Genomic DNA, 288,358 nt, shown 5'->3' with positions numbered 1-288,358 from the left:
TCATCCCATCTGGTCACTGGTGGCACTAAAGCCACCGACCTATTTTTCCTTTTCTCGTGCTCTCTCTTATCTTTGTATGTCATGCCTTTTATGTTTTAAGCCTGAAAGACAGTGACTGCCTCGGGAATGAACTTCGAAAGCTGCTGTGGGAGCCATTTTGGCTAAAATGTGGTGATGGAAACCAACAAGCATTTGTTTAAACACAAATGAAATGGCTGGGTCAGCTATCTTATATTCCTGTCCCGAGTACAATCTTGATTGTACTCGGGACAGGAATATAAGTGTGACAGGAATATAAGTGTGACAGGAATATAAGTGCTTTGTATGATGGTCAGTGGTGTGTAGGTTTGTGGCAACAAGAGAAGCAAGACAAAAGAGGCCTAAAAATGTTCTTCTTGATCTGTTACAGAATGGACCAGATGATTCACTGCTTGGAATGATAAGATTTTCTACCACCCAGAATAATTTGGGTAAGGGAATTAAACTCCTTGAGAAAGAAAGAAGCATGACTCAGGAATCAGATAATTTGTTTAATCTCATAGAGCAGGACACTCAAATAAGGACAGAATTTGCCAAAGGAAGTTCTCCAAAATATAAAACTTCCACAATCAGAGCTGTAAAGGTTGGAGAATGTAGCCTCTTTATATTACCTAGGAAAAGAGTAGAAGTGTTGTCTGGCTGACTAAGATAAGATGATAGACGGAGATATAGATATAGCAGAGGTGGTATTCAGCAGGTTCTAACCAGTTCTGGAGAACCGGTCATGGAAATTTTGAGTAGTTCGTAGTTACCGGTGGTAACCTTCCCCCAGGAGTGGGGTGGGAATGAAGATTTTAGAGTATCCTTCCTCTGCCACGCCTACCAAGCCACGCCCACAGAACCGGTAGTTAAAAAAAATTGAATCCCACCACTGGTAATGATTGTGTGAGAGAGAAAGAGAGAAGACACGCAATGTGTGTCCTGCTTTGGTTTAAACTTGATTTGTTGGATTTTTATAGCAATTCAGTCAACAGAGTATTTATGTCTGGTAAATGTCCAGTAAATACAGTATATTTTTCTTGCTTACTAGGTAACACTAATTAGATAGTACCCCTACTTTCTTTTCTTCCACTGTTCTGGAGGTTTCAAAAATGGAAATTAGCTCCACATTCCTATCAAAAGACATAACAGAAAACCGGTGGGGGAGAAAGAGAGAGAACGGATGGTATATGGAGCATTGAATTAAATAATTATTAAGCCATCAGATGGAATGAATCTTGTTCTTCTTTACTTTTTCAGAGCTGGGAGTGCTACAAGCAGAGAGGTTTGTGGAACCCCTGAGAGTTTCCATCTGTCATGGTTGGTGTGCTGTTTGGTTTTATAAGACACAACTTTTACCTGCAACTGAATCCACTTAAGATAACTGAAAGCTTCTGCAGGGCCACAAGGTGGCACTACACTTCTGCCATGTTTAACTGGAGCTGGCAAGCAGATGATGATCTCTGATACCAAAAAGCAGCCCTTTTAGGAAAGACAGTGGCATATACTACGCTGCAGTTTTGCACACAGGCAGCAAAGCGGAGTTCATAAAGACAGTCATCAGGAAGAGTTGAAGAGAAGAATTAGGCCACTGAGTTTGACTGCTGATTCTGGGCAGGAATCCAAATTGAACATTCCCTGATAGACAGCTTCCAGCCCCCACTTGAACACATCTATGAAGGAAGCATATTTACTTCTCTGAGTAATTCTCACTCACTCACTCACTCTCAAATTGCTTTTATAATTGGAAAGTCCCCACCCCCACCCCTCAGATTCAGCCAGAATTAGCCTTCCTATATAACTCAAATGCGTTACTACAGGGGTCCCCAAACTTGGCAACTTTAAGACTTTGTAGACTTCAACTCTCAGAATTCTCCAGCCAGCAATTGTGGGAGTTGAAGTCCACAAGTCTTAAAGCTGTCGAGTTTGAAGACTTCTGCACGACTGTATTCCAGGTCAAGAAAGATCTTGATCATCTTGTAGGTGATGTCATCAGTTTCTGAAAAATGCTTATCCTCACTGAGTCATCATTTCCAAGTCTACTGCCCAGCTCCAGCCATCTCTCTTCCTACACTTTCATTTCTGGTCATTTGATCCTCTAGCTGCCCTTCTTTAAACCTGCTCTGGTTTGTCACAATCTGTCTTAAAGTCTCCCAACATGATATTTAAGATGCTGCCTGACCAACACAAATCGAAATAGAACATCCTACTATTTGCAAACTCTAACTTGGTTGATGCAACCTAATATTGTATAAACTCTTTTGCAGAACTTAAGATCAGAAAATTCTGCTTTATTCATTCTGGTTAAATAAACTGCATGGCCAAATATTCCTCTGTATACACAGAGCCATTCAATATAAAAATGCCATGCCTCCCCTTAATGTTAATTGGCTAGATTCCTTTAGTTTACTACATCCATAAAAAATGTGTGTTGTCAGCACACCTCCAATGGAGACCAGCACAGTGCCCTGAATTGTGTGTGTGTGTTTTGCAATCAGGTACATTCTGTAATATTTGGCCCATTCGTCTGGCATAAAATTCAATGACTGTCCCTGGAAAACTTTAGTTCAATTTTGTTTGTTCCCAGCTCTCTTCCAGGCAGGCACAATTCCAAATACAACTTCTTTTTTTTTTTACCTCTAAGAAAGATTGTTTATATTTTACAATCCTGCAGAAATGCATAATGATGCAAGAACACCAATAGAATTCAAATATAGATACTTGTAAACATTATCTGTCTTTTTTCCTCCTTCCCTCTCTCCCTCCCTCCCTCATCCCTTAAGGCTTTGCAAATTTCCTGGAAAGTGTCTTGGTGATGTTCATTATGTTATAAGGAATCATCCCATTGGTTATTTTAACCCAATATTGTCAGCATCAGCTAAAAGCAGTTTGAAACAGGAGGTCTTTGGGTAAACTCTTTGCTCCACAGTTCTCTTCTTCACATATTCAAAATAAAAGGCACCGCAGAATAAAAGTCAATCGGAAGAAATTATAGGGGTAGAGAGGAAAAACATGCATAGCAGCATAATATTTATAATAGTGCTTTCCTTGCACAGAATTTTGATTGCATTACAATAGAATGCTGGGGTGGATTTACTGCTTGTGCTGAGTATTCACAGAATCCTATTTATATAAAATTACAAAAATGGGTTTCCCTAAAATTTAGTAGCCTACTGTCAGTCAGAAGAGTCAGCAGATGTCACATTTGAGGGGCATTTTCCATTTGCACATTCCCAGAGATGACCTCAGTACAGAGACCATAGCTTCTTTCTGTTGCGGCCCCTTCACCTTGTCCCCAACTGATGAATGAGGCTTGGTTCAGTTGCCCTTGAGTGCCCTGATATGAATGTCCCTTATGCCACCCCATCCAAGGGCAGACTCAAGGCCAGAGCCTCCCACAGGATCTGACGTTTTCACCAAAATGAAGAAAGGAACAGCACAGTGGCACAAATCTTCCAGCACAATGGGGTGATGTGCTTTCCTCATTCGCCCACTCCACCTTCTATTCCAGGCACTTCTATTCCAGGTGTGTTTATAACCTGTTACAATCTGTCACTTGGGAAGGAAGTCAGCTGGCTGCCATAATTCGAAGCAGAGCGAACAGAGGCATAAGAGGGGTTGACCGAGGGGGCAGCAAATGTCACCGCAGTTTAGTTTTCTGCCAATTCAAGGATGGATATCGCTTCAACTCATCGCCGGAAAAAGGGAGTGGAAGGAGAGAGTGGAAAACAAGAAGGCAAAAGTCCCGTTCTCTTTTATCAGAGCTGGCAGCTGTTGAACCAAGTGATTTTCTTGAAAGAGGGTTTCCCTGAGCTTGTCCTAGTTGACCCTAGTTGACCCTTAGGTCATCAGAGCTATCAGAGGATACCGCAAGGGTTATTGTTTACCAAAAGGCCTGAGGTAAAGGGAGATTAGGGTCCCCATGTTTGCAGAATGGAAGAGAGCAGCATAGAGAGGTGAACCAAGGCCAAGGATGCAGCACTCTCTGCCCTTTGCACTGGCTTATATTTAACATTGCAATTCCTGCTGGGTTGTTTTTTTTGTTTTTGTTTTTTGTAAATTTTATTTGAGTTTTCACAAAGAGAAAAAAAATACAAATAAAACATCTTTTTTGAAAGTAGCGTAATCCCGGGTTACATTTCTTCGTACAGACACAAATTCAGGTTCATGCTCATTTTTATATTCTATTCCATATCTTATTACTATTTTACATTTTCTGCATAGCTTCTCCCCTCTTTTAATTTTCTCAATTTTATTTTAATTATCTCATCTCAATTCAGATCATTGCATTTATATTTTTTGTCTGTCCTGTTTCAATTATCTATTATCTTTTCTCATTAAACAAAATTTCTCCTGTAGTTACTAATTGGAGTATGACGCCTTTATATCTTTTCCCTAAAGTTGTAACATTCAATATAATACATAACTTCCATTCGGATTCTGCTTGGTACATTCTTAAAATACACACTGTATTCTTAAAAAAAGAAAAATTATAAATGTATATAATTAAAACAACATTCCATTCCAATTCAATTCTATCATTAATATCAATATTCATTAAAGTCTTAACATCTTTAACATTACTTTTCAATTAAATATCATACTTCTATGGGAACAATTATAAGCTTTCCATAGTTAATTCCCCCCCCCCTTCACTTATATTTTATAAAACATTAACTAATTAAAATGTTCCCATTCCTTCCTAATTCAATTTTCTCATTTATTTTATTTCACTTATTTTATTCACAAACATTTCACTAAATTACACTAACTATTTTATCCCTCATTTTAATCATACGTTGTTTCCAATTTTCTAAAGTTATTTCTATTACTAATATAACAATACAATCTTATGTACCTTTACAGAATCCCTTTTTTCAGTTAGATTTTCACCCATTATCTCTAAATAGGTCCTGTTTCTCTATATCTTGCTCCGGTCCTTTGTAACTTCTTTTCCTTTCCTTCTTCCCTCTCTTCTTCTCTCTCCCCTTTTTACCCTCTTGTCTCTCTACCTCTATTTCTCTCTTCTGTATTCCCCTTTTCTGTTGCTTTCCAGTATTATACTTATTTTTCGAATTATTTTTCTTTTCTTTGGTTGTTTTTTTAAGTCTTAAATTCTCCACTCTCTTTCCCCCCTTTCCTTTTTCTTCCCCACATAGAATTACTTGTTCGTTAAAGATGGCTTCTTCTTTGTCCCAGTCTTCTTGTTTTGCAGTCATTTCTTGTTGTTTCTCATAGTTTCAAATCTCCATTTCTAAGAATTGAAAGACGAAGCCAAAAGAACCCTTCCCTTCTTGTGCATCTTCTTTGTACTTTTTAAGTTCCATTTTCAATTCATCCAGAAGTGGTGCCATTGTATAAATTTTTAAACAACCACCCGATTGATTTTAGTCATTCAAATATAATAACCAAGAATCCAAAGATCACCAAATAATCCAAATACATGCAAGCTGTTTCTTTTTTGCTCTTTTTTTTCACTTTCTCTTCCTGGGGTTACTATTTAGTTGCAGAGTTTCAGTTAAAATGTATCTTTTAGAAGTCTTGTTGAAGTTTTACTGTAGATTCTTTTTAATTCCAGGCAGTCTCCTCCCTCTTCCAGATCCTGCCCTTATTCTTTTTCTCTCCCTTCCTGCTTATGAAAAAGAAAGTTTTTAATGTCCAGAAATCTTTATTATCCCTTTGGCATTTTGTTTTATTTTCAGCTTAATTGCCTATTGATGTCAAAGCGGATTTTTCCAATTTCTTATTTAAGTCTCTTAGTTGTCAGTATAGGGAAGGAGAGAGAAGAACAAAAAAAGCCAAACCTTTCCCTTTTCACTTTCCTTTGCTGCTTCCGACTCTTCTTTGGGAGCGATGTCGTTTTTTGTAAGTTTAAATTCCAGGGTACCTTAGTTGTTGCTTTTACAATTTAACCTGGTCAGCCAAAACTTTCACTTCTTATCTTCCTCCTGCACATTCTTTTCCGGTCGAGTTCTCCTTTGTGGTGGCCATTTCTGACTACCGCTGCAACCACCTTCCGGAAAGGGAGTAATGGCCAGCTGGGGAGGAGAGATGCGACTCTCCTCAACCCTGCTGGCGGTCTCCCCCCTCTTCACCACCTCTACAGGGTGGTTTAGCCCTGAAACCAGCCGGCTCGGGATGCTCCAGCAGCAAGCCGACAGAAACCATGCACGATCATGGATTTCTGTCTGTCGCCGAAGCCCTTCAAACCGGAAGTCGCAATTCCTGCTGTTTTGTTCAGCCAATATTTGGCAAAGGCCTGACTCTGCCTGCTTTTTCTTCCCCAGTCTGTGCCTGAATACTACCATATTCAAGGCCAATCTACCTTGCATTGTTGGGGTGGGTGGGAGAGGGGGGAGAGGCTCAAGGACTTCCTGCTGAGCCAAACAGCTGACATTCAGCACAGGTCCTGACTCATTGTGACATGCCGTTTGGTGCTTGGCTGTCTTGGTGAGCTTCACCTGCAATGAAAAGGATACCACTGTGGCTGGGAACCAAGCCAAGCTTTCCTAAAGATGTGGACAAATGTCAGCCCAATTACGCAGGATGGGACAAAGAGAGGCGATTTTCCCTGATGAAGAGACAACGGTAGGGATCCCAAATATGTGTGAAATGTCTTTTAAAACAGCTTTTAGAGGCCAACTTTCAAATATGATTTATATGTTGATTAGGTCTTGGCTCTGGGACCTGATGGGGGTGTATGTATACAACACTTTCTTCCCGTTTTCAATGCACCATCACTATGAAGTTGATTGACCTTGGAGACAGTAAACATAGAGAATAAGGAAAATGACCTTGATGGAGATATGGAGGAACATTACCTAACCTAGACAATGGGGAGGCATCTTTTAAGTCCGGAATTATGAGATTACATCTGGAAGTGGCTCAGACAGATGCTTCCCTGATTCACTGGAGTATAAGGAGGGAGAGGTACAACACAAAGAGTTGCAAGCTTCCGTTATTACAGCCAATCTCAACAAAAGGAATTTTAGCCTTCTTGTAGAATTGATTTCCTGCTCCAATCTCCTAGTGGGGATGACTGCAACTGGTCTAAAGTCATCCAGTGAGAGTTGATTTAAACTTTGTGGATATCGTTTGTTCATCCTCATCACATTGCATCAAATCTATCCTTTTGAACTTGGAAGAGTTAGCCATTGAACTTTGGATCTTGTCAGCTAGGCCATGTTCGCCGGCAGCCTACCATAAATGAAGGGAGGGGATAGAGGAATTTGGGGAAGATGCACAGGAGGAAAAGGAGGAGGATGTAAATGTGAAGGGAAATGCATTGTCAGGAACCAGAGGCACCAAAAGATCCAGCCAGCTCAAGGATGCCTGGCCAGGGAAAGAATGTGAAATCTCTTCAAGACACACCTGACATCAAAGCGCTTATCAAAACATTGCATTGAGATGCTATTGGACACTAGTGATCTGGTCACAGGGGGAGGGAAAACTTTATACTTGTAACTTCCACATGGGAATACTTAGATCTAGCTGTGCTTTTGCTGCAACCACTAATTCTTAGTAAAATAACCCATCACTTCAACCAAATAGAGTCGAGGGCAGGGGTGGGATTCAAAATTCCCAGCAACCAGTTCGTTGCCCAATTGCTGGATGGGTGTGGCTTACAGGAACTTCTGGGAGGGCCGTTTTCCACCTTCCCAAGGGTCCGGATGTTTCTCTTGGGCCTCTGGGAGGGCAAAAATGATCTCTCCTGAGCTCTGGAGGTCCTCCAGAAGCTAGAAACAGGCCCGTTTCTGAACTGCTGATACTTCCAGAAGGCCCGTTTTCCCCCCTCCCAGAACCTCTGCATGGACCCTGCATCGAAAATGGGCCTCGTGGAGACTCCTGGGAGGAGAGGAGAGGGGTGGGTAGGACCAGCCGGTCAGTTCAAACACTGGTTCGGTGAACCAGATGCAAATTTAACATCCAGTTCATACGAACCGGTACAATCCCACCCCGAGGGACTTTCATTCCTAAGGGCTTAGCTGGAGCAGGTCTGACAGGTCTTGTGAATGAAAGGTGAAGACCTAGAGCTCAAGTTCAACTGGAGCATCCTGACTACCAGCCCAACTAGAATTCCTGAATAAACAAAATTGTCAATACTGGAAAAAAACCAAGGGTGGAATTCTATCAGTTCGCACCTATTCGCTAGAACAGGTTGTTAACATTCTAAGCAGTTGGGAGAACTGGTTGTTAGAAGAAATTACTGGCCTAATCCTGTAAGGAAGGCAGGAAGGAAACATTCTGGTGTTGCTTACAGAAACTGCCTCTCTGTTAACCCTTATTACATTATTGGCATGACTAGACTTCCTGTCTCAGGAACTTCTCTGGAGTTTTTTCCCCCTCCTTTGCTGCTACTTTGCTTCTGTGGAATGACCATTCAAAGTTACAATGGCACTGAAAAAAGTGACTCATAACCATTTTTCACACTTACAACTATTGCAGCATCCCCACAGTCATGAGAGGCAGGCAAGGAGATGCGAGCCTCGATGTGAGTGATGTTGAGTTGGCCATGCCCAGCCAATAACATGACCACCAAGCCACACCCACCCGGTCACATGACCACCAAGCCATGCCCACCAACTGAGCCATGCCCACAGAACCAGTTGTTAAAAAATTTGAATCCCACCCCTGGAAAAAAACCATCTCTTTTCTTCCACCCAATGTACTTTGTGTGTGTTATAGTTTCATGGGAGAAAAGAAAAAAGTAAAGGATATGGCATTCAAGTCAATTACAGAGGAACCTTGGCACTACCTTCCTCGGGATTCCTCTGAATTGCTTGGGCTGAGATGAAATGAGTCCTCCAAAATCACCAACCGGAGATTTGAAACAAGATCTCTCCATTGCACCACAGTGGCTCTTTTTAATAGGAGCCCATCAGATATTCACAACTTTGTTTTCTTTCTTTGCTCATATGTTCATCAGATTATGTAGCATTTCCTTGGAACGTTTTGTTTCCACTCATCCTGAGCTTGTCTGTGAAATCTCTAATTCTTGGGTGGCTTGGTTCCAGCCTCAGTTCTTCTGAATGCTTTGGGCTTCCTATCATCCCTGAAAACCGGCCATGCAAGCTAGTTCCAAAACATTTGTAGTTTGTATTGGGCTAGGAAAAATTGCTTTGGCTGACCTAAGCAAAGTCCCAAAAGGTTCTGCCATTATTTTGTAAACGACCTGTTGAAATAGAAAAAGTACAAAGTGACTTGCTGACATTTCTTGTTTAACGCAGGCAGAAAACGTGCAGAAATTCTCTTGTCCTCTATCGTGTCTCATCTGACCAGATGGATCTGTGCAAAGATTTTTAGACATCCCTAATGTCGTTTCATGAGAATAGGCTTGTCCCAGAAAGTATTTGCAGGAGAAAATGTCAAGGGTGCAGATTATGCTTTACTTTTACTTTACTTTTCAACATTATCCTACAAACTCCGCCCACCCTCCACCTCATTTGAATACTCAACATCTCCTATTCAAGTTCTGAAAATAAATATAAAACACACCTGGAGAAAAGGAGATTTTTCAAGAGAAGGCCGGAGAAGAGCTACAAGTCTTTCACACCCTTCCCCTTTATTCTTTCCTTTAAAAGCTTCTCCCATATTCTTGGCATCTCGGTCCATTCAACCCCCCCTCCCCCCTTTAAAAGAGAAAATGCAAAGCTTTGCATCCAAAGTTGCTTGAATTTAAAAGAATGAATCAGGAAAAATACTGAGGCACCTTGCTCAAGGAGCCCATCCTTCGAGGGGCACCATCATTAACCTAATCCTACGTAGCTTTTTCTCTGGTAATATCACACTACTAACTAGAGCATACAAAACATTTGCTAGACCAATACTCGAATACAGCTCATCAGTCTGGAACCCACATTACGTATCTGATATTAGCACAATTGAGAAAGTCCAGAAATATTTCACAAGAAGAGTTCTCCACTCCTCTACTCGTTGTAGAATACCTTATGCCACCAGACTTGAAATTCTAGAACTAGAAAACCTTGAATTACGCCGTCTTCGGTCTGATTTAAGCATGGTATATAAAATCATACATTGCAATGTCCTACCTGTCAATGAATACTTCAGCTTCAACCATAACAACACAAGAGCACACAATAGATACAAACTCAAGGTTAACCGCACCAAACTTGATTGCAGGAAATACGACTTCAGCAATAGAGTGGTCAATGTCTGGAATACTCTACCCGACTCTGTAGTTTCTTCTCCAAACCCCAAAAACTTTAACCTTAGACTGTCTACTATTGACCTCACCCTCTTCCTAAGAGGTCTGTAGGGGGCGTGCATAAGCGCACCAACGTGCCTACCGTCCCTGTCCTATTGTTTCTCTTATTCTTCTTTTATTTTTCTTATATGTACCCATTTCATGTATTCACAACTATGTATACACTTATACTTATTATCTTGTAAACAATTGGCAAATCAAATAAATAAATAAAATAAAAAATTTGCTTTCTCGTGCAGTATTGTCCTCCTTCACTCCTTGTGGGAATTCTCAGAGCAAAATGGCGATTGAGCAAGTGTGGCAAACAATTCTAGAAGCCTAAGCCAGAGGAAGCAGAGGTGACTCCGTTCTCAGCAAAAGAGCCTCCTGTCTCTTCTTGTCCTTGATTCTGCCTTCTCTTTCCAGGATGTCAGGTCTATTTAAAATAGGTTTCTTCTGGTTTATTATTAGCCAGCCAGCCAGAAATTGCAATTTCAGCTGTCATGAGGCAATACTTGGCACCTTCATAAAAGGCAAAATGGAGCAACATTCCTGGCAAGAAATAAAGGGGTCGCCTTCTGCATTGCAAGACAGCTGGTATAAAAACAGAAACAATGCATAAGTGGCAGCTCAGGGGTGCTGCTGTTTGGTGAGCGCTTATCCCCACAGGTGCGTGTGAGTCTCCCCAATGAATCAGGATTCAGAGACCTCACTGGAAGGAGGAGCAGGAGGAGGAGGAGGAGGAAGAGGAAGATGGCAAAGATCTTGTGGGACTTTTGAATGCAGACAGGTCATCATTTGGAACACAATGCATCATATATCACAGTTGTCGAAAACTGAAGTGTACAATTTATTAACATCACTCTACCAGGAGACGCCAGAGTCAAAGAAAAGGAACTGGGGGGAAAAAAAATCACAAAATATTGCGACCTGGCCATTGAAACTACACAATTATGGATGAAACATGTAACAGTGATACCCATTGTCATTGGGGCACAGTACCATGTCAAAGAATTTTATAAAATACATCAAGAAATTACAGCTTCTTGTAATAACACCAGTGGAACTGCAAAAATGCGCGACTCGGAACATCGTACATTTGAAGAAGGTACTTGGTTGATACCTAGGATGCTGGCAGCATCCCATATCAACCATCAGTGCCAGTCAGTGACATTTGTGATACATTTTTAAATGTTCAGTTGACTGTGTTTCATGTTTAATGAATAAAAGACAATAACAATAACAATAACAATCAGCAGCAGCGCCTTAGGTACAGTTCCAAAACAACTGGAGCACCATTTGAACACCATTGTTATTGACAAATTTGCCATCAATCAATTGCAGAGGGCAGCTCTACTTGGAACAGCTTCCATCCTGCGGTGATATCTGTAACACCATGAAACATCCAGATTTGCCTATCCCAGGTCCTTGGTAAGCACTCGATAGGAGGACAAAAATGCCAAACCGGGTCTGGAGATCTGGCTGACTGTGCAATTAATAACAACAATAACAACAATAATAAAAACAACAATAAAAAACAACAATAACAACAACAATAATAATAATAATTAGCAACAACCTCAGTGAGGCACTACTTTGGCATGGTTGTAGGGCCTATGTGCTCTGGGGAAGATGGGAACTATATAGGTAGCTCCCATCTTCCTCAAGCACACACTTACTACCACAACTCAGCCCAAAATTTCCGTGGCTGAGCAAAACATTCGTTAAGTGAGTTCTGCCCCATTTTACAACCTTTCTGGCCACAGTTGTTAAGTGAATCACTGTAGTTAAATTAGTAACATGGTTGTTAAGAGAATCTGGCTTCCCCATTGACTTTGCTTGTCAGAAGGTCACAAAAGGGGATCACATGACCCCTGGACACTGCAACCGTCATAAATATGAGACAGATGCCAAGCGGCTGAATTTTGATCACGAGGCCATGAGGATGCGGCAACGGTCGCAAGGGTGAAAAATGGTCATCACTCCCTCTTTTCAGTACCGTTGTAACTTCGAACACTTGCTAAACAAACTTTTGTAAGTTGAGGACTACCTGTAACATGTTTTAACCGTACTGGACAGGTCTCATCAGAGAAGCCGAGAAGAAGAGTGTCTCTCTAATAAGCAATATGGTGAGATTTAATTCATAAAAGTCCATATTGAATCCAGTCCTTGCCTGAGTCAACAAAATCTACACTGGATGTTGGAGTTCTTCGATATGTAGTGACAAATGGCCTACATAACTCAGGACTGTTGGCTGAGTAACCAGGGCCAGCAGCTGCAGGACCACTGGGGAAAAAAGGTGTTTACTTGTCACAAATATACAAAGATTAAAAACAAAGCAATATTTGTTATTACAAATCCAAACCCAGAAAAAAGTGAATATCTGAAAAGAATGCGCTGACTCTAGAAAGAACAACATCCAGCATCAGAAATAACAGAACAAAAAGTTTGCAGATCAACACTGATTTATAATATGACATAAAGTATTCAAAGAAGCAGAATTAGAAGCACTTCAAAGGTCTACTCAGGGCATAGAAATCAAAGCCTTGCCAGAAATAGCTCAGAGGGCAGACAGAGGCAAACCAGACAGCAATAGACGAAGCCAGCATTATTGAATCATTTCTGTGAGTGTTCCATCACTGGAGGTTTGTTAAGAAGAGATTGGACAGCAATTTGTCCACCGCAGGATGGAAGCTGTTCCAAGTATAGCTGCCCTCTGCAATTGATTGATGGCAAATTTGTCAATAACAATGGTGTTCAAATGGTGCTTCAGTTGTTTTGGAATTGTACCTAAGGCGCTTCTGCTGATTATTATTGTTATTGTTATTGTCTTTTATTCATTAAACATGAATAAAACTGTTTGCGCAGGGGATTTATTTATTTTATTTTATTTATTTGTCAAGCATGTATTAGATAACAGATATAAGTATAAACATGCTTATTAATACATGAAATGGATAAGAATAAAAGAGAACACTAGGACAGGGATGGTAGGCATGTTGATGCACTTATGCATGCCCGTTAAAGACCACTTAGGAATGGGGCAGGGGTGGGATTCAATTTTTTTAACAACCGGTTATGTGGGCGTGGCTTAGTTGGTGGGCATGGCTTGGTGGTCATGTGACTGGCTGGGCATGGCCAACTCAACATCACTCACATCGAGGCACGCATCTCCTCGCCAGGCCTCTCATGACTGTGGAGATGCTGCAACAGTCATAAGTGTGAAAAATGGTCATAAGTCACTTTTTTCAGTGCCACTGTAACTTTGAATGGTCACTCCACACAAGCATTGTACCAGCAAAGGAAGAGAAAAAAATTCCAGAGAAGTTCCAGAGACAGGAAGTCTAGTCCCGCCAAGAATGTAATAAGGGTTAACGGAGAGGCAGTTTCTGTAAGCAACACCAGAATGTTTCCTTCCTGCCTTCCTTACAGGATTAGGCCAGTAATTTCTTCTAACAACTGGTTCTCCAAACTGCTTAGAATGTTAACAACCAGCTCTAGTGAATAGATGCGAACTGGTAGAATCCCACCCCTGGAATGGGGTGAGGTCAACAGTAGACAGTCTAAGGTTAAAGTTTTTAGGGTTTTGGGAAGAAACCACAGAGTCAGGTAGAGTATTCCAGGCATTGACCACTCTGTTGCTGAAGTTGTATTTCCTGCAATCGAGTTTGGTGTGATTTACCCTGAGTTTGAATCTATTGTGTGCTTGTGTATTGTTGTGCTTGAAGTTGAAGTAGACATTGATTGGTAAGACATTGTAATGGATAATTTTATGTACTACACTTAGGTTGGACCAAAGTCGGTGTAGTTTTATTGAATAGATAGATTGAACTAACAGACCTCCAAGCTTTCTTCCAAATCTGTTATTCTGTCATTCATTCCCAAATCAGGCACCCTCTTCTCTACTTACTACAATACTCAGACAGAACAAAGCCCTCTAACTGAACTGCTCAATGCTGTCCATATACAGTACACAGCCAAGATATTGCAATGGAGTTTGGACTGGACAAATATGCCATCTTCACTATCAACAGGAGAAAAATAGTAAAAAATGAAGGAATCAAGATGCCCTGTGGAAACAAGATTAAGAGTCTGGATGAAGATGATCACTGCAAATACCTGTGCATTCTTCAAGCTGACAACATCAAGCACATCAAGAAGAAAGTTAGAAGTGAACACATCATAACATTGTAAACTACCTTCAAATTGAAACTCAGTGGAGGAAATACCATCAATGCAGTGAACACCTGGGCAATTCCAGTCATTAGATACACAGCTGGAATAGTGGATTTGATTCAAGCAGAACTAAAAGCCCAGGATAGGAAGACCAGCAAAACCATGACAATGAATCATGCCTTTCATCCTTGCAGTAACAGAGACAGACTCTACCTACCAAGGAAAATAAGTGGGTGTGGAATATTGCAAGTATACCTGACAGTTGAAAAGAGGCATTAGGAGAATATCTGGCAGCTGGTGATGAAAATGTACTGCAGCTGATATACCATCAAGATTTAGTGAATACCAAAGAGACCAAACTGGCCTACAAGAAAGACCAAATGATGAATAAGAAAGAGACATGGCAAGACAAAGAAAGAAAGAAAGAAAGAAAGAAAGAAAGAAAGAAAGAAAGAAAGAAAGAAAGAAAGAAAGGAAGGAAGGAAGGAAGGAAGGAAGGAAGGAAGGAAGGAAGGAAGGAAGGAAGGAAGGAAGGAAGGTTGGAAGGTTGGAAGGAAGGGAAGGAAGGGAAGGGAAGGGAAGGGAAGGAAGGGAAGGAGGAAGGAAGGAAGGAAGGAAGGAAGAAAGAAAGAAAGAAAGAAAGAAAGAAAGAAAGAAAGAAAGAAAGAAAGAAAGAAAGAAAGAAAGAAAGAAAGAAAGAAAGAAAGAAAGAAGGCAAAGTAGATAACAAAACCTGGCAATGGCTAAGAGCAGGAAAGTTGAAGAAAGAGATAGAGAACTATTCTGGCTGCATAGGACCAAGCCTTAAGAACAAAAGCATACAAGAAGACAGCAACAGAAAGCAAATGCCGTTTCTGCAAAGAAGCTGGAGAAACAGTGGACCAGCTGGTAAGCTGCTGCAAGAACATGGCAGAGACTGACCTCAAGCAATGACATAACAAAATATTTAAAATGGTGCATTGCATTGGAATATCTGCAAAAAAAATAATCACTTGCTTGAACTGCTGAGACCACAAAATAGACAAAGTAATAGAAAACAAAGAAGCTAAAGTTCTCTGGATCTTTAGAATTTCAAACAGACAAGCATCTTCCATACAACAACCCAGGCTTAACAATTGTTGGTAAGAAAGATATAAAAGTCTGGAGGGTGAACAATGCAACATCTGGAGACAGCAGAAAAGAAGAGAAAGAACCGGAGAAAATCACAAAATACAAAGACCTGCAAATAGAACTGTTATGACTGCCGCAAAAGAAAGCTAAAATAGGAGCAATATACTACAGATGGTCCTTGACGACCACAATTAAATCCAAATTTTCTATTGCTCAGTGAGACGGTTGTTAAGTGAACTTCGTTTTACGACTTTTCTTGCCACCGTTATGAAGTGAACCGCTGCAGTTGTTTTGTTGTTAAGCAGATCTGGCTTCCCCGTTGACTTTGCTTGTCAGAAGGTCACCAATGGCCCTGGGACATTGCAACTGTCAGAAATGGGAATCAGTTGCCTAGCGTCTGAATTTTGATCATGTGGTGATAGGGATGCTGCAACAGTTATAAGGGTGAAAAAATGGTCATAAGTCTATGCCAAATCATAAATTGGTTAAGTATGGTTATATAAAACTACAGTTTGACGACTTCAGACAACAAATTAAACTACAAACCACACTATGAAGATCACAGTGGCCGAGTCCATGCACTATTGTCAAAAACAGTTCAATCACATGAAGTTGTAGTGTAACATGTAGGGATACTAAAACTGGGCTGCAAAAATCCAAATGATTACAGGCAAAAAGAAAATATTATTGTTGATTTATTGTATTATTGTAAAACACAAGTAGTACATTCTATATTTGGGCTCAGTGGCATTTATACAGTATTAACCAGACAGTATTAACACTCTAAAGTTTAGTTAAACCTTTAAAAAAAAAAGGAAGACATTTATATCAATATTAACTATGATTTCTAAAGTAGTGCTGAAAAGCATAATGTTCTTTCAGTTGCCATTCGAAACTAAATGCGACATCTATAAACAACTGCACAAAATCTCAAACTCTTTGTTAAGGCAATAAAGGTTTCTGTCTTAGCAAAAGCAATAGCACTTAGACTTATATATCACTCCCTAGTGCTTTACAGCCCTCTCTAAGCAGTTTACAGAGTCAGCATATTGCTTCTAACAAGCTAGGTCAGGGGTGTCAAACTCAAGGCCCAGGACCTGGAGCCGGAACTCAGGGTGCTTTATCTGGCCCATAGGGCCACCCTGGAAACAGCGAAGGACTGGCCCGCGGTGCCTCTGCCAGCTGAAAACGGAGCTCGCGAGGGCCACACGTGCCCCCCCTCCCCCGCTGAGCTCAGTTTTCGCTGGCAGAGGGTTGTAGGAGGCCATTGCAGCCAAAAATGGATCACAGGAGCCCATTTTCACTGGCAGAGCGCTCAGGTTGCTACATGTGCCGCCCCCCCAACATGAGTGATGTCATGCTGACCACACCCCTCTCCCACCTACCCCGAAGTCTTATCACAACCCGATGTGACCCTCGGTGAAATTGAGTTTGGTCAACTGCGCTAGGTAACTGCACTAGGTCCTCATTTACCGATCTTGGAAAGATGGAAGGCTGTGTTAACCTTGAGCTGGTGACAATCAAACTGCTGGCAGTAGGCAGAATTAGCCTACAATGCTGCATTCTAACCACTGCACCACCACAGCTCCACTCTCTTGTGATTTAATGGTCATGCAATTTCTGCAGATCCTGATCCGGTAGCATTACTTAAAAGCACAGAGCACAGAAAACCTTTTCCCCACCTGCCTACTGGCACCGGTCCATTGTCTTGCTGACCACATGCTGCTTACTCTTCTACTGGAAGAAGCTCAAGGCTGCAAAAGCAAAGCAATTGTCAGGGCCTTGGGAAGACTCAAACAATAACATCGCAAGCTTCCTTTAATCCCTGTGGAAAGATTTCTATAGACCTTTGTGCCTTCTTGCAGATTAACAGCATATTTTTTCCACTGTAAATCAATATATCAGAAACTGTAAACAGGCAGTTCTCAAGGGAGCAGGAAAATAAGATAAAGTGAATGAGAGCTTTCTTTAAAGATCCTTTCATGAATCACTTATATATAGCATGAGGAAACAGTTCGTTCAGGATATTCCAGGAGCCAAGTTGTAAGTTCCTGACGTCAGCAGTATTTAAGGTGCAAAAGTTTATTGGTTCTTGCTGCATAGAAGGGAGTAATTCAATTGTCTTAATCTTTTATTGGCTTTTATCTGTACATTCTTTTTTTTTTACAGTATTTTCCATATTTAATACATTGGACAATATTATAAAATTTAACCTCTATATACAGTTTTTCTCTTTAATTATTCACTATTTCAATGTGTTATTTTTGTATCAATCTCCATATTCTAAATCTCTCTCTTTTTATTAGCATATATTTAATCATATTTGTAGTGTTTAACAGATTTATAAGATCCTAGTAAGATCTCTGTTTCGTTTCCTTAGCTGTCTCTTTTTCATTGGATCCTACTTGTTGCTTCCTGCCTCATCTAGTCTCTTATCTCAGCTACTCTTTCCCTTCAAACTTTTATTACAGCCTAGCAGTTTCTCCAATCCATTCCACGGGGAGGATGCAAACCCTAGAAGAAGTTACAACTTGGCAGAGTCTTTTGAAGGAGAACTACACTAAGCACCCCTCTACAATTAACATGAAACAAGCTGAAACAAGTCGAATCAGCCACCTTATGACCATATGCCAATTGTGACCCAAGCCAGTGTAACAGTGGTAAGCTAGTTACTTGAAAAGTCTGGCTTAGTACATGCTTTTCATTACTAGGAGAAAGCACAAAGAAGGTAGCTGAACATAAGAAAGGAACATTCAAGACCAGCCTTCTGTTACATGAGTGGATTGTGTTATAACTTGAAAGGATCTGTGAAGTAGAGGGAAATTCTAGGCAGGTGAGTTACCTAACAGGCTATTGTTTTGATGCATAATTTTTTCCCCTTCCTTTTGAGAACTAGCCACAAATTTATAGTGAGAATGGGAAACTAATATTTAATATATATAATATTTAATTAATATTTTGGTTCAAAACCTGAGAGCCAAGCTTTGTCTTTGCATGTCATATAAGCCACATCAATTATATACTATGAAGCTACAATATGATTTAGTGGAGCTTAGCATGTCATAGGTGCATACAGTTCTGTTTTGTTAAACTCCTTTAGGGTTTAGCATGTTGTGTGAACCAAGCTATGAAGTTTGACTGTTAATGCAGCCAATTTTTTTTATCCCTGGAGCTTTGCCACTTGATTAGAGGTTCTGAGATTTTTTTTTCTAAAGTAACAAATTTTGAAAGCTGAAAAACACCTTTCTGATCTAATCCGATATCTTCCTTTGTACGGAGACCAGCAAGAGATGCTGGACACTGTACAAAACTAATTTAAAGCTGTCAAAAGAAAACAGAGACAGAGCCATTTCACCCGCAGTCCAGAAAAGAATGAAAAGAGTTTTGAGAACTTTTTAAAAATGTTATATAAATAAAAACTATAACAAATGTCTTGCACTGAATCCCAATATCTATATCTATCAAAGCGAGAAAGTGTATTCATACAAAGAAGCCAAATAACGTAGTATTGCAGAACTTAAATCTAAGTAGGTTCATTTGGCGTTATGCAAATTAAACCTATTTGCATTTTTTTAATCTTAAAAAAAACTTAGGGCAACAATAAAATCACAACAAAAGCATAAGTCAACGCCTGAAACAATTACAATCTCTCATAACTCAGAATACAGCTTTGTTTTGTAAACTGAGATAACACTCAAGTTTTGAGATGGAACATACTTTTGCATAACAGAGAATTGGGGGAAGGCGGGCGGGGGGGGGGGAGAAAAGAGAAGCCGCTTTTCCCTTATAGCGTAAGGGAATTTCCCAGAAGATGCTGTCACACGAAAATCAGCTAATGATCTTGGTCGAGACATTTAGAATTAAACATTCACCTTGAAATCAACTTAAATGCCATCACTCTGATTGGGAGTAAATTATTAATAACTCCAGCATAAAAATAAATGGCCATCACAAACTCTGCATGTGAATGTGCCTTGTAAGTTAGTGATTGCAAGCAAGAGGCATGGTGGGGGTTACACACAGTTATCATGATCGACCTGTAAAAACCCACTGAAATGCATATGGCACCTTAGGATTCGTCCAGGGGCTTCCCTGAGGGGCTGAGCAGTCTCTGAGGCAAGGTATCGCATGTCTCCCTGCAGAGCGAAGGGAAAGATGTTACCAGTGAATGCTCTCTCTGTGCTTCTGATTTAAGGGGGAGTGTGTGACCTTGCAATTTCTCAAATGGGATGAGAATCCTCTTCTGCAAATGAGAATACTCTGTGAACTTCCAGTATGGAGAAGAGAGCCATTTGAGACCCATTCTGTGCGAGTAACACTTTTTGACCACTGAGGACAGTGCTGTCTAGGAATAACAGAGTTGGAAGGGACCTTGGAGGTCTTTTAGTCCAACTCCCTGCTCTGGCAGGAAACCCTAGACAAATGGTTGTCCAATCCCTTCTTTAAAACTTCCAGTGTTGAAACATTCACAACTTCTGGAGGAGCCAAGTTGTTCCACTGATTAATTGTTCTAACTATCAGGAAACTTCTTAAGTTCTAGATAGCTTCTCTCCTAGAAGGCTCCCTGGTTTGACATATCCCTCTCTCTTTCGTTCATTATTGTCTTCCTGCTGTCTCAATCTAGTAGTATGGTTACTATTCTTCCTTATTTGCGTGTTTTCTGGGGGTTGGCGGTTGTAATATTGGCATAATACTGGGGAAATGTGGCCACTAGCCACCTGCTTTTCTCCTAAGCCTGCCTACCCTTTTCTGCTTTTCCTACTCATGTCCTCCTCAGCCTCCTCTCTCTCTCTCTCTCTGTCCCTCTGTCCCTCTCCCTCTGCCTCCCTCTCTCTCCCTATATAATTTCCCTGCCTACATCTAGATATTTTATTTACTACTTTGCAGCAACTGCTGCCTCTCCAGAAAATATACATTCCTGGAGCTCATTTGCTTATCATTTGAGGACAGCTGTCACCACTACTGCTTCTATCTCTTCTGGCTCCACACACACACACACCCATACTTTTTCAGGCCTGGCCACTGATTCCCACTCCAGTTTTCTCCTCCCTTTTCTTCTCCTTGAACCATTGGGAAAGGCCCAGTCACTTGCTCGTAATGTTTTTCTTCTATAATGCATGGCACTGAAGTAGACTTTTTTTTTTTTTAAAAAAAAAAAACCTTAGTAGAAATGGGCTCTGATAAAAATAAAAATGAAACATCACAAAAATAAAAATGAAACATCAGCTCCACCTAGGTGTCTGGATCGTAGGGCAATCCTACATCATTGTCCTTTTTATAAAAAAATCAAAAGAAATTAACACCAAAGACTCACTTTTTAAAGTGTTTTTCATTGCAAAATTATTAACAGCCTTTTTCTTGGGGCTTTTACGTAGTTTCAAATTGGCTGACCCTAAGCAGGTTACAAGAGGCACACACACACAAAAAAAACAACAACCCCAGTCAACAGCATAAAAGGAACACCATCCTTGTGAATACAACATTTTGTTTCTCATCAGCACCTTTGGGACAGCCATGACCTGGATGATTGAGAACCTCCATAGACTTCCCCCCAAAGTGTGGAGGTTGGAGACTGGGCAATAGTTGATTAATATGGCCAGAAATCCAGGGACAGTCGGTTAAGGAAGTATCATTCCAGTGTTTCTCTTAAGGATGCTGATATCCTTAAGATCCTTCTCTCAGATCAGCACCTTTCCCACTGTCTGCATTCACAGCCTCCTCCTCCTCTTCATGACAACTCATATCAGATCACCTGAAGTAGGAATCAGCTGGCAGAGCTTGCTTCACAAAAGTCCTAGTAGCAAAAGGCAGCAGCAGTTGTAACAGTAGTAATAGCAGTGGTGTTGTTTTTCATTTGCCTGTGATACAGAACTGGAGAACAAAATGACAGCATGCATATATACCATCCACAGCTTGATATAATCACACACTACATTCCAATTTAAAAGCACAGCTTAAAATAGCCTTAAAAGCTACAGAACAAGAGAGAGTGCCCTGACTTATTTGGCACACAATTGACTGTGTTTCATATTGAAGAGCTGAAGTCTAAAGCCGGATGCAGGTATCCAACCTAGCTGGGAAATAGCTTGAAAACAAATCATAGCTAATTTGTTGTTGTTTAGGAACATTTTTCACCAAATAAGAAAAGTGGTTTAGGGTTAGGGTTTAGAAACTTGCTTGAAAGTGTGCTCAGAATCCGGTTTCTATTTGAGCACCAGACCCAACTTCTCTGCTTAATTTCATATTTATTTGTTTGTTTCCTTAGCTGTCTCTTTTTCATTGGATCCTACTTGTTGCTTCCTGCCTCATCTAGTCTCTTATCTCATCTACTCTTTCCCTTCAAACTTTTATTACAGCCTAGCAGTTTCTCCAATCCATTCCACGGGGAGGATGCAAACCCTTAGAAGAAATTACAACTTGGCAGAGTCTTTTGAAGGAGAACTACACTAAGCACCCCTCTACAATTAACATGAAGCAAGATGAAACAAGTCGAATCAGCCACCTTATGATCACACTACTAACCAGAGCATACAAAACATTTGCTAGACCAATACTCGAATACAGTTCATCAGTCTGGAACCCTCATTACGTATCTGATATTAGCACAATTGAGAAAGTCCAGAAATGTTTCACAAGAAGAGTTCTCCACTCTTCTACTCGTTGTAGAATACCTTATGCCACCAGACTTGAAAGTCTAGAACTAGAAAACCTTGAATTACGCCGCTTCGGTCTGACTTAAGCATGGTATATAAAATCATACATTGCAATGTCCTACCTGTCAATGAATACTTCAACTTCAACCATAACAACACAAGAGCACACAATAGATACAAACTCAAAGTAAACCGCACCAAACTTGATTGCAGGAAATACGACTTCAGTAATAGAGTGGTCAATGTCTGGAATACTCTACCCGACTCTGTAGTCTCTTCCCCAAACCCCAAAAACTTTAACCTTAGACTGTCTACTATTGACCTCACCCCCTTCCTAAGAGGTCTGTAGGGGCGTGCATAAGCGCACCAACGTGCCTACCGTCCCTGTCCTATTGTTTCTCTTATTCTTCTTTTATTTTTCTTATATGTAACCATTTCATGTATTCACAACTATGTATACACTTATACTTATTATCTTGTAAACAATTGGCAAATCAAATAAATAAATAAATAAATAAATAAATAAATATGCCAATTGTGACTCAAGCCAGTGGTAAACTAGTTACTTGAAAAGTCTGGCTTAGTACATGCTAGGAGAAAGCACATGGAAGGTAGCTGAACATAAGGAAGGAACATTCAAGACCAGCCTTCTGTTATATGAGTGGATTGTGTTATAACTTAAAAGGATCTGTGAAGTAGAGGGAAATTCTAGGCAGGTGAGTTACCTAACAGGCTATTGTTTTGATACATAATTTTTTCCCCTTCCTTTTGAGAACTAGCCACAAATTTATAGTGAGAATGGGAAACTAGCATATATTTTTTTAATAAAACAGAATTTGGTAGAGAATTGTCCTAAAGGGAAGTTGTTTATTTAAGTCACAATTGGGGGGAAGCCATCTTAACACAAACATGAGATCAGGCCAAGGTGGAATTTCATTCCTATGTCCAACATGTTTTACACTGGATTACAGGAATGTGTTCTACCTGGGGTTACTTCTGGAGGTGACCATAGATCAGTCCTGCTATCGTATTAAGATGCATCAGGCCCTGCCTTGCTGGGATTAAATCTGCCTGTCACATATAAACATTTCATACAGGTGTTCTCAGAGTCTTCCTTCTGTGCCAGGTGCAGATCCTATGGACTAAATGGCCAGTCTTTTCTGTCATTCCCCTCCCCCCTCTGGAATTCACTTCCCCTAGGGTGGTACAGCACCTTTCCTCTTGTCATTACCCCAAGTGGTTAATACAAACCTGTGCCATTATACTCTTGATCCTAACAAAATACTTAGAGCCATTTGTGTCAGGATGGGTCAAATAATGTTTTTATGTAACTGCCTGGTTACCCCTTACCCAATCTTTAGGCTGAAGAGAGCTATAAAACTTGCCAATAAATAGTGTGTTAAGTGTTAAGTCATAATGTGATTTGTTAGCATGTTGTGGGTAGACCCAGCCAACCACTGTGTAGCAAAACAAGGCTTCATGAATATCTTGAACACAGACAAAACAGTGTTAACAAGTTTGTAATCACAGCTACAACAATGAAATGATTAATTATTCGCTGTATTTTTTTCTTATAATTATAGTTTTAAAATGGTGGTTTAAAATGCTTTATGGATGCTTTATTTACCTTATTTGTTTGATTTAGGGCTTTAATGATTAAACAGGATAATGTCTAAAAAGTAGTATGATGTAACTTTAGAGAAGGATTAAAATATAATTTACTTATAATTCCTGTGAAGAAGCCACTTCTTTGCATCTTCTTTTTGGGTTTTCTATTTTTTATTTTACTTTTCTTTTGTTGCATTTTTTTCCTTCTCTTTGCTTTCTTCTTTTTTGCTTTTCCTTACTATATATTATTTTGGATTAGTTTTTTAAAAAGTTTCAGCAAAAATCATTTATCCATCTTATTTATTTTTGGCTTGGGTTAGGGGAGAAATTTGTACTCCTGTAGAGAAAGGTGACTTCTGTGTTTTTCAGACATCTTTGGATCTATGGCTTGCTGCCTAATTGCTGAGCTCCTCATTTCCTTGCAAGCATCTTAGTCACAATGTGGGTTATAGAAAAGGCAGAATTCCAGAGAGTCATTTGGGAAATGAAGATCTAACCAACAATGCTAAGCACAGAGTTTTGGTCTGTTTATTTTTACAGCCACCTGGTTCCTTGTAAGAAAAATCCTCTAGAAAAAAGCATGAGAAACAGCCACTCCTTTCTAGAAAGAAATTTAAGGTTGGATGCTCAAAACCTAACAAGCCATAGTTAACTCATAACTGACTGACTTTTCATAACATTAAGCCATAAATAAAGATACACATATTAATGGCTACATTTATGCCAACTTAAACCAAAACAAAATGAATTACCTTTTGGCTTGGTGTGATGCCTGAAAGCAATCCAAGATTGCTTTTTAAGAAACACTTAACCCAGATCAAGAGTAGGCTGCTGGTAATCTCCAGATCACTCAAATGGCAATGAATAATGAACTGCTCTCCACTTCCCAAGGATTTCAATGTTGTATCTCCACTTATACCTAAAGACTTCTTGAGTGGTGTCTTCCCTAAAACTTATTGAGAAGCTTGGTTGATTTTTTTAAATCTTGTTTGGTTGGCTATTGTCAGTTCAGAAGGATCAGCAGCTACTCTAAGCCTATTGTCAATTACACCACAGTATCAACACGTCTTTGCAATCTTGCTTTCTTCTGTGTTATTGCCATCATCATCTTCTTGGCCCATGAGTGAGAGAGGTGAAAGTTCTTAGCTGTTCCAGTGTTATAACAGCATTTCCTGCTCTTATTCTGGCACCTACAATATCACACCAAGAAAAGGATTCACCCAGCACACATTAACAGACAAATAGCAGAAACAAAATGGGCGGAGGAGGTAGATTTTATAGGAGAGCTCAGATAATGAAAGGGGAGGGAGATAAGAGATTGAATGGAGGTTATTGGGACTTTATGGGTGTGCCTTTGAGTCAGTCTTGATTGACTCCTGGCAATTTCATGGACAAAACTCTGAAGTTTTCTGGGCAAGATTTTTCAGAACTGGTTTGCCCATGCCTCCTTTCTAGTGTGACAGAGAAATGACTGGCCCAAGCTCACTCAGCTGGTTTTACACTTAAAGTAGGACTAGAACTCACAGCCTCTTAGTTTATAACCTGGTCCCTTATCCATTATACAAAAGCAGAGGAGATAAAACTCACTAGGCAGCTGGTTATTCAATATCCGATACCTTATTGACCCAAATACTTGATGCTCTATCCCTGCCTCAATTTTATTAGAGCTGCACAGATCTTTGAAGGGGTGCTTTCCTTCAGTGAAAGCCAAAGAAATGCCTTTTCAAAACTGCTTTTTGAAACAATGTGATCCTCTCATGTCTGAAAGCAAAATTTCCACATTGCTTTGCATTACCTCATCCAACTACCTCTTTCAGCAATTTTAATATACTGCAAAGGTTTGTGCATATAAATTTTTGCCTTTATTGGAAGTTCTGGGAAGATATTTATACAACACATGTATAAACATTCCTCCTAGTGATTGCAAGTGTTAGAGCAAGGCTGCAAAATGAGCAGAGCACAAGATGAATTCTTTGCTCAGATACAGTCCATTATAAGTTTGAAATTCTGCAGCTCCAGAAAGCTCCAATGACAACTAGACCTCCAAAACATCATTGAACCTCTTTGAACTAATATGGGGAGACCTAACTTGATTCAAAGAAATGTGAACCTTATGTTTAAAGGAATAGGGCAAGCCAAACAAAACCTCTTCAGAGCAGCCATGATGGTGAAATAAATGATTGTGTCCAGCATATACAGTTGACTAGGACTAGGACATCTTGTGGTCAAGCCCAAAGTGAAGAGCTTGGTGAATTCAGCAACCTGGCCTGTGCTTCCAGTCTTCTGCACATAGAGTGTAATGCTTATTCCTCGTGTGCTTATCTGGGTCAACAATATAAGAGCAGAACCAGGTCTGAGTTCCAGGACCACCAGAACGGTTCATTACCCTATGGATTTGCAAGCAAAGAGACCATGATACAGCCAGAAAGTAAACCTTTACCTACAATTGAACAGAGGAAAGAGAAAAATGCTCCCTAGAGAATCTGTCAGAATTCTGCCTGCTTATTGCTTAAGAAAGACACTCCATAACCATAGGACAAAGGAAGAAATGTTCAGGAGAGGGAGAGTTAATAGCAGTTGAGGGTTGAGCCCCCAGGGACACTTGTTAATTCAAACACAACCTGTTTGACCTATGTGATCCTTTCTGAGCAACCTTGGGCCCATTGTGATCAAATTGCATTTGTCTTAGCTTTTCACAGCACTTTATGGAGCATTTCAAACCAATTAGGGGGGACATTTATGCTAATATCCTTTCAAGTAGGACAAGGGGAATTTAAGGAAGGCATTGAATTACAGTGGTCAAATTAGGAGTATGGGTAGTTTGTATTTCACTGTCTCATATTACATGAAGTTTTCGACTTATAACCAGCCATTTGATGATCGAAGTTACAATGGACTTAAGAAAAATCTACTTATGACCCATCCTCAAAGTTACGACTGCCCCCCCCTGCTCTCCTGCAGTCATGTGATTGCATTTCAGGAATTTGGAAACTAGTTTGTACTTACAACTGGTTGCCAAGTGACATGCAAACATGTGATTGCCATTTGCAATTGTCTCAGCAGGCTTCTCCAGAAAGTCAATAGAAAAGCCGGCAGGGAAAGTTGCAAGCTGCTGCCACCTGCCAAAATATCTCCCCACCCATCCCTGCACAGTAACACCTGAAAAGGGGTGGAGAAAGGAAACTCATTTCCCTTCTGTACATGGAGAGGAGGGAAACCTCTACAGCGGGCTACAGAAAAGATGCTCGGATCATGAAGATCTAAGCTTCCCTTCTGAAGCCCACTGTTGGAGTTCCTTCGGCAGGCAGCTCTTTGGCTCCATCTGTTTCACTAAGCCATGTAGTCGCATAATGACTACAACTAAGAGAACCAGAATTGCCGTTGTTGGGTGAAGGAACCATGTAGGTGTCTTGCTTAACACCCACCATGAATTACAACTGAAATTCAGGACTCAGCTGTGGTTGTAAGTTGAGGACAACCTGTATCTTTGTGTTGGAGAGAGTGTGTCCCAATCAGGAAGAGGGGGCAAGTAGAAGATCAGCCTAGAATCATTATGTAGACACAAGAGGGCCCCCTTGAATATCTAGTCATTCCACAGGCAAACTATCCAGTCTGAGAAGATTGCTGTGAAATAGGCATTCAGCAATAAAATAGCTGGTTTATGCGTTATACCTGTGGATCTGGCTGTTTGTGGCTGAAACTGCCTTTTTATTTAAGAGGAAATGGTATTGTGCTCAATTGGTTGCTCATTCACCTTAAAACTTGTGTGTGTGTGTGCGTGCATGCGCATGCATGCGTGCACATATATGCACAACACACACACATGCTAGCTGTGCATAACATGGTCTAGTGATTAAGGCACCAGACTAGAAAGCTGGAGCCTGTGAGTTCTAATCCTACCTTAGCCCATGAAAACCGACTGAATGACCTACAGTGGAACCAGTCACTCTCAGCCCAACTCACCTCACAGGGTTGTTGTTGTGGTAGGGAAATTAGGAGGTGGAAGCAGTATTGTGTGTTTTAGTCAACTTGGGTTATTGGCAAGTAATAAAGATGGGGTTAAAATAAAATAAGTAAACAGTATATAACATTATGGCTTGATTCCCACAGCATGTTAAGCTAGGATCAAACAAGTCACGGTATGGTTTCATATGATGTAGAAATCTAAGGCTATGCTATCAGATAATCCTAAACAAATGCATTTCAATCATGGTTTGTCAAGAAAACTATAATGACTTGAATCACTTATCATGCTAAAACATAATAGATGGTTCACCTCAAACAAATATGTCATATGATAACTGGGATCTCACAAGCTAAACCCTAGACTGAAAGCTTGCAGCTTTGCTAGGTTTTATTTTAACTAAAGAAAATGCGTAAATTCTCAGCTGGGACTTTCATAAATGGGTTTAGGCAGGCCAACTATATCTGGATTGCAAAAATCCACCTGATCAATAGATGGCAGCAAAATTATGCAGAAAACTCTAATCCTCTGCTGCTATCTCATGGTCATGCATATTTTTGCATCCCCACATATTGTAGGCTATGACCACATATTGTTATTAGCTGTTGTTTCTATATTTTAAAAACTGACAATGTTATACAAAACTTTTGTGTACTGATTTGCAATTAGCACAGCCTAACAACTGCAGCATCCCCATAGTCACATGATCAAAATTCAGATGCTTGGCAATTGACTCATATTTATGACAGTTGCGGTGTTCCAGAGACAGGTAATCACCTTTTGCAATCTTCTGACAAGCAAAAACCAATAGTGAAGATTAACTTAACAACCACGTTACTAACTTAACAACTGTGGCAAGAAAAATCGTAAAATGGGGCAAACTCACTGAACAAATGTTTCAGCAATATAAACTTTGGGGCCAATTGTGGTCATAACTTGAGGACTGCCTATACATCTGGAAGATATTACATTGGGAAACAGTGATGTAAAGAAAATGTAATGATTCTAGTAAATAATACAAGTCTACAATCCATAAAAATATTTGACAAAGGGCAAAATAAGAAAAAAAAATACCACTCAATTGGAAAAAATGTAACAAAAGTAAAGCTGTTTTTAATCACAGTTATGTGTGCCTTTTGCAAACTATAGATAAGAATCTCAACCTTTGTATAAAACATGGAAAGGCCAGCTATTGCCTAAATGTTCAGGACAAATCAGTCAGAATGATGGCTGATATAAAGCTTGACAACAAAGAATGTGACACAGAAAGATTTTTATTATGCAACACGCTGACAGGAACTGTCTAAATTTAATCAACAGCAGACACCGCAATCAGAGGATTTCATTTCAAGACGTATTTGCCAATCAATTTCTACTCTCCCATATTGTTGATTTGCAGGCTCTCAATAACCACACTCAGCAAGTGATGCTGGATTTCCATTTTAACAACATCTAGTTCCCCATCTCTGCTCCCCACCCAAAAGATAATTCAGTAGTACTATGTCCAAAACCATTAAGTGTTCTACTAGTCTTAATGACAGCTCAAGTTTTAATTTTCATAACCATGTTTCACTGCCCCTTGAATATGTTTTAAGAAGGTTATTGCAAATAATTATCTGGGGCCTCTAAACTAACTGATTTTTTTTCTTTATGCACTTATAAATTCAATGGAACTAGACAATTTTCAGGATTAAGGGATGAAATCCAGTTCCAAATTTTCCAGAAATTCACACAAGCCCTAACTGGACAAAAATTGTGAAAAGCCTGAAGTTGTCACATTTATAGAATAAAGGAAATAAAAAAGTTGTTTTAAGGGACTATTCAGTTATATGTATCCTACCCAGGAAAATGAATACTATTTAAAATGCAGAGGTTACATGTTTCTCAACAGAGAAGAAAGTGTTTTTTAAAAATTCATTTTCTAATCCCCTTTTTCTATTTCATTTTTCATAGGCAAAACTGACTCTAGCGAGTATATTTTAATCTGCCCACAATTTCCCTATCCAAACCATTAACAATTTCTTGTCCCAGCCAGGGTCTCCCAATTTAAAACCTTTTGAGAGAACAAATCTTCTTACCTAATTCAATACAAGTGGCTACCGATGAAAAGTCCACAAACAAAAAAAGACAATTACACAATCCTATTTATCTTTCCTATAAATGCCCACCATTTAGCTTATTTGGGGATGTGTTGTTTCAGCATTCTTTTAAACCAACGTGATTGGTCATTGCTACAGCTTGTGATCTCAAATTCCATAGTTAAATTAATGTGCATTGTATAAAGAGATGATTCTCTTTTGTCCTGATTCTTGTTAAGGAACTTGCTTTCCTTTCTAAAGCAAGTGCTCAGTCATGGCAGATATAAATGAGTAATGCTTAAAATCTCAGAAATGTGAATAAATGATAAGGAGTTAGTTTTCAGCTCCCACGATTATGTTTTCTTATGACTGGCCCCACCAGGCATAAGAAAAATATAAATCAAAAGAAAAATACACAGATCATTTAAATGTATAATTTAACATTTATGAGCAGGCAACTCTTTCGTTTTAAAAAAAATGGCATAATCTTGATTATGGATAATATATTCATTTTACATGTATCTTCCAGTGCTAAGAAAACATATAATTAAAATATGTTTTGCTGCTTTTCTGCAGAATTTATCATTCTACCAAGCCACTTCTGCACACTGTTTTTTCACTTGTTCCATCTAAACCACCATATACACAATTTCCTTTGTTTTTCCATTCCACGTGTAGAAAATTAATTTATTCCCCTATAACATCAAAGCCACATCACTTTTGTAATAGCTTGAGGACCTTGTTCCAGACCACCCATTGCCAATATCATTATTGTATGCAATGAAATTGTGCATGTGTTTACAAAGTCTTTGCAAAATGTGTAATAAACCTGTGTACACACACACACACACACACACACACACAGTAATTATTTCCCCATTGTTGCAATTTTAGGTGCTTGTTTTAAAAAAACTCTTCAAACATAATGCATATTTAGTATCAGTGACTGTGTTGTACTGTACAGTCATAATGACGAATATGTTCAGATGGTAAGAGTTTAAAAAAATAAAAAAGCAAACAATTTTCATCTTGTTCAAATGTTCTTTCATTTGAAAGCCTGCCTGACCTCATCCCATAAGGTTGATGAGAAAGTAAATCTACATACAGTAGAGCTATTAAACAGTAAGCCCAAAGAAACCGCAGTGTTGGATTTCTGTTTTGTTCAATTGATTTTTGTATCTGAAACTGCTCCTATCCTTCCGTGCTGGAATGCCCATCTAAACTACCTTTTAAGGAATGGTGGTAATTAATATAATTTGGGATATAGTTTTCTGTCACCAAGAAAGTGAATATGGGCAAATTTGTACCTGTTTAGTAATAAAAGATACAGTAATCATATGGAAGCTCTCCAGATGTATCTGAATTACAATTGCTAGCATCTCTTGCCATTAGTCATGGTGAGGGCAAAAGTTTCCAATTTTTACCTTACTGTATAGCCCTAAGTACATCCAGTTATGAGTAAAATCCAGTAAATGCAATTTTCTTTCAAGTGGAAATAAGTAGGATTATTTTGTAATAAGGCAATTATTGATCTTCATTCTGCCTTTTTTTTTCTTTTTTTTCCTTTTCCTCCTCATTCTGCACTTGCTTATGTTTTTTATTTGAGAAATTTGTTTTTGGAAGCTGTTCCATGGAGAAAATATTTTTACAACTAGAACTGCATGTGTGTATGTGTTTCCCTGCCCCCTCCCCCAGGCAAAATCCCCCAAATCAGTCAAATTTAAGTTACTGTTGATCAACAGCTTTTCCTGGAAAATGAACATGTATACACAGTTCATGCATCCATAAATTAAAAAAAAACACAGGTTAGCCCCAAACCTTATTTTGGTTTCACTCTGCAGTGTTTATTTTTGTGTTTGTAGGGGTGGATGGGGATTGAATCTAGAGAGATTAGAAGGTGGAATACACACATCTTTAAATAACTGTCAATAACAGCTATCAGCACATGAATTGACTCATTTGAATGTGTGAAAACAAACTGTAAGAAATGAGTCACCACCAATCTGTGCCTTTCATCCCAGCAAATATGATTCCCCTTTTTAATCCAAATGAGAGCCTTTAAAAAGAGACACAGATCTTTGATAACTGTGTATCTCTGAGCCCACCTTGCATTCGCTATGTAAAAAATAGTGGAAGGGGGTCATTTAACCACCCAAACCATCCAATGAATCCATAGATTTCATTTTGTTATTCCTTTCAATAATCTGAAAAGCCAGCCAGAATTATTTTACCAGATAAGAAAGTCAGGTGTTTCATTCTGAAGATGAAACTCAAATGCTTTGGCCACTGGAGAACAGCCTAATGCTGGGAAAGATTAAGGGCAACAGAAAAAGGGGACAACAAAGAATGAGGTGGCTGGATGGAGTCACTGAAGCAGTTGGCGCGAGCTTAAATGGACCCCAGAGGATGGTAGAGGACAGGAAGGCCTGGAGGAATGCTGTCCATGGGGTCGCGATGGCTCGGACACATCTTCGCAACTAACAACAGCAACAAAATATTGCCCCAAAGTAGCACTAGAAACCTATTAATTTGATCAAGGCCAACTCACCAGAGTCTGCCCAAACTCTAAAGGAGCAAAAAGGACAACATGAGACCTTGCACAGAAAGGAAGAAAAGCAATATCAATGCAAAAATGGGTGACAGAATCAAAGCCACATGACTTCACAACTAACAACAACAAAGTTTATTGACATTATTACCACTGTATTGCCTTTCATATTTATGATAGGGCTTAAAGCCTCAAGGTTGAGTGCCTGACACCATGACCTAATGAAATTACTTTCTGAAGCCTACTCGGTACACCTGCTGATCTATTGCTTTGGCAACCTTGGTAGCTGGCAGGCAAGAGATCAGAAACGGATTCCAAACCACATTCTCTGCACCATCGCACTGTTCTTGATATATGTGTGCCTGTCACCTGATGGCTGTAACGTCATGTCTTTTGGTAATGCTAGTCACAATTGCAATCACAGTAAAGTTGTACAAACTGTAACTTCCCTGTGTTTCCCTGGAAAATTAAAGCCCAACACGCTAGTTCCTGCAAGTGTGTTGTTCCAATATGTTCTCTTCACTGCAGTATTCAATATAAACAGAGTTTGTCTATCCCAAATACAGAGCCTTTCAATAGACCTGATGCACATATAAAGTGGAATAAAAATGAGGATTCTATGCTCATCTAAAAACATTGTTTCATCCTGGTTCTTATCTCAGTTTCAGAAGCTGCTTTTTCTGTGTTCAATGGTAATAATTATGAGTAACCTTCCTCAAACTGTTGTCCTCCTCTAATATGTCACTTCTGGCATTTCGGGAGTTCTAATACAATCTGAACCCCACGTTAAGCTACAGCTTCCATTATTCCCAGACTGCACTACCATTATAGGATGGGGGAATATAGTTCTGCTAAGTGTCAGATTGTGAAAGGTATTCCCAATGCCTTTCTTCTTCCTTCTCTAATATCTATTTGGGACATAGGTACCTTTGTATGTCACCTACTCCACAGTTTGTACTTTAATTTACATTCTAAACCGGTAGTCATCAAACAGTGGGCTGGGGACCATTGGTGGTCTGCAGAAAATTTTGGTGGTCCGCAGAGAAATGTCACCCCCAAAGCACCCCCACCCCCCGAAGCAATTAATCCAGGCTGCGTGGGAACACAAGGCTTGCATTGCGAACATGAGGTAGTGAGGGGAGGGGGGAAAGAGCGGAGGGGGGAACTCATCCCATGCACCTGGCCTGGCCACTGGGCTGCTTCTTTCCACTTCTTTCTTCTTCTGCTTTTGGCTGCACTCAAGGAAAGCAGCAAAAGTCTTTCCTTCTCTCCCCCAAACTCCGCCAGAAATCAGTCTTTGGGATCCTGCAAGGCATCCTGCTCCAAGAAGCCAAGACTCATTTCTGGTGGAGTTTGGAGGAGAGAAAGAAAGACTTCTGCTACTTCTGCTGCTTCTGCTGCTTTCCTTGCATGAAGCCAAAAGTCTCTCTCTCTTTCTTCTCCCCCCATCCCCACCCCCCAGAATGGAACTGGAGACAGTATCCTGCAATCCCAAATAAAGAATGATCGATCGGTAGGGAAATGGGGTGGGGAATTTTCCTGCAAACTTTTTTGGGGATTTTCCCAGGGTCTCTGGTTTGCTGGATTTAAAATTATGCGTTTGGTAGTCCCTGAAGTCCAAAAGGTTGGCGATCCCTGTTCTAAACCATAAAGATACAACCGTATTCAACTCATTTCCAGCCCAAACACCTTGCACCAGCAGTTGCCTCAGTTAAACAGCACTTTTGCCTGAAAATCTCACTGGAAAAGATTGTAGTTTTCGCTGCGATCCTAAACATTAGCAAGGGAAGAGGTGGGGGTATCCAGATCGTTCGGTCTGTTCTCCGCCACTATTGCCCAATTCGGAGTATCGCTGATCCAAAAACGTCTTACGTTGCCTTTTGCCAGCCTTCTCTCTGCTTCACTGAGCTAGTCACATGTGCCAACTTGCTATATTGCAAAAAAGAAGACGAAAAATTAAAAAAGCTACAAAGCACACCTGTCAAGTCCGTGTTTTGCTTAGTCAGGGGTGGAACAAGGGAAGGTTTGGACCGATGGCGCGGAGGAATCTCGCGTTTCCTTAGGGAGCTTGGCTCAGGGAGGAATCGGCAGAGGAAGGTTTGAGGGATCTGGTGTTATCGGGAGGCAGATCCCGCTAAGTAACTGAGATTGCGTTTTTTTTTATTAAAACAACAACAACAATAACAAGACACATGACGGCTCAGAACGTTTCGTTTACAGCTGCAACGCCACCCGGTATGCGGAGATTTGGAGTAAGCCTCTGTGATTTTCAGTGAGGCTTACTCTTAGGTAAATATAGGTCGCAGAAGCAAAGCAGGTGTAAAGACTCCCGGAGGCCGGAGGTCGGGCGCGTCTGCGGCTTTTCTCTCGGCGCTCGTCTTTGTGAGGGCATCGCTCAACCCCGCGCTCCACATCTCGCTTCCCTCAGGGCGCCCTGCGCGCGAGCGTTGTGCCTTGCGCGCGCGCGTGTGTGTGTTTGCGCGCTTGTCTCGCAGGGAGGGGCGGGCGGGCATCTTGAGCGACCAATCGCAGCGCCGTTCGCGGGGAAGGCGGAGAGGGGAGGGTGCGAGCGCCCTGGGTGGGAAAGCGAGTGGCGGGGTGCCCGCAGACCGGACGGGCGAAGGGAAGAGCGAGCAAAGGTATAGATATTATCGAGCGCGGCTGGGTGAGCGCCATCGATTTTTCCCGGGACGACGGAGCCGGCATGGAACCCAACAGTCCCCGTAAGATCCAATTTACGGTCCCGTTGCTGGAGCCTCATCTCGACCCGGAGGCAGCAGAGCAGGTTGGTTAACGTCGGGAGCGCCTACTTTTTTAGGGTGGTGGTGGTGGTCTATATCCTCCCCCCCCCCCACACGCCCTGCTTTCTCCCAATGACAAGTTGAACGGAAAGTAAACCTCAACCCGAGGTTAACCTTGACTCGGATCTGTTTTCTAGGTGGGCTTTCTAATCTCGGGACGTTCGTCCTGAAGTCGTCGTGTAACGCCCGGTCTCCCTAAACACGCGTTTCCCCCTGTATTTCCAGTGCGATTCATTGCTAGGGAAGCGGGCTAAAGACAGACGCTGTGCACATGCGGAACATCATCATCAGCTCATCCCTGAGAACTGTTGTATCACCAGATTTTAAAGTATCCGCACTCCTAGCGTGTGTGATCTCTGGCGGATTTCAAGAACGTCCGTTTGGGTTTTAACACGTGGATTGGCTCCAAATCTGCTAGTTTCCCCCAGAAATCCCCTCTAAACAGAATCTGGTAGAGTAGCCTCTTTCTCGTTGTGTTCCCCAACTAGTAGCTTAGAGAACATTGCTGACTTTCATACTGGAGGTGACATTGCCATCTTGGTTTGGATCAATGATTTGAAAGTCAGGCTTAAACTCTGCCAGTGATGAGCCCTTCTTTTGGTTTAGGTCTTTCTCCAGCTGCAGTCTTCCCTGGCGTTTTATCCAGGTTAACCCTTTTCTCCCTGTTCTGATGCTCCCTTTCGTTACACTCACCCAAATGCCCAAGCGTGGCAACATGAGACTCCACCCGGTTCAATTAACTCAAGTTTTCTGGGTTCACACAATCATCGCCAATTAACTAAACTCACTCCTTCAAATTAACCAAGGTTCAACCGCAGGCTTGTGACCTAGTTAAAGACAAAGCTGGCCAAAATGGACTAGATCATGGATTGCTTGGGACCCCCTCTGTATGTTGGTACAAGTATGCCAGTTGGGAAATTGGAGCTCACCATGGACAGCCCTGATATATTAGGATCAGGCTTTGCCAACACCGTAAGCAGGGAATAGCTAGCCAGAGGAGTTTCTTCTGGATTGCTGGAGGAAGGGAGATGGTTTGATCACCTTGGCAGGCTGTGGGGTTGTGGCTGTCAAATCAGCAGGCTGCTTCCATTTAATCAGAAGAGCTCGATCGGGGCTTATTTGGGCAGATACGTAGCCAAACTCCCCTCTTCTGCACAGTTATTGCAAGTGTTCAGGATTCTGAGCTCCCACTGTTTGTGGCCCTGAACTGTCACTGTTTTTACATTTAATTGACCTCTTGCTTTCCCTGGCTCCTCCTCTGCTACTTTCCATAGCACCATCCTCTGGAAAGGGAGAAAGTGATTGTGCCTGTGTCCCTGCTGTGAGGAGCTTCCCCTACAGATGAAGCTGCCCCCTATAAATCCAGGCTACCTCCCCCCCCCCCTCCCCCCCTCCTCCCCCCCCCCTCCCCCCCCTCCTCCCCCCCTCCTCCCCCTCCCGATTTACTGATAGTCCTGTTGGAAGCTCTTTAAGGGGACAGAGTAGTCATCCCTAATCCCTTTTCCACTCACTCCCTTTTCATTATGCTACATATTGATTCTTTTAGATTAGTTGCAATTTCATTATTAGGTTCTAATGATCTTGATATTGTTACTTAGCTTCAAAATGGATACCCAGGAAGCCATATGGGAATAGTTGGGTGGGGTTGGGTGGTGGTGGAAATAACCCAGGCTCTCTCCAATGGTGTTGAATTAACACCTGTTTAACCTGCAGCCTTCCCGGGTTTCTCTTGCCCTGCCCTACAGCTTTTGGGACAAAAGAGTAAAGTTATTTTTTTTTTCAACTGCAGTGCTATTTCTTTTAGCTCTTTGATCCACTTCAGTGGATAGGACTTGCTGTCCTACCTGGGCATGTGCCTTCTCTGAGTAATAGTCACCTTTATCATGGATTAAGTCGTCTTTAGGAACCCCAATCTACTCGGGTCCTGCACATCACGTTTAGCAATAGCAGTTATTGGAGGGAGGCAGTGAAATCTAATTGCTCAGGATAGCTTGGAAGGACAAGCTGTTACTGATATATTAATTCTGTTTTCTGAGCTTTTTTAAAAAAAAAGAGTTAAAATCTCCTTTGAGTTGAGCTTGACCTTTTATAACCTCATAAATACGTCCATGCAGTTTTCTTCATGACAGTATGGAAAATATTTGCTGCTACCTTCTTCTGGCATGCTAAAGAAAAAAGAAAAGAAAAAAAATCCCAGTCTAGCCTGCAGCTGTGGATTTCCTGCTTAGGAACTGACTGTATGCTCAGTTCAGACAAGATGGAGAGTCAGGTGTGTCAGGTTTCTCCATCTTTTCACTTCACCTGCTTTCTTGCACAGGCGGTCACTGTCAACAAGGGACAGCTCAGGGACTTGCTTCTTTCTGGGAAGTATCCCTGAGGAGAGTTTTTGAGAGAAGCTAATAAAAGCTGACCTTTAGAACAAAAGAGACCAAAATCTCCTCAGCAGTTTCATCTACAGGTACAAGAAATCAAAGTCTTAAAATAAGCCTGCTATAGATGCCATTCTTCTTACTTGAAGAAATCAAAACTGCCCTAGGAAAGGCCCATGGCTTCTTTTATCAGAGAACAGAAAATTCTAAATTCTATCCTTAAGTTTGAATACAGTTAAAAGAGTTGGAGGTTGGGAGTTGTATTTCAAGAAAATCTGGATGGCCTTCTCTCCAGTGGGCTTAGATTTTTTTGTTTTATTTAGCCAAACCCAGGTTCAAATGATTCTGCTGCTTTACCAAAAGCTTACTTCCTCCCCAGGTTATCTTTTTATTTTCTTTCCTTGAGTGAACATCTTGGTCTTCTGGGTCACCATGATTCTTTAATGATCCCACAGCGTGCAGTGGCCTGATTAAAGGTCCCCTAATGGGAAGTAAAAGACATACCTCTCCAGAGGTGTGGTGATTTGGTTAAGATGGACTCCTCTAGCTTTGGATGACATCGAGAGTAGTGAGGTGCATTTGTTGGAAATGAAGGATTAGTTTAGGCATCCTTGCCCCCACATTCTGATTTTCTACCATTTGGAGTGATTGGAGCTTGGCGACTCATAGCTGTGAATATTTGAATTGACTATATTGAGAAATGAGGGGTCTCTGAGTTTATTTGTTTTCTTGCAGACGTTTCATTACCCTAGGTAACATCATCAGTACTGAGCTACACATATTCTCCTTTATTGGTATATTGAGAAACTTTGGGCCTTCAGTGAGAGATGCTTTATATTAGGTGTAGGCAAGTGGCACAATCTTCAAAGGTAACTGTTCAGTGGGGAGAGATAAGTATCAACCTGCACAGGGTTGAATGTAACTAAAGTCTGAGGAGAGAGGGAGGAAGGGAGGAAGGGTGGAGAGTGGAGAGAGAAAAAATGTCTACTTTATGGTTCCAGACTCTAATTCTTCAAGCAATGAATGGAAAACATGTGGCTACAATTAGAGGGAGAAATAGGGTTGTAAATTTAATTACCCACATCCCATGCACCCCATAATTCAACACCAGTTACTCAAAGCACAAACATTGCCTCTCATTGGTCTGTTATTGATCTGCTGGTCACATTGCACACATGGTGTATACTGGAACTTGCTTTTTGCCTTTTATTTCCTGGAATTGAACTAGCTTTCTTGATTTGCCTGTTTCTATGGAATAGCATGGGTGGTCTTGATTTGAAGCAGATAAAGTATGTAGTGTTTTAGTTGGCATTGCTTGTCACCAAGCCAGCTGAACTATCATAACTTGGATATTGTGGCTTTGTAGAAGTTCCTTACAAGTGGTATTGGAGTTGTCTGCAACCTGGGTAGATATATTAAACTGTTATAGAAAGCCAGCAGTATTTTAAAATATTGAAAAAAGGGATGCTGAGTGAATCAACTTTGAGGGGTTCCTTAGAATAAACAAATAAATTGTTTTGGATGTCATCAACTTCAAGCAATTCAGCTTGGGCTCCTTCCCTTCTTCTGGTTCTTGACACTTTTTATTAGAGATTTCAGGAACTGAACCCAAATGTTTCTGGAATTGGGAATAGTGTTCTACCAGGGTTTCCGGGGCAGTGTGTCAAGGTACAATGACCATGGCAAAGATTGAAGAACCAGTGAATTAACCAGTTCTTCAGAATCTTTCGAGACAAGGAGAGGACAGAAGACTACCCTCATATGTTCCTGAAGGCTGTTTCTTGCAAGGAAACAGCATGATATAGGTTCCCCAGGTTTGAGCCCTGAGTGATGAAGACATTAGTCATCATGTTACTCACAAACATGGCAGAGCCTTTTAAAGGACACAGTTTGCCAACCCCAATTTGGAAATTGCTTATTTATCTATCTTAAACTATTAAGAGAACTTCAAAATGACAAGCTTGAAAAGCCTATCTTATTTCTGAACAAAGGAAAAATTAACTAGAAGTTTAGGAACTTAAGTTTTTTTTTTAATGGCAAAAAGCTAAATAAGATTTTAAACTAAGAAAATTATAAACAAGGTTCCAAACAAATTTGAAACACTGAAACGTTTAATATAAAATTTTGGAACTAATTATGTAAAACAGCTTTTGTCTACTGTAAGTCACAAAGCAAATTATAGTGGGGACTAAAGATTCCAGGCAAAAAGGAAAAAAAGTGTAAACTTAACTTTCGTTTTGATCACTACTAGAATTTACAAAATGATACAACACATAATATTTGAAATATTAAAGAAAAGGGCCAGAAATTGGTAACCACTAAATCAATAATATCAATAACAAGGTCTGTTTCCATGGATAGAGTGGATAGAAAGCAGTTAATGAAGGAATGACAAATATGAAACAAATGTTGCTTGATGTAGAAATAGTAGAATCAGAAATATTGGATTTTAAAAAGTGTGGAATACATAAGTCATTTAAAATGGAAATACAAGTGACAGGCCTGGATAAGGATTTTTTGCTGGAAGAAACTGACTCAAGTTTTAAAACTTAAAGGGGAAAGGGTGATGACCTTGATAATGTTTTTTATTGGATTTACAAAGGAGGCTTGTTAAAAGCCTCCATCAAAGAAACATGTGGGATGGAACAAAGAAAAATTGAAGACAGAACATGTATTGTGACTATTTGAACAAAGATTAAGATTTTTTAGAAATAAAAGGAAGAAATATAAAGTTGGCTTATTTGATCACAATTAAAACAAGACATCATTTTATAAATTCTGGGAACCCTTTAAGGACTGTTTGCTGACACCAGATTGAAAAGTTGATATCTTATGGATTTCTTTATCAACAAGGAATAGGTTATGACAGACCACAGACATGTTACAGACCACAAACTACATCTAGCTCATGGGCTGTCCCACTCCAGGCCACAGCTTTGGTGGCATCAGTGCTTGAGTGTTGGCAGCATCAGGGGCAGGACATTGGTGGAGGGTTGGTGGAGGGGATGGGCTGGCATCCCTAGAGGGGACAATGCCAGTGCAGTCTCAGGGGCAGGGCAGCAAGGGCAGCCCTCCACAACAGTTCCAGTTTCTCATATGATTCCTTGGTAAAATTAATTGCCCATCCCTGGGTTATGACTTGAATACATATCCTTATCCAGGCAGGTCACTTTATATCAGCCATGGTGGAGCAGTGGTTAGAATGTAGTATTGCAGGCTGAGCCTGCATTCCACTGCCAGGAGTTTGATCCTGGCTGGCTCAAGGTTAACTCGGCCTTCCATCCTTCCGAGGTTGATAAAATGAGGACCCAGATTGTTGGGGGCAATATGCTTACTCTGTAAACCACTTAGTGCTTTACAGCCCTATGAAGCAGTAGAAGTCTTAATGCTATTGCTTTTGTTGTCTGTTTGTAACTTTAAAGAGTGTGAGAAGAACTGCAAAACTTATTTATACAAGTTGTGATGAAGATTAGAAGTGACATATTATATACATGATGAAGATTAGAAGTGACTTATTATATCATATACAATATACATTATATTTATATCTTTCCTCTTTTTCCCCTATTTCTTTTTCATACCTTATACTCTCTCTTCTTTTTATTTTCCTACCTTGAATTGACTTTAGGCAATTTACAAAATTAGATAAACAACAAGATGGCACATAATAATCTAACAATGTCTAACCATTCTCGATACACTCTAAATCTAGAATCATTTCTGATTTGTGGTATAGACATTCAAACCTAGTTGGTATTATTTTACCTTGAAAACTCTTTGAAATGGCTTGTAAATAAGTATTTGCAAGCTTCTTGTAAAGCGTGCAGCTTGGAATCAGACTGTTCATCAGGGAAGGTTCTCACACAGAATACTGATTTCTAAGTTCTCATTCCCAATAGGTGGGAAGTCCTAATATAATCTTTTGGCTAGCATAGATTGATTGGTCAGATTCTGTTTGGAGCAGGTGGTCTACAAGTTATTTGATCTTCATCGTTGGCCGTCTCCAGACATTTGAGCTAGTGCAAAGACCCTGCATACAAGTGCACTTGGTTGGATCTAATACTCCTGAACTTTTAATAAGTGTGCAATAGACTAAATGCTACTTTCCAGGTTAGACAGGTCATCTGCTCTTTGTGCCTCCATCCAGGTTAAGTTTCTGATTATTGGTTCTCATCTGATTCCCAGAACTGATGTATCTGAATTGGATGAAAATAAATCAGTGTGCTAATTTATATCGAGGGCATAAGGCTTAAAGATGAGGCCCTTTTAGAACAGCACACATTTTTACGGGGTCTCGCTCACCGTAGTCTTCTAGCCCCACTTCTTGGAAATGGTCTTCCAAGCAGAAATGGAACTGCTGTGTCATGATGGTCTTGACACTTATCTCAGAAACATAGTTGGCATAAACAATTTTGTAAGAGAATGAAACGTTTCAAATAATAAATGATTATGTTTCCTCTGCCCTTCTTTGGCACAGAACACAGTACTGCCAGGTATTTGAAGGCTATTATTCTCAGACTCTGAATTATGGGAATCCCAGCATACCTGGATTGCATTCGATTGCATAACCCTTGTCCTCTCACAATTAACAGGATACTTTCTGGGACAGAAACCATATGAGAGATGATCATCAATGTATTTAGTGGTATTTATTAAGAAAATTTATATGGCTGCATGATTCATGATGACTCTGAGCAGCCTATAGAAGTAAAACCCCAAATATAAAACCCAATAAACCTCCACACCTCTGGTAACAACCATCAAACAGACCACTTGATAGACTCTATATCACCCTGGGAGCCTCAGCCCCACTAACAAAGCCATGTCTCCAGGACCTTTCGAAAGAAGATTAAGGTGGGAGCCAATCTTATCTCTGTTCCAGAGGGAAGGCCCTTCTTCTTGGTCCTTAAGACCTGTAACATGCCCTGCCTCCCTACTCTGGTGGGTTAGGTAGATGTATTTCAATCAGAATTAAGCTGGAAAGGGCCTTGGAGGTCTTCTAGTCCAACCCCTGCTCAAGCAGGAGGCCCTATAGTGTCAAACTCAAGGCCCAGGGGCCGGATCCGGCCCTCAGGGTGCTTTGATCTGGCCCACAGGGCAGCCCTGGAAACAGTGAAGGACCAGCCTGTGGTGCCCCTGCCAGCAAAAATGGAGCACGCGAGGGCCATGTGCAGCCCTCCTGAGCTCCGTTTTTGCTGGCAGGAGGCCATCCCAGCTAAAAACGGAACTCGTGAGGGCCCCCCCACCCACAAACTCAGTTTTTGCTGGCAGAGGGTTGCAGGAGGCCATCCCAGCTGAAAACGGAGCTTGGGAGCCTGTTTTCGCTGGCAGAGTGCTTGGGCCACCATAGGCACTGCCCAGCATGTGTGACGTTATGCTGGGCACGCCCACCCTGATCATACCTACCCCGGCTCCCCAAGGTCAAACACAATCCTGATGTGGCCCTCAATGAAATTGAGTTTGACACCCCTGCCCTATACCATTTCAGACAGGTGTCTGCCCAGTCTTTTCTTAAAACCCTCCAGTGATGAAGCACCTACAACTTCTGAAGGCAAGCTTTGAAAAACATATAAGGTTTATTGTACTCAAAAAAGGAAGTCCCAAAGGTGCTTTTTCAGGAGGCAACTGGAAGAACTCCAATTGCCTCTTGAAAAAGCACCTTTGGGACAACCATGACCTGGATGACTGAGAATCCCCATAGTCAAAAAAGGAAGCTTTTATCATTGGTGACAATCTATGTGGAGGATATTTCCAGTTCATCAGCCAAGGACAAATAAGTAGATTTTTATCTGGCAAGAATGTGATTGTTTACTGTTTTTCCACCACGATCCACCACTCTGTGTATGGAAAGAAGTAAAAGGGTACAAATCAGGAAAAAAAAAGGAAGTAAAAATCAGATATCTGGACTGCATCAACTTTTTGTAATGCTTAACTCTTAATCATTTTATCTGGAAGTCAGATAAAGTGGAGGGTATTTATTTATAATCTTGAGGAAATTGGATTCGGTACACTACTAGCAGACAGGGCACTATGCTTTCAGAAGAAAGACACCCAACTGTTGCAGAATAACTGGCAGCCCTTTCCACCAGTCTGAAATAGCAGGGGGGAAATCATATTTCAGGGCCGTGCAATCTCTTGGGAGCAAAAGGGCAAGGCGTTGTTGTAATAAACCCAATTTCCAATGGTTGTAAACATAATGACCAACTACAGCAAAAACTGAAGATTTCAAAGAGCAGTTTTGGTGGGAATGTGGGGAGGGGTTGAAAGTAATTCCCAAACCATCTAATGGAGCTCATTTTTTTCTGTATCCCATTAAAGAGAACCCTTAAAATCTTTAGAAAGCCATCTAGGTGTCAAAAGTTAATAATAGCAGTGGTGACATTAATCCATGCAGTAAGAGAGTAGGGGGGGGGGAGTGAATGTCACAGACAAAACTGACAATCATGCCTGAATATAACCTTCCTGATTTATCTTCCTTGGATTGCGTATATTCCAAAAAAATAATAAAGCCCCAAAAATAAATTAAAAAAAGAAAACCTTTTCTTGGTTTTCCGTTAGCTGCTGAATCTGAGCACTAAGGCAGGAACTGGAGAATGTTGCTATTTCCCCTGCTACTTCTTAAGCCTCTGCTCTTTTCAAATAGCATAATTTTTAATGTAAACCAAGTTTCTAGCCTTTATAAAATATATAAGAAGGAAATGTGTGTGCAGATTTTATCCAGCTGTTCAGTAAGAATTGTAACTGCTGGACACTTTCCTGTGCTGTAACCAAAGAATACAAAAATCTGATATCAGTAACAGCTACTTAGCATCTTAAATTGTTTGAATGCATTAATTTTCTTTTTTTAAAAAATAATTATTCAATTTCTGGTATTTAAAATAAAATAACGAAACATCATCTCCAATGCTAGTTTAGAGCTTAGAGTTAAAGCTGTGGTGGTGCAGAATTAGAATGCAGAATTGCAGGCTAATTCTGCAGACTGCCAGCAGTTCAATCCTGATCAGCTCAAGGTGGACTCAACCTTCCATCCTTCCGAAGTTGGTAAAATGAGGATCCAGATTGTTGGGGGCAATAGGCTGACTCTGTAAACCACTTAGAGAGGGCTGTAAAACCCTATGAAATGGTATATAAGTGCTATAGCTAAAGTCAATGGCCCTTCTAGCATTCTGGATTTCAACTCCCATCAAGCTCAAGCAGCATGCTAAAAGTATAGGTCTTGTAGGTCTGTCGTCCAGCACATGAGGGATATAGCAGGATTCCTTCTTTTCATGTACAGTTTTTTTTACAGTGTTTCCTCATCTTTTTAGCCTCTTTCCATCCTTCTGTGGGATCCTTTATTCCCCTTTGTTTTAGCAGTATCATTACTAAACAGAGTGATTTCAGCCCAGGTTGTGACTAATGAGCAATGTATATAGAACCAACCTAGAACTAAAGATACATTTTCTGACAGTTAGAACAATTGATCAGTGGAATGATTTGGCTCCAGAAGTTGTGGATGCTCCAAAACTGGAGGTTTTTTTAAAAAGATGTTGGATAACCATTTGTCTGAAATGGTGTAGGGTTTCCTGCCTAAGCAAGGGGTTGGACTAGAAGATCTCCAAGGTCCCTTCCAACTCTGTTATTCTGTAGGGAGCTTTTTGTAATCTTGCTTCACCTCCCCACTAACCATTTATAGCATTTTCTAAAATCATCCCATCATCATCACTGTGTCAAAATAATAGTAATGAGGACAAGGACAATGCTATGAAGATACCATAAATTCCCCAGAGTCGGATGGCCTATACATTTAATTAAATAAAGAAATAGGTCTCTAATGGAGAAATGGTTTCTATATTTCAGGATTTTGGGTACTGGGTAGCTATGACTCTCCAGAGTCCCATTTTAGAACAGGATTCTTTGACAAGTGTATCTGCTGTGGGTTGAATAGTAAAAACTATGCCATTTATTTACCACATTGAGTGAGATGGTGTCATAAAATATGGCCCAAGGCTGTTAATAGATGCAGTAAAAGTTGAAATATATGAGCTCTTCTCCTAAACAGAACAAATTAGTCATGTCAGATTAAATCTTGCCGCTTTCAGTAAAGCTGATAAAGTTTGAACCTGATTATCTTGTAAATATTTTGAGTATTTCATATTCACCCATAAATGACTCTTTTGTTGAATCTTCTTCCTGCCACGCCTGCTCCCACAGATACATACAGCAACATTCACTTCTGTAAATTACCTACCCTATATAGTACAGTACCATAATACATCAGGCACCTCAGTCCCAGGATTAAACCTACCCATCTGCTAAGAAGTATCTCTTCTCCTTAACAGGGTGGATAAAAATTGATGATCTTTTTTTAAAATTAAAAAAATCAGATTTTTAAAAAATTTAAATCAGATTTTTTTTAATTTAAATTGGATTTTTAAAAATTTTTAATTAAATTTATTTATTTTGGAGTAAAGATCTATCTAAAGATAGTTTTCTATTTAAGATGCATTAATAATTTAGTCTATTCAGCATGAAATGGAGCTTAGTTTTGTAGCAAGAGGCTGTATATTCTGCAATTGTGGAGACTGTCCGTGAGTCAACAGGCAGGTCAGAGGAGGAGCTGCTGCGGGACAGAGATGACAGTTGCTCTTTAAAAATTATTATTTAAATTAAGTTGATTTAAATCAAGACTTTTTCCTAGTGATTTAAATCGTGATTTCAATCATGATTTCAATCGACTTGATTTAAATCAGATCCATCCTGCTCCTTAAGAAGAGTTTCCAAACATCACTAATAAAAATTAGATTCAAGACCAATGCTAGCCTTTTCGACAGGAGCTGTGGCAGTAGATTAATAGTATTGTAGTATTGCAGTAGAGGCAGTAAGTAGTATTAGTTAGTTAGTAGTATTGCAGTAAATGCAGTATTGCAAACTAATTCAGATCACTGCCAGGAGTTCAATTCTCACCAGCTCAAAGTTGACTCAGCCTTCCAGCCTTTGGTAAAAAGAGGACACAGATTATTGGAGGCAATATGCTGACTCTGTAAACTACTTAGAGAAGACTGTAACGCCTGGAGAAGTGGTATATAAGTCTAATGCTATTGCTTTTCTGTCGTGGCCCCACACTTTATTGCTCTCCATTGCTGGAAGATTGCAGACTCCTGTCCCTCAGCAGGCAGGGGTCCCCAACCACCGGGCGCGGACCGGCACCGGTCCGTGGAACATTTCCTACCGGGCTGCCGGTTTGCTGGGCACCGCCATCTTGTTTAACGAGAAAGTGCTTCCGGGTGAGCTTTTCCGGTTGGAAAGTGGCGTTTGGGTCCTGAAGGAATCCTCGCGCCTTAGTTTCATTGAAGGGGGCTTCGAACGAAACTAAGGCGCGAGGATTCTTTCAGCACCCAAGGCAAGGCGAGCTGAGCGACTGTTTCAAGCCGTCCCGGCGAAGCCCATCGACAAAGGTAGAAAGGAGGAGTTGAAGGTGGTGGGGAGAAGCGGGGACGGCTGGCTGGCCGGTCGCTTGGCTTGGCTTGCCTTGTCATGCGTGCTGATGCCGGTACCGGGTCGCGGATCATTTTGTGATGCCGGTACCGGGCCGCAGCACAAAAAAGGTTGGGGGCCACTGCCCTAGCCCATTCCGTTTTTAACACTGATTGCTAACTAGAAGTGCCCATCTGGAAGGAGGTTTGCATCCGTGGTGGGATTCATTTTTTTTTACTACCGGTTCTGTGGGCGAGGCTTGGTGGGCGTGGCATGATTTGGTGGGCATGGCTTGGTGGGCATGGCAGGGGAAGGATAGTGCAAAATCTCCATTCCCACCCCACTCCTGGGGAAGGATACTGCAAAATCCCCATTCCCACCCCACTCCTGGGGGAAGGATACTGCAAAATCCCCATTCCCTCCCCACCCCACTAACCTGGTTTCCAGCTTTGTTCTCCTGTGCAGGGCAACAAAAGAAGACCCAGCCAATCAGCTGGGACTCAGGAGGCAGAGAATAGATGAGTGGGGGGGCAGTCAGAGGTGGTATCTGCCAGTTCTCCAAACTACTCAAAATTTCCCTACCAGTTCTCCAGAACTGGTCAGAACCTGCTGAATACCACCTCTGGTTTGCATGTAGTTTTGTACTGTTTTATATTTTTAGTGTGTTATAATTCACTTAGGGTCTTCTGAATGGGTCGGGCTATAAAAATATCTTCCTCTGGGTGCTTGTAGAGATCAGCTGGGAAAAGACCAAATTTTAAATGCTGCCAGATTGTCATTTTGGGGGCCCCAATGCCAATATTATCTTTGATTCCTACGCAAAACATAATTTCCTGAAAGTTTTTCTCTCAGTCAGCAATAGGTAGTGTCTTTCTGTGTAACCATAGATAATATGATATGTGGTTTCTTGAACAATACCCAGTGTGGAAACATTATCTTTTTGATCAATTGCTCTTCTCCTGCTCCATATAAATCTGCTCAAATCTTGAAAGGCATTTCAGAAGAATTATTCTGCAAATAAAATGGTGCCAGACAGAGGAAAGTTTCCTGTAAAATCCCAGCCCCTTTTCTTTATTATGATCTTTGACCAGCCTTTATAATAAAAAAAAAGTTACAGTAAAAAAAGAGTAAAAGTTTAACACAAGAATTTGTTATTGGGAAAGGGGAAAATAGGGTAATAAAACAACGCATCGAATTAAATGTTTTGTGCAGTTGTATAACTTGTTGAAGATATTTGGCTACCTGATGTACAAGTGTGGGGTTATCATACCTAAAAAAATAATAAACATAAAATGTATCTGCATGGCCTTGTATTTGGATGATTGGGCTGATCGGCGCACATCATTAAAAAGGTGCCATATAAGTGCATGGCTGAGAGTATCTACCTGCCTGCATTCACAAAGTCTCTACAAATAAAGAGTCCCATCTTCCCATCAGTAGAGTTGATGGGTTGGCATCAAAGTTGTATCTGGACAAGGTCCATCTATATTTGCTTAGGATTAAATTGTATAGATAGCCCTCACCAGAGAGCTAACATTTGGTGGTAGAATTCAGGGGCCCTGGAAATATCATTTTGACAATCCATGTCCCTGTTTCTTGATTTTACTATTGATTTGGCCTTCTCCAGAGTTAATTGGCCTAAATATTCAGGAGAGTGGACAAAACTGCACATTTCTCCTCTATAGATACGGTGCCAATGAGGTTGTTTAATCATCTGACAGCAGCAGAGGCCTTGGGCCTGTGGTTCCAGAGCCAGAAAAATCTTGGTTATAGCCCTTCCCAGACTTCCTGCTGAATACTAGTATTTAACACAACAGAATTAAAAATGTGGAAAAGCAGTCGTGTTCACTGTACTTCATTCATGCAGTTTTAATCACAGTTACACTGTAATGAAATAAAAACCGTTCTAGCTTTTGCCTTGGCTGCCTTCCTTTCCTTGTGGCCTGTGCTACATTCAATGAATAAGTGGAATATATGGAAGATGATTTGATGTTTTTATGTTTTGTTTGTTTTAGAAACAATAAAAATTTATAAAAAAACTCCCCCTGCCGGGCAAAAAGGGTTGTACAGGCCTGTTTTCCTCATGAAAAATCATGGTTTAGACAGGGGTGGGCTTCAAAATTTTTAGCAATGGGTTCTCTGCCCAGTTGCTGGATGGACATAACCATGGTGGGTGTGGTCTAGTTAGCCTCCCGCACCATGGTGGGGGGGGGGCTGCGTTTTTACCCTTCCTGGGCTCCCAAGACTTTCCTTGAGCTTCTGGGAGGGCGAAAATGGCCTCCCCGGGCTCCAGAGATCCTCTGGAAGCTGGAAATGTACCCTTTTCTGGCCTTCCCAAACTTCCGGAGGCCCATTTTTCACCTTCCCTGAGCCTCCACATGGGCCCTGCACTTATCTGCATCCAAAACGGGCCAAATGGGGACTCCTGGGAGGGGAGGAGGGTGGGGTGGGTAGGGCCAGCCAGGAGTGGGATTTGGGGGTTCTCCAAACTGCACAGAATCTTAGCTAGGGGCTCTCCCAAACCCCTGCGAACCCCCAGCAGTCTTCGAGTCCAATCTTTAGTTCCATGGAGGAATCCAAATGAATGCATTCTTGGTAAATAGCTGTCTAACCTCTCCCAGTAAAGCCTGTCAGCTCCTTCATTCACCAATTCCACCAACGAACTGCTTTTTTTGGTTAAGAAGGTCTCCCACCATTGAAGTTGCATTTCACCCCCCCATGACTTCAATCCATTATTCAACATCTTGTCCTGAGGGATGATAGAATAAGGTCTTGATTTTCTGCCTTCTGCACACAGGTGGATTTGAAGCTGTACAGATGCAGATAGGTAACTCAACAAGACATCCATAACAAATTACATTTATTGGTTCATCAGGTATCCTCATAACTCATGTTTGTGACAAAGTTCTTCTTTAATGACCAATCCTTTGTATATATCTGCCTTGTAGTAAAAGATGGTTATCTCCTAACCCATCTCGTAGCGATAGAAAGAAGCTGCCATGAGTTAGTGAATTCAGGCAAGAATGAGGAAAACCTCCCCCAACCCTTCTAGGGTCAATTTAGTGACCAATCAGGATTACAGATGTGGCCACGTGACATAAACTACATTTCCCAGGATACCTTTAACTACATTTACCATGAAGCATTCCCTTAAAGGGACAGCTCATAATTCCTAAGTAACTATCCAATTCCCATAGACTGGCTGTGACAGCACACTTGACCTTCTTCAATTTGCATCCTTTTAAGTATTTGAAGTGTATGGATATATCTATACATACATATCGCACACTATAGGAACCATACAGATGGCCTTGGAGTAACTATCCAGATACTGTTAAGATAACAACACATACATAACTATATTCTTACTACAGAGCAAAAGGACAGTCTTAGAAAGAAATTTAGACTACTGTAACTTTCCGCAAGTCAGACTAGTGAGATTCTATTACTATAGCCTGTATTAATAAAATATAGTTGTAATCTTCTTGTGGAACCTGTTTCCTGATCTGGACAATCTCGTAGGGTACACACACACACACACACACACACACACACACACACACACTTCTGAAGCTGACGGAACCAGTAACCTGGAGAAGTAGAAAATTGCCCATTTTTAAAGGTGTTCTTATGGGGGTTGGGGATTTATGTGTCTCTAATGCTTTTGTTTTCATTCCTACACTGAATCTGGGGTTGAATGCAGTAACCCAAGTAGTCCCTTCTAACTCTAATATTCGGTTATTGATTGATTTTATCTGTTCTGATGGGATTGGATTTATATCTCAAGTTTTTGTTCTGGCACACACTCAAGGCAACTGACAAAAATTTAGAACTTAACCACTGAAACTGAAAAGTTAAGAATACAGCTCCTCCCGTTTCTCCTAATCATTCTTGGTGCCTCTCAGAATCTTCTCCAGTTGATCTGACTCTCTCCTAAACTATGAATCCTGCTCAAAGTGAGTTTGGGAATCAATTATCTTGCCATCACTCCTAATCCAGTGAGGCTGGGACCAAATCCAATATTTGCAGGTCAGTAATAGTCTCCCTCCCGAGTTTGAATGTTGAATTCATTTGGGAGAATTAAGATCACTGGATAATTTAGATAGCATCAACTTTTCAAGATTGTTGGCAGGAAAAACTAGGCATGGGGAGAACCAAGCATGAAATCCTAAAAGTGGAGGAAGGGTGGAATGAACTCCTTTCTCTCAAGTCTTCGTATTGCCAGTAACTTACTGGCAAACAATATTCTAAAGTTTAAACCACTTCTGGAAACCCATCCAAAATTTAAAATTCCCAGCATCCCATATGAAATACAACTATTTAAAAAAAAACATTGAAAATGGCCAACAGTCCAAATAAAATGTGTGGTGTTACACAAAGATGGTATACTATAGTTACAAAGAAAAGGCTTTCAGACACCTCCCCTGCCAGGGTTTATTTCTTTAAAAGTGAACCTCACTAAAACCGTACAGTATGTTGTTCTTACAGCCATTTGAGAGAATGGCAGAATTGTTGACAGAAATTGAAGTGCAGAGAGGAAGGAGGAGGAAGTTAAGTCAAGCACAGGAAGAAATCCCACTGGGCCCAGCTTCGTTTCCCAACATTGTTTGCAAACGTGCATAGACTGTTTTTCTGTAGCACCAAGGGGAAGCTTCTACGCATCTGTTTCAATACTTCTCTCAGCTCATGTGCCCTTCTCCAGCTGGTCTGTCCTGGCTAGAAGAGGAAGCACTGCCTTCTCCAGCAGGAGCTGGGACCACTACATACCAGTTCCCTCCTGCTTTGTTGTTTGCTCTGAATCACATGGAAGCAGGAAGGGTCTCTGACTATCTCTAAGGAATATGCTGAAAACAGCTGGGTTCATTATTACCTGCTCTGGGCGGCCGCTGCTCGTGGTATTTGGATTCCATGGACACTTTCGAGCTTATTTGTGTGCGTGTTTTTAAAGAACAGAAGACAACAGGGAGTCAAATTAAGTCAAGATCACCAGAATTTAGTCCCAGGAACAATGTTCAGATCTTTTAGCATATGCAGTGCAATCATGGATGAAAAGTACACATGACCCATGTAATGCCTTGCCCATATAATTGAATGACATAGTTAGTCTACAGTCTGATCCCCATGATTGTAATATAAGAGGTATCAATTCCATGTGATTTCATTGAGACATCCAAATAGTTTTCTTGGCAATAATACAGATGTGATTAGCCGGTATCTTCTGGGATGTTTTGAAGGTCCAGGTCTAGCCTTAGGCCCAGGGCTTTCTGGTGACTTCCCATCCATAAACCCTGGTATCTGGACTGGGTTTGTATCCTCCAATCCCTTTAGTATATGCATAGGAATTTGCATACCTGTCTTCCTTTCTATCCACAATAGAAAGTTATGTTCCTGGAGCTGGAAAAATCTCACTAGAAATATTTCTTAAACAAGCTGAGAATTTGGGCAGAAAGCAGAAGCAGCAGGTTCCCACAATATCCACTGAAGCCTTTAGTAGTTACTTCATAAAACCTACTGTTAGCAGAGGCAACCTTCTATCCCTAGTGGAAACACTTTCACTTGTACCAGAAAAAATATACTTTTTCATAAAGTATCCTCCTCCATCCTGGTGCTCTCCAGATTTCTAGGAGTCTAATTCCTTTCATCCAGATTTCTAGGGGTCTTATTCCTTTCATCTTCCATCCTTGGATAGCTATTGTCATCCAAGGATGGAAGATGAAAGAACGGGTTTCAACACTTTAGGAGAATATCAAGGTTTTAAAAAAAAACTAAGGAAGCACTTTAGAAATCCTGTCCCGTTTGTTTCTGAATTAGTTCTTCATCCTCATATTGATTGAATGATTATGGGCCAGTAAGTCAGTGTCTGGTCTCAGCTATCTCATAAATGACATTTCTCCATGAAGATCTATCCCTGAACTGTCCTAACCTGGTCCTTCAAGACTTCCAACGTTGTACTCCTCACCACAGTAACTACATTTCCCCACCCTGCGGCAGGTCACCTCTTCTTCTCTTTCCTTCAACATTTCCCAGTATAACAAATCTTTCTCCAGAGAGCTGTTTCTTCACATAATGTGTCAGATTTTGGGCCTTGTCACTTGTGCCTTGAGTGAGAACTCTGGGCTGCTTTGTTCAATGATTCATTCTTTTTTTTTTTGTGCCTGTCCATGTGGTAAGGGATTGTTTAAATTTCAGATGCAGCATTCCATCGAAAGAAGGCATTCCGTATCTAAGATAAACTTCTCTTACACTGAGTAATTTTATGATGGATATTTTGTCTAGAGCTTGGCTGGTCATGAAAAACTAAACGTGGGATAGAATCATGAACACGAAGTCCGCAGGACTCCAGCTCAACTTAAAACTGACATCACCCTGTTTATTATGATCAGATAGTGGGGTATTAAAAATGATTTGGAGGACTTGAAAGTAGAAGAAGGGAAGGATTTGAAAGTAGATGAAATGGTCCTTAAAAGAACAGAAATTATGGTGGGGGATAGCAATAGCACTTTGGCTGTATACTATTTCACAGTCCTTTACAGCCTCTCACTAAGCAGTTTACAGAGTCAGCATATTTCCTCATTTTACCAACCTAGGAAGGATGGAAGGCTGAATCAACCTTGAGTCAGTCAGAATTGAACTGCTGGCAGTCGGCAAAATTAACCTGCAATACTGCTTTCTAACCACTGCACCACCACAGCTCGTGTAGTTCTTAGAGCATATTCAGGAGAAACAGGAGATAAATTTTTAGTCAGCTAATTAGGGTAAGATGTTGAAGGTAAAATATTAGAGACCCCTGATCTTTTTGGGTGGGTTTGAGACATGGAATCACTTTTGACCAGAGTATTCCTGAGAGGGAGGGGAGATAAACTCTCTTTAGGGATCAAGGGGATTAGTTTTGTTATCTGAATAAATAAGATGCATAATGCCAGAATCAATATCAAAGAGCTTGAATGGGTTTTTAAGTGATTGTGTCTTAGCATGGAATCTGGTCATTAAAGTAAATTGTTAAAATGAAGGACAACGTTTGGTGCTTCTTGAGTCCTGTGTTCAGAGCGCAAGAGGGCTTATGAAATGGGCTGCCTTAGGAGGATTGCACTGAACTGTCCCATAATCTTGCTGAGGCAGCAGGGGGTGGATCCTCTTAACCGCAGGCTGATCCTTCCGGGATGTTTTCTTTCATTTGGGAGGCACTTCAGAGCTTATTTGCTTTTAACGTTGAGGGAAATAACAGTGTCATGAGAGATCAAGCAAGAAACACACAACGCAATCTCACGAAGGTTGTAATCTTTTCCCCATTTAAGAAATGGGCAGTTAGTTGCCAGGCATTTTCTACACAAGCTTCCATTTCCGTGGCTAGAATTAAGTCTACGGCTGAGCTGCTTTTAAAATATTATGAAGGATCAGGAGAGTGTGGGAACAGGAGGTATGGCAGCAGGTAAATCTGTATATATATATAAATGAAATACCACTCATGCATCATCACAAAATTTCCAGAACTGTAAAGCCTACAAACTTGAAATTTGGCACGTATGTTCCTCTTGGCTTCTAGGTGCTCATAAGAAAGGATTTTTTGAAATGATCATCAGAGCATTAATATTTCATATATTATTATTAACACGCTCTGATGCTAAGGAGTTCTACTCCCCCACCCCACCTGAAAAGAAATCTGTTCCAAATACAAAACACAAGCAGAGGAGAGGAGTTTCAGTTTCACAGCACCAAGCAGCTTTAGTACAGAATAGCCCTCAACTCTCACACACTGACAGGACACTAGCCAGATGAATATCAATGGATGCTGGCAGGCGGAGGCACAATTTTTTTTCTTTATCCCCCCCCCAACAAAAAAAAAAAACCTAAACCCAATCACATAGTTTCGTAGCGAAGCACGGGTATAGAGCGAGTCCAGAATGTAGATTCATGCAGAAATGCCCTGGCAATCTACCCTCTATACATTTAGAATAGCTCAGCTTTGTAGTCGTTAACTAACCACAGAGTATGTATAGAGAGGTCCCAAGGACTTGCTATTGTTTGTTTGTTTGTTTATTTGATTTGCCAATTGTTTACAAGATAATAAGTATAAGCGTATACATAGTTGTGAATACATGAAATGGGTACATATAAGAAAAAATAAAAGAATAAGAGAAACAATAGGACAGGGACGGTAGGCACGTTGGTGCGCTTATGCACGCCCCCTACAGACCTCTTAGGAAAGGGGTGAGGTCAATAGTAGACAGTCTAAGGTTAAAGTTTTTGGGGTTTGGGGAAGAGACTACAGAGTCGGGTAGAGTATTCCAGACTGACCACTCTATTGCTGAAGTCGTATTTCCTGCAATCAAGTTTGGTGCGGTTAACTTTGAGTTTGTATCTATTTTGTGTTGTTATGGTTGAAGCTGAAGTATTCATTGACAGGTAGGACATTGCAATGTATGATTTTATATACCATGCTTAAGTCAGACCGAAGACGGCGTAATTCAAGGTTTTCTAGTTCTAGAATTTCAAGTCTGGTGGCATAAGGTATTCTACAACGAGTAGAAGAGTGGAGAACTCTTCTTGTGAAATATTTCTGGACTTTCTCAATTGTGCTAATATCAGATACGTAATGAGGGTTCCAGACTGATGAACTGTATTCGAGTATTGGTCTAGCAAATGTTTTGTATGCTCTGGTTAGTAGTGTGATATTACCAGAGAAAAAGCTACGTAGGATTAGGTTAACAACTCTTAATGCCTTTTTGGCTATGTAGTTGCAGTGGGCTCTAGCACTTAGATCATTAGAGGTGAGTATTCCAAGGTCCTTTACAGAGCTTGGGTCATCAACAAGATCTTGACTATTCAGCTTGTATTTTGCCCTGGTCGAGTTGTGTCGTCCATATGTTTTTGCAGTGTAAGAGTTGCAGATTACAGGATAGTTTTTTTCTGAAACCAAATTGTTTATTGGAGAGTAGGTTGTTTGTCTCTAAGTGGAGGATGATGGATTGGTTTATAATTGATTCCATGACTTTACAGGTGACGCAGCATAAGGAGATTGGCCTGTAATTTTCAACTAGGCTTGGGTCTCCCTTTTTGAAGATGGGGATGACTGTGGCTTGTGACCATAGGTTAGGCAAGGAGCTGGTCCTGAAAGATTTTTCAAAGATTATGCTTAGAGGTTTGGCTATGGCAGTGGATAGCTTTCTTAAGAAGTAGGCACATATTCCATCCGGTCCAATAGATAGAGATGGTTTTAGATTGCGTAGTGATTTTTCAACATTGTCTTCTGTGAAATCGATATGTATTAGATCATTGTTGTTATCTATCTCCATTAAAAAGGGGGACAACAAGACTAGAGCAGCGAACCCTACAAAGCAGCAGCAGGTAAACTCTCCAGTGAGTGGAGACATTAGATCCACTGGAGGAGACAATACAGGAGGATATGTGTAGCTCAGGATTGAAATGAGGGGCCCTTGGTGCTCTCTGAGTTTGGTTGTTTTCTTGCAGACATTTCATACCCAAACTAGGTGACATCATCAGTGCTAGTAGTGGTAGTAGTAGCTAATAGACTGCTAGCACCGATGATGTTACTCTGTTTGGGTAATGAAATGTCTGCAAGAAAATAACCAAGCTCAGAGATCATCAAGGACACACACACACACACACACACACACGCACATACGCACACACACACACACACACACGGAAGAGATTTGTGTCTTATGTGTGTTTGAATTATATTGGCCCTTTTCACTCATATCAGCCTACAGAACTGAGTAACTTCCTCACTCCCGACTTCCAAGCCTCAAATACTCAGGCATGAGTATACAATTGTTGAAAATTTATGGGAATACGCTTTTGCAATTTTTGAATGTATCCTATTTATCCTAAGCATTCCTAAATTTTCAGTTAAGAAAAGAGGAGCACCCTTGAACAGAATTGGGCACCAAAATAAAAATCCTTTATTTAAATACAGGTAGTCACAACAGTTCATTTAATGACTGTTCAAAGTTACAACATCACTGAAAAAAGTGACTTATGACCATTTTTCACACTTCCGACCATTGCAGCATTCCTCATGGTCTCATGCTCAAAATTCAGATGCTCGAAAACTCGTTCATATTTATATCATTTACAGGGTCCCGGGGTCATGGGATCCCCTTTTGCGACCTTCTGACAATCAAAGTCAATGGGGAAGCCAGATTCACTTAACAACCGGGTTACTAACCTAACAACTGCAGTGATTCACTTAACAAGTGTGGCAAGAAAGGTCGTAAAATAGGGCAAAATTCACTTAACAAATGTTTCACGTAGCAACAGAAATGGTGGGCTCAATTGTGGTTATAAGTTGTGGACTATCTGTACTTTCCCCATGGAACGGATCAAGCTCAGGCTCTGAATTCCATATTATCTGTCCAAATATGATTCCAGGGGAAATAATGGAATTTGGTGCAACAAGAGTTGCTAGGGAGGCAAATGACAAAAAAAGGGGATTCCTCTTGATTTTCCTTAGTAGCCATGCCACCTGAAAGCAGCCAGTTAGCACAGGAGATACGATAGGAAGGCCAGCTGCAATATGGATGAGTAGCTGCTAATAGATTCTCCACATCACTTTTCATTGGGAATCGCCTACTGTTAGTAATAATAGCTACACCATTATTTACTAATTGCACTTACCAATAGTGAAGCTGACTCTGGAAAGGATCAAAGTTAATCCTGAAGGATCAATGGTGGATCAACAAAACCTTTTTTTTTTTTTTCCATACAGTCTGTCACGCACTATACTAAGCAATGAAAACTCATTATTTTTATTTAGCTTATATATTGGATGAAAAAGCAGTGGAAGCTTACATTTTTTTGGTGATATTTGTTTTGTTTCCTTTCTCTCTATGTAGCAGTGATGAAATTTTGGAAATGAAAATTTCAGTGATGAAATTTTGGAAACGAAAATTTCAGTGATGAAATTTTGAAAACGAAAATTTCAGTGATGAAATGTTGAGCTCAATTGTGGTTGTAACGTGAGGACTACTTGTACTTTATTTAAAATACATACTCTGGTAGAGAGAAGTCCCCTAAGGATGGGTTCCAACATGAATCCAAAAGCTCAGAAGACTAAACCTTTGGTCCCAGTGATTGACCCAGATAGGATCCTGCAGAAAATACTTTGCCCGAATGAAATACGCTCACCTAATATTGCTGCTTCCTATAACGGCAAGAACTGATGTCAGTGTTGTAATGTGAGAAGCAAGGTTATGCAGTCCTTCAGATATGAAAGGGGAAGGTTGTGTTGGAGGTCCTAGGGGCGCACACCAAACAACTGTCTGCAAATTCTTAAGGCAGCTGTGCCTTTTCTTAAGATTATGCAGCTGCCCTTTGCAACTATAGCATAATTCCAGGAAAGGACATGCTTGGTTTAAGGAATTACCAATACATACTATACAGGTACTCTTTCTTGTGTGCACTGAAGTATCTTTTCCTCTTGATACTATCCTAGTGTGAAACAGATGTGTAATTGTTCTTTTATTCCCCTTTGCTTTCATTTGGTCCTGCTGTACATAATTGCAGAAGAATTTCATTTAAGCGATATGCTTAAATAACTGTACCAAATGGATACTTCCTATGCAACTATGCAGATCAGAACATAATGATCCTGTGTTTTCACCAGATAATTCAACAGTTCCTATAGGTTCAGATTTTGAGAGCTTAAAGTTGCAAGGAACCAAAGCATAGGAATACTTTGTCAGCAAATTGCCAAAGGTCCTGTGATTGCTCACACTGTGGTTAGATTCACACAGTTTGTCAAACTGGGCTCAAAGGAGCTTGGGCATCGAAGTCTTTAGTGTGCTGTGGGAAGCCAGCCCATTGTCTTAGCAATTTGTTTGGACACAGCCTGTTATGTAATGTTTTGTATCTAGTTTAAGGTTTGGCATGCTATGTGAATCAAGCTCCTGAAAGAGGTTTAATTAGCCTGACTTGTTTGGAAGTGGGAAGCAATTGAGAATTTACGAATTTAAGGGTTTTTTTTTCCTTTTCTTTCTTTGCATCTGGTCTATTTGGTAATGATTATACTAAAACATTGATTAAATGTGGCTAAACACTTAAATGTGGGGGCTGTAGCATCTACTTTTGAAGCATCTGTGTTTGGTTCCCAGTTGCCTTGTAATTCTAAAAGAGTGGCCCAACTTGGGTGACTGTGCCAACCAGCTGACTTTCGGCCCAGTTTTGCTTAATTCGTTAATTTCAGGTACATCCTGGGAGGGAGGTGCAGTGGGGGGTTTTCTTGCTCTTCAGCCAACATCTGTGCATGCACAAATGGAACTCTATCCAGTTCAATCTGGCGCCCCTGTTGTGGTGATTGACCATTGTGATAATTGCCAATCAATGTCGGAAATGGGTCTAAAAATAACAGTGGAGAGCAGCAATAGGATGACGTCCGGTTGCCAAACAGTTTCATGCTGCTCCAAATTACAGCTCAGTAGAGAGACAGAACTGAGGAGATGGAGAACGCGGGCAACTTTTTCATTCCTGCTTCTCATTCCCCCACCCCAGACTAGAAAAATATGGTGTTTTAAGCCTCTATAATTCTCTTTTTTCTAGGTGTGTTTATGATGGGAAACAGCATGTCGGCCTAGCTGGGAAAAGCTGACAGTGCGATAGCAATCTTTTTTTTTTTTTGCTCCCAGAAAGATGTCCTTCATCCTTCCCAAATGATTAGCTTCCAGAGTAACTGCTCTGGTTGATGTGGACAGCATGGCATTAGACCAGTGGTAGGATTCAATTTTTTTTTTACCGGTTCTGTGGGCATGGCTTGGTGGGCATGGCAAGGGAAGGATATTGTAAAATCTCCAGTCAGAGGTGGTATTTGCCGGTCCTCTGAACTACTCAAAATTTCCGCTACCGGTTCTCCAGAACTGGTCAGAACCTGCTGAATACCACCTCTGCATTAGACAGCAGAAGATGCTATGCTGGGAAGGCTGATTTACATTATGATTAAATTGGGATACATTTTTGTGATGTCAACATAAGGCTAAGGAGTCACAGTCTAGCATTTTCCAATTCAACGTCCCTTTCTTATCTTTTCTATTTTTTTCTGTTCTTTTCTCTTTCCTCTCCTCTCCTCTCCTTTCCTTTCCTTTTTTAAAACAAGTTTCTCTTGTCTCTTTCCCCTTTCTCCCCTCCAAAGAAAAGAGAATGCTGGCTATAACCATAACTTTGCCTGTGGTGCAGCCAAATCTAAGTAGGTGTTGAAGGGGGAAATAAGGGGTACAGAGAGAACTGCCAAGGAGGAAGAAAGAGAAGATAAGAGTGGGCCACTGTGAGGGAGAAAGAAACTGTAGGCAGTTGAACACCAGGAGTGTTGTTGGACCTGGGGACAAAGAACATCTCATTCTGGGCCCCTTCCACCCTAGGTGTATTGCTACCAATTTTGCCTGTTTTATTAATGGGTTAATTAACAAAATTTCTGTATAATTTCTCCATACCCTAATCTCATGACTCTGTTTTTATTTTATTTTTTTAAAGTGTTAATTGCAGTCTACACATGACTAAGAGGGAGCAGATTAGGGAAGAGGGTTATATTGTGAAGACAAGGAAATGCTGTCCTTTGGCTAGTAAGCGTTCCAACTACCACCAGGATTTTTGCTTAGAACCGTCACAGAATTGTAGAATTGGAAAGGGCCATAAAGTTCATGTAGTTCAACCTTTAACAGGGTGCAGGACAATGAATTAAAGCATTCTCTGGGTGTTGGCAGGCCATCTTTTTAAAAACTTTCCACGATTTCCAACTTTCCCAAATTCCATAGATGGACTATTGCTCTACCTGAAGTCAAGCAGAGTAGATTAGAAAGACCATTGCCAATATTCAGTCTGTGCCTCCTAATTCACTCTTTGCTTATGAGAAATGAAAAGAGAAGCAGCGTTTCAAAACTGTCTCAGTTTTCAGTATCCTGAAGATTATGGAGTGTGAAAGAGAGAGAAAACACACAGAGAGAGAGAGAGAGAGAGAGAGAGAGAGAGAGAGAGATTAAAGAAAAGCAAGTCACTGCACCTTCAAAGGATTGAAGAGACAGAAAGCATGTGGGGACTGCAGTAAAATCCTACATCTGGCAATTCATGTACACAGGAAATAAACATGCCTTTTCTCCCCCACCCCCACCCTTTTTTTTTTTTTTGTATTTAGAGGATGAGCCTCCAGTGCCCTATTTAGCTCGTTGCTTCCCCCACTCTGTGCTCAAAAGTATTGGTTTATTGTATGCCTGCGTACACAAACTCTCACTGTATATGCCTGATGGATGGATGGAGGGAGGGAGGGGTGTTCATCTTCAGACTTAGATAACACATAAATCAGCATTTCAGACTGCAGAAGGCTCTGTGTGTTTAATGCTTAAAGCGGGCACATCTTTAGAACTAGCACAGAGGTGGGCATTCGCTTGAACACATGAAAAGACCTCATCTAAAATGCATATTGAGTTGCCTGCCATTAGCTGTTTTCCTCCTAGTGATTTTTACGATCCTTGCCAACAGGGAATAATGGCGTTTGATAGCACAGCCCATCTCTGTCTTCTCTAGCTAAGCAGTTTCCACTTACAGGACCAAGGCTAGAAGCAAAGCTGGGGAGAGAGCTGCTAATCAAAGTTGACAGTCTTGGGGAAAGGTAGGCCAGACCAGTCTGCCGAACTCAGCTCCTTATGTCTCTACATATAATCTTTGGTATGGAGGTAATGCGTATTAGCTCACGCTGGTGCTGCCAAGTGTAAGAAACCCCTGTCAATCTTTGAAAGACATTTTGTTTATTTGGATCATAAGGAAACATTAGCCATTCAGCAAGTGCCCAATTTCCCAAGGGCAAGTAGCAGCTGTTTTGCAACCGCTTAGTTAAATCTGAATCTTATCAAACCACAATATTCTAGGGACAAATAAAACGCTTCAATCAACTGTTGGCCCTACTTAATTTATCAGTTCAGCAATATTTATTTTTTTAAGACAAGGACTAAGATGGTTCCTTTCATATATGAAAACGGGGCTGTTTTTAAAACTAGCGATGTATGCCATCTAACACACCTAAATGCAAACAGCAAGCCTGGGTGGCTGTGGCAGATTATGTTATGGACCTCTTCCTGCCTCCCAGAATTTGTTATCCAAGGTGGCCATCTATTTAAATAGCCTGTATGAATGAATGTCTCCTCCCCTCCATTATGGTCACAACAACCCTACTGTGATAAGCTGCCTAGGGTCAACATTTTGTTTACCTTCCATCCTTCCTTTATCCAGCTATCCAAATAGTGAACAGGATGATTTGTGTTTTGGATTCCAGCTATTCTTCAAATCAGAGATGGGCAATCTTGGTGCCCTTCAACTACTTTGAATGATAGTTCCTGCAATGCCTTCCCAATATGGGTTGACGGGGGTTTAAATCTAAAACTTGTAAATGGATCGAATGGTTCACCTATCTGTATATACATGCAGTGAGATCTTGGTGAAGGCTTCAAACATGTGTGTTCGTGTTTTGTGCGAAACCTTGATATTTACATGGTTCTATTTGAGCCTGCGCTGGAGCCGGTGGTATGAAGAAGGGCTGCTGTAGCAGGAAAGCTAGTGTGCTAATTAGGAGATTCAGGTGAACCCCTGGATGTTGAAATGGGAAAAAGCCGAAGAGGGAGGAAGGTTCAATCAATCCCACCCCCCCGGTGACTGAATATAAAAATAGAGCTACAGTGGGTGGTTGATGGCACCATGGTATTTACAAGCGAAAGCACTTATGTGAATCTCAACCATACTGAAAGAGAGTAAACAGCCAAGTAAAAGCACTTGTTGTCTGAACTCAGAAGTAAAGCCAGTTGGGAACTCCAGAGCAATAGGCTGGAACAGTGTTTTTCAATCTTGGCTACCTGAAGACTCTGAGGACTTCAACTCTCAGAATTCTGAGAGTTGAAGTCCTCACTGTTGTGGTTCATCGACTGCCAGCGGAGATGGAGGTCGAGTCAGATGAGTCAGAGGAGGTGGAGGGGGTGCCTGGGTTACCATCGGAGCTGGCAGATGGAGGAATGGGAGGTGTCAGAGCCAGATGCAGAGCAGGGCCCATCTACTCACACTAAGGTGAAGAGACAGCTGTTTTGGGGGCCTGAGATGAGCTATGGGGAGGAACAGCTGGGCCCTGTCCCAGATGTAAATATGTGCAGAGAAGTGCGGACTCCTTCCTTCTATATCTTCGTTGTAGCCAAGATGGAGAAAGACTGGGCTAGACAGAGAAATCATAAGAATATCCTAGAAGAAGATGTCAACCAGTTCCAAACTGCATGGAGTTACCAAAGCCAAACTCAACTGCAGGTAGTCCTCAACTTATGACTTCAATGACATTCAAGACGGTTAAGTGAATCTGCTTTCCCTGTTGACTTTGCTTGTCAGAAAGGCGCAAAAGATGATCATATCACCCTGCAACCATCATACATGTGAGTCACTTGTTCAGCATCCAAATGCAAATCACATGACCTTGGGGATGCTGCAATGGTCATATAAGTGTGAAAAATGGTCATGTCACTTTTTTCAGTGTTGTTGCAACTTTGAACGGTCACTAAGCAAATTGTTGTAAGTCAAAAACTATCTATACTAATCTTTACAGGTAGCCTTCAAGTTACAATGGTCATTGAGCCCAAAATTACAGTCCTAAGTTGTGGTGATTGTTAAGCAAGTCGCCATGTGACTGCACCCATTTTTACAGCCTTTTTTTTGTAGCGGCCGTCAAGCAAATTGCAATAGCACTTAGACTTATATACCGCTTCACAGTGCTTTACAGCCCTCTCTAAGCAGTTTACAGAGTCAGCATATCACCCCCCAACAATCTAGGTCCTCATTTTACACACCTCAGAAGGATGGAAGGCTGAGTCAACTTTGAGCCTGGTGGGATTTGAACTGCCAAATTGCAGTCAGCTGGCTGCAGAAGTAGCTTGCAGTACTGCACTCTAACCACTGTGCCACCGAGCCTCCTATGCCATGGTTAAGTAGACATTGCAGTCATTAAGCAAACCTGGTTTTTTTTCCAATGGGTGTTTTATACTGGAAACTGGAAATCAACTGGAAATGTAAAAAAAAATAATACTGAAAATTGCAGCTATGTGACACCAGGACACTGTAAATGGCCATAAATGGGAGCCGATTGCCAAGCACCCCAAATGCAATCATGTGACCATAATGTTTGTTTGTTTGTTTGTGTGTGTGTGTGTGTATCCATCCAAACTCTGGATCATAAGTAGCTGGATCATAAGTAGCTCTGAGGAAGCCTGTCAAAATTTTATATGATTGCTAAGAGATCAACCATTGAGCGAGGACTACCCTTGCCTTTTTCTTTTTGTGGACAAGTGGGAAAAATGAACTGAAATGCTGTGAAATGGCACATTTTCGATCACTTTTATATTCAGCCTTTGAAGAGTAGCAAGAGATGACCTCTTCTCTAGCAATAGCTTTTGGTGTCAGAACACTGACAGTTGCTTCTGAAGGCTTTCTCAATCCCATTCCCAAATGCCCTAGATGTGTCATTTTGTTCACTGCACGTTGCCATTGTGGAGAATATAAAACAAGCGGAGGAGGCTGTCTTGCCTCTTCACTCATTGTTTATATGCTTTAGTGGAAAGAGGCGCTGGCAGCCAAGGGGAACTTGGATCAGGAGCTCAAAGTGATGCTGCAGTGTGGGGCTTTCATGGCACGTTCAGCAATGCTTACACCCCAACTCCACTTCTCCTCAGTGCCATTGATGGGCAGCCATGGTGAGAAATCCTGTGACATTTACAAATGGTTTCTAAATGCCCGACAGGTAGCAATTTTAGTTTGTGTCACCAAACTAGCGGTGTATTTTGAAGCACCTTTTAAAAGTTGACTGATTGATTGTGGCATGAGCTTTGGGGAAATCATATTTTTCCGCCTGTGCTTTCTCTCCTTCCTCCTGACGCTCCTTTCTTTTCCTGAGGGATATGTCAGGATGCTTCTTCACATCTGTTCCCCCATTAATCTTGTCACTGGCATAGCTGTGCAAATGAGCGTGGGTATCAAAGGGCATCTCTTAAGTATGTGCAAATGATCCTTGACCCCGTAGGTTAATCCATTCAGATACAGTCCTGGCTGCATTTAAGAATGTCTGAGGTGGAAGGAATGAGTCACAGAGTACAGAAATTCTCAGAATCATGCTGGATATCGGGAAACAGCACAACCTTTATCTGAAAATGATTAAAAGTATAGATTTCATGTGGGTTAGTTCTACCTTCACGTTGGATAGATTTCAACCATCAACCTTTGGTATAAAGTAGCCTGTTATAATGTAATATGCTCCATCCACATCAATAGAGAGAGAGAGAAATATGTATATTCTAATTTTCATTCGAAATTGCAAAACACACCTAGTCTTAAGAACTTGGAAAGTATAATACTTAGAATACAACATGCCAACTGATGGGTCATCATTTCTTACCCAACAGTTATATGTCACATTAGATATCTATTATCTCTCAAAGAATTAACTATGACATTAGTCACTATTTTCTTTGAAACATTCCTGCTAAAAAAAGCAATTTTACCCACAACCATTGTGATTGTTCTAGTCATTAAGAATTTTATCTTTTGCAGACCACACCACTCCTAGCTAATTTGGGTAATTCAAAAAGTTCTTGTCAACATTCTGGCTATACTAAATCTTGCAAGCACAATTAATTTTTTTTTTGCCATATTCACACATTTTCCATTTGTTAGTTGTATATATGGATACTGGGGAATGGGGGATGAGGCAGGAGAGAAAGACTTCATTACTGTTCCTCACATCCTACATGTCATATGTTAAATCAGCAGCCCCTGACCTTTTGGGCGCCAGGGACTGGTTCCATGGAGAGAAGTTTTTTCCACGGACTGGAAGGGGCATGGTTTCACGTGCTGCTTCATCCCATGGATGGCGCTTGTTTGCATGGCCCAGTTTCTGGCATGCTGCAGCCCAGACCGAGGGTTGGAGACCCCTGTGTTAAATCCTGCATTGAATTGAGATCTCTGAAATGAGCCCTCAATCTGTAAGCAATAGCAGAATGTGCAAAAGCACTCTGTACAAAGTAGACCTCTTCTGTAGAGCCACGTCGTTCACACAGATGTACTTTTGAACAAATCTGGGTTACAATGGTCCAGAATTTCAATGTGTTTGGCACAATTATTACAATTCTGTAAAAAGCTGAGCTGGCCATCTATTTTTTTCTGGATAGTAGAGGTTGACTCCTCCCTGCCAAGAGGATCCTAGGAAATAGCACACTGAGTTGCTGGAAACATCTTATTGGATTCTGAAAACTGGAAACAAAGTGCTTGTGCAAAAGGTAGGGGATCTCCCCTACTCTATATCAGACATCAAAAGCAGAGGGCAACAAAATGTGAGGCTTTAACATGCAATTCTGAGCGGAAAATTGATACCTGTCAATGAAAATGAAAAAAAAAAAAGTACTGTTATTTGAACCCAGAAACATCTTATAATATGGGGAGGTTGACCCAGCAGTCTATGGAGAGGCAACTTCAACATCTCTTGGGATTTAGTTAGGCTTGGATTGAAGAGTCCTTGAGAACAGCATCACCAGTTTGGGAGCCTGTAACATTATCAGGTATTAGTGTCTGGGGCTGTTGAGAGTTTATAAGAAATGACCTTTGACAGGCTTATGAGGTAGATCACCGTCTTCATGTGACCATCTTTGTAGGGATGTCCAGTGAAAGAGATGATCCGATTTCTGGAGTATTTTAAACCAGAGAGGGACTTTACACATCCCTTCATGTGATCAACCTGTTATTTGACATAGTAGCATTTTGAACGCCTGGTTAATATTAGAAGGGAAGAAGGAAATGAAACAGTGGGAAGAGAAGGCTCTTCTAACAGGCAGCAATATTTCACCAACAATGGCTGATCTCCCACCACCACCACCAAAAAAAAACCCCAACCCACCCTAAACAAGGCTAAAAGCTAAACTTGGAAATCAAGGAAACACCCCAGAAGATAGTAATGGCAAATTACTTTCACACTGTTGTCAAGAAGATGACAACTTTGATCCTGTATCTTCCATCAAGATTACTGTTTTTTTTATCAGGATTATCCAATGAAAGCAAGAAGTTTGCTTAATGGCAGTAACTGAAAACCAGTCTGGAGCAGTTGTTTTGGTGGAATTTGATGGAATCTCATTTTGGGAAACCTTAAAATGGTCAACTTGCCATAAAAATGGTCACTACAGCAAAGTTCCCGGTCTAGTGCTGTGACCCAATAGTAGATTTACTACTCAACTGTTACTGCCAGGTCTATGAGGAGTCCTAGGAAGTAGCGTTACTTCAGATGGCATCCAACATTTTGAAGCACTGTTGCCATTGCTGTTCATAATATTTCTCCCCGTCTGAAGATTGGATTCAGATCCCTGCTGATCCAGGAAGTGCACAGGGTTATGGAGAAGTGGAAACTCCCCAGATGTCCCTCTGGGAAGAGAAAGAAATGCCTATGAAAGAAAAAGAGGAGAAAGGCTTCATCTATACACAATGGGTCACTTATTCATGGTCAAGAATGGTAGGATAGCCATCTCACCTACTTTTATAAAAAAAAAATGTTTCCTACCCCAATCTAACACTCTCAAAATGTGCTGAGTGAGGTTGTCTTTAGGAAACATAGTACAAAATGCTTGAGAAAGAAAAGCTAGCCTAAAGCAGTTCCCTGCAACCTAGTAGACTGGTTTCTCTCCCCCCCCCCCTCCCAGTTTACTCTTCCAAGTCAGATTGAAATCCAATATCATATTTCATCTCTTGACCTTGGGCTAAGTACAGGAGTTAGTAGACCGATACATGCAATGTTTTTTTTTGTATGGACCAGGGCATAGGAGCTACTCCAAAGAAGAAGAAAGAGTGGTTTATTCATAGCACACAGGTTCCAGATAAGCCATCTGAATGGCTTGTAATATTCTGATGGAGATGCTGGCTATGGTCCACATTTTTTCTTCCTAATGGCTTTATCCCACTATATTTCTTAAGGATGCATAGCAATGGAAAATGGAACCCATACAATTGAGAAAATAATCCAAGCAAATAACTTTAAAATTAACAAAACAACTGTCCGTGGGTCCGTGTGTGTTTGTGTAAATAGGTACTATATACAGGGCAGAGACCAAAGGAGTGAAGATGCTATCCAGATCTTTACTGGAAGGTTCATCCAAATAATAGGTGCTCTTTCAGAAGAACACCTGAATTTCCTGCAGAAGAGAAACCTGAACATGCCTAACTGGGAAAAGTGCACCAAATAGGTAGGATTTACTTGAGGCAGAAAGCGATGCACGTGCCAAGCCATGTAGGGCTTTTCAGATCAATACTAGTGCTTCAAATTGTACACAGAAGCCTATTAGCAAACAATGCCGTACCCGCAAAATGCGACTGTTGGTTCTCACCCATTAACAGGCAGTGCATTTGCACTTTGTACCAATTACAGTTTGACGAGAATCTTCCCTCACAGAGGCAAGTTGCTTCTCCTTGACCAGACACTTCATATGGATAGGATACCCCTCTGTACTTCAGGTCAGTCCGACTTGATTGACTGGCATGTGGACAGAAGACTACCCCCCTCCCCTATTGTCCAGCCCAGCTGCCATTCTGATCTGAGGCTTTGCAGAGTACTGCTCAGCTTGGAGAAGGCATTGTTCTGACCTAGGCTTCCCCAACAGCACAAAGCCGACTCCTCGTCCCGATAAACCCCTTTTATTTAGTTTACAGTGAATTCCTCACCAGCAAAGCCCTGGCCAACAGTCTTTCAAGATATTTCGCCATTATAAACCTTTATCAGACTTGGAGAGGTGCCAGGCTGATATCTTTCAGAGGCCTCACTGTAGCAGACAATACTAGGCAAGAATGCAGGAACAGATCTCCAAATGAGCTAATTGTCTCCTGCAAAACCCCACTCCCTTTCGCTCCTCTTTTATTCCCTATGGGAGGGGCCATTCACCATCCACCTGTGGCTTTACTCCCAAGTTGACCCTTATTCCTTAGCTGTTCCCTCCTTCTGGCAGCTCTGCGCATGTGCACACTGGGAACAGGCTCCAGCTGTCCTTCTGCCTCACTGATGTCTGACTCTGAAGGCAGCTGATAACTGTCAGACGGCCCTGGCCCCGTCTCTGCCTCCAACACACAGCACTCGTCAGAGCCTTCCCCAGACTCCAGGACTGGCCCATGTTCCACCCCCCCCCAAACCTCCTCACTGTCCAAATCTGCTGCCAGCTCCACTGGCTGCTGGCGGGCCACAACAGGCACTTTGAGAGGTTCCTCCAATTGTTCTCCTGGCAGGAAAATACTTCCTTTAAGTTCCCACCACACACATTCCCAAATACATATAAATGCAGTGCACACCTGTCAGCTTTAGTCTGTGTGTAGATTATTCGTTGGTTAAGAGCCATATCAAAAGCTAAAGCAGACCTGTGACTTCTCAGCACCTTGCCTCCTTTGGGGCTGCTTTCCTGTATCAGGAAAAGGGAGAATGTAAAATGTCTTGCTTTCTGGGAGTCTCTTTTGGGGGTTTGTATAGGATTGTAGCCTGTTGGACTGTTAAGTTTACCCTCTAATTCCAGTAGTCCTTTGATGTGCCAGAAAGGGTTGTTTTTTAAAAAAAATCTTTAATTGCATTTGTGAGTTTTGATTTGTGGTGTTTGAGCTCTTCTGCTCTTGTGGGAGATCCAATCCAGCCTAACTAAGGGGTTGCGTCTTCCATCTGAAAATATGGCCAAGTCCTTAGTATGTACAGTCAGCTTAAGCTGGAAGAGACATTGCATTGCATTGCATTGCATTATTATTTAATATAGATATACATTCCAATGGATTCTGGGCAACTTACAAAATATAATACTAAATTGTAGGGGGTTGCTTCCCTACAATAGGGACAAAGTGCAAAACTCTGCCCAATCATAGTAAGCAGGCAGAAACACTGGGAAGAAAGACCACTACCCAGCTAACCAGGCCCTATGCCATGAATGGAAAGAGGTATGTCTTGCCTTTCCTGCTCTGTGTTATTGCATTGGGCCAAAAACTATGAAGCTCCAATTGGTTAAAATGATTGGGGGAAGAAGACTCAGCCAGTGAAGATCTGATTAGCTCTCCTGGCTGGTGAATGGTGTGGCCCAGAGGCACAGATTTTGAAGGCAGCCTCTAGATCAGGGGTGTCCAACCTTGGCAACTTTAAGACTTGTGGACTTCAACTCCCAGAATTCCTCAGCCAGCAAAGCTGGCTGAGGAATTCTGGGAGTTGAAGTCCACAAGTCTTAAAGTTGCCAAGGTTGGACACTCCTGCTCTAGATACTTCCTGTATTGGGAGGCAAGGTCACAAACCCTCTATCCAGGGGAAGCCATTAGGGATGCCACTTTTTGCCAACAGTTTGGTTGCTTTGATGGAATCATCATTTAGATTAGAACAGGGGTTCCCAACTCCCGGACCATGGTGTGCCAGAAACCGGGCCACCCAAGAAAACGAAGCCCCATCTATGGGATGCAGGTAGCACGTGAAAACACTCCCCTTCCGGTCCACAGAAAAATCTCTGTCTGTGAAACCAATCCCTGGTGCCCAAAAGGCTGGGGACCACGGATTTAGAACCAGCATGGAGGAAAAAACAATCTTTCATTTCACACATTCTCCTGGACATATATTTTTTCATTTTGTTTATTTGTGTCCCACCTTTATTATTTTTGCAAATAACTCAAGATGGTGACCATAACCAATACTCCTTCTATTTCTCCCCACAACAACAATGCTGTAAGGTAAGTTGGGCTGAGACAATGACTGCCCAAAGTCAACCAATTGGCTTTCATGGTTAAGAGGCAGGACTTAGATCTAAATCTATAGATACTGTTTTTCTGTATTTGTCTCATTCTTGCTTTCTACTACAGTTTGGCCAATGCCTGCTAAACTAATCTCATTTGAATTGTTTTTATTTGACAAAAATACAGATTTTAAAATAACAATAAATCCATAAGAGAAACAAAATAACTGAATAAAAAGGGAGGGAAACAAGGAGAAATGGGAATGCACAGACAAAAATGAATACAATATATCTGAATCTTTGTGATGTGAAGAGAAACAATACTCAGTATTTCTATTCAGGCACATTTGTACCCGAAAAGGCAACATTTTAGGGAAAGCAATAATAATATACTGTAACTAAAAAATGAACTTGAGTACATTTAGTCTTAATTGTGGGAGGTTTCAATGTGCTTTGTGTGTTGTTCCAATTTTAAAATCAGAGCAACTTCCCTTACTTTTAAATACTTCTTTTCCAATGAAACATGAATTTTAATTCTCCAGTTTTTGTGTTATTGGATTTGGCAGTTAACAACAGGAAATGAATTAATTTCTTATGCTACACTGACTTTTATTTGAAAAATTTATACAACATTAAAAATGGAAACAATAAACCAACAGCAGGGCTCATTATAAAAGCTTGTTGGGTAAGTTTCTTAATTTCTTTACAAGCCAAATGGACTAACTGGGCATTGCCAGAGAAGACGGTAATATGCACCAATTCAGTTACAATGTTGTCAACAAAATATAATGCAATTTTACTGAACTGGAGTGCTACCTATGACTTGTCTTCCTGATCTGCTGGAATAGAATCAAAAGGAATTCTGTGCCATAAAGAGTTCCAATGAAATCAAGGTCTTTATCATCTTCCCTAAATTTTTAATTTTCAAGAGACTGATGTTCTCAGTATAACTTAATAAAATTGTTTTCCTGGTGACATACTGATGTAAGAAATCCTGCCCTTGGGGACCCACAAGCCAGCTGGTATTTTCAAGCAGCAAATTTCATAAACTACAATTGGAGGATTCCACTCATGTTGGACCCACTTCAGATAATGTGCCTAAAATTTAGTTGTGGTCTCTAATCCCGGGAGTGGGGGTTCAATTTAAACATTACTATAGAGCTCAATGCTCTTGTTCTGTTGTCAGGGCAAGTAGCCATTTGCAATAGTAAGCCAGGAGTTACACAACCAGACAGTCCTTCAAACCAAAACCAGAATCCCAGGACAAACTAGAAAGGTAGGATGTGAGAGTGAGCCAGGGATCTAGATTGAAGAATAATAGAAAATAGGAGTACTAGAAGAGAACATATCATTCCTTATAGTTCCCATAATGTTTGCTTCATCCTAGCTGGCAGTCAGTTTCCAAATTATAAACTTAGCCATGAATTTCTCCAAATATGTACTCTTTTTCTCGTATCCTAGTTTCATTCCCATGTAATTTTTCTTTAGTTTTGCAGTTTGGGTATTAGATTCATTCATATGCACTTACAAGAAAAATTGTACAACAATTCCCAGGAGAGTGCAGTGAATAAGTTGTTTTTAATGGAAATCCGGTGAATTTCTCCTTCATCTACATAAGAACACATCAAGATGCTAAAACTCAGTTGCAACGCCTACTCCCAGCTTTCCTCCTTTGTACTCTTCCCTGTGAGATGAAAACAGGGCCATGAGAACCCCATAAGAAAATTGTGTCAACTATTGTATTCTTGTCCTAAAAGTGAGGTGACTGTCCCAAGTATTAAAGCTGGCTTGAAGGCATCTTTCCTTTTTACTCTGGATTATTATGGTGTGAACAGCAATTAGGCCTTGGTAGGAATTGTCATGCAGAGAGAAAATGTGTGTGGATTGTTTGATGCCTCTTCACACTTGGGGGTTTGGCATTGTGCATTCTTACCTGTGCAGTTGGTATTGGCTGCCATGCTGGTTGCTGCTGTGCATGGGAGAGAGAGAGAGAGAAAGAGATAGTGATGAGCACCAGTAGGAGAGATATTTGGCATCACAGCTAAATAAAAAGAGTTGATTTACTCTTTCTGGATTAAGTGAACTAGTAGCATGGCCCAAGACCCATTCTCAAAGACAGTCTTGAGAATTTCATTTTTAACAGAATTGGTTTTGTTAAAAGGGAATGTTTTTCTGACTGCTCTCATGCCCTTGTATTTGACTAGTTGCTCAATTATTCATAAACATTAGATTGTGTCCCTTGTGTTTTGCATTTCCAACACAATTCTGAACCATGTCATTAGTGTTGCAAGAAAGTCAAGGGTCAAACACAGTCGCAGTCCAGGTTGCTGAGAATTTCCATTTTATAATTAGCATTTTCCCATTTTGCAGAATTATATTTTTAAAGATGTTTTTATTAACTAAATACAAAGAAAAAGAATACACATAATTATAAAAGAACAGTAACAAAGCTGAAAAAAGAAGCAAAAGCCTACAGTGTCTATTTACAGACATCAATAAATTGAAACCATGATTCATTATGATCATCCATTGCTGATCTATATTAATCAATTCTGCAAACAATTGAATAGTTGGAGCCACGTGTTTGTCTTTCTGATGTCGAATAGTAAGTCTTTGGAGTTTTAAGTCAATTTTGTCCAGAACTGAAAATACTAAACCTCAGTTAATGTAATGTATGTAATTGTGTCTTATCAAAATGGAACAGTATATTTAAATAAAGCAATAATTTCACTGCGCTGCCAACAACATAGATGTAATGAAATCATTTCTAAAACATTATTTCTTGTTGAAAAGAAAGTGATCTAAAAATCTACTGAAATTTTTGGTTTCACACAATTATCATCAATGTCTGGAACCCATCAGGCTCAAGTAACTAGGAACAAGAGTTAAGTTCAAAGTACTAAAAGTTTATTATATGCTACCAATATACAAGAATCTGGTCTACTAATGGCCAGGGCAAATTGGCTCTAGATAAAAGTCACCAGAATTTGCTGGAGGCAGGACTTAGGTCTCTTGTGACTGCGTAAGGATTCCAAACAGATGACTCATTTGATCTCACCTTTAGGTTCTGCCTAGTAATCTCCTACAGTACCCACTATCATTTTGTGTTTGCTATTATTAAAGGCATATAAGGAATGCTGGTAAAACATACATCTTGGATGAATCCACTAAAACCAGAAAGGGGCAGATAGTCTTGTCTTCCCCAGAAAGATTTTCTCGGTATGTCTTTCCTACCCATCATCCCATTGGCTTTGCCCGAAGTAATTTCCAGCAGTTGTAGTTCAAGGGGCCCATGGGTTGAGAAAAGTGGGGTGGCCGCTAGTCTAGCCTAATGTAATGGACTGCGAGAATAACCTGGGTAGGCAGGAAGAAGTGGTACAACCTAGACAATGGTCTGATAACAGAAATCTTTGTCCAAAGGAGGGATGGGGTGGAGAAATTTCAGAAGTGACCCTCCCTAGCTCTCAGGGGAAAGTAAAGGCAATGGAAGGGAAAGGTGTTTTCAGACTTGCAAAATTCTGTTACTTACAATAAAAGTAGTATTTGCATTCCTGGTTTTAGTTTCCTGTATGGATTACCTGCAACGACTGATACCTTCACAGTGGTTATATAAGATGTATATCACATAAGATGCTGTGCCTGGAAAAATAAACCATGCTGTGGTTTATTGTGGTAGCCTGATTTACAGAACATACTAAGAGGATGTTGGTATTCTCCAGAGTTTTAGATTCTGGTACCAACTGTGCAGACTGAGGAACATGACCTTGAGAGAGAGAGAGATTAGATCCTTTACCAAGGTGACAAGGGGCAAAACTAAGTTTCGAAAGATGAAGGAAACATGCAAAAAAACTCAAGCAGGACCTCCCTAATTCATACTAATATATGAGTGGGAGTGAGTGAAGTCAGACTTGTAAAACTCTGGTTACTTTTTTCTGCTTCCATTTAATCATGCCTCGTTGCCAGAAAAAGCTTGGCCAATTTCCGCAGGTTTCTTGACAAGGTTTTTCGAAAGTGGATCTCCATTGTTTCTTCCAAGGGCTGAAAAAAAGTGACTTGCTTAAGGTCACCCAGCTGGCTTTGTGCCTCAGGCATGACTAGAACTCACAGTTCCCCCTGGTTTTTAGCCTTAACCACTACATCAAACTGCTATATATAAAAAAAAAACAACCCAAAATTTCAGTCTTCTTGTAAGTTGATGTCTTGGTTTCAGTGGTGGTATGCTACTGGTTCAGACAGGTTCAACTGAACTGGTAGTGAAAAAAAAAAAGCCTCCACAATCAGCTATGAGGAGAAAGAAGATGAAAAGTACAAGATTGGCCATCCCACCCACCCCTGCACTTTCCTCTTCTTTATCCACTCAGCTGATTGCAGGCTGCAGGCCTCAGCTGGTGTGGGGAAAGCTGCGCGCATGCGTTAGGTGCGCGCACACCCCCACGTGATCACCAAACCGGTAGTGGAACAGGTAGGGTCCCACTGCTGCTTGGTTTGATCTAGATCAGGGTGTCCAACCTTGGCAACTTTAAGACTTGTGGACTTCAACTCCCAGAATTCCTCAGCCAGCAAAGCTGGCTGAGGAATTCTGGGAGTTGAAGTCCACAAGTCTTAAAGTTGCCAAGGTTGGACACCCCTGATCTAGATTAATGGCCCCCAACCTTTTTGAGCACCACGGAACAGTTCCATGGAGAAAGGTTTTTCCACGGACTGGTGGAGAAGTGGTTTTGTGCGCTGCCTGCATCCTGTCAATGGGGCTTCGCTTGTTTGCACGGACCGATTGCTGACATGCCGTGGATCGGTGTGGTTCCATGGACTGGGAGCTGGGAGGACCCTGGTCTTGATAGTGAGACTAACACCAACCCAATTTTAGCCTCGTCTAATATTAATGTGCAGTTCAGCCAGAGACTCCCCAATTGATCTGTTCCGAATAGAAGAATATTCAAATAAAAGAGATGCATTAAGCCTAGTTCTGAATTCAGATTAAAGTTCAGGTGCTGCTCTACAAACAGGTGCCTTTCTTGAGAGAGACAAAAGGACAGGATTCCTTGTCCACTCACGGGAAGGAAAAAGTATCAGTTATTAGGGCAGGGGCAGCCTTTCAAGCATACTTTTGGGGATTGTGATTCCCCATTTTTTTCAAAAACTTAACTAGGGGTCACCACTGATGATCACGGAGAGGTGAGGTTCACCCAACATTTGATCGTTCTCATCCTCCCCCTCCCCCCATGCTACTAATAATATCTCGTGCAGCTGTTCATTCTCTTTTTAAAAAAAAAAAGAAAAAAAAAAATCTGGACTTCTGAGCTAAAATATTGATCCTTGACAAAACATATGGGCTAATTACATGCCATAAATTTAGACACTCGGGGAATGACTGCACTTATTTATAATCTCCTGCATTAGCTGGGGAACCAGATTCCCCCATTTGCCAGCTTCCTTGAATGCAGAGGCATTATTAATAGCTCTAACATAGTACACTTCATATCCAAAGCATGGGGGGGTGGGAGGGAGAGAGAGAGGAGGGACGAGGGAGGGCATAATTAATTAATCATTTAATGCTTAACAGCACTTAACTCCATGCTGCTCTCTATACAGAAAGAAAGAGAAAGTGTGTAGACGTAGACATTAAGCACTTCAGTGCATTTAACTCTCTGATCGTATCAAGTGCAGTCTGGAGCCAGCAGGGAGATGCTGGAGGAACTTCAGCAACCTGAGCTTCTGTTTCAGGGCTACGTATTTCATCCTGCTGCAAAGGATTCAGGAGGAAGCAACCTGCCTTCTTCCAAAACTACAATGTTCGGTAGCCCTGGCAGCTAGCCAGCATTGAGAGATACTATGGACTTGGGGACATGTACAGTAGTTGAACATGTGTTGGTTGTCCACAATGACCCAGTCCTTAAAAATTTCAGGTGCAAGACTGACTTATATAGTGATTGGGTTGGATACATTGTATAAGCCATAATTGGCTGGAAGAGGTAATAACTGGAGGAGGGCAACCGATCTCACATTTGTTGGGAAGTCATTGTACAAATGACATGCATTGTCAAATGTGCATTGTTTGCATCCAATGATGCTGTCACTTAATTTTAATGCCACTGCAGCTTCGGTGTTGGCTGGGTTCCCACTAAAACGTTGAACTATCCGCCACAACTGGCAAGCAGTCATGGCTAGATTCATGCAAGTCCAAAGTCCAAATTAGACAAATCATCACCCAAGATACTGCACAAGGTCAGATACAAAGGTAGCATCTACATTTGCACTCCATTCCAAGTCTGGTTAGTTTTGATAAACTTTCGTTTGTTCATTTCTTTCTCTTTTTGGCAGCTTAATTGTGGTTTATTTATTTATTTGTAAACCCAAGTCATCTAGTTAAAATATGGGCCAATGCATTATGTAATCGGCTCTCCTCCCACTGGATAAATTCACTAATCTGCCTAAGGATATTGTCTGAATCCATCCTATGGTTTATTCTGATCTGGGAACCCAGCCAGTGATATTTTGTTGGCTTGGGTCCACTCCACATCTCTGCTTCTTAAATTCCATTTCTCTTTTTGTAACATTCTCCAAAGCAGGGACCTCCAACCTTGGCAACTTTAAGCCTGGAGGACTTCAACTCTCAGAATTCCCCAGCCAGCAAAGGATTCTGGGAGTTGAAGTCTTCCAGGCTTAAAGTTGCCAAGGTTGGAGACCCCTGCTCCAAAGGACATACAGCTCTCCAGTGCATGCACTTTACCAACCCAACAGAATGTGAACAAAGAGATCATGTGTAAGAGACTCGAGGCTCTTTTTTTTATATATCCGTCAATAAACTAATTCTCTGAAAATCGAACAGAACAGGCCCAAAGTTGGTGTGGCAAAAGAACAAGGAAAAAGAAAATTCAAATTTAAAAATGGACCAGGTACCCAGGTTCTGCTGAGCAAAAAATAAATAAATCCCCCATTGCATCCCAATGGGAAAGGCAGATGGGTAGCTGACTGTGTCAGTGTTCCACGTAACGACCTCCAAACCAACAGACTCCAAGACCATAGCTTTCTCAAAGATCCTTTTTATTAGAGGTGTCATATTGGCACATCTGGGGAAAACCCAAATCTGAGAGTTCCGGGTTTTCCCTAGCCCCAAAATCCAACTGCTGCACCCAATAGTCCATCACATGGTCCAATCGTTACTTCATTCCAACTGGAGACTAGCCCCAGTCACTCCCCTCCAGGTGCAGGGTAACATGTCCTTAACTTTCTGAGAAAGGAATGTTGTTATGGCTAATCTTCCACCGTTCCTTGAAGTCCCCCTCCCAATTTTCCAGGCACTGAATGTGGCAGCCCAGAAGCCACAAAGAAAAACGGCTTCCAAGCTGACAGACTGCTCTGTTCAATTTATTCAAAGCTCCCCTCCCAAATTCCTTCCTACTGCTCATGTGCCCCTGAGCAGCACATATGTAAACCACCTTGTGCTTCCCAGTCCACATATATATATATGTACACACGTACTCAGAGAAAAACAGAAACACAACATGTTACTCAGTTAAAAGTACAGATGCCTGCCTATGGATTACTAATGGTGGTGGGTTGGAGACAACTTCAGAATCTAAGCTCTGTGTAGCCTCCCAATCTTAGCTTGCTAATAACTTTAGGACTTTCACGGAGAAAGCTTGGTCCCCATCATCTACAACAGTGGTGGGATTCAAATTTTTTTAACTACTGTTTCTGTGGGCGTAGCTTGGTGGGCATAGTGTGACTTGGTGGACGTGGCAGGGGAAGCATACTACAAAATCCCATTCCCTCCCCACCCCACCCCACTAACCTGCTTTCCAGCTCCGTTCTCCTGTGCAGGGCAACAAAAGAAGACCCAGCCAATCATCTGGGACTCGGGAGGCAGAGAATAGATGGGGGCAGGGCCAGTCAGAGGTGGTATTTCCCGGTTCTCCGAACTACTCAAAATTTCCGCTACCGGTTCTCCAGAACTGGTCAGAACCTGCTGAATACCCACCTCTGAAACAGATGACTTCCCCTTTTTTGCAACTCCTTCACTGGCTCCTAGGTTTCAAATGCTAGAGGAAAATGCTGGTTGCTGCCTAGCAAGGCACTAAATAGCTCACAAACCATTCCAAGATATCTAATTGCTTTTCTCTGCTCATATGAATCTACTTGGACATTTGGTACTGCAGGGGGGGGCATGTCTATCAACCTCAGCACATGGCTGAGAGGTGGAGAGTGTTTTCTGTAATCACAATTAACCCATTAAATTCCTCTCTTGTCCTTCCCTGGTCGTCCTTACAAACTGCTGGCAGTAACCCTTCCCTCCCCCTGCAATCATCTAGTTTCTTGTACTTGATGTTCTAAGAGCCCACTCTTGAGTTAATTCTCCCTCTTTTCATGTATCTCTTTATCTTTCATCTCACATTTTACAAGGCATGGTTCTTTTTTCTACTTCTTTCATGCTCCAGCTTGAATTTTCAAAGAAGTTCATGTAATTAATAAAACCATTCAACTACATGAATACTTGTAAAATATGCCTCGTCTTTTTTTTTTTAAAGAATAATAATAATCAGCCCTTAACCCTTCTGATTCAATTCCAAGAAATATTGACATGTGTCAATATTGATGCATGTTACACAATAGCATAAATATGCATATTTTTGTAAAATATCACCTATAATCCTATGGGACCCCCGAGAAGCATCTCACTACAATAGAATAATGTACAGAAAGGGTTTCAGGTAACTCTAGATTTTTGGGGAGAGGGGAACTCTGAGGTTCTTCAACATCATGCTGTTTAAGTTAGAGGACAGTCTCATAATGGCACCTTGATTTTCAATCAGTTCAGGGAAGATGATTAAAACAGGTGCAATTAAACTTTGGATAAGCTAACAATAACAATGAAAGATGCCCCTTTTACAGTGTAATGGATTGGCAAAGCTTGAGCTTAATTGATCAGTCTGCTTACAGGCCTAGTAAGAGCTTTTGGTTGTTCAGGGCCTCTTCTTACTAACTTTGGTTGGTCACATGTAGCCACTGAAAACAAAATTTTAAAGGAAATTGTTGTCACTCTTGCAATGCATGAACAAAATGTACACACTTAAGACATAAACATAAGAGAGTTTTGGGTCATGAGGGATGTTGATGGAGAATCTCAGCGAAACAGGACAGTTTGGTTTCTTCAAATCCCTCTTTGTTGATGTGTGTGTCTATAATTAATCATTCTTCTCCATTTCCACCCCCACACCCATGTATTTTCCCTTATGCAGAGACTAGCTTGAATCAGAACTAATCTGAGTAGAGCAAAGCCAGTGCTCAATTTTTTTTTTATATTTCTCTCTCCTGGCAATCTCCTTACAATTCAGCCATTCACTATTCAAAAATGTTCCTGATCATTTGGGGAATCTTTTTGAGCGGTGTGCTCAGGACAGGTATCAAGAGGCAGGAAAGTCCTTGTGAGTGCATTTTCCTTCATTCTCCCTATGGTGCCCCGTCTCAGTCTTAACATGGTGCATAGCAGCAGATTAAATGCAAAAGATCCTTACGACAACAACCCTATAAAGTAGGGACAGCTCTCCTATCTCTGTATTGCAAAAACATGAGACATTTAGATTATAGAATAACAGAGTTGGAAGGGACCTTGGAGGTCATTGAGTCCAACCCGCTGTTCAAGCAGGAGCAAATATCAGCCTCTACCTAGGATCGAACTCACAGCCTCCTGATTGTGATGCGAGAGCTCCACATCTAGGCCACCTAGCATTTGTTCACTTAGACCAGTGATGGCTAACCTTTTCAGCTTGGTGTGTCGAAAATCGGGAAAAAGTGTAGGCTTCCTCGGGTCGTGTGTCACTTCAAGAAATATCAATAATTTGGTTTATGACGGACTGGGCTGGGGTGATCACACAGGGCTGTGAAACTCGTCTCCCTGGTCTCAGGGCTGCAGGTGCAGGATGTGGGGATCGGAAGGCCACCTTACAGGGCTGTGAACCTCATGGATCTCCTTTCCTCCTGTAGCATTGCTGAGGTAATGAAACTGACAAACCTCAGTTTATGGCGGTTAAAACTGGTTCTCTGCTGCAAAGATCTTGCGGCAGCGGTGACACACGCCTTCACGCAACAAGCAGGGAGCAGGGATTGGAGCAGAGCACAGGCAGCCTCTAAATGTGCAGGTTTTCCCCACACCAACAGGTGTGTCAGTCAAAGTGCCTCGGCGTGTCACAAGTGACACGCGTGTCATAGGTTAGCCATCACGGACTTAGACTCTCCTAATTCTGAATAGGGCTTAGATCTGGCCTGTGGTGCCTCTGCCAGTGAAAACAGAGTACAAGAGCGCTATGTGTGGCCTTCCCGGGCTCTGTTTTTGGCCATGACAGCCTCCTGCAGCCCTCTACCAGCAAAAATGGAGGTCGGAGAGGCTGCGCATGGCCCTCCCTGGATCCATTTTCAGCCGCGACAGCCTCCGGAAGCTCTCTGCCAACAAAAATTGAGCCCAGAGAGGCCATCGTGGCTCTGTTTTTGCTGGTAAAGGGTTGCCGGAGGCCGTCGCAGCCAAAAACAGAGCCTCGATGAGTGATGTTGAACTGGTCATGGCCACCCTGGCCACGCCCATCCTGGCCACGCCCTCCCAGTCCCCCGAAGTCAAACACACCCCTGATGTGGCCCCTCCATGAAATTGAGTTTGACACTCCTGGAATAGAGTATGACAGGAATAGGGTATAAGAGGTCTGTAAGGGGCGTGCGTAAGTGCACCACCGTGCCTCCCGTCCCTGTCCTATTGTCCCCATTTATTCGTACCTATTTCCTGTATTCTTACTCATATTTATACTTATACCTATTATCTTGTAAGCGATTGACAAATCAAATCAAATCAATGAATAAAATAGAACAGTATTTCTTTTTTGCTTTATCTTTAATTAACGCCGGCATTTTTAATTCATACCTGCATTTTTAACTAAGGCATTCGGTGGTACAGCCCAGCAAGATCCCTGCACAGGAGCATGATCAGTGTCCAGGAGGCTTTGGGTGGCTCTTCCAGATAGGAGCAGTTGCTCTACTCTGTGCCAGGGTGACTCTAGTGGCTAGCATAATCTAGCTGGAAGCCGCCCCCACTGCGTGTTAATAATGAGGATAACAGCTCTCAACTGGGGATCCCTCCAAAGGCGGCAGCTGCCTAAACAAAATCTGCCGAAACGTTATTACACAACAGAGGCTGCTGAGCCTCTAGTGGGGGGAGACTGTCCCCCTCCCGCCCCCCAAAAAATATGGCAATAAACCACACCTCCTGCCAGCTGGAAATCCTTAATGGAAAAGCTCTCCCCTGTATTGGCTGCCATTTTACTCTTTTGCTACCTTTCCAGTGCCAGATAGCTATTTTTTGCCAGTAGTAAGGATAACCTGCCTTACCCACAGAAGGGAGGGGAGAAAAATGCATTTCACCCTGACTTCTGTTGTTCAGTTTCCCACGACCAAACAGGGAGGGATCCTTTTGGGCTGGAAGACATGCAGGTCATATAACTCCAGTAGTTTATACTGTAATTACCAGTCCTTTTTTATTTTGGTTTTATTTTCAGGAAGAACTCAAGATCATTGCTCTGTGTAGGGGTTCACTTCATAACCAGTTGAAGCCTAGTGTTTGGGAGGACTTCGATCAGGAGTGGGGAGTTATGGCCCTTTTATGACATGTGGACTTCAACTCCCAGAATTCCTGAGCCAGCTGGCTCAGGAATTCTGGGAGTTGAAGTCCACATGTCATAAAGGGGCCACAGTTCTCCCACCGCTGACTTAGAGCTCCTTAAGCTATCCATAGCTTTAAAATGGGAGAAGTGAGGCACTCCTTTCCGTTGGAATACAGAAGCTCTTTATGTTCCCCACCCAAAAAGCAGCAGCAAGAGAAACCTGGGTGGCAACGATCTCCCCTCAATTTCAGCCCGTCAGCAGCCCCCACAATAAGATTGGGACTAGAGGAAAGACTGAAAGCAGGATGAGAACTATATTTCTGGCATGAGGTCTCCAGTTAGTCTGGTTGAGATGTGGAGAGCCGCATGAAAAATAGATGTGGCTATGTGGGAAATAGGAGGAGGGGGGAGGCAGCTGGAGCTATGAATATTTCATCGATTAATTGCGTGTGTGGCCCATATTTTTATTCCATCCCTGCCTGTGGATCACGCGCCCCAGATGTGAGGCTTTTTGGCAGCAAAGGACTTCGTCGTCCTCCTCCCCTCCTTCCTCTGCCATCCTCCTTTGGATATTTGGTTGCACAAGGTAAGACTGCACCGAATGTCTGTGCAGCAGCTCCCTAAAAAAGGAAACGGCCGAGGCTAAAAATATACCCGGTAAACAAACCAGTAACATAATAAAGCAATAAACACTTCAGCCCAGTAGTACATTTGGGGCATAGCATCAACGCCGCCTCAGCCACAGCGCGCTAAAAAAGAGATCAAATCAAAATATCTGCATAGATGTTTGAGATATAAAAAAGGTCACCCTGGAAATACGGTAGAAGTGGGGCCACTATCAAAAAGGATTTCTGCTGTTCCAATTACGGCTGGGTATGTGTGGATATATTCCATGGAGGGCCATTGATGTTAATGAAGTGCTCTGTTTATTTATCTAATTAAAAAAACAACAACAACACTTTAGTATATCCAATACAGAAAACAACACACCCAATAATAAACCGAAATGCTTCACAAGGGCTAGAAACCAGAGGCTTCAAAACAACAGCTAAAAGCAGCAGTTACGGATTGAACAATATCGAGCTGAACATCCTTAAAATCGGAAAGGAGTGCAAAGCACACTTACTGATTTCTCAGGTTGGAATCGAAAGAGATGTTTTTTCCCTGGTCCTTGAAGGATATTGGAGGGGGTCCTAGCCACACACAGACTAGACCAACTTTAACACAACTGGGTTGTGTTCAAAACCGGTTAGAGGGATTCTTAGCAGCACCTTTCTTCCAATAATTCTCTTAAGACAAAAAATAATTACGAAAAAGTAACATTTCTTTATTTTTGAAGAAAGCATGGCTTGCTATGGTCATCACTGCCCAACATCCCCAATTTGCTTAATTAGGGAGCTCTTAGCTATTCTATCCAGAACTTTTTCCTTCAGCTCAGTCAGAGGTCTTATCTCAAAAGCCAGCAACTGATACACTTCCTGGTTCATCACCCCCCAACGTGGCCGAACTGAGTGAGAGGAAGAAGGACTTGAAACACAGGGTCTTCCTTAAGACGTATGAGGGTGACAGCATCGCTGGGCTGTCTGGAGTTTGGAGGTAATTGCAATCTAAGAAGAAGTGCTGAAAAGGAAATGTATTGTAATGTGTTGGGCTGTGAGAATAACCTTGGGAGAAAGGAGGAAGAATCACAGCTGGCAATAGTCAGATAAGAGAAATTTGAGTCCCAAAGAGGGATGAGGGTGAAGAAAACATCTCAGAAGCAACTCTCCCTTAGAGCTTTGAAAGGTAAAGTTCTTTCAGACTTGCAGGTTGCTGTTACTCTAACTAACTTTACAATAAAAGTAGTATAAATACTCATGATTGCTTTCCCGTCTGGACTATCTCAAAAGGCTAATATCACGTTCCCAAGGATTAAATCTCACCTTTGTGAGAAAGGATTGTTTTGTTCAACCTAGTTTGCTCCGAATGATTCTGTTAATTTTATTCATGCTATTTGTGGTCCTCCAGGATGATGATGGCACCATTAAGTTTTTTCTATTCCATTGTCAAATAGTTGGAAAACAACGTCACCAGCATAATGGGTGGGGAATATAAATGTCCAAATATCTTTGGTGTCTATTTCCTATCATATTGCCTTTATGGACAGAAATAATGAAATAGCGGTTCAACACGTCCATCAGATTCCCAGTCGGAATCAAATTCCCTGTTCTCATAGTTTACTTTACCATTGACGGTGTCTTGTGAGAATGACAGTCTAAAAAAACATCTGTACAAAAACATTGGTAGTGTTGCCTATCTCTAGCATGCTATCTACCATAAAGAACTGTCTTCGGAGTTGCTGACAAATAACAGTCCCTCTCTTCTGCCTGTGGGGAGGGTTTTTTTTTGTTTTTTTTTTTGGACATTTAGAATAAGTTCCTTACAAGCGGTTACTGTAATTAATCTCTCTTTACCTACAGATCCGAAGGCGTCGTCCGACTCCTGCCACGTTGGTCTTGAGCAGCGACCAATCGTCACCTGGTGAGAGCAGATGCATGACTTGATTAAATGTAAATTGGCCCTCACTCTGATTCCTCCGGAATGGCCTGCTGCTATTCAGCAGGTCTTGGAAAGAATTTGAATAGTTGTATGTGAGAAGGCAAAGGCTTTGAATCAGGGATGGGGGGAGATCTGTAGCCATCCCAGCGTATTACTGAAATACAGTGGTGGGATTCAAAAAAATTTACTACCGGTTCTGGGCATGGCTAGGTGGGCCTGCTGTAGCTTGGTGGACATGGCATGGCTTGGTGGGTGTGGCAGGGGAAGGTTACTGCAAAATCCCCATTCCCTCCCCACCCCACTAACCTGCTTTCCAGCTCCGTTCTCCTGGGCAGGGCAACAAAAGAAGACCAAGCCGATCAGCTGGGACTCGGGAGGCAGAGAATAGATGGGGGCAGGGCCAGCCAGAGGTGGTATTTGCCGGTTCTCCGAACTACTTAAAATTTCCGCTACCGGTTCTCCAGAACTGGTGAGAACTTGCTGAATACCACCTCTGCTGAAATATCTCCCCAGCAACCGCAGCCAATATTGCTCAATATCTAGATCTAGTACAGGTAGTCCTCAGCTTGTTTATTTATTATTTTATTTATTATTTATTATTATTCATTTGTTTAGTGACCGTTCAAAGTTACAACGGCACTGAAAAAAATAACCAATGACCATTTTTCGCACTTACGACCACTGCAACACCCCATGGTCATGTGATCAAAATTCAGATGCTTGGCAGCTGGCTCATATTTATGACAGTTGCAATGATTCCCCCATTTTGCGACCTTCTAACAAGACAAGACAATGGGGAAGCCAGGTTCAATTATCAGCCGTGTGACTAACTTCACAAGTCCAGTGATTCATTTAACAACTGCAACAAGAAAGGTCGTAAAATGGGACAAAACTCACTTAACAAATGTTTCACTTAGCAACAGAAATGTTGGGCTCAGTTGCAGTCGTAAGTCAAGGACGATCTGCACTGCCTAGAAGGACTAGGTGTGAGTAAAACGTGGAATACTTATCTAGTGATTCACTTAATAATTGCAGAAAGAAAAGTTGTAAAGTGGGGGGAAACTCACTTAACAACTCTCTCACTTAGCAACAAAATTTTGGGGCTCAATTGTGATTGTAACTCGAGGACTACCTTCATATCTCAAAATCTAGAACTAGTACTATCTAGATCAGTGGCCCCCAACCTTTTTTAGCCAGGGACCGGTTTCTCGATTATTTATTCTTCCACGGACCGGTACCTGAGTAACGCGAGACTCCACCGCCATCGGGACGGTTCTTTGTTCGAAGCCGCCCCCCCACTCTTCGACGAAACTAAGGCACGAGCACCCAAACGCCGCTTTCCAACCGAAAACCCGGAAGCAACCGAAAACCCGGAAGCGCCGTCGAAACAAGATGGCGGCGCCCAAGCTTTGCGGCCCGGTAAAAAATGATCCACGGACCGGTCCCGGTCCGGGGACTGGTGGTTGGGGACCCCTGATCTAGATGACCAACATCTGGATGAACACCCCTCTCGCCCATTCCTGTCCTTAAAAGTTGCTCGTTATTGTTCTATGGAGGCATCTTCTCTGACCTCTGAGGAAGGGGTTATTTGGAGGCTTCGCTTATAACACCATCTTTTCTGATTGGTTCAAGAGGCTGTTTCTGATATTGCTGAAACTCTCAGACTAGAGCTAAGGACTAAGAGCCAGTCAGGTATTTCTACCCAAAAACATAACTTTTTTTCTGAAGCCTTTGCTGTCAATCAGGTGTTTCTATTGCTTTTTGCAGTGCAAAAAAAAAAAAAAAAAAGTATGATTGATGCTAAATAATGGCTGTTCTGTCCTGCCTTTATTCATGACTGCACAATTGAGGCTGGGGGACCTTGGCCAGCTTTCCATTCCCTTCCTGTACTGCTCCTGGTTTTCTGTGAATAAATTAAAATTATCAGATTTAAGTTTGGATAAGAGGGATAAGAAGAAGGTACTGATCCAATGAATAAAACACTTGTGGGTATAAGAAGACGTAACTTTTATCCTGGACAAGGCTCTTGACCCCTCTCCCATGCAACTTTCAAAATACTTGACAAGATTCATAGATTGTCTTCGTCCAAACCTAAGACTAACAAAACTGTAGCACCCTAGGTGGGAGAAATTCTGATATCCATGCTCTATGATTGTTGGAATTATAATCCAATCTATTTAATATTGGAATAATTTTATCCATTATAACAAATTACACAGACTACCTAAGAGGCTGAGTCCTGAAATTTGTCTGTTTAGCAGGGGCTTTTGCAAGCATCCTAGATTTTCCCCTTTAATTTGGCTGATGCTCAAGAGAAGCAGGAATTCTGTGATATGTGTGTTGGGTTTCTTCAGGCTGTTTTAAGCAGACAATGTGTGGTTGCAAGCCATGTTTTTAAATATAAATCTCCCACAACTTTGTGGAGTAGTTGACAATATCATTCCTAGATATTGTGGAAAATTGTATGTGCCAGTTATGGAGGGGGGGGTCTGCTGCCCTACAGTTTACGGAGAAGTGGGTCTGCAGGAAAGGATACTATGGCGATATGGGTGCAGGAGAGGGTCAGGAAAGAGGGTAAGCCCCACATTTTGGTAACCATGGTATTTGCCTGGAATGACACCAATAGAGTTAACATTCAGAGTATGTTAGGACATAAACATTAAACCAAATATTTAGAAATGTACCTCAATTTGGCAACTAATCTATTTTGCTCAGCATTCCCCACCCATGATTTTTTGGTTTAGTGTGCAAAATGGTTTTGAATTTCACATAACCTGCTTTTGGTGGGATCCTAGGATAAAAAGAAAGCCAGAATGCTGACGTTGGCAAATGGCTTAAAGGAGATTGTTGTGAAGTCAGCTTGTATTTATATTATTGCAAACTGTCAGGCTTTTCTCCCAGACACGAGGTTCACATTTACTCATCTGAGATTGAAAAATTCATGCTCTAGGTCAGGTACAGAGACTCGTTTTCTCCAACCCTTCCATTTCATCTGAGACTCTTGATCATTTAAGAACAAAGACCAGGAATTGGGTTATGAGGCTAAGAAAAGGAGAGAAGCAGCCTCTGGTTCAGGATTACCAAGAACTGGGCATGGCTGTTCTAATGAAGAGAGAAGGACCAGGGGAGACATGATAGCAGTGTTCTAATATTTGAGGGACTGAGGAAGGGGTCAAGCTATTTTCCAAAGCACCCGAAGGCCAGACAAGAAATAATGGATGGAAACTGATCAAGGAGATTCAGCCTAGTAATAAGGAAATTTTTTCTGACAGTGAGAACAAATGGAACAGCTTCCTTCAGAAGTTGTGGGAGCTTTATCAGTGAAAGCTTTCAAGGAGAGACTGGACTGCCATCTATCAGAAATGGTGTAGGGTCTCCTGCTTGGGTGGAGGGTTGGACTAGATGACTTACGAGGTCCCTTCCAACTCTGTTAATCGTATTACCAGATATCTGAATGGGCAATGGGACAGAACAAAGAGTAAGGAGAGGGCACACTAAGTGTTTAGCTATCTTGATGTCTGCAGCAAATAGTGTAGTTTCCCAGGTGGGGGACACAATGCCTGAGAATAGTCCGGCCAACCAGTGACATCCTGAGAAGGCAGTTGGAGTGTGAGGAAGCCACAGTGACCTGCCCCAACACTATGAGAGAACTCTAAAGTTGTAGAGTCACCTCCCAATTGGACTATTGTAATGTGCTTTACATGGGGCAGCCCTTGTATTCAGAAGTTGCAGCTGGTCTATAATACAGCAATATGGGTAGAACTGTGTATACCTCAATGCATCCATGTAACAGCACTGCTGTTTGAGATGCATTGGCTCACAATAAGCTTCTGAGTATCCAGGTGCTGTCTGACAGCATTAAGGCCCTACATGGCATGGCCCTGGTTATTAGCAAAACTGGCTATTCTTGAAGATTTCTGTCTGTATTACTAAAACTATTGGGATGGTTATGTTTCAGGTCCCTTCAGTGAAGCAGTGTCATATGGTGGGGCCTCTTAAATGTGCCTTTTTTGGTACATGCCTTAAAGAACACCCTGGGGATATAGATGATCTCCAACCTGTTGGCCTTCAAGAAAGCTGAGAATGTCGGCTCCCCACTCCCCTACCCAGGCATTGGGGCCAGGATATTGGTAGAGCAGGCACTGGGTGGTTGGCCAGTAGCTGGAAGTAGGTTTTATTGGGGGCTCAATTTGTTAAATGTTATAAAAGTTTATTTTTTTTAAGAAAAACTAGTTATAAAAAGATAAGATCTACCCTCAGGCCTATAGATTAGGAAAAAAAATTGGTCAGAGATGGGAGTTCTCTTATCCTTGCTTTTCCTTCTTTCCCTCCAGGGCCATCTTCCCAAAACTAAGATTGGCAGTGCAGCAATTGGAATTTATGTCATGCCTATTTGGATTTTTAATTGACTGGCAAGTTTCATTAATGTAAATTTGAAGGGAGTTGGAAAGAGAAATAGCAAGGAAGGGACCTAAGTGATTTGTTAAGATTGGAATAAGAGTGAATATTCACGTAAATACATTTTTCGGTGGGGGGAGGGGGGCTCCCCAATTTGCCAATGTTTCAGTTTGAAAATCAATTGTAGAAAAAGAAAATTTACCAGGACAGTTTGGGCCAGGTTTATTTCTCTCTGGATCACCTTTGCCTGCCTATGCCATTCTAATCCTTCCATCCAAATTATGGGCAGCATGCAACCTTGGTTGTAACTTTTATTTTTGCAACATCTCTTCTCCAGCTGATTAGATTTTTTTTATCTATGGTATCGGCAAAAAGGTCCTCTCAGTTTCTTCCTGTTTCTGCCCATGGTTTGGTGTATAAAATGAGTTGCATGAAAATCCTTTGTTTGATGGTTGCTTAATGATACAGCCAAACATGATTACCCATCCTGCTCCCAATTTAAGAAAAGTATCACAGGGAAATGTTCTCAGGATTATCTGGACACACATTTTCCTATCTGGTCAATCTCGGACAGATCTAGCAGCCCTTTGAAAGACTTGCGGTCCCTGTAATTGCCTGCCTTTTAATGACCTGTACATCTCTCTCCACCTGTCTGAACATTTAGGAACTTTTCATAGCAGATGGGCAGATTGACAAAATATTCCTAGGAAATCCTAGGAATTCAAGGCATGTTACTCTCCAAAAATAAAATTTAGAAGCTTAGAAAAACGTTGAGATTTAAGAGCTAAGAGATATTTACAGTTTAATCCCTCAATTTGAAAGAACTCAGTATGTAAGTAATAATTATTTTCCAAGAATTCATAAATAAGACTTCTTCAAGTAAAATTGTGCTACTAGGTTTCACTGACAGTAGAGTAAAGCAAACGGTATGTTAAAAGCTTGCTTTCTCTCATATCTGCCCACCATTTCTCCTGGGCATAGACGCAGTAAGAAGTGATCAACTGATCTATGGAAAACTTACAACTTCTTGAATAGGGAGTCTTCTGGATTGTGTGAAGGAAGTACTCAAAAGAGGTGTCTTGTTCTTGCGAAAGGAAGTGTGGAAACCCAAGTTAACCCATGTTAAAGTCCAGCTTTGCATCTGATATAGAAGCAGATCCATCCTGGGAATTAACATCTAATGGATAGTTTTGGAAACCAATACGTATAAACTTATCTCAAGATACTGTTTGGATCAATCAAAACTATCCCCATTCAGGACACCGTCCTTGCCAGCAACCTGACAAATAAGTAACAGCAGTATGGAGCACAACTAATTCTTATACAAAGATGTAGGCATGTCTCTGTCCATCACTCAGAGATCTGATCCTTATGACACAGCATGTCCCCAATGCTTGGTGCACCAAAGTAGGAAATTACAATTAGGTTCAGTGGACTTTCAAATCCCATTAGCTTCTTTGGGAAATCACTCTATTTATGGAAAGATAACTCTAAATATAAGATTATCCTCTAGCATCAGTAGACAGGAAGATATTAGAAACACAGACACAGTTCCTGTACAATGTTTGGCTTCCTTGCTTTGTCATCCTAGGATTGGAAACTCTAGCTAAAAGTGATCCTGACAATTACCTCCACAAAATCTATACTTCCATCCATGTCTCACATATATTTGTATTTCTTTAAAAAAAAAAAAAAAAACAAGTTTTATTAATTTTCAAAACAAACAAATCATCATTATCCATTACATGTTTAAACCTTTTTCCATTATAAATTTAACAAGTCAGATAAACTATAATTCTGTTTTAAACCATTTCCATATAAACATACAAAAACCTCTTATCCAATTTCTCTTTATTTCTCTTTACTCTTATTCAATTTTATTATTATTATTTCATCTATTTCTTTCTGACTTAGTTACCATTATTCTCATTCTATATTTCTGCAAGGTTTTATTAATTCTCCCCCAAAAAACATATACACACAACACACAAAACATAAAAAAATCTTTTTGGAAAGTAACTTGGACCCAGGTATCTCTCTCTTCATGGACTTCAATTATATTCATGCTCATCTTACATATCATTACTTATTTTATTTACCATTCTAAGTCTTCTATATTAACTTCTCCACATATTTCACTCTTCTTAATTCTATCTTAATTAATCATCTTAATTTGAGTCATTATATTTGTATCTTTTGTCCATTCTTTATTGTCCCTTTGTCTTGTTCCTTATAAAAAAAAAAAAGAAGTTTCTCCTGAAATCACTAATCAGAGTATGATGCCTTTCTATCTCCCCCTAAATTAATCAAAGTAACCTTTAAAATAACGCCCAATACCCAATCCGATTTTGCTTGGTACATTCTATCTGAATAGTACATCCAGAATAATTAAATACATAGTTAAACAATAGATCTAAATATTAAAAACAAATACTATAATAGAAATTTTATAATAACATCAATACCATAATCTTATTAAACTCTTTAATTAAAACTCAATATTCTAAACCTCCCCTCATATTATTAAATTTTAAAACCCATCATTATTAAACATTTCAACATTTTAATCTCTTATCAACTCTTAAACCATTTAAGTTTTCTATTTCTAATACAATACTACAATATCATCTTATGTACCTTGCAAAATCTCTTTGAAGAAATTATACTTTATCCTTTATCCCTAAAAAAGATTCCTTTTTTCCCATTTAATTTCAAAACTTTGTAGCTTTTCTCCACCTTTTCCCTTTCTTTCTTCTCCCAACAAACCTTTCTACCCCCTTATTCTAGCCTCTGCCTTACTGGCTTCCCTTCTCTGTCGTATTCCTTTTCCCTTTTGTTTACTATCATTATATTGATTTTGCACCTTATTTTTCCCTTTCTTAAGTGTTTTTTAAATCTTAAGTCCTTTATTTCTCTTCCTTTCCCTCTTCCTTCTTTCTTGGTCGAGTTCTGAAATTTATTAAAATGGCTTCCTCTCCTTCTTCTTCTTCTGCTGTCTTCATCTGTTGTAATGTTTGTTGATAGTTAATAAGCGCCATTTCTAAAAAAGGAAGGCTTCTTTCAAACCAGCTTTACCATTTTTTTTTGCTTGTTCATAATCTTTTCTCAGTTCCTCAATAGAAAGAGCCATTATAAATCTTTTCTTTTCTTTTCCCCTTCTTTCTTCTTACAACAACCAGAATATTCCAAAGAAAAAATAAAACAGTCCCAAAGTTATCAATCAGTCCAAACCAAGGCAGAGTTCTCACTTTCTCCTCCTGGGGTAGTATCAATCAGAAAAAGAAAGTCCAAATCTGTTTCTTAAAATCTTATTGCAATATATTTTAGTCTTCAAATTCTTAAGGCATCTCCTCCAACAAAGTCTTAGCATACAAATATTTTTTTAGTCCTCTCTCTTCCACTCATCGCTTAAAGCCAGTTTTCACCTAAAAAAAAAAAAAAGGTTTCTTAATATTCACTTATTTATTCCGTAGGAAAAGAGGGTAAGCTTTCCTTTCAGCACCATCAAACTGCCGCTTTTTTCCTCTTCTAGAAGGTATCATTCAGAAAGTCATACTTTTCAGGAATTTTGTTAAATATGTCTTAGAGTCCTAGGAACCAAGAAAAACTTTCTCCTTTCAAAAACTTTCTCCACTTCCTCCTGCGCATTCTTACCCGGCTGCCAGCTTCTTTGTGGCGGCCATTACGGACCGCCGCTGCACCGCCTTGGGAAAAGGGGTTCTGCCAGCCGGGAGGGGGTCTGCAACACCTCCAAACCCCTCTCCGGATCCCCTACCTTCAGCTGCCCCTGCAGGGCAGCTCAGCTCCGACCGTCCGGATCGGGAGCCCCAAAGCGGCACTAGCGCAGCAGGGATCGCGCAGCTTTCGAATCCCTGCCGCTCGCGAAGCCGACAAACCGGAAGCCACATATATTTGTATTTCTATGTATCTGTCTAATGTCACACTTCCAAAAAAGGGTAGGGCCAGATAATTAATACTGTAAAAGAGAGGAAGGGACAGATAGGGTAGGTAAGTAGATGAATTAAAAATATATTAATTAAAAGTTACAATTTGAACAATACTGTACCCATGTATGAAATTAATTTATGCTGACCTGGATGTGTCACCAATCTTCTCTCAGGCAAACCATTTCACATGCAGAGACACATTTGTATACACACACACACACACACACACACACACACACATTCTTCTCCCTTTTTCAATAGAACAGCACAACAGAAGAAGACAATTGAATAGAGAGGGAGTGCAAGGAAAGGATAGTTGCATGGGGAGGAAAGATTCGAGAAAGGTTAAGGATAAAACTGGAAGGAGTTTGGGGGAAGGGGGAAGAAGAAAGCTTTTGTTTCAACATGACAGGAAATGTTATGTTTAGCAGCTCCCACCATGAAAAAGCTAATCTTCCAAAAAAACCTCCTGTAAGATATTATCCTACAAATTTCTTGGTTCTTTAGAGCTTCTTCTATTCTTATCGGCTGAATGCAACAAGTAATTATCCTAATTATCTGGGATCGGGCAATTATTTACCTGATACATATTCATTAGACTTGCTTGAGAGGAACAGATGGATAAAAAAATATACTTTTGGGGACAAAGATGCGATAGAAGGATCTTTATTCCCTTGGTATGTCCACTACTTCTAGGCTGCATTTGTGATAATGCTCTTCTAAACGTGTGAGAATAGCCACATGTAAAGAAACAGAAAAGGAAGAGGAAAATCCCCCTGCTCTTGAGATTTGTTCTTTATTTTCTGACTCAGTGAGTTTTGGATTGAATTAGTCCTTCAGGAGCACATAAACCAAACATACACTTAATCGAAGTACCAGTTAGGTTCAACCTGGAACAAAGCATCTCCTTGGAAGCTACATTGGGCAGCATCAAGTGTAGATTGTGGTAGGGAATCCAAAATACCCAAGCCGGAGACAGTTGGCCAGAGCCCTCAGTAGATGCCAAGGTGTCTGCCAGATGGCAGCTTCAGTGTGGCTTGCTGGCAATCTCACAGTGGGCACAGGAAAAGACAGCCTCTTTAGTGTAACCACAGGGGCCTCCTGGGGCTCTGGGAAATCCTTTTAGGATTGCTCCCTCAGTTGAGAGAAACAAGCAGCCCAGAAAAGCTCCTTTTGTACCATTAGGCTCTTTGGCATTGCTTCCCAGAGGCCAAGTGGCTGAGAGAGCCAGTGACAAGCCAGAAGAGTCCTTTCACGTGGCATGCATTCTCTCTGTGGCTGCCAGTGGACTAGGGAGGGGAGCAGGCTAGAAAAGCTATTTTTTGTGCTGCTGGGCTTCCCCGACCGCTCACCAGCTCCAGAGGAAAGTTAATAGTGGACTAGGAGTGTCTATGGAGATTCTCAGTCCTCCAGGTCATGGTTGTCCCAAAGGTGCTTTTCAAAAGGCAACTGGACTCCCTGGGTTGTTGTTTTTCCCTTGAAAACTTTTTTCAAGAAGCTTCTTCAATTCTTCAGTGAACTGAAGAACTTCTTGGATGAGAAACAAAACGTTTTCAAGGAGGACAAAAAGCAGGGAAGCCCAGTTGCTTTTTGAAAAGCACCTTTGGGATATATTGGAGTAGGGTCATTGGTCTCCTCCTATAGGAAGACCTTATGGTACAAAAGGAGGAGGGGTACCAAAGGAGGTTGGAAGGGCCAAATCTTTTGAAGGAGTTCTATGGGAAAAAGCTGAGAGAAACTTTCCTGTAACCACGGCCAAAGTGCTTTCAGACTAGGCGATATGGAGATCCTTAGATACACTAAGGTTTTCTGTACTGGGAATCAACCATCATGAGAACATTTCAGTAGTGTAGGGCAGGGGTCCCCAACCACCGGTCCCCGGACAGGTACCGGTCCGTGGATCATTTTTTACCGGGCCGCAAAGCTTGGGCGCCGCCATCTTGTTTCGATGGCGCTTCCGGATTTTTGGTTGCTTCCGGGTTTTTGGTTGGAATGCGGCGTTTGGGTGCTCGCGCCTTAGTTTCATTGAAGGGGGGGGCGGCTTCGAACGAAGAGCCGTCCTCATGGCAGTGGAGTCTCACGTTACTCAGGTACCGGTCCGTTGAAGAATAAATAATCATGAAACCGGTCCCTGGTTCAAAAAAGGTTGGGGGCCACTGGTGTACGGGGAGAAAGCTGAGAGGAGTCTTCTTCCACCATACAGACCAAAGCAATTCAAGGCCATCCAAATTTTTTTGCTGAGGTGAATTGGGGGTGACCTGTTTATTTCTGCAATGTAATCAGGTAACCCCCATGAGATAAGCAGCTCCGTCAAAGGGCCATCTATAAACCCAGTGCTTTTTCGTGAGAATCGAATAAGAAATAAGGCAATATATTTTAGAATTCTTAAAGATGTTTTAATAATATACAGGTAAATGTTCCAAAATAGAACCATTTTAATGTAGTGCTTAAAGAAAGACAAGAATTCTAGGAGACTAGACTAAACTAGAATACTAGACTAGACTAGACTAGAATAGAATTTGGAAAACCATGAATTCTTAGCACTTATATAGGCATGAAATACGTGGCATGACTTTGGGCCAGTCACTCTCTTTCAGCCTTAGGAAAAAGGTAATGGCAAACCACCTGAAATCTTTCCAGGAAAGCTGTACGTCCACGTATTTGCCAAGAGTCAATACTGACTGAAAGGCTCATACACAAAAACTACAGGAACAAATGTGTATAATATTATATACAGGTAATCCATGATCACTTGCTTAGGGACCATTGAAATTTATGCTGGACCTCTCCAGGATACTTATGACCTGATTACGAAGTTCCAGTAGCCACCCTCCACACACACACACATAGACACACACACACAAGTTACGTAACTGCATTTTGGACACTTGGCAACCAGCTTCCATTTACAGCCAATGGCAGCTTCCCAACATCAGTTGACCTCATTTTACTATGTTTCTGGTTTCACAAAACCTACTGAACGATTAATAACACTTAACCTAGGGAACAATTAACAATTAATAAGTGAGTAGTCGTTTTACAACAACTGCATTCACTCCACCACCACCATAAAAAAGGTCATAAAATTGGGTCAGTCAAATGGGTGGCCCACTTTATGACTGTCATGACTTACAACATGAAAAGATTGTGTGTGTATGTCTATGTCAGGGGTTCCCGACCTTTTCCATACCCTGCACCCCTAGAACGCTTCTGATATATTCTCGCACCCCTTAAAAATAAATAGTTATATGCATATAATTATACATATACAATATAAATTTGAAACTTCTAACCAACGTTTTTGCACCCCCTGGAATATTGTCTGGCATCCCAGCGGGTGCAAACATCCCCGGTTGGAAACCCCTGGACTATGTCTATTTTTATAAAGCAACATTTTTTAAAATGTCCTAAAACGAAAACTCTAATATATGTTTTTGTCATCCCACAAATACACAAAAGAAAGTCTTAACCATCTTCTTTCTTTCAAGAGTCACAGAAAAGAGAAAGCATTTTTTTTTTGCTGATATCTATAATCTAAGTAAAAAAAGATGCCTACTGTTACCAGTGTTATAATAGCCAAGTAAATCAAAGCTTCAGCACAAAAATGAAAGCTCTTAACCTAACATGATTGGAGTCAACAGCAGAAGCGAAGGAAACTCCCTGAAACTCTGAAAAAAACAAAACGTTTACCTGATAAACATTACAGCAAAAGAAAAAAGAGAGCATCTCAATTCTGCCATCCCTTAAAAAGATAAAAGATTTATAACAGAGGGGTTATAAATCTCATTACATCTCATTAAAGATCACAAAAAACCATCTTATTAAAACTATCTAATTTCAGCACCTTATGTAGTTTCCTCCCTTGTTTTTTTTTTTTAAAAAAACTCTATCCTGTGAGTGTATTTTTTCAATTCCCAGAATATTGTCAACTGGAGAGCATTTGCTATCAATCATATCAATCATATAATCAGTGGTTCGCTAAAGAAGCACTTATCCTCCCATTCCAGATATGACTTAGGGCTTCCCCTACATTCTTTTCAAGGGTCGTTATCATGCCTGGCTTGTCTTGGGTACACAGTAGTCTAAATCAGGGGCCCCCAAACCCTGGTGTCCATAGATCGGCACCAGTCTGTGGCATGCCAGCAACTGGGCCACGCAAATAAGCAAAGCCCCATCCACGGGATGCAGGCAGCATGCAAAACCACACCCCCTTCCAGTCCATGGAAAAACCTTTCTCCATGGATCCAGTCCCTGGTGCCCAAAAGATTGGGGGCCACTGGTCCAAACGACAGAAGGGTTGTGACGTAGAAGGCTACTAAGGTTTGTAAAAATAACAAATAGTCCTTGACTTACAACAGTTCGTTTAGTAACCCTTCAAAGTTACAACAGCACTAAAAAAAATGACTTATAACCATTTTTCACACTTCTGACCATTGCAGCATCTCCATGGCCATGTGATCAAAATTTGGATACTTGACAACTGACTAGAATTAGAATAAAATTAGAATTAGAATAAAATTAGAATTAGAATTATTAGAATTAGAATTATTAGAATTAGAATTAGAATTCTGAATTCTGGCCGATTCTGATTAGACACACAAGGAATTTGTCTCCGGTGCATAAGCTCTTAGTGTACATACAACAATAATGATAGATCATTATCATGGTCATTGTAAAAATGCATTCATCATAAAACATTAGATACAACACTTAGTGATAGTCATGGATACTAAATAACCAATCAATGTAAATCATACTAGGATACTAAGTAATATTTGTGACGGTTGCAGTGTCCCGGGGTCATGTGATCACCTTTAGCGACCTTCCAATAAGCAGAGTCCATGGGAGAAGCCAGATTCACGTGTTACTAGCTTAACAACTGCAGTGATTCAACTTAACAACCATGGGCAAGGAAGGGGTTAAAATTCACTGAACAACTGTCTCACTTAGCAACATAAATGTTGGACTCAATTGTGGTTTGTAAGTTGAGGACTACCTGTATTCTATTTAGGGATGCATTTGAGGAATGCATTGTGACTGCAAGATTGGACTGGACACACATGTCACTAGTATTGGTTGGAAGGAGGGAAGGAAGGATAAAGAGGGGAGAGATCCATTCCTTCAGAAACTCCAGGGGAGAAGATGGAAATGTCAATAAGGAAAAAAAATCATTTGCCTTACTGATGAATTATCAGCCCAGCTTAGATTGTGTCCATAGTTACCTTTCCATACTGGAAGGAAAAAAGGGTTTGCATTCAGCAGAAGTTATTGTTATTCAACTCTGTTTTGTTTTTTTTAAATCATCCTTCCGGCTGCATAAATTAACATCCTTTTATCCCATGGCTAAGCTTTATTCCTAGAGCTGACAGGTGAGTTCCGCTTATTTTACAATAATTGTCCCCTTTCTTTAGCCACCCTAATATCCTTTTCAGAAACATAATAGAAAAGAATCCTTAATCTGTCTCCCTCCCTTCCTCTCTCAAATCTCCTCGCATGGAAATCTCCTGTCTTCCAGTCACTGCAGTTGCAGGTGTATTTTATTAGGAAGGAGCAAGAACCTTCATGGATAGATGAGAAGTAACAAGGGTGTGTGATCCGATGGGGCTACTGTCTCCTCAATGGCCTTTTCTGTCTCCCCTTCGTTATGGGGTTGCAGTGTTCTGGATTTCACCTGAAGCTGACTCCTGCTGAAATAGGTTTCCTGACCATCTTGGACCCTTGTTTAATAACAATAGCAATAGCATTTATATACTGCTTCATAGTGCTTTACAGCAGGGGTGTCAAACTCAAGGCCCGCGAGCCGAATCCAGTGCTTAGATTTGGCTCACTGGGCCTCCCTGGAAACAGCGAAGGATTGGCCTGCGGTGCCTCTGCCAGCGCAAACGGAACTCAGGAGAGTCACATGTGGCCCTCAGTGGCTCTGTTTTCGGCCATGACAGCCTCCTGCAGCCCTCTGCCGATGAAAACGGAGTGTGGGAGAGCATGCTCTTTTTTCACTGGCAGAGGGCTGCAGGAGGCTGTCATGGCCAAAAATGGAGCCTGTGGGTGGGCCGCGTGTAGCCTCTCCGAGCTCTGTTTTTGCTGGCAGACGGCTGCAGGAGGCTGTTGCAGCCGAAAATGGAGCCCAGGAAGGCCAAGTGAGGTTGAGCTGGCTACACCTACCCTGGCCACACACACACCCGCCCCTCCGAGGTCAAACACAACCCTGATGTGGCCCTCAATGAAATTGAGTGGGACACCACTACTTTACAGCATTCTTTAAGCAGTTTACAGAGTCAACATATGCCCCCCCTAACAATCTGGGCCCTCATTTTTACTGACCTCGGAAGGATGGAAAGTTGACTCAATTTTGAGTCAGTCAGGATCAAACTCCTGGCAGTGGATAGAATTAGCCTGTAATACTGCACTCTGACCACTATGCCACCAGGGCTAAATTATCTCTCGTGCTCTGAAGTAAAAACCGATCATTGTAATGCACATTCTAATACAGGTAATCCTTGACTCACGACCACAATTGAACCAAAATCTTTGTGGCTGAGACAGTTGTTAAGTGAATTTTACCCCATTTTACAAACTTGCTTGCCATGGATGTTAAATGAATCACTGCTGTTATTAGTAACTCAGTTGTTCAGTGAATCTCACTTTCCCCATTGACTTTGCTTCTCAGAAGGCCACAAAAGATGATCACATGACCCAAGGACACTGCAACCATCATAAATATAATCAGTTGCCAAGCATCTGAATTTTGATCACATGACCATGGGGTTGCGACAACGGTTGTAAGTGGATAAAAAAGTCATCTCAGTTTTTCAGTACCGTTGTAATCTCCGGTCCGCAGAAAAACGTCTCTGCATGGAACCAGTCCCTGGTGCCTGAAAGGTTGGGGGCCACTGACCTACTTCATGGCCCGTTTGTGCCTTTGATTCAGAGCTGGTATTCAGCAGGTTCTGACCAGTTCTGGAGAACCAGTAGTGGAAATTTTGAGTAGTTCGGACAACTGGCAAATACCACCTTTGACTGGAGATTTTACAGTATCCTTCCCCTGCCCCGCCCACCAAGCCTCACCCACAGAACCGGTAGTCAAAAAAAAAATTGAATCCCACCCCTGGGACATTCCACAAGATGTCACACCCCTTGCCAAAGGAAGACACCTGCAATTCTGCAGCAGGCAGGATTGTATCAGTAGAAGAGATAGGAATAAAAATAAGACTAATGGATATATATATATATATATATCTCCTGAGAGGAAACCTGACTGTAGATATATTTTTATCCTCAATCAGTTATGGCTTTTAAATGGAATTTTGGAACAGTGCCAGCGTGATAAGTAAATTGCTTGATGCTCAGACTGCAGAATAACTCTTCCACCACCTGCTCACACCTACGTTTCCCCAGTGATTTGATTCCAGGTTGCCTTTAGATCTGGGCATTTAGTCTTTTCAGTGAAGTGATCTCTCTGTCATTCCCTTAGCTGAGCATGTAGCAGTCTAGCGGTTCTAATCATTTCTGAATGCTGTGATGTTCCCAGATCTGTGGCCTACTCTAGCTATGGGGTAAGATAGCAATCACACAGTAGGTGGTACAATTCTGGAGGGGAATCTTGGTTGCTCCTGTTGGTGGTTTTCAACATCCCAGAACACCCTTTCCCAAACAAGCCTCCTCCAGACCTGTAGGTTTACAATTATCACCATCCCCAGCGCTGGGAATGGGAGCCCACAGCGAGGAGAAATGACAGTGGCTTTTGGGTGAAGGACCTATGATGTCCAAGAAACCTGCAGTTGTTAGGCGACAAGCAAGTTCTAACTTTAGCATCAGAGTGTGTGCTAAGAACCCTGAAGTCATACTTCTGTCAATCTCTCAGGATGATAAGAAGGTACTTCTAAAAGTCTGTTTTTAAGTCACCTTAAGTTTCTCATGTGGAGCTACAGTATATCCAGAGATTGAGGGGGTGGGTGGGAATTGGCATCTTGTACATCTAAACTCAGTTTAATGGTTAAAGGTGATCTAAATCCAGCATACTGGTGAAGGTTGCTGAGTTAGCAAGCTCCAGCTCATATTAGATGCACTCACGTCTTAACTGCAATATTTCTTCGTGTCACAGCCAAGTATCTGTAGGGGAGTTATCTGAATTTAAACCTGATATTTAGTGTCCTGCCCTCTGAGAGAACAGGTTTTAGTCTTCTTTTTTTAAAGACATATTTTGGAGTGTGCTTTTACATTGCTTTTAATAATCCTCAAACAAGGTTTCCTGCTTGAGTAGGGGGTTGAACTGGAAGACCTCTAACATCCCTTCCAACTCTGTTACTCTGTTATATCCAGATCCTTCAATCCAGCTTTTTAGCTGCCGCTCCCCTGATCATTCTTTCTCTGAATCTGTTCAACTTTCTGTGAATCCTTGCTCAAGTAAAGGGCCTAGAACCCTTTTAGAGCAATGGTCCCCAACCTTTTTTGTACCACGGCCCGGTACAAATGATCCACGGATCGGTACCGGCATCAGCACGCACGACCAAGGCAAAGCGAGCCAAGCGACCGGCTGGCCAGCCGTCCCCCGCTTCTCCCCGCCACCTTCAACTCCTCCTTTGTACCTTCTCGCGGTCGATGGGCTTTTCGGGCTCTTTCTTAATCTCCTCCTGAGTAGCACGAGACTTTACCACCATCGGGACGGCTCTTCATTCGAAGCCGCCCCCCCCCTTGACGAAACTAAGGCGCGAGGATTCCTTCAGCACCCAAACAACGCTTTCCAAACGACGACAAGCTCACCCGGAAGCACTTTCTCAAGCGCCGTCGAAACAAGATGGTGGTGCCCAAGCAAAATAGGCGGCCCGGTACAAAATGATCCACGGACTGGTACCGGTCTGGGGCCTGGTGGTTGGGGACCTCTGTTTTAGAGTATTAAGTTATGTTTCCCAATGTTGTGTTCCCTGAAAACTTGACCAGTATTCACCTTTACCTTTTCATCCAAATCATTAAAAGAACATACCGAAGACCAAAAGACTCAGCACTGATTTTTGTGGCACTCAACAATATATAGAATAGAATAGAATTCTTTATTGGCCAAGTGAGGAGTAGTAAAAAAAAATTGAATCCCACCACTGAACCAGTCATAAGTTGACTATTGTCTGTAATGTGCATCATTTGAATAAGATTTTTGAATTATGTCTATTAGGGATGCTAGCTGATCAAACAATGGGATAACGGTAATCAGCAAAATTTATTCTTAACAATTTCTTGCTGTCTTCTGTTTATTAACATATCATCTTCAGATGCTCTCTAAAGAGACCTACTATACGCCCTTCCCAGGTATCATTGTCTGTTTGGTTTGCAGCTTGCTGGATCATCTCTTTTCCCTTTTTACAAATAGAAATAATATCTGCTCTTTCCTTTCCATCTGTTTTACCAGTTCTCCAAACTTTCTCAGAAATGATACATAAAAGTTCAGTCAGAAGCATTTGTTAAGTTAAGTTTCTTGCCAGAGTTGTAAAAGTGCATCATTGCAGTGGCTCGCTTAGTAACACGTTTGTTAAGTGAATCTGGCTTCCCCCATTGACTTTGCTTGTCAGAAGGTTGAGCACTTCCGGTTGCGCTTCCGTTGTGTTGGAACGGAATCTGCAATCGTGCATGGTTTCGCTCTGTGCTCTGTGTTGGAGGGTCCCGATTGGGACCGGAACCACCTTGTAGGAGTGATGAAGAAAGGGGGACTGCCTGGCAAGTTGAGGGGAGCCACATCTCCCCTCCCTGACAAGGAAACCCCCCCTGAAGAAGGTCACAAAAGGGGATCACGTGACCCTGGGACACTGCAACCGTCATAAATATGAGTCAGTGGCCCAGCATCCAAATTTTGATCACGTGACCATGGCGACATGCAATAGTCATAAGTCTGAAAAATGGTCACAGGTCATTTTTTTTCAGAGCCGTTGCAACTACGATCACTCAACGAACTGTTAGTAAGTCGAGGTAGCTACCTATACTCTTCCTGAGACAATGGATCTAGTCAGAATACATTTATTGTCATTCCTCATGGTTGAGCGCAGTGGTTAGAGTGCAATACTGCAGGCTACTTCTGCTGACTTCCGGCTGCTTGTAATTTGACAGTTCGAATCTCACCAGGCTCCAGGTTGACTCAGCCTTCCATCCTTCCGAGGTGGGTAAAATGAGGACCCAGATTGTTGGGGGGCAATAGGCTGATTCCGTAAACCGCTTACAGAGGGATGTAAAGCACTGTGAAGCGGTATATAAGTCTAAGTGCTATTGCTATTGTGAGTCATCAACTGCCATAACCAGCTATCCCAAAACTCTTGAGAGGAAATACAAGGGCTGGTTCTGAGCCATTCATTTTCAGAGCATGTCATTGGCAACAGCATTGAAGGGAGCCAGCACAAGTCTTGTAGGCGTATTTTGAAAGTTATATTGTCCTTATTTTAATCATTTAAATGCAGGGCTACCTAACTAACAGCTACAAACATTATTTTTTAATCCTGGAAGAAATGCCCTTTTGAGAACAAAATTGCAAGGGTTGGCTGAGGCCATATCCAAAACCCAGCTACTATTTAGGTTATACCTGCTGGGCAATTTATCTGTCATGCATCTGAAGCCAAAGTCTTTGTGCTGCACACAACAGGCTGCCGAGGGGGGGGGGGGAAATGTTGCGCTCCCACCTGCAAACAACACAGGCATTGGCATCATACTGGGTTTTTTTTTCCCTTTTCTTTTTTTAACTTACTGCCTCACACACACACACACACACACACACACACACACACACACTGCCTCCTTCTGCCAGCAGGCACCTGTGTTTGATCTTTAAATGGAGCAGAGATTGTTTGAGAGCCATTCCAGACCTTCTCTTCTATTGCTGCCGGCCCCTCCCGTCTTTGCTCCCATCGCATCGCCATGACGTAAAGGTGGATCTCAGACAGGGGAGGCGGAGGAACAATATATGTCTCTTTTTTGGCAAGCAATAACCTAAAGTTGAAGTCAGATTCCTGATTATTTCTTGGAATAAAAGAATAAAAGGCAAGGCAAGGCGGAACTATTTGTAAGACTATTGGAGAGCTCACATTATTGCCATTACCATGATGTGCCACACTGATGCAGTGGTTAGAATGCAGTACTGCAGGCTATTTCTGCTGACTGCTGGCTGCCTGCAATTTGGCAGTTCAAATCTCACCAGGCTCAAGGTTGACTCAGCCTTCCGTCCTTCTGAGATGGATAAAATGAGGACCCAGATTGGTGCGGGGCAAGATGCTGATTCTGTAAACCACTTAGAGAGGGCTGTAAAGCACTGGGAAGCGGTATATAAGTCTTAAGTGGTATTGCTATTGCTATCGTGTGTGTGTGTGTGTGTGTGTGTGTGTGTGTGACTACATATATTTTCCTCCTCCTTTGCCCAGGGAGTGACAGGATAGTTGTATTAAAAGAAAGAGAGGGAGAGGGGGAGTGACAAGTCTGCAGAAATTTGTTCTAGTCCTTAGACATCAAAAACTAGCTGGGTGATTTGGGGCCAGTCAGTTTTCTCAGCCACATCATAGGGTTGTTGTGGGGAAAGTAGGAGGAGGAAGGAGTAGTAGTCCTGTTTGCCACCTTGAGGTATTAGTTAAAATAATAAAGGCAGGATAAAAATGTGTCAAAAAAGTACAAAATTGGCTGTTCCTTGTAAGGTTAGCAAATGTCTTCTCTCCGACCTGTCCTTCTCAGAGCAAATGTACAACTTCAAAAAAAACAAAAAACCCACCCCGATTTGTTTTATAACATTGAAATATTAAAACATACAGGCACAAACATATGTACCTGAAATATAACAAATAAAGAAAGGAGATTCCCTGAAATGTGGGGATAGCGGGCTCCTACCAGATCTTTTTACACACTTGTCATCATTGTTACTGTTCAGCTAAATCTGGTTTGTGGGTTTGATGTTCAGAAAAAGAAGAAGCATTAAGAAAAGACGTGGATTGTCCAAAGAGATAGGATTAAACCTGTTGGAATCTCTCCATATTTAAAAGATCCCTTCCCCTTTCTTGTTCCAATACTAAATCTATAAGTGAGCAGGTAACAACAACAACAACCTCATCCAAAAAGCTTCATTGGTTCTGGCTAATGACAAGATGTCTGCAAAGAAATATGATCCTTCCAACACCCGCCTCCATCCTGCCCGAATTAACCCTTTCATCACCCCCACCATCCTTGCCAGAACCGATGAAGCTTCTTGGACGAGAAACAAAATGGCCATCTTCTTCTTCCTCGGGGCAAAACCCCCCCCCCATCCCCCCATCTGGTTGCCTTTTGAAAAAGCACCTTTGAGACAACCTGGATGACTGAGAATCTCCACAGACATTTTTTTTAAAGGTGTGTGAACTGCATTTCCCTTTGATTTTGATTTTTCCAATTTGGCCCACACTGCCCTTTTAGCTGCTTCTTCTATTACCCTTGGCATGTTTTAGAAAACTTTTTAAACATGTTTTGGCCATAGCAGGTGGCAGCACCTAGCCAACCTTGATTGCTTTAAAAAATAATAATAAGTGAAGGAGACCACCAGGAGATTTCAAAGCTGTAGACTAGATTGGAAAGTCAAAACAAATCCCCTGGAAGAAAGAAATGGAAGACTACTTCCACCTTGTTCCAAACAAACCCCTTCCATGGATGAATGAATCCATGTAAGTTGCCAAAAGGCAAAATGGATGTTCTACCATGCTTGGCTGAAAGTCACAGAAGAATGTGATTTTTGGGGGGGAGGGGGGCAGTGTCACAATATACTGAAGCTGCTACTGACTTTTGAACTGATTCTGACATCTTACAGGGCTGGATTGTTAAGTGTGTATAGCTTATTGTTAAAATGGATGGTCGCAACTCCCAAGGATTCCATTTGAAGGCAGTCTTCTCTTGCCCCAAGTTCCAACCTTTCTCTTAATTTAGCATATTGTCCACCAGACTGATTTACTTAAAAGTGGCATTTGGAGCTCGGAACTACTAGCTGCTTTGGGAAGAATCAAGAAGGGGGAGCCTGGCAGTCCGGCAGAATTCTAGTTCCCATGGTAACATCCTGGTATGTTTCCTGGGTGACAGACATGCTCCAAATTAGGTACCTTTTTAGAGAGTGTAGAATACGCTGGGTTGTGTTTCAGTGTTTGCTGCCTAGCTTTTGAGAGCAAAAGGAAGGCTTTTTAAGAGGAACACTTCTCAACCGTCATCACCACTCCTTTTAAACAAAAGCCCATTTTTGTTTTTAAGGCATTTCAGATATTGTTTGGACTTTGTTCTGCTTCTTTGGCTCAGTTTTTTTTTTAATTTTAATAACTTAGGGTCATCATCGTCCTGGGAAAAGTCATATCAGGGGGTCTGCATATCAGGTTATGATGTTAACAAGATGACATCATGGTGATTCATAATCAGTCAAGAATCTGTAGGTTGATGTCACTGAGGACAAGTGGAATAGCTTTCAGAAGCTTTGTCCTGCTTCTCACTGTACAAGTATGATGTTTATCTTCACATTAAGAGAGTTTTTGGAATATGAAATATAGTCTTCTTCTTTTTTTTGCTGTTGATTTAGCAAATAAATATATGGACAGCTATGGAGATCTTTTCAGCAACCATCATTTTACATACATATAATTCCTTCAATGTCCATCGGGGTATTCACAGGGTGTCTGTGTCAAAACAATCAATGTAGCAACTATGTTTGCAAACTTAAGGTCCTGCCTGTTTTATGAGTCCATACGCAAGGCATATAAGATCCAAGCCCCATCCTTTTTATGTGAGACATTCATATAAAGTATATAAAAAGGAGTGGGATTTTGATCACAGTCAAAAACTTCGTCTCTCTCCCCCCCTCCCTCTCCCTCTCCCTCTCCCTCACACACATACACACTATTTCGCTCTTTTTTTTCTTTTTTTCTCTCTCACACATATTCTCTCTCTCACACATACACATTCTTCTGTCTTTCTCACTCACACATATTTGTCCCTCTCTTTCTTTTTCTCTCTCTCACGCACACATATTCTTTCTCTTTCTCTCTCACACATTAGTTTTTCTTTCTTTCTATCTCTCACATATTCTTTCTCTTTCTTTCACATACACACATTCTTTCTCTCTCTCTCTTTCTCACATACACATATTATTTGCCCCCCCCCCTTCTCTCTCTCTCTCACACACACACACATATACACCACTGCAGATGCCCCTGAAGTTTCTATGGTTTCAGGCTGTTTTACATAATTTAACTGGGAGCACAATTATAAATTGTAACGATTTCTCCCTGGAGAGATACTATTCTGTGGCAGCTGCAATTAGATAATGCCTGTTTTCAAGTATTGTGGGTAAATAAAATGGTAGCTGCCTAGTTTATCAAGAAACTCTGCTTTTTCCTGCAGTGGTTTGAGGAAAAAAAAACAAAAGAAGAAGAAACAAGAGCTTTAAAAACAATAATGAATAATGCAACAAAAGAGGACTACTGTATACTATTTATGTACTACTGCAACTCCCTTGTCTGCTTGTCACCTTCAACTGAGTGAAGGTGACAATTTTTGAATCCAGGCATACCGCAAATATGCTAACTTAACATTAACGTGTCCCAAAACCATTACTCCCACAAGATTGAAATTTCAAGGATCTTTAGCCCAGTTGCATTGGCAAAGTTGTGGCCACTGCCATGCCATCATGCCATCCTGCAATACTGCTTTTTTTTTTTTAATAGCAGTGGTCACTTTATTCCTCCTTTCCAGTGCTCCCTGCCAACTTCCCACAAGCTGAGTCAATGGGGAAATTGGCAGGTGATTGGAACTCGCTCCTGTTCTCACTCTTTAAAATATATATATATATATATATATATATATATATATATATATATATATATATATATATATATATATATATATATATATATATATATATATATATATATATATATATATATATACCCTGACTGTGGTTAATCTGCTCCTCTGTTTAGATAAGGGAATATCTCCGAAGCAATGAGCCAAGGGGTCAAGGGTTGCCTAGTCAAATCGAAACCTGTTTACCTATAAAACGTGGGAGAGGGAATTATGCAAACTCCTGCTACTGTCAAACTAACCCTAATACAAGAGGCTAACTAACTCTAATACAAAATGTCTCCAACATTTTGAGAACGTGGTCTTGGTTTGGGGCTTCCAGATCAGGGCTGCAAAGACCACCAGATGATCACTAAGAGATACAGACAATAACTCCCTGCTGTAGCATGGTAGTCATCCAGCTTTTGACTGCCCAGATAGCCCTTAGCGTTTCACAGTGCTTTCCAGTCCTCTCTAAGCAGTTTACAGAGTCAGCCTATTGCCCCAAACAATCTGGGTCCTCATCCCAGCTCAGGCGAATTCAGCTGCATGGACCTGAGAAAGGTTCAGAAATATTTGTTGCTTGTTTACAGGGATTATTGAACCCTGGGATTTAAACCTGGACATTTAAACTCCGGTGAGTTCTGATAAACATTAACCTCTTGTTTCCTTTTCACAATTTGGAGCACTTCCGCCTAGCTACCAGCTCCATCCTTGAAATTTTCCACACCGAACACAGGTCTCCTCCTTTCCGTTTTGGCAAAGTTGGAGATGATTCCTGAGCTCACCAGCACTTTCTCCAGCCTCCTAAAAGACAGGGGTGAAAAAGTTACCCTCCGAGTGCGAGACCCGTATCCTGGCTTCATCCCCACATTTGGTCTTGCATTGGGGGGGGGCGGAGTAAAAGTAAAATAGCTGATCTGCCTGCAAAAAGTCTAGTAGAAGGAGACCGTTTGGTTGGGGGGGGGGGGTGGACTAGATAAGGTCCTATAAGGTCCCTTCCAACTCTGATTATCTGTTATACCGCGGGGCTCCAAGGATGTCACAGTTGGGAAGTGGAGATTGGCCAGACATCCTGCCAATTATCACCTGGTCCACCTCCAAGACCCTCTTTTAGCTTTAGTTCAGCTGCCAATTGGAGCAATGGTTGCTTTGACTGCCTGAGGACAGCAAGGTATTAATCCTGTGGCATGGTGCCAGTCCAGAGCAGGCCCCATGGGGGAAGGGCTTTGGAAATGGTTCTGGATAGGTTTTGAAATTTCAGACCATCTTTCAGCCACGAATCGGATCAAAAGATTTAAATCTGGAGATGGTTAATTTCACCCGATTAAGATACCACTTATCTTATGACTGGTCGCTTAGCGACCATTCAAAGTGATGAGAGACACACACACCCCTAAAGCTACTTATGACCCACCTTTGAAGATCCAGCGTCCTCCCCCACCCACATTCACATGTTTGCACTTTGGGTGCTTGGCAACCACTCCACATTTACAGTTATCTGCAGCATCCCACATCCCACGACCATATGACCATTTTGCCGGAAGCTGACGTTTGCTTCCAGTTTCTGGCAAAAGCCACTCTATAGTGAACATTTATGACCACTGCAAAAAGTTGCAATATCAGGTCTGATCACATGGTGATCCACTTAACAACTGTCATTAGTGGTGCCAGTTGCAGGTCGTAACTTGAGAACTACCTGTGGTGCATCACCATCTCGTCAGAAGCCTTGAGACCCTTCCTGGTTGAAAGGTTGAGCCGATGACATCGCCATTTCCCAGGAGACGCCCAGTTGGGGTCTCCTTTCATGTCCCCAGCAGGAGCTAGAGCAAAGGATGGGAGTTCACCCTCCCCACAGCAGCACACGGGTCTCAAACACAGGCTTACTAATCTCCAACTCAGCATCCTAACTATGAGAGTCACTGTATTCTGTGTCTACCTGTAAAGAGAAGCAGGCTGTTGTATTGATTCTCAAGTGCTGACCTCAGGCTTGAGAGACCTTGGTTCCAATCCATCCTCTGCCAGGGGGAAAATTTAGGCAAGTCGGTTTTGTTCCACCCAGCCTCCCTTACAGGGAGGCAAAATGGGAAGAGAGAGGTTTTCTTATATATGTCACTTTTGAGCTCCAGGAAGAAAGGCCGGCAGTAAATCAAACAAATAATAAATAACCTGATTTGTTCCCCTCCCCTTTTAGCCTTTGACTACGCCTCTCCTTGTACCCCACTCGACTTCTCTCCTTGCTCTTTTGTCTTCTAAGGTAACATTCATGCTATACTTCTAGTTCCTCTGGATAAAACAGGCAAGCCAGTAATACCAGCTCGGTTGTAAAAAGAGGGGAGGAAAGGGTGATCAGCCAGTTAAAAAAAAAAAAACCCCACAGCATTCAGCTACCTGCAGAAACTAGATTATACCATTGTTCCTGAGGTCTCCTTCTGGGAAGAGCTAACGATTTAGCCAAGGCTCTTTACCGCTGTACCTCAAACGGCCGTTTGTTCTATTGGCAATAAAAGGGTTTATCACCATGGAAAGCTTCACATGCTCAATTTCTGCAGGACCAGTTGGCTCACCTTACCCATAACAGAGCTGACAACTAATAAAACAATGATAAAACTCCATCGTAATGTAATAAATGACTCAAACGTGGAGGTGCTGCCCGTAATGATATGCCGCAGTCGGCATAAGTCATCCTAAAGATCTCAAAGCGCAGCGTAATCAAGCACGACAGGCACTTTGACAAATAAAATCACAGGCTCCCGGCAGGGATCCAGCAAATTGCAGAGGCCGGTGCTTAAGCGGCAGGATTGTGGAAAAAAGCCTCAGGTGTTTTTCCAGGCAGCATCTGACCGGGGCTTTCTGTATGTGCTCCACAACACCTGCTGTCTTGTCCGGCCCTTTGTGAGCCAAGCCAACTTTGGGATCCCTGGGGGAAAGGATCACGGGCTGCAGTTGAGCAGGAGGATAGGACAAGCTATTCATCGGTGGGCCAGAATTGAAGTTTTGCCCCATTTTTAATACTTGAAGCTTCTGGAAAACCTGCTTGTCTTACTCTAGCTTTTGGGCTACGGTCTACTGAGATGGAGCAAACATCAAGATTGTAGGGTTATTTTGTTATTGTTAAGTTGGGGTGGAAAACAGCCACAATTGGCATTTCAAGATGGCCGAGGGCTGCAAAGGGGAACAACATCAAATATACGGGCAAGGCTAGGGTTAGGGGAAGATTCTTGGGGTGTCTTAAAGGTGGCGTGTGCCTATTTGAGGGCTTACAGAATGGGTCTTCGACAATTCACCATGCCCAACTTGACACGGCCATCTCACCATGGCTAACTTGCCAGAGCCAACTTGCCATGGCCATTTCGCCACAGGACAATTCACTGCTGAACAAGAGCTACACTAATAACAAAGCAATGGTGGAATAAAATCATTAAAGAAAGGATGCAAGAAGAAGGACAGAATGAAATGTAAATGGCAAAAATAAAAAATATTTTTTTAACTTATTTTAAATAATTAAATAGAATTGTTAAATTATCCCACAGCAAGTTGACCATGGCAAGTTCTCCTGCAGCGAGTTGGCCATGATGACTTGGCTGCAGCAAGTTGGCCATGGCAAGTTATCCATTCCCTTACAAAACAGCTGACATCTGTCTCCAAGTGGCAGTAAGGATGGCCATCAGTTTTCAGCTGTCCTGATCAGGAGGGGCCTTAAGGGCTATAGGAAAGGTCTTTGGCTGGTAGTAACTCTGAGGCTGTAGATTGTATGTCCTTGCTTACTGTAGCCACAGATTCAGGATACAGTATAGCCTTACCCTTTACCCCAAAACCTTTCCAGATGTGTTTTTCCTCCATGATATTTCTTATTTATCTTAACAATTGCATAGAAAGAACTTATCAGACACAGACAGACAGACGACAGACTCAGTGGATGCCAAATCCAATCTAAACATCTGGCTGACTGGGTGACCAACCCTAATAATAATAGAAATATATGAAAAATACACACACAAAATACCTACAGCTACCTAAGTAAACCAGTGAACTCTCCAGCAAGGCTAAATCTTAGCAATGTTGTTTAATGATAATCAATGGGATGGATCGTCCAGCACATTGAAGGGTCCCAGGTAATGCAGAAAGAAGCCCAAAGGAGAAGTGCAGAAGTTGGCGCTTGCCATCTCAAGCATCCCTTGAGTCACATATGGGAACAGCCTCTATCTACTCTATACTGTAATAACAAGTGCATCGCACATCAGGCTAGAAATCGAGAGATTGTGAATTCTAGTCCTGCCTTAGCCATGAAAGCCAGCTCTGGGTGACCTCTCTCTCTCAGGCAAACTCACCTCACAGGGTTGTTGTTGTGGGGGGAAACAGGAGAATATATTCGCCGCCTTGAGCTTCTTGTAGAAATAATAAAGATGGAATACAAATAAATAAAATCCAGGGAGACAGTGAAAATATATTTCTGTTGCAAAAATAACCCAGAGTTCTAAGATTTGGTGTGTTGGCTTTACCATGCCTTTAACTTATTGTCCTTCCTGTCTTTTCCTTCTCTGTCCCTGTTTTTTCACCCTAGAAATTGATGAAGACCGGATCCCCAACCCGCTTCTGAAGGTATATACACTCCTGCTGTTCTCAGACTTGAACCATAGAGTCAATGTATGCATTTAGCAGAATAATGTAGTAATACACAAAAGCCATCCAGGATGATAATAGGGGAATACATTTCATGTATGAATGGACACACTTCCCATAAAAAAAGTGTTTACTGAGAAGTAAAACTAAGAATGCCAGGAACACCAAAGCGCTAGTTCTTAGAGTGCCACACACAAAGCTTTCATTGGACTGGAATGAGTTTTACTGTTATTGCTCAAATTAATAAGCTTTAATAATGGGAAAAGATGGAATTAATTTTACGGCTACTTGAAGTCTCCCAACTGACCTGGCTGGGAGCAAAGAAGTACAGGAAATCTAGCCCTTTGCTGCCCTCCTGTGGTAGTCTAGATCAGGGTCCCCAACCACAAGGCCGCGGACCGGCACCGGGCCGTGGAGCACTCTCTACCGGGCCGCAAAGAATTTTTTTTAAAAAATGGCGGCTTTCTTCACCTTCGGTGAATGCTGCTGGGATCGGGGATCAAGGACACAAATGAAAGAAGGGGAGGGAGGAAGCAACCGAAGCCTGTCCTGCTCTCTGGGTCAGCTCTCTCAGTCGCTCTCTCGCTCCTCCACCAGCCCAGGAAGAAACTGCTTCAAAGAGCGGGGCTTTCCTGTCGCCGCAGCGCCTCCGGCGCCCGTTTCTCCCCACCCCCCCCCGTCCGCCCGCCCGCCCGCCCGCACACGCGCGCGCGGGTTCAACCCAGTGCTCCGTTCTGCCTGCCTGCCTGCCTTCGTTAATGGTTGAATCGGAACAGCTTCGGCTGAGTAAAAGGGCGAATAGTTATTATTCTCAGCCGAAGCTGCTCCCAAACAACCAGAAACTAAGGCAGGCAGGCAGGCAGGCAGAACGGGACACTGTGGATTGAAGCGCGTGTGCGCGGGCGGGCGGGGTGGGGTGGGGGTGAAAGGGCGCTCGGAATAGCTGCGGCGACAGGAAAAGCCCCGCTTCTTTGAAGCAGTTTCTTCCTGGGCTGGTGGAGCAGCGAGAGAGCGAAGCCTCCTTCTCTTCTCTCCCCGCCCACCGGTCCTTGCAAAAATTTTCTGCTTGAAACCGGTCCCTGGTACAAAAAAGGTTGGGGACCACTGGTCTAGATTTTCTCAACCCCGATCTTGTAGCCTCAATTGTATTTCTGGGATGATCTGCATGTCTGATTCTGAAGGGACCAGAGGTCAATTTTGCTCTTTACCATGTTTTCCCCCATTGTTCCATGGGAGTGGGGAGGAGGATAGACCTCTGCAGATCATAAACTTGAAAAAAGGGAGTGCAGGCGAAGAGGCTTGGGCTGGTTCTAGCTTGTCAACTAAAGGCATGAGCCCAGAAAATTGTAGTCTTCTAACGCACCAGATAATGTGCCCATCACAAAGAAGAAGCTGGAACTCCAAATCTTCAAGAATTTGTTTCATTCATTCTTGTTTCAGTCTCTGAGTAACAAGAACTAGATGCAACACTTAGTTAAAAGGTTGTCCATTGTTAGGAATGTAAGTCACCTAACAGGTATTTGGGTAGAAATATATAAACCAGGATAGACATTTTAATACTGTCTCTTTAAGAGCATGCTAAAAACTGCAATTGGGTGTGGTTACTCAAACGGCCATAAGATGGAGCCAGAAACCTGGGTTGTTTAGTCTTAGTCTCAGAAGAGTCTCAGTGAAGTGAGTGAGTCTCTGTTTTTCCTTCTGCTGGAGAGTATTGCCGTTCCTCCATTTTTCCTAATTGACTGATATTTCTGGATTTGAGGTAAGTCTGATACTGAACTGTTTTTGACACTGGGCTTTGTTATTGGATTATCCTTGGATTGAAAACTGACTGATTTACTTGTGAATGACTTTGGACTGTTTATTTTGACCTTTGCTTAAACTTTTCTGAAAGTAAAAACCAACATTTACTGTACAGTGTATCTGTGTGCTGTGTGTGTATTATTCAAACACTACTCTCTATACGTCTCCCTGTATGCACTCATTCTCCTAACGGGGAATTACCTCAACATATATTGCACCTGAATTTTGGCATTTTGTATCTCTTAGGACTTTCTCTTTCTTCTCTTTGCAGCCAGGATTGTCAATGTCCCCAAGGCAGAGGAAGAAGGTCTCTCGCACTACTCCAACCATGAAAGGTAACTGGTCCGGAAGCCATGTGGCTGTACTGAAGGACGGAATCCATCACGGTGCCTAGGAAGCAGCAACAAGATAGTTTGCTGCTTTCTGAGCCTCAAAAGGGCTCACTGTTACGTCCAGCAGTTCCCTTGCCCTTCTTGAAATGATAGGGAGAAAGAAGGGGGAACATTTGGAAAGGTAGTCTCACCAAATAGTCTGAGTTTTCTTCCCACTCCAAATGAGACAACGCTCAGCCTTCTTGTATGTCCAGATCAGTGGTGGTATTCCACTGGTTCGGCCTGGTTCTACCGAACCGGTAGTGCCGAAGAGCAGCGGAGACTGAACTGGTTCTCTCCAACACTCTGCTGTTGGGCCCACCCGCCTGCCTGGGCTGCCATACTGACCTTTTTGTCCTGCTTTTGAAGTGCAGCTGCTTTGTGCAGCATAGCAGATTGCCGTGTGGTGGCTGCTGAAGCGACAAGGAGAGTGCAGGATTGCAGGAAGTGAGCCAGAAAGCCCCCGAGCCTGCGCAAAGTACGTGTTTGGCGCATGCACAAAAAGTGTGTGTGTGCGCGCATGCACCAAACACGCACTTTGCCTAGGCGCAGAAGCTTTCCACCAAGCCATGCCCACCGAACCAGTGGTAAATGTTTTTGAAACACACAACTGGTCCAAATCACAATCTGACCTCACCCCCAATCCCCTGTCCTATTTTCGAAACATGAAGTGAGGGTGAGATGAGTAGTGAGTCAAATGCTTGCCGGCTCTCTGTAGAACAGAGCTTGAAATAATATCCTGTTGTTAAAATGGAAGGTCCACAGGCTGATTGTGGGTTTTTAAAAGGTGTACACATATCTTCTTTCTTGCTATATGTGCTATACCAGACATTGCATCCTGCGATACTCATTAAAAGAGCATAGGGTTTATTTTTGGATGAGTGTCACCACCTTGTATATAATGTACTCCCCATTAGCTTGTAGTATTCAGAACTTGTCAGTCAGTGCTAAGATTCCTTTAGCCTTTCCATGGTTTTGTAAGGTCTTTCTTTCTCCTCCCCCTCCCCCCTGTTCACACTCCTCCCACCTCCCTGTAACTTTTCACATATCCTGCCTAATCCCTACCAGGATCATGTTTCATTAATTTTGCATTAAAGCAGTGTTGGTCCTCTGCATTCTCTCCAATTACCAGCCTTCTCCTCCTTCGTCTTTGACTCCCAAGTGTTGCAGTGCCTCATATAATGCAGGATGCAACTGTCAGGCTGGGGTGGGACTGCAGCAGCCACTGCAGAGGAGTGCAGAGATCAGCATTAAAAGCCTGTCAGAAGTTTCTAAATTAGAACATGTGTATTCAAGGAAAGGGGAAACATCACAATCCAGGAAATAGATACAAGAATTATCATTGCCATTCAAGTTTCAAGGTCAACCTGTGAATGGCTATTAGGAATACTGTATTATTAGTCTGAAGGCTAGACAGGAGGAATGTGGAGAGGAGCAAAGAACAATAAAATAATCCTCTCCTAATGATGCATTCCACCTACAGTGGTTTCCAAATCATCGGTGAATCTTTGGGAACCTGTTTAGCATAAGTGTGGCCCAATTTCCCATAATCTCTAGCCATCAAAGGCATCTACGAAGCTGAAGTTCACAAATTCCAATATCTAAGGGACTGCCACAAAAGAAGAGGGGTGTGTGTGTGTCAACCAATTCTCCACAGCGCCTGAAACTAGAACAAGAAGCAATGGATGAAAACTAATCAAGGAAAGACGCAACCTAGAACCAAGGAGAAATTTCCTGACAGTGAAAACAATGAATCAATTGTGAAATTGTTTGCCTCTAGAAGTAGTGGGTGCTCCAACATTGGAGGTTTTTAAGAAGAGATTGGACAACCATTTGTCTGAAATAGTATAGGGTTTCCTGTTCGAACAGGGGATTGGACTAGAAGAGCCCCCCCAATTCTAGTCCCTTCCAATTCTGTCAAAACTGCAGGCCACTTATACTGTGTAAGACTAACCAGTAGATATGTTCAGTGGTGGTATTCAGCCGGTTCGCACCGGTTCAGGCTAACCGGTAGAAAGGATTTGGCATGGGTCACCGAACTGGTAGTAAGTTCTGGCTGGCCACGCCCCTGACCTGGTTGCCACTGTGTCAGCTGGTGCTCAATTCAAAATCCAAGAAAGAAATTCTTAGACTCTTTTAATTAGAGAAAAGATATCTTTTACTGGAAATGAGGTGGTAGCAACAAGAGAATTCTGAATCTGAGGAAATAGGCGCGTAAATCACATATACAAAGTGATGGAAATGTTCCCACCCCCAGTAGTTCAAATGGTTCTTCCAATTAAAAGTTGTGGATATCATCATGTGGACATCTTCAGGTGGTGGTGAAGTTTCTGTCCGTTGCCATACTTTGATAAAGATTTGCAGCTGTGCAGAGAAAAGAAAGCTAAGCAAGAAATAGAAACCTAAGCAAGAATGTACTCTCCCCCTTCCTCAGTTTATACAATGCTAGTTTGTACCACCTCCAGCTCGCTTCCCATACTTGTCCCCCCTCCTCCCCCGTTACTTATGGCAGCCGAAAGATGCAAAGCAAAGGAGAAGATCTTGAAGGCTGACACACTGGCTTGCTTGCCCGCCCACCTGATGCTTGCGCACCCTGCCCACTTGACCCTCGCCCCGTAAGGTATTTCTTTCCCCCCCCCCCACTGACAATCAGCTGTTCATATGATCAGCTGTGCCAGGATTCCCCTAGCTTGTCTTACTGCTTCACCCAGGAGGATTCCCTGAGGCCTAGCAAGGCAGAAAAATGGAGGGAGGGGTGCAGGCCCCCCTCTCCATTTTTTGCCTTCCTGAGCCCCAGGGGAGCCCTGAGGCCCAGAAGGCCCCCAAATGGAGTGCGGGGGGGTCCAGGATCCATTTTTTTCTTCCTGAGCCCCAGGGGAGCCTTCTGGAAGCAAAAACACTCCCCCCAGGAGGCTCCCTGAGGCCCAGAAGGCCCCCAAATGGAGCGAGGAGGGTGCTGCATGTTGCCTCTGATTTTTTTTCTTCCTGAGCCCCAGGAGAGCTTCCTGAGAGCAAAAACACCCCCCAGGAGGCTTGCCTGAGGCCCAGAAGGCCCGAAAACGAGTGGGGGTGGCTGCAAAAAAAGCCACTCCCACCCAGTCACATGGCCATGCCCACTTAGCCATGCCCACAGAACTGGTAGGAAAAAGTTTTGAATCCCGCCAGTGGATATTGTAGTGTATTTAAATAGAGACTTCTAGGGCGATGTTCCTATTGGTTAGCAGAAGCAACGATACGATTGGTTAGTAACGTTAATATCTGATTGGCCGCCTATAGCGGCGGGAAGTTTAACTAAATGTCATTGGTTGCGAGCCGTGGAGCAGCCGCTATAAAAAGGGCTGCTGTGGTTCGACTGCAGTTGAAGTTACTGTTTATTATTAAAGAGCTGAAGTCAACTCCGGTCTGCGAGTCTCTTTACTGGCGACAGAACAGATATGTTCCTTAATGCACGAGAACAATTTGCTGTTTTCAGCAGAGACTTTTAAAAAAAGTAAACATTTCCATAAGAATCAAATCATCCCGGGATCACAGTTTTCATGAATTCTGCCCACCTCTACTTTTCAGAGCTCCAGCTGATGGTCGAACACCATCTTTGCAAGCAGCAGAGAGATGAAGAGGAAGAAGACAGTGCTGAGGTACAAGAGTCACACAGTCCAAGCTGCTGCCCTCATGCCAACATAGAACCGGCCCACAGTCCCGAAAGCTGCCCTTTGGCTCAAGCCCACGCCCAGCCGGAGTCCCAGGAAAAACCACACTCTGGTCTCGAAGAACGTGAGTATGATCCTATCGATGTAGGGCAAGCTAGGCTTCCTTGGAGCATCTCACTTGTACCCACTTCCCATGAAGAAGGAAGCCTGCCTAGATTGCTTCAAGTCTTGACCCCAAACCTGACCAGATATGTGCTTTCTTCAAAGGAGATAGTCCAAGCCTAGTAAGGAGCTTGAAGTTCTCCAGATGTTACTGAATCACAGTTCCCAACAGGCTTGGCCTGTGTGGCAACATTTGAGAGTCACAGATTTTCCACCTCTATCAAAATGTGTGTGTGTGGGGGGGAACCTCCTTTAAATTCACTCTTCTTTCATGAAGAAAGTTCATTTTCCATGGAACAGGAAAATACTTAATAAAATAGTCCCTTGAGGCATACTGCTTTTGGAAAATATGTATTTTTGTTTGTTTGTTTTGTTTTCCCAGTGCATGCTCTTTTCATTCATGCCCTAATATTATAATGACCAAAGGCCCTTCCAAGCCACCAGCTCTGGGAGGAAGGATCAGGGTCCCAAGTTCAGGCTTTGATTGATTGATTGATTTTCTTCAGAAATGAAGGACCACGATCGAGAGAAGTAAAAAGAAAAAAAAAGGACTTAGAAATACCACAGTGGGATAATAAGAAGGTGGAGCAGGATTTGATCTGGGCTAATTTCATGCCCTGATCCATGCCACCCAGGCTGACACACACATTAGACCAAGCACACTCTTCAGAATTTGCACTTCTTTGAATATTGCCTTGTCCATTTTGGCTCAAAGAAGACAATGCTCTTCAAAGCTATACCAATTTCAACGGAAATGTCTGCTGCGTTAGATAGTTTTTTTAAATGCATATGTGTCTGTGCTTGTCTATGGTGTGTATCTGGATGTCCAAATAGAGGATTTATGCAGATTTTTTAAAATTGCCAATCCAAGGCAGGACACACTAGATCCATTAATATATACATGGCAAGTTAGCGCAGGCCCAGAAAATAATTGATCTGTCCAAAACGCCAGGTCAGATTTCTTAGTTCCAGTGGGACCTAGATTAATAAGGGTACCTTATCCCAGGGATCCCCAACCTTGATCTGTCCAAAGCGTCCCACAGCGGCGCCTTTTGTTTTTAAAATCACTCCGTGACATATCCAGATTTCTTCAGTTTCCAGTGGTGACCTGGGGACCAAAAAGATGGGGACCAGGCGTGTACGCTTATCCCGGGCCGCGGGGGGGGGGGCCCACCCACCCCCCACAGTCACCCCCAAACTGAAGAGGAACAGCTGAGAAATAGTCCTTTTCCTGCCTGTAGAATCCAACTCAGTCATTCAAAGAACGTGACCTTGACTCTGTATATTGACGCAATGCTACCATAACATGGGTTCCAACCTAAACTTCCGGCTTCTTTCCCTAGTGGCCAGGCAGGCTGTTGTGGCTGTGCATTGTAGCTCCACAGCCTGGGAGAGCCGCAATTTCTCCACCACCGACATAAGCCAGTATTTCATCAAGATGCATGTTAAAGCAGTGTTGCTGCAGATCCCTTTGATCAGCTGTGCAGGTGGCAGAGCATATTATCTATACCAAAGCGCCCTGGATTGTATGTTATGCCTGATAACAACCTACTTTTGCTTCATAAGTCAGGGAAACAGTGGCCTCCAGTGGCCAAAGGTGTGATGACCCAGGGTGGGATACAAAACAAACACAGTTACAGAAAACAGGTGAAGCCCCTTTTATTCCTTCACTTTGCTTCCAAGCTCCGAATATCTTTGACAGAAGACAAAAAAAAAAAAAAAAAACCCACACACAGTTACATGAAGAAGGAAAAAAGCAACACAAACCAGGCAAGATAAGGGCTGGAGGATGTCCCAAACTCTTATCCAGTTGTCACAGCTGCAGCCCATGAAGAGGATCAAGGCCCTCTCCTCCCGAGGAGACCACGTCTCTCCCTTATCTCTCCTCCCTGCATGACCTAGGTCAGAGAGGGGATGGGCCTGGGTCTTCCTCTGACTACCTAGCCGGCCTCTGCCCTTCCCCAGCCTCCTCCACAACCTCCAGAGCCACACTAACACTCCCTGTCGGCTGTTCTCCTCTCCCTCAGAGTCAGTCTCCACCACGGGCATGACAAAAGGCTAATGTGACAGCCAAGTTGGTTTTGGCCATACTGAACTACAGGTAGCCCTCGATTTGCAACTATTCTTCTAGTGGCCGATCAAAGTTACAACGGCACTGAAAAGAGTGGCGTATGACCGTTTTTCACAGTGACGACCTTTGTAGCATCTCCATGATCATGCAATCAAAACTCAGATGCTTGGGCAATCGGTTCAGACTTTATGACCGTTGCTGTGTCCCAAGGTCACATGATCCCCCTTTTTGCAACCTTCTGACAAGGGAAGCCAGATGCACTTAACAACCGGGTTACTGGTTTAACAACAGTGATTCACTTAACGGTGGCAAGAAAGGTCATATAGTGTGGCAAAAGCGCACTTAACAAATATCAACAACAGAAGTTTTGGGCTCATTTGTGGCCATAAGTTGAGGACTACCTGTATTTGAGAGTAAAATCAAGCCATTCTAAGCTCATCCATTGCCCCGGGTGTCTTGCGTGTTTGCACACAGGAGGGGAGGATTTAGATCCCTTGCTATCCCTATAAATAATGCATTAAGAATGTTCTTTTTTTAAAAAAAAAAAAATCAGCCTGGAATCCCTTACCAAATTCTCACAGCACGAGCTGGCGCTACAGTGTGGTGTCCCTGGATAAGGAGCATCAAACAATCGCAGCAGAAATAGAAATAGCATGTAGGTTTATATACCGCCCCACAGGGCTTTACAGCACTCTTTGGGTGGTTTACAATGTCAGCATTATTTGCATATTGTCCCCGACAATCTGAGTCCTCTTTGTACCAACCTTGGAAGAATAGAAGGCGGAGTCTTCTTCAACCTTGAACCCCGTCATGTTCGAACTCCAGGCTGTGGGCAGACTTTGCCTGCAATACTGCACTTCAACCATTCAGCCACTAGGGCCGTGGTGGTATTCTACTGGTTTGGCCCGGTTCAGCTGAACCGGTAGCTCTGACAATCATTTGTGAGTTGAACCGGTTCACTCCAATGATCAGCCCTATGCTGACTTTTATTTTCTGCTTTTCAATCTCAGCTGCTTCGTGTGGCACAGCCAACAGCCGTGCATCAGCTGTTTTTTTTAGTTTAGTTTACTTTATTGTCATTGCACCTCGTACATCAAAATCAAACACCATCTTCAGTGCACATCATGACCATGACAATAAACACAAACACGCATCCTTCACCCTCCACACATTGAATTGAAAACCCCTGATATTGCATTAACATTGCACTATACAGTAGGATTCAAAAGAGCTACTGCCCTGGGATAGAAACTGTTTTTCAGCCTATATGCCCTTGTTTTTATTATCCTGTACCGTCTGCCAGATGGTAATAGCTCAAAAAAAAGGGTTCCCAGGATGAGATGGATCTTTGAGAATGTTTTGAACTTTCTTAAGGCAGCGGGAGCTATAAAGCTGTTCCAAAGAGGGGAGAGGGCAACCAATGATCTTCTGGGCAATGACATTAACCCTCTGGAGTGCTTTCCTATCTGCCACTGCACAATTGGCAAACCATACAGAGGTGCAGTAAGTTAAAAGTTTTACACACAGGGTTTGCAGCAGAAGGTGGGTTGCAAACGCTGCGCATGCGCAAAGCGCATGTATGTGCACAAAGGTGCGCTCACACCAAACCAATAGGAAATTTTTTTGAAACCCATCACTGCACAGGGCAGCACATCTTATGATCTTTCAAAGGGGAAGGAAGTTGCAGTTGAGGGAGAAATATCGATTACTGAAAGAGTACAGCCTGGGCTTATCCCGTCATAGAGGTAGGCTAAGTAACTTTCTGGTGTATCAGTAACCTAGGGGTGTTTGTGCCCCAGTTATTCACACATCTTACAAGAGACATCTTTGAAGAAAGCACACTATTGGAGGAAAGTCAGCAGTTTGTGGATGCTCAGTATTTTCCTGCATTTCACAGGATGTAATCAGGCATCACTGAATTTCTTTCAACCACCCATAATTCAAATAAAGAAACACCTACTCGAGCAAAAGAATTGATAGGTGTGTGATCATTTGGCTCTTTGAAATGATTAAATGGACTTTCAGCATTGAAGAGTGGTGTGTGCACGAGTAAAGGAGAGAGTTTGCAAGCCAAGTTCTTATTTGTTGGTTTGTTTTATTCATTCATTCATGGATTAGGGCTTCCGTATATGTTCTCCTTTTTCTCCAGGAAATATACATCACACTTCCTTCCCATTCAGTTTGATTGTCACAAATTATCCCGTGAGGTGGTGCGATATATTGTGTAATCTCTTTAGCTAACCCACACTCTATGTGTGTGTGTGTGTGCGAGAGAGAGACAGAGACAGAGACAGAGAGACTGGCCCAAGGTCACCCAACTGGCTTCATGTCTAAGGCATAACTAGAACTCATAGTCTTTCAGTTTCTAGCCTGGTGGCTTAACCACTACCCTAAATAGGCTGCCATCAAAGGCTTAGGCACACCATTTTAATTTAGTACTCAACAGATTCTGGATGACTGAATTGCAAATGTAATGAAGAGAGTTTAAGGAGTGGTAGGAAAGATGGAATTTACACACACACACACACACACGCACACACACACACACACACACTGCTGTGTGGATGAATGGGCAACATAGTGAATTTAATTGATATGAATGATGGTTGCCAAAAAAATGTGGCAGAAGGTTTAATCTAGATTTTAAAAAACTGTACAAGTTCAATTACAAAATCAGAAATGCAAATAAGAAACAAGCAATCGCACTGATTCTTATAATTTAATGTGACAGCATTCTGCAGTTAGGCTATGAGACGTCAGGCAGAGTATGTAAAATGTGGATTTGCTTGAGGCAGGAAAAAAAATCGGGCTGGCTATGCAGAACACAATCTGGGTCAGAAACTATTAGCTGCATGTAGTAAAAGAAAACACAAAAATAATTTAGCACATGGCTATCTTGCAATAGCAATAGAAAGAGGTTCAGAGATGTTACCATTCACTGAAAAATAAAAACACTAGCATTTGTGCCTTATGGAGTTACTTCCAGAGTAACTCAAGGAAATAAGTAACTCAAGGAAATAAGTTTACTGCAGATACCTCAATAGCTGCATCTCGTCTACAACCACTTTTCTTGTTTTTCTCTCTCACTTTTAAAGTCGATTTTTTTTAAAAAAAATCCACCTCCTAGTTCAGCTCTTCCATAGCTTCTAGGTCTATTTCCACTACTTCTTCCATATTTCCAGATTGGTGCACTGTTTTTTATCCAGAACTCCAAACCGTATACATTGTTCTTTCACCTACAGCCCCCGATCCCAAATGTTCACAAACGGAAAGCAAGCTGCATGGCCTTCCCAAAACAAACCACGATCATTTTTCTTCAACGTTGTTCCACTAATAGGGAGCCTCCGTTCTGAGCCTGGAATGAACGTGAGGATTCTCCTGCAGGACTAACCTCCCTGCAGGTAGCCAGCATATCTGCTTCTCTCTCCCAACAACAATTTGCGTAGATGCAAGGTAGATTGGGTAGAAGAGTCAGCTGACAGGCATGACTGAGGAGAGATCCTGAGGAGCTCTTCCCCTCTTCTTCAGGTCCCACTGGTGATCCCAGAGAACTGCTAGGGAAAGGAGACATCTGCAGTAGGACTTAAGGAGAACCACCTCAAAAAAAAATGGCTAATTAAACAACAGCTCTTAGGTACAAGCATCCCAGGCAGAAAGAAGGCAAGCAATGTTACAGCTTACATACTCTTAGCAAGATTTTCTGTTGCATTGGCACAGGAGTAAGAGAGAGAAAACAGGAAAGCCGTCTGTTGCTCAAATACTATTAATGGTATAAAAATACAAGCTGCAGTCATTTACTATATCTCCTTGCTTACAGAAACATGTCTTAGTTTTTTGTTTCCTTTCCCCAAGCTGATTGGCATCGTTGCTATTTTGGCACAGCCGTTCTGATAAAAGCATAAAACCCTCTCCCTGATATTTGCAGCCAGCAATGTTGCAAAGTCAGCCCCAAAGCAGGCATACTTAAAGGACAATTATCCTCGAATCCTACCCCAACTCTTTCCTCTGTTTCCTTTCCCCATCCAAGGATTTGATAAACTAGGTGGGAATAGCAGTGAAGTCCTCGTATTACAGCTGATAGGCGGAAAGATGCACAAATGAGTATATAAATGTTCAGATCACTGCTAGTATTATACTAGTATAATAGTATAATGCTAGTATTATACATACTTAAAAAGATAAAAGAAAGCACAGATAAAAAAAACTATTCTAAAAAGTGACTCCTTCCATGCACAATTTAATTTTTTTTTAAAAAAAACCACAGTTTAACTCTCTGCTCTTTCTTTTCAAAGTTGGAAAACTCTACACACTGAAGCATTTCTCCCTAAAGAAACCGTAACACTGAATTATTTGGGACTCTGACCTCCCTGCTGAGTATGGGAAGTCAATTATTCTGCTAATGTATGCAGACCTAGTTATCTCTTGTAAGCCACCTTTATTCTGAAAGGCAGCATCTCTAGAGACTTTAAATAATGTTACACGGTAGATTAATTAGCAGCACGAGGATGCTTTTCTTATTTGTTTTGCTAGCATTTACACTCCTGGAGCGCTCCCAGATTCTTCTCCTTGCTTTTTTAATTTGAGGGGGGGGAGACGGGGCAGTGGCAGGCAGCATCACAAAAGCACTCTTGCCTGAAATTGCCTCCACCCATTGACATAAACGAAGAGGGTGCATCCCGTTCAAAGTCTGTGCATCCATGAGTTGGTGTGGATTGATTAGTTTTGGTTTGTTTCCAGTTACTTGTTGGGCTGCCTCCTCAATCAATTTAGGGATGGGGATTGATGGTCATGGCCCAGTAGTGATGGGTTTTAATTGCTGTCTACCCAATCCCCTTCCAACAGCTACAAGCCATCTAGAACCTATCTATACCTACCTACCTACCCAGGATATTATGCACAACAGTGCCTGCTTATTAACAGTGCATCTCATTTGGCATTTCTTTTCTCAGTGACCTAGTTTTGGAGAGATTTCCCAGGAACCTGACAGTCTTCATGTCTTGTTTTTCTTTTCTTTTCTTTTGTTTGAATTCTATATCCTTTCGTGTTATCTACTTAGATTTTGTCATTTCCCAGTTTCTCCCCTGGTCCTGATGCACTATGAATGAAAGAAAAATCCTCCTCCTGCTCTTTTCTGCTGATCTCCCCTTGGAGATACACACACACACACACACACACACACACACACACACACACACGTATATGTATTAATGTATGCTTTTTTTTTTTTTTTTAACAGAGGGAAAAGTCACAGAAGCTTGCGGTGTAGGGAACTCTGACAAAACGAGGTCTTACTTGTGCCCAGAAAACCAAGGGATTCATATATCACTGGAGAACTCCATGGAGAAGGACAGGCTGCCCAAGGAGTAAGTATAATCATATATCGGGGGAGGGGTTTGCTATTCAGACATTTTGTTTTGTTGAACAAGCTATTCTTCTACGTGAACAAAAATAATCACAGGTTGGTCGGCCAAGTTTTGAGGGACAGGACATTCCAAACTCATGACTTGATCATGGAGATCATCCATGGGTTTTTGACTAGGAGTGACTTGATGGCACACAGTCATATAATCAATCACTCAGTCTTGACTTGTATCCCTGATTAGAGGCTTGAGCAAGACACAAAAGCAAGTATAGGAATAAGCCAGGAAATGGCATTCTCATGAATACATCACATAAAGTATCACGTAGTAAGCAGAACCGGAAGTTCAGTCTGGAACTGTGGTTTACTGTCTTAACACGTCACTGACCAACCTCCCTGATTCCCCCAGCACATTAAATTAAAAACCAAACAGATAAGGATTTATGTGAGCAACCAGCAGTGTGATGACACCATGTGCAGTCATGCACACAAGAGCCAGATCATCGGGCGAAACCTCACCAAGATAAGTTCTTGATAGGTTCTCAGAAGCCGAGTCACAAAAAATTGTTCCAGCGACTGAATAATTCCAGAATTGTGACTTGGTGGGCAGTGAATTGAATGAAAACAACCCTGGCTCTTGATCATCATTATTCTCTCCGGCTTGTTACTTCCCAGATAGCACCACAGAAACCAGGGTTTGGATGCAGTGCAGGAAATCAACACCCACAAGCTTGGAAAAAATAAAATCCTGAACGTGCCTTGTGTTGGGCAGCAAAAAATGCATCACATTCCTTGGGGGGAACCAGCCACGATTATGGCGGTCAATTCTCCTTTCAGCTTGGATTAGCTCAGCTGCAATCAAATAAAGAGAAAGGTTGCATTGTGCTGCTATGCTCAGAGCTCAGCCTAATCCAAACTGACGCTCACTTTTTCCTCAAAGGGGAGGCAGGGTTAAGAGAAGCTGGCTTCATAAGGGGGCCTGGGCCTTCATGGGGCCCCTTCCAACCTGATACCCAGACTAAAGCTGCATACATCTCATAAAACTCTCCCAAATCTTAGGGAGCAGCAATAAAGCTGGCTCGAAGATGCCCTTGAGACTCTGATTTTTTGGGGGAAAGGAACAAGAGACACAGTCTTACTGGGTACACCTTAGATATAATCAGTGGATTCTTCTCTGAGGGAGGGGATCGATTCCTCCCTCTAGGCAGTAATTGACAATTTTAAATATACACATATGATTGACTATTGGGGGGGGGGGTCGGTGAAGTGGGTGAACCACAGGCAGAAACAGATATTCCTCCCCATATCTGTTTGTTGTAGCAGTAGGAGTTTCTATCTGTCCGTCCATCCATCCATCCTTTCTGTTTTGCATTCCTACCAATGGGGGAACGGATTCTATGCAGTTCACACAAGCCAAAGGAGATTTTGGTCATACCTTTTGGTTAGCCCAAGGAACAAGCAGAAGTCTATCTAGAACAAGGGTCACCAAACTTAGCAACTTTAAGACTTGTGGTCTTCAACTCCCAGAATTCTTTAGCCAGCTATGCTGGGATTCTGGGAGTTGAAGTCCACAAGTCTTAAAGTTGCCAAGTTTGGCCACCCCTAATCTAGAAACATGGCTTGTTTGGAATATGGCATCCTGAAAATGCCCCCTCCCTTTTCAATAAATCCCCATGGTTTTGTTGGAAAGAATATGTCTGTAACTTTTTCTTTCTCTTTTGTTTTTATCTTTACAGGTGATTCTCTGCTGGAGGCATAGAGTTATAGCTGGACACAGGGCTCATGCATACCTGAGGAATATCACACAGCTCTTCCTTCCTTCCTGCCTGCCTGCCTGCCTTCATTCCTTCTTTCCTTCCTTCCTTCCTTCCTTCCTTCCTTCCTTCCTTCCTTCCTTCCTTCCTTCCTATGATTGTTTTTTTTAAAGATTTCAATAACTAGGTCATATATTTGTAACGGTCCCGTCTTTATTATTTTTTTAAATGGGGAAAAAAAACACTCTTTCCACTGTTTTGGGTTTTGTGGCCAGACAGTAGTAGGGATTTGGCCTAGAAGCACTAGGCAGATTTTGATGAGAGATCTCTGCATTTGGCCCTGAGTGGCGGCCTAGATTTCCCAAGCAACAGATGTGAGGCTGATATAGGCCTTCAGGCAATTCTCTACCTGGTTGGATTATGATCTCTATCGCTCTGAGCCACACCAGATGGAGGTAATGAGATAGGTAATCTAGCATATGTGAAGGCAGACAAGATGGGAAGGTGGTCTTAAGCCTAGAGCTGGACTACTGTAGACTCCAAGGGTGAGGCCCTGACTTAATTTCCTGCTGTGCATTCCCCTGCCTCCGGCCCACTCTGTGTATGTGTGAAAGAAAAAAAAAAAAGAACCAGGAATTCTACCTCCTGATGGGCCTCTCTTTGTGTTGTTCCGTAGACAATCATTAGAAGTTTCTCCTTGCCGACGTGATATAGTACGGCTCAAATGCCAATTCATCTTTTTTTCTCTTTTGCTGTTGAATAGAACTAGGAGGATTTTCTTACTCCTTTGGCCAGTTTTTCTGTCCAAAGCTATCACCCTCCAAAGTTGCTTGAGATTTCATCTCCACAGGTTTGCCGTCTGTGTGGCTAAAAATCTGGTCCGAGGAAGGTTTCTCTAGGCCTTGTTTTCTACACTGTATATTTTGATAGCTGTCTTATTGTTTTTCTGAACCTTGTATTGCTTTCTGCTTTAGCATAGCTTTTACATATGCTGGAGCCTCTAACGGCTCCCTCCGAGCATGCATCGCAAGGCAGCAAGAATGCGTACAGCAGGTTTAGGGTGATACACAAGATGGACTGCATGCTGGTGTGCACTGGGCCGGTGTGCAACTGGGCTTCACACCACAAAAGCAACACTTTTCATCTAGTTGGGTGAAGAGACAATGTGATTCTTGTCATGGCACTGTGCCTCACCTCAGAGCCTCCTCTGGCCACTCCAATAGCTGGAAGAAGAGTCCAGGAGCTTCTGCATGTATGTCTCATGTGGGCAGAATGCACTTGTGACTCCTGGAACTGTTAGCAAAGCGATGGGAAGCAAAGGATTTGGAGATGGGACATGTTGCTTCGGGATGCATGGTGTAAATTTTCATCGAAAAGAGCCAAGCCCACCTTGGAAGCTCTGCACAGCCCCAGTATACTCACAGGTGGGCCACACAGTTACCAACCTGGACCTGAATAAGAGAATTTTATCTTCTGGTGTTGTGGGGCAGGGCCCCTTTAGCTGTCTTCAAACCCATCTCTTGGTTCCAGTTCTATTTCTGCTGAATCCTGCCTCCTTATTAGGTAAGGAAAACTGGGCAGCTCTGGTCCTTTCTGACACCTCTTAATTCCCCTTCTAGTGGAGATACACCAACAGTACCATCCAGCAGTGCCTTCCGAGAACAAACCAGCATTTCTGCTGTCACACCTACAGGCCTCTGATGCACATATGTGCAAAACCTCCAAGAGTTGCCATGCAAGTATTACAAGATCATGAGTACTGGGATACATTAATATATATATATATATATATATATATATATATATATATATATATATATATTATAAGTATTATATATATATATATATATATATTGTTGGTATATCATAGTATGGTGCTTTTAAAGTTGTTTACAACAAAGACTACTATGATATGGCATACAGCTTTGTTAATATATATATATATATATATATATATATATATATATATATATATATATATATATATATATATATATATATATATATATATATATATATATATATATATATTCATTCTGAGGTTTTCGCGGGTATTTGTATGTGGATCTTTGGTTATTCAGGTTTTCTCCTGTGTAAAATTGGAAGTATCTAGGCCAGGGGTCCCCAACCACTGGGCCCCGGACCGGTACCGGTCCGTGGAACATTTTCTACCAGGCCGCCGGTTTGCTGGGCGCCGCCATCTTGTTTTGATGAGAAAGTGCTTCCGGTGAGCTTTTTCGGTTGGGAAGCGGCATTTGGGTTCTGAAGGAATCCTCGCGCCTTAGTTTCATCGAAGGTGGGGGGCGGCTTCGAACGAAACTAAGGCGCGAGGATTCTTTCAGCACCCAAGGCAAGGCGCGAGCGACCATCCCGAAGCCGTCCCGAAGCCCATCGACAAAGGTACAAAGGAAGAGTTGAAGGTGGCGGGGAGAAGCGGGGGACGGCTGGCTGGCCGGTCGCTCGGCTCGCCTTGCCATGCGTGCTGATGCCGGTACTGGGCCGCGGATCATTTTGTGATGCCGGTACCAGGCCGTGGCACAAAAAAGGTTGGGGGCCACTGATCTAGGCGATGTTTCGATGAAGTCTCATTCATCATCTTCAGGCTTGTGTCTTCGGGAGAAAACGGGAGAATAACACAGGAGAAAACCCAAATAACCAAATATATATATATATATATAAAAATCAGGAGTGTTGCAATGGCGGCCCATTTTTCTCCTTCTCGTTTTAGATGTACTACCAGTGTTTTAAATTTTTTAAAAGTGAAAAAACCAGCAGCCCTTCTAATGATGTTGAACTACAGTTTGTAGCCTTCTCTTCCCCTTTGATCATGCTGGTGGCCAGGCTGCTAGACACTGTAGTTTGACAGCATCCAAAGGGATACATAATCCATTCAAATATGAAATACATTCAAAGCTGCCATGTCTTAATAAGGGAAGTAGTTGAACATAGCCTAGATGAGAAGTAGACTACATATAGTTGGTCAATGATGTTTGGGGTGGGGGGCAGCTTTTCTTAAATTATTTTTCAAGAAATAATCCCACCCCAAATGATGAGGTGGTTGCAATCGGGAATCGTGTGTAAGTTCAGAGCAAACTGCCTGCTTGGGAGTCTCCTAAGTCCTACATTGCTGTATTGGTTTTACGTATCTGGATCTACAATGCTGGACTCTGCATCCTCACTCCCCCACCTGTGAATCCTGCTTCTTTATTAAATGGGTCATCTTTGCTTGCTTTGTGAGTCCTTAATCACTGGCTTTGCCAATGTGGTGTTTGTGTAGTGTTTAAATCCACGTGGGTGCGGCATCATTCAGCATCAACATTCAGAATGCCATTTATAACCCTTTCTCTTGACTTACAAGACTGGTTCTTGATTCCAAATATCGATACTACTGATTCTGCCCTGATTACAAGGAAAGTTAAAATCCTTCTGTGATCAGAAGATTCCTTATAAAGAGCACACACTTCTAAGAGGAAGCTCACACTAAACTCAGACTGTAAGAATTGAAAAGCATCAAAGAAAAGGCATTTGAAAGCTCCATCTGAGGGATCTGTCTATGGATCACAGCCTAGAGTTGTCTGCTCGTGATATATCCAACTCTACATCCAGCTATTGGAAACACAAAATTCCCTATTGCCATCTAGAAGCTTAACAAGTGCACATAGCAGCTATCCCCTGGGTGGTTTCAACAGTTGTTTAGCGTTCCCTACTGATATGCTCATAGGACTCCAAGTTCAACTGAGGCTGTAATCCTGCGTGTACTTTCCTATAAGAGAAATCTACCTATTCAGTGCACTTTCAGTTGCTTCCTGAAAGCCATATATAGGATTGGGCTATAAAAGTTATAAGGGCAGGGCAGGGCTTGGTAGGGCTTGGTGTGGTGTTCTGGATCTTGGAACAGGAAGAGGAGAAGACTTCACTTTCTCTTTTCAAGGCAATATAATTAATACCACCCTCTACTTTACCCTCAAATAAAGCAGGGTGATCTGAGGTCACCCAATGGCTTCAAGAAAGATTTAAACCCAACAGTGGTGTAAATAGAAAGATTGAAACATAACAGTGCTGTAAACTCAAAGCTCAGAAATATGTGAACTGCAGTTGTAATCACAATTGCAGTTCACATATTTCTGAGCTTTGAGTTTACAGCTCTGTTAAGACGGAAGGGACAGATGGAACTTGTAGTGTCTAGAGCAGGGGTCCCCAACCACCAGGCCGCGGACCTGTACCGGTCCGTGAAACATTTCCTACCGGGCCGCCGGTTTGCTGGGTGCTGCCATCTTGTTTGATGAGAAAGTGCTTCCGGGTGAGCTTTTCCGGTTGGAAAGCGGCGTTTGGGTGCTGAAAGAATCCTCACGCCTTAGTTTCATCGAAGGGGGGGGGCTTCTAACGAAACTAAGGTGCAAGGATTCTCTCAGCACCCAAGGCAAGGCGAGCCGAGCGACCGTCCCGAAGCAAAGCCCATCGACAAAGGTACAAAGGAGGAGTTGAAGGTAGCGGGGAGAAGCAGGGGACGGCTGGCTGGCCGGTCGCTCGGCTCGCCTTGCCTTGTCATGCGTGCTGATGCCGGTACCGGGCCGCGGATCATTTTGTGATGCCGGTACCGGGCCGTGGCACAAAAAAGGTTGGGGGCCACTGGTCTAGAGGGTCAGGGATATCCCCAGCCTTAGCCAAAAGAGCCTTGTAATTTTGTGGAGGTGGTATTAAAAATGTGTAATCCATTTGCAGAAAATTTACAGGTAATCCTGGTTTAGCAGCAATTGAGACCAGCTGCACTATTTAAGAACAATTAAATCATTGGAATGGCTTACCTCTGGAAGTTGTGAGTGCTTCATCACTGGATGTTTTCAAGAAGAAACTGGACAGACATTTGATATAGGGTCTCCTGTTTGAACAGGACTAGAATATTTCCAAGATCCTTTCCATCTCAGTCATTCTATGTTCTATCATTAAGCAAAGCTGTCACTAAGTGGGAAATCAGGACACCGGAACTGTGCCTTCTTTATCTCCACTCCCCACCCATTAGAGTGCTCAGTCTTGTACAGTGCTGGGGTACAGGTGCAACTACTCCCTGTAACAGATCAACTAGTTTCACACCTTTATCTGCAATTTCACTGCAACTTCCCTTAATAATTAGAGAACAATTTCCAAGAAGGGATTTAATGTTTGTGTTTACATTCATTCCAGAGCAAAGGATGACAAGAGAGTAAGCAAGCACAGAATGGTGAACACAATGAAACCAATGCGGTGGTTGCCAGCAGCTCTCAGCATATTTCACAAACAGTTCAGTTGATTTCCCATCGTGTGCCTGCCTGCTCTTGTAATCCCTTCCTCTCCAATCTCTCTATTATGCAAGGGAGGGGGAGAAAAAAAACAACACCAAGTGATTTCTGTGGGTAATCTCTCCTGTACCCCCTCTCTCGCAAAGAAGAAAGATTGGAGAGGAAAGGATTACATGGGAGTAAACAGGCACACAATAGGGAACACACTGGGCTGCTTGCATAGCATGCCATGATGGATTGCATTTATGAAGGGAGAAGTGGCAAGATGGACTACAGTGAAGCATCCGTTTCCCTGAAAAGAGGGAGCACATTCCAAGGAATGGGTGGGAGACGAAAGACAACATAACCTGGAGCCGAATTGGAAACAGAAGAAATTTAGCAGGGCCACTTCCTAACATTTCCAAAGGTCTATTCATTAGGACGACAGTAATATAGGTTTAGTCTGGCAAGCTTCTGGTTGTATGGTGCAAGCACATAAAAAGTGAAATTTGACTGGATTGTTCCGTGCCATTCTTGGGCTGGGCCTGATATGCTCTCTGGTGTTGCCATATTCCTTTCAATATTTATTCCCCATGATATGCCTGCCTACATTTTTGAAATCCTTTACTCTCCAACCAGTTCATTTTGCAAAGGAGGAAAAAAAAAAGAAAATTCCATCTTTTATCAATGTCAAATTTTGTGGAAGATTTTGCTCAGCATATTACTTTATTGTTTATTCCCTGCTGATTTTGCATTGCCCTGATAGTTCTGTTTTCAAAGCCTGTTGCACAGCATACAATATCACAGTATTATTGGCAACTTTTCTTATTAAGAATGGAATCTTATTTTGGCAACTGACCTAAAGATCCTGACTTTGCTGCTTCACACCAAATTAGCATATTAATTAGTATTAAAAGCCCTCTTTTCACCTGCATATCTACTCCAGAAAACTGGCTAACTTCTCTCTGTTAATCTCTACAATTATATGGAATTATTAAATGTCTATGGCAACTCAGATACTTTCCCATTAAATTCCTAAACTTTTGAATCAAAGTCTATGCTCAAGCATATTTTTAAAAACACTAAGAAAAACTATGTATATCAATGAGAATCCTTGTGCAGATTTTAAAGCAAAAATTAGAAAATGATTGTAGCTGTTCAAACTTGCATGCGTGTTTGCAAAAGAGCTAAAGTATTGTATTGACAAGCGCTTAAAAAAAGGGGGGGTTGACCCCACCTCCCTTTTCTATGAAATTTCTAATAAACAAACCAGGAGTCAAAATGCTTGTTTGATTTTCCCCCTCCTTTTATTTTATTTTGCTGTTTATTTGTTTCTTCTTTTTAAAGTTGCTTTTACATGCGCATAATTTGGAATTCTGCATTGGAATATGGAGCTGTTATCATAAGAATCTGACTTCAAGAAACAGAACGACAACCAAAAAAAAGTTACTACATGGTAGAAAAAATTATGTCCAAGGTACAAATACATACAGAGTTCCAAGGACCAAATGTTTTTTGACAAAGAGATATTTACAAAGTTGTGGGACTGAGGGAAGAGAACAAGGAAGATGGAAATGCAAACAGGAAGTTTTGCCCAAGTTGAACACTTGGAGAACTGGCCAAATCAGGAAAAAGATAGCTCCAATCCACTGTGATCTTTGTTCAGCCATGTTGGTCTTCAGGAAAACATTCAGAATGTTAGATTAGGTGGCATAGCTGAAGAAGAAATATAGGGCAAATTTTCAGCTACATCTCCATTTCAAAAGAAGAATCTACTTGGATGAAAGGCAGGGGAGGGGGAACTGAGGCCTGAATCTATTAGTTGTGTTGTTGGCCTAACTGTAGAGTCAGGGAGAGTGACATTCATTGTGAAGAAATGGACAAGACACCCATTCACATCACAGTCACTGTAATGATACTCTACTTTTACTTATGTATACTGTACTTAAATGGTGGCTCTTCCTGTTACTCAACCATCTCTGTATAGAACTTCTTCCTCTGGAGCTTATTCAAATATGCTGTTCCCACCCTGAGGCTAATCTGAAAAAAATAAAACCCACTTTATCCTATCTTCTCCTTTCTTGCTGTGCCTGAACTAGGCAGCCAAATGCAAGAAGTTAATTCTATCCTGCTGACTTGATGCTGTGAGCTCCGTAGCTAAAGAAATGTAAAGGGACCATTGGCAATGTTGGCCCAATCAATTGATTTTTCATAGAGGATCACCAGTTCGCCTTTTTTTTTACACTGTTCACAATGAAAAAGCCAACATTTGGGAAGGACCATCTAAAATCAACCTCTGCGTTCAAGTAAAAGCATCTGGGACAACACATCTAGAACTAACCTCTTGTGCCTGCACTTAGCACCCGATCATTATCAACCCTGTTCTAAGCCCACAATCTCAGTGGAAAAACAACAACCAGATGCTGAAATCCTGATGTACGCAGATCAGAATGATGTCTCGAAGGACACGCTACTACCCCAGCGGTTCCCCAACTGAGTGCCTTCTAAAATGAGTTGGACTACAATCCACTTCATTCCCCGGCCAGCCTCCTCTCTCTCCCACCCACCTCTCTCCCTCACCGTCCCTGTCAATTCCACAGGGCCATGCCGAATAAACATTTGGAGGGCACCAGGCTGGGGAAGGCTGAACTGAGATACTGTGAACTTTCTCCTCCTCAGGTCGTAGCCGTTGTGAAATCTCTTGCTGGCCCAAAGTGCCCTGGCCTCCCTATTGCAAATTCCCAAATAGCAGGGATTGAAGTCTAGGAAGGGGAGAAGGAAACGCGACTTGAGTTTCAAAACCAGGACTGAAGGGCAGCTGCTTCAAAAGAGAGATTACCTTCGCTTGCTTATCTCTCTTGATATTGCAGGAGTGACCAGTTGGGACATGGCAACATTTAATGATGGGGGAGGGTTCAGTGTTTGGTCACAGTATACAAGCTGTTGCCTGAAAGGAGGGAGAGGGGATGCAGTTGAGATCTGAGTCGCTCTGAGTTAATGCCACAGCAATTGAAAATTGGACGTCTTCAAAACCGGGGGTGGGGGTGGGGACGACAAGAGCACAGGAATGACCTTTACCCATGCAAGAGGCTGGATGACGAGAGACAGCAGGATGTTGCCCTAGGGGGAGTATTTCATTAGGGGCCGAGGATTGCTGGGATGGAGACATTTGAAGCCTACTCCAGAGGCCATCATGCAGGGATGAGAGTCCCCACCCTCACCCTCAGGCAAATACATGCCTGGAAGCATGCTCCATTTTTTAAAAAAACAACAACACCCTCCTCGTATTTTTCGCCTATAGTACAACCACCGCCATTCTTTGTTTAAAAAGTGGATGGGGGGCAGAAAGTGGTGACAGTTGACTTGGCAGTCGCTTGGCTGGTTTGGCAGTGAAAAGCCTTACCTGGGCTGTTGGGCACACGAAAGGGAATGGTTCGGGTGACCGGTCCCAGCGTTGTTACCCATGGCCTTTTTGCCCACTCGTGCTCAGGGGTGGGAGGAAGTTATATTGGGGGGGGGGGAAGGATTAGGGTCTCAGTCTTTCATTCTCTCTGCAACTCAGGGATGGGGCAGGCAGTGTGTACTGTGTGATGTCGACATCGTTGACTCGGTAACACTTGCATTTATCAGTATTAATATTATTACTAGTAGTATTGATGGTCGCGTTCATGTCACACCCTTCTTGAGCTTGGGGAGGGGCTCCCTCCCTATGCGGATGGTGCTGAGTCGATGGTATCGAAGACTTTGGAGTAAACTGCGTTGAAAACCTGCCAGTTGAAAAGAGAAACGAAATGAAAGGTGGACTTGCTCTTCTCACATGGAATGAATAGCCGCAGGATTTAGCGGCTGCCGGTTGCTTTGGAGTAGCTAAGCTTTCTTCAGCCTTCAGATATACTGGGACTGCATCTCCCAGAAGGCCTTGACAGCAAAGGCTGGAAATCGAAAACCCAACACGCCCAGATAGCAAGATTTGCTTTCCAGCAGCCAAAGCTCGGACCTCACTGACAGCAATCAAGGCCAGTTCAGCCCATTTTAGTTCTCCCTTTTGGCAGAGAGGTATTTGAGGTGACGCTTTTGTGGCCAGTCGGACCAGTCTTTGCCTACACAGCAGACTGCAGGAGGGGTAAGTAAAAACACAACACCTGCTATGCTCAGCTCAACATAACATGTGGGGAACGAAGTGAGAAGCAGCCTGATGCCTGTGTCTCACGTCTGTGTCTTTCTAGAGCAGCCTTCCTTAACAAGCTGAGGGAAGAAAAGGGTATTTTTTGCTCACTGGGAGGTTTCTCTCACCTTCCACAATCATTGCAGTGGTGGGATTCAATTTTTTTTTTTTTTTTACCGGTTCTGTGGGCGTGGCTTGGTGGGCGTGGCAGGGGAAGGATACTGCAAAATCCCCATTCCCTCCCCACCCCACTAACCTGCTTTCCAGCTCCCTTCTCCTGTGCAGGGCAACAAAAGGAGACCCAGCCCATCAGCTGGGACCCGGAAGGCAGAGAATAGTTGGGGGTGGAACCAGTCAGAGGTGGTATTTGCTGGTTCTCCGAACTACTCAAACTTCTGCTACCGGTTCTCCGAATTGCTCAAAAGTTCTGCTACCACTTCTCTAGAACTAGTCAGAATCTGCTGAATACCACCTCTGAATCATTGGTACAGCCCAGATGCAGAGGCCAGACCAAGTCACTGTAGACCAGGGCTGTCAAACTTCCAGCCCACAGGCCAGATGCGTCATGCGCTGGCCACGCCCATGTCCAGTTTAGTGAAGGGGGAAAAAGTCCCCATACATCATGTGACGATGCCATGACAATGTGAGTTTGACACCACTGCTGTAGAACTTAGACATCGTCATAACTTAGGCTTCCAAGTTGGATTCTATACACTGTATAGCTTTCATAACATGATCAGCACACAGGCACAATTTTATATTCTTGACTCATTTTTGAGGCATTTGAGGATTTATGGGCGCTTCAGCCCTTTCCCTGAGCCATTGCAAGATTGACTGGCATTGTGTATTCTGCCCACAAATAATCCAGTTTTGTGGACTCCCGCTATCCCAGGACTCTTGCAACCATGGTAAGTTCACCAGTGGAACTGAAAGTGAGCTAAGGGTGGAAGTGGCCCCAGAGACAAAGTAGAACAATGTCTACCAGAGATCCAGTGAGAATGCACAATACATGGTATCTTGGGATATGGTCTTTCTAGTGTCATGAAATTTTATCTGCCAAGTTTCTGACTTGCTATCTGATATTAGCTGCCTGCTATGTAAAATGCCTTAGATAAGGTTGGGTGGAAGGAATGTTATGTGTTGCGTGTTGTGTTGTACTGTGTTGTGTTATTGTGGTGGAATGTTATCTGGAGTTGGAGAAGGGTGTGGCTCTTTCCAAGACAGCAAGATCGGACTCTCCCACAGCTAATCAGAGAGTAAATCTACAGTTGCTGCTTTAGTCTGGCAAGATTCAGTTTGTATGTGAACAACAGTAAAGGAGCCACTCAGAAATAACTCTATGTGTTGTTCTTGGTTCTTTGGGCCTGAAGCTTATATTGTTTTAATTTTGATTGGGAGCTGCCCAGAGTTTGGACTAAAATGGACAGCTATATAAGTGTTTTAAATAAACTGATAAATAAGGAAGGGTCCAGTATCATACAAATAACCACACACAAAATAACCCTTCTCCATAAGGGGAAAAAAGATTAAGACTCTTAAGAGTCAGAAATTTAATATAGGGTCTTCTTGATTCCCTGCTGTTCAGCTGAGTGTATCAGCACTCTCTAGTAAGCAAGAGCTGGGAAGCCCTTACCTTGCTCCTCCCATACGCAGCGCTATTCCACATTGCCATTCTGATTGTGACGGTTTTCAGGTGTGTTGGCCTCCTCTTCACAAGGTGAGAGCTCATCAATAGATGTCTGGTTAGTAATTCCTAGACCGAGAGGGGATCGATCAGAAGCACAGCATCACAGGTTAGAGAGAGAGATCTAGATCTACCTACAGATTTAGATGCAGTTCAACTTAAGTCCTAAATCTAGATCTACCTACTCATAGAGCTGAAGAAGCTTCTTGGATGAGAAGCGAAACATCTTCAAAGAAAAACAAAAGAAGTCCAGTTGCCTCTTTAAAGAGCACCTTTGGGACAGCTACCACCTGGATGATTGAGAATCTCCATAGATATCTACTTACTCATAGTTCTAGATCTGCACACAGATCTAGATCCACTACCCCTAGATCCAGTTCTAAATCCATCTATCCATTATCTAGAGAAATCTGGGCAGACCCTGGGTCAGCGAAACCCCTTGGAAGATCAGTGGCACTGAATAGACTGGCAAAGAAGCACTGTAGGAAATTATAAGAAAGCCAGCCACAGAAAAGGTTCCCAAGGAAAAAATGGAATAGGTAACCATTTAGCAATCATATGCAACATTTGGGTAAGATGAGGAAGAAGACTGTAGGCTATAATGGGCCAGTGATGGTACCAAATGGACCATGTCTCCTATTTGAATCTTTAGGGTTAGAATACAATTACTATTATTTATTTTAAAACAACGTTCAGCTAGTGCTAATTGTCTTGTATTTTCTGCTTCAGGCCAGGGAGAAATGATAACGATGGTGCCAGTGATTTTTCAGGGATTTGAGGACTGCCACCCAAAAACCATCCTCAATGGGACAGCAGGAAGCTCTGTGCTTCCAGCTGCCCAGCCTTCTGCTTAAATAAACAAAAGAGTATGTTAGGAAGAAGAACTTGGAGGTCGGTCTCTTCTGGAATGGAACTTTAAAATCCCATCTTGTGAGGAAAAATAAATAAATTTAATTGAAACAAAATATGTGAAGGAATAGGCAACCTATACATACAGGATGTGTGTAGACATCAAAAAGTCAGAAATCAGGGCTAATCACCATGTCGACATCTAAAAATTATCCTTTTCTTTTTTTTTTCTTAGCAGCTTAAGGAAAGGACAGAAAGCCTTTAAAGCAGTGGCCCCCAACCTTTTTTGTACCACGGACCGGTACCGGCATCACAAAATGATCCACGGACCGGTACCGGCATCAGCACGCACAACCAAGGCAAGGCGAGCCGAGCGACCGGCCAGCCAGCCGTCCCCCACTTCTCCCCGCCACCTTCAACTCCTCCTTTGTACCTGTTTTGTGCTTTTCAGGCTCTTTCTTAATCTCCTCCTGAGTAACGCGAGACTCCACCGCCATCGGGACGGCTCTTCGTTCGAAGCCGCCCCCCCCCCTCTTTGATGAAACTAAGGCGCAAGGATTCCTTCAGCACCCAAACGCCGCTTTCCAACAACCGACGACCGACAAGCTCACCCGGAAGCACTTTCTCAAGCGCCGTCAAAACAAGATGGCAGCGCCCAAGCAAACCGGCAGCCCGGTACAAAATAATTCATGGACCGGTACCGGTCCGGGGCCCGGTGGTTGGTGACCACTGCTTTAAAGGGACCTGAATGGGAGAATTTCTCCAAAGCTCCCCCACTCCATCAGCATACTCATACCACTGGCAGCTCGTTCCTTCCACTTCTGCTTGTTCTCTTGGATGTACTTGCTCCAGGTGGAACGGAAGCTTTTGATGTCAGTGTTGATGTCCCCCAGCTCAGCAGGCTCATCTACAGAAGTCTGACGCCAAGTGGAACTGTGGGCAGTGGGACACAGTCAGAACATGTTACACAACCCTAGATTGGTCAATGAAGGCAGCAAGGAGCAACTGTGGATATTTCCTCTTCTCTCTTCCCCGTCTTGAGTTCTTCCATTGCACGCCTTCTCATCACTTACATCTCTCTCTTACAACTCTCTGCCAATGTACTTTTTAGGGACTGCCTGGTTGCATACTTTTCTAAAGGCACATTCTCACCTTAAAACATCTGTTTCCCCTACATGAAACACTTTTTGATGGGCAGTGGGGATGTAGAATCGGACCTCCATCCAGCCCTAAATTCAAGAGCTTCCATTCCTCATTGGACCAAGTTTCCTCACCGATTCAGTAAACTCACGGCAAGTTGTCCTACAGTGAGTTGGCCATGGGTGAGATGGCCACGCTGGGTTGCCCATGGTGAGATAGTCACGGGGAGTTGGCTACAGTGAGTTGTCCTAGATTCCCAGATAGATAGGGAAGTGGATGGCTGTGAAGGATCCAGGCCTTCTCCAATCCATTTAGAGGAAGGAAAGGGGGAAGAAGCGTATGACTATATACTATCAAATTGTATTATTACTACGGTTGATCACAGTCAGCCGGTTGTTCAGTCTCAATCTGGTATTTTTATCCAGCTATCAAATCCTTGGGAGAGGCTGTGATTGTTTCATAAAACCAAAGGTGCCATTGCAGAATGTGAGCTGTTCCAAGTACAGCTGCCTTTTGCAATTGATTTATTATTCAATTGACATAATTATGGCTTGTCATTATTATGGTTTGTGACACAGCCAGCCAGATGTCTAGACTGGATTTGGCATTTTTATCCACCTATCAAATCTTTTCCAAGGTTATTATTATTGTTTTCTGCTTCTTTTCAGACACCAAGGCTTGCAAAAGACCATGCATGGCTGTCTGCAGGCAGAGTCAGCTCCCAACTGAAGGATGAAGCTATCCTTCCTGCTAGAAGAGATGTAAGAAAATACTGACTCCGACAGCTTGGTTGAGGCAGAGGAGTTTATTTATGGTAGGTATTTATTTGATGCTGCCCGACTTCAAACATCATGATATACCAGACCGTATAATAAAAATAATATCATGTTCAGAACTTCCGGTTTGTCGGCCAGCGAGCGGCAGGGATTTGCGGCTGCGCGATCCCCTGCCGTGCTAGCCGTTTTGGGGCTCCGACCCAGACGGGTGCGGAGCTGAGCTGCCCTGCAGGGGCAGCTGAAGGTAGGGGGATCCGGAGAAGGGTTTGGGGTGCTGCAGACTCCCTCCCTGGCCGGCAGAACTCCCTTTTCCCAGGACGGTGCAGCGGCGGTCAGTAATGGCCGCCACAAAGAAGCTGGCAGCCGGGTAAGAATGCGCAGGAGGAAGTGGAGAAAGTGATTGAGAGGAGAAAGTTTTTCTTGGCTCCTAGGACTCTAAGACATATTTAATAAAATTCCTGAAAAGTATGACTTTCTGAATAATACCTGCCAGAAGAGGAAAAAAGCGGCTGTTTGAAGGTGCTGAAAGGATAGCTTTCCCTCTTTTCCTACGGAATAAATAACTGGATATTAAGAAACCTATTTCTTTTAGGTGAAAATTGGTTTTAAGCGATGAGTGGGAAGAGAGGATTAAAAAGAAAACATTTGTATGCTAAGACTTTGTTGGAGCAGATGCCTTAAGGATTTGAAGACTAGAATATATTGCAATAAGATTTTAAACAGATTTGGACTTTCTTTCTCTTGGATTGATATTACCCCAGAAGGAGAAAGTGAGAACTCTGCCTTGGTTTGGACTGACTGATAACTTTGGGACTGTTTTATTTTTTTTATTTTCTTTTGAATATTCTGGTTGTTGTAAGAAGAAAGAAGGGGAAAAGAAAAGAAAAGATTTATAATGGCTCTTTCTGTTGAGGAACTAAGAAAAGAATATGAACAAGCAAAAAAATGGTAAAGATGGTGTGGAAGAAGCTTTCCTTTTCTTAGAAATGGCGCTTATTAATTATCAACAAACATTACAACAGATGAAGACAGCAGAGGAACAAGAAAGAAAGAAAGGAGCCATTTTTAATGAATCTCAGAATTTGATTCAGAAAGAAGGAAGAGAGAAAGAAAAGAAAAGAAGAGAAAAGAAGAAAACTAAAGGACTTAAGGACTTAAGATCTAAAAAAACATTTAAGAAAGGGAAAAATAAGGTGCAAAACCAATATGATGATAGTAAACAAAGGGGAAAAGGAATACGACAGAGAAGGGAAGCCGGTAAGGCAGAGGCTAGAAGAAGGGGGGGTAGAAAGGTTTGTTGGGAGAAGAAAGAAAGGGAAAAGGTGGAGAAAAGCTACAATGTTTTGAAATTAAATGGAAAAAAGAAATTTTTTATGGATAATGGATAAAGTATAATTTTTTTTAAAAAAAAAAGATTTTGCAAGGTACATAAGATGAGATGGTAGTATTGTAATGATTTAAGAGTTGATAAGAGATTAAAATGTTAAAATGTTTAAAAATGATTGGCTTTAAAACTTAATAATAGGGGAGGTTTAGAATATTGTTTTAATTAAAGAGTTTAATAAGACTATGGTATTGATGTTATTATAAAATTTTTATTATAGTATCTTTTTTAATATTTGGATTTATTGTCTAATTATGTACTTAATTATGTTGGATGTATTAGTTAGATAGAATGTACCAAGCAAAATCGGATTGGGTATTAGATATTATTTTAAAGATTAATTTGATTAACTTAGGGGGGAGATAGAAAGGCATCATACTCTGATTAATGATTTCAGGAGAAACTTATTTTCTTTTTTTTTTTATAAGGAATGAGACAAAGGGATGATAAAAAATGGACAAAAGATATAAATATAATGATTCAAATTAAGATGATTAATTAAGATAGAAGTAAGAAGTGTGAAATATGTGGGGAAGTTAATATAGAAGGCTTAGAATGGTAAATAAAATAAGTAATGATATGTAAGATGAGCATGAATATAATTGAAGTCCATGAAGAGAGAGACACCTGGGTCCAAGTTACTTTCCAAAAGATTTTTTTATGTTTTGTGTGTTGTGTGTATATGTCTTTTTGGGGGAGAATTAGTTAAAAATTGTAGAAATATAGAATGAGAATAATGGTAACTAAGTCAGAAAGAAACAGATGAAATAATAATAATGATATTGAATAAGAGTAAAGAGAAGTAAAGAGAAATTGAATAAGAGGTTTTGGTATGTTGTATGGAAATGGTTTAAAACAGAATTATAATTTATCTGACTTGTTAAATTGACAATGAAAAAAGGTTTAAACATGTAATGAATAATGATAATTTGTGTGTTTTAAAAATTAATAAAACTTGTTTAAAAAATAATAATAATAATATCATGTTCAAAAGCTAGACCAGTCAGAATGCCATCAGGGACCCAGAGAAAACAGTTTCTGTTAAGAGACAATAACTTCTCTTCCCTCCCCTCCCACCCACCCATCCAGGATTGTGGACAAGATGGGAAGGCCAAATCATGGCTGTATCCCAGGAACCTTTGGTCACTGAAAAGCAAACTTCCACTTGCTGATCTACACTAGGGAGGTCAGATCAGAGAGCTGGAATGTTGGACAAGCAGGACAAAATCCTGGGAAGAATTCCTGCCGCAAAGCAGAGTTTTCTCAACTTCAGCAACTTCAAGAATTGTGGACTTCAACTCCCAGAATTCCCCATGCCAGCTGAGGAATTCTGGGAGTCCACACATCTTGAGGTTGCCAAAATTAAGAAACACTACACAAACATATGCTCTTATGTACACTGAGAGCATATGCACCAAGACAAATTCCTTACGTGTCTAATCACACTTGGCCAAATAAAGAATTCATTCATTCATTCATTCATTCATTCATTCATTCATTCATTCATCCATAAAGAATGCCAAAGAGGTTCACTCCATCCCCCATGGCTGCACTCTTCCCCTCTTCCACAATTCCCCATCCCACCAGTAAATGCAAACCTGCTCTGCTGGCTGGATGATTTATTCTTGGAACCTTCTTCCACTAACGGGATGACCATTTTCTCCGCTACGTCTGTCAGAACTTGGAAAGTGGGTTCCACAATAAAGTCAATGAAACCTGTGGAAGGAAAAGAGTGTTCGGGACAAGCCCATGGACTTCTCTGCTTTCTTCTGAAGGGTTATACACAGAGTGCCATGAAGGCAGTTCAGGGGTGGACTGCTGGGGGGGTCGCAGGGGGTTTGGGAGAGCCCCTAGCTAAGATTCTGTGCACCCTCAAATCCCAGTCCTGGCTGGCTCTGCCTTGACCCACCCCTCCCAGAAGGCCCCACACGGCCCGTTTTGGAGGCAGGTAAGTGCAGGGTGAGCACGGAGGCTCGGGGAAGGTAAAAACGGGCCTCCCGGAAGTTTGGGAAGGCCGGAAATGGGCCCATTTCCAGCTTCCAGAGAGCCTCTGGAGCCCGGGGAGGCTGTTTTCGCCCTCCTGGAGGCTCAAGGAAAACCTCTGGAGCCTGGGGAGGGCAAACCCCCACCACCAAGGTGCAGGAGGCTGACTAGGCCCAGCAACCAGGCGGAGCACCCTCTGCTAAAATTTTTGAAGCCCACCCCTGAGACAGTTCCCTATGGCAGGAGAAAATAAACCAATGGAAGGGAGGATACATGAGCAACTCTACTACATTGAAGGTGGAAAGGAAGAAGCAGTCAAGGAGACCGTAGTATACAGTCTGGGCTTGTTCTTTTTTAACCACTCACCAATCTGTGACTGGGCCACCAGGGTGGATGTGCGATCACACAATGGGGAGAAGGGCAATCCAAGCTCAGCTTCCTTGTCTCCCTATAAAAAACAAGGCAGATAAGAACCAAGTCTATGTAGTGTGGTAGCTGAGGCATATATGGGCGACACGGCATAGATAACCCAATCAGTTATATTCATGGATGGGGTTAAACTTGGCTAGTTTTGATTTGATTTGAACTATCCTGTGGCACAGAAGTCAGGCAACCCAGCCTAGGGAGTGCTTCACAAATATATGGTATAAAACCGAGAAAATGGGCTAATTGGCTAACCCGGTGTAACATGCAGCGCAAACTCAGCCACGGTTCAGGCACGGAATATATAATCTTTCACAGAAAGCTCCACAGATTCAGTGCAACCTGACAACCGTGGCTTTGTTTCAACAAGCAAGCATTTGTGACCACCAGAAAGGCGAGCATGATTTCAGCAGCCCTATCTGGCATCCGAGGCCCCAACATTATAACCCCTCCGAGGGAGAACCCGAGGCATACCTGGCGGAAGAACTCTTCCATGAGAGCTTTGGTCCATCGGCAGTGCACCGGCCATTGTTTGGTGGGGTGGCTGATATCTGCTGCGTGCAGCAACAAGGAGAGGGCCTTTGATTTGTCAATCCTGGGGAAGCAGCAGCACAAGAATAGCAAGAACGGGGTCAGATCTTGCCCCTGGCATAACGTACCTGCAAAGGCACAGGGTCCCAATTGGGACAGGCAGACTCCTGTTTGCTATGCCATCTCCAGGCTCTCACCTTTGCTGCTGTGTAGAAGCCTGACTTAGCACAAGTATCAACACCCATCCCATCCAGAAGCAGAGTTACCACTATTGTGCACATCCTTATCCCAGAGACCTCTTTTCCACTGGTGTTTTATGAAAAACCAGTTATACTCCTTAGGCAACAGAGGAGAAACTTCTGCCACTTCTTACTTTGTGCGCCACACATATATGTGAAGACCTTGACTTTTTCCCATGCCTCTGTGCATGCCAGAAGCAGCCAGGAAGGAATCTGGGCAACATCAAAGAACTGTTGACTATTATTCAGACAAGTGTTTCCAGATGCGGCTCAGAAAGTCTTGACGCATTGTTTCATCTACAATTCTATATCTATCTGTCTGTCTGTCTGTCTGTCTATCTATCTATCTATCTATCTATCTATCTATCTATCTATCTATCTATCTATCTATCATCATATATCTATCATCTGTATCTCTTATCTATCTATCTATCAATCATCATATATCTATCATCTGTATCTCTTATCTATCTATCTATCATCATATATCTATCACCTGTATCTCTTATCTATCTATCTATCTATCTATCTATCTATCTATCTATCTATCTATCTATCTATCTATCTATCTATCTATCTATCTATCTATCTATCTATCTATCTATCCATCCATCCATCTATTATCTATCTGTATCTATCTATATCTCTCCCTCTCTCTCACTCTCTATCATCTCTGTGTGTCATCTATCTATCCATCTATCCATCCATCCATTATCTATCTATCTGTATCTCTCCGTCCCTCTCTCTCTTTCTCTCTATCATCTCTGTGTGTGTGTGTCATCTATCTATCTATCTATCTATCTATCTATCTATCTATCTATCTATCTATCTATCTATCATATATATCTATCACCTGTATCTCTTATCTATCTATCTATCTATCATCATATATCTATCACCTGTATCTCTTATCTATCTATCTATCTATCTATCAATCATCATATATCTATCATCTGTATCTATCTATCTATCTATCTATCATCATATATCTATCTATCTACCTCTATCTCTTATCTATCTATCTATCAATCATCATATATCTATCATCTGTGTATCTCTTATCTATCTATCTATCAATCATCATATATCTGTTGTTATCTATCTCTCTATCTCTCTATCTATCTATCTATCTATCTATCTATCTATCTATCTATCTATCTATCTATCTATCTATCTATCTATCCATCCATCTATCTATCTATCTGTATCTATCTATATCTCTCCTCTCCTCTCTATCTCTCTGTGTGTCATCTATCTATCCATCTATCCATCCATCCATTATCTATCTCTGTGTCTCTCCGTCCCTCTCTATCTTTCTCTCTATCATCTCTGTGTGTGTGTGTCATCTATCTATCTATCTATCTATCTATCTATCTATCTATCTATCTATCTATCTATCTATCTATCTATCTATCTGTATCTCTCCCTCCCCCTTCTCTTTCTCTCTCTCTATATCTATCATCTCTCTGTGTGTGTGTCATCTATCTATCTATCTATCTATCTATCTATCTATCTATCTATCTATCTATCTATCTCTGTAAAGGAAGCATTGTCCTCCCTCACCCTGAATTATCTTAGTTGTCAGCATCATCACAGATGTCTGCAGATTTAATACGTATCTGCCAACTTTCAATGCTTTTTATGCTTTCAAATCCATTTTTTCCCTATTACCTGTCCAGAGGTCATTATAGCATTTTTTTTTTTAAAAAAAATCCATGTACGTGCACACACAAACACGCACACTGCCCTCCTTAGGCCATTTACCGTTCCAGCTGCTGCAGGGACGTCTTCATGGACTTGACTTGCTGGAAGTGACAGGACATGTCTGTAGCCAGAACCATTTCAATCACCAGCAACCGGAGCTCCCTGCACCCCGTGAAGTAAAGAAACACAGCCACCATCAAAGACATTCTTCCTTACGTGCTTCAACTTCCCACACAAATACATTCTGCAGATACACCCGCAGGAACGAGGGGGGAAAAAAATTGATCCATTCAGTTACCCTGAGTGATCACATTTGAGGTGAAATGCTGCAATCCCAGAAGAAAAATTCTGCACCAAGATGACACAAATATCAAAAACGCTTGAACATCAAATAACATTGTTACTACCCTGTTTAGTTTTTGATATTGTGTTTGATAATGGCAGTGATGTCTTTAACCTTTTTTTTTCCCTTGGGGGGGCTGGAAAGATTCAAATTCCATTCGAGACACACAAATGCTTCCTGTCTATTCAGTGTATTCCCAAAGATAAATACATCTTCACAGTGACTGCTTTTGCTGCAGGAAGTCTTTGGAAATCCTATCTTCCCAGCAAGTCCTCTGCAGTTGTAATATGTTTATCAGAAGGAGTCTGCCAACTTTTATTTCATTTTATTTTTTCTGCCTAGGAATGGATTTAATAAGTAATCATCTTTGCGGTTGAGCAGATGAGCTTAAAAATAATTCAGTAGAATTTAAAAACTTAATTTCACCATGCCTCTAGAATCATATAAACAACACACAGAGAGAGAGATATACGCATCCCAGAAAATTCTAATTCGAAAGTCTGTATAAATTCCAGTGCAAAGTTCACCACAATGAGTGTACCAAATGTACACAAGAGAGGATATTTGGGCTGCGTTTCCTGCCTCCCTTCCCCTCCTTCTCCTCCTCCACAAATCTTATATTTCATCAAATACAAAGTTTTATTGCTCAAGCAACAAAGAAGTGCATTCTTAAAGGTGACAAGAGAAAGGGGAGATTGACTACAAGAAAATTAGACAATTTATCATAATAATTATTTACAAAGCCTCTTGGGCCCGGTCAGCTAGGCTGAGGGAATATTGTAAGAACAGACATGGGCCTAAGATGAGAACATCTGGTTTGTAAATTGTCTTGAATCTGGAAATAGTTTCAAACTTGGGTGTCGGGCAGAAATATAGGGTGCAGGCTGAAGCTGTCAATCAAGCTAAGTGGGAGGTGCTGGCATGGTAATGAGGCTCTCGTTCAACCTCACAGGAATAAAAAGAGGTATGAAAAGTAGGAGATCCACAGAGCAAGCCTTGCAAACAACTTTGGGATGAATGCTAGTAGAACCCAGAACCCTTGTCACTGCTGCTTATTTGTCGCTGCAAGACTCCCTGAGCAGCTATGTGCACACACACATACACACGCACACACAAACACACACACCCATTAGGAAGTTCCCTGCATCATGCAAGAAGACAATCTCCTACCTTTTGCTATTGGGCCAGTTACAAAGGTTTTATCCTCAAAATGTCTGAGCAACAACTGAGGACTTCTAAACACTACAAGCGCAACTGCCTAGAAAGGTTTTGCATCTTTGAGTCATTTTAGCTTCAAAATGTCTAGAATAATAATGCCTAAAAAAAAAATTACAATTATTTCTGCCACCATCTAAGCAGACTCTGCTACATACAAGTCGCTGATTTTGAGGTGCTGGGATCTCTTTACTTCAATCATCCTCAGAAATGTAAGAGAAGACATGACACCCAAAACTGGAGATATCCAAAAGCAAATGGATATCAGATGGAACTGATTAAAGGCAATTAGAAGGACTCCTACATAGGAGCACTTCACGTGATTATAAATTTAACTGTTTATAATCACTTAACTGTGAGAACAATCAACCCACGGAACAGTTTGCCTTCAGAAGTTGTGGGAACTTCATCACTGGAAGCTTTCAAGAAGAGACTGGACTGCCATCTGTCAGAAATGGTGCAGGGTCTACTTGGGTGGGGGTTGGACTAGATGACCTGTAAGGTCCCTTCCAAATCTGTTAATCTGTAATCTGTAGGGAATATTGAGGGTTTTTAACTTGCATTGGGTGTTGGGCTCAATCCTGCTAGTGCACTTGTTGATGAGTGATTGTATTTCTAACAAGGGTTGCTTATTTTTTTTTCCATTAGCCTTTGATTGTTGTGTATGCATCTTGGGTCACCTCCCCTTGGCAGATGGCAGAATATGAATTTCTAACTAGAGGAGGAAGCTCAATTTAATTGTCTCCCTTTCTCACAACTATGTATAAAAGCTCAGCATTTTGCAGGAAGAGGCCATTTTATTCCGGTTAACCGCAAAGTTGACCATCCATTTTGTCAGAGTATATTCATGAACTGGAATAGAGCTTGGTTAACAAGGTCAGCCAATGAATAGGCATAGCAACTAAGTCAGCCATTGAGGACTGTTTGGAAACTGAAACTAGAAGTAGCCTAGGCATGGCTCTATATTAAGCTCTGCAGTTTAAAAGTATGTTAAACTCTGAGTCTGTCTATTGAAAATGAAACTGCTTCTCTCTCTCTGCTTGCTTGCCTGCTGAAGTTAAGTTGCTGTTCTGCTCTGAACCTGTAACATATCTGCTTCTGTTTGAGTTTGCTCCATGTTGGAGAAATCTACAACTGGTATTGTAAAATTTACTTAATATGTTTATAAAGATGTTAAATGAAGAATCAGCCATCTGTGTTTACTTTTCTGGCACTGAATTTACGCTGCAAAACTCTGAACAGATTTGCGGATTTCTGCCCTACTCCGCCCCGCACCATGCCTCTCGGAAGCATTTCTCAGTGAAAAGCATACCCCCATTTTCCCCGAGAGCATGGTTCAGTAGAGAAAAAGGGAGGATGAGGGCTCACACAAATTCATCCTTGGTCAGGTTGACAAGTATGTTCATCTCATCATCCTGCATCATGCGGAAGACGGCGCTGATGTGGTGGTTCTCCAGAACTGACCGGTCATTGTACAAAATGGCTGTATCTGACCTAAAAAAAAAAAAAAAGGAAGGAAGTCATAAAGCAAACACAATGTCAAGGAGAAGGACGAATGATCTTGGGGATTGTTGTTTGTTTGGAGGAACTGGTAAACTTTTCGACGATTTGGTTAACTCCAAATACAGGAAGTCCTCCACTTGGGACCACAATTGAGCCCCATGTTTCTGTTGTTAAGCAAAACATTTGTTAAGGGAGTTTACAACTTTTCTTGCCACCGTTGTTAAGGGAATCACTGAAATGGTTACATCAGTAACCCCGTTGTTAAGTGATTCTGGCTTCCCCATTGACTTTGCTTGTCAGAAGGACACAATAGTTGATCACGTGACCCCAGGATAGCTGCAACCGTCATAAATAAGAACCAATTGCCAAATATCCAAATTTTAATCATATAACCCCAGGGATGCTACAACAGTCATATGTGTGGAAAAAAACAGTCATACGTCACTTTTTTTCAATCCTGTAGTTAACTTTGAACTGTCACTAAATAAACTGTTGTAAGTCGAGGACTATCTGTATGTTGAATACAATTAATTGTGTGGCAAAAGGAGGCCACGGAGGCCTCAAGTAACCAAAACAGTTGACTGACTATTTGTTATTGTACATTCCATAGGTCTTTCAGAACTCTTGTCAGACTGGATTTCTTCGAGGGCCGGATCAGCATTGTACTTCTCCTTCGTGGGCTGGCCGGGGAGACTTGACAGGCGGGAGAGACACCTCCTGCAGCACCCTACCAGAGAAAATGGGGCATGGGGACCCTTCCTTCTGCACCCCATTTTGGCTGCCAGAGGCACCCCAAACCAGTCCTTTGCTATTTCCAGGTCAGATTTAAGCATTCTGTGGAGCGGATCCAGCCTGCAGGCCTTGAGTTTGACATCCCTGCTCTAAAACAATAGTGTAACGTTAACCGGCTGGCTTGGGGCACTCCAGCGGCGAGCGCAGGCAGAAACCGCGCACGATCATGGATTCCTGCCTGCCGCCAAAGTGCTGCAAACCGGAACTCTCGGGGCTAAGCCACCCCGTAGAGGTGGTGAAGACAGGGGAGACCTGGCAGGGTTGAGGGGAATCGCACCTCTCCTCCTCAGCTGGCTAAACTCCCTTTTCCGAAGGTGGTAAGAGCGGCGGTCAGAAATGGCTGCCTCAAAGAAGCACTCAGCTGGAAAAGAAAGTGCAGGAGGAAATTAAGAAGTGAAAGTTTTGGCTGACCGGGATAAGAAACAACAACCAAGGTATCCTGGAATTTTAATTTTTAAAAAAGGTACATCGTTCCCAAGGAAGACTCGGAAGCAGCGAATGAAAGTGAAAAGGGAAAGTTTTTTTTTTTCACTCTCCTTCCTAACGTTGACAGCGAACAGAAATGAATGAGAAATCGGAAAAACCCGCTTTGGCATCAATAGGTAATTAAACTGGATAATTAAATGTCAAGGGGATAATAAGGATTTCTGAACACTAAAAAAAAATAAAAAATCTTTTTTTCTTGCTGTAAGTGGGAAGGGAGAAGAAAAGAATAAGAGTAGGATTCGGAAGGAGGAGACTGCCTAGAATTTAAAAGAATCCATTTAAATCCTAACAAGACTTCTAAAAGATACATTTTAACTGGAATTTTGTAACTAAACAGTAACCCCAGGAAGAGAAAGTGAAAAAAGAAGAAAGTGTCAAAAGAAACAGCTTGTGTGTATCTGGATTGCTTGGTGACTTTGGGACTTTTGGAAATTATATCTCAATGACTAAAAACACTTGGGTGGTTGTTTGAAAAAAAAATTTCTTTTACAATGGCATCTCTTGTGGATGAACTGAAAATGGAATTTAAAAAATACAAAGAGGAGCAACAAGGGAAGGACTCTCTTGGTTCTCTTTTTCAATTCTTAGAAATGGCGATCTGTACCTACGAGAAACTACAAGAAAGATCTGCGCAACAAGAAGATTGGGACAAAGAAGAAACCATCTTTAATGAACAAGAAGATTGGGACAAAGAAGAAACCATCTTTAATGAACAAGTAACTTTACTTGGGGAAGAAAGGGGAAAGGAGGGAAAGAAAATGGAGACTTTAAGATCTAAAAAAACAACCCAAAAAGGGAAAAATAAGATGAAAAGTGGATATAATGTTAGAAAGCAACAGAAAGGGGAAATACAGAAGAGGGAAATGGAGGTGGAGAGACAAGGGGGTAAAAAGGGCAGAAGAAGCAAGGGAGGAAGGAAGGGAAGAGAAACTTCAAAGGTGTGGAGCAAGATGTAAAGAAACAGGACTTATTTAGAGATAATGGGTAAAAACTTAACTAAAAAAGTGATTCTGCAAAGGTACATAAGATTGTATTGTTATATTTGTATTAGAAATAATGTTAGAAAATTGGAAACAACATGTGATTAAAAAGTGGGATAAAATATTCAGTGTAATTCAGTGAAACTTTTGTGAACAAAGGAAATGAAATAAATGAGATAATTGAATTAAGAAGGAATGGGAACATTTTAATGACACAATGTTTTACAAGTGAAGTGGGGGGGGGGAAATAATTATGGAAAGTTTATAAGTGTTCCCATAGAAGTATGATATTTATTTGAAAAGTAATGTGTAAAATGTTTAAGATTTAAATGAATATTAATATTAATGATAGATTTGAATTGGTATGGATTGTTGTTTTAATTATATTATATATTTATAATTTTTTCTCTTTTTAAAATATAGTGTGCAACTTTAGAATGTACTAAGCAGAATCCAAATGGAAGTTATGTATTATACTAAGTGTTATAAATTTAGGGGAAAGAGATAAAGGCGTCATACTCCAATCAGTGATTACAGGAGAAATTTTGTTTAATGAGAAAAGATAATAGACAGCTGGAAACAGGACAGACAAAGAATATAAGTATAATGATTTGAACTGAGATGAGATAAATAAAATAAAATTAAGAAAGTTAAAAGAGGGGAGAAGCTATATAGAAAATGTAGAATGGCAATAAGATATGGAATGGTATATAAAACGAGCATGAATTTGAATTTGTGTCTGTAAACCAGAACTCTCGGGAGCCAATGACAAGCCGCTTTCAAAAAAGATCTTTTATGTTTTTATGTTTTATGTTTTGTTTGTTTGTGTTTGTTTTTGAAAATCAATCAAATTTGTTAAAAAAAATAGTGTAAGGTTAACAATGGAACATCCCCACAACCTCTTTACTTACTTGGTCTGGATATGGAAGCTGTTGGTGGTACCCGTGTGCTCGTAGTCATGGATTGCAGCTGCAAAGATAATGGCCAGGGCCTCAATTTCCGTCAGGCAGTGCTGCGGAGGAAGAAGAAGAAGAAGAAGCAGGGGAGATGATCGGCATCTTTGGGAATGAAAGGGTGGGAATAACCCCAGAGGTTTGTCATCATAAATGGAGGACAGGTTCTACAATAGACCAAAACTCCCTGATTCCATAACCTTTCTAGATCAGTTGTTCTCCTATCCGTGGCATAAATTTTGACTTGAAGCCTACTTTCCTGGAAACAGACATTCAAACAATTGCACTTCACATGGCAAGAAGAGTAGCAGCAACAAGGCACAGATAGATAGACTTCTTACCGTTCTTTGGTGCATACGTGTGGCTGGGTACGTGCAATATAAAACAAGATATGTACAGATATAAAATATAAATTTGCTCCCACATAGGGCATGTTCCATTTCTCATCTTAAGATTCCTACCACAAATATGGTTTTGTGTCATTCCAAAGAAAATTTCTGTTATCTGATATTTAACAGAATAACAGAGTTGGAAGGGATCAACCCCCTTGGCTCTGGCAGGAAACCCTACACCATTTCAGACAAGTAGTTGTCCAATCTCTTCTTAAAAACTTCCAGTGTTGGAGCATTCACAGTTTCTGGAGGCAGGTTGTTCCACCGATTAATTGTTTTAACTGTCAGGAAATTCCTCCTTAGTTCTAAGTTGCTTCTCTCCTTCATTAGTTTCCATCAGTTGCTTCTTGTCCTGCCTTCAGGTGCTTTGGAGAATAGTTTGACTCCCTCTTCTTTGTGGCAACCTCGGAGATATTGGAAGACTGCTATCATGTCATCCCTAGTCCTTCTTTTCATTAGACATACCCAAATTCCTGCAACTGCTCAAAGCTAATGATTTCTAGATGTGCTGGGAATAAGACTGCCAACATTTTCAGTGGGCATAGTTCTCATGCAGAGCCAACTGCTGGCTCTGTCCTTCAAAGCCCAAAGAGAAGCATCCTAACTTAAAGGCTATGTTTTTTTCAAATAAGTCAGTCCTGGTTTTAAAATTTTTTGGGAAAGTCTTTCCTTCTATCTTGTCCTAGCTGTTGTTTCCTGTCATGGGAACTCCTCTTTTCAGAGAGATTTTGTTTTCAAGATGTTTTATTTACTGGAATGCATTTTAGCAGGTCAGGTTACTGATTTACTTTAGGGTTTGTTTGGTTTTTTTTTTTTTACTTGATATGATTTTATATTTTAATTACAACTGCATATTGATCTTGTAATATAACCTGTAGAATGTTTGCTTAATGCCCTATTTTTAAAGATACACTTGATCTGGGGTGGGGGAAAAACACAACTCACTTAGCAAACATTTGCTGACTGCAATCAGTTCTCCCAATTCTTGGCTTAGCGCTAAACCGGGGAGACCTCTAGATGGCACTGTTGTTGTTTTTGTGTATGGTATTTAAGTGAGTTTTGATCAAGAATAATTTGGGAGCAAATCAGCACTTAGGTCTTATTCCTGATATTTGTCCTAGGTACAGTAATTCATGTCAACCCAGCAGAAAGTTAGGCACCTAAGGTTTGAACATTTCTTCAGACCCGAAGAGCAGAATTAATTTTCTAAGCATGTAATATCACACTTCCCAACTTGTGGGTGTACAAATGGGATGTTCGCTGAAGCACTCAGGTTAGCCTTACCACCATGCCGGTGCGAAGCAGGAAGCAATGGACAGTCTGGGTAACATCGGCAGCATGGATCTGATTGTGATAAGGGTTCTTATATTTCCCATAACCAGCCTCCAGTGCATCCAGGAAAGTCATGAGGTACACCGTGGGGATCTGAAAAACAACAAAGACAAGGTGACCCTTGGCAAGATCTGGAAAGAGTTGCAAGCCTAGATATCTTCTATTGAGTCTGACAGTTGCTCCATCTAAAGAGCCATGGTGGCGCAGGGGTTAGAGTGTAGCATTGCAGGCTAATTCTGCTGACTGTCAGCAGTTTGATCCTGACCGGATGGATGCTTCCGAGAGCCTTCCATCCTTCTGAGGTCGGTAAAACGAGGAGCCAGATTATTGGGGGGGCCATATGCTGACTCTGTAAACTGCTTAGAGAGAGAGCTGTAAAGCACTGTAAAATAGTATATAAGTCTAAGTGCTATTGCTATCTAGTTTGGTACCACCTGTATTAATCTCTCCAAGCATGTCTTCCAATTATGATGGATTATAACTCCTCAGCCGACATGGAAAGTCTGGCTTGAGATGTTGGGGGTTGTAGTCTAACAAGTCTGAAACGTAATCTGCCTAAGCAGTGGTGGCTGTCCAGAATTCCAGACAGTTTTTCCCAGTCCAATTTGGAGATGCTGGAGACTAAGCACAAAAACCCTTTTCATACCTTGGCTTCTGTGCCGAGTAGGATTACCCATTTTAGTATCAGAGGTGGTCTTCAGCAGGTTCTGACCAGTTCTGGAGAACCGGTAGCGGAAATTGTGAGTAGTTCGGAATGCCACCTCTGACTGGCCCCGCCAACCCCATCTCTTCTCTGCCTCCCATTGAGTCCCAGCTTATCGGCTGGGTCTTCTTTGGTTGCCCTGCACAGGAGAACAGAGCTGGAAAGCAGGTTAGTGGGGTGGGGAGAGAATGGGGATTTTTGCAGTATCCTTCCCCTGCCACACCCACCAAGCCACGTCCACAGAACTGGTAGTAATTTTTTTTGAATCCCACCACTCTTTAGTATATATGATCTACTGCTGTGTTTTTCAAACTTGACAAGTTTAAGATGTGTGGACTTCAGCTCCCAGAATTCTCCAGCCAGCAACTGGTGATTGGGATCACAATCAGCCACAGTTTGTTCTCATAATGGTTCGTTGAGAAAGCCAGAGTGACCTAAGTGGTACATACTGGCAAGTCAAATTATGGTTTAGCATTTGTTAAAAAATGGAACTTCTAAAGGTAGAGCTAGATCATTGTAGCCTTATCATGAATATTCAGCACCCTCTATCATCAAAGTAACATCTGAACAGGAAAATATTGAACTCTTTGACTCAGGTGAAGCAGCTGGTCTCCTGCTGCGGTTTTGGACTATCACTCTCATAATTTCATGCCACTGCCTTTGGCCATGAAGGATGGTGAGAGTTCAGGTATGAATGTCAACCAGGTTTCCATTAATTGTAACCTTCTCCCCCCACCAAAAAAAAAAAAAAAGCCCTGGTAATTTAAACAACATATTAAACTTCTGTTGTGTTTTAATGCGATAAATTACTATGATTACTTTGCTGGTGTCCCATCAAGTTGCAGCATCTGGACAAAAAAAAAGGGGGGGGAAGCTAAGTGGGATCAGATCTACTTCCTACAAATCACTTCTGGGGAGATCAGCAAGGGCCATATGGAATTCAAGAAAGTCTTTACCTTTCTGACTCTGTTGGAAATTTGGCAAAGTAAAAAATCATGTTAATGTCCGATATACAGTGGGGTTCGTCTGCCTGGACCCCACACTGTATATCGGACATTAACACGATTGAGCGGGTTCGGAGGTATTTCTCGAAAAGAGTACTCCATTCCTCTACTCACAATAGAATTCCCAATGCCTTCAGGCTCAAAATTTTGGGCCTGGACAATCTGGAACTGTGCTACCTGCGGTCCGATCTAAGCATAGCACACAAAATTGTCTGCTACAACGTCTTGCCTGTCAACGACTTCTTCAGCTTCAACCACAATAATACACAGGCAAACAATCAGTACAAACTCGAGGTAAACTGCTTCAAATTTGATGGCAGAAAATATGACTTCAGCAACAGAGTGGTCAATGCCTGGAATGCTCTACTCGACTCCGTTGTTTACACCCTCAAATCCCTCACAGCTTCAGTCTCAAACTGTCTACCGTGGACCTCACCCCATTCCTAAGAGGTCCTTAAAGGGGCCGTGCATAAGCGCACCAGCGTGCCTACCATCCCTGTCTTACTGTCCCCATTTATCTGTATTTACTTCCTTTCTTCATGTTTATGTTCATACCTATACTTGTAACCTTGTACATGTTTGACAAACAAATAAAATGAATAAATAAAGAAGAAGAAGGGGCGGTATCTAGTCCTCGGCCTGCTTTCAGTAAACCTTTACCCAAAGTGCGCCATCACTAGAGGTTTTCCAAGAGACTGGGCAAGCAGAGGTGGTATTCAGCAGGTTCTGACCAGTTCTGGAGAACCGGTAGCGGAAATTTTGAGTAGTTCAGAGAACCGGCAAATCCCACCTCTGACTGGCCCCGCCCCCATCTATTCTCTGCCTCCTGAGTCCCAGCCGATTGACTGGGTCTTCTTTTGTTGCCCTTCACAGGAGAACGGAGCTGGAAAGCAGGTTAGTGGGCTAGGGAGGCAATGGGGATTTTGCAGTAACCTTCCCCTGCCAGGCCCACCAAGCCACACCACACCCACCAAGCCACGCCCACAGAACCGATAGTAAAAATATTTGAATCCCACCACTGTGGGCAACCATTTATTTGAAGCATAAAGGGTTCCCTGTTTGAGCAGGGGGTTGAAATAGAAGACCTCCAAGGTTCCTTCCAATTCTGTGAAGTGCTCAGGTTAGAGAAAAAGAGGGGAAAGAAGAAAAAGGACCCCACCCACTTCTGACTCTGGATCTGATCACAGACCATTCTGGCTTTAGCCCTCCGTCTGCCGACCCTCCCAACTGATAACCCCTGTAAAAATAGGACCCTCCCTCCCTCCCTCCCCCCAAAATGCACCCTCTCTTCTAATTTAAAAGCAGCATTATAACGCCGCCCTGACTTCTCACAATTTGGCGTGATGATTTAATCTGCAGGCACACAACAATTACCTGGACGTTCTCAGACCCCCTTCGTTCCTTACCTTGAAGCGACTGTTGAGATTGTGGCGGGTGAGCAGTTCAAAGACAATTGTGCGCAAGGCATGGTCTTCGCTCACCCTGTTCAGTGCAAAGACATCGAAAAACCAGAGGTCAAGAGTCTAGGAAGGAAAACAGAGGCAGAGGGAGAGGAGGGTCAAATTTTCTGAAACTACCAAGCAAAGAACTTACATCTGGGGCAGGAAGGGGAAAAATGGGACAAGGCTCCAAAAGAAAAGGATTTTTATTTTATTTTTACAAAAATGGGCTATAAGATGGAACTTAATGTGAACCAAGAAATACATTTCTAGGTATTAATCATTCCCCTAACAAATAGGCCTATCTATCTGACTGTCTGTCTGTTTGTCCATCTATTCATCCACCCTTACACATACATTATAGACCCATAATATACTTATTTTTTTACATACTGTCAGACTCCACAAACCAAACGATATCCACAGAATTACTTCTAACCAATTTATTGTTCTTCACCTATGGGCAGAAATATAGCAACTCCTTGCATCAGTAAAGGTATTTCTAAGAACTTCTAGGGAAGAGTTGTCTTGACCCTATTTCTCCCGACCAAACTTTCTTATCTACCTTTTTGATCCTCTGGAATGCAGCTCTTCCCTTCTGGGAATCCAGACTGCATTCCACCACATGAACAATCCTATTTCAAATTCTCCAGGTGGTTTATAATACGTATCAAAGAGAATTCCTCTAAGCCTCTCCCTTCTGCAGTGATGATGGAGTGTTTGCAGCGTGACTACTATTGTGAGACAAAGGAGCTAAACACAGCACACATAGAGGCTTTGTCTTTTAACAGTGGTTCATATAGAAGACAGCTATATACGTACATATACGTGGTAGGCAAATACCTGGCAAGCAATCAGTCTTCATTACTCTGCACAGAGAACCACAATGGAGACAAAACACAAGGAGACAAAGGTATGCCCACTCATGGCCTCGTATATATAGACAGCTTCTTAAAGTGGTAAAACCCTGTGGGACCCATCCTCAATCTTAAAGCGGCAATAACCAGGCTGATTCATCCTCATTGCATCAGCCTTACAACAGCTGGTCAGCTATTAAATCTCAATACCTTGACAAGTGATTAATTAGCCCCAACAGTGCGGATTATTGATTACTGGTCAGAATTAAAAGCTTTGCCTCCAGTATCTTTTTTATAGAGCATATAGCAGGGAATAGCTAGAATATTGACCCAATGGATAGCTTGAGGTGGTGGGCAAAAAGTAGCCTTGAGAATTGGAGTGGGGTGAATGACAGAAGCCTCCTCTCAAGCAAGAGAAACCACCGATGCAAACATTAGGAATGATTATTACCAGAGTGTAAGCCTCATTACATCCAGCAGAGACTTACACAGGTTAGCATAGTGTTGTTAAAAGGTAAAGAATTGTTACCTTCAGACAGTTGATGACCGATTGAGAATAATTGGGTCCCACAGCTGTGTACGTTCGACGGAACATCCTGTGCAGTAGAGGATACAGTCAGACAGTCCCTGGGAGTCCCTGGCTTACTTGCAATTAGAAATAGCTTCCAAATCCTATCAAGCGTGCAATGAGCATTCCGCTTTCTCCAGGCAAGGCAATAAATTGGAGGCATGTCGAACTGGAGCCTCTTCTTCAGAGATACTAAGAATCAATAGCCTAGTAGCGTTCCAGACCCATGCAGAGATTCCCCAGACCCACAAGGCTCACTCTAATTTATTACATTTCACAATACAGGTAATCCTCGACCGATGACCACAAATCGAGGCCAACATTTCTGCAGTTAAGTGAGACATTTTTAAAGTGAGTTTTGCCCCATTCTATGACTTTTCTTGCCACGGTTGTTAAGTGAACCACTGCGGTTGATAGGTTAGCCACTTGGCAGTTAGGTGAACCTGGTTTCCCCACTGACTTTGCTTGTCGGAAGGTCGCAAAAGGGGATCATACGGCAAAGGTCATAAATATGAACCAGTTGCCAAGCACTTGAATTTTGATCACATGATCGTGGGGATGCTGCAAAGGTCGTAACTGTGAAAACGGTCATAAGTCACATTTTTTTGGTGCTGTTGTAACTTAGAACGGTCTCTAAACGAACTATTGTATGGTTAAGGACTACCTGTGTAATGATTTTCAATTTCAATTTTCATCACTATTGTATCCCTTTTTTCTCTTTCCTCCTTTCCTCTCGCTCCTTTTTATTATCCCAGTCGCCTTCCCAAATTAGAACTAAGGTACATCTCCTTGTGCAGATTCCTGTTGTGGTTAGGCGGCAGGTGGTGTGGATGGCTGAGAAGAGCGAGGAGTCAGATGAGGGGCCAGGACCATTAGGGAGTGGACTGCTGCCTTCAGAGACTGTGGGGGCTGGCAGCAGCGATGAGGAGGTTCCTGGGGAGTCTGTGCCAAATGCACGTGTACTCAGGGCAGGAAAGAGCAGCTACAGCAGCATGGACAACTCAGGAGTAAGGCTGCAAGGTAATGGCCCCTCCTTCAAGAAGATAAAAGCCAACTGGGACTTCCAGTTCAGGCTTCTTTGGCGATGGACCGAAATTCGTGACCGTGCGCGGTTTCAATCCATGCTCGCCGCTGGAGCGCCCCGAGCCACTTGGATTTGGGCCTAAGCTACTCTGTAGAGGTGGTGAAGAAGGGGAGACCGGTGGGGCCTGTCTCCCAAAAGGTGGTGGCGGTGGTCAAAGGCCCCCAAGAAGAACCGGGTGGCAGTAAGGAGGGCCAGCTGCTTAAGGCCTGGTTGATTTTAAAGACAATCTTCCTATAAAAGATTTTAAGCGGAAAAAGAAGGAACGAGGCCCCGACGTTTATGACTTGAAACGTTAAGAAGAAGAGATCTGAACAAGAAGTTGATACTAATCCACTTTGACATTAATAGGCTATTTTTAGCTGAAAATAAAGTGTCAAAGGGATAAAGATTCCTGGATAATTTTAAAACTTTTTAAAAAAAGAAAGAAAGCAGAGGAGGAAAAAGGAAAAAAGAGGGTGGAATCTGGAAAAATGGAGACCACCTGGAACTTAAAAGAATCGATAGTGGAATTCTTACAAGGTTTGCAAAGATACATTGTAGCTGAAATTTTATTACAAGATAACAAAGCCCTGGAAATAGAAAGTGAGAAAAATAAGCAAGAAACAGCTTTGGATTATTGGATGATTCCTGGAACTCTGGATGGTGGATCCTAATGAAATGAAATAAAATCAATTGGGGATAGTTTAAAAATCTTTAAAATGGCATCACTCCTTGAAGAGTTAAAAATGAGACTTAAAGAACAAAAAGAAGTACAAGAGGCAAGAGGATCTTTTGGCTTCATATTTCAGTTTTTAGAAATGGAGATTTTGAACTATGAAAAACAACAAGAAATGTTGGCCGAAGGGTGGGACAAAGAAGAAGCCATCTTTAATGGCCAAGCAATTTTAAGCAGGGTAAAAAAGGGAAAGGGGGGAAAGGGAGTTAAAAACTTAAGCTTTGAAGCAACAACCAAAAAAAAAGAGTAATTTGAAAAGCAATCATAATATCAGGAAGAAGCAGAAGGGAGGATCACAGAAGGGAGAATCAGATAGAAAAGGGAACAAAAAGGGGAGGGAGAAGAAGAGGGGGAAGAGAGAAAGGAAAAGAAGCTACAAAGGACAAACAAGATATCAAGGTACAGGAAAAGCGTACAAGAATTAAAGGTATAAGCCTATTTAAAAGACACAGAGACAATGGTTAAAATCTAACTTCAGGAGAGGATTCTGCAAGGGTACATGGGATAGCATTGTTATATTAGAAATAGAAAAGAGTTAGAAAATATGTTAGATAATTAAAGTGATAAAAAAAATTTGTATTGATGTGTAATGGATATTTGTTTGTAATTAAAACAAAGAGGATAGGAGATTAAGGCTCTCAATGATTTAAAAAGAAAGTAAAAAAATGAAAAGAAACATGGAAGATTTTTATCAGTTGACAAGATGAATTTGAATAAGAATAATAACTACTGATTACTGTTAACAACAACTATTGTTTTGTTTTTTATTTAAAGACAGTAATAAGCAAAATATGAAATATAGATGATCAAAGTGAAAGACAACTGATATTACTAGGTAATGTTTGTTAAAAGAAATATAAATGTAAATGATTGTTATTAATATTAATATTAATGGCAGAGCTGTACTTGAATAGAATAATTACTTCATTTACTATTGTTATACATATATACACAGATATATATATACATATATACTTTTAAAAAAAAGAATTTAGTGTGTATTTTTAAAGGAATGTACCAAGCAGAATTCAGTTGAATTTAGGTATGTGTTACAAAATCGAGGTTAGAAAATGAATGCTATATCTGTAAAGGTGCAACTTAAATTTTAAACAAGATTTGAAAAAAGATAACAAAGGTGTTACACTCCAGTCTAGTAACTACAGGGGAAAATTTGTTTTATGGAAAAGATAATATGAAATTGTAAACAGGACAGATGAATGTATAATTTAATATAATTTAAAATAAGGCTATAGAAAGTAAAGAAAGGGAAAAGCTATTGAAAAAAATGTGAAAATAGTTATAAGATATGGATTAGAATGTACAAGATGAATATGTATTCAGTTGGTGTCTGTATGGAGAAGTGATAACCCAGGGGCATGCTGTTCTCAAAAAAAGATATTTTATTTGTATGTTTTGTGAAAACCTAAATAAAACTTTATATAAAAAAAGAAGAAGATAAAAGCCAACTGTGAAGCGAACGTTCTTTGCAGGAAGCAAAGACATTCTGAAACTCAACCTCGTGGACATTACAGTATCTTACGTTGGTATTTGAAGAATCTTGTGTTGTGAAATATTTCTTATCTGTGATTCTTGGCAGTCTCACACAGTTTTGGCGAGGCTTGTGCTTATCAAAGTTAATTAGTTTGCAGCAGCCTTTTAACAGGGGATTCATAAGAATCATTAAAAGGTTTCTGTTCCCTTTGGTTCGTGTTTGTTTTATTGGAAAAGGGTTTGGGTCAGAACAATTCCCCACAACTAAGTCAGATCTGGGTTGTCCATTTGACCCCTTTTGCTCTAACCTGATGCCTTCCTAAAGAGGCTATACATAACCAGCCTTGCCTAACCATGCCAATGGGGGGCCTGGTAAGCTGCAGGAAAAGAAACCAGAGATGGGGTTCTCAGCTGGAAAAAGCTATCTTAGGGCCAAGTATTCTCTTTCCTCTCTCATCCCATGTGAAACATTCCTTATTCAATCCCACAAGCATTTATCCCTCATCCCTCGCACCCTGTTCTGTTCTAATCCCAAGGAGTGGCGAGAAGATCCAAACCTTTCCACAAAGATGCCAGCTTGAACAGCATGCACAATGCTGCGAAACTTGGGTTTCTCCTCTGAACGGCGCCCCTTGGCCCGGGTCTGCTGGGTGAAAGTGGAGGCCAGCCAGTCTCGCACTTCAGAAGGTACAGCATCAGATTTGATCTCTTGGAGTTCATCTTCCGTGTCCAGAATCTTCCTGAAACAGGAATGGTGCCAGTGGGGGGTGGGGAAAGGAAAGACAGATGATAAGCAATTAAGAGGCAACGTGCGTCACAATAAGAGACAAAAGCTGCAATTACATTGCCCCCCCCCCCCAAAAAAAAAGAAAAAGAAAAGAAGAACAAGAGTAGCACTGGCACTTAGTCTGGTTTTCAACACGGATGGATCATCTTTTAAATGTTAAAAAGAATTTTGAAAAATAAAATGATGAGACATTTAACCCAAGTCTCCATAACATTGCCTATACTAGCCCATGAATAAGGTGGCCTTAAGTCAAACTTATTTGTTCCTTCATTCGTTCGTTCGTTCATTTCTATAGCTACCCATCTTAGTAAATGACTCTGGGCAGCTCACAATGCAGATCAAGTCTTACAATTAAAAATGTGAAAAACATTTTAAAACAATAAAAGCCATAAAACCAGTAGGAAAGATTAAAACAACCAATTCAAAATACACAAGAGCAAGATATTTGGCCCATTACTAATATAGCCAGGAAATGGGGCTGTTGGTGCATTCAACAAGCCAGGCTCGGGAACACAGCCAGGTTTTTAAAGGCCTTACAAAAGGCCAACAAAGTTGGGGCCATTCTGGTCTCCGAAGAGAGGATTTTAGCTGCACCAGTACTAATACGTTTCCCCTTATAAATACGTTTCCCCTTATTTTGAAAGTGCTAGAGCAGCTTCAAAGCGAGTAAAGGTGTACATTTTCAAGCATTACTTTGGAGGGAAGCCAGACGACTGATAGGAACTAACAACTAATTAAACAATTAGAATAGGGATCAATAATAGGGATCAATAATGGGGACAGCAAATATCACAGGTAGTCTTCTTTTTTGACAACTGAAGAATGGATGAAGAGCAACTCAGCAATAAGGAAATCCCATTAGTGCTTCTCTGGATCTTGGATAGAGATGAGGTTTCTTCCAATGTGCTCTTACTTGGGTTTCTCTTAGCGTCTAGGATAAAGTATTTCATACAATTTCAGAGATAACTAAAGAATGAGTTTGTGATTTAGGTCAGCGATACCCAACCTTTCTGGCACCAGGGACTGGTTTCGTGGAAAACAATTCTTCCACGGATGGACAGCGGGGCGCAGTTTCCCATGGAACCTAGGTCCCACGCATGCGCAGATGAGGCTTCACTTGTTCGCCCGCCGCTTCTGCAGATTGCTTCCTAATAGACTGCAGGCCAATGCTGGTCCACGGCCTGGGAATTGGAGACCCCTGATTTAGATAACAGCGTGTATAGTACTTGATTCACTTTCTGAATTCTGTGCATCCACGGTCGGCGAGTTCTTCATATGTCAATCTGCCACTCGGGGGAACCACGTCCCTTCTTAGTGCCAACATGATCTGTCATTCACAGCAAGATCCACTCAATAATGCTTTCAGAGCAGGTAAAGCTCAGCAGAGTTTCTGCCCAGCCATGACACCAACCGCCGTCTTCAAATTACTGCCAAAACGGTGTTGTTGCCCTAGGAACTTCCTTCCCATAATTCACTTTATCCCAGCTTTCCTCATGCTGGAATGCTCTTCAGGTGTACGGACAGGGGTGGGATTCAAATTTTTTAACAACCAGTTATGTGGGCGTGGCTTAGGTGGTGGGCGTGGCTTGGTGGTCATGTGACTGGGTGGACATGACTTGGGGGTCATGTTATTGGCTGGGTGTGGCCAACTCAATATCACTCACATCGAGGCACACATCTCCTCGCCTGGACTCTCATGACTGTGGGGATGCTGCAACAGTTGTAAGTGTGAAAAATGGTCATGTCACTTTTTTCAGTGCCACTGTAACTTTGAATGGTCACTCCACACAAGCAAAGTACCAGCAAAAGAGGGGGAAAAAACTCCAGAGAAGTTCCTGAGACAGGAAGTCTGGTCCTGTCAAGAATGTAACAAGGGTTAACGGAGAGGCAGTTTCTGTAAGCAACACCAGAATGTTTCCTTCCTGCCTTCCTTACAGGATTAGGCCAGTAATTTCTTCTAACAACCGGTTTTCCGAACTGCTTGGAATGTTAACAACCGGTTCTAGCGAACAGGTGCGAACCTGTAGAATCCCACCCCTGTGTATGGACCAACTTCCAGAATTTTCAGCAATTCTCTGGGAAGGTGCTGAGAATTGCTAAAAATTGCTAAGCCTAGATGGTGCTCAGCTTGGGGATGGGCAGCCTATCCAGGAGCACTCATTCTGATTTTGGGGAAGCAGAGGGAAATCCTGTTGGACCCGATAGACACCCACAAGGCTTCCCAACCTTCCATCCTCACCTGGTCTCATCAATATAAACTGCTTCAAGCAAAGAAGCTGTATATTCCAAGTTCTTCTTCAGGTCCTCAATATTCACCTCTCCCGTCTCCAGCTGTTTCACCATATACCGCAACCTGCAAATCGAGAAAAAAAATGAAGAGGAAGGGAATAAGCAGACTAGGTAAAACTTTTTTCCTTGGGTCACCTGCCACAGAGCAGAGGTCTCCAACCTTGGCAACTTTAAGCCTGGAGGATTTCAACTCCCATGGAGTTGAAGTCCTCCAGGCTTAAAGTTGCCAAGGTTGGAGACCCCTGCCATAAAGCATCTCTCATTGCAATCCCATCTCCTCAAGAAAGAGCCAATCAGAAAGAAATCATATTCCAGCTATTTGCCACTGCAGCAAGAGGATAATGTCAAGGAAAGCGGACAAGACTGGTCACCTTTCTAGAATGTAGAGTTGTAATTGCAGGAATGTTCTTATCTGGATGGCAAACCTCAGGTAATGAATGTTTACAAAGCAAATACAACTCAGGCAAACAAAGTCACTAATGTAAAGGAGGATTAGAGAGAGGAAGTAAACATATGTTAGACTTTAACTAGAGATAATTAATCGTGTTAATTACTATGCTAAACAGTAACGAAAGTTAAGCAATAACCAAAGTTAACCAATGTTGGAGGATTACTAAAAATGTGTATAAATGCAAGACTAGACTCCAATAAAGTCATCATGATTCATTTGATCATGATCAAACACCTCGACTGCCTCGACATTACAACACTAGAACTTGCAACCTCTTCAACCATCAACTACATCAAAAATGACTTTAAAAAAGAAAAAAGGAATGCAGTGTTTTCTTAGGAAACATTTTTGCCTTCTTTTCACATTCAAAGGGAAGAAAGGGAGGGAGAGAGGGTTTCCAATAGAAAAACACTACATTTTGGGGAAGAAGTTAATATACCACTGGATTCAGAGTAACAGCATCCGCCATCAGAGAATATGCTTTAAGACTTGTAGACTTCAACTCCCAGAATTCCTCCCCCAGTCATGGTAGCTCAGGAATTCTGGGAGTTGAAGTCAACAAGTCGTAAACTTGCCAAGTTTGAAGATCCTTGTTATGCACCATTAGAAGATGGAAGTAAGGCCAAAGAAACCCAAGTCCGCCTCTCTGTCCAGCCATGAAACTTATTAGGTGATCATCAACCAGTCACTCTCATGTCCCTTTCAGGATAAGGGGTTTAGAATACCATGCCGAGCCCCTTCAAGGAATATCAGGAAGAAAATATAACAAAAGGAATAAGCATTTTTGATCCTGAGCCCAGCAGCATAGATAGAAAATAAACAAACCCCGGGTTCATTGCCTACAAACAGGCCTTCTTTTTCCCTCCCTAGATGCCCTCCACCAAGAAGAGTGTTGGGTTTTCTCCATCCCCTGCTGAGAGTCTGGGATCAATCAAGCGAAAATGATAAAAAGGATTCTGACTCCAATCCAGCCACTCACCCTCGCGAATGGATTTCATCCCACAAGGGATTTGACAGACCCACACAGGCATTGGAAGACACTGTAGAAGATACGAACAAACCACATAGAAGATGGAACAGGCTGAGGATTATGAATTAAGATTTGGATGGCCCGGATATCTATGGTATGATAAGGTTAAAGCAAATGTTGAGTTTAAAAGCCATTTGGTTAGGCATGCTATCCTAAGAGTATGGAATAAAGACAAAACAAGGTTTTCTGTAAAGTTGCCTCTCTGGCAGCGGTGGGATTTGTGTCGAGGTGGAGGGAAAATGAAACTTTGATTTGGGGTTTTACAGATTAGATAGGATTGTTGTTACAGAAATGGCTAGTTTATAGTATTATGTAAAAGTAAAAAAGTTGAGGTTTAATGTTATTATCTTATTCTATTGCGCCAAAGGGAGTCGAAGTCAACACTTTTTCTTTCTTTTCCCCCCTTTTTCCTACACTTTTCCCTTCCCTTTTCCCTCCCCTATCTTTCCTACTATTTTTTCTTTTGCATTTTTGTATTTTATGTTGTTAATAAAACAATATGGAACAGGCTGGTCTTCTGCTGTACTATACAGCAAAGGTGGAAGCAAAGATTAGGAGTGATTTCAAATGAACATTTAGACAGGAAGCAGAAATCAGCTCTAGGGGAAAAGTAACTTTGGAAAGCCATTTGACAACGGAACAGGCTGTCTTTGGAGATGGTATGCTCTCTTTTCCCTGGAGGTCTTCAGATAGAGACTGGCTGGTTGTATAACGGCAAAGCAGGAATTTTAAGTTCTGTATTAGTGCTGTGCAGTGCTTTGGTCTCGAAAGTTAAAAGGAAGTTCAAAACATTTGTGAGTAAGTGCTTTTAGCTCTTCCCTATAACTCTTTGAAACTAAATACATCTTTCCCCAGGGCCATCTTCTCACCTTTAAATCCCAAAGCACAGCCCTATTCTGCAATAATCTTCAGGGGTTGGATTGGACAAGATAGCCTCTCAAGAATCTTCCAAAATTCTTCAATTTGAAATGGACAGTTCTGTATATTTATATACAGGAGGCCATTTATCTTATCCAACCATTCTAATAAGCCTGCAGCTTGCCTTGAAGATGGCTTCTACACAAGGAAGTCAGAAGGCCTGCAAAGGGACAAGCCTATCTGTCAACAAGACTCCTTATAACAAATAGGACAGGAGTCATCTGCAAGGGCTCTTTTGCTCCTGGGACATCTTTGGGGTCTGCTTTACTCACACATTTGGAGAAATTCTCATTCCCCCTTTCTTCTGGTCGTGTATTTCTTCCCAATTTCAACTTTTAAAGCCACAGAAGTTCTTTCAGAAGGGAACAACACAAGTGGATTTGATTCTCATCTGAATGCTCCTCCTGTAACTTGTTCCACCGGTTCGGTTCTATTTCTCTCGTAACACAATGATCCTACCTGTTCTGCAGAGAGAGCGCTTATATCAACAGCCTAGCCAACGCAAAAGATAGGTTAGGTCACATAGTTCTGGCCAGTTCTCCGTGTGCTGCTAGTTAATAACAGGCCATCAAGCTCAGCCAGGCGCTTCGTCTGTGATGTTTCACTTCCAATTAATCAGTCCTATTGTAATGCACGAAAGACACTGACAGGAAAACAACAAACACCACTTAATTTCCTACCCACCCACCCACCAAACCAAAGGAGCACATCATTAACACATGAGTGTCCTTTGAAGGAAATGGGAAGCGCACACACATTTCTTGGGGACAAAAACAGCCTGCTAACGGCAACACAAAATAAGCTTTGCATTGAGTCCTCTCTTTGAACTTACAGCTTTCCTTACCCAGCAGCCTTCAGATGCACGAGTATTACAGTTCCCAGGATTCCCAGCCAGCATGGCCCAACATTACTGGAGACTCAGTTTAGGGACTGCTACTGAAAAACACATTTCCTTATGGAAGCCTATGTTCTACGCTGGAGAAACGAAAGCCCAACAGGACGATGACAAAACATTCTCATCATGTTACAGGAAAGATCAATCTTGCGGCGGGGCTGCCATTTTCAGTGACAGCTCAGCGTGTTTCATAATCCACTGCTGGGTCCTCAAAGAATTTTTCACGGCCTCAACTACTTTAATGAGAAATCATCACCCTTCCCCAACCTTTCCTTTTACCATCAGTGTGGAATAAGTCTTCTATCTAATTTTTCCTTGCCTAAATCAATCTGGTGGCAGATGAGGTGTCAACAGTGGGAGCCAATGACAGGCCGTGGACCTCCCTGTCCTTGAAAAAATCTCTCATTTCGAAGAGATTTCATCCCTTTGCTGGAGAAAGGGCTGCACCATAGAGTAGAAGGGAGAATGAAAACAAAACCAAAAAAGGATAAGGATAAAAATAATGTATAGTCACAAAATAAGAAACATGTATATACAATGACACAATAACTGCTAATGGAAATGAGATTTTTGTTATTTTTTGTTTTTAAAGAATAAAAAAGAAAGAAAACAAAAGAAAACAAAATGCATCCACGCAGCAGGAGTTTTTCTGTGACTGGAGTACAAAATGGCGGAGAGTAGCAGGCAGAGAAGTGAGGTTTAGCTGGTAATAGATAGAATGGGGAAGTGGGAAAATGTTGGGTCAGGGAATATGAAGGATGCTCTCTAGGGCCCTCAAAGGTGATGAAGGATGCCCCAGTCAAACGGGAGACAAACTTTGAGAGCCTGGGAGATTGAGCTTAATGTTTTTTTTGAGTGGGCTGAAGACTGCGGTAGGAATTTTCATGTTTTTCTCCCTCTAGATTTTAGTGTGGGTGAAACATTCATGCTTTTTTTTTTTTTACTGCTATGTAAAGGAAGTCACAGAAGGTGGCAGCATGTACCCTGCAAAAAACAACACTAAGTAATATTTGGATTAAGATCTGGTTAGTATTGGGATGGGAGGAGGGTATCTATCAGAAAAACTTAGGCTTTGTAGGAGAAGTTGAAAAAACACCCTAGAAAGGAGCAGCGGCTAGTCTCTTGCATACGGTTGTCAAGAAGATTGCAAAGGTGTTTTTGGAAGTTAAAACCCTTCCCTCTCTTGGAATAATGAAATATTTTAGGACATACTAAAAAGGCAGAATATCTCCCCTAAAAGAGAAGTAGAAACTCAGAGAGGCAGAAACTCATCCCCCACAGACAGCTTCGACAATGGGCCATTAAGGCCTGGGCCATTCTATGCTACATAACAAAGATCTAACTCCTTCAGGCCATTCAATTGCCCTTCATTGCATCACCCAGCAAGTTTCAACCAAACTTAGCACACAGACAACCTAAAAAGCTAGCTATGACCTCTGATAGCAACCAGTCAGGATACTCTTCCTGTGCCCCCAGGAAGTTCAAAGCCAGAGAGGGTTTAAAACCAAGGGACTCTCAGTATCTCTTCCCTTTCCTTCACCCAAGAGCTCCAAGGCATGTGATCCCGTCCACCATTAAACCATCTTTCCAAACCGTCTCCATGTTTCCAGTGTCTTTCTCCCCACTTGGAACTGAACCCAGAAGGATATTTCTTCCAACAGTGTCTTTATATAGTCCTCAGGAGCAAATCTCGGCTTGGGAGGGATTTTGTTGATATAAAGTAGGATTGCACAGACCTTGAAAATGATTGGGAAGAAATGTTTTGGACCTCATGTGATGACTTCAGCTGGCCTTTCTTCGGGGAACCTGAAATAACCCTTGTGCTATGAATCATTTAAGTGCCTTTTTAAGTAGCAGACACACAGCAGTGTTTAAGGAGACTCTTAAAGCAGGAGCATCTTTTCTCAGGCTCATGGCAGGAACCTGAAAAGAAGACACATGTGTAACAAAGAAAGGCTGTACTGACACAACAGTCACATTAACATCTCCAAATCACTTTTGAAGCTTGCATAATAACCTTGGTGTAAAATATATCTCAGATTCAAATTACCATCTGCTGTGGAGCACTAAAAGGCTTTTAAAAGGGGGCTGATGTACCTTGCTCACCCCTGCTTTGTATGGGCATTTTTAAACATGGGCACTATTCTAAAGTCACCTCACATCTCCAGCTTGTTCTTATCCCAAAGGCCCAAAATCTATTAGCACTGCCATTCCAATTTCTCCCAGCCATGACAATGTCAAGCATCTCCTTATCACAGTATAAGAAACCTGCGTTTTTTTCCCCTTATATTTGACCGTAGCTTAATTTAAACACAGTTTACTCCTACAGTAAACCAAAATCAAGACACTCAACATGATTAAGCAGGGGGTTGGATTGGAAGACCTCTGAGATCCCATTCCAACTTGGTTTTTCTGTATTCCATATTTGAGACAGGAGCATCACACAGGAAGTTGAACCCTGCCTTAAACCAGACCGGAGAAGGACTAGCATGGGTTTCCAATGAGAAGCTAGACTAGACTTCTATTAGATCACAGCAGACCATTTTTACTCTCTCTATAGGATTGTGTTCAATTTTACCGTTGCTTGCTTGTGAGTACTATGTAGATAAAATCCAGGGGCTCTAGGCAGGATGGCATTAAGTTTGATAGGAAGGTTATATTGTGCAAACCTACTTTTAATATGCGTGGTATAATGTGCTGTCTTTGAAAATTCAATTACCATTAAATAACAACACAAAGACAGCACTCGTGTCACCAAATTATTCAACATCTACTGAGTTTCAAATGCCAAAGGAATTAAATCACTAGATGTAAAAGCAGCAGGGGTTGTGTGCCCGATAACGGGAAACAAGAAAAAATATCATCATCTATTAAGACACCTTTCCAAACAGGTGTCTTTCACATGGTGTTGAGATTACCGCCCTGAGGAATACCTAATCAGCCTGTCATCTGTAAACACTGATAATGTCAGGCCCCAAACCCAAGGAAGACATGTGGTGATTCTTCCAAGCGGAGTTCTTTATTGTTCCACGCCTACAGACAGAATCTTGCCAAAATGAAGCAGTTTCCTATCTGCATCTACCATATATCCTGGTGTCTATGGAGATTCTTGGTCATACAGGCCATGGTTGTCCCAAAGGACATTTAGCTGTGCACTTTGGGATGAACACCCTTTGAATGATGCAGGAGTATGAACGGATTTCCAGAAAAATTTCAGACCACGGGAATCATTTGCACTTCAGTTTGAGATGCAGACAACACAGACTCATCCCCAACAGCCTGCATCTGTGTTCAATAGTGAAGGAACACACGGCAGAATCCATACTGCAAAAAGCACAGCTCTACAACACGATCCTTTCAGCAGTTCCAAGAAGGCTCCACATCCATTTGCACTACTCAGGTGATCCTGAGGACACAGACAAACCTCCAAGGGGCCTCAACAACTCTCTAAAAGAATGCAAATTACCAGCTGTCTGCAAAGAATAAAAATCCTTCCAATCCCCACCATCCAAAGCTGAAGTAGCTTCTTGGATAAGAAGCGGAACATCTTCAAAGAAAAACAAGAAAGTCCAGTTGCCTCTTGAAAAAGTACCCTTGGGACATTAAGGAGGGGGTGCCTCCAACCTTTTTCTCTCACACAAAAAACCATTTGGGTTGATCTGCCTCTTATTCCTGTGGAATGTATACCCACCCCCCTGGGTATCCAATCTACTATACTGCATCACAGATAAGGGTATTCAAATATATCCATCAGTTTTAAGAAGAGCAACATCAGGGGTTAAGGCACTGGACTGGCACTGGGGAGACCCAGTTTAAGCCTATCCTCATCTATGGAAGCTTACTGGGATGATTTTGAGCCAGTCATAATGTCTTAGTCCAACTTATCTCGTTGGTTGCTATTTCTGTTGTAAGGGGGGGAAATGGGAAGACCTTTACACAGGGGTGGGATTCAACCGGTTCAGGCTGGTTCGAGCGAACTGGATGTTAAATTTACATCTGGTTTGCCAATCCGGTAGTTGAACCGACAGGCTGGTCCCCACCCATTCTGCCCCTCCCCTCCCAGGAGTCTCTATGCAGCTTGTTTTGGATGCAGGTAAGTGCAGGGTCCATGTGGAGGCTCTGGGAGGGCAAAAAACGGCCCTCCCGGAAGTTCCAGAAGTCCAGAAACGGGCCTGTTTCTGGCTTCCAGAGGGCCTCCAGAGGCCAGGGGAGGCCGTTTTCGCCCTCCCTGAGGCCCAAGGGAAGCCTCCGGACTCTGGGGAAGCCGAAAAATGGCCCTCCCAGAAGTTCTGCTAGGCCACACCTACCATGGCCACGCCCACCCAGCAACTGGGCAGAGAACCGGTTGTTGGGATTTTTGAATCCCACCCCTGCCTTTACACTTCGAGCTCCTGAACAACACAGGTAGGTAAAATATATGCAACCCAACTGGACAAATTTATGCCGAAACACATATTCTTTTGTTTTGGGTGCAGGCTTGTTTAAAGGTAAATATTCTGTCTTACGCTGCAAATGGTTAAACTTTAACATTCTATAAAGGCTGCTCGGCTGCTCTTCAACTCTCCAGATTATCAGGTAATGTTCTACATGGTGTTTGTTTTTCTCCCTTTAAATAAAACCAAAAAAAATTCCCCTGATGGTGATAAGTTGATTTAGGAACAGTACTTCTTCCTGACCAGCTTCTAAGCAACGTGGCACCCATGGGACGAAGATATACATTTTATCATTAAATTGTGGTCCCAAAATAACATGTTCCCAAGCAGCGGGTTTTTCTTCATTAGTAGAGACAACTGAAATATATATATTTCCTTCCCAATGCTACATTTTGTTTACTGCTGAAGCTTTCTCTCTAGAAGATGACAAGTGGAGACCAATAGGTGGGACCAAACTGTCTTTATTAAATTGGGAGGAGGGGGCTTGAGGGAATATAGGGGGAGAAATGTCTAAGGCTACACGTGGCCTATTGGCTGTGGATTGCACACCCCTGGCAGTGAAAGGCACCATGTGGAAGGCACCAAGATCTTGCCGGAGAGAACTGAACATCAAATGCCCTGACCTGGACTTCCATCCCCACATTCAATGGACTTTGCTGTCAGTTAGCAGAGCAGGTTATCCCATTGTCGATCTATCATTTTCAGAGAATGACAACTGAAATAACATCCTGAGATGGCCTTCTATAAAAGGACACTGTCTATAAGAGATCGTCGGGGGGAATTTTTTTTTTTTCCAGTTGGCAGACAGAGCCACAGCTTCCTAAGTTGACATGTACAAGTACAATGCTTTGAAAAGAAAGCTGCCATAGCCACAAAAATTGCAAAGCGGGGCCTGCTTCAGATCACAAGATTACAACCTCTATCATTGCAGCACAATCTATGTTAGACTGATTGAGCCCAATTTGGACAAGAACAATCATTACTGAGCAACGAAAGGAGGGAAGGATGACAACCCATGAGATGTTTATTTTTAAAAGAATATTTTCGTCTAGTTAATGACCAACTATTATCTTTCAAGACAATAGAAATTCATTTCAGCCATTCATTTCTTTTATGTAGACATGTATTTCAGCATGAAAACCAGCAATAAAATGCTTGGATTAGAGATCATGTCTTCTGAGTTATTTACCAAATACAACAAAAGCAAATACATAAATAGTAGCATACAAATAATATTTAAAATCCGAGTGGAGGCAACTTTGGTTCTTCCACAGTAGGTGTTGCTAAACTGCAATTCTCAAGAGCCACAATTGGATGGCTCACAATGCTGGGTGTTGCAATCCAACAACTTTTTCATTTAAATCTACAATTTATTGATTAATTAAATTTATATGTCAACCATCTCAGTATGAAAAGTGACTCAAGAATAGAATGCTGACTTCCAATTACCATTTTATACGAAATCAAGTGGTTTTGAATGCTAAAGTGTGTCTCTCTTTCTTTTCTGCTAGTTTTTAAAATTATTGATGCTATAATCAAGTCAGAAAAACCACGGGGGGAATTAGAGAAAAAAAATGAAGATATATGGAAGTATAACAAGAGTTTCAGCTGATTACAGTACAGATCTAATCAGCTGCATTTCCTGTTATGCTTTCATAAGTCTTGATTTTTATGATAATAGATTGTATGTTTGGAAGTAGCAATTCCTTATACAGTTGATACTCTAAGGATTTAATCATCTTAAACACTTACAAATATTAATGTATTCTACAACAAACCACAACCATTGTTCTCTTTAAAGTAGAATCTCAATTCTGGACTATATTCCTTTTCACGGAAAATGGCAGTTCACACAATTTACTATAACTAAAAAAAAATCCTCTACTGTACTTAAAAAAAACAACCAGGTGCCATGGGGCGAAAAATTCTAGTTTAACTTTTTGCCTCTTATGGTAATTTTTATGCATTTGTACTCTGAAATAGTTTAGCCCAAATACAGATTTACAATACCTTAAAAAATAACTTATCAGGAAAATCCAGCCATTGATTAGATCCTATTATCAGTTGCTGTTGCTCCCTAGAATGGATTGGCAAGGGAAATGGCCAAGGAGCACTAGACTAATTTCTATTTATTCACCTTTGAATTAAATGGCTGCTTTGTTTCTTGCAATAGATATATAATATTCCTCCTCCACCACCACCCCATTTTCTATCACACACACGTGCACATCCACACCTGTTACAAACATTTCTCTTGCCAATGAATCTTTAAGCATCCATCAAGCTAAAGCCTTGTATAGTTGAATGTGCATGAGTCTTTATCTATGAGGTGTTTTTTTTTCTCCCCAGCTGTCTTGATATGCATACCTATGCTTTTAAAGCACCTCTTCTGAAGGGTTTACACAGCCCAGCCAAATTGTATATTGTAAAAAGAAATCTGGGCTTTTTGTTCGTTTGTTTGTTTCCTTGTTTCTTCAAAGGGCCAGCTCCTGTCCTGAGCTACACAAATAACAGAAGACCCCAAGTAATGTTCCAGAGTTGCAAGCATTATGCTGCAAACTAAGCCAAGAGGGGGGTGGGAAATAGAGAAAATAAACATGAAAAGTTTACTTTAGCTTTCAAATGATCTCATTATTTTTCAGAGGCCAAAGCGGATGAAGGCAACATCTTTGGGTCAGTATGGAATTTTGGAATCGCCTTGCAGGTATTTTCACAAAATGGATGCCAGAGGAAGTCTGCTTTTTCACATAATGAACGGCAGGATGGATGTAAGAAAACAAAACTCTGATTTACCATCGTCTGGCCCTATGAGACAAACACTTGAGGGTCGGGAAGGGGAAGGTAGCTTTGAAAAAAATCCCAGGGATAATATACAGGGAATATCAGCCCTGGTGCGTGCAAGCTTCTGTTCCCATCCCCACGATTTCAATCCAGGCAAGACCAAATGAGAATCGTTCTTCAGTGGCATTTAATTCCAGACTGCTGAGTTTTAGTGCAAAGATTCCATGAGCTCTTCTGGACTTTGCTACCCATATTCTATCGCCATGGCAACACCCCAAGAGACTCGAGATACAGAACAGGGATGGACAGATGTGTTTGCATGTTGGAGGGGGGAGGAGTGACACAACATTCTGAGAATACCTGAGGCTATTAAAACTCATGCTGGCAAACACAACATCTAAAAGTAAAACCTCTTGCAGAACTTTTGAGCTGACCATTCATTGCATTCAATCTCCAGAGGCCTCTCACATCCGGAGTTTGCAGGAGACATTCTGTTTTGGCCTATTTCATAGCCTTGATATTCAAATCCTCCTTCAGCATAATGTATACTGTCAGTGAGCCCTACCTCAAAAGATTGTTGTGAATACAAATGGGTACAGAGAGCCCTGAAAACCACTTTGAGTCCTTGAAAAAGAACAGATTTTTTTTAAAAGCCTATATATCCACACACAGGTAGTTTAGTGACCACAGTCAGGACTAGCAACTTGATTGTCTTGCTAAGTGAAACCACAACTGTGCTAATCATCTTTCTCCAGCTTTCCTTTGCTTTAAAAGGTGGTAAATGTAAAGACTGTCCATAAAGTTACTTTTTCATCACCATCATAACTGTGAACGGTCATTGTAGGAAGCAGTTGCTAAACAAGGGCTACCTGTAATAAAATAAAACCACTTAGAAGACAAAAGGATGGACATCTGTGTATATCAGCAATACACACCTGCAAAATCCAGTTTAACCTTCTTTCCTGCAAACCGGACATAGTTCTTATGAAGGCATCAGTATTGCTAAGAAAGTTTTGTTGTGCTAGAGTTGGTTGGGTTCTAGAACAACAACAACAACAATAATGTCCATGGGCAGGGCAGGGCACTGCTGATGGTCAAGGCATAGCTGCTCAGGCTCTCTTTCTTTCTCATGCAAGAGGACAAGAGATGAAACGCTCCTCAATAGCCTAGTGCAGGGGTCTCCAACCTTGGCAACTTGAAGACTTGTGGACTTCAACTCCCAGAATTCCTCAGCCAGCCAACTTGTGGAGTTGAGGTCCACAAGTCTTCAAGTCGCCAAGTGGAAAGCTTCTGTGTTTACGTGCAGATGTTGCACATTCACAACCTTGCTTTGAACTAGACCAGTTTGCATCCCATCCAAGCACACCTGCAGATATGCCCTATCACAGCACTGGGAGAAGTTTTCTTTCCTCTTGGTGAAGCCAACTGGCTCTGAGTCACCTCCCAGCTGAGGCAGCCAATCTGGAGGAAAAGAAAACAAGACGACACATTCCTCCTCCAATGAACTACCAGCTGAGATATGACCAAGAAGCCCCTAATGCCACCTCAGGGCCTTGTGAATATTAAGCAGCACTTGGCAATGTGGTTTCCAGTGAAAATTAATAGCAATTGGTGTGTCTCAGACGAGCAGAGACAACACCACAGCCTGACTGTCACTGCTGGATGCCGAACTTCCTCCAGACAAAGGAGGAAGCGTGAAATCAACCCACTTGATCTCCAGACGGCTGTTAGCCACGAGTTAACTGCAAAGACAGAAGTTTTATGGTTAAATTGTGAGAACTTTCTAAAATTATAAAAGTGTTTCAAATTTATGTTGGAAATGTGAACAACAAGAGGGGACTTTTTACCATGCCTGTTACATGTAAAAAGCTTAAAAATGGATTCAAATACACATATGAATTCAGAAAATTTTAAATATTAAAATATAGATGAAAACAGAGATGATCCTTTTGGGACTAATATTTGGGAAAAACTCCTAGAACTTTCTTTCTATATTTGATAATAGCAGCGACATTTTATATGCACAAAACTCGAAGGATCTGACATTACCTACAATGGAGGAATGGATGGTGAAGCTCAAATGGCAAAATTGATAGCTTTGATTAGAGAAAAGACATTTATCAATTTTAATGCTGATTGGAAACTGTTTTTGGACTTTCTGCATAAAACAGAAAAATAATGAAAATATGCTACATGGATCTGATGAGTACAATATAATAGATAATGGAAAAAACAAAAGTTACGTTGTAAACAAAGTAAGAGGTACATGTAAATTTATACTTATAACTATTGCAATAGAAATTTGGAGGTTATTTTTTTTCCTTTTGCACTTTTGGCTTGTTTTCTCTTTGCTTTTTTTATTCCCGTCTTAAATATTAGTTATGGTTTTTTATTCTTTTTTTATTCTTATTAGTTATGGTGTTTTATTAATTTAGCATAACATGACAGAAGAGAAGTAAACAAATGCACACCATCCATGTAATTACTTTTACAGGGTTATGGCCGTCGCCTCACAACTGGATGTCCAATTCAGCTCTCCTAGCGTAGCTTTGGGTAGATCTTCTAAGGAACCAGAGAACGCACATTGTGGGCAATCTTGCACGATATATTTAATAGTTTGCATCTTAAAAAATATTCCATATTAAAGACATTCCAGATTTTTTATATTGCATATTTTTTTTAAAAAATGTAATTAAAAAAGATTAAAAGGGACAAACTCATTCAAGGCACACAAGCTCATCCATTATAAGCATCCAGGTGGAAACTGGTCAGACAGAGTGGCTGGGAGATCAGAGGGCATCAGAGCACATAATTTGCAGTCCAGTGGAAACGAAGTGAATGAAGGCTGTCAAAGAACAAGTTATACAAGTCCTACATTAACCCTCCTTGCCCTTTTCAATTATGTAAACATCGCTATGGAAGCAGACAAACCTTTAAAAATGAAAGTAACCTGAGAGGAGGATCTTGGAATGAATCAACCTATAGAGGTCCAAAAAAGTCTTTTATGAAGTGTGGGACCATTATCATACCAAGCTGATGGCAAACTTCAATGCAATAGGGAGAAGGTAATGATACATCCAGGGTAAAGGGGGGAGATTTTTCCTGGACTGGACTGGGGATTATTTTAGGCTCCGTGTAGATAAAAGTTTCCATGCTTTATGCCTCATGGAGGCTGGGGGAAAGAACAAATTAAAAGCTTCTTATGAAGGAGGTGGCTAGTTAGACAAAACCTTTCCCCACTACATGCTAAGGTTGTGTTTTTGTTCTATTTTGGGGTTTTTTTTTAATATACAGGAAGAATGAAATAAATAGCACATACAATCACTCTTCTTTGAGCTAACTGGATCAGCACAGTTCTTCACTCTTCCAACCGTAGGAATTGGATGCATCAATGAGTAAAGTCTTAAACAGTAATAGTAAACCACCCAGCGATACTATGCTCTTCATCACAAAGGAGAGAGATTTCATCCTCACACTACTATAACTACAAGACAAGAGCCAGAAAGTGACTTTGTATTAATACGTGTGTCTGAGTGAGCATAGGTCCATACGCTAGCTTCAATCTTGAGGGGCACATAACATGGATTTTGTAACTTGCTAACTAACATAGTTACTTTGTATTTTAATTTGATTTATTCTCTCTCTTTTAAAATGATGTTCAGGTTTGATAGCTTTTAACATTCCTAAAAACTGATAAACAGGCTGGAGACAAGAGCAAATTTTCACCTAAATTTATATAAAGAAATTGGGGGGGGGGGGGATCCAGAAAAAAAAACAACCTAAGTTTTACTTTACTAAATACATTCAAAAATTCTGAATTTTACCCATTATCTAAAAATGCAACCGCCATGGATATTGTTTTGGCTTCCTCACTCAGCACTCTAGAGACTCCATAGGTTAATCATCATTTAAGGATATGATATCATTTATCCTTTAGCTCTGTTTCCAGAGCAGAATGCTGCTGCTGCTGACAACTCGGATTATGGCGTCAAAAATACAGACCGTGACTATGCATTATGCATCCACAGTCTGTATATTTATGTGAATAATAATTACCTTGGGCCGACTGGGTGAGGCGGCTTGGGCCACATCACCCACAGCTGCACTCCAGCTTCACTGACGCGTGATTGATTCATCGGCTTGAGCATCTCCCTTGCTGGCTGTCAACTCGGCCTCCCATCCTGAGCAATTTACACAGCAAGGCTGCAATCTGGGTTTGCTATCTTTTCAATTAGTCCAGGAAGGTGGAAGGCAAGCCGTGATGCTGCCAAAGGGGACGGAAAACACAACAAGGGTTTAGAAGTGTTTCAGAGCTGACAGCAAGGGCAAAGTCAAGGAGACACGCTCCATTCAGGAGCAAGATGTCTCCCAATGCACGGACCACCCACAGTCCTTCTCCCTTACCCAGCCAGGAAGTTCTACTGACCAGCAGTGCTAAGAGTCCAACTTCTGGTTGAGGACCATATTCGGGTATTATTAACCGCAGTTCGTAAGGCATTTCTCGCATTGCGCTCAATAGTCTGCATAAAGAGCTTCTCCGGAATAGCATTTCTCAACCTATCACGCCATGGCTTCACATCTCCCCACCAAGGATGCATAATCTGGCTTCTGCAACCATTCCAATGCCATACCAGGTACAGGATGGGTAGGCAAAATTTCAGAAAAACCTGAGCAACCATTAAAAGCAGCAGAACCGTCGCTTTCTAAGGCTTTGCCCTTGTCAAGAGGTACTCGAAAGTAAAAGAAATACATGAAATATAGGCAGCCCTTGACTTGCAATGGTTCACTTAGTGCAGGGGTCTCCAACCTTGGCAACTTTAAGCCTGTTAGACTTCAACTCCCAGAATTCCCCAGCCAGCAAAGCTCAAAATTGCCAAAGCTGGAGACCCCTGACTTAGTGATTATTTAAAGTTACAACAGCACTGGAAAAAGTGACTTATGCCCATTTTTCACGCTTATGACCATTGCAGCATCCTCGTGGTCACATAATCAAAACTCCGAGGCTCGGCAACTGACTCATATTTATGATCATTGCAGAGCCTTGGGGTGATGTGATCCGCTTCTGACAAGCAAAGTCAATGGGGAAGCCAGACTCAATAACTGTGTTACTAAATTAATAACTGCATTGATTCCCTTCACAATTGCGGCAAGAAAGGTTACAAAATGGGGCAAAACTCGTTTAACAACAACATCAATTTTAGGCTCCATTGTGATCGTAAGCCGAGGAGTACCTGTGGTGGTGTTGTTTACCTGTCAGGAATCAGTTTTAAATGCAAGAATTCAGAAATGTGGAACATACATTATTTTTTTTACTTAGTTTCTAGCCTAGGAACCAGGAGACTGTGAATGCAGAGGTGGGATTCAGCAGGTTCTGACCAGTTCTGGAGAACCGGTAGTGGAAATTTTGAGTAGTTCGGAGAACCGGGAAATACCACCTCTGACTGGCCCCGCCCCCATCTATTCTCTGCCTCCCGAGTCCCAGCTGATTGGCTGGGTCTTCTTTTGTTGCCCTGCACAGGAGAACGGAGCTGGAAAGCAGGTTAGTGGGGTGGGGTGGGGAGGGAATGGGGTTTTACAGTATCCTTCCCCTGGAGTGGGATGGGAATGGAAATTTTACAGTACCCTTCCCCTGCCATGCCCACCAAGCCATGCCCTCAGAACCGGTAGTAAAAAAAATTCAATCCCACCACTGTGTAAATTCTACCGTTTCCTTAAGCATAAAAGCCAGCTGGGTAAAAATCCCCTCCCAATTTCCAATTTCTCCCCCATTTATTAAGTCTCCATAAACTAAGTCCTTCTACACAGCTGACATGACTCTCATTAGGATATGCTTTGTTTTTTTCTGCATTTGAACTTTCGGTTCTCCACCCCATCAGAGATTTATTATGCATCTTGTCATGTTCCATTGTTACACATAGCCTCTGTTAGCACCTGCCAAATAGATCACGGTAGCTTCCTATCCTTAGAGACTTTAACCAAGGCCAAATCTGGCCCTAGCAGCAGAGATGCCTTTCAGATGTTTACAACTCTCTCCTCTGCAATCTCTTGCCACTAGTGCTGACTGGGAGGAGGCCAGAACCCACCGAAGGGTACCTGGTTACCCATCACTCCTACAGAGGAAGCCCGAGGGGAATTCTTTTTAGTAGGCCTGCTGCCTGCACAAGATTGTGTTGTTGATCAGGGGTCTCCAACCTTGACATCTTTAAGCCTGGCGGACTTCAACTCCCAGAATTCCCCAGCCAGCAAATGCTGGCTGGGGAATTCTGGGAGTTGAAGTCCGCCAGGCTTAAAGATGTCAAGGTTGGAGACCCCTGTTGTTGATGGCCTCCCAGAACTGCACTTATCCATACAGGTGTGCAATCAGTGGCGGGATTCAAAAAGTTTTACTACTGGTTGTCAACCAAATATATATATATATATACTCCTTTGGTCTTTTAGTTGCCAGCAGAAAGGAGGGGGAGGGGGAGCAGTGCACTCTTCAAATGCCTCATATAATCGCCTTGGCAACCCAAAGCTGTCAGTGCACAAGAATATTACTGGGAGAGCATGACTGATGACTCCTGGCTATGGATGTGTCCCATTGGAGAATATACATCCAAGGGGTGGGGGGAAGACCAGGGTCAAGGGGGAAATGAACGATGTATTTTATTGTCGGCTGCACCCAATTAACGCCAACATGGCCATTCCTAATAAAACATTTTTTTTTTACTCTGAAAGATGCGGTTAGCAACTTATGATTTGAATGGGGGTGGATTTGTTGGAGCCCTGACAGCAGTTCTGTGGGCGTGGCTTGGTGGGTGTAGCTTGGTGGGCATGGCAAGGGAAGGATACTGTAAAATCTCCATTCCCTCCCCACTCTTGGGGGAAGATTATTGCAAAATCCCATTCCCTCCCCCCTCCAGGGGAAGGATACTGGAAAATCCCCATTCCCTCCCCATCCCACTAACCTGCTTTCCAGCTCCGTTCTCCTGTGCAGGGCAACAAAAGAAGACCCAGCCAATCAGCTGGGACTCAGGAGGCAGAGAATAGATGGGGCGAGGCCAACCAGAGGTGGGATTGGCCGGTTCTCCAATCTACTCAGAATTTCCACTACCAATTCTCCAGAACTGGTGAGAACCTGCTGAATCTCACCTCTGTGCACAACGTGCTGGATTTAGTTTGGAAGAGATGCTGTGGGGAACATAGGAGTGCAAGTGCATTCAGTCATTAAATTACATTAAAGCAGCCGCCCTTTATTCCAGGATTAGTGGGATAAAACCTGTACTGGGCTGTTGTGGGTCTTTGCCATACGTCTGAGTCAAATCTGCAGCAGTCCACTATTTTCTATATTAAAATTTACAGTGCCTTTTATATATTCCAAAAGCTTCGCTCAGAATCCGCAATACAGGGAATTGCCTTACAAATCTTGTGTAAAGCATGCCCACTCCTACAATCCCCAGAAGGCAACTTGGGCTGAGCATGAGAGAAGAGCGAATGCGAACAGCAAAATTTAAACGGGAGATTCCTAGTCTGTTTCTGAGCTATTATGCTCAGAGGAATATTATGTGATCCTTGATGTATGATCATAATGGAGTCCAACATTTCTACGGCTAAGCAAGACAGTTGTTAAATGAGCTTTGCCTCATTCTACGGCCTTTCTCACCATAGTTGTTAAGCGAATCACTGTCGATGTTAAGTGAGTAACATGGTTGTTAAGTGAATCTCGTTTCCCCATTGACTTTGTGTCAGGGCTCTGAAAAACCATCCCCATTAAAATCATAAGTCTCTATCTGCATCTCTTAGAGTAATTTTTTTTTTTTTTGATTTATTAGGAGTGACCATGTCGGCATTACCTGGGTGCAGAGCGTTAGCAAGTCAAACTAAAAACAAAACAAAAGGAGAAAAAATTCTCCTTTTGCATTTGAGCATGCAAGAAGGGACAAGAAAGGAGAAAGGGAAAGAGGAAAGGCAAAGAAAAAGAAGGAAAAATGGAAAAAGAGCAAGGAAGGAAAAAGAAGGAAAGAGAAGGAAAGAGGGAAAGGAAGAAGAGAGGAGAAGGACGAGAGAAGGAAGGCAGGAAGGCAGGCAGGCAGGCAGGCAGGCAGGCAGGCAGGCAGGCAGGAAGGAAGGAAGGAAGGAAGGAAGGAAGGAAGGAAGGAAGGAAGGAAGGAAGGAAGATTATAATGGGAAGGAGGGTCTGAGGGAAGTCCTGCCTTAGCACTTGGCCACCACAGGTGCCCCCGACACAAGTGAAGTCGAGCTAGCCATGCCTGCCACACCAACACCAACCCCCCGAGGTCAAACACAACCCTGATGCATCCCTCAATGAAATCGAGTTTGACACCCCTGGCCTAGATTAATGCCTAGGGAAAGAGACTGGTTTTAAAGAACAACAGGGAAAGGGCCACCTGAATCTCAGAGGGATTAATTAATGTTCTGTAGGTCAGGCACCGCAAAGGAGAAGGCACACCTCCCAGGTCCATCAGATGACAATGTTTTAGGGAGGGGAACAGAACATTGGTCACCCTGACAGATTTTTGTTAGGCCAGTGAGGTAGTCTTGACAAGAAATACAACCAGGAATACCAGCTCCATCTTTATTTTAAAGTTATATTAGAGAAGCTTGACGAGTTCAAAGTATTTCTTCATCCTTTTCTTTTACTCTAGAGAAAACTAGGCAGCCTGAAACATACCAGATGTTGCTGAATCCTTCAGCTTTGGCCAGGTTGCTTATGACTGCTGGGGACGGGATTTGAAAAATGTTTATGTGGGAGAAAAACATTAGAAAAGTATTTGGGGGAAATATAAACTCCCCATTCCAGATAAAAACTATTAGTCTGTATGCCTTTTCTAGAGCAGTAATGCCCTGTTCTCTTTGCTCTTAGGTCACAGAACGTGGAATTCTAATGGAGCATTAGGCAAAACTTTCTAATAATAAGAGAAGTTTGCAGTGAATCCAATTAGGAGTAGAGGTGTTGAGTTTATTTTGCGGCCCTCACTAGTTTTTGCTTGCAGGCAAATGGCATCTCTTGCCAATTCTCTGTGGTTGCTACTTCGTCAGTTCATTGTTTGTAGTCAGTCCGTACAATCTTCTTGCAGCAGTTAACTAGATGGTCTACTAAATTTTCAGCATTTTTCCAGAGGTGGCATTTGTTATCTATTGCTATCTTCTCAATTCTGACCTGCGTGATTATTATTATTATCATCATTTTGATTCGTACGGCCGCCCATCTAATTAAGTTTGCATTTCATTACTATCAATCCCCAGGAAGAATGGTGTACTTGCATAAATTGAATCCAGGGAACTGGCCATACAATTCTTTTGCACAGGGAAAGTTTAGCCTATTCCATAAGAATACAAGGAAGTTGTGTAAGTAACCCAATTTATAGTACAGTCTGCCCCAGGGACTACACCTGGAGCACCCACCACTCCAGTGGAACCAATGAAGGAAGAAAGAACAAGGTAAAGAAAGCTGCAGTGCCTGGAATTATTTCCAATTCATCTCATGTCATGCCTCGCATTTTATCCTGTCTTTTTTATATATAAGCTGGCAAAAATACCTGATAGTTTTTCTTCCTCCTAACAACAACCTTGTGAAATGGGTTGACTGGAGAGACGACGACTGACCCAAAGTCATCCAGATGGCTTACACACCGACTGAAGAGTCTCTTGGCTTCTAGGCCACCATCTTTCTTCATCATTACACCAAACTGGCTCTATATCTATCAATATGTTGCCTGTTGGAGGATATCTACATGTTTGGGCCTATGGCTATGCATATTTCGACTGCCCCGCTTTGTATTTGCATGTCCTTGATTATAGGTATGCACTCTCCACCCCCCAGGAGTTAATTAGCACGTATGCATATGCATTGTTTGGCTATGTATGTGTTCTTACCCCACTCCAAGTGTTCCACCAGCATTCACTTTCTCCAAGGGTCTCATCAGGATGTCTACAGACCTGTCGTCTCTTTGGGTTTGCGGAAGGGTCAAATAAGTGAAAATGTGTCATGTCTGTGTATGTTTCCGTTTCCCCCCATTTGTGGGCACTAAGAAGCAGAGGGTGGGTTTTGTAGAGCTCTCTTTCACATCTGTCACGAGTCAAAGGACACTAGGCCCAGATAGTGAAATAAACAATCATCAGCATTCTGAGCCAGCGCCTAAGGGCCTCTTCCATAGGGAGAACTTTTTTTTCCCTTGGCCAGACCCAGCCCATTTTTAACTTAATTTTGTTGTCAGCTCACCATAAGGCCTACATGCAGTTACCTAACTCCACTTGGCCCTGTTCTGTTCCCTTTTCAGAACATAATACCCTCTGTTTCTCCAACAATACGGCCTCCCCCAATAGGAAGTCCCAGCATGTTTTATAGGCATGAAATTAAGCCCCTCCCCCAAATTAAGGCCTATATTAAAACATGCAAAATGGGGGGGGAATGGTGGGGGGGGCTTGCCATTAGGAAGTACTTTTGTTGCACACCCGGATATGGTGCTGCCTGTGTTGACCCCAATATGAAGTGCCCCACCAATGCCGAGGTCAACATCCAAGCCGTCGCTGCCCGCCCACCCGAAGATGCAAGGTGGGGGAATTAAGTCACCCCTGAAAAGACGGCCTAGCCATTTTTTCGGGGCTCAAAAAAAAAGACCCGGCCTTATTATATGAGAAACACAGTAGAACAGAACTGGCAAACAGAGGTCTGAGCTTCTTTGGCATAATTCTCTTCCATTTAGTTGGCTTGGGAAGAACAGACAGCATCCTCTAATCCAGTCATCCCAACTGGTCTCTACCAAATCAGATGTTGGCTTTGCCAACTTCCCATAGCAAAAGGGGATTCTGGAAGTTGCCGTCTTTATCTTATCTAGACGATGGCATATTTGGGGTTTGCTATTGCAACCCAATCCTCATCATATCACTTCCAAAGTAAATCCCACTGTGTTTCATGAGGCTTCCTCTTAAATAAAAAGGTACAAGATTTCAGCCTTGATGCATTAGGCAGAGAATATTCTGAAGCAACAAATAGCAACATTTATTGTATAATAAAAATCTAGTGTCACGTCTTGAAAACATGAAATAGATATATGGAATCTATTCATAGAAGCTGGCATTCATGACAAGGCAACTTTTCTTTTCATGACGGCAAACAAAAATGGGAGGTTTTTGTGACTTGCCCATGAAAGAATTGCTCAGCTTCCCTCTTTAGGAGAACTAGTGCTGGACTAGAGGTATTAATAACCATTAAGTATCTTTGGAAACTTTAGCTAATCATCACTTAAAGATACAATAAAGACAGAGCACCGAGTCCATGGTACTTTACAGCTATCTTTAAACAGATGGATTGGTAACACTGGCCCTTTTGTTCATTACTTTAAAAGCAGCCTTGGAATCCACATCAAGTATCATTGCCTTTGTTAATATAAGAAAGCAAACTGGAACCTCAGTGTGGGGGAGGGGAAAGGATAAAAATGAGGAATTGGGCAAACACTGACATTCTCCCATCCTCCCCCAAAATGGATCAGAACCAGACAGATATGTCCACATGTCTCTCCTGCTCCCAGGGGATTTTGGCAGCGTCCTGGGACTAAAAGAGAGAACGGTTGCATTGGTGATTGAAAACAAAGCCATATACTCTGTTAAGTGTCTGTTGTCCACATCTCCTTCCTCGCCCACAAAACAAGGATCTGTCCTTTCCTAGGGATACTGAATATGGAAGAAAGATGGGAAGGTGACCCCACATGCATTGCTAAGTCCCACATTTGAAACGTTGCCATGGTGATTTATATTCCCTCCCCGTCGTGTTACTAGGTAACTACTGAAAAGCTGGCTCTGAGCACTGATCCAGCAAGCATGCTTGCCATAAGAAAGAGTGTTTGCTTTGTGTTCATAATGAGCCTCTCATTCCTCCCCACGCCCACCAGGGTCCATGCATTTGTCATCTTTTGGTAGCAGTCTCTTCATGTGGGCTCCAGTCAAGAGTTGATCAGCTATATTGTTCTACCAGAGAGCTGAGGTCAAAAAGTTTACAAGATGCTGCTTCTCAGTTTTTCTCTCCTTAGAGCCAATACCTCCTCTGTTCAGTTTTCCACAGGATAAAGTTTCAGACAAGAATTATCACCTGCAGAAATCCCAAACCTGTAATGGAACGTGTGGATGACCTTGAGGGACCAGAGGAAGAGATGTTGCCTTGGAATCAAGCAGACAAGGAGGCAGAAGTCCCAAGTGGGTTCATGTTTTTTTTAAATAGGATAGGATAGGATAGGATAGGATAGGATAGAATAGGATAGGATAGGATAGGATAGGATAGAATTCTTTATTGGCCAAGTGTGATTGGACACAACAGGAATTTGTCTTGGTGCAAATGCTCTCAGTGTACATAAAAAGAAAAGATACATTTGTCAAGAATCATAAGGTACAACACTTAATGATAGTCATACGGTACAAGTAAGCAATCAAATCATACTAGGAAACAATATAAATCGTAAGGATACAAGGGACAAAGTTACAGTCATACAGTCACAAGTGGGAGGGGATGGGTGATAAGGAGTGATGAGAAGGTTAACAGTAATGGTAGTGCTTTGTAATAGTTGAACAGGGTTGAGGGAATTATTTGTTTAGCAGAGTGATGGCTTTCGGGGGGGAAACCTGTTCTTGTGTCTAGTTGTTCTGGTGTGCAGTGCCTCCCGCCCCCACGCCCCCCCCCCCCCGACTGCCCCCCCTTTCCCCCCCGACAAACCCCCCAACCAAACACCAAAAGAGCACCAAAATAATTTTTCCTAGCGGTAGTTTTTCTTACACAACCCCCCCCCGGACCCATCTATAGCATCGTTTTGAGGGAAGTTGAAACAGTTTATGTCTGGGATGTGAGGGGTCTGTAAGTATTTTCACAGCCCTCTTTTTGACTCGTGCAGTATACAGGTCCTCAATGGAAGGCAGGCTGATAATAATTGTTTTTTCTGCAGTCCTAATTGTCCTCTGAAGTCTGTGTCTGTCCTGTTGGGTTGCAGAGCCAAACCAGACAGTTATAGAGGAGCAGATGACAGACCCAATAATCCCTCTGTAGAACTGTATCAGCAGCTCCTTGGGCAGCTTGAGCTTTCTGAGTTGGCGCTGAAAGAACATTCTTTGTTGTGCTTTTTGGATGACGTTTTTGATGTTAGGTGTCCATTTTAGGTCACCTAAAAGGTCACCTTAAAAAAGGAATGGCTACAACATGTGTAAGTGCGTAATGTCTCCGACACGCTGCATGAGTTCAACAGGTTAAAAGTGAGGGGAGATGGGAGCAGCAGGCAAGTAGGCTCTCTGCTTAACTAAGATTAACTAATTATTACCTGCTTTTAAGGCTATTTTTCTATCATATCTTAGTCTTCAATTTTTATTTTTATTTTTAAACCCTTTACATTTTTGAAATTTTTGTAGTGTGATCACTAATCCACTTCTAGGTATATTTCAGCTACGGTTTAGCTGTATTTTTAAAAAAAGCCCGAGCTGGGCCTCAGCTATAGGACGGCCTTGTTGCTTCTTCTTTGTTGTTGTTGTTCTACAGATCTTACTCCTTTAGCTGGAAGTCTAGCAATGCCTAGCTTTGATGTGATTTCTCTTATCTGATTTATTCTATTTTTATGCACTGTTTTTTATTATTTTATCATTTTTATTTACTCATGTTCTCTGCTCTGTCGGGAAGGCAGGATCCTTGGTATACTTGTGAGGAGCTCTGCCATTGTTTGCATTAGGACTCGTTTCTTCTCGACTCCCAATTCCTTTTCCTCTGGATTTAGGACTTGTTTCAGTGACTAGACTCTATGCTATATTATACAGCCCCTCCTCTATTGTGCTGCTTAATATAATGAAGACAAGGAAAAGGAGCAGATCTCTCACTGACCTGGTTCCTCAACCTTCTCTGAAGCAATCCAAGATTGAGGACTTTGTTTTAGCTCGGCCTCTCGGTTTGAAAGCTCCTGCTCCCTTTTGTCTGGCTGCTGCCTGTTGTCGTGATCTTCCAACGGTTGAGGGCGTGGCCCCCCACGTTGAGAACAAAGGCTTATCTAAAACTACGGCCCCCAACCAATCCTTAAATGAGCCCACCCTTACAGAACTTTTGGCTCAGCAATGTTTCTTGGTTGCAGAAACTACAGTGAGCATTCAGCTCCAGCTTGATAAAATATTCAGTACTTTAAACTACTTAGTTTCCTGGACTACCAGTGGGTGCCCTGGGTTGACCGCTCGGCAGCCTGATGTGGCGGCAGGGTTCTCCCTGCCAAGCCTCAGCAAAAGCACTGGCCAACGTAACCCTACCAATAGTTCGAACTTTACATCTTTTGACGCAAACAGTCACCTGGTCTTACAGTCAAAACAGGTGGCCCTCATCATTAATCCCATTAATGGCAACTTACCTCACTGGGGTTCAACACAGCTGGTGAGGGGCCATATATTACAGTTATTGGGGCTAAAAGCTGATGATTTGAAGAAGGTGGAACTTTTACCCTCTCCTGAATACTGCACTAGAGTGCTACTCAGTTTTGACAACTCTAACACCCCAAAACTATTTTTCAGAAGAGGATCCCTGTTAAGATCCTTCGGCATTCTGCCAAGAAGAGTTTTCAAAACTATGTCGATTAAGCCACTCTTGAGTAATCGAAAATTTGTGAGTGGCAGGAGATTTATTGCCCCCAAAAGATCCTCAGCAGCACATATTCATGTGCCAACCTTGAATGCCATCTCGGATATTACATCACGTACTAATTATACACCTATTCCCGCAAAACCTCCAGTTGGCATCTTCTCAGATGGTAGCCTGTTCCTCCTACAACCAGTCAAATTAACCCCCCGCAGCGAGTAACATCTTACCAGGAAGCTTCCCTTGACTTGATCAGCTGGGAAGAAATGGCCCCAAAGGAAGTGACACCAGCCCAGGTCACCCAAGGTTCCTTAGTAAATAACCCCAGGTTAGTGCCTCTGGATTCCATCTATTTATCAGACTGACTTACGTCAAGACAATTTTTGGAACCAGGAGGAGACACAGCTCTTCGACTCCTTTTGTGCGCTTCCACAATCAGAAAGGGCCCAAACCATAAAGCGTCTGGATGCAGTTAAATCCAAGCTCTGGAGTCTTTCACTACCTGATAAGGATTCCCTTGGACTCCAGGGAGTCTATACTGATTTACCAACGGAAGCTCCCTTGGCGCACTCTCCAGAATGTCTAATTCGTAAATTTGAAAATCCAGGGCTATTTCAAACTCCGTCTGTTGATGCTGCTGAATACTTGCCAGCTAAGCAACCAATTAATGCCACAAGTACGAAGTGGAGTGCGTTTAGAGCCTTACAGCCCCATGAACAAGGCTCGCCTCCCCTCCCTCCTTCCCTGCCTTTGCCTCCTAAGAGGATGACGCTGCCACTTAACAATGGGTGTATCTTTTCGGATCCGAAGGGCTCTCTGGAAAAAAATAACCACACAGAATGACTATTAAATCTGGCAAAAAAACCCCCCTGCACACTTAAGTGCCTTTCGTGGAACATAGCAGGTTGGGGGAGAAGGTGTGGTACCACAGAATTTGCCAACTATATTCACTGATTTGATGTGGTCCTGCTTCAGGAGAGCTGGGCATACAATAAGATATCCCTTACAGGGTTTACGGTCATTTCCTTGGCCGCCACCAGACAATCTATGACAAGAAGGCCTAAGGGTGGTCTAGCTTGCTTGGTCTCTATTTCTTTGAAAGTGGAGACAGTGGAGCTGCTCCCCGTGGCTCTTTAGCTATGGCACTCCTAATTAAGAGAGGATGCAGCAAACTGTTAGTGTTCAACGTTTATCTTCCCCCGACAATGAGGCAAGCTGATACTAAGGTTCAATGGGGCATGCTGGAGAATTACATTACTTACATTACATTACTGGAGAATTACATTACTTGTATGGAAACTAAATTCCCAGCGCTGTACATCCTTATAGAGTGTGACTTTAATGCCCGATTGGGAGTCCAAGTTCCCCCATCGATTGAGGCACTCTACTCCCAAGAAACCCTCCAGGCCATGGGACACCTGATTTCATCCAGATATTCTAAAGATGAATTAACAAATTTTGCTAGCATTCACTTAGCCCTTTTAGCAGCCCAACACAATAAGATAATTCTTAATGGGAGTACCTTAGGTGATCTAGCTGGTGAGTTTACTTTTAGTTCCTCACATAGGAGTAGTGTTATTGATTTTGTGCTGGTATCCCAGCTTCTTAGAAAGGCAGTCCGTGCTGTTCATGTGGGCTGCCTTACAGAGAGCAACCACTACCCCCTGGTTACAATCATTGGGCTTTCCTTAAATATACATCTCCCTAGGGGTCCCCAGATATTAGATCCCTATGTGGCCTCATGTACAAGGAGGATCAAATGGTCTTCTAATACTGAAAGAAAGTTCCACTCCTTTTTATCATCTCCGGAGTGTCTCAACCTATACAATCAGGCCCTAACTAGTAGTGGCCCAGGGGCAATCTCAGCCTTTGAATCACTAATTAATAGTGTTCAAAGGGAGCTAGAAGCCATCCATAGGCGGAGCGGTCCATATCATTCAAGAAGTAATTCTTGGTTTGACAAAGACCGTCTGATGCTCAGGGACCAGATTAATCAGGTTTACCTGCTCTATCGTAATCGAGGGGATAAATGCCCACCACAGGACTACTATCGTTTGAAGTGGGAGTATAAAGGACTAATTGCTGAGAAAAAGAAAGCTAAAGAGAGAGAGAAGTGCGATCTACTTCTCCTCTCCATCCAGCAGAAGAATACTCGATTATTTTGGCAAATTGTTGCCAGCTCCTTGCCGGGTCATCAAGAACTCCCTCTCTGCTGGATTTCTAACAGAGATTGGGAAAACCATTTCTTGGCAATTTTCCAGGCGTCAACAAGTTCTACTGTGCTTGGGCCACAGCTGCCTCCTGCAGTTCCTGACTGGCAACCCATGACTCATGCTGAGATTACCAAGTTTATCTCCGAACTCAAATCAGGCAAAGCCCCTGGCCCTGATGCTATACCCCCTGATCTGTTAAAATCCAATCCCGAGTAGTGGATTCCTCTCTTAGCAAGACTCTTCACACATATCAATACCTCTGGCAGGATCCCTACCTCCTGGAGCTTAGCAATTATTGTTCCAGTTTTTAAACAAGGAAATTGGAACAATCCAGCTGACTATCGTCCCATAAGCCTGCTCTCCATCATTGGAAAATTGTATACTAAATATCTCCAACGTAGACTCCTCACTTGGGTTGAGGAGTCCAATATTATTGGTGCTGAACAGATTGGGTTTAAAGCCACACTGGACCACTGCTTTGTCTTAGCGCACCTGGTCGATAAATATACTACCATACCAGGTGGCAAACTTTTTACTGCGTTTATCGACCTAAAGTCACCGTTTGACTCAGTCCCCTAGGGGACTGTTGTGGTCAAAACTGCTCAAAAGTTCTATCGATAGATGTCTTCTGTTCCTAATTAGATCCTTGTACAACCAGACCTCTAGTCAGGTCAGGTGTGGTTTGCAGGGAGAACTTTCTAATCCTATCCCGATTAAGAACGGAGTAAGGCAGGGTTGTGTTTTGGCTCCTCTTTTGTTTAATTCATTCTTATCTGACTTGGCCTCTCACATTGGACGTATTGAGTCCCACGCCCCAAAGCTGTCAACTATGAAGATTCCACTTCTCCTTTATGCTGACGATGTGGCCCTCCTTTCATTGTCAAGGTTAGGTCTGAAAAGCTTACTTTCTGCATTTGGGTCTTACTGTGCTGAGAACCACTTGTCCGTTAATTATGACAAATCCAAAGTATTGGTGTTCTCTAGAGCCTGGAAATTGTATAACTGGGCTATCAATGGTAATGCTGTTAAGCAGGTTTTCCATTTCAAGTATTTAGGTATTCAATTTCAGAACACCGGTGCTTGGACTAGACATCGAACCCAGGTGCTGAATTCGGCCTCTTGTAGTCACCAGCAGATTTTAAGATTTTTTTTATACCCAAGGAGGCCAGTTTATTCCTTCTGCGCTGCGTATTTGCAAAGCCAAAACTTTGGCTCAAACTCTTTACGGAATTCCCATATGGATACGGGGCTTCAAGGATTGTATTGAAAGAACCCTCCTTGTGTTGGTTTTGCTCTGATGTACCTGGACTGGGCACTCGATCAGTCGAATGTATGGCGTGGATTAACACCTTTAAATGGTGGTTTTGGGTGCTCTTTCTGGCAGTTCCTGGTAGCTACCTCTCCCTGGCGTTTGCTGACTCTCATATTTCTCGTCGGGAGAGGGAGCTGATGAAGAAATGACACCTGTTAGGTTTTACGGGGGATGCCCTGGGAGATTATGGCCTTAAGGACGCCCAATTTAGGGTAGTCCAACAGCTTGTGGACATTGACTTGCAATATCTATGAGCCAGAGCTAACAAAAGTTGCTCCCCTCTGATCTTCAGCCAATTTAATAATTACGGACTGAGGATGGCTTCCTATTTTTACACTCTAACCATTCCTAAGTACAGAAGAGCTTTCTCCCTAGCTCGCCTTAATATCTTGCCCTCAGCATTACTGGATGGGCGATTTAAGAGGCTCCCGATTAACGAGTGGCTATGCCCCTGTGACAGAGCTGAGGTTGAAACTGTGGAGCATGTCCTTTTATATTGCTCTATGTACAGTATAACACAGGCAGATCCAAGTTACTGTCTCTCCTTGAAACAGACCCTTCTAGACCCAATGTTAGTAATTTGTTCTTATATTGTCTTGGGGATGGCTCCTCATACATCACTTCTCAGGTTTCCAAAAAATTTTAAGAGCTGTAAACATCAGAGGAGAACGCTGTAATTCCCTTTAGTCAAGTTTTTGGTGACCAATTGTTCATGATTAATTTTCCCATGTTCTTCTTTTGTTGTACTTGTGTTTTGGTCTGTGACCACAAATAAAATATTATTATTATTATTACCTTAAAAAAGAAGAAACTTAGGAAGGACCCACCCTATTGGATCAAGCAGTTAAAAGTGACAGTGGGAAGCTTGTACTTTCAGACTTGCAAGATGCCGATAATGTAGCCTTACAATAAAGTAGAATTAGTTTATCTACGGTAGTCATGCATCCTATCTGGTTTACTTGGAAGGGCTGACAAAACCACAAAACCACTTACAAGAGTTTCAAAGTCCTTTAAAAATTCCTGATTTGTGTTTTGTTTATTTTATTTTAGCATGGAAAGAAAATTCCAACCCTGCTGGGAGTTGATTTAAATCAAAAACAACGAAAGAATTGAAACGTTTTGGGTTCTTCCCCCCAAAAGGAGGAAGGATCTTACAGGCAGAATCTAGAAGACCAGAGAGAAAACCAAACGCATAACCGTCTCTGTGACAACTAGTTTGCACACTTTGAAATGATACATTCCAGAACTCGCTTTTTGACATGTTGTTTTATGATGTGTTTTGCTGCCACGCTAAACAGGCAAAATGTGAAACCTTAGCCAAGTGGAGAAGGAGCAAAGATATTTTAAGGCACTGATCTCTGTTCACTTAGGGAAAACTTCAGAGGTGGTATTCAGCAGGTTCTGAGCAGTTCTGGAGAACTGGTAGCAGAAATTTTGAGTAGTTCGGAGAACCGGCAAATGCTACCTCTGACTGGCCCCCACCCCCACCTATTCTCTGCCTCCCAAGTCCCACCTCATTAGCTGGATCTTCTTTTGTTGCCCTGCACAGGAGAACCGAGTTGGAAAGCAGGTTAGTGGGGTTGGGAGGGAATAGATATTTTGCACTATCCTTCCACTGCCATGCCCACCAAGCTACACGACACCCACCAAGCCATGCCCAGAGAACCGGTAGTAAAAAAGTTTGAATCCCACCACTGGAAAACTTCCTCAACTTCCACAGAGTCCCTAGATATTGCTGGACTACAACATCTATCACCCCTGGCCACTGGACATATTTGCCTAGAATAATTAGATTTGTGATCAAAGTGTACATCTAGAGAGCCAAGATGGGGAAAGGCATCTGTAAGTCAATATAAAATAAGATAAAAACAAAACAATACCACAGAGCAACTCGATGCTTCTGAAAGCTGTGGACCATAAATGTCATCATCTTCAATTAGCATAGCCAATAACTGGAGTTGAAACTTGTCTCCTCCTATGCCTATAATGTATTTGTGGTACTCAGACCTGTTTTTCAGGAGAATTCTGCTACTCCACTACTGGAGTTATATGAATCTACAGCTACTAAAACATAGCCAGGCAGCAATGGATGAAATCCCTGCACGCGTAAAATTAGCTTGCTTTTTTTTTTTTTGCAAAACCATCATAACCTTTTGACAAAGCTCCAAGAACCTAAAGCAAATATATGCATGAACTTCAGTGCTACAGCAACTCACACTTCTTCCAGGAAATGTAATAAAAACAGACTGGGCCTGAGGGTGAAGAGGTAGCAGGGTCCTAGCTAAAATTTAAAAATCTCCCCACAGTCCATGTCAGATTATTTTTTTATCGCGAGCAGGAGGCAAGCAATTACAAAGCAATTCATATACCATAACATTTTGCAATATTCCATTTATTTGAAGTATTTCGTGATGCGTGATTAGGAAAGGTTGATTACAGTCCTGTGCAAGCTAACTCATCAGTTAAGTTCAGCTAACTTAACAGGACTTACTTACATATAGATCTGCCTGTCAATCATTCCCAAAGTAAGTCCTTTTGACACTTTATTAGACGTTTGCTGTCAAGTTTAATTAATTTCTTTTAATTTATCTGATGAAATAATTACACTGCACTGATATTTTATGGTTTCAGATGCTCCTTGTAAAAAAAAATAGGTCCATTATCAAATTCATATAAAAACATATGTACCCTCCCCTCTCCCTAGTTTTCAATGCTTCTGGTCCTATCACTAAATTTATAATACTGCAAATGTAGTTTTTCATGTATTTTTTTTTTCCTGGTAGATTTGATATTCTGTAATTTTCCTATTTCTTTCTCAAAAACATGTTACAAACAAATCCAGAAATAAGAATATTTTTAAAGCATGCATTATCTTAAAGTGAAAGTCATGGGCAGATTTTCGGACCCTTCCTGCACTCATCAAACACTTTCAGGGAACATGGGAACAACACATTTTGCATTTCTGTGAATTTGGGAAGGGAATTAAGAATTTGGGAGGGGAATTTCTGTGTGTAGGGGGTGTGTGAGGGGGGGAGGGAGAGGGAGGGGATAGAGAGAGGGGGGGAGAGACAGAGAGAGACAGAAACAGAGAGGTGAGAGGCTTAAAACTCATGGAAGTGCCCAAAAATGAACCTCCTGTCACCATTTAGCCAACACATCCACACAGTCTTCTCCTGAAGAAACAAAGCAAAGAGGACCTGGAATTCTTTCAGATCTTGATGGACTGACTACAGCTCTATCCCCACTGATCATGCTGATATGATTGATGGGATATGAAACTCCCCAAAAGTCTAGAGCAGGGGTCTCAAACTCGCGGCCCGCGGGCCAATTGCGGCCTGCAGGACGATATCCTGTGACCCCCCACTGTGATATGAAAGTATAATATTAGTTCGGCCCGCAGGGGGAATGGACCTCTGAAGGAAGTCCCGCCCGACGTTTCTTGTCGTGGCTTCTTCTCCACCCTGAACTTTAACAAGTCCAAGTACAGGTCCAGACTTACTGATGATCATCTTCAAGCCCTACTGAGGGTCTCAAGTGCCTCCTCTCTCAAGCCAAATGTGGCTCAGATATGTGAGAGGAAGCGTTGTCAAGTCTCTGGCAGCAAGGAGTAAGCTGGAGAAGCCATGTTCTGAGGAACTGTTCATGATCTTCATTCAATGTTCCATTCATGTGTTCAGGACAGTTCATGTATTGGAGAAATCATTAACTGTTGATGACATTTGAGGATATTTTTTTAACAACGTTTTTTGTGGAATCCCTTATGCGGCCCAGCCTCACCCAGACTCTGCCTCCAGCGGCCCCCAGGTAAATTGAGTTTGAGACCACTGGTCTAGAGTATCTCAGCCTTTTGTACAATTCCCGCCTCCACTAATTTAGTGTCTTTCCTAGGCAGATTGCAAAAAAAAAAAAAAAACTTTTTTAAAATGCACAAATGCTGCAGATGATGAAGTTTTTGCCTTTGTCATCAATGACAGCCAATCTCTGCCCCCAGGAATAAAACTGTAAGATGGCATTTTCAGAGACACTGATGAATGGGATAGATTTGTCAATAGAACCCCTTAACAGGCAGCTGCCAATCAACTACAGGGATTTTGTTATCAAAAATAAATAGGACATCTATAGCTAATTCCCCAAGAAATGCTACATTCCAGTGGGAAAGCAAAGTTAGTTTGTTGGAAAAGTAACAAGCCCTTTTTCTCAATATCTTAAAAAGGAAGGTTTTTATATCATAATCTTAGGCGTCTGACCCTGCTTTGGTGTGCTGTGACCTTCTCAAATTAGGATTATATTATCACTACCTAAAGACTGCACATGCTGCCCTAGCTCCCAGTTTGTGGTGCCCAATCCCAAAACTGCACTGTCAAAAATTTAAATAACAATGGTAATTTCCAACAAGCTGCTTAGATTTTAATCAAGCACATTAAAAAAGAAAATAGATTATACCTGCACAAAATATACGGTAACTAGTTTTACACTTATTCATCATCTTCTTTTAATGACCCCATAATCCCTCGTGGGGTAGAGTCTGGGCAACTGAATGGACACAGCAGAGTGTTTTACTGGCCGGATGCCCTTCCCTGTTGCCAATGTGGAGTTTTGTTCAGCAGATATATTCTCCGCGTGCCCAGAGAGAGAAATATCTGCCCCTGCCTAGGATCGAACTCACAGCCTCCTGACTGTGTGACAAAAGCTTCGCCTCTAGGCCACCATGCCACTCCAACTCCTTTTTCATTTATTGCCTCTCTCTAATTGCTTTGAAGAAAAAGAAAAGCCCTCATTCAAGGCATGCCAGAAACTGCACAAACAAGTGAAGCCCCATCCGTGGGATGCAGGCAAGATATGAAACCACGCCCCCCTCCACTCCGCAGGAAAACCTCTCTCCATGGAACCGGTCTCTGGTGCCCAAAAGATTTGGGGCAGCTGGTCTAAATGATCTGCCCTGCCCAATGGATGATGTCACTAGGGCTTGCCCTTTAAGTCCTTTAAGGAGGAGAAAGCATCATATAAAAGGATGAACTTCCGTCTGAAAAGGTGTGCTTCTCTTATCCCCAAGGCTAATATGAGGGATGGAAGGCTTTTGGTTGATTCTGAGTTGAACCTCGCTTGAGGTTTCCTAATTGCTCTCCATGACTTCCCAAGCCCCGTTTCTTCCCCATTCCCCACCACAGGCGTGATAACTGGTTTCTTCTCCTCCTTCCTAAAACATAAAAAAAAGTGGCGCCCTGTCTTGTCCTTTCATTGTGAACAGTGACATAGGTTGGATAAGTAGACCATCATATAACAGAGAATAACAGTGAGGCAGAGCTGGAAGGGACCTTGGAGGTCTTCTAGTCCAACCCCCTGCTCAGACAGGAAACCCTATAGCATTTCACATAAATGGTTGTCCAATCTCTTCTTAAAATCCTCTAGTGCTGGAGCATCCACATTTTCTAGAGGCAAGTCGTTCCACTGATTAATTGTTCTCACTGTCATGAAATTTCTCCTTAGTTCTAGGTTGCTTCTCTCCTTGATTAGTTTCCATCTATTGCTTCTTGCCTTTGGGTGTTTTGGAGAATAGGCTGAGCCCCCCTCTTCTTCGTGGCGCAATGGTTAGAATGCAGTACTGCAGGCTACTTCTGCTGACTGCCGGATGCCAGCAGTTGAGCGGTTCGAGTCTCACTGGCTCAAGGTTGACTCAGTCTTCTGTCCTTCTGAGGTTGGGAAAACGAGGAGCCAGACTGTTGGGGGCAATATGCTTACACTGTAAACCGCTTAGAGAGGGCTGTAAAAGCACTGTGAAGTGGTATATAAGTCTAAGTGCTATTGCTGTTGCTATTGTGGCAGCTCCTCAAATATATGCCTGCTTGCCTGCCTTTTCTAACATGGTATGTTCCAAACATATTCATCTTAAATTCCCATCACTCCAAGAAACCTGATAGGATTTGTAATTGAAGGAAGCCAGGTTGGAGAAATGGATGTAGGCCATAGGAATTTGTGGCAAGAAAATAGGATCCATAAAACTATGGTCGATATCTCTAAAAGCTATTAGTTTCCTAGCTACCAAAGCACTCTTCTAAATGCCTTAGATATGCATGCCTTTTACAAAGCAACTTTAACCAAGAATCTTGAAGCACTTCAAAGGCAAAGCAATTTTGTTTTATTGCCATTTAAAGTTTGTGTGTATTACAACCCATTTCATTAATGTATTATATCTATTCATAATGGATCCCTGGTGCAAAATGCTATTCTGGAACAATCGGCCCAATCTAAGCAAAAAAAAAAAAGGAGCAAAAACATTTGATCATATAAATTCCAGCTATAGTTCAGAAGCCAGAAGTTAAAGAAAAAAGTGCAACTGCAGGAACCAACTTCTTACCTTATGATGGGGCCATGCATGTGAACCCGCTGGATTTGAATAAATTCTTCCATGAGCTATTGAGAAGAGTCTCAATATCCATAAACAGCTTCAGATTTTGCCCCTTTCAACCCCAGAGGGATACAGTATAGTTACCCAGGGCCCCGTCCATCTCTCATTTGCCAGTGACATCCCCTTACTTCTTCCTTGATCTCAGCTAAAGTTGTATTTCACGAGAGATCTGCAAAAGTTCTGTTACTTTGCAGGAACAACCAGAGCAAAATCTTTTGAGTTACTGAGAGCAGCTGTGTGTGAGAGAGAAGCTTAACAGCACCCAACAAGGACAGAGGGGAAAACCCACAGAAACCATTTAAGGCCACCACTGGAAGTGGGGGGGGGGGGCGGGGAGTGAGCATACGTGCTAGGATATACAAAGGCAGGCTTCAAGATTCAACCACTGGCTATTTTTGCCTGTCAGAAAACATTTATCGTTTATCTCAAAGACCCATTTACTGAACAGAGGCCAAGTGGGTTGTGACAGTGGCTCTCTTGAGAAGAGGGGAGGGAGGCTTTGGAAATACCCTGATTGTTTCAAAAAAAGGAAGAAGAAAAAGAAAAGAAAAAACAGCTCAGACCTAGCCAGAAACAAATGAAAGGTCTGAGGGACCCTCAGCTTCTTTTTGGCAGAATGTGATGCCAACGGGTTACATTCAGGGGGCCGTTTCGTTCATTTCAGAATGTCTTTCTCCCGGCAAAACAGCTTGAAGGCCAAGGGGAGAAAAGTGCGTTGAAATGCTTCGGCCTTTCTGTCATAAAAAGAAAAACGAGCAGTTTGCACAGTCACAGCCATTATCCCTTAAGCATGATAGGAATAAGAGAAAATACCCGACTTCTCCCAGCAAATCCGAGGCACCCAATTCGAAGGGACAGAATGCTTGCGAACAAAATGTGGCAAATTGCAAGCAGGTCTTTGATAAATCTGTATAGGTAGCAACCGGACATTCATTCACAAGACTGGGCAATCTTTGCTTTCAGACAGTTAATTCTTCTGCACCTCCTGCTTACTGTTTTTGAGAGAAAAAGCACCCTGAGACTGTAGGGTAAGCTTCCAATCAGTTTTACATAGCTTAAAATAAAGAAATCCTTATTTCCTAAAACACACATGCAGCACAAGAGAAAAACTCTGATCTGATTTGATCATGCACTGGATACACGCTACCTACTGTAGGAAGCCCCCCCCCAATTAAAATATTCTTTATTCTTAATATTAAAAAGAGGCAGAATAGAATATTTTCCCTAAAGGAGAAAAATCTTAACAAAGCCAGAAAGCAGCTCCAGTCTTCCTGACATAGGAAAACCGCCTCAAGAAGAAAGGTGAAGAGGCTGGTCTTTAGGAATGGAGATTTTTGTATCCATTCAGAAAGACTGGGCCAATCTATTCATAAGCAAAGAGACTCCAAATAAGCAACACAATAGGCAAGGAGACAAAGCTGAGGAGATTAGCTCAAACACCTAGGATTTGCATTTATCCTTTTGCCTGTAGAGCAAGGTGTGGGTGTAGGTGTGTAGGGGTGGTCAAACGCGCCACATCAAGTTGTGACATTTCACAATGTTTTTCCATCCGCGGAGCTGGGGTGGGTGTGGCCAGTATGTGACACATCCGGCCCGTGGGTCACCAATTTGACACCCTTGCTGTAGAGCCAGCCATGACCTCTACATGACCCCATAGGAGTCTGGCAACAGCCCTAAAAATATTGAAGGACATATTCTTGCACAGGAACAGGCATCTCAATCACAATGCCCCAAACAATGTATAAAAGCCCACCTACTCTCACTCCCATTTTGTCAGTCACCCCAGAAACATGCTGCTGTCACTCGTTTCTGGCTATCAAATAAACTCCTACAGCCTCCTTCCATTTTATTCCCAGCATCTTTCTCTCGGCTTGGATTTTTCTTCCAACACCACTCTACATCATGGTCACAACATTGCAGCGCTTAGTCCCTCCAAAGGTTAGTTTTTTCTATTCCAGATTTGTTACTACCTCACATCTAGTACACCATAATACCTGAAAAATACTTGGTCAGTTTAACATGCTAACTACCTCATTTTCATTCCAATCATCTTCAGTCAAGATCAGCACATGTGGGTCAAGCAAGTTGTCCTTATACCATACTGAAAAATGAAATGAGACTTGAAGCTTCATCAAGGATCCACATTTACTCTATTGTAACATTCGCTCACATGGTACCTTCTAAATCTGTTGGACTACAATTCCCATAATCCCTTTGGCAAGTTGGTGGGCTGGCTGGCTACTGCTTCTGGGAATGACAGATCAATATATCTGAAAGTCCATGTTGGGGAAGGTTGCTTTATTGCCAGAAATGAATGTTGGGCCTTCCCAAGCTACTACCTTAACAAGTTGGCAAAAATCAGTATAGCTTCTAGAACTACTCCTTTCTGTAAACACACTCCCAAAGATTCTTATCCACATATATTCCTGCAACATTTTTTTTAAAAAGTCTTCTTTCCCAGTTGAGGAGACTTCAGAAAATTGAATAAGTGCAATGAAAGACTTCTCATGGGACATATGCCTTGATGCAGCTAGCTTCTCATAACCCTCCAGTTTGAAGACCTTCTTCATTGCACATAAAGAAACAGGTCAAATGCTGGTATTCTTCATGACTTGCACACTAGCTTAGGAGCCCACAGGTTCTGCCCACCAACACTTCCTTGTCTCTCAGCATCCACCTCTACAGAGATCACTGAAGTCTTCTTCCTGACCAGGACAGTCTGGTAAATAAAGCTGCCCTTCCCACATATGCTTGTAAGATTTTGGTAGAGAGAGAAAAAAAAAAACCAGGAAGAGAATCCAAACATTTGGGGAACCAAAACCAGGAGCCAGCAGACAGGAAATATCTGGCCTGCTTTCATTCTCCTTTCCCCTACTTACACAACTATTGTTATTATGAGACATATTAGTGGTGCATTCTTTGGAGTTACTCTGAACCACATAATCTTATCACATTTCCCCGGAACAGAAAACAGAAAGTAACATTTCAGTTCTCTTGAAGTGCAACTTTAATGACCGCATGCTTCCATATGCTAGATCAGCTCAGTGGTCCAACTTACCCATTACCATTGACGTGGACAACCTGTGGCTCTTGGATCCACATTTTTCCTGCCTTGCCTGGAGAGGCCAGGACTTGAAGCTGGGCGCAGTCTAGTGGAATACACATGGTCCCACTGCCTCAAACCCAAATTTCATCTAATCCAGTATTCCTGTTTCAAAAGGGGCTTATATAGCAATGTCTGCAGGGATCCCACACTGAAAACAATAACTATTGTGTTTTCTGAAAACCTTGTGTTGCCAGCTAATTTAGAATCTGCAGATATACTAGTCCCAGGATTATGTTAAATTGCCCAGTATTGTGTTAAACTGCCAGATATATACTAGTCCCAGTATTGTGTTAAATTGCCAAACCCAAGCGGCAGGAGGGTCTTCAGAATTGCTCAGTTTAGGTACCAGCAAGGGAAGGTTACATGTTCTAGCAGGCCCTAGGCACCTTCTATGACAAAAGAGGGAAATAACTACCTAACAGGGTTTACCACAGAAAGTGTGTTATCTCACAATTTATAAGAGTAAATAGAAAGAGCTACCTTATCTAAATAGTCTCTCTTTCAGATGTTGGTTTAAAAATGCAGGTCAATATCAGGTTACCTTATCCATTCATCTGTACAGTCCAACTGAATAAGAAGGCCCTCTTAAGATGCAGCCTCCACATAATTGCCAAAATTCACAGAAAGAAACTAATGCTTCTGGATAGGATCATGTTATATGCTGGTGAATATATGTAGCCAAAAGGAGGATGGCCCTAAATTAAAATGATCCTCTCCCTCTCATCCATCAAAAAGAAGATCAGATAGGGGAAAATATTAGTTGACATTACTTTAATACAACCTTTCAATTTAAAGGAAAATTATTTGGAAGAGGAAAACATCTTCCTTTGAAATTGATCCTGTAGATTGAATTAAGAACACTGCATTTCAGGTCATGTCTACTGAAATTCTGACCATCCCTGAAATAGATGGGTACAGAGAAAATAATGTGTGCTTATTTAAAGTCATGTTATTCAATAAGTGTTGCAATTACATTGGGGGAAAGAAATTGATCTACTATTCAAGTACTTTAGCAAAATTTATTCTACTTGTATCATGTAGTTTGATCTTTCCTTTTTTTACCTCCCTCCTTCTTTCCCTGAGTTCAAGACAGTCTGTGTTATTTTCTACTATCTAATTTTGTTAATTTTTATCTCAATTACCCTGTAAAATAGGTCACATTATCAGAGAGAATGACTGGGCCCTGCTAGCCTCACAGAGACTTGTATCTATGCCTCCCCAAGTCCCAAACCACAACCACTACATCATGCTAACCTTCATGTTCCTGAGATACCATAAACTATACAGAATCCAAATATCTCTGACTATAACTGTATATTAATTTCCAAAACTATGCTGAGCTTCCAATATGCTCAGACAGTATCAGATTTGATATGATCTTCAATTGATTGCAGCAACATTCTCCAGCCTGGTACCTGCCAGATGACCTGGACTAAAATTTCCAGAATTTCTAATCATGCTAGAGGTCCAAATGAGGAATGTTGGTGACAGGAAAAGCGGTTCTTCGCAAGCCCACATTCTTTGTTGTTCTATTTTTATTGCTGCATTATTTTTCTTTGCTGCTTCTTGTGAAGTAGAATTAATTATATCTGGCATATCCTAATGCCCCAGTAGGATATTATTTGCTGAGCAGCCCCTGTATTTTCTCAATGGATTTCTTATCATACCGAGAAACATTTGCCTGTTTATCAAAACTCCTGGTTAGATAATGCAGAAGGTCCTTGCAAGTTCCATAGAATAGCGAATAGGAAAACAGTGAATTCCTTCCATTTAGAAACTCTCTCCCATAATTAATTAAACCAAAAGGAAATGCATTTCTCAAAGATATACTTGCTGGTAGAGAAATACGTACTGAGCATTTATCACACTGGAACTTTAGCTGAATTACAGATAGACCACCTGCAGTTCCCAATATGATGTTTTGCAGTTCTTTGGGGCCATTTCAAACAATTCAACCAAATTGCAAAAAATAAATAAAAACCTGACAGTGTGATTCCCTGCTATTTCAAAAGAAAGACCTGAAAATTACAGTATACTGTAAAGTGGGCTTACTGTAATAAAAAGCAAACCACCCCCTGCAAAATCTGGAAAAAGTAGAAAATCCTCAACTTCAATGGCACAATTCCTCCTACATTTGCAATCGAAGCCTCACCCCTGCGATCCTTGATCCCATCAAAATGTTTTCCATGTAACAGCATGTCAAGTGGCTTTACCATAAAATTAACAGAAACAGCAAAATATAGAATAATGGGGGAAAGGAAAACAAGCATCATTACCAAGCATCATTCATACAGAAAGTCTTAGATGAAGATATCACTAAAAATATCACGGTATATAATTTCATGAATGTGAGTGTTTACTGGCATTTATCCACCTTATCACCATGTCCAGATGTTGGTTCGAAACTTGCACAGCCTCTTCTGCTATGAAAAAAATACAACCGAGTGTCCTCAGATTTTTTTTTTAATTATTTGTTTATTAAATGTATATGACACCCAGGTCCAAAACTCTTGATAGCCACCTCGATGGCTTTAAATAGATATTAAACAACACAAAACAGTGCCTCGAGAACCCCTATGTTATTACAGGCAATCAGATGCATCACAGAACAACATGGCGGCCTCAACCCCAGCTCTAAAGACAATCCAAGAAAATATGGGAGTCAAAAACAGCTGGGAGACTGTACAGAGTAAACTGTTCACCTAAGTGATCATCTACCGGGGTAACCCTAATTAATTTTGTCCCCCCTTAATTCAGTCTGGATGAGACTGAAAAAGTTTGAGATCTTTCTCCTCCAATAACATTTGCAGGTGCTATCTGCCCAGAGTCACCTTAGAGAGGAGATGGGCGGGATAAAAATTTAATTAATAAATAAAAAAATAAAAATTATTTCTCCAACCCTTTGCTTTAAAAATAGGCACGTATAACTGAACTAAAGTTGCTGAATTTGTCTGGAGTGCGCAATAGTTTCAGGTCAACTACCTCCTTTACTCCAAGTGGATCTACTCCATCATGTACAAACACATACACTGCTCCTAGATTCATCTAGGTAATGTCTAGATCTCTAGTCACCACCAAGTCTTCAGGTTCCCCGATACCACTTTTGACAACCAATTTTGTCAGAGATCTCATTGGGCAGTAAAACTGGGCAGTACACCTCAACAATATCCCCAGTCTAACTTGTTATTTCCATGCTAGCAGAACGCCTTTATAGACTACCCCACTTCATAGATGTCTATGGAGATGCTCAGTCAGTCATTCATGTCATGGTTGTCCCAAAGATGCTTTGGGACAATTGAATTTTTTGAGTTTTCTTCGAAGACGTTTCACTTCTCATCCAAAAAGCTTTTTCAGCTCTGAAGAAGCTTCTTAAATGAGAAGCAAAATGTCTTCAGAGAAAAACCAGAAAGTCCAGCTGCCTCTCAAAAAAAGTCCTTTGGGACCAGTACATAGAAATTTACCAGCTGAGTGAAAAAAAGGCCGAGAGAGGATAAAGACCACAGCCATCTACAGTAGGTGCTCCAACTCTTAGATACTTCATTCTTCTCTTCTGGCATGAGAATGCAGCAAGTGTGGTTCTTCCAAATTGGTATCTGGAACTTTATAGAACTTTATAGCTATTATCAAGCAAAGAAAGGTTCAGAACCAGTTACTGCATTAACTGCAATGCTGATGAGTAGACAGCTACCTGATACCTCTTCAGGAGAGGAGGCAATCCCACATCAGAGGCCCACTTAACTGGAGTGTGACAATCCACATTTCTCAATGTAGCACAGAGTGTGTTCTCTAGAACTACTAAGATCCTTGGAAGATTTCTGAATCAAGCCAATGCTTCAGAGCCCAGTTCCCAAAGAATATTTAGAAGGCAAAATCAACTTCTAGCTGTCCTTCTTTGATATGGAATGCTTCAGATCGTGTCTTTGTGAGATTGTTTTTCAGCCCTAGTTATAAACATGTGCAAGTATTTCTGGAACCGCACACAAAAGGGGAAAAATAGATTTCACCATGGAAATTATGAGTATCTTTCCCATTAACCAAAGCTAGTTTACAGCAATCATTTATTTGTGTATTTTTTTAAACTCAGAAATAAATGAATAAATAGTCTCCCCCAGGGGACCCTGGGAACTGTGATTCTGTGGAAAGGGATTAGAGATCTCTGAGGATAAAGAGAGATGGGACTTTTTTTAGTGCACTAAGTATTCTTTGGCAGTACCTTTTATTGCATTTGATCCAAGCATTTTAATGTTTTCTTTCTTCTTCTTCTTCTTCTTCTTCTTCTTCTTCTTCTTCTTCTTCTTCTTCTTCTTCTTCTTCTTCTTCTTCTTCTTCTTCTTCTTCTTCTTCTTCTTCTTCTTCTTCTTCTTCTTCTTCCTCCTCCTTCTCCTCCTCCTCCTCCTCCTCCTCCTCCTCCTCCTCCTCCTCCTCCTCCTCCTTCCTCTTCTTCTTCCTGCAGGTGCAGGGTCCACTTTTCAGATCATTGAGCACCACTTTGCCCAGTCAACTGCGTCTCCATGGCGCAGGCCCGCAGTTCGCCCACCTTTGTTGATGGTGCCTTGCCATCTCTGTTTTGGGTGCCCGCAAGGTCATTGACTTCTGGTTGGTTGGCAGTCTTGGCCACAGTGGAAGGTGCTGCTCTCAAGACATGTCCATGCCAGCGGAGCCGGCCTTCTCTCATCTTCTCTATAATTGGTGCCACACCAAAATGTTGTCAAATGGTGTCATTTGTAATGTGGTCAAGAAGGGAGATGCCCATTATTCAACAGAGCATTCACATTTCCATGGCATGGAGATAGCTTTCAGTCCCTATTGTTGCTGCCTAGCATTCAGTGCTTTACAGTGCAACAAGGCAGACGGTTGACTTGTAAATCTTAGATTTAAGATGGGTTGGCATTCATCTGTCACATAACACACGGGTGGGTTCTCACCAACACATCCAAGGCTGCATTCACCCTTGGTCACACCTCACCATTAATGTTGTCATTGACTTGGAAGTGGGATCCCAGATACCGAAAAATGTCCACCTTCTTTAAGTTGTCTCCATTTTTATGTTTTCCTCTTCTCTTGTAAAACGTGCTTAAGTTTGATGTATCTTTTTTCTTTTGGTGCTCCTTAATAAAATAAAATCCACCTCTAAGACATATGAATGCAAGCTGCCAAAGAGGATCTCTCTGCTTGCTGGAATCACTTCCCCCTTTTCTTCCTATCCTTTCTTCGTGTTAGGAAGGCAACCACAGCCCTCTCCAAAACATCTCCTGCATAGCCGTTGCTTTCCAGAGCATGCAGTAGCAGCAAGAAAGAGAGTATTAAAAGAATAGCAATGGTTTGTATAAGAGGGCCCATTTCACACCAACAGATACAAAGAAAGGCACTAGCTCAAAAAAGGGCAAGTGAGTCACCAATCTATCAATCTGTGGACTTATGCAGCCACTGACCAGGTGCTAATCCTGATGAACTATTTCATTGCCTTGATATAAATCCTAATCTGACAGCCTTTCAGCCTTCCTCCCCCCCCCCCCCAAAAAAGGAGATATTGCTAATTAAAGTACAACCTATCTTTTTAATAAAGAGCACAAAAAGGCACACAGTCCATGTGTGTGTGTGTGTGTGTGTGTGTGTACATAAAAGTATGATTTCTCTTGGTTTGAAATGATAAAATCTATTTATTTTGTTTGTTTGATTGATTGATTTCTATAGCCACTCCTCTCAATAAGTGACTCTGGGGTGGCGTACATCATAAAAACAAAATATTAAATAAAATAAATGTGTATGGTCCACTGAGTAAAACTATTGTTAGAGATGAGAGGTCAAGAAAACAAAATATTAAATAAAATAAATATGGATGGTCCACTGAGTAAAACTATTGTTAGAGGTGAGAAGCCAAGAAAAGCAAGGGATGCCCCCATCCCACTCTCACCAGAGATCATTTAAGAGCACAATCAATGCCATCTCAGATCCATAACCTGGCTTGAACCCTTACTGGAAGTAGTTTAGATAATCCATCCAAGATTCTCTGCACCTTCTCCACAACCTTCTCCCCAAAAAGGAGGTTGGAGCCTGGACAAAAGTTCTCCAGACTAGATGGATCAAGCGAAGGCCCCTTGAGTAGAGAGCAGAGGTGGTATTCAGCGGGTTCTGACCAGTTTTGGAGAACTGGTAGTGGACATTTTGAGTAGTTTGGAGAACCGGCAAACACTACCTCTGACTGGAGATTTGACAGTATCCTTCCCCTGCCACGCCCACCAAGCCACACCCACAGAACCGGTAGTAAAAAATTTGAATCCCATCACTGATAGAGAGCACACCAACGCATCCTTGAAAGGTGACCAAACCACCTTCCCTCAAGAAAGTATTAAACATCATCCTGATCCAACCATGAATCTCCACCTGGCTGACCTTTACCAACCAAGAGGAGCATGGATCTAACTCAGCTCACAGGATCAAACTCTCTCCAGACAACCTTACAAAACCCAGAACCCTTCCCCAGTCTCCCCTGCCCTCAAGCGAGAGTTGGTGAAGTCCAGCACATCAAGTTCCATCAACTCCAGTATCCTTGAAAGGTGTGAAGTTGAGGAAGCTATGCTTGCAAACGGGCAAGTAGACAGCACTTTCTTTTGATTTTCTTTTTTTGCAGGGGAGTGAGGGAAGAGGGCACCACTATTTCCAATGTGAAGTTTGGCTTGCCTTTTAGCAATTTAGGCTGGCCAGCTCTGCCTTCCCAAAAACAGATTTCAACTATCGAACGCCACCCCCCTCAAACATCGTAACAGCTGTCTGCCGAAAAAGCCTGGGCGGTCATTTCCGTCCAGGCTGCCTAGGGAGTTCTCATGAACCAAACTGACCTCAAAGTCCCAGCTGAGCTGCTGGGGTGTGGAACAGGAAATGCAGTGGGTTTCCTCTGTCACGGCATCATATCAACCATCCCAGCCTTGAAAGTTACACTTTATTTCACAAGAATTCTGAAGAGAATAAGGTGTCCGTTCCCCAAATGAGCTGTTTGTTTACAGAACACTTTCTGAACTTCTGAACCAGAAGTGGTACATTCAGCAGGTTCTGACCAGTTCTGGAGAACTGGTAGTGGAAATTTTAAGTAGTTCAGAGAACCGGCAAACACCACTTCTGACTGGCCCAACTCTCGTCTATTCTCTGCCTCCCGAGTCCCAGCTGATTGGCTGGATCTTCTTTTGTTGCCTTGCATAGGAGAACGGAGCTGGAAAGCAGGTTAGTGGGGTGGGGAGGGAATGGGATTTTGCAGTATCCTTCCCTTACCACACCCACCAAGCCATGCCATGCCCACAGAACAGGTAGTAAATTTTTTTGAATCCCATCACGCTTCTGAACGTAACTCTTGCACACACACTTCTGTTCCTTCCATCTGGCAGAATGAGTGCTTTTCTGGCTGAGCCTAGAATCTCCCATCACCCAGTGGGCCTTTCACAGGGAGCAAGCACTGAAGCAAGAGCCGATATGCCCTGTAGGGTGATCACCCACTACCAGCAGATATGGGGGATTGCCTTGAATCATAAGCCAAGATTAAGAAAACCCCTTTTCAAGCCTCTACTGCAGGGGTATCAAACTCAATTTCATTGAGGGCCACATCAGGGTTGTGTTTGACCTTGGGGGGCTGGGCGGGGGGGCATGGCAAGGGCGGGTGTGGCCAGCTCAACATCACTCATGTGGGGGTCACCTGTGGTGGCCTGAGTGTTTTTGCTGGCAAAGGATTGCAGGAGGCCATCGCAGCTGAAAACGGAGCTTGGGAGGGCAGCGCACAGCCCTCCCGAGCTCCATTTTTGCTGGCAGAGGCACCGAAGGCTGGTCCTTCACTGTTTCCAAGGCAACTCCTTGGATCAGATCTAAGCACCCTGTGGGCCTTGAGTTTGACACCCCTGCTCTACTGTATGGAATTATTCATCTTATATTTCCAAAGTCAGCCAGGCCAAGGAAAAAAAAAAAAGAACTGCCTTAAACCACAAAGGAATCAAGGCAGGAAGAGTAGATTTTATAGTACTATCAGCCTCCCAACACTCCACCAAGTTTTTCAAATGATTTTTTTTATCCCATTTATAAGCAAAGCAAGGAGTAGGGGTTAGGCCCTCAGTTCCTCTATATAAGATTACAGAGGTACAGTCAACCTCATAATGGCGCCTTAATTCCAAAATGTCATTTTTAAGGTTGTTTTTTTTTTAAGGGATAAAAAGGACGTTGACAGAGATCTCAAGACTCTTTCATGTTTCAGGTGATTGAAGAGAGATTACAATCTAGAGTCTCTGGAGTAGGAGGGGAGAAGCCACAACCTTCCAGATATCATTGGATTAGAATCCCCATTGTTCTTGACCATATACCCTCATAAGTGGAGCTGATGAGAGATGGATAAATAGCAATAGCACTTAGACTTATATACCACTCTATAGTGCTTTACAGCCCTCTCTAAGCAGTTTACAGAATCAGCATATTGCACCCAACAGCCTGTATCCCCATTTTACTGGCCTGGAAGGATAGAAGGCTGAGTCAACCTTGAGCCTGGTGAGAATTGAACTGCCGAACTGCAGACAGCAGTCAGCAGAAGTAGCCTGCAGCAGGGTTGGGATTCTACCGATTCGCACCTATTCGCTAGAACCAGTTGTTAACATTCTAAGCAGTTCGGAGAACCGGTTGTCAGAAGAAATTACTGGCCTAATCCTGTAAGGAAGGCAGGAAGGAAACATTCTGGTGTTGCTTACAGAAACTGCCTCTCCGTTAACCCTTATTACATTCTTGGCAGGACTGGACTTCCTGTCTCTGGAACTTCTCTGGATTTCCCCCCCCCCTTTGCTTGTGTGGAGTGACCATTCAAAGTTACAATGGCACTGAAAAAAGTGACATAAGACCGTTTTTCACACTTACGACTGTTGCAGCATCCCCACAGTCATGAGAAGCCAGGCGAGGAGATGCGTGCCTCGATGTGAGTGCTGTTGAGTTGGCCACGCCCAGCCAGTCACATGACCACCACCACCATGCCCACCAACTAAGCCACGCCCATAGAACCGGTTGTTAAAAAGTTGAATCCCACTCCTGGCCTGCAGTACTGCACTCTAACCACTTCGCCACCGTGGCTCATAATACTTAAAACATTTGCACTCTTACTGTCCCTGTCTAAACTGAAGTCAATCTAAATAGGTTTTTTAATTATTATTATTTTAGATTTGAGCCCTTTGGTAGGCACGACTTGTAGCTCATCAAATGTGCTATTTCACAGGCTTCAAACCTAATGAAGAAATTATTAGAAAATAAAGGGTTTTTTCCCCCTCCCCACAAGCAACTTCCTGCTAGCTCCTCCAGTCTACAGCTCCCTGGCACCACTCCCCCTTATTAGGGCTAATCAGAATTGTCAGTCGCATAAAATAAACTTGCAATGCTATTTAGTTAACAGCATTTCGAACTCAACTGGGAGCTAACGGCATCACACAGCCAAAATCAAGGGTCGTGCCAGAACCAGATGTGTAATTCAATTGGGTACATTCTCTTTCTGTAGGTGTAATTTTTTGGAACGCCAAGAGCTCTAATTGCACAACTCAATATACCAATACCGGTGGTTTGCACGTGACTGATGGTTTTGCATAATTCACTCTGCTTCTCCCTGAGCTGGAGAAAAGGACCGGAAATCAAGCCACTGGAAATCTTGTTCAACTTCACCCACCCTCTTCGTGAGTTTTCACCAGGCACCTCCCACTCACACTAATGTGGAAACCTACAAAAATGAAAGCTAAAAATCCCAAAATGCTAATTTCAACCCTGTATTGTTAAAACCAGTGGTTATCCTCGTGCCACTCTGGAAGACCGCCCAGCACTAGCTATATATATATATTGTAGGACTTAAACCGTTCTTTAAAAGTAACATTCTTATACCCAGGCTCCATCTTGGAATCTATGAAGCATTTTAACAAGATGGGGGCTGACATTTCACATTCATCTTTGAAAGATCTAGAACAAGAACAAGAAAATATCTTATTGCACCTGGAATGTCTACGGAGATTCTCAAACATCCAGGTCACGGTTGTCCCAAAAGTGCTTTTCAAAAGACAACTGGACATTCACCTTTTTTTTCCCCTTGAAGACATTTTGCTTCTCGTCCAAGAAGCTTCTTCAGTCCTTACTTAATGGTGGGAAATAAATTGGCACTTCTTTTTCAAGGGGGAAAAAAACCCCTAGCCAATGACTAGATGCCTGCAAAAAAATACAAATCCTTCTATTTCCCACCATTAAATCAGAACCGAAGAAGCTTCTTGGATGAGAAGTGAGATGTCTTCAAAGAAAAAAACCAAAGAAAGTCCAATTGTCTTTTGAAAAGCACCTTTGGGTGCACCTGGAATGGTTACTCATAAAACCTCCATTGCTTCTTAGAGGCAGCCCTATATAAATCAAGTGTAAATAAGAGCTGGGGATTCTCAGTTATCCAAAGATCCTTTTCAGGAAGCAACTGAACTTTCTTGTTGTTGTTTTTCTTTTGAAGATGTTTTGCTTCTCACCCAAGAAGCCACTTCGTCTTCCTCTTGCATGAGAAGCAAAACATCTTCAAAAGAAAACACAAGTCCAGTTGCCTCCTGAAAAAGCACTGTTGGGACATCCCCATTACTGCCAATCCAAATCTGAGAACAAGAGAAAAAAAAATTGGGAGGGCTGATCTCCCGATGAAATGCAGAAGGATTCGTTTTATATAAAAAGTTAATGGTTTAAAGGAGCAATTCTGTGACCCATCCTAACAATCCTGATATTAGGCCATACTCAACGCAACAAGTACCTCTTTGCTAACCGATGGTAAAACTCAAGTCCATCTCTTTCCCTTTGCTGTTATTGCTGCTTCTGGCCTAGAGAGGTGGATGGTAAGCCACATCCACAGTTGTTTAAAAACAAACAACTCTAATATTACCAGATCTGCTGTGGTTTTCATTGGAGTTTTGAATCCTCTCTCACTAAAACAAATTGTGCTACTCAATGTTCAGCGTTTTATTGCCACATTTCAACAGTGCAGTTTGGAGAGTCCCTCGGTGCAAATTAAAAAAAAAAAAGGAATGTGGATACATGTGTTCTGTAGGCTGGCTACCCTGTTTTAGGAGAGGCACCCCAACGGCTCTTAACAAGCAGATTTAGCCATGAAGTTCCAGAAAAAGAAGTCTGAAAAGAACTTCCAAGTATTGATATTGTAGTCAAGTGCCAATTTTGACTGAAAAGGTCTATAATACAGACGGCCACGTGGATTGGGCTGCCTGGGTCTGCTGGAGACAGATAACAGGCAGAAGCTATGGAGTTGTTCTCCTGTTCAGCCAAGTGGGAATTTGCAATAGCGCAGTAGTGCTGGCACAGCCACGCCGTGTCAATCAATCCTTTGTGGGCGGGCTTCCCAAGAGACAATGCTGGGCCATGAGAGCTTCTGTCTCAAAATGACTTGAAGAGGATGCCGAAACAGGGCTTCCTAGTGATTAGATCCATTTTAAAAGGGCTTGTTCTTAGCCAGATAAGAGTTTCATGCAGTGATAAAAAAAACAAAGATGCACCAAAGAGAAGTGGCAGCACAAGGGTCCATCTGCATAGGAATCTGTGGAGCCCAGCATTAAAAGATAGCGGGATCCAAGCAAGCGTTTCCAAAGAGACTCTGAGCAAAAAGTATTGAGCTTGTGTTCAGGATCTGTACTTGAGAGGAATAGGGAAAAAAAACCTCCTTTCAAAGGCAGCTATCTTTCACCCCCAACACTGACCTATCTACGGATAGTCCTCCCTTAACAACGGCAATTGGAACCCGAATTTCCATCATTAGCTGATACAGTCATAAAATGTGATGTCACATGACCATGTTGCTCAGCAATTGAAACCCCAGCGCTTCCAGTTGCTGTCATTAAGTGAATCCACTGCAGGTCGTTAAGCGAAGATGTCATCACAAGTCCTTAAACAAAGATGTCATGTGGCTACTGTTTGCAACCTCCCACCAGTTTCCCCCATTAATTTGGCTTGTAGGACACTGCTGAAGAATGGCGATCACCTGACCCCAGGATACTGTGATAGACATACAGTACTATGTCTATGGAGATTCTCAGTCATCTAGGTCGTGGTTGTGCCCAAGGTGCTTTTTCACACAGTAACTGGACTTCCTTGGTTTTTTTCTTTGAAGACATTTCGCTTCTCATCCAAGAAGCTTCTTCAGCTCTGACTGGATGGTGGGGAATGGAAGGATTTATACTCCTTGCAGACAGCTGGTCATTTGCATTCTTTTAGAGAGTCGTTCAGGCCACTTGGAGGTTTATCTGTGTCCTCAAGAGTCATCCAAGTAGTGCAAATGGATGTGGAGCCTTCTCGGAACTGCTGAAAGGACTGTGTTGTGGAGCTGTGCTTTCTGCAGAATGTTTTTTCTCTCCCCTGTGTTCCTTCACTGCCGAACACAAGCCACAGGTTGATGGGGATGAGTCTGTATTGTCTCCATCTCCAGTATTATGTTTAATTTTTTATCAGTTATATTATGTTGTTCACTACCCAGAGCCTCTCTTTGAGGGAGATGGGCGGTTTAGAAATAGGCATGATAAATAAATAAGTAGAAGGACCAGTTGCAAGTACCACTCGTTCAGCATCATCATAACAGATAACAGATTAACAGAGTTGGAAGGGACCTTGTTAGGTCATCTAGTCCAGGGGTCGCCAACCTTTTGGACCTCAGGGACCACCAAACTCATAATTTTAGATCCCAGGGACCACTAACTGGTTCTGTGGCCTAATTTGTTGGGTGTGGCTTGGTGGTCATGTGACTGGCTGGGCATGGCTTGTTTGTAAATAATAAATACTGTATTTATATAAATATTGATTTTTTTATAAAAAAGAGCAACTTTTACCCAAAATCAGGCAAAGCAGGCAGGCAGATTGAGTTGCTCACAAAATCACAGATTCATTCAGAAATCTATCTATCTGCCGTTGGCTGGCTCAGTCTGTCACATAAATTTTGCTTGCAAGCAAACTCATAAAATTTGCTAGCAAACAAACTCACAAAATCAACTCACAACATACCATGTATGTAAATATTGATTTTTTTTAATAAAAAAAGCAATTTTTACCCAAAATCAGGCAAAGCAGGCAGATTGACTTGCTCACAGAATCATTCAATGATCTATCTGCCATCGGCTACTCAGTCTCTCAAATTTGCTTGCAGTGAGTCTGCACTGAATTTGCTTGCAAGCAAACCTTCAGTCCTAAGGGAAGCAGAGCCAAAGTTCTAAAGAAAAGCTAGAAAGCAAGAAATCCAACCATTTTCTGCTTCTTAGCTAATCTAAATCTCCTGGCACAGCAGAACAGATGATGGTTGGAAAAAGGAAAAATAGCAATTTTAGCTGGCAAGTTTGCCGGGTAAGGAGTGAGTGGGCGCGAGCGTTCCTGCGGGCCATGTGGGCGGCGCAGCCTTGTGTTTCTGTGCAGCCTGCATTAATTGCTTTGGGAGATTTCTCTGCAGCCCACCACAATTTTCTCAAGGCCCACCAGGCCTACCGGTTGGTGACCGCTGATCTAGTCCAACCCCCCATCCAAGAAGGAGACCCTACACCATTTCTGACAAATGGCAGTCCAATCTCTTCTTGAAAGCCTCCAGTGATGAAGCTCCCACAACTTCCAAAGGCAAGCTGTTCTATTGGTTGATTGTTCTGTCAGAAAATTTCCCCATATTTCTGGGTTGAATCTCTCCTTGATCAGCTTCCACCCATTATTCCTTGTCTGGCCTTCGGGTGCCTTGGAAAATAGCTCGAGCCCTTCCTCTCTGTGGCAGCCCTTCAAATACTGGAACACTGTTATCATGTCTCTCCTGGTCCTTCTCTTCACTAGACTAGCCAAGCCCAGTTCAAAGAGAACCCTGAAGGACTGCTTGCTAAGGGCCATCTGTACTGATCTCCATTCCTGGCCTCATCTCAAGTAGGGATGTGAACACTGACTCCTGACAAAACAAGAGGCAGGACAAGCTGAGCTACAGGAGGCAGCATTGAACCTCTTCTACCTCCCCAATGTCAAATCCCCAGCATTTCTGAGGTAGCATTACCAGATGCATGGCCCTTTTGCCTTTCTATGCATGCAGCTTACCACATCCTCCTAAAAGGCCAAGCTGAGAGGAAGCCCATCCTTGTGGGGAAACCTGAACAAACACAGCCAGTTCCGATTCACAATCATAAAAAAAAAAATCCCCACCAGATCACTGATGGATTATGAATTCTGTGAAGAATATGGAAAGCCCCTTTGTAGTTTTTTTCTTCTTCTTTTTCTTCTATTTTTTTTCCCTTGCACTTTTTGCTTTCTTTTCAAAAGCTTTCTTTTCCGTACTTGATATTAGTTTTGGATTTTAATCTTCTTTCATCTTTTAAGCTTATAAAAGTTTTAATAAAAATGATAACAATGTAAGAACGCTGCCCGCCTCCACGTAAAATCGTAAAAAAAATATTAAAAATGAAACCACTAGTTTGCAAGAACCAGACCAGACTTGGGTAGACTTTAAGTAGCCCTCCAACATGCCCTCCAAATTACACACTGTATAATTGCAATCTAATTTGTAGCAACACTTCTGGACAAGCAGATGAAACTGGACTCTGTGAAAATCGTAACCGGAGTTGCAATTTCACTTAGCGATTGCTTTGTTTAAGAACCGAGTTGCTGCTCCCAATTGTGGTCACAAAACAAGGAATGGAGGGTAAGGGTTGCATAGATTACAGTATAAGAATAAGAGGACAATGCAGACCTGCAATTTCTCACCAGCACTCACCACTATACTCTATGGCAGAGATCCCTAACCTTGGCATCCCGGAGCCGGGAAAGGGGGAAATAGAATAGAATAACAGAGTTGGAAGGGACCTTGGAGGTCTTCTAGTCCAACCCCCTTGCTCAGGCAGGAAACCCCTATACCATTTCATACAAATGGTTGTCCAATCTCTTCTTAAAAACTTCCAGTTTTGGAGCATTCACAACGTCTGGACCAGTGGTGGTATTCAAAAACTTTTACTACCAGTAATGTGAGCGTGGCTTGGTGGGTGTGGCCATGTGACTGGGTGGGCGTGGCTTTTTTTGCAGCCCCCACCCATTTTGGGGAGCTTCTTAGCCACAGAGGAGCCTCTGGGGGGTGTTTTTGCTCCCCTAAGGCTCCTCTGGGGCTCAGGAAGAAAAGGAACAGAGCATGGGAGGGGCATCAGCACCCCTCCAAGCTCCATTTTGGGAGCTTCCTAGCCTCAGAGAAGCCTCGGGGGGGGGGGGCATTTTTGCTCCCCAAGGCTCATCTGGGGCTCTGGAAGGCAAAAAATGGAGGGGGTTGAGCTGCTCCCTCCATTTTTTGCCTTCCTGGGCCTCAGCAAGGGGAATCCCGGCACAGCTGATCTTATCTACAGCTGTTTATCGGGGGGGGGGGGAAAGAAAGAAATATCTTAGGCGAATGTCAGGCAAGCGGGCGGGGTGAGCGAGCATCGGGCGGGAGGTCGACCGGGTGGGGGGCATGGCCAGCCAGAACTTCCTACCGGTTCAGCGACCCACACCAAATTCTTGCTACCGGTTCGCCCGACCCGTTGCGAACCGGCTGAATACCACCACTGGTCTGGAGGCAAGTTGTTCTGCTGATTAATTGTTCTAACGGTTAGGAAATTCCTCCTTAGTTCTAAGTTGCTTCTCTCCTTCATTAGTTTCCACCCATTGCTTCTTGTCCTGCCTTCAGGTGCTTTGGAGAATAGCTTGACTCCCGCTTCTTTGTGGCAGCCCCTGAGATATTGGAAGACTGCCATCATGTCAGTGGCATATTAACCATTAAGCAGACTAAGCATGCGCTGTTGAGAATATGGCTTCGTTTGTGCAGTATGTACAAAGGAGGAAGGCACCAAGATTTGTCAGTGTTTAGGGCACCAGTTAGCCTTAATCCGCCGCTGCCCCTAGTCCTTTTTTTCATTAAACTACATACACTCAATTCCTGCAACCGTTCTTCATACGTTTTAGCCTCCAATCTCCTAATCATCTTTGTTGCTCTTCTCTGCACCCTTTCTAGAGTCTCAACATCTTTTTTACATCGTGGCAACCAGAACTGGATGCAGTATTCCAAGTGTGGCATTATAAAGTGGTATTAACACTTCACGTGATCTTGATTCTACTCCTCTGTTAATGCAGCCTAGACCTGTGTTGGCTTTTCTGGCAGGTGCAGCACACTGAATGGCTCTTATTTAAGTTATTGTCCACCAGGACACCAAATTCCTTCTCACAGTTACTACTATTAAGTGAGGTTATCACCGTATCTGTGCATTTCATTTTTCTTGCCTAAATGTAGAACCTTACTTTTTTCAACGTAGAATTCCATTTTGTTAGATAGCACCCAACGTTCAAGTCTGTCAAGATCCTTCTGAATCTTAAGCCTACCTTCTGGAGGAAAGAGGGATGACTTTGTGGGATGGGCAAGCACATGTGTACATACATGCACACGCAACAAGTCCAAGTACCTGTGATGTTTGTAGTGATATGTGAGTGGGGCCATGTACGCACATGCACCAAGCAGCCCCTCATTAGCCTGCAGACCGGTAGTGGTGATTAGCCCAGTAGTGGTTCCTGGCCCCTAGGTTGGGGACTCCTGCTCTACGGTAAGGCACCCTGGGAACTGTAGTTCAACCAATCTAGAAAATGTGAATTAGCTCTCTCCGCCCTCCAAGGAACAGCTATCGTCAATAGTACTCTATCAGAAACCTGCCTAGTTGTATAATGAGAACTGCAACAATTTTGAAGAACTTTTAGACCAGCTGGCAGAGAGATTTGTGCCTCTACCTAACTCATTTCACACCACAAACACTTCATACCAATAATGGGGGCTGTAATGTTTACAAAAGCACAGGGAAATGTTAAATGCAAGCCTGAGTGAGGTGGCCTGGGGCAGTGTAACTGTTGAACGCACACAAATGCTTTTCCTATGAATGAAAACACAGAACAAGCAGCCCTTTTGATTTTGGTAGCTGCGTGGTTAATGTTTGGCCCAACGAGAGGGACAAGAAACACAGACAGAAGACTATTTGGTAGAAGAGGACCCAACCCTCTTTCCTACAGTTTGTCCTTCATTCAGGTGCATAGCAAAACAGGTGGAAATGTCAGGGAGATGACTCAGAAGGGTCTAAAGGTGTAGATTGATATGCAGGTGACATTCCCGCCCAGGATCACAAGGCAACTACAGTTACCTCATATAACCTGAGCCAGAGGAAAGATACATGTATTCTTGAAGACTTGTGGAGGGGAACCTTGGGTCCGGTCTTATTTCTTGTGACATGCTTGTCTTCTGAACTATTGACTCTGCTGAAATCATGGTTAATCATAGTTGAATCCTGGCTAGCCACAAACATTAAGAACAAAGCATGGCTTATAAACGCCACTAGCTGGATTCACACAATCTGCTATCCTGAAATTAAGCAAATCACGTTAGGGCCTAGTCGGATGATGTGTGAACCAGGTCTCTGGCTACCTATTCAGGTTCTGCGATTCCAGAATGAGGTTCCTCTCTCCAGCCTTTACCATTGGACTTGCAAAAAAAAAAAAAGACGGGGGGGAGATCTTGCCAAAACAAAAGAACTCAAGCTATGGAATTCTGTATCTGCAAAGAGCAGCTGGCTTTAAAACAGAGAGGCCAGTTAATTGTACAAAGGGAGATTTCTGACCACAGCTATAAATGAGAGCAATTACTGAGGGCGCTGCTGTTGAGAAACCTAACACAGGCTGGCCATTCAGAAAATAAATAAAAAATGATGGATCCCAGTGGCTGAATCACTTAAATCGGTCTCATTCAGCAGCCAGCATCTTCTCTGGCAGCAAAAAAGGAGCAGATAGTTCTTTTTTAAAAAAAATAAATCAATAGCAGCGATATTATTTAATATAAATTACAAACAAGAACCATGGTGGACCATTGCTGGCATCAGTTAAGGTTGGTCTGGGCGTGAATTAAGTGGATAGATGAACAAGACAGCAGAGAAGTAAGCCTAGAGAGAAAATGCCTTGAGCTGATGATGCACCGTTCCTTAAGAGGCGGCCAGGTTTGCACGCCAATTTGTTAGAGTTAACTTGTAGTGGCTTTTGACATTATATTGGCAACCATTTCCAGGATTAAAAGAAAAAAGAAAAACCTGTCCGGTCTTCAATCCAAGTACCAACCACAGCCTGCTTAGCTTTTCTAGTTCTACCAAGGTTGGGGAGGGTGCTGCCATTGCCAAATACATAATGCAGCCCGTTTAGAAGATGGAAGATCAGCTGGGTGTTATAATATTCCATTCTGATCTCCTAAGAGGCTATAAGCACAATGCATAAATTAACAGAAATCAAAGCAGCACTAAATAAAGTCTCTCAAAACATTCCAGCCAACTAGACTTAGAGTTCCTACAGGGTTACCTTTTTCCATATATGTCCTGTCCCCCAAATGGGAAGTAGTTCCAGTTCAGGACTCTAGCCCAATCCTCATGCCTTTCCTTCTGCAGGAAATGGGAAATGTTTGTCAGAAATGCTGCTTCTTGTTTGCTCTCCATTAGGCAATTGAGCTGCAGCTGCTGGGTGTTCACCGAGGCTGCTAATATGGTTGGCTTGTTCATTTAATTGGTTTTATGTCGCTAGTGATTTTAAAAATAATTGCAGGGCACTTCAGGCAGCAATCTCATTTGTGAGGTGTATATTGTTGAAATCAGAAATTAAACTAGAAAGACCGCAGATTCCTAGGCACAGGTGAGAGAGAAATATCGTACATAGTTGTAAAAACAACCATAGATGCCTAAAGATACTGTTTCCATGGTACAGGGACAAGGGGAGGGGGGGGCTCCGCACGCCAAGTCATTTTGTGATCTGGTTTGGCTTAGCTAGGGCTCCCAGAACTGAACTGCAAAAAGTATGGGCAAACACTAGATGGCAGCAAAGGGAATAAGGGAACTCTTCCCATCTTTGCTGCCACCTCTTGGTCATTGGGATTTTTGCAATATGGATCTGGTAGCCATAAACTTAGCACAAGGTGTTTGGATTATCAGACAAAATATGTGACTTCGTGTACTGTGGGAAGCCAATTGTATTTGGCAAAGTGTGGTTGACACAGCATGGCATGTATGTAGAACCCAGCCAATGTGAAGATCAGGCATTGGGTCACCTTTTGTCTTGCTATATGTGAGGAGTTACATGAAAGCTAAATAGCCACAAAATGAGAGGGAAACCTTCACTCAGATGTTGTTGGAAGTACAGCTCTTATCACCCCAATTTGGTCTTGCTAGTGAGGGTTGATGAAATTTGAATCCAGTAAGCTTTAGAGAGGGACAGTTCTCCCACAGACCATGACTGCAGCATCAAAGCCAGCATGCAAGAGCAACCAAGAAATATCTGGATGAACACTCATTCCCAGCTTTCTAAATCATGTTTCTAGAAAGTGCGAATGTCCAAATAATCTCCTGGTTTATTCCAAGAAAGTTTCAACATTCCTGAAAACTGTTCTGCAGCTCTCTTTATGACCAACTGAATGCATACTGAATTATGTATTCAGTACTCATCTTTCCTGCAAGCTTACAGCTGATTGCAGGCTTAATGGGTTTATAATAGAATGACATCAGGGAAACTGATCCAATTAACAGAGAAAACAAGCATGCTTTTGTTTGAGCTTTTGAAACCTTGGAATTTCTTCCTATGGGCCATGCTGCCTCTTGTTTCACACTTCAGTCTCCTTCAATAACGAAGGAACGGGTGCATTCAGACCAGACCAATATGCTTGTATCAGAAAACAAAAATAACACCAAGATTATTAGCCACAGTGCTCAATCCATTTTGGAATCTGCATCTTTTAACCTGCCTGCTCAGATGGATGGAGATCTTCTGCAAATCTCTGTTACGTTCCAGTCCCAAAAGCTAATTCTGGGACTAAGTTTCAAAGCTCTTTCCATTGTTTTTCTTCATCACTTCAACCAAGGTTGTCTGAATGTCCAAAACTCTAGCCAATGTTGGGGAAAAAATTCCCTTACATTGTAATTAGAACTTCAGCAGAAACAGTGAATCTCTTTAGCTGAGACAATAATGCTGATTGCCTACCATAGCTCCTGGCAATTCACACTCCCACACCTCTCACACACATACCTGACAACAATATTCTAAGGATGGGCATCAGTTAAGGTCAAGGAGCTAGTCTAGTGAATTCAGGGGACAACTAGTTGGGAATGGCCATTAATCAAGCAAGCACAGGGGGTCTTTGCTGCAAAACACCACTGTTTAGGCACAGATCTAGGAGGGAGGAGGGAGGGAGGGAGGGAGGGAGGGAGGGAAGGAAGGAAGGAAGGAAGGAAGGAAGGAAGGAAGGAAGGAAGGAAGGAAGGAAGGAAGGAAGGAAGGAAGGATGGATTTCACTTGGTGTACTGGCCAAGCAGAGTGGCTAGACATGAACTATTTCTCCCAATCCGAGCATTTTCAGAACTGTAAATTTCTACTCCCAGAATTCCCAGCTACCCTGGTCATTGATGAGAATTCTGAAGTCCACAACACATCTAGAATGAAGCTAGCTAGTTTGGTAGGGCTACTGTATCGGCAGTAAAAAAAATTCCATACAACCACTAGATGGTAGCAAAGAGAAAAAAGAACATATTCTTTGCACCATCTAGCAATATAGTTGTCTAGATTTCTGCAGCCTTAGATACAACAGAATAAACTTTGGGGAAAGATACTTTTCTCATCCCTGAACTGGAGAGAAGTGTATCAAAATAAATGTTCCTGCCTCACAGCCCACCTATAATTCACCTCAGCAATGAAGCAGATGGTAGTGTAACTCTGACACAATTTACTACAAGGTAGTTTCAGAGCAGTATCTGATGGATTCTCTGCCATCCCCTCTCAACTCATGATCATCTACGGCAGGGGTCCCCAACCACCGGTCCCCGGGCCGCAAAGCTTGGGCGCCGCCATCTTGTTTCGATGGCGCTTCCGGATTTTCAGTTGGAAAGTGGCATTTGGGTGCTCGCGCCTTAGTTTTGTCGAAGGGGTGGGGCGGCTTCGAACGAAGAGCCGTCCCAATGGTGGTGGAGTCTCGTGTTACTCAGGTACCGGTCCATGGAAGAATAAATAATCGTGAAACCGGTCCCTGGTTCAAAGAAGGTTGGGGGCCACTGATCTACGGTACCAAGAGGAAAATTAACCACCCTCACTCTCCAAAACCTGCAGTGGGGTGAGGCCAGGGGTTCAATCCTCAGTCTGCCATTATTTACCATATGCCTCTTTGATAAGATTGTTACCCTCCCTATTGTCAAGGAAATAGCAGGTTGATATACCTATAGAAAATCAGACGATAAGCCTTTTTGTATTTTTTAAATAAAAATTTTCAATGAAATAAAATGTACAAAACAAACAAGAACAAAGATAAAAAAGGAGAAATAGATAAACCAGAAACCACACACACACACACACACACTAAAGAAAAGGCGTACAATTATGCCTTCTGTCTTTCTTTTCACAGAGTAATCGACATTTCAAACTTTCCTCCAACCTCTTCATCTCATTTTTAATCAAATAAGATTTGAAATACCAAGCAAAGAAACTAGAGAATTCTCGGTACTATTGTGTCTCTGGATTTTTCTTTCCTTTCTCCCAGTTGAAGCCAATTCTATCTGCTGTGAAACATTTTCAGTCAAATGGGGTGTCTCCTCTCTCCTACCCATCATGTTGTACTTTTCTCTCTGTCTCCCCCCATTCTCTCTCCCCCTCCCCCTTCCCCCCTCTCCATATGTGTGTGCTTGCATGTAAGTGTCTTGTGCATTTCCCTCGCTTTGCAATCTCCCCCAGCCCACTCGCCCATATACATAACAGCAATAGCACTAAGATTTATATACCGCTTCATAGTGCTTTACAGCCCTGTCTGAGCAGTTTTACAGAGTCAACCTATTCCCTCCAAACAACCTGGGTCCTCATTTTATTGGAAGGATTGGAGCCTGAGTCAACCTTCAGCCAGTCAGGATCAATCTGCTGGCAGTGGGCAGAGTTAGCCTGCAATATTTCCTTCTAACCCCCCTGCGTCTTATTATGGATGGTTGGAATGAAAACCCAGAACATCTGATCATTTGGTTTGGCTTCCTATTCAGCGTCTCCTGCTGAAAACATCCATGTTTTGCTTAATGCAGTGAAAGAGGACTTTGTCGTTTTCTACGGCTACTTGGTTTTCCTCTCGAATAAGCCCTTAGAAGTTTCCCCTACTCTCCTTTCCTGCGATTTCTACCCACCAATTCGAATATTTCTCTCTGGCATCGGTAAAGCGTATTTCTCCTTTAATGCAAAGATAGCAAAAGACCTCAAGGCGCAGCAAGTGAAGCTCAGATCCTCAGAAGGGAGCTACTGCAAATCCCACCTAAGAACAAGGCAGGCGTTTATTAAACGAATATTATTATTTTTATCTCCTCTCATTTGTACTCTTCTGCTTTGGCAATTTGCAGGTTGTCCCATTTGCCGTCGCCTCCTGTCAGGCCTTTATCTTTAGTTTCAGCAGACCCACAAGTGGTTCTGGCTGCAGCACAAGCTGTGGAGGAATCAGCCAGCTGCAAGGATTCCAGGACTCAGGGGAGCTGCCGGTCCCACCCCACTTTCGTTTAATTACTCGACCCCAGACTGGCGATTAAAGTTCTGTACTGCTGCAGCTGGAGCTTCCAGGAGGGCTGCCTATTAACTTGACTCGAGATAAGCAGCTCAAGGGTGACACTATTTCGTCTCTCTCTCTCTCAACAAATGCAGAGGCTCTTCTAAGCCCAACGAAGAAGCAAGTTGCAGCACAGCTTCTCCTTCCACGAGAGATAAAAGCAGCTCTGTCCGCTTGGGCCTGGCAAGCAGGCTTGGGTAAAATTGCTTCTCTACCTGAAGGAGAAGGTCCAAGTTCTCAATGTTGTGGCTGGGTGAAATCCAAGGAAAACCTGCTCTTGAGACCCAAGCTTCTCTATCTGGATTCCTTCTTTCCTTCTTCCTTTGTTATGGAACCCAACGCTCAGAGTAGAAAGCCACCAAAAGCTACTTTCCAAAAAGCAGCACACTGCAGCTTAATTTTTATATCTGGAATTTCATGCTCCCAGGCCAAATTCTCACCATACCAGCTGTTGACTTAATCCATATTTTCTGAGAATCTCTCATGGTAAGCAGGCACTATTATTAAAACAAAAAAAACACCACTGCTTTCAGCAAAGACTGGAACTCTACCTTTAATTGAGATCCTAAGCTTTCTCGCCATCGTTTTAGCTTCAGCTAAATTAACATCATTACCGGTATGAACGTACACATCACATATGCACACAAACTTTTAAAATCAGATTTGATATAACCTTTTGAGGTTTCAGTGTTGCCAAGAATTGCTAGGTATCCTGGCCATTCCAGCATTGCTTATCTCCAGTGGCTGCTTAAGGATGAACAGTCTATAACTACAGTCTATAACTTAGTCTATAACTTAGGTGGCTCAGTGGCTAAAACAGTGAGCTTGTCAATCAGAAAGGTCAGCAGTTTGGCGGTTTGAATCCCTAGCACTGCATAAGGGAGTGAGCTCCCGTTATTTGTCCCAGCTTCTGCCAACCTAGCAGTTCGAAAGCATGTAAAAATGCAAGTAGAAAAATAGGGACCACTTTGGTGGGAGGGTAACAGCGTCCTGTGCGCCTTTGGCGTTTAGTCATGCTGGCCACATGACCATTAAAACATCTTCGGACAGCGCTGGCTCTTGGGTTTTGTAACGGAGATGAGCACCGCCCCCAAGAACCGGAAATGACTAGCACATATGTGCAAGGAGAACCTTTACTTTTACTTTGTATCCTGGCCGTTTTAGCACTGCTTATCTCCAGTGGCTGCTTAAGGATGAACAGTCTATAATTACAGTGCATGTGGCTAGATTCTGCACCGCAGCACTGGGGATTCATCAGAAACACATGTCTAATCCACCATAGTTATTTTATACAACAAATGTGGTAAACCCTTTGCACTGCTTATTCCTTTCCCTTTTAGTATTAAACTGACAATAGGCCACACAGTTTATGGATTGTAATTTTAGTATAGTGAGACCATGTATAATTGACAGACTGGATTTTATCATAGATTTTAGTTGTTATTTATTATTTTATACTAGAATTTTTAATTGTATGTTTACTGAGTGTTTTATTTGTTCTGACCTCTGGTCTATCACTGTAATAAACTGAATTGAATTGAATATAATCTTGTAGTCTAAGTGTTTAATATACATCATTCACAAACATTATCCAATGTAATCCTTGATGCAAAAAAAGCTCAAACTAATGAAAACAGCATTTTGGGGCAGTTTTGAACTGGTTATTAAGATCTTACAGTTATAATCAATTAACTTTTGCCACCAACTAAGAAGACTTTAAAAGACTAGACAAATTAATGATCAAGCTAATACTGGCTAATGCTGATGAGATTGTCTAAATGCAAAATAGGTTATCTTTAGACTAGTTGCAACAAAACACAAAGGGGAGAGAAATCTAAATCTATCTTGCAAATTTCTTCCCTTTTATTCTGGGAGAAAAATAATTGAACTTGACATGTGGGGCTCAACAGATTCTTTGGAAGTCCCTCCATGTATGAATATAACCAGGGGTGGGATTCAAATTTTTTAACAACCGGTTCTGTGGGCGTGGCTTAGTTGGTGGGCGTGGCTTGATGGTCATGTTATTGGCTGGGTGTGGCCAACTCAATATCACTCACAACGAGGCACGCATCTCTTCGCCTGGCCTCTCATGACTGTGGGGATGCTGCAACAGTCGTAAGTGTGAAAAATGGTCATAAGTCACTTTTTTCAGTGCCATTGTAACTTTGAATGGTCACTCCACACAAGCAAAGTACCAGTAAAGGAGGGAAAAAATAACTCCAGAGAAGTTCCTGAGACAGGAAATCTAGCCCTGCCAAGAATGTAATAAGGGTTAACGGAGAGGCAGTTTCTGTAAGCAACACCAGAATGTTTCCTTCCTGCCTTCCTTACAGGATTAGGCCAATAATTTCTTCTAACAACCGGTTCTCCGAACTGCTTAGAATGTTAACAACCGGTTTTAGCGAATAGGTGCGAACTGGTAGAATCCCACCCCTGAATATAACCTCAGAAAAACTCTGACCTAGGGTTGAATTAACTTATTTCCATCCAACAGAATGATTTTTTCTATTTTTTTTCTATAATGTAAAACTTTCCATTGTATTCCTCACCCTTCACATACACCCTTCACGGATCCATTATAATTTTGAGAACAAAGAATGAAAGAAAAAATCCAAAGTATTTTTTCACCATACTTGACTTGTTTCAACAGCAATTGCTTTCACTCATTATGTTATCCTGACTTGCAATCTATCCAAAAAGGGATGGATGAAGCTAATGAAACCAAAGAAAAAAAAACAATTCACCAAGCTTAATCTGAATGCATGGAGCAGTTAATGGTTTAGTTAATTTTGTGTATGTGTGAACTCAACCAATAACTGCAAATAAAACATACAGTTTAGTCAACCAAAACTAACCATATGTCAACTTAGAAGCAGGCAGTGTTTTGATGGTCAAGGACCATCTTTAATATTTTGGGGGGCATAGATTGATTAACACTTTATAACATTTGTGGACAGAGCTAAACTTGGGAAGATAACTTGGGAGTTTACTTTTTGAAAAATATTAATTTTAAAGTGTACATCATAATCTTCATGCATGTCTTTTCTCAGAATGATAGGAATCAGAGAAAGCAGCTGAGAAATTGGCTGATTAAATTTGATGCCATTTTCAAAGCAGCCACTTCTATTTTTTTTCCAAATTATGTGGGACTCTGAAAAAAAATCAGGCTGCTTTAATTTGTAGGAGAGATGTGTGGTGCGTCATCTGGAGTTTGAAGCTCTTCCTTCCAATAACGTTTGAAGCATGCATAATCCTAAAAGAAATTGTGCTGTTAGTTTACAATAATCGTGTTCCAAAGGGCTTTAAAAGTGCCCAGAAGGGACGTGTGCAGAGATATGTCAGGAAGCCAAGACCAAATGCAGCATCTTGGCACTTCACCGTATACTTTTTATGCTGTACATGTTTATTGTCACTCTATTGACAGGATCAATGAAATGAAATGAAGTAATGCATATTTATTACCACTGGAATGGCAAAAGAAAAACCAGTTTACAAAACCAGTGTTATTTAATAAAATTATTCCTAACTTGCTTAACTTCCATGGTCACAAAACCTACCGGTAGGCGATATTATAAAGCAGATTTAGAGGAACTATGCAGCCAGTACACTTCAACAATTGCCACTGTCTTGTAAAATATCCTTGAGTCTTATGGCAAGGGAAAGTATGTGTGTTTTGGCCTCGACACATCATCCTCAGCACTTTCACAAAGACCTCCCGTAAGTTTAATTTTCACACTAACGAGAAAGGAAGGAGAGAACAAAACAAAACGAACAAAACTGTATAGGAAATCATGCTCCTGGCCATGAAGACATAGAAATGGAATTGCACCAGCACAAACTAACATTTCTCAAGCTGGTACAAACTGTGCTAGGCTATGGAACAAAAGAACATATGCAGTGTGCAAGCAACCCATAGTTCTGTGTTCCGGTGCATGTGTTAGAAATAATTGTTGTTTTTTGAAAAAAAAAATTATTTTTACAACAAAACAAACCTATAAAACCACCTTTCAGTTCAACAGTGTGTCTGTTGGGTACATATATCATGTGCACATAATAATATTATCATATATTTCTTGCTTGTTTATATATATATAAAACCATTCTAATCAATATTGCAAGCAACCCAGAGTTCTGTGCTCTGGTGCATGTGTTAAAAATAATTGTTAAGAAGCACATGTAGAGGCGTCAGGCTGTCACTTCCTCTGCCTTTCTGAAATGCAGAATCAATGCACAATGGCATTACAGTGGAATCTTCTGAGATTTTCCACCCAACCACCTTCACTTGGTTGGCTGCCACTTTGAGTATAGAAAGTTGTAAGGTAGAGTTAATCACTGCATGCACTTTGCATGACTTAATGCTGGTGCCAAAAAGAGATTGGAAACAGTTTGTCACAAATCAATCGCCTTAACTCCAGGTTTGGTCTTGATGCTTCAATTGAGGAGGTGAAAGAGGACGGAAGGAGGCAAAGGAAAGATGAATATATGGACACAACTACAAGAAAAGAAAAGCTGGCTAAGGAAAAAATGTTCCTGCCCTTATGAAATAAAATATAAAACTCATGAGAAAGGAGACACATACAGCCAGAGCTAAATTAATGGCTGTTAAGCCAATAAGATCTATACCAATACTTTTTGAGACCCAATAAATCACTTTCACTGGATTTTTTTGCCCGTATGTGCACAAGTTGATCTCTTACATCAGGAGTCCTCAACCCCCGGTCCATGGACTGCCACAGGTCCATGGCATGCCAGAAACTGGGCCCTGCAAACAAGCAAAGCCGCATCCGTGGAATGCAGGCAGCACACGAAACCACACCCCCTCCAGTCTGTGGAAAAACCTCTCTCCACGGAACCGATACCTGGCGCCCAAAAGGTTGGGGGGGCGCTATCTTACATTATTAACTTTGCAACTCATGTGCAAGTATGCAAATGGACTCCTTGGTCAATGCCAGCCTTTTTCAAGCCAATGCTGTCCAGGCATGCTGGACTGAAAGTCCCAATATCTGCTGCTGATTGAGGTGACAGGAAGACAGAATAGAATAGAATAGAATAGAATAGAATAGAATAGAATAGAATAGAATAGAATAGAATAGAATAGAATAGAATAGAATAGAATAGAAAGGGACCTTGGAGGTCTTCTAGTCCAACCCCGTTTAGGCAGGAAACTTTACACCACCTTAGACAAAAGGTTATCCAATTTCTTCTTAAAAACTTCCAGTGTTGGAGCATTCCCAACTTCTGGAGGCAAGTTGTTCCACTGATTAATTGTTCTGTCAGGAAATTTCTCCTTAGTTCTAAGTATGGAAGTTTGAAATACACCAGCTGAACAAAAGCTGAGCTGTACCATGAAGTTAGACTCTTATCTAACCAGTGCTTCCCCCATGGGTAGTTGAGGGAAGAAAATATCCCTCATGCCTAAGAGCACTGTATTTCTGGTTACTACACAATGCCAACAGCAGGAGAACAGGAATATGATGCTTCAACGTGGGATTGTCTTGAGCCATAGCTATTCTCCCAGAATTCCAGGTAGCGGTTCAGCTAGTCTATGCACAGAAATGATGTCTTTAATCGGTTCCAGCTTATTTCTCCCGTCCCCTTCTCCAGGGCCCAGCAGGTGCATGCATAGCATGCAATAAATTAGAACTGCTTTCATAAGTGGAAATTAGGTCGGAAAGAGAGAAAGAGAGTAGGAGGGAGAATTTCTCTCTACAATTTAGTCTTGAAAAGCAGATGCCACAGGAGGGGGAGGGAGGGGTAAGGAGAGAGGGGCAAGAACCAATGAGATCAGCTATGAAAAAACTTCTTGGAAAGGCTGAAGAATCATTCCCAGAATGGCAGCCAGGACAGCACTTGCTGCAGCAACAGTGGTAAAAGATATTGGTGGCATCTTTAAACTTAAAATTACAGTTACCAAAGACTCTTCGGGTTTCTGCTACAGGAAGATGATCAGGTGGTGAGTGTACAAGAGAGCACACAATTGCACCACTGCCTGCCCCAAATAGCAGAAAAGAAAACCCTTTGCCTTACAGCACCATCTCCGAAAGCCTTTTTCATGAGACTTGGAGGAAGAATACATATCTAACACCAGCTAGATGTATTTCTGGAGGAGGGAAAAGAAGCATAGAAGAACATATTAGAAATTGTAGGCTTCCAAAGTCAGATGGTTGAAAGATGGCTGACTCAGTTTTGAGCTCCAGAGAACCTTATAAAATGACTTTTGAAGGAGAGCTCTGGTCCACTCTCCTAAATTTCATCTCTTATGCTTGATTCAGTATTGATCTTCCCAAGCATAGTAAGAAATTCATTTGAAATCAGAAAAGTTGGGAGTTCCCGTGTGTTCGGTCTCAGTTCCTGCCAGAGCTGAACAGAACTTGAAATGCGACATATCTTGAGAGAATTACATTGAGGAGGGGGTGGTTTCAATATCAGAACACAAGCAAGGAATTCTTCAGGACCCTGGATAGCTATGCCTACGTTCTGATGGAAGAAACAGACTTTCTGGTTTAATTAAAAACTATCAATGATCAGGATACTCTAATCTAGGGACTGATCCATACCTAGTGTTCCTAGTATTGCTCCATACCATACTTTCTCCAACCTGGTATTTTAATTGCAACTCTCTTCATCCAATCAATTTTCCTAACTGTTCCTGCTTGGAGTTTTGGAGTTCACCTGATTGGAAAAAGACACTGTGACTTCATACCTCTTATTTTGCCTAGTGTAAAACTCACATTCGATCTCCTTATGATTTGTCCAATTTGCCAAATTTCTTACGTTAGGCAGAAATTATTGTAATTTGTAACCTAAGTCATTCTGATTATAGTGCTAATTACTGGTTTTCATATTGACATTCTAATATTTAACAGCTTTAAACTGACATTAGATATTCTAATATGTATACTTATATCTCATTTTTAATTTTTTCATTAATTTTACAACCTTTGAAATTCTTTTTTATTTTCATCCTGTTTTTTCTTTGATTGCATCTCTGACAACGAAACAACATTTGGCACCACAGGTGAGGGTTGAAAACACAAAAGCAATCTGTTGCATAGTTTAAAATATCTATTTTCATTGAACTTTTTTTTTTTTTTTTTACTAAAAATAAGATATAGATTTGGGAAGTGGCCATCCCTGATTGAAACACAACTTGGAATAGAAAACCATGGAACATCAAACTATTAAGTGCTCAGATATGAGTTTGCTGACTAAATTCTTCACTTATTACATTTGGACAGTCCAAATTCCTCACATCAGCCACTGGATTACTAGCTTAAAGTGCCAAAAGGAGATCTAAAAAAGAGGGAAAATCACCCCCAGTACTTGCTAGATCCAATCCTGAATCCCCAGTTTACTCTGAATATTAACTATTAAATATTAACACGATGGATGGTTACTAATGGCCACTCAATGTATTTAACCCCATGGCCCCAATTACCTCCCCCCCCAGCAGCTGTGCCCTTTTCCTGTAAAAATGTAAAAATGTGCTCAGCCCAGCCTGAAATGACTTGTTAAGGCACAGCAATTTATCTTTGCTTTTTTAATTTTCTGTAGAATCCTTACTGGGGAAAATATTTCTTTCTTGGCTCTAACATGCTCCTATAAAAATTAGCCCTTTTAGAAAGATGTATTAGGCAATTAGCGAGTTCAGAAAGATAATCATTTAATGCCAAAGGCAGGATTGACTTCTTTTTTCTTCAAAAGGAAAAAAAAAAATTGGAGTAACGAATATTAAGCTTTTTAAAGTAGATGAAAACACCTCTTCAGTTTGTCTTAAATCAACTAGCACCCGCTTGCAAAATGCTTTTTAGATCTTTAAAAAATAAAAACATTTCAATTACCTTGGGGAGGCTCCATATTAATTCTATCTGCACAAGCATTATCTCTGATTACTCCCATATGAGCATTAATAATCACAGCTGCTTCTAGCTAGATTTTCTTGCCTAGAAAGAGAACCCATTCTCTGCTGTAGAAAGTTAGTACCCACTGTCAGGAATTGATAGTCACCTAACAGTTGGGTTGGAAATATATAAACCAGGATAGACATTAAATACTGTCTCTTTAAGGGAATGCTAAAATTGTAATTGGGTGTGGTTCCTCAAAGGGCCATAAGATGGAGCCAGAAACCTGGGTTGTTCTGTTCTGTTGTCGTTAGTTGCTAGTTGCTAGATGTTCTGATGGTCGATGTTCTTGGTTCCTGCATTTTTCCCTATTGACTGTTGCTGATCATCATTCTTCTTGGATTGCTGTGAGTCTGTTACTGAACTGTTTATGATACTGGACTTTGTTATTTGGATTATCCCTGGACTGAAAAACTGACTGCTTTAACCACGTATGACTTGGACTGCTTGTTGGACTTTGCTTAACCATTTACTGGAAGCAAAAACCTACATTTTACTATACAGTGTATCTGTGTGCTGGTTGTGTGTTATTCCTCACCACTCTCACTACGTCTCCCTGTGTGCACTCATTCTCCTAACGGGGAATTACCTCAACATCCACCCTTCTCCTAGAGCCGTGATGGTGAACCTATGCCACATGTGCCAGAAGTGGCACTCAGCCCCATCTCTCTGGTCATGTGAGCCCGTTGCTCTTCCGGGTTCCTGTGCGCCGGCCAGCTGGTCTTCATGTGCATAGGAGCACCAGAAACCGGAAGAGTTGCTCTTCCAGTTTCCGATGCACACATGCACACTGGTCAGCTGGTCTTCACATGCGCATGCACGCCAGAAACCAGAAGACCAGGTGGCCAGCGCACATGCGTGCACCAGAAACCGGAAGAGCAGCCACCTGGCATGTGCATGTGCCCTCTTGCCGCAGCTGCTCTTATGGTTTCTGGCGCACACACACATACTCCTGTTTCGGCACTCAGTGTTGACAGAACTCACTGTCCTAAAAGAATGAAATATTCTCGGAAATATTAAAAAGGCAGAATATTATACCTCCCTGGATGAGAAAAGGAGAAACATGCTCTTGGAAAGCAGCCCCCACCTTTGTTAATAGCCCCAGAAAGTCTGGGCCACCCTACGGACAACACAAAAGACCTTCAGCTCCAGAGTGATAGGATTAGCCCTCACTCAAAATCCAAACCAGGACAAAGCCATTAAGCCATAAAAGGAATTGCCCAAAGCCCCTTCATTACATCACCCAGCAAGATTCAATCAAGCCTGGGACTCAAGACAACCTACAAAGTTGCCCCTGCATGGCCCCGTGGGAGTCTAACAACCAATGAGGATACTTCTCTTGCCACAGGAACAGGAAGCAAGTTCAAAGCCCAACAGAGGGTATCTCTCTCTCTCAACCATATGATATTTTTTGCCCAGGACCTCAAACCATGTAGTCCTGCTGACCACCCTTAAACCATCCTTCCAAGCAGTCTCCATGTTTCCAGTGTCTTTCTTCCTACTTGGAACTGAACCCAGATGGACATTTCTTCCAACACTGCCTTTCAAAGGTTGCTAAATCAGAACTCCCAATGAGTTCTACTCACTATTACCAATAGTAAAGGGAAACAATGTCTGCGTAAAGCCCACAGCATTGTTAAGCACCCCTTCCATCCAGCCCACAAACTGTTTACTCTTCTTCCATCTGGGAGGAGGTTCAGGTGCCTGCAGTCTAAGACCAGCAGGCGAGGGAACAGCTTTTACCATACAGCGGTTTCCTTGCTGAACTCCTCAGTTCATTTGTCCCCACATATATGCTGATGCTTCCCTTGATAATATGTGATGTATTTTGTATAATTCTCTGTGCATCTGTATTTATATTCAACGTGTCCATAAACATTTTGCACAGTTGTATATGTTCATATATGTGTAGTCACACTTATCTTTGTGTGCTCGTGTACATACATTTTGTTGTGTTTTCCATTGACATATTCATAGATGCCTTGCATATTTGCATACATATATTTATATTTTACTGTTGTCTTGCACTCTGGTTGGATGCTAACTGCATTTCGTTGCCTGTATACATGGCAATGACAATAAAGTTGAATCTAATCTAATGTAATGTGAATTACAGAATACAGAATAACAGAGTTGGAAGGGACCTTGGAGGTGTTCTAGTCCAACCCCCTTTTCAGGCAGGAAACCCCTATACCATTTCAGACAAATGGTTGTCTGATCTCTTCTTAAAAACCTCCAATGCTGGACCACCTACAATTTCTAGACAAACCCACAAAACCTCTCTTTGGTTGCTTCTTCTCCTTGATTAGTTTCCATCCGTTGCTTCTTGTCCTGCCTTCAGATGCTTTGGAGAATAGTTTGACTCTCTTTTCTTTGTGGCAGCCCCTGAGATATTGGAACATTGCTATCATGTCTTCCCTAGTCCTTCTTTTCATTAGACTAGACATACCCAGTTCCTGCAAGCGTTCTTCATATGTTTTAGCCTCCAGTCCCCTAATCCTCTTTGTTGTTCTTCTCTGTAGTTTCTAAAGTCTCAACATCTTTTTTTTATAATATGGTGACCAAAACTGGATGCAGTATTCCAAGTGTCTTACCAAAGCATTATAAAGTGGTGTTAATGCTTCACGTGATCTTGATTCTATCCCTCTGTTAATGCCGCGTTGGCTTTTTTGGCAGCTGCTGTACACTGGCTCATATTGAAGTGATTGTCCACTAGGACTCCAAGATCCCTCTCACAGTTATTACTATTGAGCAAGGTACCACATATACTCTACTTGTGCATTTGTTTCTTCTTGCCTAAGTGTAAAACCTTACTTTTTTCATCATTGAATTTCATTTTGTTAGACAGTGCCCAAGGTTCAAGCCTGTTAAGATCCTTCTGTATCTGAAGCCTTGCAGTTCTTCAGTACCAGTCAATCCATTATTTCTGCTGCACTGACTCCACTTCTAAAGAACTACTCAATACATTTGCTTTGCTCTTCCTCCAAAGAGCTTAAACAAACTTAAAGGTTTCCCCACATTTATTTACAGAACTACCCTTTCAGATCTGTTTGATTGGCTCAATGATTCCCAAGGTAACCGGATAAAGACTTTAACCTTAGTTCAAGCATGTGTACCATAAGCAGTTGAAATAATAGGGAGATGGAGAAAAGAAAACATACATTTTATGCATTCTAACCATCATTACTTGCTGGAGCATTTCTGAGAAATTGTCACATACATGCTTAAAGGTAAAGGTTTCCCTGTCCAGTCATGGCTGACTGTAAGGGGTAGTGCTCATCTGTTTCCTAGCTGAGGGAGCCAGCATTGCCTGAATACATGTGTCATTTTACAGGTGATTTCCCATTTGAATGGTCCAAATAGGCACACATCCATTGATATTATTGTCCTAGACATTTCATGGAGACAACTGAAAATGAGACAACTCCTATGTAGAGGCAATTTGCCATTGCCTTTGGGGGAGAAGGTTCTTTTTTCAACATCTTACTCTAGACCTGGTGGCCTTCAACCTACATATGACCCAGATTCAATCCTGCTTAGTTTTTCCAAGATCATCTCAGAAGGTTTGGGTGTTGCCATCCATTTGATACTCTTAAGTTGCAATTAAATAGGTTTCAGTATGGTTTTCTAAATAAATACATGATTTGTTTTTAATAATCACCCTAATATCATGGGAATTTCAGGAACTGCATTAAAGACTACCGTTTAGACTATGGGGATATAGTGGCACCTTGGTACTCAACCGCTCTGAAATTCATTGAATATGGTACTGAATACATTTTGACATGAACATTTTGTCCTGGTACTCGTAATTTGTTCGGTACTCAGGGCACAAGCTAGAACTTGTCGGCGTCGGCTACCTTGTGACTCACTTACATTATTCCTTATGGGAAAAATGTGTTGGGTATTCATCATTTCGGATACTCATCACACCTCCCAGAACCAATTAAGGATGAGTACTGAGATACAACTGTGTAGTAATGCAAGGAAGATAGCTGTGATATCTAACGACATTGACAGAGAACCCCAATTTTTGCTCTCCAATTTAAAACCTTGCAGATGCATAAGCATTTTTTTTTTAAAAAAAATCAGCTGCAGAATAGTTAGTAACACATTATAGCTTTTATCGTACTGCTTTCATTTTCATTTTCCAGTTCCACGGACGTGTAGAAATTAATTTTCCTCATTCATATTAAATTGTCTTTAATAAATCCCTTTACTTGCACATAGAAACTGAACAATTACATTGAGAAGAGGGGGCGGGGAGTGAAAGGAACAAAACAAAGTAATTTCATTAGGAAATATGTAGGAGGTAAAAAGTTATGTGGGGAATAGTTTTTCTGTTTTCTTAAGAAGTTGCAGTTTCAGTTTTTTCAAGTACCCAGTAAGGTCAGAATTTCCAATAAAGACTTTTGGAGTGAAACTCAGTAAAGAGATTTTAGCCTACTGCAAAATGCCTCGCTGGTTATATCTGAGAATATTCCCCTGTAAATGTGTTTCCACTAGCGCAATGGGACTTCCCTTCATGCTCTTTCCCCCTCCCTCCCCCCAAGACCACCCTCTGCACATATATCCAAACCTCTGGAGCAGATCTGTGGACATTTGGGGATGGGAGAGAGATGGATTTAGTTCCAGTAGCAGATGGCATTCCGCATCAGAAAGGGATACCATGGGATTCAGAATTAGGAACAAGGCTAACTGTCGTGTCTCACAACAGCTTGCATGTGGAGACTGCCAGGAAATCTATGACCCCATTGGCTCAGGCACATAACATTTTCAGCAGGCAAGTTAATTTTCCCAATACCCCTAGATTACCAACACACATACATACACATACCACCCTTTTGCCTGGCAAAGGGTCAAAGAATATTGCTTCCCCTGGGCTCCTAAAAAGCCCATGTACATTCTTGGCTTCTAGTTTCCAACTGACATGCTATCTTATTCTCCCAGATTCTCTAAGTGCACAAATCTCAATGACCAGATTGCCACCCGAACTATTAAGAATTTGAGGCGAAAAAAAGCAGGGCTCAAGCACCACATAAAGTGAAACACACAGAATTGGTTAGATTGGGAGGCTTTATTGCATCAAAGCCAGAATGGGCTCCTTTATGATTCCATGGATTCAGCATGCAAGGTTATTTTCTTGGGCGTGGAATGAAATATCTATATTAGCATTTCCTCACTCGTTCATGTTCTGGGTCAGAAGGGACCTTGGAGGTCTTCTAGTCCAACCCCTCTCCCCGCTCAAGCCCGAAACCCTAAAGCATTTCAGACAAAAGGTTGTCCAGTCTCCTTTTAAAAACCCCAGTGTTGGAGCACTTCTGGAGGCAAGTTGTTCCACTGGTTAATTGTTCTAACGGTCAGGAAAATTCTCCTTAGTTCTAGGTTGCTTCTCTCCTTGATTAGTTTCCACCCATTGCTTCTTGTCCTGCCCTCAGGTGCTTTGGAGAATAGCTTGACTCCCTCTTCTTTGTGGCAGCCCCTGAGATATTGGAAGACTGCCATCATGTCACCCCCTCCTTCTCATTAAACTAGACGCACCCAATTCCTGCAACTGTTCTTTTTGTTAAATTTAAAAGAGCAAGCAGTCAAGATCTTCTGAAGTTCAAGAGCCACCTTTTCACATGATAAAGCATGGAACAAGGTTGACTCTCTTCTCCGAAGGGCTTCAATAGTCATGTTCCACCCTGTCCAATTTCTGAAGGCTGCGTAAGGAAAAGGAAAGGATGGGAACTTGCAGATGTACATAACTTACGCCATTCACAAAATTCAGTGTTTCCTCTCCCCCCGCCAAGTTTGCTTTGCCTGGGTAACCACATCTATTATTATCAAAGTCATCTTATATTTTTGAAGCAAAAAAGCTTGCACAGCCTGAACTATAACTGGCTGGGAGAAGAGCCAAATGCTTACAGGAGCTGAAGACTTAGCTAGGATGCCTAGATCACCGCTCAAAAGACTGGCAGACACAGTTACAGCTTAGAAGTGCTTTACCTCCCTTTCCCCCACCCCCTGCATTTTGCAATGTATTGAAACTTTTACTTATGCATTATATTTGGAATAAAACTCCAAACAGCTAACAACATTTTAAACGTTGTGTATATAATAAGCCTACGTGCATTTTAAAGACATCCAGAAAAGCTAAATTAACAAAAGTGCCGTATCCACCCTGTACTCGTCGGGGCAATCTAAAAGCCCACGTTAAAATCTCCTTCCTATATGTTTTCAGAGCTCTGGAAGGAAGAGATAACCACCAGGGAAAAGCAGCGAGGAGAAAAAGACAGAAGGGCAGGGCTCCCACCTGCTATTTCCCCCACTGCAAAATGTCCCTTTGCATTTCTGCTTAGCAGATGCTCAGCACAAAACCAAACCCCAAATCTAGTTCATTTCGAAGCTTTTTTGCCTCGGGGTTGGGCAACCTGCAGCTCATGCGCTACCCAGTTTTCTTTGCTTTAAGCCAGCCCAGACCTTTGAAAAGAGCTAACAGTTCCATTTTTGTGGTGTGCTGCTTAAGGCCATGAGGGAAGAATGAATTAATGAAGAAGAAAAAAAGATGTGACAGGAGGAAGGGGGGGAAAAGGGGTGTCAGAGAAAGCATGTGTCTACCTACTTTTGGAGTTGCTCCAACCATATTCTTTGCTTCAGGACCTCCCACCATCTCCTCAATACATTACCCTGAAAAGTGCCCAACTTCTTTTTAATTTGTGTTTCTCCTATAATTGTCTATTTACAGTACATACATCTCCGACAGTTGTAAATCTCTACCCTCCCCCCAAAAGCGGGATTTTAGGAAGGCCACTAAAACAGCAACAGTCAATGAATAGCCAAATAAAATAATACCTCTCTAAGCACCTGCTCACAGGTTTGCCTACATAGGATTTGCAACTAAGATCAGTAGGAGGGTTTCCACTTTTTCATAAATCAACAGGCTACAGTTTCCTTCCATAATTTTTCCTGTCATGTCACAGCAAGTGTGCCGGAGAAGGAAAATCAGCATCCTAAGAGGAGAACCAAGATGCATTATTTCTGGAATTGTTAATTAGCACAGAGATATTATTAAAGTGACACTTGTATTCAGTGCTATTGCCTCGTTCATTCATTCATTCATTCATTCATTCAGGATGAATGCGGCCAACCACAACTAAAATATCCAATACATCATAAAAAGTCAAAAACATCCATGAAAAAGCAGTGCTAAAACAGCAAGCAATGAAAGGCTCAACAAAGGAGATGTGTCTTAGCAGCAGAAAAATGGGAGGGAGTGGGTATCAAAAGCAATTCCTACGGAAGTCCATTCCATAGCATGAAAGCAACAGAAGAGCATCTGTCTCCATATGTATTGACAAGAAAGGTGTCTGGAAGTTTGGGCCATTTCAGAAGAGCTTCTTCTGTAGACTGAATCTTGGATAGCTTTCAAATTTGCTGCTGATTTCCTATGCCAATGTTTCTCAACCTTGGCGACTTTAAGATGGGTGGACTTCAACTCTCAGAATTCCCCAGCAAGCAAATTGTCAGGTTTCCAAGTGATGAAATCCATTGAAAAAGAAAAGAACAAAGTCCATCTTCCAAAACAAATTCTTTTATTTAGGAAAGCATCAAATTGGCAAAGTCCATGGTAATTCCGGATCTAACACAACCCAGAATTACCCCACAATATTACAAGTTAGAAACAGCCCCCGAAAGTCACATTCTCCAATAGAAGTAATTCAATGTTGCTTGATGTCATAAATCTCCATCTCCAGGGGCCCAAACACGGACAGCTAGTTTCCCACAGGAAGAAAGATCACCTAGCCAAAACACTCTCTTTATCTCCACTCCTCCCCCCTTAGGAATGTGGTGAGTCTGAAACCCTTCCCCCCATTACTGCCACAGAGAAAATAAGAAGTAGAATATATATTAAGCCTAACTAAAATGGCTACACATATGTCAATTTCGGGCTTGACAGGCTGCCCTCCCTCATTTGAAAAGAAACCCCTGCAACGACATAAAATACACAAAGATTGAAATTAGGTTAAACACAATCATACAATGCACATTTTAACCTCCTCTGCCACCCACAGAATTCGGTTTTGGCTTGTGTAGATATTTTTCATGGAATTTCCCCACCAATCTATCACCAATCTGGCTGGGGAATTCTGCGAGTTGAAGTCCACCCATCTTAAAGTCACCAAGGTTGAGAAACACTGTTTTATGAAGTACAATTCAAAATTCTACCATACAGTGGAGGAGAAAGAGTTGCTTTCATCAAAAGCCAACTAAAATTGCACAAAAGTCACTCAAAAAGGAGTTTGGGTGCTGGATACTTTCCAACAATCCAAGGCAGGGTGATGGGAAGACCAGAGTTTTGATTCCATTTTTATGAAGGCCAAAACCAAAAAAAACCCCAATAGACTACTTTTGTGTCTTCAGTGCTACTAAAATTCCATAGCCTGGGTTCATCATTTTAAAATCTGCATATCCACTATGAGACGGCTACAGAACATTGACCTTAGAATTACTTATTTTCATGAGGTGAATTTTAAAACATTTTAAGTTGCTTACAATTTCTTAACTTTTCTTACAATGATAACATTTTTTCCTAAACAGGGACAAAGCTAGGTTATTTTGCAAACACGTTGAGATCACCATAAACTGATGGGAATGAACAACAACACTCTACTTACGGGTTTAGATGCAGAAGGTATGATCAGGAAACACAATTCAGCCTGAATATATTAACATTTTTGTGCCATTCTCTCTAGAAATTAATTACTTCATTGAACAGCTGGGTTAAGACAGATCACCTCACCCATGAAAACAGACAACTGACTTTTAAAAATGGCATATGCATATGTATCTCAAAGTCTACATAAATCGAACAGCCCTAAATCACATCATCCAGACTATCCTACGTATCCATTAGAGAAACAGTGAAAGAATGTCATCAAAGTACTGAGAGTGCACATTTTAATTTAAGATGCCTCAAATTTGCTTGCTTCAAGATTGCAACAAGTCAGCTCTGTTCTCTCCCAATGCAGTTTACTTAAATAATGAGCTTTGACACAAAAAATAAACATCTCTCCCTGCTTCCGTTTAAAATGGTAAAATATGCACATATCAGCTAGGTATGGACAGAATTAGTGAGTTGCCTCCCACATACCTGCCAAATGAGACTATTTTGGGAATGAAATATATATATATATTATAAGCAAGCCTTTAGAACACAATTAAATTAGTTCATTTTGTATAGAAAAGGACAATGAGAGCATTTCATTTCCTTGCCATCTTTCCAGAGCATGAACTGATGCTTAAAGAAAAAGAGAAATGCAAATCATAATCTTACCTTCCTGTTAGGGATAACATGGTTACCTATAACTTAGTTTGGGTAAAATAATATATATAGACTATGATTGTGTGTATCACTTTAAATGCAGACCATGTATTTTGGGTGCGGTTGTAAAATCACCATAAGAGGGAGCAAGAGAGCTCACTGTTTGCTGGCTTTTACTGGATTGCTGACAATGATGGATTGATGGTGATAACTGCGTGTTTTGCTGAACGAAGAAAAGAGGTTTGATTTTCTTCATATCTCTACTGCAAAAAGAGATATATTACTGGACTGATTATTTGTGAGTTTACTGACCTCTTTTTCGACACTGGACTTTGCTAATGGATAATCCCCGGAAGGACTGAACTTAGTGTATGATATATGGACTGTTTTACTATGCTAACAATCTTACTGGAATAAACTATTTAACTAGCACTGTGTATCTGTTTTACTGAGTGTAAACTACAACAATGTTTATCTCACATATCTGCCTGCCTGACTGACTACCATTGCACGTTCTGCTAGGGTGTATATCCCTAACACTTCCTAAATCAAAACTCCTCACCCAGCCCCCAACCTCCCCCTCACACACACTATCATGTAAAAAAAAAAAATCACTCTGGTAGTTTAAGACAATATTTAATTATCTTATTCACCTTTTTTTTTAGTATAACCCTAAGACTTAAAGGAGTTCTGTAATGATAAACAAAAGGGTGGATGGGGGTAACGTTTATCTTGAATTTTGTTTAGATTTCTATTCTCTAGCTGAGTCTCATTAGGTATGCTTTCTTTTAAATCAACTTTAAAAGCTGGCTGGGGTCCAGCAAAGTAAGAGTTTTTTTAAAAAAGCAGAGAAACCACATGCAGCAAATCATGGAATTTTACCATGGAATTTTACCATGGAATCTATAGTGACAGGGATGATGGGCAAATTTTCCAGAACAGAGAATGGAACAAGGAAGGAGAAGGGGGAAAAAAAATCAACCTGCTTGTTTTAGAAACGTTCTTGCTGTAACTTCCTGCCATTGCCGTCCTGAGTGAAGATACAGTGGGGGAGATTGCCAAAATGGAAGGGGTAAGGTTGTACAAGGGCTCTCAGAATGAAACTTTCTGAGATGGCTCTCCTGAAATAGTTAATGTGAACAAGAGCTGAACGGAGGTATAAAGTTATAGGACAGCGGTGGCGAACCTAGGGCAGCCCTCTCTGTAGGGATGTGTGCCGTCGTCCCGCTCATCTCTGCCAACTGGTCTTTGGGTCTCTGCCGTGCATGCGTGGAGGCGGGGCACATGTGAGGGGCAGGGCATGAACAGGGGACAGGGCATATGTGCAGGGGTGGGGCGCATGCACAAGAGGACACATGTGCGCATGCAGGGGTAATGAACATGCATGGGGGGCTTACATGTGTTGCATTTTGGAGGTGCATTCGCGTTTGGGCACTTGGTGCCAAAAAGGTTCGCCATCACTATTAGAGAAACTATCCAAAGCTCATTTTTATTCATTAATGTCTTCTCTGTCTACTGCCACTTTCCATGTATCTCACTTTTATCAGGAAAATAAAAAATATATAATGTATCGTTCAATCTCTTCCGTATCAAGTGCAGTAGATGAACATCACCCACAGATCCATCTATTAATGAAATACTTGAGTCATTGATAATCTGTAGAACAGAGTAACTCCGTCTTCTGCCTTCTTTTTCACTATAAATACACATAAAGCATTTCTCCCACTCTTGGTGGTTATTAAAGCTTTCAAAGCAGAAAGCCCATAGGAAAAATCCCATGTTATAAAACAGGAGTCCTCAAGTTTGGCAACTTTAAGACTTGTAGACTTGTGGACCTCAAGTCCCAGAGGTTTGGAGACCTCTGTTATAAAATCACCATCTAGTCTTCTCCCTTCTAGCACTTTCCAGATGACATGGATAAACATTGCCATATTCTCCCTAAATTCTAAACATCTGAAGTCTGTAAACTGTACTCCAGAACACCCAGGTTGGGAAAGGCTACTAGAAGTCAAATCCAATGCTCTCCAGAAGAGGAAAGGTATAGTAACTGTTAGAGGGGATAAGCAGTAGGTGGAGAAATCAATGAAGACACCTAACGTAACTCCTTCAGAAAGGGACATTGGAACTCTCCATATCCTTCGTGCAAATAAAATTAAAATCCCATAATATTGCCGCTTTTTGCTCTGAGCTCAGGTGAGCTTTAATGCAGGCCAGATTTACAGGCTTTGGGCTAAGCCACAATATGGTTTGTTTGAACTGAATTACATTTAGGGTTGCAATGTTTACTCATTAACCCATGCTTAAGTGAACTAATGTACAAACTTGAGTCATTTGTAACCCATGCCACTATAAAGACTAGCGAATTGATGGGGGCATAGACATTTGTGGAATCTATTGCATAGGCTCTTATTCTGAAGCAGGGTTGTAAATCCACCCTAAGCCATGAGATGGGGCTGCAGGAATATGGAAATGAGAGGGAAATAATACAGAAGATACAGACAGTAATGATTACTTCCATGGTGGTTATTTGGAAACAATTGTCAGAAGGTAAATTCTCACAGTTCACACACCCTGATTACTATTTTAACCCATTTTCTGGCAATAGGCAAACCATAAACTAACCACATAAACTGGTTAGGCAATATAGTAAGCAATAATAATGATAATAATAGTAATAATAATAATAAACAAACAATATCAACTAGCTATATTTACTATGCAAATGTAGTTAGTTGATCTTCCAATGACCTGGTTAAGCATGTTGTATAAACACAACAGTGGCATAATTTAAAAAAATGTATTTTGTTTCTCTAAGCTGGAAAGGACAAGTTGAATTTCTTTATAGATACTGACTCGGGAGTTTCACATTGGAACTTGTTGTTGAAGTTCTTTTGTTCCAGGACAAGCCCTCTAAGGTCACAACAAGACCTCCAAAAGCCAGCTGGAAAGCTGAAATGCTGCATCAATTTATCCTTCTGCAAGAAGAACAGATTGCAAATCAACGTCCTATTGAAAGAAGAGCAGGCAAACGTGAGCAGAATTGGCATCTGATTGTGCCATTGTGTCTGAGGCACACGGTGCTTTTGCTGGGATTAAGATGGGCTTGAAATGATACTCCATCCCAGCTATCCTCTAGGGCTCTCTGTGTGGCGGGGACCCTTACATCCTGATACCCAAACTCGATTGTAACATGCCACAACACAGCAAAAACAAGCCGCCTTTGACATTCCTGGTCAAGACAGTATTGCCTTCCTGCAGAGCTGTTCCAAAAGAAGATGACTGTTGTGGTTCGCCAGCAGCAGGGGCAGACGGCTGAGGTCTCGGAGAGTGAGGACTCAGATGAGGGGTCTGCGTGTGATGTAGGGATGGGGCCAGGATCATCAGGGAGTGGAGTGCTGCCTTCAGAGATTGTGGGGGCTGGCAGGAGTGATGCAGAGGTCCCTGAGGAGCCTGTGCCCAGTGCGCATCCGCACAGGGCTGCTCGAAGGAAAAAGCAGCCGCAGCAGCACAGGCGACTCAGGAGTAAGGCTTCAAGGTAATGGCCTCTCCCTTAAAAGATAAAAGCCAGCCTGAGAGACCCGTATTCTTTGCAGGAAGCAAAAAGTTCTTGCACTTCAAGCCTTGTGGAAGTTCAGACTATCTTGGTTTGTGTTTGAAGATTTTGTTGTTTGGAATATTTCTTGGCAACTTAATCTAGTGCTTTTGGCAGCCTTGCACAACCTTGGCAAGGCTTGTTTTTATCAGAGACAATTAGTTTTAATAGCCTTTTCACCGTGAATTAACGGAATTCGCAGAGAAGCATTAAAAGGTTTTGCTTTTATCTCTGTTTGGTGTTTGTTTACTTGGAACAAGGTTTGGTCAGAACAATGATTTAGACTTAGAATAACTACTTTATTTTCACTTTAAATGTACCCTAATTGGCATACATTAAAATGAAATTTCATTGCATACAGGTCTCAAAGGGTCACCACCTCCAATTTGCACTACATAAACATGACAAACAAACAAACAAACAAAAATAAAATAAAATGTATGTACCCAAATACCCACGTATATTATTATACAATACAGAGAAACAACACAGTCTAGTTCAGATGTATACATGAAAATGAAGAGAAAAACTAATCTTGCGAGATTACCAGACGGATGGAAAGCTGTTACAGAATCTGGTAGTCCTACTAGAAATATTTTGAAACCTCCTCCCAGAGGGGATCTTTAGTTGTACCCATTAATAAAATGATTCATGTGTAAGCCAGAGAGTTAATTCATACATATATATGTAAAGTCAAACTGACCAAGGACTGACTCAATAGTCAGAGTGAACAGAGCCCCTTGGAGGATTCCTCTGGCAGCCTCAACTGGAGAATACAGTGTATCTCCAGGGGAAAATTCTACCCTTTGTCTCAAAGTCAAACTACTCAGCACCAGAAATGCTATTCATGGGTTGTTTTGGTATCTGTTTCGCACATTGTACACAGTGCATTTTTTGTGACTGTTGTTTTTGTGATGCATTATTGCTCTGTTGCTTTGGATTTCTGCGCCTTCCCAAAGGATCCCTACTTCTCCTTGGGGCTTGTCTGGAACCACCTTCCATTTTTCTTAGTTTGCAGACCTGCTTTGCAAACTAAGGAGACTGATCGGACAGGCAGGATCTGAAATTTGGATGTCCTGGGGAGATAAATACGATCACCCAGCTTTCCGGCTATGCGCCGAGCATAAAAATGAATGAATGGAAATGTTGGTTTGGGGGTGACAGAGCGAAAAGTATTACAAGTAAGGGAGTATGAGCAGCATCTCAGAATATGCATAGTGTAATTTCCCCGACACATACTCTCAAGAAGAGAAACTGCAAAGACCTTTGAGAGAAGCCCAGTACTTTTCAATTTTAGTTCTTGCTGGCTTTTTGCAACCTAACCTTCTGCATCAGGATTTATTCTTGCCTTCCTTGCCTGGCTCTCCAACTCCAAGTGAATTTGGAGCAAGTATGCCTCCAGGGAGTTGTTGGTCTATGGCCATAATAAATTGAATTGAACTGGGCCCAGGGCTATTAAAGCCTGACACCCAGAGAAAAATAATTACCAGAGCATTTGTTCTGGTGACAACGATTTGAGGAAGAGTTGGGATCTATGCTTTCAAAAATCTAGTTTCTGCCCATAAATCCCTCCTTCCCAAGCCACTCTTCACATTAAGTGACTTTTGCCCACACAATTTTACTTTCTTTTTTTTTTTTGTTCCAATTCTGATGGAGGAAGGAAAAGGCCATAGCTGGCTCTGCGTACCAATTATAGCACATTGAGGTATTTATTTGGCTTCTGTGGCACTGCAATCTGCTAAAGACCCTCTGTGGTTCACAACATCAAAAATACAGTAATAAAACATCCACGCTTTAGTCTCTGACACTACTCATTAATTGGATCATGGCACAAATGATTTACTGAGAGGGCTCTCATCCAGCTTCTTAGAAAGCAAATGCCAATTAAAGTAGGATAAAATGATAAAGTAAAGGAAGGAATGGTCTACCCTGGTAAAGCTTGGCTGAGCGGATCTGTGGCCTTCCAGATTCCCCATCAGTCATGTTGAGCAAGTCTGATAGAAACAAATCACAGATTCCCTACACCCGTGATGGCGAACCTATGGCACGCGTGCCACAAGTGGCACGCAGAGCCATTTGTGCTGGCACACAAGCCGCAGGCAAACTTACTTCACTGTGCATGCACGCGCCTCACAGCTGATTTTTCGGCTGGTTTCAGGCTTTTTTCGGCCTCCCAGAGGCTTGGAAAAAGCCTCTGCAAGGCTTTTCAGGCCAAATTGGCCCATTTTGTCACTTCCTGTAATACCGGAAGTGACGAAATGGGCATATTATTCATCCTGAAAAGCCCCGCAGAGGTTTTTTCCGAGCCTTTGGGAGGCCGAAAAAGGCCTCAAACCAGCCGAAAAATCAGTTTTGAGGCGCAGTACAGGTAAGTAGGTGGCAGGGGGTGGGGGGATTGTGTGTGCATGCCCAGGGGGCATGGGGTGTGTGCATTGCATTCTGGGTGTTGGCACCTGAGTGCACGCACGCTAATGCGTGTGCAATTTTTGGCACAGGAGCCCAAAAAGTGTAGCTACTACTGCCCTACACCTTATTCAGATTCCATTGGTCTGAAAGATACAAAGGGTTTTTTCTCAAGTTGGTCCAGCAAACAAGCAAGTCTAATCTAGAACCTTTTATAGGGGATCATCAAGTAAACAACTTTTTTATACAGCTACTCCTCGACTTACAACCATTTAGGTTGAAGTTACAAAGGCACTGAAAAAAGCGAATTATGACCATTTTTCACACTTGTGACCACTGCAGCTGCCCCATGGTCACATGATCAAACTTCACACTCTTGGCAACTGGTTCATATTTATAACGGTTGCAATGTCCCTGGATCACGTGATCCGCTTTTGCGACCTTCTGACAAACAAGGTCAATGGGGAAGCCAGATTCATTTAATAACCATGTTATTAACTTAACAACCGCAGTGATTCACTTCACATCTAGGGCAACAGAGGTCGTAAAATGGGGCAGAACTCTCTCAATACCTGTCTCACTTAGCCACAGAAATTTTGGGCTCAATTGTAGTCCTAAGCAGAGGACTACTTCTACTCCGGCTTGTATTGTTGCGAATCTCTCCTTTGTGCAGAGTTCAATATTGGGGTAATATTTTATCTTGCTTAGCAGACCTTGGCAAATTTAAAGCTTAATCATCTGAAATTAGCTACAAAAGACTATGATTTGTTTAAAAGTGGAAAGGTTTGTCATGGCCCACAAAGGGGGATGTTGTTAAAGATGATGGAATTTGCAGAGGGCTAAATTAACTTCTTTGACTAGAGAAAAAAAAACCCAATATATCTATATCTATGGCTGACTGGAAACCTTTTATAGACTTTTTGCAAAAAATGAAACAAAATGCTTTTATATTTTATGGTTTTGCTAAGTAGAGGGGGGGGAAAGTGGATAATAGAAGAGTAAGCTTTTTTTTGTAATCACAGTAAGAGATAATTTTGTAACTCTACTTATATTTGCCACAAAGAAAATCAGAAGCTTCTTTCTACATCTTTCTTGTTCTTTCTTTCTGCACATTTGCTTTTCTTTTCTTTCTTCTTTCTTTTCTGCTTTTGCTCTTTATTAGTTTGTGTTAGTTTTCATGCTCTTTGTAAAACCTTTAATAAAAAAAAATATTGGTACAAAAGAATATAATGGATAATCTGCTTTATTTGAAACGACTTGTTTCACAAGTTTTCTGTGGTACATACCTGAATTTTTCTTGAATACATTTTCTTCCAAATTTCATTGACTTGTGTATTAGGCATTTTCCCCTCCAAATTAAACCTCTCCAATTAATCGCTATTCTAATAACTGATTATATTGGAGTGGATTTCAAAAAACTGCAAAAAAGTGGGTGAGAAACTGACCAGAAGTAAAAAGTTGTCTCAGCAAAGGAAGGATGTCCGATTACTTTGTTATGTAGTCAAATGTATACTTAAAAAGCAATCAAGAATCCAAGCATAATATGTTCAGAGAGAGAGCTACACCCTCATTCCAACCTTGCCTTGGCAATCAACTCTTCATGCTGCTGTCTCCCAGCCTCAATTGTGACAAGTAATAACACTGATTAACATCACAAGGTTTTTATCAGAATTGCAACTAAATAATGCAAGCGCTTCACACAGTCCAGAGAAGATCTGAAGAGCTAGGAGTCAAATATGTTCAGGTCAACCCACCCTCTTGAGGAACTAGGATACTAGATTGTGAGGAGGTAATGGAAAATAAGAGTTTGTTCCAACATCATCCTAGCCCCTAAACTTCTCCCCTAAATTCCAGCACCCCCTCCTCCAATCTAGTGGCCTCCAGATGTCTAAGAAGTTCAACTCCCAGAGTAACATGAGTAACAGCCAACTTTTGGACAGGGAGCTTCTAATCAGAAAAGACCAGCGCACATTGTCTGTGCATCCTAAGACAGATGCAGTGCTATCTATCTTCAGTGTTTGAGATCTTCAAGCCAGAGATGTCTATGGAGATTCTCAGTCATCCAGGTCATGGATGCCCCAAAGGTTCTTTTTCAAGAGGCAACTGGACTTCCTTTGTTTTTCCTTGAAGACGTTTCACTTCAGAAGAAAGTCCAGTTGTCTCTTGAAAAAGAACCTTTGGGGCATCCATGACCTGGATGACTGAGAATCTCCACAGACATTTAGCTATGCATTTGGGGATGAACACTCTTCGAATACAGAACTGAAGAAGCTTCTTGGATGAGAAGCAAAATGCCTTCAAGGAAAAACAAATAAAATCAAGTTGCCTCTTGAAAAAGCACCTTTGGTTCAAGCCAGAGAGCACAATAAAGGTCAGCTTTTCCCCGTGGCAAGAGCTAACAGTTGTGTCAGAAAAAGCAGAACCTTATAAGGGACAAGAGACATCTGCCAAAAGGGACAGAGTTGCGCATTCTATGTAGACAGAAATTTAATTTTGCCTTCGATCTAGGACTCCCACTTACTAAAGTCACACCTGAGCTTTTCCAAATCTGGTCTATAGAAATAAATTGAGAATATACAACTCCTGCATCATCTGAGAATTGTCTTTCTAACCCATGTGGAAATTGCCAGGCTAGAGAAGGCTATTCCAGGCTGATCTGAACTCTGAGAGGTTTAGTTCCAATCAACAGAGCAAAAAGCCTAATACTTGAAATCTAATGCTTTTTATCTTGCCTTACTGGGAGAGAATGAAGATGGAACGGGATGGCTCAGCAGTTAAAGACACTGAGCTTGTCAGCTGAAGAGTTGACAGCCCGGGTTTGAGACCCAACTTCCATGCAACGCCCGAGGTGAGCTTCCGTTACTGCTCTAGCTCCTGCCCACCTAGCAGTTCGAAAGCATGCAAATGCACATAGATTAATCGGTACCACTTCAGTGGGAAAGTAACAGCATTCTGTGCACTTTTGGCATTTAGCCATGCTGGCCACATGACCATGGAAATTGTCTTTGGAAAACGCGGGCTCCCTTAGTCAAGAAACGGAGATGAGAACCAATATGCCAGTTGAGTTGGACGATATAGACAGGGAAATCTTTATTTTTTTTTACTGGGAGAGGATCATGCTAGAAAGCCCTAGCTGTGACCACTGCCAAGAGCAAACTATAAACATGAATATTCATTCATTCATTCTTTTTCTACAGAAGCCCAACTACAATCAAGGGACTCTGGGTAGCTTACAGTTCTAAAATTGTAAAACGATTAAGACAATTTAAAAATATTAAAACAGTCAAAACCTCCACAAAATAAACGAATGAAAACAGCAGCCGTGATGATTAATCAGTGCTGATTAATTAATACTGAGCTGGAAAATGTTATGTTTTTAATGTACTCCATTAAGTAGATCTCTCTATAGTATAAGGAAACGGAGAAGCAAGCATTCCTTAAATAGGTGAGGGTGGGGAGAATTTCAGCAGATTCAGGAAAACAATCTTTAGTAAATGGATTTGGAATAATCCCAAAATGTTTTGAAAGCTAATAGTGAATTGTTTATTCCAACGGCATTCTTGCTGTAAACTCAGAGAGACAAGAAGCTGTTACGGTCATGATGAGCCCATCAAATTCATGTTCCTAACGCAATCATTCTATTAGGTGAACGAAAGCAGGCGGCAGCAGCATCTACAGGTTCTCACAAGCTTTGCTCCTTTAGGGTGTGTGTACAATGTTCTAAGAAGTAGAAAGAAAAAAACAGGGGTTGCCTAATGCACCATAATACTGCTTTTATCACTCAACTCCCTTTGCCCTCCCCCTCCCCCAATAGTGATAGAAGTCAGGCAACCACACTGTTGCTTGAGCAGGCATTGTCAAACTCTGGGGAAAGCAGGAGATTCAGGCAATTCAAATGGGTATAAAGATTTATTGCAAGCTTAAGCTCTCTACAAGAATCTGAACTACTAACGGACAAGGGAAATTAGCGGGAGTTAAGAAAAGAAAGGAATTCAATATGGGCTCTTGTGATGTGCAGGGACTCATGACTGATACTGCATTTGACCCCTCCCTCAGGCTCAGCCTGGTTATCTCTACTGTTTTATCTGTATAGGGAAGATAACAGAAATCAAGCACAGAATCATGCACACACACACAAACATTTGTATATTACATAATTTATTTCTACCCACAATTGGAGCAAATATTATATAACTGAATGCACACTAGAAAATCAGCAAAGCATTTTTATATGCTGGTTCCACTGCTGCATTCTCCACATGCATTTCCTTGTCCCAAGAAGGAACAATAACAAGAGAGTTATAAAATATATTCCCAGATCACTGCCAGAAAAAAATTCACTCCTAAGTTGTTAATTCAGCCATGAAATTGAATTCATGCATGTCTAGAAATCTGATTTCAGAGGTATAGGAGGTTCTCAACATGCTCATGAAAACCAAACAGATTAAGTTCTGTTCTGGGAAGAACTATCTAGCCAACATTTGTAAATTACAAAGAACGTGCAAAGGAGGTTTTTGCTTCTGAAATAGTTGCTATTTTTATTGCTGTGCTTTTTTTGTACTGTATTGTTGATTTTATTTTGTAAAACCATCCCAGAGTCATTTGGAATGTGGTGGCCTATAAATTCAATAAGCAAACAACTGGTGTGGGTCTTACAAAACCTTGAATTGCTATCATCCCCAAAGACTATGGTCTTGCATAGCTGGATCTCCCTCTGTCTGGTTACTCCTGCTACATGGCTAAGTTCCCAAACAGAGGTGGAAGAACCATCCCAACTGTTATCTGGTTATCACCAAATATGTTTCTTCTACATTTTTTTACTAAAAAAAGGATTTTTATAACAACTGAATGAAAGACAATTCAAAGAGCATCCCCCATTATGTGGAATATCCTACTTGATTACTTGCCCCCCCACTTGGCATATCACAGAAGAAGAAGGGGGGGAAAGCATCTATATGAATATCTTAATGACTGCCTGAATTGGTGGAATTGATTTAACATTTAATTGAGCCCTATGATCAGTATCTGTCTTTGCCACCTAACTGGGCAACTGTCTGTAATTGCAAACCAATTGCCAAGCACCCAGCTCGCGATCACGCAACCACAGGGTTGTTTGGGACAGCTGGAACTCTGAGGGCTGGTCATAACCACCATTGGTTCAGCGCAGTCATAATTTTGAATGGTTGCTGGTCAGGGAGTACTTGCATTTGGATTCCAGAGGATAAAACAATGCAACAAAACACGTCCAGCAACAAAAACAATAAATAAAATCCTTCCTTTGAGATATTTCCCTATCATAGAATTGGCTGCTCTTCCTGGAATCAGTAGCCTGCTTTGGAGCGATAATATAGACTGGGTAATACTCTCTTCTTGAACTTCAAAGAAACTTTTCTCAGTGCATGAGGAAAAAAACAACTTCAGGCCTCTAAGTTAGAATCCGCTTCAATACTTAAGTGGGATCCGTGTAACTTCATGCCCTAGTTTCATGCAACAAATGTAGCCTCTCCCATAAAATCGACTTATATCAGTTTTTGCAGATACATCTTTATATTGAAGCCGAATACAAAAGCACCTCCATGCAATCTAGAACCCCGGACTATCCAGGTTCTTGGTCATGTGAAAGCCTTTACAGACCATCTAAAGATCCCCTCCTGGATAGACTTTCACACTGCATGCAAGATTATCCATGGACATGACTGCATCAGGAGCGAGGGAGGGAGGAGTGAAAAGTTACATATCTTCAGGCAAATATGCCTGGGGTCATTCTAACTGGAATATTTGGACACAGCTGTGAAGAAGAACCACATCAAAAGATTCAGGCAAAATGGTCTGCCTTCAAAGGCAAGTATGGGTGCTTTGAACTGCCCACTGTTTTCAGTGTATACTAAAGAAGCTAAACTCCCCTAAGTCCAACATTTCTGCAATGAAATCCCTCTATGAAACGGAGAAAAGAACCAAAGGTCTTGTGCTATGAGTCTCCAGCAAAAAGGGAGATTTGGTTAAGAGCAGCTTCTTAGCTCTTGCTCTTAATCACTTCGCCAGGTATAATCTCAATTGATACCACCACTTAATCATTGTATTTAAAAGCCACTTTGAAACTACATATAAATAGAAAGTCAGGGTGCAAATCCAATAAAAATAAGAAACAGGGTTATAAAAATAATCAGCTAGGCTTCTGTTTCAAGGAGAGAAGAAAAGCCTGATGTAGAGTGATAATAAATAGTCTGGAATTAATATCAGAATTAATATTGGAATTAAGAGAGGGGAATATATGCCTGTTGGGTGTACTGTACCTGATTTTGCCTTTCATGCTGCTAGAAAGATTGCGTGTATTGAATGAATCAGAATAGCAACAACACAGAAGGAAGCTATTCCCAACAACTCTTTCTCTTCAGCACTAAAGATCTTTCTGTTCTTGTCATTCAAGAGTGTTCAACTTTTTGCTGCAACTGTTCCTGTTTCCCAATTATCTGCTTAGTCTGGTGCCTGCTGCAAGAAAGAATTGGCCAAGGATCTGGATATTCCACATAGACCCCACTGTAGATGAATTTGTAAATGAAGGAAGGAACAGACCAAGAGCTCAAATTGATATCTAGATAATTTTTCTCCTGCGCCCACGCACTCTTCACTTCTGTGCAAATCCACTCATACTACCGTGTTTCTCATATAATAAGGCTGGGTCTTATTTTTTTTTTGAGCCCCAAAAAAATAGCTAGGCCATCTTTTTGGGGGTGACTTAATTTCCCCCCCCCCCTTGCATCTTCGGGCAGGCGGCGACGGCTTGGATGTTGACCTCGGCGTTGGTGGGGCACTTCATATCAGGGTCAACGCAGGCAGCACCATATCCGAGTGTGCAACAAAAGTACTTCCTAACGGCAAGGCCCCCCCCCCCCACCATTTTCCCCCCCATTTCGCATGTTTTAATATAGGCCTTAATTTGGGGGGAGGGGCTTAATTTCATTTCATGCCTATAAAACATGCTGGGACTTCCTATTGGGGGAGGCCGTATTGTTGGAGAAACAGGGTACGTTTCCACTCGCAAAACCCAAGAGAAACAGAAGTGAGCTGCTGAATAGGATTTTGGAGCTTGGAACTGTGATATCCGAAGAAGATTATCTGAACAGCATGTGTCAAGCAATGAGGAAAGGCAAGCATGACTTTCCCTTCTTAGAAGCTTCCAAAGGCATCTGTGTGCCACTCGTGGAAACCTCTAGGGAAACTTCTAGCCTGACCAAGCAAAAGAACTTGACAGAACCTTTCTTTTTTACTGTATATAACAACCTAGCCCTTTGCTTATGAGAAAGATCTTTGCAGTGTTAGAAATCTGCTTACGCCCTCTGATACTTTTAATAATGGGTGACACAGAAGGTTCAAAAGCTCTCCAATGCAAAGGGAGTGTCAAAAGAACAATCCTCCAGCATTTGCTCGCCCATGTTTCTAATATTAAAATGAGTTGAGGTTGGCTTCATTTACACAATGAAGCAGTCAATGGCAAATTGCCTTTAGATATTATGGCAGGCACCCTGCTCATCAACCTTCTCAGCATGGCAAGGAATGCACTTGATTTAATCCCAGAATGGGCCCAACCTCCATCTTGGCTTTGTTTATAGAGAAGGAAGGAAAATGGGGTGGGAAGTGAAGTTTAAACTGCACACGTTGCCATTCTGATCATTTTTCTGTAACCCCTGAGTATCCTTCTCTTGAAACAACAAATGGTTTTCAGCTTTTAGGAAACCTAGACTTACTTCACCCATCACCGTAAGCCAAATTGTACTCGTTTTGAATTAAGTTATGGTACCAATCCAGCCATAGTGATCTATAAATCCTGACAAGTGTTTTACTAACTTTTGGTCCGCAAAACACTGGTGCTAATCCATGAGGTTCTGTAGGTGATTCATAGGGAGATAAAGAAGAAGATGATAAAATAATGACAGGTACCGGGAACATATAGTGACAAATATACTGGGCTTTGGGTTAACATAAGAACCACATTTTATTATTCCTTCGTATACAGGATTGATTCATATCAAGCATAAGCTATACTAAGATTTTTTTTAAAAAAAAAGCTGGGTTATATAGTGATCTGCAAAGAAAAAGTATTAATTTACATAAAGAAAAAGGACTGGAGGTTAAACATATAAAGAACAGTTGCTGGAATTGGGTATGTCTAGTCCAATGAAAAGAAAGACTAGGGGTGACATGATAGCAGTGTTCCAATATCTCAGGGGCTGCCACAAAGAAGAGGGAATCAAACTATTCTCCAGAGCACCTGAAGGCAGGGCAAAAAGCAATGGATGGAAACTAATAAAGGAGAGAAGCAACTTAGAACTAAGGAGAAATTTCCTGACAGAACAATTAATCAGTGGAACAACTTGCCTCCAGAAGTTGTGGATGCTCCAAAACTGAAGGTTTTTAAAAATATGTTCATTTGTCTGAAATGGTGTAGGGTTTCCTGCCTAAGCAAGGGGTTGGACTAGAAGACCTCCAAGGTCCCTTCCAATTCTATTCTATTCTATTCTATTCTATTCTATTCTATTCTATTCTATTCTATTCTCAAGTTTAGCATGATAACTTACCTATTACCATGTGGTTTAGTCAGCACACAGGTTCTCTCTAGCATCAATTTCACAAAGAGCTATACAAAGGTTGGGTATGCGTGTATGCTTCACTTGGTTATTGAAATAGTTTTTGGCATTTGCGTGATATGTTAAACCGTAAATTGACTAAAAAGGCTGGATCCACACCACATGCTAAGTCCCCCTAAGCCAAATTAAACATGAAGCTAACCCAATTTAGCATGCCATGCCAGTGCAGCCACTAGACTGTCATCTAAAACATCAAGTGGATTTTTAAGACAACAGCCAAAATGTTTTCATTCAGAAAGCAGACGTTTAAAGGAAATGGCATCTGTGGTGCCAGACTGTCAACGATCCATCCATCCATGATACTCAGATTGTATTGCAAGTTCCAATGATCCCTTTCCTTTTTCTCTAGGAGCAGCGGCAACACACAATTTTGCCTCCCATATCCAAGCCAGTCCTGCTACCAATACAGGGACTCCTCCACCTACAACTATTCATTTAGTAACCGTTACAATAGCATTTTTTAAAAATGACTCATAACCAGTCCTCATACTTATGATAGTTCAGCACCTCTGAGGTCACATGATTAAAATTTGGGACCTTGGCAACTGGCGTGGGTTTACAATGGTTGCTGAGTCCTGGGGGTCAAAGGTCATTTGCAACCTTCCCAGCCAGCTTCCAACAAAGACAGTCAATGGGGGAAAGCTAGATTTGTTTTGTGACCACATCCTTCAGTTAATGGCCATGCTAATTCATTTCACAACCATAGCAAAAAGGGTCATAAAATTGGGTGCCATTTGTCAGCGTTCCAAGTAGCAAACTCCAACACAAAAGACTCCAAGACGAACATTTTCTCAAAGTTCGATTTTATTAGAGTTGTCATTTTGGCACATCCGGGGAAAACCCGAATCCAACAGTTCCGGGCTTTCCCTCACTAATTGCAATTCAAAATCCCATCCCCTGCACCCATCAGTCCATCACATGGTCCAATCCAGCGGTGGGATTCAAATTTTTTTACCACGGGTTCTGTGGGCATGGCTTGGTGGGTGTGGCTTGGTTTGACTTGGTGACTCGGGAGGCAGAGAATAGATGGGGGCGGGGCCTGTCAGAAGTGGTATTTGCCGGTTCTCCGAACTATTCGAAATTTCTGCTACCGGTTCTCCAGAACTGGTCAGAAAGTGCTGGATATCACCTCTTTGTCCAATCACCATCCACCCCAACTGGAGACATTCCTCTAACCACTCCTTCTCCAGGTGCAGGATGACATGTCCTTGACTGAGAGTAAGAGTGTTGTTGTGACTAACTACCTCAACTCTAGGACATTCCCTCCTCCCAATTTCCCAGGCACTAGAATGTGGCAGCATGGAAACTTGTAGGGCTAATATGGCTTCCAAAGCTGACAGACTTTCCCCACCACCACTCAGGAAAAAAATAACAATTGCCTTGCTTAGCAATGGAGGTTCCGGACTCGATTGCAATCCTAACTGTATTAATTGCACAGACCTCCATTGACTAGGAATGAGAACAATTTAACAGGGGATCAAAAATGAGAGAAAGTAGGTAGAACAACTGAAGCCAATCTTGGCTTCAAGTTAATTTTCCACCCAGAAGTGATAATCAGAGACACGAATTAAGCAAAGTGATATCTCTATATTGGCAATGAAAGAAGTTAGGCTTTGAATGAGGTTTATACATCGGTTAAATATCAAAACTTAAATATTCAGCACATTGGCCAAAGTGGCTTTTGTTCATGGGCTTCCTAGAAAGTTTCTGGGATGGGAAAATACCTACCAAGCAGTTTCAAATCAAAGATATTCTGGGTTTCCTCTAGTCAAATCCAATCTAAGTTTCAAAACCCAGTCAGAAGTTGATTCTTTATCCTTTAAGAAGAGAGGGAACCAGGAGAAATTACAAAAACCAGCCCATTCCTTTAAATCAAGGGTCTTCAAACTTGGCAAGTTTAAGACTTGTGGACTTCAACTCCCAGAATTCCTGAGCTACAGTAACATGACTGAAGGAGGAATTCTGGAAGTTGAAGTCCATAAGTCTTAAAACTGTCAAGATTGAAGACCCCTGCTTTAAGGGAATTATAGAAAGCTCCACTAAAACCACAGAATTTCAGCAATATTGAATTTTGAGTCTGTTGGCAGAACATAACTACTTGAATTAGATACAATGAAGTGGGAAGTACAGTATCTTTTGAGTTTTTAGCTTTTCTTGTTGCTTATAATTTCTTTTTGGTTTGATTTTTCTTAAGTATCTACTTCTTTTTTGTTTCCTGTATAGCTTTTTTAGGTAACATGGGAGTTTTTCTTCTTAAATGAAGTAGGCTTATGACAAACTATTAAACAACCCATGACCCTTTGGATCATCACTTTGGAGATACACATAGTCCTCACCTTACAACCACAACTTAGCCCAAAATTTCTACTGTTAAGTAAGACATTTGCTAATGGGAGAGTTTTGCCACATTTTACAACCCTCTTTGCAGCAGTTGTTAAGTGAATCACTGCCGTTGATAAGTTAGGAGCCTGGTTGTTAAGTGAGCCTGGTTTCCCCATTGACTTTGCTTGACAGATGGTCGCAAAAGGGGATCACATGACCTTGGGACATCACAGGGATGCTACAAAGGTCGTAAGTGTGAAAAACAGTCATAAGTCCATTTTTTCAGTGCCTCTGTCACTTTGAACAGTCACTAAATGAACTGTTGTAAATCGAGGACTCTCTATATCAGGGGTCTCCAATGTTGGCAACTTTACGACTTGTGAACTTCAACTCCCAGAATTCCCCAGCCATATTTCCTTATCAGATTCCTCAATGCCTTCAATAATGGCAGAATTTCTAATATACTGGAAAATTCCTTAAAAATTCAGGAGACATCCAGAGACGTGTCTACCTTGAAAGTAGTCTGTGTTTGAACTACATACAGCACAAGGAAACATCTGGAGCTGACCACAAACAATGTTTTTAGGACATTTTCATGTGATGTCATTAAATGCTTTATGAAAGCTCTTATAAAATGTTTTATGAAATTGCCAAATTTTAATTCATTGGAGCCACGGGTCTTACATTTTGGGCCCATTCTGTAAGTTAGCCTAGTTGAAAAACGTTTGCTCTATGATTCACTGCTTTGCCCAGTTAAAGGTTAAAGACACGAGAGAGTCTAAGTCAGGGGTCCCCAACCACCGGGCCCCGGACCGGTACCGGTCCGTGGATCATTTTCTACCGGGCCGCCGGTTTGCTGGGCGCCGCCATCTTGTTTCGACGTGAAAGTGCTTCCGGGTGAGCTTTTCCGGTTGGAAAGTGGTGTTTGGGGCCTGAAGGAATCCTCACGCCTTAGTTTCATCGAAGGGGGGGGGTGGCTTCAAACAAAGAGCCGTCCCGATGGCGGAGGAGATTAAGAAAGCACAAAAAAGCACAAAAAAGGTACAAAGGAGGAGTTGAAGGTGGCGGGGAGAAGCGGGGGACGGCTGACTGGCCAGTCGCTCGGCTCGCCTTGCCTTGTCATGCGTGCTGATGCCGGTACCGGGCCGCGGATCATTTTGTGATGCCGGTACCGGGCCGTGGCACAAAAAAGGTTGGGGGCTACTGGTCTAAGTAACACAGAGCTATAACAGAATATATAACTATAGTTATTGAATGCATCGATAGTTCTATACAGTGCTAAAGGTTTCTTCTAAAAATGTTAATTGTAATCTTTTAAAAGTTTAAGGAGGTGTTTTTTTAAGTGCTGTATTTATCTCTTTTCACACACACAAAAAAAGGAAAAATAAAAACGCAAACAGCTTTGGGACTTTGGGCCGAAAACAAATGGGAAAAGTGAAAGTGCCTGGAAGATATGAAGGCGCTGTGGAGATCAATTGCAGGCAGGGGGCATGGGAAGATCAAAGAATGTGATTGAAAAGCCAGGAGAGATCTAGGGCAAGAGTGTTGATGAGGGATCTTGGGGCCCTGGCATAGCTTAAAATGAATTTTCAGTTTGATTTGAGTGAAGCTGCTAATACCACAATGCTGCAGCAAATGTTGGAAGCTAAAACCCACCCCTCTTCTAGGAAAATGAAATACTTTAGGATACATTCAAAAGGGCAAAATATATCCCGTAAAAGAGAAGTAGAAACTCAGAGAGGCAGAAACTCAAACCCCCCCACACACACACCTTTGCTAATGGGCCATTAAAGCCTGGGCCAGAGTCTTCTACATAACAAAAGTAGGATTAGCCTTCTACTCATCTCACCACATGGCACCTGGGAAGATTACATCAGCCAGCACTCAAACAAGCCTGGGTCACAGACAAAGCCTACAAAGTTAGCCAAGACCCCCGCCCCCTGGGAGTCTGACAGCCAATGGGATACATTTCTTACACAGTTGAGGAAACACTAAGGTGGGGGCAGTGGTGGGATTCAAATAATTTAACAACCAGTTCTCTGCCCTAATTATTTCTTCCAACAACCAGTTCACCAAACTGCCCAGAAAGTTCACAACCGGTTCTACCAAACTGGTGCGAACCGACTGAATCCCACCACTGGGTGGGGCCCAACAGAGGGTATAAAACTCAGGCACTCTCAGCATCTCGGCCCTTTTCTTTCTTCACCCAACATCTTGAAGCATGTGATCACGCTTTCCACCTAGGATCTCCAAGCCATGTGGTCCTGTCCACCATTAAACCTTCTTTCCAAGCAACTTCCATGATTCCAGTGTCTTTTTCCCCACTTGGAACTGAACCCAGAAGAATATTTCTTCCAACACAAACAAGGTAGCTTCTTTGAGCTACAAGTAGTTGGGAACTGACCTGTAGCATTGCTAGCCAAGTTTCTAATTGTTGAGGTAATTCCCCGTTAGGAGAATGAGCGCATACAGGGAGACGTATTTGAGAGTAGTGTTTGAATAATACACACACAGTACACAGATACACTGTACAGTAAATGTAGGTTTTTACTTCCAGACAGTTTAAGCAAAGTTCAAGGTAAGCAGTCCAAAAGTCATTCACAGGTAAATCAGTCAGTTTTTCAATCCAGGGATAATCCAAATATCAAAGTCCGGTGTGAAAAAACAGTTCAGTATCAGACTTACATTAAATCCAGAAATAGCAGTCAGTTAGGAAAAATGGAGCAACACTTTCCAACAGAAGGAAAGAGATACACTCACACTCTCTTCTGAGACTCAGACTAAGACTAAAACAACCCAGGTTTCTGGCTCCATCTTATGGCCGTTTGAGTAATCACACCCAATTGCAGTTTTTAGCATGCTCTTAAAGAGACAGTATTAAAATCTCTATCCTGGTTTATATATTTCTAACCCAAATACCTGTTAGGTGACTTATATTCCTAACACTAATACTCAACAAAGAGTAGGTATCTTCAGGGCCGGAGTAGGCATCTTGAGAAAGAAACCTCCTAGGAGCTGATAATAGCACCATCCTTCCTTGAACCCACTTCAATAAGTATTATTTCAGATGCTGGAATCTACAAAGGCTGTGAAGCCATGCCTGTGAACATCAGCAGAAGAGCGTGAGACATAGGTTAGTGCACCACACACACACCCTAAAATTTTCAAATCCCACAGTATCTTCACGCGCAATTCAATTAGAGTTCGCTCAAACCCAAAAGCCATTTACCATGCTGACAGTCTCATTCTGAATAAGCAAAACATGCACTACAGATAATCCTCATCTTTTGATTGGTTGTTTAACAACTGTTCTCAGTCACAACAGCCTTGGAACGGGTGCTTTACAGCTCATAAAACACTTCCCGACATCCTCAAAAGTTGCTTTGAATATAATTTTGGAAGAAGCAGGGGAAGCCATATGCAGGCTGTTTCCCAAACAACCTCCAGTTCTACACCCTTGTCCTTGAAGATTTAATGTGGAGATTCAGTTGGCCATCCACAGATATTAAGCCCTTCTCCCAGAGACTTGTGGTTCCATACCTCCTTTCTTTTGTAGCTGGTGGAGAATTAGTAGGCAGACAACGCAGAAAAACATAAATATTCTTCTCTCATTTCAAAGGCGAAGGCATTATCACAAACCTCACACAATCCGGCAAAGATTAAATGGGAAGAAATTGTTCTCTTCTTGCTTCCTACTTATGTGAAAGGTATTTATCTACCTATTTATTTCTTGGGGGTGAAGAGATGTAATGTATCATTTTATGTTAATTTTAGCTTTTGCTTCAATTTTAAAAAGGGTTTAAGTGGTCATGGAATGGCCACACACACAAAAATAGATCTCAGGCAGGTCCATCGGTAATCTTCTAGCTACTAGGATTTCTAACTCCTAGGACATCAATTCAATTCCTGAGGAGATGGAGTAGGGGAAAACAGAAGAGATGGGGAGAAGAGATTGGCAGCAAAAGCTTCTTCATTTGGGGTCACTACAATCTAAAGCAGCACGTAAAATAAAAGAAGGACAATTAACATTTCGCAGACAGAGCTGGAACATGGTCTGATGAAGAGATTTCTTTATTTATTCATTGTAACGTTTTCCAGTTTCCTTTCTACTGGATAAACATTGAACATCGGAACCTCTGACTCACAGAGAGAACCAAGATACAGAAATACAATGCTGACCCTTAGGCCATGCTGTCCCAGATCCAAGACTCCACCAACCATCGAGTTCACTGACCAGTTGCTCCCTTGCAACCTCATCTATTTCACCATGTCGCTGCTTATGAAGATAAAAGCTTTGGTACCCATAGAGAAAAAGGAGGATATCAATACAATATGTCAACATTTAAAATTGGGAGCACCAGTTATGGTTCCTCTTCAGTGGATGTTCACCAATGAAGCTCCACCACAATTTGTTCAGTCCTGGTCCTCCACAAACCCCAACTAGTTCTTGCCACTAGGCAAGAAAACTGAGTTGCCAAACCACAATAGCTGGATTGGTACCACATGCTAAAGCAAAGCCAAACAAGCCCCATCATAGGTTCATCTTCTCATGTCTTTCCATCATCCTCAAGTTCTGAAAAAAGTCCATCCATCTAAAAGTAGCTTTGAAACCAATAGTGTCTCACCTTCCTGAAAGATAGACATGCTGTGTTTTGGTGTATCCTTTCAGAAATATAGAATCACTCAAAGGAGACATTTGGCTAATATACTTTTCAGGACTCAGATATACTAATACATTAATGCTGAATACATGCATTCAGTAGTCAGAGTGACTGTTTCATATCTGCTTGAAATATGTATATCATTAGTGAAGTTTATCTTGAACAAGAGGAAAAAATTCTATGAAGAGAGCTGTCTGTATGTACCAATATTGCCAAGCATTTTGTTTCAGTTTTAGCTATTTAAGGATGTTCAATCAGGAGCAGAGATCCTGCAGTGCATGAGATCCTCCGTACAAATTTCCCTTCATATCAGAAAAAAGTGTGTCAAGGGTAGAAACTTTCTTGCCGAGGGTCTAGTTTTCAGCTTGCAGAGACGTTTATCTGATTTATACATTTATTCATTCATTGGAGTAGGAAAAGAAGAAGAATAGCAGAGTTGGAAGGGACCTTGGAGGTCTTCTAGTCCAGCCCCCTGCCTAGGCAGGAAACCCTACACCACTTCAGACAAGTGGTTATCCAATCTCTTCTTAAAAACTTCCAGTTTTGGAGCATTCACAGCTTCTGGAGGCAAGTTGTTCCACTGATGTAATTGTTCTAACTGTCAGGAAATTTCTCCTTAGTTCTAAGTTGCTTCTCTCCTTGATTAATTTCCACCCATTGCTTCAGTAAATTCAGAACATTTAGTCACATCATGCTCACCTACCCTGAAGCTTGCAGAACCCAAAATCTGGGCATACACTTCAGAAATCCTTTATATCTGGTGCCTCTCTCAGGGTTAGTTCCCATGTCACAGATACTTCAGGGTAACTTATTTATTTGCCCAAACACCACTCAAAAAAAGAAAAAGAAGGCAAGTAGCAAACCCTAGCCCTCCAAGAGAGCCCACCCCAATGCTGTCCTTCAGCAAGGACAGGGGAAGAACACAAACAAACAATTCCCGTCTGCCAGATAAAAGACGAAGGTCAAACATCAGAAACCTAAAGCCAAAACTGGCTGGACAGCTGCGGAAGAAGAGGCGGTGCTGCATGTCAAATAGGGAAGCAAAGAGACGTTGGGTTTTAACTTCTCCCGTGGTCCTCCAACAACTCTCAAGCAGGCTAGAAGATCCTATCTAAGGATCACTTTGTGCATTATAGGAGATAGGCAAATCCAGTTTTGACACGCTAGTTCTACACCTAAAAGTGTAAGAACAACAACAGACAAAATGATCATGTAATTCCTACAGCGACATGAGTCAGAACTCACAACTGGTGCTTACAGTCTTTTGGAGGACGTGAATTTTAAATGCCAAGGCCAATTGGCCTCTGCCCCACAGCCCTCACTCCAATTTCAGTGCAAATTTCCCCAGCATCCGGTGAAGAGAATACCAACCCAAGGCAGATGGCTCACCAATGCTGCCATCCACAGGCCATTTGTCACATTAACAGGAAGAAAAGTAACATGGTCTCTTACCACGTTCAAAGGAGCCACAGCAATCTTCCCAGGTGAAAACACAAAGGCCTCAACATGAATGTGATTTTTATTCCATTCTGGGGGGTTTTTTTCCACACTGAAGTCATTTTTCTACCCACAAAACAAACTACGTTGTTTATTATATTCTTCACTGTCAGTTTATCAGACAATCCTCCTGCAGGGTAGATTAGGCAGAGAGTACATTAAAACGCAGTGTTTTACAGCTCAAAACAAAACTGTATATCAAAAACAAGTGCATTCATTTTTGTTTAAACCTGCTGCTCTCAGCATAATAATTATAATTCAAGATGTATAAACCAGGCAGTAATAAAATTAAATATGAAAAGATTGCCCCCAAAAAGTTAAATATTTTAAATAAATGATAAAGAAACCAAAGGGGGCCCTCAAAAGATACTCACAGAGATTATCTCTCAGATATGGTGCAATCAATAAATTGTCCTTGTCTTTGCAACTAACTAATGACTACACCATCGTGGAAATCCCTAAATTTGTCTGCCTCGCTCATACAACTACTGCTTATTTATTCACTGACCTTACATAAGTCTTATACAATACTTAAAAATTTAGACAATGTCTGAGGCCCACAGCTGCAAGGCCTTAAGACACTCAGCTCGCCTCTTAAACACCTCTAAACCCAAAAGTGGCTCAGAAAATTTAAACCTCATAGATTCCAGGCGTCTCTCAAATATTAATAACCTCAGAGAAAGAGAAAGATTTCTGTGGGGAAACACTCATGTGAAGATATCACAGCGTGGTCACAGGCTGCTGAGAAGTCACCTTGTTGCCTGGGGAAACAGAACACTGGATGGAGAATGCCTTGTGACCTAATTCGGGTGGGCTTTTCTCCTCAAGAATTATTGCACTGAAGGACATTAGAATCTAGGCCTTTGGGACCTTCAATAACCCCAACATCCAGCACGATGTTCTCAAGGCTATAGTCAGGCCATAACAGATCCAAGGGTCCTAGCCTTCATTGCAATCCAGTAATCCTATATATGTGCCTATAGGGGGTAGGCAATTTTCAGGCTTAGAGTAGGATGCTGTTCCCCAAATACATTTTTTGTAGCTCACAGAATTCCTCCTAATCATGACTGCTGAGAGCTGGTGGCATAATTCCCTGGGAAACAGATGAAAACTGTAGCATCTAAAATAAGCATATTATGGTCAAGAAAACAAGTAACATCTTAAACTTTCAGGAAAAGAAAACCCCAATTGCTATGCACAATATGGCTCCTCTCACATAGTGGCCCTCAGCTCTCAAAAAACATTAAGTGTGGTCCTTGGCCACAAAATGGTTGCCCACTTTCAATACAGATGGTGCCATGACAGCCAGACATCTCAGCCTTTTAAAGCTCCAGAGAATTAGCTAACTTATTCTGTTGTGGCAATAAAGCACCATGAATTCTATTAAGGGAATAAGAAAATCAATTGCGGCATAACCTTTCATAGACGTGAGCTCAGTTTTCAGATTGGTGATGTATAAAGCTTGTAACTAATAAAAGAAAAAGGCTCCAATCATTTATAGGCCCCAAATTCCAATGAGCAAAATACTCAGAAGCAAAACTCACAAGTGCTAACGCCTTATCCACACTCCACACATACCAGGAAACACAGCTGTTGGTGCTTATCACATGCAACGATCTTCCAGTGGTTTCACTGCTGGGATTTTCCCTTGGCAGAAGCAATTACTGGGCAAGTTTCCCTCCCTCTCTCTCTTTCCAACTATAAGTCCTGATCAATAGAGCAATCACCAATTCTCTTGATTGTTGCAACTGTGAAAATGTATGAGCAAAAGGAAGTACTTCCTGAATCTGGCACTGCTATGACTTAAAAATCAAGAGTTCTGGTAAGAGTGTGAAGAATCTTTCATATCTGGGTAGGAGAAAATCTGGATTTTAACATATTTCAGTGTGGAAGCTAGCCTAAACATATCAACTATAGGTAGTTCTCATAACCATGGGTGGGATTCTACCAGTTCGCACCTATTCTCTAGAACCGGTTGTTAACATTCTAAGCAGTTTGGAGAACCGGTTGTTAGAAGAAATTACTGGCACAATCCTGTAAGGAAGGCAGGAAGGAAACATTCTGGTGTTGCTTACAGAAACTGCCTCTCTATTAACTCTTATTACATTCTTGGCAGGACTAGACTTCCTGTCTCAGGAACGTCTCTGGAATTTTTTCCCCTCCTTTGCTGGTACTTTGCTTGTGTGGAGTGATGATTCAAAGTTACAATGGTCCTGAAAAAAGTGACTTACGACTATTTTTCACACTTACAACTGTTGCAGCATCCCCACAGTCGTGAGAGGCCAGGCGAGGAGATGCATGCCTCGATATGAGTGATATTGAGTTGGCCACACCCAGCCAATAACATGACCACCAAGCCACACCCACCACCTAAGCCACACCCACAGAACTGGTTGTTAAAAATTTGAATTCCACCCCTGCTCATAACTATTCAGCGACTGTTCAAAGTTATATCAGCCCTGAAAAAAGTGACATATACAATTGTCACAGCATCCCCATGGCCAGGTGATCAAATTTCAGGCACTTTGCAACTGGTATATGTTTGTGAAAGTTGCAGCATCCCAAGGTCACACAATTGCCATTTGTGACCTTCCCAGCTGGCTTCCAACAAGCAAAATCAATGGGGAAGCCAGATTCGCTTAATGACTGTGTGAGTCACTGAACAACCAGGGTGATTAATTCAACAACCCTGGCCAAAGGAAAAAGGCTGTAAAATTGACCCCAACTCACTCAACAACTGCCTTTCTTATCAATGGAAGTTCCTATCTCAATTGTGGTCATAAGTCAAGGATTACCTGTCCAAAGTCTGATTTGGACTTCAGTAATTTGAAAAACATCCTGACTTGCCTCAGTCTGCTCTGGGAAATAGTTCAATTCAAATCCAAATCAGAATCTCATCATAAGCAAACTGAACATTTATGTCTTTTCAGTGTTAATCACTAGCCAATAAAAAAAAAATGGCAAGGACCAAGTTGCCTTTTGACCAAAACTGGATACAATTTGCAGATAAGGTTATCCAGTTACATTCAACCAAGTGCAGCCAATTTGTATGCATACCTTTTAGAGGGGTTCCTAAATATTCTGTAAAGTGTCAGGGTACGACTGATGCATAGGTTGTACAAGAATAGCTTTTACAGATTACCCTTTTTTTTAAAAAAAAAAAGTGATTTGCTCTTTTTCCTTGGGGTTTGGGGCCTGTCTTGGTGAAAATATATAATATACCTGTGGCCCCATGAAATTAACCTGCAAAATGTCAGCAGGAGAGACAAAAGGTTGGGAAATTGTCATGAATGAAACACAGTGTCAAAGTATCTCTTATGTTTCATTTTCTACTCAACTGACAGAGTCATCCGAATTTAAAGCACGTCATCCTTGGCTGAGGTCATGGAGCACAATCCAGGAAGGAAAGGTGAAGTTGAGCAAACTCAAATTATTCTACTTTAGATGCATTATGCAAAGATCCAGCTCTCTGGATGAAGCTCCAATGCTGGAGAAGGTAAAAGGAAAGAGAAGAAGGGCAACCAGCAGAAAAGAGAATGAGCTCCATTCTGGCAACAATAGATGTGACATTGGAAGACCTGAAAGCTCATGTTAGGGACAGATCTTTCTGGAAAGAAGGTACCTAAGTGGTTGATAGAAGTTGAAAATGGCTTGATGGCACATAATCAATCCCTTTCTTGGAAATGGCGATGGAAAAAAGAACTGGATGCTAGCTACCTTGAGTAATTTGGTTGAACAGAAAGATGAGACAGAAATCAAAAGAATGAATACCATTCTTCTTCACTTGGCCACTTTCTTTATTCTTTGACCCTGCTACTTTCACATACAGTAAGTGTTAAATTAATACTCGGTGTAATCATAAAGCCTAACTGACTGTAAAGCCTTCAGGAACCTACATTCTTCTTGAATCCAAATATCACACCTAATCCAAAAATGTATTCTTGCAAGCAAGCAAACTAGGGCACACGGCTACAAAAGGCAGTGAAAGTCCCAAAACAAATTTGTGGCATGTTCTTGCTACGCTCCTTTTCTCAAGTCAAGTCAAACGGGGAATTTTGAGTCAAGTTCAAAACCCTAACCCTAACCTTATCCCTGTTGGTTGTCGATCACAACACTGACACTTCTTTCACCATGCTATAACTATTTGCTTACATGCAGAAAATTGGAGGGTGAAACATAGAGGCTTTTTTAGACAGAATTTCTGCATATCTGTGGATAGTCAAATTATTCCTGAAGTGTCCTGAGGGCTTGGAAATGGCTCGAGGCAATTTGGAAGACTGTCCCTTAATTCTGAATTCGAGCAGATGCAATTCAGGATTCATCCAGATTCTGCTACGAGCTTTATATGGCTAATTACAATAGTTGAGCAATGGTTCCCCAATCCCAATTTAAGCAATTGGGATTGAGGAACCATTGCTCAACTATTGTATTGCAGAAGCTGGAGCAACAACCACAGAATTATTCCACCCCACCCACCCCCAAAAAACCCTAGATTGGCTAAAAGAATCATTAAAAAAAACACAAGATCCGATGTCTGAATTAAGGATTTTTTTTTCCGCACCGTACCCCCTCCAGAAAAAGCTCTTATTCTGCACCTGATCCCACTTGGCCAACTTCTAGTAAAAAACAGTAATTCTGCAAGCCTGGAGCCTGTCCGTTTGTATCCCAAAGGTACAACTGCATCAAAACAATTCATCCAAAGCACACACAAAAAAGGGAGAGAAAATGGTTTTTTTTTCCCCTGTTCCTGCGGCTGGTTGGCAGCCCTGACTAAATTTTAAAACACGGGATATAAACTATTATGCTGCTGCTATGAACACATAAACTATTCGAATATCCTCTTATCTTTCTCTTCCAAGATTACAGCCACTGTTTCCAACAGCTTATTCTGAAGTCAGCTCACTGGCTGCATCATTAATATTGAGGGATTAGATAACTTTATTTGCAATGTTGACCAACCCAGGGGCAAGCCATGAATTGCTATTACTATCAAGGACAAATCTCACAGGCCTGCCAAGGTCCCCCCGGGAGCTTTGACAAATAGCAGTTGACAAATAGTTGACTGGGCCAAGAAACCTACAGGTGATCCTCATTTAACAATCACTCAGTCAGTGACTGCTCAAAGTTACAATCGTGCTGAACAAGTGGTACCTATGACCAGCCCTCTGAGTACCAGCTATCCCAGCAGTTCTTCAGTCACATGGTTATGATCTGGTTGCTTGGCAACCAGCTCACTCTGACAATGGTTGCAGAATCCTGCAGACACATCTGCCTGCAATTTGGCAGATCGAATCCCACCAGGCTCGAGGTTGACTCAGACTTCCATCCTTCCGAGGTCAGTAAAATGAGGACCCAGATTGTTGGGGGGCAATAGGCTGACTTTGTAAACCGCTGAGAGAGGGCTGTAAAGTACTGTGAAGCGGTATATAGCTATAGGTGTTATTGCTATTACCATTTGCAACCTTCTCTATCAGTTTTGCTAAACCAAGGGTGGGGAACAATGGCCCCTTTACGACCTGTGGACTTGTGGCTCAGGAAGTCTGGGAGTTGAAGTCCACATGTTATAAAGGGGCCATTGTTTGCCACCTCTGTCCTAAAGCAAAGTCAATGGAGAAGCCAGCAGGGGAAATTGCAAGTTGCTCTGAGTGGGGTAACTCACTTGCACTCTCTCCCACTTAGTAGCAGCTACCAAAGAATTGAGGCCTTTGAATGCTGGTGTTGGAGAAGACTCCTGTGAGTCCCTTGGACCGCAAGGTGATCAAACCGGTCAGTCCCAGAGGAGATCAACCCTGACTGCTCTTTAGAAGGCCAAATCCTGAAGATGAAACTCAAAATACTTTGGCCACCTAATGAGAAGGAAGGACTCACTGGAGAAGAGCCTAATGTTGCAAAAGATTGAGAGCAATAGAAGAAGGGGACAACAGAGAATGAGGTGGCTGGATGGAGTCACTGAAGCAGTCGGCGTGAGCTTAAATGGACTCCAGAAGATGGTAGAGGACAGGAAAGCCTGGAAGGATGTTGTCCATGGGGGTTGCAATGGGTCGGACACAACTTCGCAACTAACAACAACCATCCGCCCCCCTGCCCCCATTGCACTCACATTATGCCAACCACACATCCTCCACCATCTCTGGCAGCAGTCACTTACTTGCCTACCAGCCTTCTTGTGAGTCACCTGTGACTTGCTTTACAATATTCACTTAACAATAGCAATGGGGAGTGCCATCACTAAGCAATGCAGTCATGTAACATCACACTATATGACCATATCATTTAACAATGGAAATTCTTGCCACAATTACCATAGTTAATTGAGAACTACCGGTATAGAGTTTCACAAACTCTATCAACTTCACACTCTTGGCTCGGATTAAGCTATAGACAAGTGCGTACACACACAAATGCACACACACACCACTGGCAACTGATGTTTTGTTCAGTTAAGCAAACCACTTAATGATGCTGAGAGGCCACGATGCACTGAACCACAAATGTTTCCAGCATAATAAATCTTTTACTCTTTAAAAATCCAGAAAGATTGCATTATTGCCAATTACTGCAAGTAAGAATGGCTTATGTGCTTCTCTTGGACTCCACAAAGTATTGCAGAGAAATGTCACAGGTAAATTGTTTTGAACCTCATGACCTATTCTGCCCTACAGTTTATTTATCTTTTCCCATAACCCAGACAACTCTCTGTGCTAACCCGAGTGTTAGGGATATACACCCTAGCAGAACGTGCAACGGCAGTCTAGCAGGCAGGCAGATATGTGAGACAAAACGTTGTAGTAGCTTACACTCAGTAAGACAGATACACTGTGCAAGTTAAATAGTTTTTATTCCAGTAAGAGTTATAGCATAGTCAAACGGTCCATATGTCATACACTAAGTTCAGTCAGTCCGGGGTTATTCAGTTTGCAAAGTCCAGTGTCGAAAAAGAGGTCATTAAACTTACAATCAATCAGTCCAGTGATATATCTCTTTTGCAGTCAGAGATATGAAGAAAAATCAAACCCCTTTTCTTCTCTCAGCAAACACGCAGTTATCACCATCAATCTATCATTGTCAGCATTCCAGTAAAAGCCAGAGAAACAGTGAGCTCTCTTGCTCCCTCTTATGGTGATTTTACAACCGCATCCAAAAACTTGGTTTACAGTTTAAAGTGATACAAACACTTAAACTCACTAACATAGTTTATATATTATTTTATCCAAACTAAGTTAGGTAACCAATGTTATCCCTAACACCGAGGATAATATTTTTCCCATCTGAAAGAGTGGATTTCTGTCCCCAAAGGCTTCTGCTACAACAAATCTGTTAACATTTTCAGGCGTACAAGACTCTTAGTGCCACCTCAAGTGATCCATCTCTTTCCCATGGTAGAATCTGTTTGTTACTGTTCCCCATGAGATTCTCAGGTTAGTAGCAGTATCTCTTTACAGTTATCAAAGGACAAGCCATTAGGCACATCCAAATTACATTAAGAACTGTCCATGGTACTGATCCAGCTTACTTAACTGAACTTGAACTTCTTGTACTACAAAAAGTCCTCAACTTACAACTACAATTGAGTCCAATATTTCTGTTTCTAAGCAAGATAGTTAAGTGAGTTGCACCCTACCAGGAGCCCTAGTGGTGTAATGGTTCGAATGCAGTAGAGATCAATCCTGATGGAGCTCAACCTTCCATCCTTCCAAGGTTGGTAAAAATGAGGACCTGGATTTTGGGGGGCAATATGCTAACATTGTAAACCACACCAAGAGTGCTATAAAGCCCTATGGAGTGATATATAAATCTGACTTGCTAGACTGTTGCTACTTTATGACCTTTTTGCCATAGTTGCTAAGCAAATCACTGCAATCGTTATGTGATTAATGCAGTTTTATGTAAATCTGGCTTCCCCTATTGATTTTGCTTGTTGGAAGTCAGCTGGGGAAGTTACAAACGGCAATCACATGACTCTAGAACAGTGCAAGTGTCATAAATACATGCATGTTGCCAAGCAAATTTTGATCATGTGACCATGAGGATGGTGCTATGGTCATAAATATGAAAAATGATCATGAATGACTTTTTTCAGTGCCCTTGTAACTTTGAACTGACACTAAATGAATGGTTGTAAATTGAGGACTACTTGTACAGTTTCCTGAAGTTTCCACCTGACACGACTTTGCTGTGAGTGGGTCTACTCTTTCATTTGCCTGGTGGGACGTATTCACCAAGACTCTACCCATCAAACTGACCCATATAAAACAGGAACACTCAGACTTTTCCTATACGGTATACTGTGGCAAATGGGCATCAGGTTGAGGGAGATCAAGACCAAGCAAAATGGATTCATACCGCTATTTCCCAAAGCCACAAGGCCAACTCGCAGAAAATATATTTATTAACAAATCCAATGTGAAAATTGTCAAAATGGAAATGAAAACCCCAATTCAGCTGAATTTGCAGCAGAGTTTCCATTGGGGGAAAATGTGTAGGATATATTTTGTAAAACCTGATACTTAACACTGAAAAACATGCTGTGTCAAGTTTCCGATTACGGTTTCTAACTCTGCCATTTCTGTGTATCAAATAGGTTCCCCATGTATTAGCCTGATTCCACCCACAGTAGCATAGCAAGAAATACAATGCATCTCTGAAGTATACTGCAAACTAAATTTCAGATGTGTTCTTCAAACACATCCCCACGCACCGTATCAGCTGATTATACCTGGCCAGCCTAATTTGATTTCTGCTAAATGTAAAACTCATTGCTGCCTGCAAAACCCAATTACTAACACAGAATTCTAGCTGCCTCAAACTATATCTGTGTCAGGAGACAGAGGGGCTAACGTGCAAAGAGAGTTTCAGAAACCAACCCGATTGTGCATATAGTTACAACCAATTCAAACAGACCTTTGAATGCGTAAAACACAGGTTGATGGATCTGTTATTTCACATAACGTGAAGAAAATGCACAAATCCATCACCCCCTGAGGAGACGATGAATCAGTTGAACATAGCTCTGCTATTCTACCTGCTTGGGATTGGGATCGAAACAACTGCGTCTGGCTCTGCAAAAGAGATGCCGTGGCTTGATTGAAATCCAGAGTTCATTTAGTCGAAGAGCTGTCAGACCTATTGCAAATCTTAAAGCTAACTCCCCATTGCCTCAAACAAGATTCTCCCAGCCAGCTCAGCACCACCTCATCCTGTAACTACTGACAGGATCAAGTCTTCTCCAGCACTGACAAAAGAAAGTAAACTAATGAACATCCCATCAAGCACCAGCAAAACAGCCTTAACCAGTTCACGGTCCTCCAGAGGCACTGTTTCCCTGCCATAATACAGCCTCTGTTCCCAAATCAATTGGAGGCCAGCAGATTGGAGAAAATTGCAAAGTTGATTTATTTATTTATCAAATGTGTATGCCGCTCATCTCATGGGGTGAGGTGACCATGAAGCAATTGGCTACAAGACAGGCGTAGCTCAAGTAGATCCAGATACAAATCCTCACTCAGCCCTCAAGGACGAAGGAGGGATTGTGAGCTAGTCACTCATTCTTTGCCTAGGCTACCTACAGGGTAGTCAAAGAAAATTTGTTTAAAAAAAAACCTCATCTGTGCTTCCTGGAAGAGAAGTTGAGGAAGATCATTTGGTATTCGTAAACTTTCTTCTGAAGATTTCAGTCAAGATCCATGAAGGTCTATAATACTTATATAATAGTGTTTTTCATTCTGTCCTCACATACAAGTGAGGACACACCTATGAAATAGGTGTGGCATCTGCTCGCTAATGGCATCTCCCATTTGGTCCAGAAGATGAACACTGAAAGGAATGGGTTTATGTAGCATTATGCATGCCATTCAGCCCTGACAACAAATAGAAGATTGAAGTGGTTCTCTTCTAGAGCAAGGGTGTCAAACTCGATTTCATTGGGGGCCGCAATCGGAGTGTGTTTGACCTTGAGGGGGCCGGGGGGCATGGCCAGCTCAATGTCACTTGTGTTGGAGGCACCTGTGATGCCCAAATGCTAAGGCAGGACCCCTCTCAGACCCTCCCTCTCATTATAATCTCCTTCCTTCCTTTCCTTCTTTTTCCTTCCTTGCTCTCTTCCCATCTTCCCTTCTTTTTCTTTGTCTTTCCCCTTTCTCCTTTCCAGTCCCTTCTTGGATGCTCAAATGCCAAAAGGGAAACATTTCTCCTTTTGTTTTGTTTTTAGTTTGTTCTGCTAGCCTAGCCCTCTGCCAGTGAAAATGGAGCTTGGGGAAGGCCGCACACAGCCCTCCGGAGTTCCGTTTTCACGGGCAGAGGCACGATGGACTGTTCCCTCGCTATTTCCAGGGTGGGCCCATGGGCCAGCTCTAAGCCCCACGCCGGCTGCATCCAGTATGCAAGGCCAGTCTGCAGGCCTTGAGTTTGATACCCCTGTTCTAGAGTGTTCAGTTCTCTTAACATTCATCCACAACCATCCAGGCTCTTAAATGGTTACAGGGGCCAGGACTACCAGCACAGTTCCATCCCTATCAATCATCCAATTGTCAGGAGGAATAACTGAAGTTGGGCAGCCAGGCAAGGAACGTCTCCCAACACAGATCTTAAAATGTACTACCTGCCAAGCTAATACATAAGCTGTTTGAAATTAACAGGAAAACAAGACAGCAAAAAGATGCAATCTCAAACAGTTTAAAGAAATAAATACACTCATAATATAGCCATTAGATTACATAAATGAAACAGCAATGGAAGGTGTCAGCAGAAACATAGGTCAAGTTCAATTATTCAGACAGCGCTGTAGGCTAGGAAAATGGAGAATGACTTAATTTGCCTCCTCAGCTTTAAAGACAGGAAAAACTCAAGTAGTGAGATATTTCTTCAAGCACAGATCAATCCTCTAAGATGAAGAAGCTATTCCTCAAACCCAACAGGTAGATTATATTATCTCAGTGCAATCGGTTTATATTATTTTGGACAGACTTTTACAAGGTTTGAGAGAAATTCAGTGATTACATGTAAAATATGGAAATCGTTTGCCATTATCTTTTTCCATATTTTTTTCCCCAATTTCCAATCTAGCATTCTGGAATTGCCTGATGGTCTCTCTCAACCAAGTGTTAACCAGGTCCAGCACTATTTACCTTTTAAAGATGGGCCATAGTTGGCTAGGTGCTGCCACTTGCTTTAACTTTCCAATATAATGATTGGCATTAAAAGAACATTGCAGCCTTACATACCCCATGAGCCGTGGTGGCGCAGTGGTTAGAATGCAGTACTGCAGGCTACTTCTGCTGACTGCCAATTGCCAGCAGTTTGGCAGTTCGATTCTCACTGGCTCAAGGTTGACTCAGCCTCCTATCCTTCTGAGGTTGGTAAAATGAGGACCCAGATTGTTGGGTGGGGAAATATGTTGGCTCGGTAAACTGCGTAGGGAAGGCTGTAAAGCACTGTGAAGTAGTATATAAGTCTAAGTGCTATTGCTATTGATATTTCCCTGTGTGTAGTTTCATCTAATGTTAGTATAATCTTTGGACATGTTTGGACAAGGAATTCAGCTTATTCTCTAATTTTCCCCCACACTGCCTGATATTTCTTGAGTAATTTCTCTCAACCTCCCTTCAAGGGCGGGGGCGCAGGTGTGATGGGAGTAACAATTCAACCCATCTGAACTGGACAAATCTGCTCCCTTTTGTACAATATCTAGCACATCTGTGAGACCATCACTACCCAACAATACAGAATGGAGGCTAGAGATAAGGGATGAAAAATGCTAAGTCGGCACCACACTCTCCCATAACCAAACCCACACATGGCCAATATAAGAAAAACAAAATCCAGAATACCTTCAACCTCAAAATGGAGACTGACAGGTTATGATATTTTAGGACTTGATATCTGCTGTCATCTAGTGGTGATACAGATTTTTTTTTCAAGCCAGATCTGGTAGCTCTAGAACTTCCAGCTTCAATCTCCATTGAGAAAGACACGGGAATAAATCGATTGTTTTGATCAAAGAAAAAAAATGCAAGTACTTTTATTTCTACCTGGAAACCATTTCTGGACTTTGTGCTTGAGGTGGAATATAATGAAACTTTATTTTTTGGTTTTTACCGATTAGAAAGACTTGTTGTTATAGAAATAGCTAGTTTAAACTATTCTGTAAAAGTAAAAAGTTGAGGTTTGATGTTAATGCCCTATTCTATATATCATAAACACAAAAAACACAGGTATTAAATTACTTTGTTTACAGGACTCAAAAACAGAGTAGAAAGATAAGATCAAGTATATTTAAGAAGCATGATAAGAAGTCCAGTCTTGAAGCAACAGACATATCCTAACAAGGAATGCTGAAAAGACCTCCCCAGCCTACCCTGGGCAAACTTTACAAATATATCTACCAATCAAAAGCTAAACCACAATGGAAATGTGGTAGAGAAGGATTCTTCACTCATCTTCTCCTCTGTAGAATGTCTTTCACAGCTACAAATGCAATGGAAAGTCTTCTTAGAACACAAGCAGCCCAAGGCCCATCCATAGTTGCCAGTCACCTTCTCATCAAATATGTGACATTCAAACAGTCCAAACCCCACTCAAGCACAACCCCCTCTGAATCCTAAGCTGCTACAGCTTCAGCATGATTTGCCTTCAACACCTGTTGTCTTCCTCCAAGGCAAATGTCCCAGAACTGACATGGACAATGGAACCTGAGTTCCATGTAAGGAGATTTCTGACTTCAGTTATTGATAACCTTGAGACTGTCCGTTCCAAATTTAATCTACCCACTGACTATGCCTGAGCAAAGGAAGGATGGTGGAAATCCATGAAGGGGATTGGAACTCAGAAACAAACCTTCTTGATGATAGCACCCTCACTCTGAAATACTCTGCCCTCAAGATTACAAAAATATATTTTTTCAGAGACCCCTCCAAGCAGAAGCTGCATCAGGACTGATGATAAGCATTCAGATCAGGAGAGGATAGTTTACATTAATGTTTTGCTTGTGTTATATTTATTTATGGTTTTTATTTTATGAAACCAGTTTAATGACATAGAGCAGTGGTCACCAACCAGTGGGCCGGGGACCACTGGTGGTCCGTGAGAAAATTTTGGTGGTCCACAGAGAAATGTCACCCCCAAAGCAATTAATCCAATTAATCACAAAGACTCATTTCTGGTGGAGTTTGGGGGAGGGAAAGAAATACTTCTGTTGCTTCTGCTGCTTTCCTTGCATGAAGCCAAAAGTCTCTCTCTCTCTCTCTCTCTCCCCTCCCCCAGAATGGAGCTGGAGACGGTATCCTGCGATCCCAAATAAAGAATGATCGATCGGTAGGAAAACGAGTTGGGGAATTTTCCTGCAGACTTTTGGGGGGATTTTCCCAGGATTTCTGATCCGCGGGATTTAAAATGATAAGTTTGGTGGTCCCTGAGATCCAAAAGGTTGGTGACCCCTGACATAGAGTAAGCCATCTAAAATCAAACAGATAAATAAACTCCTCAGCAATATCACTCTGCCAGGTCTGAAACAGATTAGGGAACAAGAGCAGCAGGAAATAAATATATATTGAATGGGCAACCAGGAATGATTAGGAAATCCTCAAAGCTGATTTTCCAACACAAAAGAAATATTCCTTTCATAATATTCCAGAGCAATCCAGTACTACCAAATATCCATTTTTTTAAAGTATAAAATCCTAAGTGGCAAAACAATATCAAAGCCCTGAACAAAAGTGAAATTTCAGCCGACATATTTCAGTTTCCAAAACAGTAAGATTTGTAGCTAGGAAATATGAAGAGTCTCAGTATTGCCTACCCATGATGGATGCTGGAAGCTATACTGCACTAATACCCATAGGAAGCCACCAGTTCCCCATCCTGGTATTCTGTAACATTGTTTGATCATCTATAGGTCTGTAATTATACATCCCCAAGTATATTCAGCCCCAAAAGATGCTAACCAAGAGATAAAGAAAGGCATGGACTAAAAGGTGTCTAACAAACTGTTAGATCCTTCTATTGCCTTATAAAGAGTCGAATTTTGAGGCGCTGGCTCCAATATTTCCTTCTTCAAACCCTCCTTCCAAGTTTATTCAACCAAGAGATGGCTTGATGAAAAGGTACTGGGTTTTGGGGTTTGGGGTTTTTTTTTGCCGCTGAGGGACAGGATCAAGGGGAAGAGATGGTAATGAGCATGGAGTTCCTATTCCTTGGAGTTGGAATTAGAAGAAACTAATGGGAAAAAAACTCACAAATGACAACAGACTGAGTTCCAGTATAAATAGAATGCAGGCAACGTATTTCAGAATTTTACAGGGCATATCTTCTACATGACTCCATCATACACAGATGAACATTATGAGGACCCCAATCATCGGTGACCTACGTCCATAAGTGGCAAGTTATGTGTAGAAGCTAACAACTCAAGACGTACACATAAATATATACAAAGAAGGAAATCATATGGAAAGTTTGCCCAGATCACAGTTTAGCTGTGGTTTGTATTACATTTAAATCAGGTTGCAAAATCAGGAGATATTGTTTGTTGATAAGTTTATAGGATAACACAGCTGGAAAAGGCCACTGGAAATTATTTAAAACATTGTAGCAGCTTCCCTACAGGAAAAAGCACAAATGTTGAGAGATTCTAAATGTCAAGGGGATAGATTACAGAAAATAAGGCAGACCTCTATAAAATACAAAATAACAATAAAGTATGTATTGATTTTCCTATGCTTTTAAAATACTGTATTTGAATAAGCAAGCCAACCCAGAAATGGAGAAAATACAATTTGACACAATGCATGAAATATCTGTGGGAAATATAGCCACAAGATATGCACATATAAAACTGAATAACCAAGGGGAAGGTAGAAGGATAATTCTGGGCTCAGGAAAAGAGTAAAGAACACAGTTCCCCTCATTTTGTTCTAATCAGATTAAATCCAACATAATGTAATTAAAATCAATTTTCCATAAGTCTCCTGTATCAGCTGTAGACTCACACAAACATGCCAAATATTTATCAACACAAAAACCTGACTGAGACATAGAGTTCTAGCATAATATTTTCCCTAATATCTTAATTTTTAATATATGGTTTTTTTCTTTCATGGAAGTCATGCAATTTTCCCCTCAAAACAAATATAGGAAGAAATAAATTGAGATTATTTCACAAAATATAGTGCTCTTTCACACATTTCACTACAGCACATACAAATTTGCCAACACGTAGATGTTTTACAAGGTGCACATTAAATCCCTTGACTTGCATGCCAGTATGATATCTGAATGTGTCATCTTCACAATTTGCTGTTTCTAAGGGCTCCTCGGAAAAACAGAAGTAGAGGAAAGCACCTCTGAGCTTTTCCATTCTCAGTTTCCCTCGTTATAATCTAGGAACAAGCGCAATCTGGGATGGAGTGGTTGTCTGAAGGACTAACAATGACATGAGGACTGAGGACATGATGCCATTCCCAATCTAACATCACAGACTCTTGACTGCCTGTGTAGTTCCTGCAATTTTGAAAACGGAAAGAGAGCAATTGGCCAAGGTCACCCTGGTAGTTTTGTGCCAAAGGCAGGACTAAATCTCAGTCTTCTGGTTTCTAGCCTGGCACCTTAACTGCTATACCAAACTGGTGTTCATATACCTAGATATTTATCCTGAGAATGCAATGGAAGCTTTACTGCTGAATTAAAGAGTCTCCAAAAATAATGATCAGATAATGTTTAACAGCTTCAGTTTGTAAGCATGGGGAGATGCCATTCAGTCCAATGATTCTCAAGATGATATTGGACAAAATTTCCATTGATTGTGCTGACTACAACACCTAGGGGACAAAGGACAGTGTCACTAATGTCAGCCCGTGACATCTATTCCAGATGTAGATTATGGCAGCTGACGTCTAAAACATCTGGAGGCCACCAGATTCTCTACCTCTGATCTTCTCTGCTTAACTGTAATCCTCTAAAATTTCAGAACAGGATCCCAACATCTGCTGCTAGATCCCTTTAACTAGAAATGCCAAGGATTCATCCCAAGAACTCCTACAGGCAAAGCAGATGTTCTCCCATTTTGCTGCAGTCCCATCCTGACCTTATGAGGCATCTCTCAATTCTGTAACCCATCGCTATTCCAGACTGCCCCCCTATAATAATTTGGGGGTGGGATTCCAAGTCGGGAAAAAACAAGCACGGAAGGTTTACAACTGGTCACACTTCAGCCACTCCACTGCCTTCCTCTTCTCTTTTTAAGTATGAACATATTTCAGTTAATTAAATTTGCCAGCTATTGACAAAACATCTCTTTTGTCCCGTTTAGTCCTTTGAAAGTGCTAACTATTCACATTTAGGTATTAATCTGTGCTCCGGCTATTTTAAATATCTGGCACTCAACTTGACAGATGATGCCTTCTTTTCCTCTGGAAAGCTTTTATAAATTGCCCTGTTGAGCTAGAACCAGATTCCTAAAGAGCTAGGATACAAACCAAGCTGGAAAAATGACTACACGGATGGCTCAGCCCTCTAAACTGCAAGCACGCTGCTTTTCCTTTTAACTCAACTGTCATGGTTGGATTTTCAAAAGAGCTCGGTGTGATTTAAATGATGTTTCTCCATTTCTTTTTCAAGTTCATTTTCGGAACTACCCCAGTAGGTAGCTTCGGCTGAGAGATGCCAACCAGCTCAAGGTCACCTAGTAAACTCTGCAGATTAGCCGGCATCTTCCGTTTGCTCTCTGCAGGTTTGCATACAACAGGTAAGATAATGAAAGCTAAAAAGGCAGGGGATTCTAGCGGGGAAAGGACACCTTCAAGTCATGTTCCTGCTTTACAGGCCCACGATTTCAACGATGCCTTTCCATGAAAGCGGCAGCACGTTAACGAATTCCAACCAGGGAAATATGATCCCTCTGCTATCCAGATGCACCGCACTACACAGCCCCATCAGACTCAGCCCTTATGAGCAACTTGGTGAGCCAAGCTGAGAACGATGGGACTCGTCGTTCCAAAATGTCTGAACCATGTTGGATCGTGGGAAGGAGATTTCGGAAGCAAAGTTTACACAATGATATTGTGGCTTGGAAACAACAGATTTGCAGGACATCCCGCAAGTTTCACTGATATAAATTAAGTCCTGAATCCATCAAAAGGGACACCTTCTTCTGTATGAAAACCAGGTTGCTTTGGGCCACAGATCTCTTTGTGGTCTGGGGGGGAATGATGCATAAACTCAGAACTGTCCACTGAACAGGGACTGCTTCCCAGGCAAACGATAAAAGGATTCTTCTCTTGAGTGCACTGGTAAAAGTCACCTCCAAACTATGCAATGCTTTGGGTTATATCTCTAGATATTAGGAACAATAATAACACTAGCACTGGAAACCGCTAAGCAGAGAGAAGGTTAGCTAAGCCATCTATAAGGCAAGGAAGATTTCAGGCAAAGACTCTTTGAACTGTATGTCTATGGAGATTCTCAGTCATCCAGGCCCTGCTTGTTCCAAAGATGCTTTTTTTTTTTTTCAACAGGCAACTGGAACTTTCTTGTTTTTCTCTGAAGACCTCTCACTTTTCAACCAAGAGATCTATCTGACCTGTAGTTTCAGTATCTCCTCTGTAATACCACACACGGTGTATGCAAATTGTGGTCCACCACTTGGAACTTTTCAGAGATAGTGAAACGCTATTCTAATATCTACTCTGTGGACCTTTCTAGCTCAGTAGCTAAACACAATCTTTGCTGCAGGCCGTGAAATACTTTTAAGCCTTCACTTAATCATAACAGCAACAAAAAGACAGGTGAGAGTTAATTGAGCTGAAGACAAACACAAAAAGAGAGGGGTTTTCTATGTTTAATTGTATACACTTTAAACATAGTGTATGTGTACACTATGTATACACCTTTTGGGGTGGGTGGGTTGCATAATAACACGCAACACACCGTGGACAATAAATGCCAGGATTAGTGGCGGGCAAGTTTTGTTTGAACGTACATCAAGGTTTTAATCCTCAAATGCAAACATGACAACAAACATCTTTTAAAGGCACACTCACCCCATCACTTTGTTTCATACTAACCAGCCTTCCCCCCCCCAACACACAAAGAGAGATGGCTGGCAACAGCAGGAGTATGGAAGGGGGAGGGAAGTCCCACACCAAAGCAGCTTGAAGCTATTCAGCCAGTGCTATTAATTGCTGCGGCAGGAAAAATAAAATAAAAATAAAAGCCCCCCAGCGGTGAAGCTTGGCAATACCCCACCGTACACAAAAAAATTCAGCATTATCAACTCACTCGGGTGCACGGAACCTTAACTGAACCTCAAAGAAGGGAGTCGGGTTGACCCGGACACAGGGAACCACCGGATGGCCCCTTTTCCTATCGAGCAGGGGAACAGCGTTGCAAACCAAGCATCCTTTCCCATTGCCATACACACACACTTGTAGCAAACCCTTGCCCGCCGACCAAAGCTGCCAGGCTAAGTCGGCCTGCAAGAAACTGGACGAGAAGTATCCAAGGCTACCGAAGACCGGAAGGGAAGGTCGGAAAGTGATCGGGACAAGGAAAAGGGGGGGGGACAAGCAAACTAAGCGCAGAGAAGACGGAACGATTTGAACCGTAGGCGAGACCCGCGATAGGGTTACTCACAGTGCCCGGAGCTTGACCCACATCTTCTTACTGGGGGCAGACTTGAGCTCCAGAGGGGAGGGACAGCCCTCCGGGGACTCCAGCAGTTCGAGGTGCGGGGACTCCATCTCGGGATCTTTCCAAGGCCAGCGACGACGGGATGGAGGAAAGAGAAAGAAAGGATGATCCCCTTTTCCCCAAAAGGACCCCGCTCGCACCTCTCGCCCCACGGCAATCTTCGGAGCCCCGCTTCCCCGCCACCTCCGTCCCTGCTGAGCGGCCTGACCACAAGCGCCCACTCCTTCAAGCCACCCCACCACCACCACCACCTGCAACACCCCCCCACACACACACTCCTCCGCCTGCGCGCTAGTTCGCCGCGTTACCGGCTGATTTCTCGGCACTCATCTCTGCCTCGGGAACTCGCTGCCGGCGCGGGTGTAAAGGCGCGAGGGGCGGGATCGGGCCTGAATCATCCTCCGTCGGGTGACTGGCAGCCGATCCCCCCGCCCCGCCGCTCCTGTGGCAGTCGGAGCGCCCCCCCGCCATCATGGCCTCCCTTCAAATGGGGTGGCGGCTTGGAGGCACCCCCCACCCACCCACACCTTTTCCTTCTTCTTCCCCTCTCCACTGGAGCCAGGCTTCCCTCTCCTTCCGCGGCACCCACGCGTGAAGGGGGAGGCGGGGGGAAACCGCGGCCACCGCTGCTCCTCGTCGCCGGAGCCGCGCCTGGAGCCGCCTCTTCTCCAAATCCTCTCCCTTTGCGAGGATGCCCAGAAGCGTCCCGGGCTTGGAATGGAAGCTAAAATGGCCCCGCGCAGGGCCGTCGGCCGCCCCCTTCCCTTGCCGCAGCGAGCGCCCGCTTATCCCCGAGCCCACATCCACAGCCCGAGCTAGGGCCGGCCTTGCAGCCTTGTGCGGGGCAGCTTGATCTCGCTTAAAGCAGTTACCCGGATCTGCTCGCCCTTTCTGCCGCGGGAGACCCCGGTGCGCCGTCCCAACACGGAGCGATCCTGTCAAAGGTGGCGCGGCGGTGGCTCCTGCTGCTGATTCCTCCGAGCGCATCCGGATGCCTCAAGCTTTGATCGCTCGCAGCGCAACTTTCGGCGAGGGAACAACGCCACGGCGGCGAAAACGGCTGGTCGGCTGGTCCCTGTTGCGGCAGGTGCGACGCGGCGGTGCCTGCTGCGCCGCTACATTAAGAGGGAGAGGCTGGCCGGAGAAAGGGAAGGGCAGGGAGCGAGGAACCAAAAGCGCCACCCAGTTGCTGGTTGGTCCGGTTTTCGGGGTAGTGCGCGCCTCACACCGCGGGAGCGAGGTTGTTTTTCCGGCCCGGTGGCCGGCCCGTTGCGACAGATTCTCTGAGCACGTGCAGAGGAGCCCGAAGGAAGAAGACCTTCCGAGAGTCGCTCACGAATACGCAGGACGGCCCTTCTCCATTTTGCTCCTTAGGTGCCGGTCCCGAAGAAATAGAGCGCGTAAATTCTGGAGACAGCGCGCATCCATCGAGAGGAGTTTAAACGTTGGTGGTTTGATCTGATTTCCCCTGGAATGATCTCTGTCTGGTCTTCTCGATCACTCTGAAAGACAGCCTTATACCAAAAGGGGCTTGCTGTTTTGTCAGTCCTGAGTCTAAGCCATTAGTTTTGATGGTTTCAGGATTTTATACATCACTCCTAATCCTGTGAAAGAGAAAAAAAACTCCACTTTTTTTAGTCTCGGCAGGTGGCAGCACCCAGCCAACCCAATTGCTCTTACAAAAAAAAAAAAA

General features: G+C 42.0%; 2 protein-coding genes across 8 annotated transcripts; one reads left to right on the top strand and one right to left on the bottom strand.

Moving 5' to 3' along the window:
- Window positions 1–34,907: 34,907 nt before the first annotated feature.
- PPP1R1A (protein phosphatase 1 regulatory inhibitor subunit 1A) lies at window positions 34,908–129,494 on the top strand. Of its 4 annotated transcripts, none has more exons than XR_015747819.1 (8): window positions 34,936–35,144; window positions 84,825–84,885; window positions 112,615–112,652; window positions 114,745–114,808; window positions 118,409–118,615; window positions 125,961–126,087; window positions 127,820–127,907; window positions 127,976–129,494. XR_015747819.1 is itself a non-coding variant. In XM_026673877.2 (7 exons), the coding sequence occupies exons 1-7, from the start codon at window positions 35,064–35,066 to the stop codon at window positions 127,821–127,823; spliced, it is 582 nt and encodes a 193-aa protein (XP_026529662.1). In that variant the 5' UTR covers window positions 34,908–35,063; the 3' UTR covers window positions 127,824–129,494. The 4 variants fall into 4 exon arrangements, 2 of the variants coding, with proteins under 2 accessions (XP_026529662.1, XP_026529663.1); XR_015747818.1 differs by having other exon boundaries at window positions 127,968–129,494; XM_026673877.2 differs by having other exon boundaries at window positions 34,908–35,144; window positions 127,820–129,494.
- Window positions 129,495–134,377: 4,883 nt separating this feature from the next.
- PDE1B (phosphodiesterase 1B) lies at window positions 134,378–287,876 on the bottom strand. Of its 4 annotated transcripts, none has more exons than XM_087956529.1 (16): window positions 287,538–287,876; window positions 286,609–286,723; window positions 166,854–166,967; window positions 164,385–164,567; window positions 160,499–160,565; window positions 159,080–159,196; window positions 155,919–156,059; window positions 154,201–154,301; window positions 150,897–151,022; window positions 148,031–148,132; window positions 145,971–146,091; window positions 145,440–145,521; window positions 144,689–144,806; window positions 140,587–140,723; window positions 138,891–139,010; window positions 134,378–136,859 (listed from the first exon to the last, which is right to left on the bottom strand). In XM_087956529.1, the coding sequence occupies exons 1-15, from the start codon at window positions 287,650–287,652 to the stop codon at window positions 138,913–138,915; spliced, it is 1,737 nt and encodes a 578-aa protein (XP_087812655.1). In that variant the 5' UTR covers window positions 287,653–287,876; the 3' UTR covers window positions 134,378–136,859; window positions 138,891–138,912. The 4 variants fall into 4 exon arrangements, with proteins under 4 accessions (XP_087812655.1, XP_026529664.1, XP_087812656.1 ...); XM_026673879.2 differs by lacking the exon at window positions 287,538–287,876 and adding an exon at window positions 286,974–287,099; XM_087956530.1 differs by lacking the exons at window positions 286,609–286,723; window positions 287,538–287,876 and adding an exon at window positions 201,879–202,071 and having other exon boundaries at window positions 136,308–136,859.
- Between the last annotated feature and the right edge of the window lie 482 nt (window positions 287,877–288,358).

This window comes from Notechis scutatus, chromosome 2, assembly GCF_049901735.1.
Source record: "Notechis scutatus isolate UNSWTSFEM ecotype Mainland chromosome 2, rNotScu1.2, whole genome shotgun sequence".
In the NCBI taxonomy this organism is placed as follows: Eukaryota; Metazoa; Chordata; class Lepidosauria; order Squamata; family Elapidae; genus Notechis; species Notechis scutatus.
The sequence above is the reverse complement of the archived record's forward strand: the minus strand, read 5'-3'. Positions and strand labels throughout refer to the sequence as shown.

Excerpts from the sequence above, each read along its gene's own strand:
- PPP1R1A (XM_026673877.2), top strand. The coding sequence starts at position 35,064 with ATGGAACCCAACAGTCCCCGTAAGATCCAATTTACGGTCCCGTTGCTG. Across the intron at positions 35,145-84,824 it reads ACCCGGAGGCAGCAGAGCAG|ATCCGAAGGCGTCGTCCGAC; the intron begins GTTGGTTAACGT and ends CTTTACCTACAG. Across the intron at positions 114,809-118,408 it reads CACTACTCCAACCATGAAAG|AGCTCCAGCTGATGGTCGAA; the intron begins GTAACTGGTCCG and ends TCTACTTTTCAG.
- PDE1B (XM_087956529.1), bottom strand. The coding sequence starts at position 287,652 with ATGCGCTCGGAGGAATCAGCAGCAGGAGCCACCGCCGCGCCACCTTTG. Across the intron at positions 166,968-286,608 it reads TGGGTCAAGCTCCGGGCACT|GTTGCGGTATATGGTGAAAC; the intron begins GTGAGTAACCCT and ends CTCGATTTGCAG. Across the intron at positions 148,133-150,896 it reads CTGACCAAGGATGAATTTGT|GGAGCTCCGGTTGCTGGTGA; the intron begins GTGAGCCCTCAT and ends CACGGGGTGCAG.